The following is a 288,358-nucleotide window of genomic DNA, read 5'->3' on the forward strand; positions in this document are numbered from 1 at the left end:
GAACAACAATAAGATGGAATTTTGATCTCCATTTGTCTGATAAAGCCCAGGTAATTTGGATTTTTTTCTTCTTCTCTTTTGGCTCAATCCATTCTCCACATCAGACTACCCTTCCTCTCTCTGTTAATCCTCACTGACAATTTAGAATATATCCTTCCAAATTTGTCTCTATACTCACAAATCACACACAAATATATGTATTCACACACTCTATACAATACATAGGCATTGTCATTTTATGCACGCTTCCGCAGCTCCCATTTCCTCATTCTGCAATATGCCATGGAAATCCCTCCAAGGCATCTGGTATTGCTCTAATTCATCGTTTTTTAATAGCTACAGAAAATTCCATGGTGTGGATGTCCTGTAATTTATTCAGTCATTAATGGGCATTCACTCATTTCTCCCTCTTTGGCTACTACTAACAGTGCTGCCATAAACATCCTTTCTACAAACGTCCTTATGTACCATGGCCTTTGTGTCTACAAGATAGAGTCCCAGGATGGGGATTGCAGGGTCAAAGAATATGTATATTTCTCTTTAACTATTTTTAAAAGAGCAAACCAAGAGAACAGGGTAGAGGGCAGAGAAGGCAGAGAAAATGGACTAGAGAGAAGCTTGCAGGTGGCTTCAATAGTATTAGTGATGACCCCATTCTTAGGTTGGAAGTGGGTTCATTTTATCATTATTTTATATAATTTACATGTATGATATTACCTATATTATTTGCTACATATCCAGTGCTATATAATTTCCAAAAATCTGTATGTTTTATTTTGATAAATGTGGCCAAAACACAGCTGAAATAATTATTATTCCCATCAACAATAGAGGTGAGATTGGTCTTTTCCATTTTTTTCCCAGACTGAGAGGGATATTTCACTGTTACTTTAATTTACATTTCTCTGACACTGGTGAGTTTGAATATCTTTAATAAATTTATCATTCATTTCAATGAGTATAACTGACATTTTAAATGATCTACAAACGGTTTCCCATTAAGTAAAAAGGGGAAGCCTGATCTTCAGCCCTTTTCATCTTGCCCCTCTAAAAGATAAAGCTCAGAGTTTTTAAATGCCATGACAAAAAAAAAAATCAACATGAATTGGTTCTCTTTTATCTAAAGTTCAAGATGCCATGACGTCAAGATGCATGATGACATGCTCTCTCCTCAGGGAAATCCCCAACTGGAACCTCATATCCCCTAAAACTCTGGGCACAAATGTTTCTTTCCTATTGGAATCAATGAGACTGGGAGGTCATGGCCGTTGGCAAGGGGAGTATGTCTTTTTCAGAATGAGAGGCTACCTGGACGCATTGTGGTAGAACATGGAACCTTGCCCCTATCTAGCCTGGCTGGTCTCCTACCCTCACTTTTTTTCTTCCCTCCCTTACAGGTCCTTACCCTAACCTGTAAGTTGACATTTTGACAAAACTGGAATCAAGTTCAACTCCTGTCTCTGCTCCTTCCTTTCTCACTTTACGGCACGCCACAGACATGTCTTTGGAAAAATAGCCAGAGATCTAATTTATTTTTAATAGCCACATAATATCACATAGTACAGCTATATCAAATTTTATTCAGTCATTTGCTATTGATGGACATTCAGATCGCTTCCAATATGTTCCGGTTTTCATTTTTACAAATAGCATGGTAATATATTTTATTGTATGTGCATATTTTATCATTCTAGGTCAGATTCTTCTCCCTTCAACTATATATATTTAACCTTTTAACCATACCTGCTTCAATATCAAATGTTATCGACTGTTTTTTTTTTTTAGTTGGTTGGTTGGTTGGTTAAGTTTCTTTGGACCAAATTTAAGGGGTGAGAATGAAAAGGGTAACTTCATTGTAGTACTAGGTTACTTATCTGTCTTCTACATAACAATCACTTGTAATTTTATAGCTAGAATGTAATTTATATACTTTCCCCTCCTTCTGATCAACTGATTTCGTTGTTCTTTTTCTTCCCTCCTGAAATTAGCTACTACAGAGCCATAATATAATTTTTTAAATTTCAAATTCTCTTTGAGCAATTGATTTCTTGTTGCTATTTGTAGGGAAGAAGTTGAATCTGATACGAACCCTGCCTGAAATTAATTTACAGTGTTAGAGAAGGATTATGACATATATAAATAAGTACAATTTTTAAAAGGTAAATATCACAGTATAAATACAAACTCATGGGATTCAGAGATAAGGGAGATCTCATTTTAGACAGAGAGATAGAAAGGCAAGTGGAAAGACTTGGCTTTGGAGTTAGTTAGGCCTTGGGGCACTGGTCCAATTTTGACATATGGAAATAGGTGGAAAGAAAAAAATTAGAAAAGAATGGAGCAACAATGTATATTTATGTGGCATTATGATTCATAATAAGAAATATATATGTCTTTATCTCCAGTTCCTGGCAGATAGCACCAAAATCCCTTGCAATTTCCTGGGCAATAGAGATGTTAGGAGCATCTTTTGTTCTAATATTTGGTCTTTAACCCTGGTTCCTGCCACAGAGCTCCTAATCCCTTGGAATTTCCTGAGTGATGGGAGCATCTCTTGTTCTAATATGGGAACTCTCAATGGGGCTTCTGGGTGGGGGCTGGTTACCAGAAAGACCAAGCCAGGGATAGAAGCTTGGAACTTTCAGCCCCACTCCCATCCTCTGGGAAGGGGAGAGAGGCTGGAAATTGACTTAATAATCAATCATGCCTGTGTGATAAAGCCTCCATAAAAATCCAGGGATTTGAGGAGCTTCTAGTTTTCTGAACACATGGGGGTGTCTCACCCACAGAGGGTATATTAGTTCATTTTTACACTGCTAATAAAGACATATCCAAAACTGGGTAATTTATAAAGGTAAGAGGTTTAATTGACTCACAATTCCACATGGCTGGGGAGGCTTCACAATTATGGTGGAAAGCAAAGGAAGAGCAAAGTCACATTTTACATGGCGGCAGCCAAGACAGCATGTGCAGGGGAACTCTCTTTTATAAAACCATCCGATCTCATGAGATTGATTCCCTATCACAAAAACAGCATGGGAAAAACCTGCCCCCATGATTCAATTATCTCCCACCAGGTCCCTCCCACGACATGTGGGGATTATGGGAGCTATAATTCATGATGAGATTTGGGTAGGGACACAGCCACACTATATCAGAAGACATGGAATCTCCACAGCGCCTCTCCCCATACATTGCCCTGTGCCTCATCTTTTTCATCTGGCTGTTCATCTGTATCCTTTGTAACACCCTTCATAATAAATGGGTAAACATTAAGTATGGTGATTTCCTGAGTTCTGTGAGCCACTCTAGCAAATCATTAGGGAGAGGGTGGTGGGAACTCCCAATTTATAGCCAGTGGTCAGTTCCAGAGGCCCAGACTTGCTATTGGCATCTGAGGTGGGAGCAGTCTTGTGGGACTGAGTCGTTATTTTGTGGGATCTGACTCCAGGTATATAATGTCAGAATTGAACTGAATTAGAGGATACCCACTTGGTACCCATGAGAGTACTGACATGTAAGGAAAACCCCACCCATATGGTCACAGAAGTGCACTGAGTTGAGTAAGTGTAGTAGAAGAAAACAGTCAATTTGCTTTTGTTTTGTTGTGTTTTTTCCTATTACACACTTTCCTTTTTAAATCTCTGGTCAGGAATAAAATCAAATAACCCAGAATTACAAATATTCATTGATTATGGGTGACTGCTATTGAAATGCATGCAGGGTAGGACATACTCCATGAATGCATTACAAATGCATTCATGTCTTCATTTTCTGAGATATCAGTCAACTCATAATGACAGGGAGATAAAATAAGGCATGACTCTGCTGGGTGCAATGGCTCATACCTGTAATCCCAGCACTTTGGGAGGCTGAGGTAGTAGGATTGCTTGAGTCCAAGAGTTCAAGACCAGCCTTAGCAACATGGCAAAACCCTGTCTCTACAAACACACAAAAAGTAGTCGGGCATGGTGGTGCATGCCTGTAGTCTCAACTACTCTGGAGGCTGTGGTGGGAGAATCACTTGAACTCGGGAGGTGGAGGTTGCAGTGAGCCAAGATCCCGCCACTGCACTCCAGCCTGGGTGACAGGGTGAGACCCCATGTCAAACGATAGTAATCATCATCATAGGGCATGACCCATTTTCTTGATCTAGCTAGATGACAGCATTATGCAAAAGTAAAATTAGTGGCAATGTTAAAAGAATCAAGATAAAAGCTAAAACTTGTTCCAATGAACTTCATTCATTCAATAAATACTAGATATTTTACGTACAATAGGCAACATGGTGAGAGAGCAAAACCACCACGCAGAGTAAGGTTTATAGCCCAATGGGGAGCATGGGAAAGCTCACGCAGCAATAAAATTAAAGTTTGTCACCACATCCCAGTCTTCATTTCTCACTATGATTCTCCAGGAACCATGGCTCCTTGGAGAAATGGCTGTTTGTGGTCTGGGACAGAGAAAATACCAAATGAGCCTGCAGCATCTTGTAGTGACAAAAAGTAAAGACGTGCTTTAAAAAAGGAGGGGATGGGCCAGGCACAGTGGCTTACACCTGTCATCCTAGCACTTTAGGAGGCCGAGGCGGGCAGATCACTTGAGGTCAGGAGTTCAAGACCAGCCTAGTCTCTTTAGTAGAGATGGTGAAACCCTGTCTGTACTAAAAATACAAAAATTAGTTGGGTGTGGTGGCAGACACCTGTAATCCCAGCTACTCGGGAGACTGTGGCAGGAGAATCGCTTGAACCTGGGAGGTGGAGTTTACAGTGAGCCGAGATCACACCACTGCACTCCAGCCTGGGTGACAGAGCAAGACTCTGTCTCAAACAAACAAACAAAAAGGAGGGGACAGTTTATCACAGGAATGCGAGGCCCAATCTGAAAAACTCACTATGATTAAAGCTGGAACAATTTGAGCAACAAAATAAATAACACAGTATAAGGTTAAAACCCAAAGTATAAAATAAATGATTGATTGAATAAATAAATGTACTGGGGTAAAAGAGGTAAGTCTTCCCAACAGAAGAGCTTCAAATAATATCTGTAGGGACCCTACACTTACCAATTCCACTCCTTTTGAGTATAAGTGGGTCTTAGTAACTGGCTTTCCAATAAATATGGAGTATAGCTTGAGTCTAGAAAAGGGAAATAGGACCAGGTGTGGTGGCTCATGCCTGTAATCCCAGCACTTTGGGAAGCTGAGGCAGAGGACAGCTTGAAGCCAAGAGTTTCAGACCAGCTTGGGCAACATAGCAAGACCTTGTCTCTACAAAAAGTAAAAATAAAAAAATTAGCTGGGCATACTAGTGCACGCCTATAGTCCTAACTACTCGGGAGGCTGAGGAGAGAGGATTGCTTGAGCCCAGGAGGTCAAGGCTGCAGCCCAAAAGGGCTTCCAGTCAAGGCCTTCTGGCTCTTTTTTCCTGGGTATGGGAGGCCAGGGAAAGTAAAAGTAACTGGATAATGTTGCTAGAATCACACCACTGCACTCCAGCCTGGGTGACAGAGTGAGACCATGTCAAAGAAAAGAAAAGAAAAAGAAAGAGAGAATGAGAGAAAGAAGGAAGGAAGGAAGGAAGGAAGGAAGGAAGGAAGGAAGGAAGGAAGGAAGGAAGGAAGGAAGGAAGGAAGGAAGGAAGGAAGGAAGGAAGGAAGGAAGGAAGGAAGGAGGGAAAGAGGGAGGGAGGGAGGGAGGGAGGGAAGAAGGAAGGTAGTGGACAGTGGAGAGACCTCGCAGACACTGCTTTAACTCCACAATCAAGGTCAGCATCAGTGATAGACCATGTTGATAGCATGTACCTCTGTGCAATTCCTCCTAAAAATCCATTATTCCAGTCTAAATCATGAGGAAAAACTTTACACAACCCAAACTGGGTGACATTCAACAAAATACCTGACCAGTCGTCCTCAGAATGGTCAAGTTCATGAAAAACAAGGGAAGACTGAAAAGCTGTCACAGACCAGAGGAGGCTAAGGAGGCATGAGACTAAATGCAACGGAATCTCCTGCATAGGGTCCAGAACAGAAAAGGAGCATTCGTGGAAAAACTAGAAAAATAAGGTCTGGAGTTTTGTATTAAAAAAAAACATAAAAAATAAAATTGAGCAGGTGCTATTTTTTAAAAGTACAAGGTGCAATGTCTCTACTAAAAATACAAATAATAAAAGTTAATTGGCTTTTATTATTTTATATTTATTGTGGTTTTAATCAGAAAATTTATATATATTGTTTTAAATATATAAAATAATATTTTATATATTATTGTGTTTTTAATGTGTAAAATATTATATACACGTTAAGGCTGGGTGTGGTGGCTCACACCTGTAATCCCAGCACTTTGGGAGGCCAAGGTAGGCAGATCACTTGAGATCAGGAGCTCAAGGTCAGCCTGGACAACATGACAAAACCCTGTCTCTACTAAAAATATAAAAATTAGCTGGGTGTGGTGGCGTGGTGGCATGGTGGTGGTGGTGCACAGCAGCCTGGGTAACAGAGCAAGACTGTCTCAAAACAAAAAAGGACCAGTTAAACAATACAGGAAGATACAGAGACAAACTTAACCCTTCCCCCGCCCATCACTATTCTCCAGCCAGTCCTCTTCTAGATAAGTAGTTTGTGTTGCTTTCTACTATTTCTTTGTGTTTATATGATAAATACAGAATATATATATAAGGGCTTTTACTCTTTTTTTCCTGTTTTAACTACAAAAGTTTTATCTTACTACTCACTGCTCTGCAACTGGCTTCTTTCATGCAAAAATATATTTTAACACTGTATCATAAATATCTTCCCAGGACAATGTATATAAATTGAACCTGCTCTTTCTTTAAATCAACTTTGCTAGGATACAATTTATATAGAATAAAATGCACCCATTTGAAGCATACACTTATTATGTATGCACAGATGTGTAGATCTGGATAACCACCAGCACATAACTTATTGTTAAAATCAAAGTCATCAATTATCTTGCCAGATCCAGTGAAATTTCCTGGCTCTTCTTTCTTTGGGGTAGGAGGCCAGGGGAGGTAGAAATAACTGGATAATGTTGGGGAATGACCACTGCAAGACTTTTCTCCTCACATCCCATGTGCATATTCCTAAAAAATTCTGATTGCCTGGGAAAATTCTCCATGCTTGGCGTAGTGCTGGAGCCATGTTACTTTGGAAAGGTCTGAGGGAGGCATTCAGGCAGAGACTCAGCTGGGGAGATCACTGGGGGGCCCTGCACCAACATAGAGGCACCCAGAGCTGAGGAGAAATGGCAGCGGGGCCTGCTGAGTTAAGCAGAGGCCAGAGACATCACCTTCTGGAGGCTCCCTCTACCACTGCTCCATGGGCAAGCCAGCTAGATGCCCAGAAACAAGACAAAAGTGCTACAGTGGCCAGGATTTACTTTTAGAGATGCCAAGGAGGGGGCTGGGCATGGTGGTTCATGCCTGTAATCCCAGCACTCTGGGAGGTCAAGGCAGGCAGATCACTTGAGGTCAGGGGTTCGAGACCAGCCTGGGCAACATAGCAAAACCCTATCTGTACTAAAAATACTAAAATTAGTCGGGCATGGTGGTGCACACCTGTAGTGCCAGCTACTCAGGAGCCTGAGGCACGAGAATTGCTTGAACCCAGGAGGCGGATGTTGCAGTGAGCCAAGATTGTGCCACTGCACTCCACCCTGGACAACAGAGTGAGACCCTCTCAATCAATCAATCAATAAAATAAAATAAAAATAAAGATGCCAAGGCGAAAGTGTGAACCACAGACTTCCTCCCAAGCTCTCCCTTGAACCCAGGCACAATCTATAGAAGCAAGCCAGAAAAGGAAGGAATAGCCCCACAAGAGAGCTGAATGTTTAAACCAGCTGAATATTTACCTGAAAAAAGATTGTTTTATGGGAGGGAAAAATGGAACCACTCAAAACTTTAAGAGACTGTGACATCTCTAACTGGCAAGTTTAGCTATTTTACTTGTTCCTTGGCAGGACAGGGACTTCTCAGGAAATTTGATTTGGTTAGATCAGCACTTTGCAATAGAATTATCATGCAAGCCACATATAGACTTTCAAATTTTCTAGTTGCCACATTTAAAAAGCCAAAAGCTGGCCAGTGGTTCATGCCTGTAATTCCAACAGGCATGTTGGAAGGCCAAGGTGGGTGGATCACTTGAGGTCAGGAGTTCCAGACCAGCCTGGCCAACATGGCGAAACCCTGTCTCTACTCAAAATACAAAAATTAGCTGGGCATGGTGGTGCGCACCTGTAATCCCAGCTACTCGGGAGGCTGAGGCAGGAGAATCACTTAAACCTGGGAGGCAGAGGTTGCAGTGAGCTGAGATTCTACCATTGCACTCCAGCCTGGGTGACAGAGTGAGACCTGTCTCAAAATAAATAAATAAGTAAATAAATAAAATAGCAAAAACTATAGGACCCAGCAATCCTGCTCCTAGATATATACCCGAGAGAAATCAAAACACGTGTCCACACTAAAACTTGTACATGCATGTTTACATCAGGATTATTCCTCGGTGCCAAAAAGAGAAAACAAACCAAATAGCCATCAACAAAATGTAGTGTATAATAGAATATTATTCAGCAGTCAAAAAGAATGAAGTACCTATATATGCTACAACAGGGATGAACCTTGAGAGCATTATGCTAAGTAAGAGAAGACAAATGCCAAAGATCAAATATTACAGTATATGATTCCATTTCTGTGAAGTGTACAGAATAGGTAAATCCGTGAAGACAAAGATTAGTGTTTGCTTAAGGCTAGAAGGGTTGGAGAATAATGAGAACTGAGCAGGGTATGGGGCTTTTTTAGGAGATGATAAAAATGTTCTAAAATTGATTGCAGTGATAATCACACAACTCTTTGAATACACTAAAAATGATCAAATTGTACATTTTCAACGGTATGTGAATATCTCAATGGAGCTGTAATTTTAAAAAGCAAAATGATACATACAGCATTAATTTATAATATTTTAAGTCAATGTATTCAAAACATTATTTCAACATAGTATCAATAATTTAAAATTAGTTTTGAGATATTTACATTCTTTTCTTAAAATCTAGTATGCATTTTACATTTGCAACACATCCCCATACAGATGCTAAATTTTCATTGGAAATACTTACTATAGAGTTAAATTTCATAAAATTTACCATTGAAAGAGTAAATTCATACGCACAAGTTGTTCCAAAAATATTTTAAAGTCTTCCAACAGCTGAATTGAGTAGTGTTAGTGAGCTAGTTTATAGATATAGCTGTAGATACAAATGGGTAAATATAGTTATTCAGCACAGATACATACTCGGAGTACGGTATGTTAAAATTTAACTCCTACTGTGAAAGTGGAGGTCATTATGTTAAGTGAAATAAGCCAGGCACGGAAAGACAAATATCACATGTTCTTACTCATATGTGGGAACTGAAAAGTTGATCTCATGGAGGTGGAGAGTAAAACGATAGATACCCAAGGCTGGGAAGAGTGTGCGGGTGGGGTAATGAAGACAGGCTGGTTAATGGGCACAGACATACAGTTAGATGGAAAAAATCAGTACTGAAGTTCAATAGCATGGCAGGGTGACTATAGTTAACAACAATGTATTCTATACTTCAAAATGGCTGGAAGAGAGGATTTGAGATGTTCCCAAAACATAGGAATGATACATGCTCAGGATAATGGATATCCTAAATACCCTGATTTGGTCATTACACATGTGAGACATGTAACAAAATATAACATGTGTCCCATAAATTTGTATAAATATTATGTATCCATTTAAAAATGAATCTCTACTATATACACCAAAAACAAAACTAAATTCCTCATATGGCCTCAAAGCCCTACAACATCTGTCCTCACCTCACTCTCTAATCTCACGTCGTATCACTCTCCTTTTCTTCCACAATGCTCTAGCCACACTGGTCTTTCTACTCCTCATTTACTTCTGCCCCAGGGCCTTTGCACTTGCTATCCCCTCTTCCCAGAACACTTTCCACCAAGATCTTCTCATACTTGGCTCCTTCCCATCATTCTAGTCTCTGCTCAGAAGTCACCTCCTCAGAGAGTTCCCTACCTTGTTCAATGTGGTCTCCATCCATCACTCTCTAACCCATTATCTTCTTTTTTTGTTGCATGTATCACCAGTTGAGTTTATTGGATTGCCTCCTTGTGGTTACATTTTTGGCAAGAATATTGCACAGGCGTTGTATGAGGAAGCATATGATGATCAGCTTGATTACTCAGCGAAGGTGGTGCCCACACATTTCTCCACTCTGAAGGTGCCTTACTATGAAATAATAAGTTATCTGTGGGAAAATATTTCAAGACTGGTCCCATACCCTCTCCAACAATATTCCATATTCCATCTTACTCTGTTGCCCAGGCTGGGGTGCAGTGGCACAATCATAGCTCACTGTGGCCTCACACTCCTGGGCTTAAGAGATTCTTTTGCCTCAGCCCCCAAGGACATGGGCCTATAGGTACACACCATCATGCCCAGCTAATTCTTTGTTTTAATTTTTTGTAGAGACAAGCTCAGGCTGGTCTCGAACTCCTGGCCTCCAATGATCCTCCTGCCTCAGCCTCCCAAAGTGCTGGGATTACAGGCATAAGCCACTGCACCCAACAAGAATTTGAGTTTCTAAGTCTAATTTCTTCTACATTTATTAGTTGACCTTGTTTAGTAAATAAGTTCATTCCCTTCTCTCTCCCTTGTCTTTTTATTTAATATCAGTATAATTTCAGATATTCTATGTGTTATTTTCAATTTCTGTCATTATTAATTATTAATTTCCATGCTTAGATTATCCCAGATTTGGAAAGCCCAATCTGAATATTTTGACCCTGATTTTGAAGCTGGACCCCCTTCAAGCTGGTTCCTATAACATTGTGACATGCCCCTGTCATTTTTTCTTTGCACTCCATATATTCTGATTTAAAAAAAAAAAAAAAAAAATAGGTATACCTTGTACTTTTCCTGCCCCAGCCCTGGAATCAGCCATTTCTCCAATGGCTAACTTTTAATGAACAATGGTATTTAAGAACCAAGATATGTCACACCTGTAATCCCAGCACTTTGGGCGGCTGAAGCAGGCAGATCACGAGGTCAAGAGATCGAGACCATCCTGGCCAACATGGTGAAACCCCGTCTCTACTAAAAATACAAAAATTAGCTGGGCATGGTGGCGGGCACTTATAGTCCCAGCTACTTGGGAGGCTGAGGCAAGAGAATCACTTGAACCCAGGAGACAGAGGTTGCAGTGAGCTGAGATCACGCCACTGCACTCTAACCTGACAACAGAGTGAAACTCCATCTCAAAAAAAAAAAACAAGATCTGAGCATTAGGAGTGCCCGTTCCTACTGGTATGTCATGCATCAAGAAAACAAATGCACTAGTAACAAACAGGGCATGGGAAGTTGGGTCCAGGCAACTGTGACATCAACAGAATTCAATATTAAAATTAAGTCTTATTCTCCAAGTGGAGAAGACATTTATTGGTTTTAGTTGCCCATCATTGAATCATTCTTCTGGTAACAGCACCCCTTTTTTCCTTTTGGGGAATTACCTCTCCCCTCTGTGAAGAGACATAGCGAACTGTAAATTAACGTATCCTGAACCTCTTCCCATATCCAAAACAGAGGCACTATCTTTCTAAATCAGACAGGTGCCTGATTTAGGGATGGAGTGAGACAGGTATGAGAATAAGGGGGTTTGACCACACATTCAGAACTGACGAAGCCAAGTGCTCTTCTAGGTGAAACTGAACACCCCTTTCCAAGGTCTGTTGGCTTCTCATTTGGCTCAAGGCTTTATCTCACACAGCTAAAACTTCCCTGTCTTTGCAGAAAAATTCTAACACAATAGAGCCCATCTTGAATTTCTTTCCCTAGGATTGGTTGTTCCGTTCATCCTTTCCACTTCATAGAATTCAGTTGTTTTGACAAATGTCTAGATAGCTAGCAATATATTTTCATCTCCTTCAAAATCCTCACAACAGATATGCTGCTTGTAAATCTGCGAGGGTTTTTTTTTTTCCTGAGGAAAATATTCTAAAACTTTGCTCATCTTGTGTCAATCCCTGCAGGGTTTCTTTATTTGCCTGATTGCTTGTTTAGTAGGGAGAAAAAAAAAGCCTGAAATCCTAATTTTCACACCTTCAAAATGCATAAGCTCTGTCTACCTTTCATTTTTCTTTCTTCGAATGTTTTCCCCTTTAAGTCCTTGTTTTCTTTCTTCTCCAGCACATAGGTGTTAGGTAAAATGGCAGATATAGGTGAAAAGATGGAAGAGACAGAAGAGAAGGGAAGGGAAGATGAGGGAAGGGGAAAGGAAAGGATGGGAAGGGAAGGGAGGGAAGGGGAAGGAAGGAAAGGATGGAGGGAAGGAGAAAGGAAGGAGGGCAGGAGAAAGGGAGGGAGGAAGGGATGGAGTGAGACAAAAATCAAAGAAAAATTCTTACACTCCCCAATGCTTCATAATGTAAGAACACAATAAAATATTTTGCATCTTTCAATGCCTGGGTTTTCTGAGTCACCCAACTGTGGGGAAAAGAAAGAGAGATCAGCTTGTTACCATGTCTATATAGAAGGAAGTAGACATAAAAGACTCCATTTAGTTCTGTATTTGAGATGCTGTTAATCTGTGACCTTACCTTCAACTTTGTCCTTGCAAGAGACATGTGCGAAGGTGATTTAAGGTTAAAAGGATTTTGGGCTGTGCAGAATGTGCTTTGTTAAACAAGTGCCTAAAGGCTGCTTTATGGTTAAAGGTCATCACCATTCTCTTTTTTTTTTTTTTTTTTTTTTTGAGACGGAGTCTCGCTCTGTCGCCCAGGCTGGAGTGCAGTGGCCGGATCTCAGCTCACTGCAAGCTCCGCCTCCCGGGTTTAAGCCATTCTCCTGCCTCAGCCTCCCAAGTAGCTGAGACTACAGGCGCCCGCCACCACACCCGGCTAGTTTTTTGTATTTTTTAGTAGAGACGGGGTTTCACCGTGTTAGCCAGGATGGTCTTGATCTCCTGACCTCGTGATCCACCCGTCTCGGCCTCCCAAAGTGCTGGGATTACAGGCTTGAGCCACCACGCCCGGCCTCCATTCTCTTAAATCTCAAGAAAGAGAAAAAGAAAAACATTAGTCTCCTGCCCCTCCCTGGGCAATGGAACATCTCCGGGCAACACCCATTGTGTGCCTTGCTTACTGAGTGAGGAGCAACCGCCTTTAGGAATAAGGTGGGGCTTGCTGGAGCAATACTGCTAAAAGGTTTATGGAGATGTCGCATATACATCTCAAGGCACAGCATTTTCCTTTAAACTTATTCATGTTACAAGGATTTTTTGTTCATATGTCTTACTGCTGATTTCCTCCCTACAATGATCCTATTGTCCAGCCACTCCCTTATCTTTTTGATGGTAAAGATAATTATCAATAAATACTAAGGGAACTCAGAGGCCGGTGCCGGCGTGGGTCCTCTGTAAGCTGAGCGCCGGTCCCCTGGGCCCCACTTTTCTTTCTCTACACTTTGTCTCTGTGTTTTATTCCTTTTCTCAAGTCTTTCATTTCCACCTAACGAGAAACACCCACAAGTGTGGAGGGGCAGGCCACCCCTTCACCCAACACTCTGCCATTGGACTTGTTTATATCAAAAGGAGTTAATCGTCATGTAATGCCATTGTTCTGGGGGAGAGGAAGACACAGAGAGGTAAAAATGATGAATGCCACTTGTCTCTCTAAACGAGTAACAGGTGATTTGAACTGAATATGAGCTTTGGGAATAAACGTGATAAACGTGGCTATTTCAGGGTTACAGGAGATACCAGCAAGCAAAGTCTAAGAGTTTCTTTGCCTGCCCTGCCCTTATAAATCGGAACTTATAGGACAAAATGTGTGGAAGTTGAGTCTCAGGTGATGAGTTCAGCTATGTACGGAAAGAAATAAAACAGCATGAGGAGGAGAGGTTCTATAAAAGTTATAATTGGATTTTCTGAAGTTTGGAGCTATAGATGTCCAATCAAGGGCCTTGCTTAATTTTCTACTCACTAAAGGCACTTTCAGCTCATCAAACATTTACTGAGGGTCAGGGCTATCTGGGAAGGCAAAAATAATGCAGCTCTCAAGTTTTTGCTCATAAACAAGCAAGGGAAATGGCCACCTAGCCCCTCACCAATGTAATAGTTTACGTTTGTGTTGTGCAATGTTTATAACCAATGGTATGCTACAAACTCTTCTAGGTGCACTGCCAAGTTTGGGTCCTTGTGCAAATGTTATTGTTTGGGTTTTTTTTCTTTCTCTCTCTCTCTCTCTCTACAGCTGCAGGGACTTATTGCTAGTGATGGTTGTATGGCTTCCATTGAGTTGCATGGGTCACGTGAGACTGCAGGAGGTGGAGTCTAGCTGAGACAAGTAAATACAAGTGTAGCAAAACATAAAGAGAGCTGCCAGAAAAGACACCATGTTTCCTACATTCTTGCTACTAATGTGATACTACATCTGTAGCATGGGTATGACCTGGGAGTTTGAGGAAAATGCAGAATCAATCTCCAGTCCTGCCTCAGACCCAGTGAATCAGAATCTGCACTTCAGCAAGGTCCTTGGTGATTTGTATGCATGTGAAAAGAGAGGCAGTGGCTTCCAGGATAGAAGCCCTTTCTCAGATGGATGTATAAGAGATCCTCGTCAAGGCCTTAAACGGCCCAATTGACATCCACGCCTCAGCCAAATGATTTGTAGATAAAATGTAACATTTGTATTACATTAATATATAATAATATAATTTACATTTATAGTGTATTTTGTATAACATTAATATATAATAATCTAAAAAATAATATATATAAAATATAACCTCTTCTAGTGCCATGCTACGGTTTCTAACATGGAGGAGAACAGGCACACATTCAGATAGCTGAGAGTTACAATTTACCCAACACTCCACTTACATCACCCCCTTTGAGACTTGCCACAACCCTGTGAGGCAAGTGGGACAGGCTCTAGTGCCACATCCATTTTACAGGTGGAGAAACTGAGGTTCTCAGAGGTGAAGAACTGGCCCAAAGTCACATGACTCTAATGCGATCCCACTGGGACTTGAAGACTGATTGCCTGGCCCAGGAAAAGAGAATTATTTTACAGCTAACTCTGAACCAGTATAATAAAGACCAGGCTGGTTGTTTGACTGAAAAGAAATGGGGTTGGGAGGATGAGGTGGGAGGATCGTTTTAGGCCAGGAATTCAAGACCAATCTAGGCAATATGACGAGACCCCATCTCTACAAAAAATTAAAATACAAAAATTAGCCAGGCATGGTGGCTCATGCCTGGAGTTCCAGCTACGTGCAAGGTTGAGGTAGGAGGAATTCTTGAACCCAGGAGTTAGAGGGTGCAGTGAGGTAGGATTGTACCACTGTGCTCTGGCCTGGGCAACAGGGCAAGACCATTATCTCTAAAGGGGAAAAATAAAAGGAAAAGAAATGTTCTTAGCAGCACAGTGACCCATGCTGGTAAGAAAGCAGGATTTCTCTAATGAGGAGCTGGACAAAGTAAATAAGCTGATATAATTCCAGGAAGCTTCACATACTAGATCTTGAGTGTGGAGCTCCACAAAGAATCCACCTCCACAGTCATCACCTTCCTAGGTACCCAGGGGTGAGAAGAAGCCATCAGACCATCCCACTGAGGCCTAGAAACCATCCAAGATAACGTGCCTCCCTCAAATCTAGGACAGGTGCCTTCTTTTCACAATAATGGCCTTTTTTCTCCTCAGCAGGGTGACTGAACTGTTTCTTCGTCTCCAGGAGGGACCGGAAAAAAAAAAAAAAAAAACAGATTTAGGGGCTTCTTGCTGATAGAAACCAACTTGACGGAAAACCCATTCTTCAGCCTTGTTCACGCAGCCACCTGCTAACCTGATTGTGGTCACTTAGGGAGACGTTCCCCACAGAGAAACTGAAGAGCTTTGCTTAAGGTAATCAACAGAGACCTTGGGGGCTCCTGCAGACCTCAGGAGCACAGTTTTAGCAACTGTGCCTGGGAGCCTTTTTCCTCTGGCCCTAATCACTCCTCCTGACACTGTCTATAAAACTGTGGAGCCTGATGGGCTTCAGTAAAAGGGTCCATGTGGATTCTGTCATCTGGGGCAAGACTGGAGGACTCAAGGCACGGTGTAGGTAGGTCACCATTTTGTGGTGACTTGAACACTGACTGCAAGTGTAATGTAGCTTCACCCTTTTCTTGCCTTCCTCCTGGGGCCACTAACTTCATGGGGAAGGCCAGGGTAGGAGAGCAAGAAGCAGAATTCCTGGATTGATGCCCAGTTAACTCAATATGCCACTAGCTTATTTCAGCCTATCCTCAGGGCAAATTAGAAAGCAAAAGTCCCAAGGGACGTCTTGGTGTCGATTACCTGACATCCAAGCATTGACAAGCTATGTTCAATGCATTATGTTACAAATAATAATAATAATAATAATAGGCCAGGCACGCTGGCTCATGCCTATAATCCCAGTACTTTGGGAGGCTGAGGCGGGTGGATCACCTGAGGTCAAGGGTTCGAAACCAGCCTGGCCAACATGGTGAAACCCTGTCTCCACTGAAAATACAAAATTAGCCAGGCTGGTGCCTGCCTGTAATCCCAGCTACTCAGGAGGTTGAGATAGGAGAATCACTTGAACCTGGGAGGTAGAGTTTGCAGTGTACCAAAATTGTGCCATTGTACTCCAACCTGGTCAACAAGAGTGAAACTCTGTCTCAAAAATGATAATAATAATAATAATAAATATATAATTTAAGAGCCCTCCTGGGCTTGCAGATTTAAGGTTGGCCAGTGTCTTTCTCATACACAGAAGAAGACAATTTTGCATCATTCCATTCCTCCCACTCATCCCAAGATCAATTATGTCCTATGCTCATGTTTCAGAAACCAGTGGTATCAGCAAAGCAGAAACCACTCTAGATATTTCAAACAAAGGAGTTAATTATAAGGTTTGGAGATGGATGGAAGAGCAATTGGAAAAGTGGGTGGGTCTGAGGAGTAAAAAGAAGAGGTGATAACCAGAGATCAAAAACTGCTAATGGGCTGGGTGCTGTGGCTCATGCCTATAATCCCAGTACTTTGGGAGTCCAAGGCAGGATCTCTTGAGCCCAGGAGTTCAAGACCAGCCTGGGCAACATGGGGCAACCCCGTTTCTATAAAAATAATAATAATAAATTTTTTTAAAAAATAAAAATAATGAATTTTTTAAAGCTGCTAATGCTCCTAGGCTGGAACCCATGAGCCTCCATCTAACATTGTGCCATTAAAGATGCTGCTGATAAATCAGCTCTGAATTTATCAGAGGGGCCACCTCCACCAGGGCTAGTTCTGCTAGGTGCCGCCTCTGCCTGGAATACTGGAATCTGGAATCACCCCACTGTTCCTGCTATAACTACAGAAATTTCCCTCAAATATCCAGAAAGGATCACGGCTGGGATTCAAGCCTGGTATTGTGATTCTATAATTCACATTCCTAATCACTACCATAGGACAAACAAACAAAAGGTTTTAATGTAAGTATAACTGATAGCTTCAAAGAGCTAAGAGCAGATAATGTATTCTACAAATAAGACCAATCTGACATGGAAAAGAACCACACCTAGTTGCAACAGGGTGCAATTTCAAAGTGAGAACAGAGTATTCTAAAAAGTTCCCAAGAGAAAAAAAAAAAAAAAAACCTCACTAAGGGATGAAGTATCAGATCAGTATCATATTTCTCATTGGTAACACTGGATGCTAGAAAGCCACACAGGCGTTTTCAACTCAGAGACTTTCTGAAAGAGCGTACTTTGTTGTTGTTGTTGTTGTTGTAGTTTTGGTTTGGTTTGGTTTTGGTTTTGGTTTTGATTTTGAGATGCAGTCTCGCTCTGTCATCCAGGCTGGCGTGCAGTGGCGTGATCTCAGCTCACTGCAGCCTCCGCCTCCCAGGTTCAAGCAATTTTCCTGCCTCAGCCTCCTGAACAGGGGGAGTACAGGCATGTACCATCACGCCCAGCTATTTTTTGTATTTTTAGTAGAGACGGGATTTTGCCATATTGGCCAGGCTGGTCTCAAACTCCTGACCTCAGGTGATCTGCCAACCTCAGCCTCCCCAAGTGCTGGGATTACAGACATGAGTCACCACCCCTGGCCAGAAAGAGTATACTTTGGAAAAACAGACAAAATTTAACATTTTTTTCAATAATATTCTGAGAGGCGAGTAGGGAAGGTGGGAAAGGGTTGAAAGACTACCTGTTGTGTACTATGTTCATTGTTTGGGTGATGGGTTCAACAGAAGCTGAAACCCCAGCATCACGTAATATGGTCACATAACAAACCTGCACATGTACCCCCTGAATCTACAATAAAAATAAGTACATACACAAATAACATTCTGAAACTAAAGTTCCAGATCATTTCAACCTAGGAAATAGCAGCAGATGGCCAAGGTAGAGAAGTGAAAGCATGCTGCTGCTTCTCTTGCTCCGGATGAAAATCCTAATTAACTCTATACTTCGAAAGAATAATATGTTTCATAATGTGTTTAAAATGTCAAAGATAATTGCCAAAGAGACAGTACTAGCTTGCATTACTTCCAAACCAATGAAGAAAAAAAAATGCAGCAAGAAAAACATAACCAATGTAATGGGGCGGGGTGGGGGGCGGAACAGGAAAGAAAAAGAACAAATTTAAAAACAGGGTAAATGAACATTTCTCAAAAGAAAACATACAAATGGACAACAGGGATATGAAAAAAAATTCAGTGTCACTAATCACAAGGGAAATGCAAAGCAAAACCATTATGAGATATTTCACCCCAGTTAAAATGGCTATTATCAACGAGACAAAAAATAACATGCTGGTGAGAATATGGAGAAAGGGGAACACTAGTGCATTGCTGGTGGGAATGTCAATTAGTACAGCCATTATGGAAAACAGTACAGAGATTTCTCAGAAAACGAAAAATAGACCTACCATATAATCCAGCAATCCCACTGCTGGGTATATATCCAAAAAAAAGGAAATCAGTATGTAGAAGAGATACCTGCACACCCATGTTTACTGTAGCACTAATCATTATAGCCAGCATATGGAATCAAACTAAGTGTTCATCAACGGATGAAGAAAGAAAATGTAGTATATGCTAGGCGTGGTGGCTCAAGCCTGTAATCCCAGCACTTTGGGAGGCTGAGATGGGAGGATCACCTGAGGTCAGGAGTTTGAGATCAGCCTGACCAACATGGAGAAACCCCGTCTGTACTAAAAATACAAAATTAGCCAGGGATGGTGGCGCATGCCTGTAATCCCAGCTACTCAGGAGGCTGGGGCAAGAGAATCACTTTAACCCGGGAGGCAGAGGTTGCAGTAAGCCAAGATCGCGCCATTGCACTCCAGCCTGGGCAACAAGAGCAAAACTCTGCCTCAAAACAAAAAAAAGAAAAGAAAACATAATATAATATATATACACAATGGAATATCAGCCATAAAAAGGAATGAAATTCTGTCATTTGCAGTTAACACCAATGAAACTGGAGGACGTTAAGTGAAATAAGCCAGACATAGAAAGATAAATATTGCATGTTCTCATTCATATGTAGGACCTTAAAAAGTTGATCTCATAAAAATACAGTAGAAGTATGGTTTCCGGGGGGTGGGTGGGTGAGGGGTGAAGAGAGGTTGGTTAATGGGTACAAAAATATAGTTAGATAGAAGGAAAAGTCCTAGAGTTCAACAGCACAGTAGGGTGACTATAGTTAACAACAATTTATTGTATATACCCAGATAGCAGAATAGAATATTTGAAATGCTCCCAACACAAAGAAATGATAAATGTTTGAGGTGATGAATATCCTAATTGCCCTGATTTTATAAGTACACATTGTATGTACATATCAAAATATCACATGTAATAAATACATACAATTATTATGCATCAATTTTTAAAACATGGTAAATTGGAATTTGAAATACCAGGAGTAAATTCAAACTTATCAATAAGCACAATAAACATAAATGGGCTAAATTTCCCTAACAAAAGACAATGCTATTCAGTTTGGAGTGCTTCTTTTTAAAAAATCCCATGAAATACTGTAGACAAGACTATGCAATACAATAAACAATAAATAAAACAAGACAACATAGAAACATTGAAAACAAAAAATGTATATCACAAAAATTCTAACAAAAAGAAAGCAGCAGATGCAAAAGAAAAGTAAAAACAAATTTCTCTATAATCATTATCTGGTTGTCACTCCAGAGAAGTAGGCATAAAATTGGTGCGTGGAAGTTGGCAAGGTAAGTCAGTTAAGCATTTAAGAGACTCATTTTTAAATTTGATATGGTGGTGGCGGTGAGTCTGTGGGTGGTGGAACACATCCATGACCAGATCCAGACAGTAGCAACAGCCATCAATGTCTGCCACTGACCTCCTGTGGATTTTAGATCTAACGTAAAGATTGCATATGGCTCATTCTGCAGGGATGACCAGAAGTGACAAGCTAAAGGTCCTCACCCTGAAAGTGGATGCATCTCTGTCTTCTGAGAAACTTAGATCACAGGACTTGAGCCATAAATAGGCATAAAACCTGGAGGTATAAAAACCTTCAGGCCTTTGCTTACACTGTTTTCTCTGCTTAGATGACCTCCCACTGCACTCATTTCCACCTCTCAAAATCCTCCTAGTGGATTAGGAGAATACAAGAACACGAACCACAGCCCAAAAAGCACATGTAAGGCATCTGTTTGCATCATATTTGATTCATGTTCCTTGGCCACAAGTTACATGGGCAAACCCAACACCATGGGGTGGTGATAGAGTTTGGATATTTGTCCCCACCCAAATCTCATGTTGAATTGCAATCCCTGGTGCTGAAGGTGGGGCCTGGTGGAGTTAGTTTGGGTCATGGGGGCAGATCCCTCATGATTCAGTGCTGTCTTCCTGATAGTGAGTGAGTTTTCATGAAATCTGGTCATTTAAAAGTGTGTGGCATCTTACCCACACTCTCTCTCTTGTTCCTGCTTTCACCATGTGATGTGCCTGCTCCCCCTTCACCTTCTGCCATGAGTAAAATCTCCCTGCGGTACAGCCTGTAGAACTGTGAGCCAATTAAACTTCTTTTTTTAATAAATTATCCAGTCTCTGGTATTTTTTTTATAGCAAAGCAAGAACAGCCTAATATGGGTGGGAAAACATACTCATCTATCTGGTACACTGAAAGGTCATATGGTAGAAAAATTGTGATCACTAACCAATCTAACCAGGCAAGGTGGCTCAAGCCTATAACCCCAGCACTTTGGTAGCCCAAGGCAGGAAGATTGCTTGAGCCCAGCAGTTTGAGACCAGTCTTTGCAATACAATGAGACCCTGTCTCTAAAAAAAAAAAAAAAAAAAAAAAAAAAAATGTAAGTTAGCCAGGCATGGTGCCACACGCCATGATCCCAGCTACTCAGGAGGCTGAGATAGGAGGATCACTTGAGCCCAGAATGTTGAGGCTGCCGTGAGCCATTATTGCACCACTGCACTCCAGCCTAGGCAACAGAGTGAGACTGTCTCAAAAAAATAAATAAATAAATAATAATAATAATAACAACAACCCAATCTACCATAAAAGGCAGAAAACAAGCCATATCACTTTCATCTCCCTATTCCTACCATTTAGTACCAGGACCAGCATAAACATCAAGCAATAATTGTTAAAATGAATTGATTAGTCATGGCATGGAGTAACATGAGAAATACACATAACGCAGTGGTTAAGAACTTGGACGTCAGAGTCACAAGGACCTGAGTTCAATGTAAAATGACAAGTCCCCTTTGAAAAGTTTGGCAGTTTCTTACAAAGTTTAACATTAGCTTACCATAAAACCCAGCAATTCCACTCCTAGGAAACTACCCAAATGAAATGAAAACATCCGACCATACAGAAACCTGCACATGAATGTACATAGCAGAATTCTTTATAGCAGCCAAGAAATAGAAATAATCCAAATGCTCATCAACTGGTAAAATGAATAAATAAAATGGGATACACCCATACATTGGAATAGTATTCAGGAATAAAAAGGAATGAACTATGTCGTTGTTGTTGTTATTGTTGTTTTTATTGAGATGGAGTCTTACTCTGCCACCCAGGCTTGAGTTCAGTGGCATAATCTTGGCTCACTGTAACCTCTGCTTCCTGGGCTCAAGTGATTCTCCTGCCTCAGCCCCCTGAGTAGCTGGGATTACAGGTGTGTTCCCCATGCCTGGCTACTTTTTGAAATTTTAGGAGAGACAGGGTTTTCCCATGATGTCCAGGCTGGTCTTGAACTCCTGACCTCAAGTAATCCACCCACCTCAGCCTCCCAAAGTGCTGGGATTATAGGCATGAACCACCACACTCAGGCAGGAATGAACTGTTAATATACACAACAACATAGTTATCTCACCATAAGTAAAAGAAGCCAAATGAAAAGACTACATATTGTATGATTCTATTTATATGAAATGTCCAGAATAGGTAAATTTATAAAGACACACAGGGCCAGGCACAGTTGTCACCTGAAGCTACAGAAGGGAATGAGGATTGACTGCAAATCAGCACCAGGGGTCATTTTGGACTCCATGGAAAAGTTCTAAGACTGTATTGTCATGATAATTACACAAATTTTAAAATTTACTAAAAATCTTAGCTGGGCATGGTAGCCCATGTCTGTAGTCTTAACCACTCGGGAGGCTGAGGTAGGAGGATCGCTTAAGCCCAGGAGTTCAAGACTACAGTGCACTATGATTATGCCACTGTCCTCCAGCCTGGCCAACAGAGCAAGACCCTGTCTCTTTACAAAAGAAAATAAGTGGGCCAGGCGCGGAGGCTTACGCCTGTAATCCCAGCACTTTGGGAAGCCGAGGCTGGTGGATCACCTGAGGTTGGGAGTTCAAGAGCAGCCTGACCAACATGGAGAAACCCCGTCTCTACTAAAAACACAAAAATTAGCCAGGCGTGGTGGTGTGTGCCTGTAATCCCAGCTACTCGGGAGATTGAGGCAGGAGAATCACTTGAACCTGGGAGGCAGAGGTTGCAGTGTGCCAAGATCATGCCATTGCACTCCAGCCTGGGCAACAAGAGTGAAACTCCATCTCAAAAAAATAAAATAAAATAAAATAAGTGGCTCACGCCTATTATCCCAGCACTTTGGGAGGCCGAGGTGGGTAGCTTACCTGAGGTCAGGAGTCTGAGACCAGCCTGGCCAACATGGTAAAACCCCATCTCTACTAAAAATAAAAACATTAGCCAGGCAAAGTGGCATGTGCCTATAGTCCCAGCTACTCGGGAGGCTGAAGCAGGAGAATCGCCTGAACCCAGGAGGCGGAGGTTGCAGGGAGCCAAGATCACACCACTTTTGTCCAGCCTGGGCGACAGAGCAAAACTCCGTCTCAAATAAATAAATTAATTAAGTTAAATTAAACTAAATAAATTTACTAAAAATCATTGACATGTACATCCAAGTGGGTGCATTTTAATAAATTAAAGAAGAATCTGTGTTCAGAACTTGGCTCTACCATTTAGTATCCATGTGATCTGAGCAATTTACATAGTGACGTAACCTCTGTGAACCTCAGTTTCTCCATCTGCAAAATGGAGATGAAACAGAGGCCTGTTGAAGAGTGGGTGACATAATGCAGGTTGTGTACCCAGCACAGGGCTTGACAGGTGTCTGAGGAGTTCTTAGGGACTCTCCAGCACCCCGTGCTTTTAGGGAAATCATTTCCACCCAAGTCCCTCCCACGTCCAAGGTCCAATCCTTGTTTCTTTTTAAGTTGCTGGTTCCCATATTCCCTTAGGAATATGTTGTTCTCTGCCTTGTCCCCAAATCCCTAATGCAAGAATTTTTTTCTTTTTTTGAGATTAAGTCTTGCTCTTTCACCCAGGCTGGAGTGCAGTGGCATGACCTTGACTCACTGCAACCTCTACCTCCCAGGTTCAAGCGATTCTCCTGCCTCGGCCTCCCAAGCAGCTGGAATTACAGGCATCTGCCACCACACGCAGTTAATATTTTGTATTTTTAGCAGAGATGGGGTTTCACCATGTTGGCCAGGCTGATCTTGAGCTCCTGACCTCAGGTGATCCGCCTGCCTCAGCCTCCCAAAGTGCTGGATTACAGGCGTGAGCCAACATGCCCGGCCTCCCTGATGCAAGAATTACTCAGACTTTTTCTAGGCCAGAATAAGAGTAGGTCAACTTCATCCAATCCACAGCTCCAGAAATTGAGGCATTTCCAGAATACTGTACAGAGATGAGAGGCCCTGACCAAACAAACACATTCCACTTTGTATTTTACTTTTCTTTCTTAACAACAACAACAACTAAAACAACAACAAAAACAAAAACAAAACCTTGACTTGGCAGCTCTAAGCTAGGGCTGACAGATTCTATAAGCAAGTCCCAGAAAACGTCTCAGCCTTTGCAATGAACCTTCAGGAAACATGTGGCCAGTGAGAAGGTGATTCACTTCGATGATAGCTTCCTGATGAGGGCTGGAACCAGCCGGAGGGTTGGTCAATTTACGACTTCATAGAAAACTCAATAAAAGCCATAAAGAAAAGGGCACGTGGGTGTGAGCGCACTTCACAGTGCTGGGAGGTCCCGTAGGACAGAACACAAGACCGATAATTCTGATTTGGTTCAAGGTTTATCACCTACGCAGTGAAAGGTGCAGACCCCATATGTCCAGGCTGCTTGTCTCCCAGTGGAAACAGATTGAGCCTACGGACTAGGGGGGCCATTTCTCAGATTCCTCAGGCCTTGGATCTGCGGGTAGTGTGGGGTGAGGAATGGCTGCCTTCTCTAATAAAATAAATCTTAGTGCCTCCAAGGTTGACCCTGGATCAGGACACTTCTGGGAGTACACAACAGATGCCTCCCCTTCCAAACTGCCTGCCCCTCCACCGTTCAATCCCAGAGCTGAGCGCTTAAAGTCTTCTAATCACTTTAGAATTGGTCTCATGTTGTGCTTTCATCATTCATTTAATAACACTACTCTTATTACCAATATTAATAAAGCTGATTCTGAGTTCACTTCCTCTCCTGAAATAATACAAACTTCAAGGCATTCTGTGATAGTGAGAGTTAAATGAGACAGAGTTGGAAAAAAACAAAACAAAAACAACTTAGCACCTGCTGGGCACATAGTTTTGCTCCATAAATGGTAAGTATCCAATTTCTGAGTATCAAAACCTTTTATTGGTCATGCATCATAGCTCACACCTATAATCCCAGGACTTTGAGAGGCCGAGGCAGGAGGATTGCTTGAAGCCAGGAGTTTGAGTCCAGCCTAGGCAATATAGCAAGACCACAGTTCTACAAAAAAAAAAAAAAAGCAGGGCCGGGGCTGGGTGGCTCATGCCTGTAATCCCAGCACTCTGGCAGGCCAATGGGGGGCAGATCATGAGGTCAGGAGTTTGAGACCAGCCTGACCAACATGGTGAAACCCCATCTCTACTAAAAATACAAAAATTAGCCAGGCATGGTGGCGGGCGCCTGTAATCCCAGCACTTTGGGAGGCCGAGGCGGGTGGATCACAATATCAAAAGATCAAGACCATCCTGGCTAACACGGTGAAACCCCGTCTCTATTAAAAATACAAAAAATTAGTTGGGCGTGGTGGCGGGCGCCTGTAGTCCCAGCTACTCGGGAGGCTGAGGCAGGAGAATGGTGTGAACCCAGGAGGCAGGGCTTGCAGTGAGCCAAGATTGTGCCACTGCACTCCAACCTGGGCAACAGAATGAGACTCCATCTCAAAAAAAAAGAAGAAAAATTAAGAGTCAGGTAGTGAATCAAGCAGATGATAGAAAAAAAGAGAGTCAGGGTCATACCATAAGGCCGGGTGCGGTGGCTCACACCTGTAATCCCAGCACTTTGGGAGGCCGAGGTGTGCAGATCACGAGGTCAGGAGATCGAGACCATCCTGGCTAACACGGTGAAACCCCATCTCTACTAAAACTATAAAAACTTAGCCAGGCGTAGTGGTGGGCGCCTGTAGTCCCAGCTACTCAGGAGGCTGAGGCAGGAGAGTGGTGTAAAGCCGGGAGGCGGAGCTTGAAGTGAGCCAAGATAGCACCACTGCACTCTAGCCTGGGCGACAGAGCAAGACTCCATCCATCTCAAAAAAGAAAAAAAATGAAAAGAAAAAAGAGAGTCAGGGTCATACCATAAACCTTATCAGTCATCTATATCTCTATATGAATAATAATATCTATTAATCATGGCTTTTCAATTCACAAGAAACTTTCATCTCTACTATATTATATTGGTACATTATATAACATATAATATAAGATATAGTCTAGAGGAAAGTTGCTTGTATATATAGCATATATTACATAGTATACTATATTACATATAGTGTATACAGTATATATATTATAGTTTGTTATATGATATGTATATCTCTATGTGGTATATAGTATATGTTATGTACACTATAAAATACAAACGGGTATAATATGTATATGTGCCATTATGCTACATAGTACATACGTTAGAGCATATATCATTGTACTATATAATGTTTATATACTATAGTATGCATTATGTTTATTATAAAATATTTAATACTTAGTATACTATACTATATTAGATAGATACGATATCATATATATATATAATATATTGCATTAGTCTATTTTCATGCTGCTGATAAAGACATACCTGAGATTGGGCAATTTACAAAAGAAAGAGGTTTATTACTCCCCAGTCACGTGGAACCATGGCTGGGGAGGCCTCACAAGCATGGCAGAAGATGAAAGGCATGTCTCACACGGCAACAGACAAGAGAAGAGAGCTTGTACAGGGAAATTCCACTTTATATAATCATCAGACCTCGTGAGACTTATTGACTATCACAAGAACAGCACAGGAAAGACCCAACCCCAGGATTCAATTACCTCCCACTAGGTTCCTCCCACAACATGTGACAATTGTGGGAGTTACAATTCAAGATAAGATTTGGGTGGGGACAAAGCCAAACCATATCATATATTATATAGTATATGTCATATACACCATATAGTGTGTATATATAATATGATATGCTACGTGATGTTCATATAGATGAGTTTCTTATATACCATTATGTGTTATATATTGACATATATAAACATATATATGATACAAATATTATGCTAAGAATTTCTAAATTATATCTAATTTAATTCTCCCCACCAAAACCACCCCACAGTGCATATTTTTTCATGGTCATCTTTCCACAGATAGGGAAATTGAGGCTCTGATAGGTCAGGGACTTTGCCTAAGGTCACAAGGCTGATGAGGAACAAAACCTGAGCTCTTCATCCGCCACAAAGTGGCACCTGGATGGAGACATTTGAATGCTAGTTACACCAGTTCAGCTACTGGAATCCAGGTGTTGCTTCTGTTAAGTCTATGGAAAGAAATGCCCAATTTTGCTACGACTTTTCACTTCTGAACTGTCTTGTCTGTAGTGAAAGAGATTTCCAATTTGGGTTTCTGTGCATTGATTATGTTGCAGAGTTAAACCCTCTTCCTGGGAGAAAAGCAGAAAAAAAGGAAATTATTAAAACTGAGCCTGAAAAAGAAATAACTAGCACACAGACAACAAAGATGGAGTTGAAGCCTTCAAAGATGGAAATTACATAAATGGCAGCGTACTTTCCTAAAATGTAGATTTCTCCTATCCAGGTTCTTCAAAAGCTCCAGATGCTTGAAGGAAAATACCTCTAAGTAGACATTGGCTCCTAATTTTCTCTCATTACCTATGCGAACTCGCCCTCCTAAGCTGCACATTTCTCTTATCTTCTTCTATTCTCCATCACACAAGCTGCCTAGAGCCAATATTTCTTCATTGTTCATCTCTCTAAATTGCACAGTTTCCTAAAGCATTGCCCAGCATCTTTGGTTTGTCAAGATGTTGTATATTCTGTGATACTGGCTAGAATAGGGAGATGGGGAGAGGGTGAGGAAGCAAATGAAAACAAGAGCCTAAGTCTTGTCCCCAGAGACCAGGAAAATGAGCATTTGCTCAGATGAGCTAATAGAGGGTGGCTGCACAAATGTTAAAGGCACAAATGTTAAAGATGGTGCAATGCCTTTTTCTAGGAGAATGATATAGTCTCTTGGAATTGGTTTCATTCTCTCCCACCTATGCAAATAGAAAGTTACCAGCTCCTAGGAGTGAAGGAAATCAGGAGTCAACACTTATTGAGCACCTACTGTATACCGAGCACAACACTTACTGAGCGCCTACTATATACCTAGCTTAATGCTTATTGAGCATCTACTGGGTATCAAGCACACATTTCTCTAACCCTCACAGCAACCCTCAGAGAGGGATAGTATCATTTCCTCCTACAGATGAGAGTAATAGGAGATTGTGGCCAGGCGCAGTGGCTCATGCCTGTAATAGCACTTTGGGAGGCTGAGGTGAGAGAATTGCTTGAGGCCAGGAGTTCCACACCAGCCTGGGCAACACAGCAAGACCTCATTTGTACAAAAAAATAAATAAATAATTAGCCGGGTATGATTGCACACACTTGTCCCAGATACTTGGGAGGTTGGGGTGGAGAATGCTTGAGCCTGGGAGGTCAAGACTGCAGTGAGCTATGATCAAGCCACTGCACTCCAACCTGGGTGATAGCAAGACCCCATCTTTCTGGAAAAAAAAAAAAAAAAAAAAAAACAGTAATAGGAGATGACTCACACTGCTATAAAAAAATTTTCAAGTGATCCACTTGCCTCAAGCCTCCCAAAGTGCTGGGATTACAGGAGTATGACACCAGACTGGCCAACATAGCAAAAACCCCTCTTTACTAAAAATACAGAAAAATTAGCCAGGCCTGGTGGCACATGCCTGTAATATCAGCTATTTGGGAGGCTGAGGCAGGAGAATTGCTTGAACCTGGAAGGCAGAGGTTACACTGAGCTGAGACCATGCCACTGCACTCCAGTCTGGGCAACAGAACAAGACTCTGTCTCACAAAAAAAAAAAAGGAAAGAAAGCCTCAAGACTGGGTAATTTATAAAGGAAAGCAGTTTAATTGACTCACAGTTCTGCATGGCTGGAGACCTCAGGAAACTTACAGTCATGGGGGAAGGGGAAATAGGCACACCTTACATGGTGGCAGGGCAGAGAGAGTGAGCAGGAGCAGGGAAACTGCCCTATAAAATCATCACATTTCACGAGCACTCAATCAGTATCACAAGAACAGCATGGGGGAAACTGCCCCCATGATTCAACGACCACCACTTGGTCCCTCCCTCCATACATAGGGATTATGGAGATTCCAATTTAAGATAAGATTCGGGTGGGGACACAGAGCCAACACATATTGTCATTCTACCAGGGATTTTGTCAATCTCATTTGCGCATATCAGCCGCAAAGGGCCTAGCACCTAGGAGGTGCTCAGAAAACATTTGGTGAATTAATGAATAAGGAAGCTAAGAATCACATGTGAATGGTGTATAGTGTCAGTAAAGAACAAGACATTGGAATTGGGATGACCTGGGTTGCAGCCCCAGCTTTGCTATTGACCTGCTGTGTAATCTCTAAACTTCATCCACACAGTGGATGTAACAATGGTACCTATCTCCTGGAGTCTTAGGGAGGATAAAGTGAGATAACACTGACAAAAGCATTTGGCAACCAAGCCCTTGATAAATGCCAGCTATCTTTATTATAGTTTCAACATATGGCCAAGACCACATTTGAATTTAATTCATGGAAGAAGAAGAAGGAGGAGGAGGAGGAGCAGAAGAGGAAGAAGAAGAGGAAGAAGAAGAAGAAGGAGAAGGAGAAGGAGAAGAAGAAGGGGGGAGGGGGAGATGGAGAGGGGGAGATGGGGAGGGGGAGGGGGAGATGGGGAAGGGGAGGGGAGGAGGTAAAGGAAGAAAAGAAGATTGAGGTGCTCTCATGAGTAAGTACGAATGGAAAAAAAGATCCTGGCTTGAAAGCATGTAGAAGACTTGTGAGTAGATGGAAACAACCCAGTCAGGGCCAGACACAATGGCTCACACCTGTAGTCCCAGCACTTTGGGAGGCCAAGTCAGGTGAATTGCTTGACACCAAGAGTTTGAGCCCAGCCTGGCCAACATGACAAAACCCCGTCTATACTAAAAATACAAAAAATTTAAATTTAAATTAACTGGGTGTGGTGGCACACACCAGTAGTCTCAGCTACTCGGGAGGCTGAGGTGTGAGAATCGCTTGAACCCGGTAGGAGGAGGTTGCAATGAGCCGAGATTGCACTACTGCATTGCAGCCTGAGTGACATAGAGAGACTCTGTTAAAAAAGAAAGGAATGGAAGGGAAGGGGGGAAGGGAAGGGGAGGGGAGAAGGATGGAAAGGAAGGAAGGGAAGGGAAGGGAAAAAGAAAGAAAAGAAAAGAAAAAAGAAAAGAAGGAAGGAAGTAACCCAGTTGGTGCCCAATATATTCTTATTGAATCATATCAGTCTCTATAAATGCCGCCAACTGTCTTAAATATTCCAGATTCTCCTTTTCCTACTCCAGCTAAGTGGAGTTAGATGTTATATTCTTCCTTCCACTCTCCACTTTGAGAGTGGCTTTTCAAGTTTTGCATTCAGTCTCTTTAAGGACACTCCACATTGATCATATCCAAAATGTCTGAATTGAATGTTCCTCAGATCCAGTGGTTCTCAAAGTGTAGTTCTTAGACCAGCAGCACCAGCATCAGCATCACCCAGGAACTTATTAGACACGCAAATCTTATTTTGGACATGGTGGCTCACACCTGTAATCCCAACACTTTGAGAGGCCAAGGCAGGTGGATTGCTTGAGCTCGGGAGTTCAAGACCAGCCTGGGTAACATAGAGAGATTCAGCTTTATAAAAAACACAAAAATTAGCTAAGCATGGTGGCACATGCCTGTAGTCCCAGCTACCAGGGAGGCTGAGTGGGGAGGATGGTTTCAGCCCAGGAGTCAAGGATGTAGTGAGCTGAGATCACACCACTGCTCTCCAGCCTGGGTGACAGAGCAAGACCCTGTCTCAAAAAAAAAAAAAAAAAAGGCCGGGCACGGTGGCTCAAGCCTGTAATCCCAGCACTTTGGGAGGCCGAGACGGGCGGATCACAAGATCAGGAGATCGAGACCATCCTGGCTAACACGGTGAAACCCCGTCTCTACTAAAAATACAAAAAAAAAACTAGCCGGGCGAGGTGGCGGCGCCTGTAGTCCCAGCTACTCGGGAGGCTGAGGCAGGAGAATGGCGTGAACCCGGGAGGCGGAGCTTGCAGTGAGCTGAGATCCGGCCACTGCACTCCAGCCTGGGTGACAGAGCGAGACTCCGTCTCAAAAAAAAAAAAAAAAAAAAAAAAAGCAAATCCCTAGACCTTACCCTAGACCTCCTGAACAAGAAATTCTGGGGGAAACAGCCAGGCATGGTGGCTCATGCCTGTAATCCCAGCACTTTGGGAGACCAAGGCAGGCAGATCACAAGGTCAGGAGATCGAGACCATCCTGGTTAACATGGTGAAACCCTGTCTCTATAAAAATACAAAAAAATAGCCTGGCGTGGTGGCAGGCGTCTCTAGTCCCAGCTACTAGGGAGGCTGAGGCAGGAGAATGCCATGAACCCAGGAGGCGGAGCTTGCAGTGAGCCGAGATTTTGCCACTGCACTCCAGCCTAGGTGACAGAGCAAGACTCTGTCTCAAAAAAAAAAAAAAAAAAAAAAAAAAGAAAAAGAAAAGAAATTCTGGAGGAATGGATCCCAGTGACCTGCATTTTAACAAGCCCTCCACGTGGTTCTGAGGCATGGGAAAGTTTTAAGAACTGCAGTTCTAACAAAAAGGCAAACAGGGCAATCAAAATCTGTTTTCTCTGCTTAGTCCCTGAGTGGTTTCCTGGTTTGTTTGTTTGTTTGTTTGTTTGAGATGGAGTCTTGCTCTGTCACCCAGGCTGCAGTACAGTGGCGCGATCTCGGCTCACAGCAACCTCTGCCTCCCAGGTTCAAGCGAGTCTCCTGTCTTTGCCTCCCAAGTAGCTGGAATTACAGGCACGAGCCACCACACCTGGTTGGCTAATTTTTTTGTATTTTTAGTAGAGACGGGATTTCACCATGTTGGTCAGGCTGGTCTCGAACTCCTGACCTCATGATCCACCTGCCTTGGCCTCACAAAGTGCTGAGATTACAGGAGTGAGCCACTGCACCTGGCCTGGTTTCCTGGTTTTGAACTGGGAAGAGTGAGATGAAAACAAGACTCCCTGGAGAACAAATGGCTTCTCCAACAAACCATAATGGAATTTTACATGAGAGGAGCCAGAAAACTGCTGCTCAATTAGTCAGCCAAAAAATATGGAGTACCTACTATATTTCAGGTGCTGTACAAAGTGCTGGGGGAACCATGGTAAACAAGACGTATGCATCCAGCTCTGCAGGATTGAACACTGGGTGCCAGCGGACTGCATTTCACATACATCAAACTGGCAAAGATAAAAAGTCTGACAAAACCAAATGTTGGAGAAACTGAAATTCTCAGGTACTGCAGGCAAGAGTGTAAATTGGTACAGCTGTTCTGCAGAGCAGTTTGGTGAAATTGAGTAAAGTCGAAGATGGATAACCCCCACAGCCCAGCAATTCCACTCCTAGGTACATACGCTAGACCAGAAGAAGCTCTATCAGTTTGCACAAGGAGAAACGTACAGGAACATATATACATATTTGAGACGGAGTTTTGCTCTTGTTGCCCAGGCTGGAGTGCAGTGGTGTGATCTTAGCTCACCGCAAACTCCGCCTCCCAGGTTCAAGTGATTCTCCTGCCTCAGTCTCCCAAGTAGTTGGGATTACAGACATGTGCCACCACACCCAGCTAATTTTGTAGTTTTAGTAGAGATGGGGTTTCTCCATGTTGGTCAGGCTGTCTCAAACTCCCACCTCAGGTGATCTACCCGCCTCGGCCTCCCAAAGTGCTGGGATTACAGGCGTGAGCTACTGTGCCTGGCCTGTACAGGAGTATTTACTACAGCACTGTTTGTGATAGAAAAATAGAAACAGGTCAGGTGCGGTGGCTCAGGCCTGTAATCCCAGCAGTTTGGGAGGCCAGGGTGGGTGGATTGCTTGATTGAGCTCAGGAGTTGGAGCCCAGCCTGAACAATATGGTGAAACCCCATCTCTACAAAAAACACAAATATTAGCCAGGCATAGTGGTGCAAGCCTATTATAATCCCAGCTACTCAGGAAGGCTGGGGTGGGAAGATCACTTGAGCCTGGGGGATCAGGGCTGCAGTGAGCCACGATCAAACCACTGCACTCCAGCTTGGGTGACAAAGTAAGACCCTGTCTCCAAAAAAAAGAAGAAAGAAGAAAAAAAGAAAAAGAGAGACAGAGAGAAAGAAAGAAAGAGAAAGAAAGGGACAGAGGGAGGGAGGAAGGGAGGAAGGGAGGAAGGGAGGAAGGGAGGAGGAAGGAAGGAAGGAAGGAAGGAAGGAAGGAAGGAAGGAAGGAAGGAAGGAGAGGAGGGTGAGATGGAAGAGAGGTGAGGAAAGGGGAGGGAAGGGAAGGGGAGAAAAGAAAAAAGAAAGAAAGGAAGGGGAGGGGAGGGGAGGGGAGGGGAGGGGAGGGAGGGGAGGGGAGGGGAGGGGAGGGGAGGGGAGGGAGGGGAGGGAGGGAAGGGGAGGGGAAGGGGAGGGGAGGGGAGGGGAGGGGAGGGGAAGGGGAGGGGAGGGGGGGGAAGGGGAGGGGAGGGGAGGGGAAGGGGAAGGGAGGGGAGGGGAGGGGAGGGGAAGGGAAGGGGAGGGGAGGGAAGGGAGACGACCAGGCTCAGTGGCTCATGCCTGTAATCCCAGCACTTTGGGAGGCCAAGGTAGGTGGATCACCAGAGGTCAGAAATTCAAGAGCACCCTGGCCAGCATGGCAAAACCCCGTCTCTACTAAATATACAAAACTTGGTCAAGTGTGGTGGTGGGCACTGTAGTCACAGCTATTCAGGAGGCTGAGGCACGAGAATCATTTGAACCCAGGAGGTGGAGTTTGCAGTGAGCCAAGATGGTGCCATTGCACTCCAGTCGGGCAAAAGAGGGAGACTCAGCCTCGAAAGAAAGAAGGAAAGAAAGACAGAAAGAGAGAAAGAGAGAAGAGAAAGAGAGAAAGAAAGGAAAAGAAAAGAAAAGAACCTAAATGTCCATCTGCTGGAGAATAGATAGATTAATTATGATTGAGTTCTATGGTGGAATGCTAATACTAACAGATTAACACTAACAGTAGTAGAAAATAAATGAAACACAACCTGTATTAACATTAACAATTTGCAAAATCGGCCAGGCCCGGTGGCTAACACCTGTAATCCCAGCACTTTGGGAGGCCAGACCAGGGCAGATCACCTGAGGTCGGGAGTTCGAGACCAGCCTAACCAACATGGAGAAACCCCGTCTCTACCAAAAATACAAAATTAGCCAGGCGTGGTAGAACATGCCTATAATCCCAACTACTCAGGAGGCTGAGGCAGGAAAATAACTTGAACCCAGGAGGCAAAGGTTGCAGTGAGCCAAGATCGCGCCATTGCACTCCAGCCTGGACAATAAGAGTAAAACTGTCTCAAAAAATAAATAAATAAATAAAAATAAAAATAAATTGCAAAATCATAACAATTAACCAAAAAGCAAATCATGAGAAGAATATATACTTTGGCAGTCTATTTAAAGTGTTAAAATATGCAACATAATGTTACATGTTGATAATGGATAACATATATTCAATAAGAACACAAAATAGGCATGAAATATAAGACACAACTACAGGATAGAGGTCCCACTGGGAAGGGAAGGAGAAAGAAAGGAGCATGAGATTAAGAGGGGTCCACAGAAGGACTCGATTGTCTTTGTTATATATTTTTTTAACTGAGTGATGGGTAAATGGTTGTTCACTGTACTGGTCTTTATAGTTTTTTATGTGCCTGAAATAGTTCAGAATAAAATTATTTTAGGACACCGTTCTTTTCTCGTTTTTTTTTTTTTTTTTTTTCTTTTAAGGAAAGCAACACTAGAGAAAATTATTTTAAATAAGCCACTTCAAGTAATTAATGTAAAATTACAAATGTGCAAAGCACTGCAAAGAGGGACTACAGGATATCATAAGAGGAGATCTGATGAATTATTCTTCCTCTATCTCAACCCTGCCCTTAATCTAACTTCTTAAAAGTCTTACTATTAACCCCAGCCAATTATAAAAGTTATTTTAGGCTGGGTGTGGTGGCTCACATCTGTAATCCCAGCACTTTGGGAGGCCGAGGCAGGCAGATTGCTTGAGACCAGGAGTTCAAACCCAGCCTGGACAACATGGAGAAACCCCGTCTCTACTAAAAATACAGAAATTAACTGGGTGTGGTTGCATGCACTTGTAATCCCAGCTACTCTGGAGACTGAGGCATGAAAATTGCTGAACCCAGGAGGTGGAGGTTGCAATGAGCCAAGATCATGCTACTGTACTCCAGCCTGGGTGATAGAGTGACTCCGTCTCAAAAAAATATATATTATTTTTAAAAAGTTATTTTTATTGTTGTTTGTCTATATTCTTTATTTTTTCTACTCAGAAGATATGCCACTTACACTTCAAAATATCTAAATGATATTTTTAAACAAGGCAATCAAAATCAGCTTACAAAAGTTTGTATAGGATATCTCAATGTTCTATATATCTAGTATATGCTTATAAGTATAGCTAAATAAGGGGAGGGGAATTCTGGGAGGATTTACATTAAGAAGTCAACAGTCATTATTTCTAGATGGTGCAAGTATTGGAAACTTGTTATTTGCTTCTTTTTTTATTTTATTTTTTTTGAGACGGAGTCTCACTCTGTCGCCCAGGCTGGAGTGCAGTGGCGCGATCTCGGCTCACTGCAAGCTCGGCCTCCTGGGTTCACACCATTCTCCTGCCTCAGCCTCCCAAGTAGCTGGGACTACAGGCGCCCGCCACCACGCCCGGCTAATTTTTTGTATTTTTGTTAGAGACGGGGTTTCACTGTGTTAGCCAGGATGGTCTGGATCTCCTGACCTCGTGATCCGCTCACCTCGGCCTCCCAAAGTGTTGGGATTACAGGCATAAGCCACCGCGGCCAGCCATTGTTTTTTTTTTTTTTTTTTTTAGATGACGTTTTGTTATTGTTGCCCAGGCTGGAGGGCAATGGCGCCATCTTGGCTCACAGCAACCTCTGCCTCCCAGGTTCAAGTGATTCTCCTGCCTCAGCCTCCCAAGTAGCTGGGACATGCCACCACACCCAGCTAATTACACACACACACACACACACATACATGTATATATATACAAATATATACGACTGTATATATATACACACATATATATATATAGTTGTTGTTGTTGCTGTTGTTGTTTTAGTAGAGACAGGGTTTCTTCATGTTGGTCAGGCTGGTCTCGAACTCCCGACCTCAGGTGATCCACCCACCTCAGCCTCCCAAAGTGCTGGGATTACAGTTGTTATTTGCTTCTTATATAGCAACATCTATTGTTTTCATCAATTTATTTCCTTCTCCTCTTTCTTTTGGAACAGAATCACCACTTCCTGTGGGGGACCTATTTTAAGTGGACCATTCCTTGATTTCATCTCCCAGGGCCATTGACTCACTAATCTGGCCAGTCAGAGCACCTCATCCCCAACCACAGGGATTGGTTCAAGGACGCACATGTGGTACACCTTCAGCCAATCAAGTCCCTCCCTGAGATTTTCCTGAGCACTGGGAAGAGACTCTTCCTTTCTAGTAGGGTTGTTCAGTTGATGGAGATTAGTCTGGAATTGATAGTGTCTACCTTTTCCACCATCTGGAGAAGGCCTATTGATGAAATAGAGACAGAGAGCAAGCAAGATGGCATTCCGCTAATAGTGTTTGAGCCCTGGATACAGCCATGCCTGATCAACCTCTGTGATATCCTTGTTCTATGGGCCAGTATCTTCTCTTGAATCATCTAAACCAGTTTGCAATTGATTTCTGACACTTTCAGCTGAATGAGTTCTGACTTCATATTTTTTTCTTTTAGCTTGACTATTCATCACTCATGAGTTCTGACTTTTACACTTTCATTTTGTTCCCATCTATTTTCTACATTTTCCACAATGAGCTTGTATCACATGTAGAACATGTCTCAGGCTATCTTTTTATAAGCAATAAAAGAAATGGCAGATTAGCATTTGTCTACAGAGGGCTGGCTCACAGACACTTTTCACCTAAGGCGTAGGTTGGGCCTCCCTAATCTGGGGGACACCATGGGTTGCCTCTGGCGCCATGATTTCTCTGAGGTCCCCAGGCCTGACTCACTGCTTCCAAACTAAAGACTTTAATCTCCCAAATCAAGAGCACTGCCAAAGACACCTTTGGTGGTTCCCCACTCCACCCCCCCTCCCCCACCCCTTGGTCCCTGCTTTAAAGTGGTAATTAGCACAGAGCTGGCTGTCTTTTTCCCTGTGGAGAGAAACATTCCTGAACAGTGTGAAGTGGAACAGAGTGTGGGTGGCCTTAACAAGGAGCTAAGGAAGCTTATGTAAGTGGCATTATTATATATGATTATATCACCGGGATAAGAGAAACTCATTCCTGTCTGGGTGTTATACCAATCATATTGTTTTAGGCTTAAGTGGAATAAAATGATGAAGAAAAGCCATGAGAGCCTCCAGCCACCCAAGGTTGTTCTTGCTCCTTCTCTCAACCCCAGAATAACATCAACACTTACTCAGCCTTACTATGTTCCAGACACTGTCCTAAATTCCTTCTGTATATTAAACCTCATTGAAATTTCATGAGAGGAGAATCATTATTATTCCCCATTTTACAGATGGAAGAACTGAGTTACCAGGAGATTTCATAATTTGCTCAAGATCTCATGGCTGGCACGTGGGAGAGCCAAGATCCCAACCCATGCCATCCAATCCCGATGTCCACATTCAAAACTTCTCACAAAAGACAACACTGAAGCTGTGCACAAAACCAAAAATCAACAAGCCAGGTCTCTCCATTTGGTCAAATACACAACAAATTTATTAATGGGTTTGGGGGGTGAAAATCAACCTAACTGGGGTTTTTGGGGTGGTTTTGGTTTTTTGGGTTTTTTATTTTTTATTTTTTGAGACGGACTCCAAAATCTGATTTTTTTTTTTTTTTTTTTTTTTTTTTTTTTTTTTTTTTTTTTTTTTGAGCTCACACCCAAGCTGGAGTACAGTGGTACAGGTTCAACTCACTGCAACCTCAACCTCCTGGGTTCAAGTGATTATCCTGCCTCAGCCTCCTGAGTAGCTGAGACTACAGGCATGCGCCACCACGCCCAGCTAATGTTTGTATTTTTAATAGAGATGGGGTTTCACCACATTAGACAGGCTTGTCTTAAACTCCTGACCTCAAGTGATCTGCCCACCTCGGCCTCCCAAAGTGCTGGGATTACAGGTGTGAGCCATTGCACCCAGCCTTATTTCATTTTTTATTTTCTTTTTTTGGGGGGTGGGGGCTGGGTCTTGCTTTGTCACCCAGGCGGGAGTGCAGTGGCACAATCATAGCTTATTGCTGTCTCAAACTCCTGGGCTCAAGAGATACTCCTGCCTCAGCCTCCCAAATACCTGGCACTAAAAGCGTGAACCACCACACCTGGCTAATTTTTTGTTTGTTTGTTTGTTTGTTTGTTTGTTTTTTGAGATGGAGTTTTACTCTTATTGCCCAGGCTGGACCGCAATGGCGCAATCTCGACTCACTGCAAACTCCACCTCCCAGGTTCAAGAATTCTCCTGCCTCAGCCTCCCAAGTAGCTGAAATTACAGGCACGCACCACCATGCCCGGCTGATTTTTGTATTTTTAGTAGAGACGGGGTTTCTCCAAGTTGGTCAGGCTGGTCTCAGACTCCTGACCTCAGGTGATCTGCCCACCTCGGCCTCCCAAAGAGATGGGGTCTTGCTGTGTTACCCAGGCTGGTCTCAAACTCTTGGCCTCAAACAATCTTCTCACCTCAGTGTTTTCTTTCTAATTAAATTGGCTTTTTGGCTCCCTTAAATCCTGAATACCAGAAATTACTCTAAACAACACTGTGCTTATAAAGGAAGAGGTTTTAAACTGGAGGGTCATAGATCAAATTCTACCCACAGATGTGTTTGCTTTGGTTGGATCCAGGGTTTATTTTCCAAACCATTTTAGATGGTGCATGTGCTCTCTAGTTTACCATAGTCCCCACCACTCTCTAATGTCCTACACTTGGCCCACATTACTCATTTACAGGGAATCTGACTGAATTAGCAGCCTCTGATACAGGGAATGGTTGATAACAAAAGGAGAAGAAAACTTTCTCCTTGGCTTCAAAAGAATGTTTGGGTAATCATAATAGTTAAAATATGTTGAGTATTTATGCCAGATCTTACACCAAGTGCTTTACACGCCTTGTCTCATTTGATTGTAGTAACAATTCCGTGAGAGGTTAAGTGATGCATGGCCACGAGAATGCACCTGCCACCCACCTCCAGCTATGGGGAACATAAAAGAGCAATGGCCCAGCTAGATTTAAAATCCATCTCACCCATCAATAATTTACAGCAGCAGAGAAACTAAGGCAGCTCATTCCTAGAAAACACAGAGGCTCTCTGACAACTGACTTTGGAAACCCCAATTTTCTTTAGATTGCACAGCATGGATACTTCCACCAACCTTCTCTCTTCTCCTCCCTTGGAGTCAGGCTTTATCACTGTCTAACTCCTTTCACACAAGGGTTTCCCCTAACAAAATCCTTGCATGTTAGGCCGGGCGCAGTGGCTCACGCCTGTAATCCCAGCACTTTGTGGGGCTGAGGCGGGTGAATCACGAGGTCAGGAGAGCGAGACCATTCTGGCTAACACAATGAAACCCCATCTCTGCTAAAAATACAAAAAAATTAGCCAGGCACGGTGGCGGGTGCCTGTAGTCCCAGCTACTCAGGAGACTGAGGCAGGAAAGTGGTGTGAACCCAGGAGGCGGAGCTTGCAGTGAGCTGAGATCACACCACTGCACTCCAGCCTGGGCAACAGAGCGAGACTCCATCTCAAAAAAAAAAAAAAAAAAAAAATCCTTGCATGTTAAGTCTCAAAGCAAGGTCTGCTTCTCAGAGGACACAGACTGGCACAAGGAGATTTCCTAAGGCTTCACACCAAGCAAGGATAGAACCAGGATTGGAACTGAGGCCACAGGCCAGAACTCTGAACCACTACCTCAGACCTTTCTTGTCCATGGTTTCTTATTTTCTCAAACTTCTTGGTCCAGAACACCAGAACAGCTGGAGATTTCCATCTGGATCCAAGAGTGAACCAAAGGCAAAAGGGAGAACTTTTTGTTTTCGTTGTTTTGGCTTTATAACTTTTTTTTTTTTTTTTTTTAAGACACAGAGGCCAGGCGCGGTGGCTCAAGCCTGTAATCCCAGCACTTTGGGAGGCCGAGACGGGCAGATCACGAGGTCAAGAGATCGAGACCATCCTGGCTAATACGGTGAAACCCCGTCACTACTAAAAGATACAAAAAAAAACTAGCCGGGCGTGGTGACTGGCGCCTGTAGTCCCAGTTACTCGGGAGGCTGAGGCAGGAGAATGGCGTAAACCCGGGAGGCGGAGCTTGCAGTGAGCTGAGATCCGGCCACTGCACTCCAGCCTGGGCGACAGAGCAAGACTCCGTCTCAAAAAAAAAAAAAAAAAAAGACACAGAGTGAGTCTCACTCTGTCACCCAGACTAGAGTGCAGTGGTGCAATCTTGGCTTGCTGCAACCTCCACCTCCCTGGTTCAAGTGATCCTCCTGCCTCAGCCTCCTGAATAGCTGGGATTACAGGCACATGCCACCACACCCAGCTAATTTTTGTATTTTTAGTAGAGACGGGGTTTCACCATGTTGGCCAAGCTGGTCTCCAACTCCTGACCTCAGGTGATCCGCCCACCTCGGCCTCCCAAAGTGCTGGGATTACAAATGTGAGCCACCGCGCCCAGGCTGATAGCCTTATAACCTTCTATGCCAAACACTGACACCTCAAAATATCTAGCAAAGACAAGCATAAAACTCAGACAAAAATGTATGTTGACAATTCTGAAGACATTTCTATTTGTATTGTACTAAAAATTTTAAAGCCTGATAGATTTGTAAAGATTTAATTAAGTCATGTGAACTTGAAAATTGCTTACACTTATTAACGTATGAGCACTTATACTTATAAGCCAATTTGGTAGACACAACATATAACAGTAAGTCTACATACAAATAAACATATCTAGACATGTATACACGCACACAAACGAAGATGCAATCACTTTTACCTTGGAACTCCAGCCATAAGATAGCAATACAAGCTCACCGGTTTTACATGGTTACACTTTGTTTGCCCCAATAGGTAATCCAATGAAGGCTGTGAACCAGAATTTTGGGGTAAAGCAGTTTCCATGCCAGTTTGATTTTTAAGTTCCAAAGAACACCGGGACCAAACAGCACCAAAAGACAGCATCACATGCTAACCAGGCCTGACCCTGCTTAGAACAGCAGCACAAAAGCCTGGATACATACAACACCATCCCACTTTCCCATTCAACAACAAACTCCAGATTCCAAGCAATATTGGGGACAAACTATTGCAAAAGAATATCAAGCATTTCCTCCTCAGATTATCGGGGTCAAATTGATACCAGTGGTTGAGGATGCAGCCAAGCGGGGGATCAGATAGCATAGATGGAGTCTTTCCCATTATCGTCTCCTGGCTGGCACGCCACAATATGTTACCAATGGAGGGTGTCCAGGTTCTTGGCAGTTTGAACAAAGACTCAGACAAAACATAGAAAGCAATGAAACAGTGAAGCAATGAAAGCACAGATTTGCCGGGTACGGTGGCTCACGCCTGTAATCCCAGCACTTTGGGAAGCCGAGGCAGGCAGATCATGAGGTCAGGAGATCAAGACCATTCTGGCTAACACGGTGAAACCCTATCTCTACTAAAAATACAAAAAAAAAAAAAATTAGCTGGGCATGGTGGCAGCCACCTGTAGTCCCAGGTACTCGGGAGGCTGAAGCAGGAGAATGGCGTGATGAACCCTGGAGGCGGAACTTGCAGTGAGCCGAGATCATGCCACTGCACTCCAGCCTGGGTGACGGAGTGAGACTCCATCTCAAAAACAAAAACAAAAAAAAAAAAAAAAAAAGCAAAACAACAACAAAAAGAAAGAACAGATTTATTGAAACAAAAGTACACTCCACAGAGTGGGAGTGGGCTCAAGCAAGCAGCTCAAGAGCCATGAAGGAGAGTTTTCAACCCCCAAAGCCAGGCACACTGTTCATTCCTAGATCCTGGTAGTCTCCATGGCAATCAGGAAAGTGCATCAGCTGGCCAGAGCACAAGAAGGAAACACAGGTAACTGACAACCGGACATATGTCTATGATGCTCCTTCCTTATAGTCCTGCAGAAAAGTCAGCCCCTCCCCCAGGACTGGGGAAGCAACACAAGACCACGAACAATAAAAGAGAGCACTTGGCCGGGCGCGGTGGCTCAAGCCTGTAATCCCAGCACTTTGGGAGGCCGAGACGGGCGGATCACGAGGTCAGGAGATCGAGACCATCCTGACTAACACGGTGAAACCCCGTCTCTACTAAAAATACAAAAAAAAACTAGCCGGGCGAGGTGGCGGGCGCCTGTAGTCCCAGCTACTCGGGAGGCTGAGGCAGGAGAATGGCGTAAACCCGGGAGGCAGAGCTTGCAGTGAGCTGAGATCCAGCCACTGCACTCCAGTCCGGGCGAAAAAAAAAAAAATAAAAAAAAAATAAAAGAGAGCACTTGACTAGGAGTCTGGGGATGCACCCAGCCTGCCCCACATAGATGAAGCAGCTAGCAGGGTAAATAGCTTTGTAGCTCATGCCCACTATCATGCTATTGGATTCTTTTTTTTTTTTTTTTTGAGATAGAGTCTTGCTCTGTCACCCAGGCTGGAATGCAGTGGTGTGATCTCGGCTCACTGAAACCTCTGCCTCCCTGGTTCAAGCAACTGTCCTGCCTCAGCCTCCCTAGTAGCTGGGATTACAGGCATGTGCCACCATACTCAACTAATTTTTGTGTTTTTAGTAGACGTGGGGTTTCTCCATATTGGCCAGGCTGGTCTTGAACTGCTGACTTCAAGTGATCCACCTATCTCGGCCTTCCAAAGTGCTGGGATTACAGACATGAGCCACTGCACCCAGCCTGCTCTATGCTTTGAGGCCTGCTTTCTGTTAGCTAAAATAAAGAAAAGTCTTAGAGACATACTAGTATTGAATTGAGCTATTCTCCTTGGTGTAAGCAGATTCAAAGGGAACTGAAATGAGATTGATAGTTTCACTTTAAAATGCATCCCAGACAAGAGCTCTTCTTAACCTTGGCAGGGATACCACGTTACTGCAAGTCCCCATTATCTCTCTCCTAGCTTTTGGCTACTCAAAGTGTGGTCCAGGACCAGCAGCACTGGCATCACCTGGGAGCTAGTCAGAGACGCAGACTCCAAACGCAGACTCCAGGGGCAGGAGGCTGGGTTTAACAACCCCTGCGTGAAATTCTCATGCATGGTTAAAACTGAGAACCACTGCCCTAGATTACAACAGCCTCCTAGGGGGTCTATGTGATTCTATGCTGCCCCCTAGCCTGCATCCACCAATCTACCTCCTGTATGTCTTTGAGGTAGGAGGTGGGACTCAACTCCAGAGGTGGGGCTCAGACACCAGACCAAATTAAAGACTAGCTATAAAACAGGGCCAGGGTGGGCCAGGCGTGGTGGCTCATGCCTGTAATCCCAGCACTTTGGGAGTCCGAGGCAGGCGGATCATGAGGTCAAGAGATCGAAACCGTCCTAAGACAGTGAAACTCCATCTCCACTAAAAATACAAAAAATTAGCCAGGTACGGAGGCGGGCGCCTGTGGTCCCAGCTACTTGGGAGGCTGAGGCAGGAGACTGGTGTGAACCTGGGAGGCAGAGCTTGCAGTGAGGATGACAGAGCAAGACTCCTCTCAAAAATAAATAAATAAATAAAAAATAAACAGGGCCAGGGTGGAAGCAGCTTTCCGACAGTCCCACCAGTGTGGCGTGTCAGTTTACCATCACCATGGCAACACCCAGAAGTTACTGCCCCTTTCCATGGCAATGACCTGACGACCTGGAAGTTACCACCTTTTTCCTAGAAATGTCTGCATAAATTGCCTCTTTATTTGCATATCATTACAAGTGGGTATAAATGTGACTGCAGAACTGCCTCTGAGCTGCTACTCTGGGCATACTGCCTATGGGGTAGCCCTGCTCTGCAAGGAGGAGTCCCTCTGCTGCTGCTGTGCACTGCCACTTCAATAAAAGTGTCTAGGCTGGGTGTGGTGGCTCACACCTGTAATCTCAGCACTTTGGGAGGCCGAGGCAGGTGGATCACCTGAGGTTAGGAGTTCAAGACCAACGTGATCAACATGGTGAAACCCTGTCTCTACTAAAAATTTAAAAAAAAGAAAATTAGCCAGGCATGGTGGTGGGTGCCTGTAATCCCAGCTACTCTGGAGGCTGAGGCAGGAGAATCACTTGAGCCCAGGAGGAGGAGGTTGGAGTGGGCCAAGATCGCGCCATTGCTCTCCAGCCCAGGCGACAAGAGCAAAAACTCTGTCCCAAAAAAATAAAAGTGTTTAACATCACCACTCACCCTGGAATTATTTCCTGGGTGAAGCCAAGAACCCTCCCAGGCTAAGCCCCAACTCTGGGGCTTACCTGTCCTGCATCACCTTCTCCACACAGCAGCCAGAGTAGTCTTTCTAAAACCATAAATTTTATCATGCTGCTTCCCTGCTTAACTTCCATAGGCTTTCACTGGATTTAAAATAAAATCCAAACTTCTTTCTTTCCCTGCAAGGATCAAGAGTTTCCCTCTCTGAAATCTACATCTTACCACCATCCTCCTTCATGCTGTGCCCCAGACACTCCAGCCTTCTGTAAGTCCCTCACATTGACCCAGGAACACTCCTGCCTCCCGGCCTTTGCAGGTATTGTTCTGTCTGCCTGGAAACCTACTCGGCCAGCATTCCCATCGTTCACTCCCTCATTGCATTGAGTCCCTACCCAAATCCTACCTCCTCAGAGGGCCAGACCCCGACCGCTCCCATCACAACGATGCCCCTCTTAGTGTGACCAGCTCATCCCAGTTTGTCCAGGGCTGCCCCAGCCTTAAAGCTGAATGTCCCCAGCAAACTCAGGTGGTTGTCCACCCTGCAGTCCCCTCCACTCTCCATGACATTGCCCTGCTTTGTCCCCCATCATGTAGCGTCTTCATATCTGTGCTTATTTGCTCTCCTTCTCCCTCACTAGAATTGGAACTCCTCGAAGGGCAAGGAGTTCAAGATGTTCTGTTCACGGCTGTATTCCTGGCACCTAGAACAGTGCCTGGCACATAACTGGCACCTGATTCATATTATTGACAAAAATATCAAAAGAATGAGCATTGTGGCCCATTTAACCTATTGCTCATTTAACCTATTGTTCACAGTTTAGTTGTTTCTCCTGTCTGGCAGCAATGCATAAGGCTCTCTCCAGATTTAAAATTATTTCCTTGGGCTAGATTGCCAAAAATTGATTTACTGGACCAATGGGGATGCCCGTGTTTCAGGTTTGGCTACTCAGTGTCAAACTGTTTCCCAAAAGAATCAGATTTCCAATTCCCACTGCCAGCGTTCCTGCACCTATTTCATTCCACCAAGGCCAAAGCCAGGATTCTCATTTTCAGAATCTTTATGAGGTGAAAATATAACTGTTTGTTGTTTTAATTTGCATTTCTTTGATTACTAGTTAGGCTGGTTTCTCCCATGTGCTTAGCTAATTGCATTTTCTCTTTAGTGAGTTGACTGTTCACACCCCTTTGCTTGTTTTTCTACCCAGATTCAGGGACTTGTCTTAGTGATTTGTTTGAATTCTTTGAAACATAATTATGTCAGCCCTCTCCCTTCACACACTGAAGACTTCATTCTATGCATTTTCTGGTCTCTTGTCAATGTGTCCCTTCCATATTTCCTTATACTTTTTTACATGTTTACACCTCATTTTGCACTTCTCCTTTCACTTATCTCTTTGAGTTATTTTGTTTGTTTGTTTTAGAAACGCAAGGTCTTGTTCTGTCACCCAGGCTGGCGTGGCACCATCATAGCTCACTGCAGCCTCAAACTGCTGGGCACAAGCAATCCTCCCACCTCAGCCTCCCAATAGCTGTTTGCCACTACATCAGGCTAATTTTCTGTTTTTATTTTTTGCAGAGACAGGGTCTCCCTGTGTTGCCCAGGGTGGTCTCAAACTCCTGGCCTCAAGTGATCCACCTGCCTCAGCTTCAAAAAGTGCTGGGATTACAGGCATGAGCCACTGCGACTGGCCCAGATTTTTTTTTTCCATAGTCAGTTATTGAACAGGTGCTTAGACAAACCCTCATCGTTGTCCATCTCATTCAGAGGAAGACATTTTTCTCAAAATCATCTATAAGGCCTTTCATGACCTCTCCCATACCCCCACCCACAGGACCTCTTTGACCTCAGTTCCTATCTTTCTGTCCCTGGATCTCCCTGCTGTGATCTTTCTGACCTCCCTGCTGGTCCTCAAACACACACACTCATTGCACTCTTTCCTCAGAGCCTTTGCACTAACGTTTCCTCTGCCTAGAAAGCTCTCTCCCCAGGTGTCTACATGGTCTCCTCCACCACTTCCTTCAGGTCCCTACTCAAAAAACACATCAATAAGTTATTCTAGGCAAGCGTGCTGGCTCGTGCCTGTAATCCCAACACTTTGGGAGGCTGAGGCAGGAGGATCACTTGGGCTTAGGAGGTTGAGACCAGCCTGAGCAACATAGCAAGACCCTGTCTCTACAAAAAAGGAAAATAGCTGGGGGTGATGGCACACACCTGTAGTCCCAGCTACTCAGGAGGCTGAGGTGGGAAGTTCACTTGAGCCCACAGTTCAAGGATGCAGTGAGCTATGATTGCACCACTGCACTCCAGCCTGGGTGACAGAGTGAGATCTCGTCTCTAAAAATAAATAAATAAATAAATAAGTTATTTCCTGGTCACCTTGTCTAAAGTCTCCATCCCTGTGGTAGACAGAATCATTCACAACTACCCCCTCCCCAAAAATGTCCACATGCTAATACCCAGAACCTGTGAATGTTACTTTACATGGTAAAAAGGAGGTTGCAGATGTGATTAAAGTAAGGATTTTGAGATGAAGAGATTATTCTGGATTATCTGTATGACTCAATCTGATCACAAAGGCTCTTAAAAAAGGGAGGCATGAGGGTCAGAGACTGAGGTGTGATGTAGATCAGAATGACGCAGGGCCACGAACCGAGGAATGCAGGAAGCCTCTAGAAACCAGAAAAGGCAAGGAAATGGTTTCTCCCCTAGAGCCTCCCGAAGAAATACAGCCCTGCTGATCCATTTTAGAGTTCTGACCTCCAGAACTATAAGATAACACATGTGGGTTGTTTAAAGCCCCTAGATTCAAGCTGTAATTTGTCATAGCAGAAGAAAACTAGGAAACTAATATCCCTAACATCCCCTGATTCTCCTTCTCTGCTTTCTTTGTTTCTCCTCAGCTTTCATGGCTCTCTATGTTCCTATATTATCTATTTCTTTTTTACTTTTTCCTACCCCAATAGAATCTCAGCTCCACGAGGGCAGGGGCTTTCGTCTGTTTTGTTGGCTGTTATATCTCCAGTACCTTGGACAGTACTTAGCACACCTAGGTGCTCACTGTGCATGTGTGAGTGAATGGATAAGGGAAGAAGAATGAAGGAACCTTTTGCTTCCTTTTCATTCCAAGATGGAGTCTTGCTCTGTCACCCAGGCTGGAGTGCAGTGGCGTGATCTCGGCTCACTGCAACCTCCACCTCCTGGGTTCAAGCGATCCTCCTGCCTCAGCCTCTGGAGTACCTGGGATTACAGGCACCTGCCACCATGCTCTGCTAATTTGTTAATTAGTGGGGTGTGGTGGTACGTGCCTGTAGTCCTAGCTACTCAGGAAGCTGAGGCAGGAGGGTCACTTGAGCCCACGAGGCAGAGGCTGCGGTGAACTATGATTGTGCCACTGTACTCCAGCCTGGGCAAGACAGTAAGACCCTGTCTTTAAAAAAGGAGACAACTAGCTGGGCGAGGTGGCTCATGCCTGTTATCCCAGAACTTTGGAAGGATGAAGTGGGAGGATCACCTGAGGTCAGGAGTTCGGACTAACCTGGCCAACATGCTAGTCTCTACTAAAAATACAAAAATTAGCTGGGCATGGTGGCGGGCGCCCGTAATCCCAGCTACTTGGGAGGCTGAGGCAGGAGAATCCCCTGAACCTGGGAGGCGAAGGTTGCAGTGAGCCGAGATCAGGCCATTGCACCCCAGCCTGGGCAACAAGAGTGAGACTCCCCATCTCAAAAAATAAATAAACAAATAAAAATAAAAAATGAAAAAGGAGAGAACGGAACTAACATTTATTGAATACCTATTGTGTGCCAACCCTATGCTTCAGATATTCAATCTCACTGGAACTTTGCAACTAGTCTGCAAGGTGGGCATTATCACCACTCCCTGCTCCACTGCCCTGAACTGCCCTTCCCTGATCAGGGAAGCCAGTTTCCCTGCTGGGAGTGGGGAATGGCTAACAGAACCCCTTTGGGAAAACCCCACTATGCATTTCAGTTGCCTTCAAAGACATCCACCTGGGAGGCTCTCTGCTGGCTCTTCCTGCTCATGTTTCTTCTCCCTTACCTCCTTCTTTCCCTCCCACTCTCTCCTCCTTTCCTTTGCCCTCTCCTTCCCCCATCTCATCTTTTTCCAGAAAATCCTGGAGTCGCTTCTCCAGTCTGTTCAGATCCTGCCAAAGTCTTGTCTCAGAGATTTTTTAACACAGAAAAATCTGTGTTTTTCCCCCACAGGAATGGGTGATGGCAGATGGCTGCACAGATCCACTCTGAAAAGGGGAGGGCCACCTCCCACAGGCCCCACCACGTCTAGACTCCAGCTTCCTGAGACATGAATAATCAGAGGAACTCAGCAATGGAACTCCCAGAAAAATCCATCTGATAACTTCAGTATTCAAAATGTTCTTGCAGAAGATGGGGACAGAGCTCTTGACTTACCCAAATACCATGGTAGACAGTCTAAAAGATTGGGTTCACGGGGCTAGGCATGGTGGTTCACAACTGTAATCCCAACATTTTGGGAGACAGAGGTGGGAGGATCACTTTACCACAGGAGTTTGAGGCCAGCTAGGCAATATAGTGAGACCCCCATCTCTACAATAAAAATCAAAAAACTAGCCAGGCATGGTTGTGTGCACCTGTAGTCCCAGCTCCTCAGGAGGCTGAGGCAGGAGAATCGCTTGAGCCTAGGATGTTGAGGCTGCAGTGAGCTATAATCACACTACTGCATCCCAGCCTGGGTGACAGAGAAAGACCCTGAGATAGATAGATAGATAGATAGATAGATAGATAGATAGATAGATAGATAGATAGACAGACAAACTAGACAGACAGACAGACAGACAGACAAACTAGACAGACAGACAGGCAGGCAGGCAGGCAGGCAGGCAGACAGACAGACAGACAGACAGACAGACAGACAGACAGACAGACAGATAGATAGATAGATAGATAGATAGATAGATAGATAGATAGATAGATAGATAAGAGAGAGAGAGAGACAGACAGACAGACAGACAGAGAGAGAGAGAGACTGGGTTCACATCCTGACCCCAGCTCATAACTTCATGACTTCAGGCAAGTTGTTTAATTGCTCTGAGTCCAATTTCTTCATCTGTAAAATGAATGTAATGATTCTTTCTTGAAAGGTCACCATAAGGATTAATAAAAACATCACCAGTGCCATGTCTTGCATACAGTAAATGCTCAATAAGTGGTAACTGGAATCACAGGTATGAGCCACTGCACCCACCCATTCAATCCTTTTTTTTTTTTTTTTTTTTTTATTTTCCTTTTTTTTATTTTTTGGAAAATCTGCTAATACTTTCCCTTTATCTTCATTTCTTTTTTTTTTTTTTTTTTTTTTTTTTATTATACTTTAAGTTCTAGGGTACATGTGCATAACGTGCAGGTTTGTTACATATGTATACTTATGCCATGTTGGTGTGCTGCACCCATCAACTCGTCAGCACCCATCAATTCATCATTTATATCATGTATAACTCCCCAATGCAATCCCTCCCTCCTCCCCCCTCCCCCCTCCCCATGATAGACCCCAGTGTGTGATGTTCCCCTTCCCGAGTCCAAGTGATCTCATTGTTCAGTTCCCACCTATGAGTGAGAACATGCGGTGTTTGGTTTTCTGTTCTTGTGATAGTTTGCTAAGAATGATGGTTTCCAGCTGCATCCATGTCCCTACAAAGGACGCAAACTCATCCTTTTTTATGGCTGCATAGTATTCCATGGTGTATATGTGCCACATTTTCTTAATCCAGTCTGTCACAGATGGACATTTGGGTTGATTCCAAGTCTTTGCTATTGTGAATAGTGCCGCAATAAACATACGTGTGCATGTGTCTTTGTAGTAGACTAATTTATAATCCTTTGGGTATATACCCAGTAGTGGGATGGCTGGGTCATATGGTACATCTAGTTCTAGATCCTTGAGGAATTGCCATACTGTTTTCCATAATGGTTGAACTAGTTTACAATCCCACCAACAGTGTAAAAGTGTTCCTATTTCTCCACATCCTCTCCAACACCTGTTGTTTCCTGACTTCTTAATGATTGCCATTCTAACTGGTGTGAGATGGTATCTCATTGTGGTTTTGATTTGCATTTCTCTGATGGCCAGTGATGATGAGCATTTTTTCATGTGTCTGTTGGCTGTATGAATATCTTCTTTTGAGAAATGTCTGTTCATATCCTTTCCCCACTTTTTGATGGGGTTGTTTGTTTTTTTCTCGTATATTTGTTTGAGTTCTTTGTAGATTCTGGATATTAGCCCTTTGTCAGATGAGTAGGTTGCAAAAATTTTCTCCCATTCTGTAGGTTGCCTGTTCACTCTGATGGTAGTTTCTTTTGCTGTGCAAAAGCTCTTTAGTTTAATGAGATCCCATTTGTCAATTTTGGCTTTTGCTGCCGTTGCTTTTGGTGTTTTAGACATGAAGTCCTTGCCCATGCCTATGTCCTGAATGGTACTACCTAGATTTTCTTCTAGGGTTTTTATGGTATTAGGTCTAACATTTAAGTCTCTAATCCATCTTGAATTAATCTTCGTATAAGGGGTAAGGAAAGGATCCAGTTTCAGCTTTCTACTTATGGCTAGCGAATTTTCCCAGCACCATTTATTAAATAGGGAATCCTTTCCCCATTTCTTGTTTCTCTCAGGTTTGTCAAAGATCAGATGGCTGTAGATGTGCGGTATTATTTCTGAGGACTCTGTTCTGTTCCATTGGTCTATATCTCTGTTTTGGTACCAGTACCATGCTGTTTTGGTTACTGTAGCCTTGTAGTATAGTTTGAAGTCAGGTAGCGTGACGCCTCCAGCTTTGTCCTTTTGACTTAGGATTGTCTTGGCAATGCGGGCTCTTTTTTGGTTCCATATGAACTTTAAAGCAGTGTTTTCCAATTCTGTGAAGAAAGTCATTGGTAGCTTGATGGGGATGGCATTGAATCTATAAATAACCTTGGGGAGTATGGCCATTTTCACGATATTGATTCTTCCTATCCATGAGCATGGTATGTTCTTCCATTTGTTTGTGTCCTCTTTGATTTCACTGAGCAGTGGTTTGTAGTTCTCCTTGAAGAGGTCCTTTACATCCCTTGTAAGCTGGATTCCTAGGTATTTTATTCTCTTTGAAGCAATTGTGAATGGAAGTTCATTCCTGATTTGGCTCTCTGCTTGTCTGTTGCTGGTGTATAAGAATGCTTGTGATTTTTGCACATTAATTTTGTATCCTGAGACTTTGCTGAAGTTGCTTATCAGCTTAAGGAGATTTTGGGCTGAGACGATGGGGTTTTCTAAATATACAATCATGTCATCTGCAAACAGGGACAATTTGACTTCTTCTTTTCCTAACTGGATACCCTTGATTTCTTTCTCTTGCCTGATTGCCCTAGCCAGAACTTCCAACACTATGTTGAATAGGAGTGGTGAGAGAGGGCATCCCTGTCTTGTGCCAGTTTTCAAAGGGAATTTTTCCAGTTTTTGCCCATTCAGTATGATATTAGCTGTGGGTTTGTCATAAATAGCTCTTATTATTTTGAGGTACGTTCCATCAATACCGAATTTATTGAGCGTTTTTAGCATGAAGGGCTGTTGAATTTTGTCAAAAGCCTTTTCTGCATCTATTGAGACAATCATGTGGTTCTTGTCTTTGGTTCTGTTTATATGCTGGATTACGTTTATTGATTTGCGAATGTTGAACCAGCCTTGCATCCCAGGGATGAAGCCCACTTGATCATGGTGGATAAGCTTTTTGATGTGCTGCTGAATCCGGTTTGCCAGTATTTTATTGAGGATTTTTGCATCAATGTTCATCAGAGATATTGGTCTAAAATTCTCTTTTTTTGTTGTGTCTCTGCCAGGCTTTGGTATCAGGATGATGTTGGCCTCATAAAATGAGTTAGGGAGGATTCCCTCTTTTTCTATTGATTGGAATAGTTTCAGAAGGAATGGTACCAGCTCCTCCTTGTACCTCTGGTAGAATTCAGCTGTGAATCCATCTGGTCCTGGACTTTTTTTGGTGGGTAGGCTATTAATTGTTGCCTCAATTTCAGAGCCTGCTATTGGTCTATTCAGGGATTCAACTTCTTCCTGGTTTAGCCTTGGGAGAGTGTAAGTGTCCAGGAAATTATCCATTTCTTCTAGATTTTCTAGTTGATTTGCGTAGAGGCGTTTATAGTATTCTCTGATGGTAGTTTGTATTTCTGTGGGGTCAGTGGTGATATCCCCTTTATCATTTTTTATTGCATCTATTTGATTCCTCTCTCTTTTTTTCTTTATTAGCCTTGCTAGCGGTCTGTCAATTTTGTTGATCTTTTCAAAAAACCAACTCCTGGATTCATTGATTTTTTGGAGGGTTTTTTGTGTCTCTATCTCCTTCAGTTCTGCTCTGATCTTAGTTATTTCTTGCCTTCTGCTAGCTTTTGAATGTGATTGCTCTTGCCTCTCTAGTTCTTTTAATTGTGATGTTAGAGTGTCAATTTTAGATCTTTCCTGCTTTCTCTTGTGGGCATTTAGTGCTATAAATTTCCCTCTACACACTGCTTTAAATGTGTCCCAGAGATTCTGGTATGTTGTATCTTTGTTCTCATTGGTTTCAAAGAACATCTTTATTTCCGCTTTCATTTCGTTATGTACCCAGTAGTCATTCAGGAGCAGGTTGTTCAGTTTCCATGTAGTTGAGCGGTTTTGATTGAGTTTCTTAGTCCTGAGTTCTAGTTTGATTGCACTGTGGTCTGAGAGACAGTTTGTTATAATTTCTGTTCTTTTACATTTGCTGAGGAGTACTTTACTTCCAATTATGTGGTCAATTTTGGAATAAGTGCGATGTGGTGCTGAGAAGAATGTATATTCTGTTGATTTGGGGTGGAGAGTTCTATAGATGTCTATTAGGTCCGCTTGGTGCAGAGATGAGTTCAATTCCTGGATATCCTTGTTAACTTTCTGTCTCGTTGATCTGTCTAATGTTGACAGCGGAGTGTTGAAGTCCCCCATTATTATTGTATGGGAGTCTAAGTCTCTTTGTAAGTCTCTAAGGACTTGCTTTATGAATCTGGGTGCTCCTGTATTGGGTGCATATATATTTAGGAGAGTTAGCTCTTCCTGTTGAATTGATCCCTTTACCATTATGTAATGGCCTTCTTTGTCTCTTTTGATCTTTGATGGTTTAAAGTCTGTTTTATCAGAGACTAGGATTGCAACCCCTGCTTTTTTTTGTTCTCCATTTGCTTGGTAGATCTTCCTCCATCCCTTTATTTTGAGCCTATGTATGTCTCTGCATGTGAGATGGGTCTCCTGAATACAGCAGACTGATGGGTCTTGACTCTTTATCCAGTTTGCCAGTCTGTGTCTTTTAATTGGAGCATTTAGTCCATTAACATTTAAGGTTAATATTGTTATGTGTGAACTTGATCCTGCCATTATGATATTAACTGGTTATTTTGCTCGTTAGTTGATGCGGTTTCTTCCTAGCCTCGATGGTCTTTACATTTTGCCAAGTTTTTGCGATGGCTGGTACCGGTTGTTCCTTTCCATGTTTAGGGCTTCCTTCAGGGTCTCTTGTAAGGCAGGCCTGGTGGTGACAAAATCTCTAAGCATTTGCTTATCTGTAAAGGATTTTATTTCTCCTTCACTTATGAAACTTAGTTTGGCTGGATATGAAATTCTGGGTTTAAAATTCTTTTCTTTAAGAACGTTGAATATTGGCCCCCACTCTCTTCTGGCTTGTAGAGTTTCTGCCGAGAGATCTGCTGTTAGTCTGATGGGCTTCCCTTTGTGGGTGACCCGACCTTTCTCTCTGGCTGCCCTTAAGATTTTTTCCTTCATTTCAACTTTGGTGAATCTGGCAATTATGTGTCTTGGAGTTGCTCTTCTGGAGGAGTATCTTTGTGGCGTTCTCTGTATTTCCTGAATTTGAATGTTGGCCTGCCCTACTAGGTTGGGGAAGTTCTCCTGGATGATATCCTGAAGAGTGTTTTCCAACTTGGTTCCATTTTCCCCCTCACTTTCAGGCACCCCAATCAGACGTAGATTTGGTCTTTTTACGTAATCCCATACTTCTTGCAGGCTTTGCTCATTTCTTTTTCTTCTTTTTTCTTTTGGTTTCTCTTCTCGCTTCATTTCATTCATTTGATCTTCAATCGCTGATACTCTTTCTTCCAGTTGATCGAGTCGGTTACTGAAGCTTGTGCATTTGTCACGTATTTCTCGTGTCATGGTTTTCATCTCTGTCATTTCGTTTATGATCTTCTCTGCATTAATGAGTCTAGCTGTCAATTCTTCCACTCTTTTTTCAAGATTTTTAGTTTCTTTGCGCTGGGTACGTAATTCCTCCTTTAGCTCTGATAAGTTTGATGGACTGAAGCCTTCTTCTCTCCTCTCGTCCAAGTCATTCTCTGACCAGCTTTGATCCGTTGCTGGTGATGGGCTGCGCTCCTTTGCAGGGGGAGATGCGCTCTTATTTTTTGAATTTCCAGCTTTTCTGCCCTGCTTCTTCCCCATCTTTGTGGTTTTATCTGTCTCTGGTCTTTGATGGTGGTGACGAACTGATGGGGTTTTGGTATAGGTGTCCTTCCTGTTTGATAGTTTTCCTTCTGACAGTCAGAAGGACTCTCTGTTGGTCTGTTGGAGATTGCTTGAGGTCCACTCCAGACCCTGTTTGCCTGGGTATCAGCAGCAGAGGTTGCCGAAGATAGAATATTGCTGAACAGCGAGTGTACCTGTCTGATTCTTCCTTTGGAAGTGTCCTCTCAGGGGTGTACTCCACCCTGTGAGGTGTGGGGTGTCAGACTGCCCCTAGTGGGGGATTTCTCCCAGCTAGGCTACTCAGGGGTCAGAGACACACCTGAGCAGGCAGTCTGTCCGTTCTCAGATCTCAACCTCCGCGTTGGGAGATCCGCGGCTCTCCCCAAAGCTGTCAGACAGAGTCGTTCGCGTCTGCACCGGCTCCCGCTACTTCCCCTGTTGGTCTTCAGCTGTGCGCTGTCCCCAGAGGTGGAGACTACAGAGACAGGCAGGCTTCCTTGAGCTGCTGTGAGCTCCACCCAGTTCGAGCTTCCCAGCGGCTTTGTTTACCTACTTAAGCCTCAGCAATGGCGGGCGCCCCTCCCCCAGCCTCGCTGCTGCCTTGCGGATAGATCGCGGCAGACTGCTGTGTTAGCAGTGACGGAGGCTTCGTGGGCGTGGGACCCTCCCGGCCAGGTGTGGGATATATTCTCCTGGAATGCCTGTATGCTTACAGCGCAGTATTGGGGTGGGAGTTACCCGATTTTCCAGGTGTTGTGTGTCTCAGTTCCCCTGGCTAGGAAAACGGATCCCCTTCCCCCTTGCGCTTCCAGGTGAGGCGATGCCTCGCCCTGCTTCAGCTCTCGCTGGTCAGGCTGCAGCAGCTGACCAGCACCGATTGTCCGGCACTCCCTAGTGAGATGACCCCAGTACCTCAGTTGAAAATGCAGAAATCACCGGTCTTCTGTGTCGCTCGCGCTGGGAGTTGGAGACTGGAGTTGTTCCTATTCGGCCATCTTGCTCCGCCCCCCCATTCAATCCTTATAACAAGGCTGTGACACAGCCATTTTTTCAGCTGAGGAAAGAGAGGCGCAGGGAAGTGAGATAACTTGCCCAAGGTCATTCAACTTATAAGTGGCAGACCTGGACTTGAACCTAGGCAGTCTTCATTCAGAGTCCAGGTACCTAACCACTGTCCTGTGGCTGTGAGTGATCTATCTCTGCCCAAAGGGTCTTGGGTCATTACATCCTAGGCTCTGACCAAAGCTTTGGTGTTTGAGCAGTACCTTCATCCTTTCATTCAAATTGCAGACATGCAGGGGCCCCTGCCATGCTTCAGCCCCTAGGCTGGACTCTGCAGACAGCAAAATAGCTACAAAATAGTACCTGTTCGTAGAAGCACCAGTGTCTCACATGACAAGTGTAGGGCTCCTGTTGACTGCTCTCAGAGACCTGGACAAGTGGTCTGTGAGGCTAGAGAAGGACATGACTAATTCTGCTTTAGCCAGGAGGTCACTTGAAATTCAGAGGAGCATTCCGGCTTCCCCATTCTGTGACAACTGATGCACCTTTGAGAGATGAGCAAGAGGTTGTCAGCCAGAGAAGACAAAACACTGCTGTCCTCATTTGACAAAGACAGAAACTCAGCTACAAGGCACACCACTTAAGTGTGCCTCGAGTGACACCGTGACGACCTCTCCATGTTTACTTCCAGTTCATTGCGGGTGGCCAAATGGCCCTCAACTCTTCGATCAAGACCCTGAATGAATGGCATAAAATGATGCTTAAGAGCATTAAGTCAGAGAGCTCTGAACCCAATCCGCACTCAGCACTTTTTAAACTGGGTGACCTGAAGCAAGCCACATAGTCTCTCTGAGCCTGTTTCTTCATCAGTAAAATAGGGATAGGGACGCTGACCCCACAATCGTTGTGGGGATTAAATCAAATAAAGTACTTAGCACAGTTCCAGAGAAATAGAAAGCACTCAATATGTGGTAAATACACATTTACCACAAATACACAAAAACCCATCAGTTTCCAAAATGGGTTGCAAGCCAGGCATGGTGGCTATAGTCACAGCTCTTCAGGAGGCTGAAGAGGGAGTTTGAGCCCAGAAGTTTGAGTCCAGCCTAGGCAACATGGCAAGACATCATCTCAAACAAAATTTTAAAAAAAGGAAAGAAAAAAATGGGTTGCAATGTAACCTAGGCTTCTAAAACAGTCCAGCAACTCTGACTCTTGATGAGAAAGTGAACTTACCTGTTGGATGTAAGGAGCAGTAAGCTCACTGAGAAATTCAAGCACAAATATGGCATTCACCTGGAAAGCTAGGGCAGCTGAGACTGCACATTAGAATCACCTGTGCGCATTCCCAGGCAGTCTGTTTTCATTGGATTGGGGGAGGCTCAACAGCATTATTTTGTAAAGTTTTCCCAGGTGATTCCATAGGCAGTCAAGGTGAGAGCACCCCAGAGAATGGAAGGGAAGCAATTACTTTGAGGCAGAGGTTCTGACAGAGGGCAGGAGCCGGTAATGACCTGGTAACAGATTTATGGATGTCCACTTGAACTAATGCTCATTCCCAACACCTTCCTGCTTCATGCATTTTTTTTTTTCTTTTCTTTTCTTTTCTTTTTTTTTTTTTTCATTTGAGACAGAATCTCACTCTGTCGCCCAGGCTGGAGTGCAGTGGCGTGATCTCAGCTCACCATAACCTCTGCCTTCCAGGTTCAAGCAATTCTTCCTGCCTCAGCCTTCCAAGTAGCTGGGATTACAGGTGCCCGCCACTACGCCCAGCTAACTTTTGTATTTTTTAGTAGAGACGGGGTTTCGCCATGTTGGCCAGGCTAGTCTCAAACTCCTGACCTTAGGTGATCTGCCCACCTCGTCCTCCCAAAGTGCTGGGATTACAGGTGTAAGCCACGATGCCCAGCCTGTTTCGTGCATTTTCTATGTGAGTATTCTATATCATCATCTTAGGTTTTTATTGTGGAGAATTTAAAACATACACTAAATAAACATATTAGTATACTGTGTCTGTATGAGTCGTGACACAGTTGCTCAAACCATCAACTCACAGTCATTCGTGCTGCGTCCACACACGCAGACTTTGTCCAGCTTCACCAATATTCTGAAACAAATGCCAGCATGAAATCATTTTATCTCTAAGTATTTTTACTTGTGACTCTAAAAGAAAAGGGTTTTTTTTTTCTTTTTCTTTGAGATGGAGTTTTACTCTTGTTGCCCAGACTGGAGTGCAGTGGTGAGATCTCGGCTCACTGCAACTTCTGCCTCCCAGGTTCAAGCAATTCACCTGCCTCAGCCTCCTGAGTAGCTGGGATTACAGGCACCTACCACCACGCCTGGCTAATTTTGTATTTGTAGTAGAGATGGGATTTCACCATGTTGGCCAGGCTAGTCTCGATCTCCTGACCTCAGGTGATCCACCCGCCTCAGCCTCCCAAAGTGCTGGGATTACAGGCGTGAGCCACCGCGCCTGGCCAAAAGGGCTGTTTTTTTTTAATAAAACCTCCCTATCCCCTAGGAAATGAACCATTCCTTAATATCCGCAAATGTTCAAATTTCAAATTATCTCATAGATAACTTTTCAACTCTCTCAGGATTTAAATAAGGTCTGCACATTGGCATTTGGCTTCTTTGGCTTCTAAGTCTCATATGTATGTTCAATTTCAGTGCTTCTCACATGTTAATGCGCATATGAATTCCTGATGATCTGGTTAAAATGCAGATTCTAACTGAGTAGGTCTGGGGCGGGGCTGGAGTTCTGTATGTCTGACACATTCCCAGCAGATGATGCTGCGATGCTGTTGCATGGACCATACCCTAAATAGCATAACTCTACTTCATAATAATCAGAAATCTTTTTTTTTTTTTTTCTTTTCTTGAGATGGAGTCTTATTCTGTTGCCCAGGCTAGAGTGCAATGGTGCTATCTCAACTCACTGCAACCTCCGCCTCCCGGATTCAAATGATGATCATGCCTCAGCCTTCTGAGTAGCTGGGATTACAGGCATGCGCCACCATGCCAAGCTAATTTTGTATTTTTAGTAGAGACAGGGGTTTCTCCATGTTGACCAGGCTAGTCTGGAACTCCTGACCTCAAGTGATCTGCCTGCCTCAGCCTCCCAAAGTGCTGGGATTATAGGAGCAAGCCGCCATGCCTGGCCCACAATAAAAGAAAATCTTTTATTTAAAAAAGGAATGTTGACATCTTGTGGTGGTAGGGGGACAACTTAGTATAAAATCCTGGAAGGCAAGATGCTGCTGGCTGGGAAGGGGCCTCACCTTCCCCTGAATTGCAGTTGCTAATCACACCTGCTATGGGTATTTAAATGTAAAAGGCAACACCTGACCCTCCAGAATTGGCACCTGACACCCTGGCCCCCCAAGAGTTTATCCCTGCAGCCTCTGGCCATCCCAAAACCAGAGGCCCCCTTGTCAAGATCCTCAGAACCTCTGGAAGTGCATTGATTTGTTCAGTTTCTGGCAGGCAGACAGAAACACAAGCTGCAGAAATAAAGCAGTTACCTTTTCTCACAGTTATAGGTTTAATTAAAAAGCCCCATGCTGCCAGACTCCAAACCCTCCACTGATCTGCGAGACCTATTGATTACCTAGCTCTCCCTGCAAGACACAGCAGAGAGAAGACTTTATCTTCCTTTCATCAGACCTGTTTCCTTCCAATCTGGCTCCGACAGGGCTGCTGACTTCTTGTATAGCACGCTTCGATGGCCCCACCTTCATCCAGTCCCAAATACAGTGGGTAGAGCCAGCATCAGCCACAGCGAGCCACAGTGTAGCAGGAGAGACGGCATCACCATCATCATCACCGTGGCCAGCACAAATGGAACATACACCACGTGCCAGGCGCTGAGCTGATACTTCAAATACATTTTCTCGTCTTATGCGTCAATATCGTTCATTTCTGTCTGTATTATTACCTAATTGCCCTATTTAATGTCACCTCCACCAAGCATTTGTTCCCTTTCATATCACCTGTACTATTTTCTTCATTGCCCTTAGTATTATCTGAAACTGTTATTTACTTATCTGCCTCGTTATTCATTGTCTCTGTTCCTGAACTGTAAACTCCAGAAGGGCAAGGATTTTGCCCTTCTCATCCGGTCCAGCATCCTGGTACTGAAAACGGCCCTGAGCACATCAAAAGTTCTCCATAAATGTGTGTTGAATTTGATTTGTCACATTTACTCTTGCCAGCACCCTAGGAGCTCACTGTCTTACACTCATTTTACAGTTGAGGAAACTGAGACTCAAGAAAGAAAAGGAATTTACCCAAACGCACCCACATAGGAAGCTATAGAGCAGAGATTGAAACCCATGTCAGGCCGGGCGCGGTGGCTCAAGCCTGTAATCCCAGCACTTTGGGAGGCCGAGATGGGTGGATCACGAGGTCAGGAGATCGAGACCCTCCTGGCTAACACGGTGAAACCCCGTCTCTACTAAAAATACAAAAAACTAGCCGGGCGCGGTGGCGGGCGCCTGTAGTCCCAGCTACTCGGAGGCTGAGGCGGGAGAATGGTAGGAACCCGGGAGGTGGAGCTTGCAGTGAGCCGAGATCTGGCCACTGCACTCCAGCCTGGGCGACACAGCGAGACTCCGTCTCAAAAAAAAAAAAGAAACCCATGTCTAGTCCAGGATGATAGCTTATTCCTGTAATCCCAGCACTTTGGGAGTCTGAGGCAGAAGGATCACTTGAGCTCAGGAGTTCAAGACCAGCCTGGACAACACAGTGAGACTTCATCTCTACAAAATAAAAAATTTTTAAAACCACAAAAAAGCAGGGCACAATGGCTCACAAATGTAATCCTAGCACTTTGGGAGGCCAAGGTAGGCATATCACCTGAGGTCAGGAGTTCGAGACCAGCCTGACCAACATGGTGAAACTCCATCTCTACTAAAAATGCACAAATTAGCTGAGCGTGGTAGCACATGCTGTAATCCCAGCTACTCAGGAGGCTGAGGCAGGAGAATCTCTTGAACCCAGGAGAAAGAAACTCAAGTCTGTATAACTCTAGCAAGAGCCAGTAACCTGGGGTCAATGAACTCGGAAGAAAAAGTAGGCCTCTTAATTTTACTAACATCAAACTGGAATGTAGCACTTCTTTCCATTATGAGTGTAGGCAGCAAAGGGCAGCGGTGTCAACAGAAACTATAACTTTGTCACCAACAGGAATCACAGGTATCTTCAGGTCCTGTTACATTTGTTGCAAAGATGTTAGAATATCATTTACACTCATCACTGCTTTAAATTACAATCGTAATCATGTTGCCAACCCACCACCAGATTGCCTTATTTGGTGTGTTAATAAAGAGGCGTGGGTATTGCTGTATCACAGTTTGGCTGTGTAATAATTTTGTAACAATTTTGTAATGTTTATAATAGCTGTATTTCCATATAATCAGTTGCCTTCACAAGCCTTTGGATTTCATATTTAGAAACATTGCTCAGAGGCTGGGAGCACCTATAATCCCAGTGCTCTGGGAGGCCAAGGCAGGCAGATCACTTGAGGCCAGGAGTTCAAGACCAGCCTGGTCAACATGGTGAACCCCATCTCTACTGAAAATACAAAAATTAGCCAGGTGTGGTGGTGCATGCCTATAGTCCCAGCTACTTGGAGACTGAGGCAGGAGAAGCACTGGAACCTGGGAGGCAGAGGTTTCAGTGAGTCGCTATGAAGTCACTGAACTCCAGTCTGGGTGACAGAGGGACACTCTGTCTCAAAAAAAAAAAAAGGCCAGGCGAGGGGGCTCACGCCTGTAATCCCAGCACTTTGAGAGGCCAAGGCGGGTGGACCACCTGAGGTCAGGAGTCTGTGACCTGGCCAACATGGTGAAACCCCATCTCTACTAAAAATACAAAAATGAGCTGGGCATGGTGGCAGGTGCCTGTAATCCCAGCTACTCAGGAGACTGAGACAGGAGAATCACTTGAACCCAGGATATGGAGGTTGCAGTGAGCCAAGATCATGCCACTGCACTCCAGCCTGGGTGACAGAGCGAGACTCCATCTCAAAAAATGAAAGAAAAGATAAAGAAAACAGAAGAAAAAGAAACATTGCTCTGAGAATGGTAATAGGCTTCCTCAGATACCAACGGGGCCCACAGTGCAGAAAATATTTAGGACTGGGCTCTAAAGTCCATGCTCAGACCACAGGCTGCAAATAACGTGTGGTTCAGACAGAAGAGAAACATGAAAATGACCACAGGCGAGTTTCCAGCTCTCCTCCCTCCAAGGGCGGGGATGCTGAGGCTCAGTATGGGGATGTGACCTGGGAGGACACACAGCAAGGTAGAACCTGGGTCTGAACTGGACTCCGAATTGTCCCATTAGCAGCCTGGCACCTTTTCAGTGGCACCATGCTGCCACCTAAGGACACAAAGCATTCCAAGCTCAGAAGTTTGTGGGCTGTAGCCCATGGTGATGGGCCACTTGGAGGCAGTTTGTACAGTGGAGACGGCTCTGGTTCACCAACCTGCAGTGACTCATAGTCACTTGTTCACACAAAACAGTCATTATTCGCTCACTCACTGCCAGCAGGATGTAGATCAGTTCAGTCACCTTGAAAGGCAATTGGGCAGAGCCTGGTAAAACACGGGTTTGGGTTCCTCTTTTGGCCCAATCATTGCAACACCAACATCCCCAATGTACACCCTAGAGCAGCGGGTCTCCACCCTGAATGCACATTTAGAAGCTTCTAAAACTAGAACCCTGGAGCTTCTAAAACTGCCGATGCTTATCCTGAACCATTCAATTAAGAATCTGGGGGAAGACGGAGCATTGGTGTGATTGTGAAAAAAAAAACTTTCAGGTGGTTCTGTCTGCAGTCAAGTTGAGAACTACTGGCCTCAGGAAACACTTCACGGTAGTACACAGAGGCCTACGCAGTGCACGCACCGAAGTGCTGTTTACAATAGCAAGGCAGTAGACACAACACAAGTGCCCATCAACACAAAAATAGCTAGAGAAAACAAAAGGCAATTCATAACACAGTGAGATGCTATGTAGAAGACAGGAGGAATTAACTAGCTCTCTATGTATCAGCGAGGATTGGTCTCAGAAACATAGTGTTGAGTGAAAAAAATTCAAGTTTCGAAATATACATACAGCATGCTATATCTTGATGTTTTCAGAACAAAACTAAAGATGCATACAAATGGATGCAGAAGTATTTGAAGGTCCTTAAGGATACTACATGTTCATAAAAACAGCAAGGACTGGTCGAGTGTAATGGCTCACGCCTGTAATCCCAGCACTTTGGGAGGCCAAGGCAGAAGGATCACTTGAGGTCAGGAGTTCGAGACCAGCCTGGCCAACATGGTGAAACCCTATCTCTACTAAAAATACTAAAAATTAGCCAGACATGGTGGCACGTGCTTGTAATCCCAGCTACTCAGGAGGCTGAGGCAGGAAAATCGCTTGAACCCGGGAGGCGGAGGTTGCAGTAAGTTGGTATCATGCCATTGCACTCTAGCCTGGGAGACAGAGCAAGACTCTGTCTCAAAAAAATAAAATAAAATAAAAAATAAAAGCAACAAGGGGCAGGAACTTGGCGTGATCACTAAAAGGACTTGAGTTTTCCTTTTTTTTTTTTTTTCTTGAGATAGGATCTCACTCTGTTGCCCAGGTTGGAGTGCGGTGGTGCAGTCATGGCTCACTGCAGCCTCGAACTCCTGGGCTCCAGCCATCCTTCCACCTCAGCCTCTCAAGTAGCTGAGGCTAGAGGCACACACCACTAAACCTAGACCAGTTTCGCATTTTTTTAAAAAAGGAAAATATGTATATTTTTAATAGAAGGAATTAAAATTGATTCTAAACATTAGTATATTTAAAAATATCCCAGTGCTTTCTATGTATTATTGTACTAGGCTCAGGAGAAATGAACTGGATTGGAAGACTTCAAGAAAGATACAGTCCAGAGGAGGATAAAGACAATGCTACCAGAAGACAGCATTTTCAGCCGGTGATGGGAAAGACCTGTGAAAGATCTAAGAAGCAGCTCCTAGGCCGGGCGCGGTGGCTCACGCCTGTAATCCCAGCACTTTGGGAGGCCAAGATGGGCAGATCACTTGAGCCCAGGAGTTTCAGACCAGCCTGTACAACATGGCAAAACCTCCATCTCTGCAAAAAATACAAAAAATTACCTGGGCACAGTGACATGCGCCTGTAGTGCCAGCTCCTCAAGAGGCTAGGGTGGGAGGAAAACTTGAGCCCAGGAGGTTGAGGCTGCAGTGAACCATGATCATGAGGAGCAGGTGGTGGGGGCAGAGAGGGAGGGAGGGAGAGGAGAAAGAAAGAGAGAGGAAGGAAGGAAGGAAGGAAGGAAGGAAGGAAGGAAGGAAAAGGAAGGAAGGAAGGAAGGAAGGAAGGAAGGAAAGAAGGGAGGGAGGGAGGAAGGGAGGGAGGAAGCATCTCATGAACAGGAAATAATAAAGTCAAAATCCTAGAGTGAAAAATGAGAGCAGCAGCCCCATGGCATCCTTAGGTCACTGGTCATTCCTTTTGGCTGGAGGAAATGGTGAACAGTGAGGCTGAGAAGTAGGCAGGGGCCAGGGGCCAGAGGGTTGTGGGATCTCTTGAGTCATGGTAAGGATTTTGGTCTTGATCCTCAAGGCAATGGGACCACTGAAGTGTGTTATGCAGGGAACTGTCACCATTACATGTATCTTACTGGGTGGAGGCAAAGGGAAGGGAATAAGAGAGAGAGCAGAAGCTAAGCAGCTTCTGCTGTCACCAGGTAAAAGCAGGGGGTCAGTGGGAGTGGCAAGAAGTGGACAGAGCTGAGAGATGCTTTGGAGGCAAAACTGATGCAATTAGTGACAGGTTCAAAGTGAGGAGTAAGTAAGGAGTCCAAGAACATACCCCTTCAACCAGGCACTTCTGGCCCCCAGGGGTCCAGCCAGACCTCCGGTGGTCCCACCCCAGGTCTGCATCCCTCTAGATTGTCTCTGGTCCAGAACAAAACTCTGGCTAAAGAATGAACCTTCCATATGCCTGTAATCCCAGCATGTTGGGAGGCCAAGGTGGGAGGATTGCTTGAGCTCAGTAGTGAGAGACTGGCCTGGGCAACATAGTGAGACCCCTGTCTCTACAAAAAACAAAAAAAAATTAGCCAGGCACACGCCTGTAGCCACATGCCTGTAGTCTCACCTACCTGGGAGGAGGAGATGGAAGGATAGCTTGAGCCTGAGAGGTCAAGGCTAGAGGGAGCCATGATCACGCCACTGCACTCCAAGTCTGGGTGACAGAGTGAGACCCTGTCTCAGCAAAAAAATGAATGAGCTTTTCAGTCGGGTGCAGTGGCTCACACCTGTATTCTCCACTACTTGGGAGACTGAAGTGGAAGGATCGCTTAAGCCCAGGAGTTTGAGACCAGCCTCAGCAACACAGTGCTGAGAAATATCATCTGTTTAAAAAAAAAAAAAAAAAAATTTAAAGGGATGGAGCCTTTCAGTAAGGAGGGTCATCTGAGTTTCAGCACATCTCAAACAAAAATCAAAATGATACCCTTGGCTCACCACGTCCAAGTCTCTTGTGCTCCAAAAGTCATTATCTTGTTATGGCGCCCAGTGACCATTCGTGGGAAATTGTATGGACAGCTCCCGATTGGATATGACACCCTTGACACGGAGCATCGTGAATCAATGACTCGGAGTAACTCAAGTCTAACACTTTGACACTCCACCCCCCAGGAAAGTGCCTCCTTTCCACATACACTTCTTTCTTCCCAATGAATAAACTGAGAGCTGTTTGTTTACAGGGACAAGGTTATTTTCATTCCTGATTGAAGCAGCAGCTCTGCGCACCGTTAGTGGTGAGTCACGGTTGATTGCCTCAAGGATGGGATTGAGTGGGGGTGAAGGGCCCCAAACCCCCCAGGTATTGGCCCCAGTCACTGCCCAAGGAGTGGACCGTGTTACCCCGGGTCCTGGGGACCCACGAAGCCAGAGTTCCTCAGAACAGGACTCCCAACATAGCTCCAGGGAGTCAACCCTGATCCTTCGTTCAAGAGCCAATACTGAACGCCTGCTCCATACTAGGCACTGTTCCGGAAACCCTCGTCCACATGGAGGAGGGAGATACACAAGAAACAGAGATATGTAGTGTGAAGATGATGAGAAGTTCTGCAGGGGAAAAAAAGTAAAGACATGAACAGACATTCCTGGGAGGGGATGGGAGAGAGGGAGCACTGCAAATGTAAATGGCATCATTGCCAGGCGCGGTGGCTCACGCCTGTAATCCCAGCACTTTGGGAGGCCGAGACGGGCGGATCACGAGGTCAGGAGATCGAGACCATCCTGGCTAACACGGTGAAACCCCGTCTCTACTAAAAAATACAAAAAAAACTAGCCGGGCGAGGTGGCGGGCGCCTGTAGTCCCAGCTACTCCGGAGGCTGAGGCAGGAGAATGGCGTGAACCTGGGAGGCGGAGCTTGCAGTGAGCCGAGATCCGATCACTGCACTCCAGCCTGGGCGACAGAGCCAGACTCCGTCTCAAAAAAAAAAAAAAAAAAAAAAAATGGCGTCATCAGGGACGTCTTTTGCTGAGAAGGTCACATTTGAGAAAAGCCTCGGCCGGGCGCAGTGGTGCATACCTGTAATCGCAGCACTTTGGGAGACTGAGGCAGGCAGATCACTTGAGGCCAGGAGTTTGAAACTAGCCTGGCCAACATGGCAAAACCCCGTCTCCACTAAAAATACAAAAATTAGCCGGGCATGCTGGCACGGGCCTGTAACCCGCGCTACTCAGGAGGCTGAGGCAGGAGGATCACTTGAACCCAAGAGGTGGAGGTTGCAGTGAGGCAGGATCACACCACTGCACTCCAGCCTGGGCAACAGAGTGAGACTCCATCTCCAAAAAAAAAGAGAGAGAGAGAGAAGTCTGAAGGCAGTAAGGGAGGAAGTCGTGGGGGAGTCTGGGAAGGGCACAGGACAGAGCAAAGGCAAGTGTCCTGGGGCAGGAGTGGCCAGCGTTTTGGAGCCGCAGCCAGGGGACCAGTAGGGCTGGGGAAGAATGAGGGAGGCGGGAGCAACAGGAGGTGAGGTCAGAGAGGCCACAGGATAGGGCAGCAGGGGAGGGCGGGCGGAGGGCCTGGGGTCTTTTAGGACATTGAGAAAACTTTGGCTTTGACTCTGAAAGAATTTAAAGGATCAGCCTGGCAAGGTGGCTCCTGCCTGTAATCCCAGCATTTTGGGAGGCCGAGGTAGGAGGATTGCTTGAGGCCAGGAGTTCGAGACCAGCCGTGAGACCTCATCTCTACACATTTTTATTTTTAACTTAGCCTGGCATAGTGGCTTGTGCCTGCAGTCCCAGCTACTCAAGAGGCTGAGGCAGGAGGACACTTGAGCCTGGGAGGTTGAGGCTGCAGTGAGCTATGATCACACCACTGCACTCCAGCCTGGGTGATAGAGCAAGACCCTGTCTCAAAAAAAGAAATCACTCCAGCTGTTATTGCTGCTGATGATAATTGTGATGACAGTTGTGATGGGCTTTGCTGCTGTCATGCTGGAGTTTTGGTCTGCTTTTCTTTTTTTATGCCAGTCCAGCATCTCTTCTCTTCCTCTTTTACCCTGGTGGCTCCTCTGGGAGTTCCCTATTATGAACACCACAATAAGGGGACGGTGGCCTCCCCTTCCAGTAGGAAACCCTAAGTAGGCCGGGCGAGGTGGGTGGCTCATGCCTATAATCTCAACACTTTGGGAGGCCAAGACAGGTGGATCACTTGAGGTCAGGAGTTCAAGACCAGCCTGGCCATCATGGTGAAACCCAGTCTCTACTAAAAATTAAAAAATTAGCCAAGCGTGGTGGCACGCGCCTGTAATCCCAGCTACTCAGGAGGCTGAGGCAGGAGAATCACTTGAATCCGGGAGACGGAGTGAGCTGAGATCACACCACTGCACTCCAGCCTGGGCAACAGAGACTCCGTCTTAAAAATAATAATAATTAAAAAAAAAATGGAAACCCTAAGGGGCCAGGTGTCCCTCCCTACACCCCAGCCTGAAGGTCATGTGGTTTGGTTGGACCAATGAGCTGCTCTCCTCAGACTCTGCATCATGAGGGGTGATCCCGGCAGGGAGCCGCAGAAGGTCCTATCCACGCCGTGGCCATGGGGGCTTTAGGACCAGACTGCTCCTGCCAGGGGCCTTTTCTGTGACTGCTGCAGCTCAGATCTTCAGAGACTCCTTGGCCCCCACCCATTTCCCCAGCCTGGATCTCCCAGCTTCCTGGCAGGTTGTGGATCCCTGAAGTTTTCCAATAATTTCCCTTTTTGTTCAAGAGCAACCAAGTTTTTTGTTTGTTTGTTTTTTGCTTTTTGTTTTTTTGTTTTTTGTTTTGTTTGTTTGTTTGTTTGTTTGAGATGGAGTTTTGCTCTGTCACCCAGGTTGGAGTACAATGGTGCGATCTCGGCTTACGCAACCTCTGCCTCCCAGGTTCGAGCAATTTCTCCTGCCTCAGCCAGGAGAATTGCTGGGATTACAGGCACACCTGGCTAATTTTTGTAGTTTTAGTAGAGATGGGGTTTCACCACATTGGCCAGGCTGGTCTCAAACTCCTGACCTAAGGTGATCCACTTGCCTCGGCCTCCCAAAGTGCTGGGATTACAGGTGTGAGCCACCATGCCTGGCTTGCAAACAAGAGCCACTATTGATGTAATAATGAAGTCACCCAGGCAGGTGCTAACAACAGCTCCCAAAGCTTAGATTTCTCACGCTCAATGTGTCTACCATACTCCTGATACTCCCTTCTCAATCAATGGCAACCCCATTCTTTAAGATGCTGAAGCCAAAAACCACAGGTCACCCATGATTTCTCTTCTTCTCTCTCTCACTCCATCTGCACTCCTTTCAAAATACATTCAGAATCTAATAACCTTGTCACACTTCTTGCCACCACTTTAGTCCAGGCCACCACCACACTTACCTGGATGACTATATGGTAGCCACCAAATTCACCTTCCTGCTTCTGACTCCCCAACCCTACTCTCAACACCACAGCCAGAGAGAGCCTGTAGAAAGCTACATCCAGTGAAGTCACTTGGGATGGTCAATTTGATGTGTCAATTTGACTGGGCCACAGGCTGCCCAGAATTTTGTTTGTTTGTTTGTTTGAGACAAGGTCTTGCTCTGTCGCTCAGGCTGGAGTGCAGTGGCACAGTCAGTCATGGCTCACTGCAGCCTCAACCTCCCTGGGCTCAGACAATCCTTCCACCTTAGCCTCCTGAGGAGCTGGTACCACATGTGTCACCATACCAGCTAATTATTGTATTTTTTTTTATATAGATACAAGGTTTTGCCATGTTGCCTAGGCTGGTCTCAAACTCCTGGGCTCAAACTCTTTGGCTTCCCAACGTGCTGGGATTACAAGTGTGAGCCACCGTGCCTGGCCCCCAGATATTTTTGTTCAAACATTATTGTGAGTGTGTGTCTGTGAGGGCGTTCCTGGGTGAGATTCACATTTGAACTGTAGACTGAATAGACCAAGTCGCCCTCCCTAATGTGGGTGGGCCCCATCCAATCCGCTGAGGGCTCAAATACAACAAAAAGGCAGAGTAAAAGGGAGCTTGTGCTGCCTCCTTGGGCTGGGACACTGCGTTTCCAGCCTTGAGACTTGGACAGAAACATTGGCCTTTCCTGGGTCTCAAGTCTGCTCGCATTAGGACCAGAACTTATGTCATTGGCTCTCCTGGGAACTCACAGGGTCTTTGGGCCTCACACTGGAGCTAAATCATCAGTGCTCCTGGGTCTCCTGTTTGCCAGCTGCCAATCTTGGGACTTCTCGGCCCTGATGTGTAAGCCAATTCATTATAATAAATCTCTTTAAATAAATTAATGTAGGCCGGGCTCAGTGGCTTATGCGTATAATCCCAGCACTTTGGAAGGCTGAGGCGGGTGGAACACCTGAGGTCAGGAGTTCGAGACCAGCCTAGCCAAGATGGTGAAACCCCCCTCTCAAATACAAAAACTAGCCAGGTGTAGTGGCGGGCACCTGTAATCCCAGCTACTTGGGAGGCTGAAGCGCGAGAATCGCTTGAACCCGGCAGGCAGAGGTTGCAGTAGGCTGAGATCCTGCCACTGCACTCCAGCCTGGGCGACAGAGCAAAACTCAGTCTCAAAATTAATTAATTAATTAATGTAGACATGTGTACATCCTGTTGGTTCCCTTTCTCTGGAGAACCCTAAGACGCCACTCCTCTGCTCAAACTCCTGCACTGGCTCCCCTCTGACCCAGAAAAAAAGTCAAAAATCCTTCTCACAGCCTCTAAAGGCCCTGTGAACTCTACCCCACCCATCATTACCTCTCTGCCTTCATCCCCAACAGTCTTCTCCCTTCTGTACTGGGCTTCAGGCACACTGGCACTCACTCTGTTTCTTGAACACCCCATGCATGCTCTGGCCTGAGGGCCTTTGCACTGACTGTCCCCTCTGCCCGGAATTCTCCTCTCCCAGAGATCTACACGGCTGGTTGCATAATTCCTGCCAATCTTTATTCAACAGTTAGCTTCTCAATGAGCCCTTCCCAGGCCACTTTTTCTGAAATATTAATCTCCCCACCCCAACACTGAGTAGTACGTCTTTCCTACTTTTCTGTTGAGCATGCTCTGCGTTGATCTTATCTGTCTCACTTACTTCCTGTCTTTTTTTTTTTTTTTGAGACGGAGTTTCACTCTGTCGCCCAAGCTGAAGTGTGGCAGCTTGATCTCGGCTCACTGCAACCTCTGCCTCTCGGGTTCAAGTGATTTCCCTGCTCCAGCCTCCCAAGTAGCTGGGATTACAGGTGTCTGCCACCATACCTGGCTAATTTTTCTATTTTTAGTAGAGAAGGGGTTTCACCATGTTGGCCAGGCTGGTTTCAAACTCCTGACCTCAGGTAATCAGCCCACCTAGGCCTCCCAAAGAGCTGGGATTACAGGCATGAGCCACCACACCCAGCTACTTCCTGTCTCTTCCTCCAGAATGTGAGCTGCTAAAAACCAAAGACGGGGACTTGTTCGATTCCAACTGTATCCCCAGAGTAATGCGTGACACAGACATAGCACTCCATAAATATGTGCTGAATTTAGCCATCCATCCATTTACTCATTTATTGCACACCTACTCTGGGCTGGGCACACAAGTAATTTTATAACAACACAACAAGGGAGGTCTTATCGTCTCCAGTTTAGATGAGGAAAATGAGACTCAAAGAGAAGGGTGCTACCCCAGGTTATCCACCCAGAAACTGTCAGAGCCAAGAAGGACACTTGCATAGCTTCAAACCACTCCTTCTGTCTTTTGTTTTGCTTTCTTATCTTTTGTAAAGATGGAGTCTCGTTATGTTGCCCAAGCTGGTCTCAAACTCCTGGGCTCAAGTGATCCACCCAAAGTGATCTCCCCGAATTGTTAGGATTATAGGCGTGAGCCCCTCACCCAGCCCAGCTTTTTTTTTTTTTTTTTTTTTTTTTTTTTTTGAAATGGAGTCTCGTTCTGTCACCCAGGCTAGAGTGCAGTGGCACAATCTCACCTCGCCACAACCTCCGCCTCCAGGGTTCTTTCAAGCGATTCTCCTGCCTCAGCCTCCTGAGTAGCTGAGATTACAAGGGCCTGCCACCATGCCTGGCTAATTTTTGTATTTTTAGTAGAGACGGGGCTTCACCGTTGGTGAAGGTTGGTCAGGTTGGTTTCGAACTCCTGAGTTCCGCCCACCTCAGCCTCCTAAAGTGCTGAGATTACAGGCGTGAGCCACTGTGCCTAGCCCAGCTAACTTTATGTAGAGACAGGGGTCTCACTATGTTGCCCAGGCTGGTCTTGAACTCCTGGCCTCTATTGATCCACCCACCCCAGCCTCCCAAAGTGCTGGGATTACAGGAATGAGCCACCATGCCTGGCCTGGCTTTCCTTCTTTCTGTGTAGTCCCATGAAGGAAGACCTGAATTGAGATGGAGTCCTGCTGGCAGTACCTGGCTACGAGGCCCCAGCTGTCACATACACTCTCTGTTCTTTAGGAAACAGGACACAGTGGCCAAACTACCGCCAGGTCCCCTTCTCTCCATATCGTGAAAACCTGGTGCCATCCTGTGGCTGCTCATCAGCTCAACTCAAGGTCCTCTGACCCACTCTACATGAATGTAAAACCTTTCTCTGGGGAATATCAGTCAGATTTGGTGACTTCCAGCCTCACTCTGCAAATCCCTGCTTCCTTTGCAAATTCTGCATTTCTCTCTATTTTAGAAAGATCTCCACCTGCCTCAGCCTCCCAAAGTGCTGGGATTACAGGTGTGAGTCACTGCGCCCAGCCAACAATAATAAATTTTAAAAACAAAGAATATGATATGCTGCTGGTCAGAAATATCTTACTAGGAGCCAGAGCTCTAGAGGCAGAAAAGTCAGGAGCTGGCAGAAATCCCAGGGAAGACTTGAGACCGCCTCAGGAATGGGGTAGAGGAGAAGTAGAAGACAGGACATTGGGGAAATCTTATTGAAATCAGAAGGGGCACAAAGGGCCCCAGATGACGTCTGCTTTACATTCAGAAGTAAAGGAGTGAAGAATAATATTGGGAATGGGAGGCTAGTAATGGGCACTACAGACAGGTCCAGAAATCTGTAGTACCAGCTGGAGAGATAAAAGCAACCTTGACACTCAACAAAAGGCAGTACCGGTTATTCTCCGTGTGTGTGTATGCATGTGTGTGATATATATCAGCGTGCATGTATGTGTGTGCATAGATATGTGTGTATGTATATGCATATTAGCACAGGTGCTCAAAAATATTTATTGGATGGATGGGTGGATTGGTGGATGGATGGATGAACGAACACATGGACAAACGGGTGGGTGGATGGATAGATGGGCGGTTGGATGAATGCGTGGATGGATGGATGGATGGGTAGATGGATGGGTGCGTGGAGGGATGGGTGGATGGGTGAGTGGGTGGGTGAATGGAGGGTAGGTGGATGGGTAGGTGGATGGATGGAGGGTAGTTGGGTAGGTAGGTGGGTAGGTGGATGGAGAGATAGACGGATGAGGTACACCAACTATTCCTGTCCTCCAGCCCTCAAATCAACTCTCTTTTGCCTCAAGACTGGCAACACTCCTACTTTCCTTCCTCCTCCTCCCTCCGGCGTCCTCCTCGTCCCCGCAGCAAGTAAATACTGTACCCCCAGCTCCAGTCTGGGCTTGCGCTCAGGGACCAATTTTCCAGGACATTTGCAGTCCTACCCTGCCACCTACAGGGAGTCCTGTGGTACTGCAGAGAGGAGCCCTCATTTGACTTCGATTCAGGGCAGCGTCACACATCTCACCTTATTCAGAAAGAGAAAGGGCAGCACTCAGAGTGCGTGGCAAGGAGTCGGCAAAGCCCACGGGGAACTGGGGACTGGTTTCGGTTTAGAATCTTCTTTCAAAGGATGAAAACATTGGGCTAACTCAGGTACGCAGAGCCCAGGACTGTTAGGTAGGGAATGCAGGCACATCAGGGAGAGCGGGGGAGGGAAGCGGAGGGAGCCGCCAGGAGGCGCGAAAGACCACCCGCCTGGAGGTCGCGTCCCCACTCCCCTTTCACCCCTGACCGCCTGTGCGACCTGGAACCTCTCACTTCTCCCCTCTATAGACCTCATTTTGTTCAACTGAAACACAAGCCAGAAGACTCCTTTTATTATTTTTGGAGACAGAGTTTCACTCTTGTCTCCCAGGCTGGAATGCAGTGGCGCGATCTCGGCTCACTGCAACCTCCGCCTCCCGGGTTCAAGCGATTCTCCTGCCTCAGCCTCCCGAGTAGCTGGGATTACAGGCGCCCACCACCACGCCCGGCTAATTTTTGTAAGTTTAGTAGAGATGGGGTTTCACCATGTTGACCAGGCTGGTCTCAAACTCCTGACCTCAGGTGATCCACCCCCCTCGGCCTCCCAAAGTGCTGGGATGACGGGCATGAGCCACAGCACCAGGCCAGAAGATTCATTTAAATCATTCACCAAGCTTTTCCACTTATGTGCTGGCTTATGTCACTTCACAACAGACCTGTGAGGTGTGAGTCTAGTTAGGGTTATTATTAACAAGATAAAAATATCTGTAGGAAGGCTACAGTTGGCCTTCTGCCTCTGTGGGTTCCACATCTATGGATTCAACCAACCGAAGATTAAAAAAAAAAAAAAAAAAAAAATTCAGGGAGGCTGGGCACAGTGGCTCATGCCTGTAATCCCAGCACTTTAGCAGGCTGAGGCAGGAGGATCGCTTGAGGCCAGAAGTTCAAGACCAGCCTGAGCTACATAGCACGACCCCATCTCTACAAAATATATATATATAAAATATATATGTATATAAAATATATAAAATATATAAATATATATGTATATAAAATATATACATATATATGTATATAAATATATATATATTTTTTTGAGACAGAGTCTTGCTCTGTCACCCAGGCTGGAGTGCAGTGGCGCTATCTGGGCTCACTGCAAGCTCTGCCTCCCCGGTTCACGCCATTCTGTTGTCTCAGCCTCCCCAGCAACTGGGACTACAGGCGCACGCCGCCACGCCCGGCTAATTTTTTGAATTTTTAGTAGAGATGGGGTTTCACCGTGTTAGCCAGGATGGTCTCGATCTCCTGACCTCGTGATCCGCCCACCTCGGCCTCCCAAAGTGCCGGAATTACAGGCGTGAGCCATGGGACCCGGCCAATATATATATATTTGTAACCAACAACGAAAACCATCTGTATTCAACACACACAGAGGCCCTTTCTTATCATGATTCCCTAAACAATACAGTATGGGAACTATTTACACGGCATTTACATTGTACTAATTTTTGTAAGTAATCTAGGGATAATCTAATGTATACAGGAGGGCCAGGCGTGGTGGCTCACGCCTGTAATCCCAGCACTTTGGGAGGTCGAGGTGGGCGGATCACTTGAGGTCAGGAGTTCAAGACCAACCTGACCAACATGGTGAAACCCCGTCTCTACTAAAAATACAAAAAGTAGCCAGGCGTAGTGGCACACGCCTGTAGTTCCAGCTACTCAAGAGGCTGAGGCATGAGAATTGCTTGAACCTAGCCAAGGCTGAAGTTGCAGTGAGCTAAGATTGCACTACTGCACTCCAGTCTGGGTGACAGAGTGAGACTCCATCTCAAAAATAATAATAAATATAAATAAAGTATACAGCAGGATGTGCATAGTTAAATGCAAAGACTACATCATTTTATATCAGGACTTGAGTGTCTGTGGGGTTTGGCGTCCATGGAAAGTCCTGGAACCAATCCTCTATGGATACCAAGGGATGACTCTATTTGGAAACTCTCAGAAAGAAAAAAGAATTGAATAAACTGGCCTTAGAAAACACGGGAGCCGGCAGACGTGGTGGCTCACGCTTGTAATCCTAGCACTTTGGGAGGCTGAGGTTGTGGGATCACCTGAGGTCAGGAGTTCAAGACCAGCCTGGCCAAAATGGCAAAACCCCATCTCTATTAAAAATACAAAAATGAGCTGGGCATAGTGGCGCATGCCTGGAATCCCAGCTACTCAGGAGGCTGAGGCAAGAGAATCTCTTGAACCCAGTAGGTGGAGGTTGCAGTAAGCTAAGATTGTGCCCCTGCACTCCAGCCTGGGTGACAGAGCTAGACTCCGTCTCTAAAAAAAAAAAAAGAAAACACAGGAGCCTGGACAGCTTAGAATATCCCAGGCAGAAGAACCCAGGAACTCTCTGAGGGTTTCCATCTCCTGACCTAAAGGCAAATTTCTGCAATGAGGCTCTGACGGGCCCTGCCTGGATTATGTGGCCACCTTAGAGGTGGAATCCTGTTACAGGCAGATGTCAAATAAAGGCTGGTATCCCCAAAAAAGGGATGCTAAGCAGCCCAAAGTAAGTATACAAGGTAACATATATGTTCATTAGCTTGATTTAGCCATTTCACGCTGTATACATATATCAAAATATCATATATACCATAAATATATATAATTTTTATTTGTAATAAAAAAGTAAAATGAGTCTCTTGTAGACAGTATAATTGGATCTTGTTTTCTCAACCCATTCAACTTGTATATTTAGCTGTCCCCATTTCACGGGCAAGAAAACTGAGTCTCAGAGGAGTCTGATATGGGTAATGCGTCAGTCAGATTCTTGTAAGCTGGCAAGAAAGAGAAATATTCTCAGGTTACATTATGAAAGCAGGAAGACCAAAGTCTCACCACCCTATCAGGGCTCCAGAGGCTGGAACATCTTCAGGTTACACTCATCACTGACAGCAGCTCTGTAATTCAGGGGACCATCTTAGCTCTGCCCTCTAGGCTCCACCATGATGGTGACTCAGCATCTCTGGGTCTTGGCCTATTCCTCTGCTATCTCCATGCTACTCTCTATCTCATAGTTTCTGCTGACTTGTGGCTCTTGCCACGACTCAAGTTTCTGCTGACTCCTAATTCTTGTCAAATCATGGCTCCTATTCACCCATAGCTTCTGCTGACTCAAAGCTTCCTCTTGTAACTTTCCTTCTGTGTGTCTCTCTGTTTCTGCCCCCAATACTGACTACTAATCCTTTCTGTGTGTCTCATATTCAGATTCTTTAAAAGAAAGCAACTGAATTTTTCAGTTGGTCCCCAATATCCCTATTTGTTGGATTTTTCACCTTAGGTTCAGTGTCCGCTCCTGTCCAATTAGCTGAATCCTGGAGTTTTAAGTTGCAAAATGTGGTTGATCAGTGTAAATAACCTCTCAGAAGGGGCAGCAATGCAGATGCAATGGGATCTTTCAAACCAAGTCAGACCAAGATTTTGAGTCAAAGTTCTCTGGTTGCAAGTGTTTCCTACCTGAGTATCCAGGTTGCCCTATCCCACAGGATCAAAATGTAATAACTAACACTAACTGTCAAGCACCATTCTAGCCTTACACAGGCTATCTCAACTAATCCTGACCCCAGTCCCAGGAGGTGGCCTCTTTATTTGTGTCCATTTCACAGAAATGAAAGCTCATTTAGAAAAGGTAAATAACAGGCTCAAAGTTATACTACTAAGTAAACCATCTATCAATAATTACTTTAAGTATAAATGAATCAAATTCCCCAGTTAGAAGACATAGAGTAGGTGAATAGGTTGAGAAAACAAGATCCAACTATACTCTGTCTGCAAAAGACTTGCTTTACTTTTTGTTACAAATAAAAATTATGAGCCAGGTGTGGTGGCTCACGCCTATAATCCCAGCACTTTAGGAGGCCGAGATGGGAGGATCACCTGAGGTCAGGAGTTTGAGACTAGCCTGACCAACATGGATAAACCCCGTCTCAACTAAAAATACAAAATTAGCCAGGCATGGTGGTGCATGCCTGTAATTCCAGCTACTAGGGAGGCTGAGGCAGGAGAATCGCTTGAACCCGGCAGGCGGAGGTTGCAGTGAGCTGAGATCGTGCCATTGCACTCCAGCCTGGACAACAAGAGTGAAACTCTGTCTCAAAAAAAAAATTAATTATATTTATGGTGTACATTATTTTTTGATATATGTATATAGTGTGGAATGGCTAAACAAAGCTAATTAACATATATGTCACCTTGTATATGAATCATTTTTGTGGTTAGAACACTTTTATTAACTAGTCACAATAGATCTCTTGAACTTTTTCCTCCTGGCTAATTGAAATTTTTTATGTTTTGACCAATGTCTCCCTAACCCTCTCACACACCCTCACCATGCTTCTGGCAACCACCATTCTATTTCAATGAGTTCCACTTTTTTAGATTCCACATATAAGTGAGATCACGTGGTATTTGTCTTTCTGTGCCTGATTTATTTCACTTAACATACCGCCTTCCGGGCCGGGCGCGGTCGCTCACCCCTGTAATCCCAGCACTTTGGGAGGCCGAGACGGGCGGATCACGAGGTCAGGAGATCGAGACCATCCTGGCTAACCCGGTGAAACCCCATCTCTACTATAAAATACAAAAATTAGCCGGGCGAGGTGGCGGGCGCCTGTAGTCCCAGCTACTCGGGAGGCTGAGGCAGGAGAATGGCGGGAACCCGGGAGGCGGAGCTTGCAGTGAGCTGAGATCCGGCCACTGCACTCCAGCCTGGGCGACAGAGCGAGACTCCGTCTCAGAAAAAAAAAAAAAAAAAAACCATACCGCCTTCCAGGTTCATCCATGTTGTCACCAATAACAGGATTTCCTTCTTTGTTTCCTTAATTTTATGGCAATGGGTTAAGGCTGAAGAGTATATATACCACATCTGTGTATTGTGTATCACATTTTCTTTATCTACTCATCCACTGATGGACACTTAGGTCGATTCTGTACCTTGTCTATTGTGAATAATATTGCAGTGAACATGGGAGTGCAGATACCTCTTCAACACACTGACTCCATTTCATTTATTTTATTTATTTATTTATTTATACTTTTTTTTTTTTTTTTTTTGAGACGGAGTCTCGCTCTGTTGTCCAGGCTGAAATGCAGTGGCACAATCTCGGCTCACTGCAACCTCCATCTTCCAGGTTCAAGTGATTCTCCTGCCTCAGCCTCCTGAGTAGCTGGGATTACAGGTGCACATCACCACACCCAGCTACGTTTTGTATTTTTAGTAGAGCTGGGGTTTTGCTATGTTGGCCAGGCTGGTCTCGAACTCTAGACCTCAGGTCATCTGCACAGCTTGGCCCCACAAAGTGCTGAGATTATAGGTGTCAGCCACCGTGACTGGCCCTTCATTTCCTTTAAAGACATAATAATAGGACGGCTGGATCATAGAGTTCTATTTTTAGATTTTGAGGAATCTCCATACTTTTTTTCATAATCATTATACTAATTTACATTCCTACCAATAGCGTACAAGGGTTCCCTTTTTCTTCATATCCTTGCCAACACTTGTTATCTTTTGTCTTTGTGATAATAGCCATTCTAACAGGTCTGAAAAAAACAATGAAATTGTCTCTTCATGGCCGGGTGCAGTGGCTCATGCCTGTAATCCCAGCACTTTGGGAGGCTGATGGGGGTGGATCATGAGGTCAAGAGATCGAGACCATCCTGGTCAACATGGTGAAACCCCGTATCTACCAAAAATACAAAAGTTAGCTGGGCATGGTGGCACACACCTGTAGTCCCAGCTACTCTGGAGGCTGAGACAGGAGAATTGCCTGAACCCAGGACTTGCTGTCAGCCAAGATCGTGCTACTGCACTCCAGCCTGGCGACAGAGTGAGACTCCGTCTCAAAAAAAAAAAAAAAGAAAGAAAAGATATTGTCTCTTCACTCTATTGATTGTTTCCTGTGCTGTGCAAAAGCTATTTAGTTTGTTGTAATCCCATTTGTCTATTTTCACTTTTGTTGCTGTGCTTTTGTGGTCATATCCAAAGAAACCATTGCCCAGATCAATGTCTTAGAGCTTTTCCCTGTTTTAATCTAGTAGTTTTACAGTTTCTGGTCATATGTTTAAGTCTTTAATACATATTAAACTAGTTTTTGTGTATGGTGTGAGGTCTAACTTCATTCTTCTATATGTAGATACCCAGTTTTCTCAACATCACTTATTGAAGACTGTCCTTTCCCTTTTGTATGTTCTTGGCATCTTTGTCAAAAACCAATAGACTATAAATGTATGGATTTATTTCTGGGCTCCCTATTCTGTCTCATTGGTCTACCTGTCTGTTTTCATGCCATTACTATACTGTTTTGACTACTATAGCTTTGTAGTATACTTTGAAGTTAGCTAGTGTAATGCCTCCAACTTTGTTCTTTTTGCTCAAGATGCCTTCGGCTATTCAGGGTCTTTTGTGGTTCCATACCAATTTTAGGATTATTTTTTCAATTTCTGTGAAAAATGCTGTTGGACTTTTTATAGAGAATGCATTAAGTCCATAGATCACTTTGGGAGGTATAAACATTTAACACTATGAACTCCTTTTTTCTTTTTTTTTTTTTTTTTTGAGATGGAGTCTCGCTCTGCTGCCTAGGCTGGAGTGCAATGCTGTGATCTTGGCTCACTGCAAGCTCCACCTCACAAGTTCATGCCATTCTCCTGCCTCAGCCTCCGGAGTAGCTGGGACTACAGGTGCCCACCACCATGCCCAGCTAATTTGTTTGCATTTTTAGTAGAGACAGGGTTTCACCATGTTAGCCAGGATGGTCTTGTGATCTGCCTGACCTCGTGATCTGCCCACCTTGGCCTCCCAAAGTGCTGGGATTACAGGCGTGAGCCACTATGCCCAGCTAACGCTATTAACTCTTTCAGTACATGAACATGGAACATTTTCCCATGTGTTTGTGTGTTCTTAAATTTCTTTCATCAGTGTTTTATTGCTTTCAGTGTACAGATCTTTCACCTCCTTGGTTAAATTTATTCCTGAGTGGTTTTTTTTTTCAGTGACTGTGAACAGGATTGTTTTCTTGATTTCTTTTTCGGATAGTTGCAACAAAAGCAAAAACAGACCACAAAGAATTGTTTTCTTGATTTCTTTTCTTTTTTTTTTTTTTTTTTTTTTGAGACAGAGTTTCGTTTTTGTCTCCCAGGCTCAAGTGCAATAGCACGATCTCGGCTCACTGCAACCTCTGCCTCCCAGGTTCAAGCGATTCTCCTGCCTCAGCCTCCCGAGTAGCTGGGATGACAGGCATGCACCAGCAAACCTGGCTAATTTTGTATTTTTAGTAGAGACAGGGTTTCTCCATGTTAAGGCTGGTCTCGAACTCCTGACCTCAGGTGATCCGCCTGCCTCAGCCTCCCAAAGTGCTGGGATTACAAGCGTGAGCCACCATGCCCAGCCTCTTGATTTCTTTTTCGCATAGTTGCAACAAAAGCAAAAACAGACCATGAAGAAACAATCAACAGAGTAAAACTCAGCCTACAGAATGGGGTAAAATATTTGCAAATTGTATATCTAATATGGGATTAATATCCAAAATATGTAAGTAACTCAAACAACTCAACAGCAAAAAAACAAATAACCCAATTTAAAAATGGGCAAAAGGCCTGAATAGACATTTCTCCAAAGAAGACATACAAATGGCCAATAGGTATATGAAAAGATATTCAGCATCACTAATCATCAGTAAAATGCAAATCAAAACCACAGTGAGATTATCACCTCACACCTGTTAAAATGGCTGTTGTCAGAAGGATGAATAATAACAAGTGTTGGTGAGGATGTGGAGAAAGGGGAGCCTGATATGGTTTGGATATATGTCCCTACCCAAATCTCATGTTCAATTGCAATCCCCAATGTTGGAGGTAGGGCCTGGTGGGAGGTGACTGGATCATGGGGGCAAGTTCTCATGAATGGTTTAGCACCATCCCCCCCCTTTGTACTGTAGTGACTGAGTCCTCTCTCACAAGACCTGGTTGTTTAAAAGGAAGAAAGCACCTCCCCTATCTCTCTCTTCCTCCTGCTCCCAGCCATGTGAAGCTCTGGCTCCCCCCTTCACCTTCCACCATGATTATAAGTGTTCTGAGGCCAAGCTGAGGCCGCCATGATTCCTGTACAGGCTGCAGAATCATGAGCCAATTGAACTTCTTTTCTTTATGAATTACCCCATTTCAGGAATTTCTTTATAGCAGTGCAAGAATGGACTAATGCAGAGCCCTTGTACACTGTTTGTGGGAATGTAAAGTAGTACAATGGTTATGGAAAGCAAACAACAGAAAGGATGGCTCTTTTCTTTCTTTCTTTTTTTTTTTCTGAGACAGAGTCTCACTTTGTCACCCAGACTGTAATGCAATGGCACAATCTCAGCTCACTGCAACCTCCACCTCCCGGGTTCAAGCTCTTCTTGTTCCTCCACCTCCTGAGTAGGTGGGATTATGGATGTGTGCCACCACGCCCAGCTAATTTTTGTATTTTTAGTAGAGAAGAGGTTTCACCGTGTCGGCCAGGCTGCTCTCAAACTCCTAACCTCAGGTGATTCACCCGCCTCAGCCTCCCAAAGTGCTGGGATTACAGGCGTGAGCCACCACATCTGGCCCAGGATGGCTATTTTCAAAGAAGCAAAAGATAACAAATGCTGGCCAAGACATAGAGATCTTTCACTGTAGTTCTGACAAAAAAAAAAAAGGTTGTTATTTGTGTTTTTTGTTGTTGTTGTTGTTTTTGTTTTGTTTTGTTTTTTCCCTGAGCAGCCCACGCAGAGCACACTGGGCCCCATACATTGTCCTGTTACCTTCATATTTTGTCTCCACTGACCCCAGGCCCAACCTCTACTAGAGCTGCAGCTGTGCCTGTGCCCAACCTCAATAGACTGAAGAGCAGAAAGAGGGAGTGGACTCTTACCCCATGGCTGGCAGACATTAAGATTTATCTCTAGGCCAGATGTGGTGGCTCACCTCTGTAATGCCAGCACTTTGGGAGACCAAGGCAGGCAGATCACCTGAGGTCAGGAATTTGAGACCAGCCTGGCCAACATGGTGAAAACCCCACGTTTACTAAAAGTATTTTTTAAATTAGCCGGGTATGGTGGTGGCGCCTGTAGTCCCAGCTCTTTGGGAGGCTCAGGCAGGAGCATCGCTTGAACCTGGGAGGCAGAGGTTGTAGTGAGTGGAGATCGCACTACTGCACTCCAGCCTGGGCGACGGAGCGAGACTCTGTCTCAGGGGGAAAAAAAAAAAAGATTCATCTCTAGCTTGCAAAGCCAAAGTCTCCCAACTGCCACTGAGAAGCCCCTAATCCATGAACGAGGGTCTTTAGCTTCCTTCACAGCCAGACAAGGATGGAGGAAACAGAAGACAGGAGACAGATCAAGTACCCCAGAGAAGCCAGAAAACCCTCTGCCAGGGAAAATCCCACTTGTAAAATTAAGAGGATTATTTGGCTGTGAAATTTGCTTAATAATTGAATAGAAAACTTATTTTGATTCCCCCGGAAAAACCCAGACATTAAGTAATGTAAATTCCTGTTCAGCCAGGAGCCAAATAAGCAGAAAATATGAATTACTAGAGTCCTCCCCAGTGCCAGACCCACATTCTATTTCTCGGGAAAGAAACAAAGGAAAACATTCTCTGACATGGGGATTTTTCTCTAACCAGCGAACTGTCAGAATGGGTTGGGGAAGGAACTGCCTGCATTTTCCCATCCTCCTTCCTCTCTCTCTCTCTATACCATGGCCCCTCAGAATCACTCACAGAGGACTAATCATATCCCTTGTGTCCTTTTGTGAATCACTTGGATCCTCCAAGGGCGAGCAGAGAAGTGGCTCATGACCCGGCAGTGTCATGAATAAGTGATCAATGCCCCAGGAGGGGGAAGCCATCAAGAAGCAGAGAATGGACTGGGCATGGTGGCTCATGCCTGTAATCCCAGCACTTTGGGAGGCTGAGGCAAGTGGACCATCTGAGGTCAGGAGTTCAAAAGCAGCCTGGCCAACATGGTGAAACCCTGTCTCTACTAAAAATACAAAAATTAGCTGGACGTAGTGGCAGGCACCTGTAATCTCAGCTACTCAGGAGGCTGACGCAGGAGAATCGCTTGAATCCAGGAGGCAGAGGTTGCAGGGAGCCAAGATCGCACCATTGGACTCCAGCCTGGACGACAAGAGTGAAACTCCGTCTCCAAAAAATAAAGTAACGAAAAAAAAATAGAGAATGGGGTCAGTTCACCCAGCCGCATGTGGAAGCAGGCCAGGGCAGGATGAGGGACAGCTTGAGCAAATTTTACCTTTCACATGGTACAAAAGTGTTTTTATTTGTTCCAAGTAAATATCCAAAAGTTCAACAAATAGTTGCAAAACATGATGTTCCCCACTCTGCTTTAAAAGTGATTGATTAAGGCCAGGCGTGGTGGCTCACACCTGTAATCCCAGCACTTTGGGAGGCTGAGGCAGGTGGATCATGAGGTCAAGAGATCGAGACCATCCTAGCCAACGTGGTAAAACCCCATCTCTACTAAAAATACAAAAATTAGCTGGGCATGATGGTGCGTACCTGTAGTCCCAACTACTTGGGAGGCTGAGGCAGGAGGATCACTTGAACCCAGGAGGCAGAAGTTGCAGTGAGCTGAGATCATGCCACTGCATTCCAAGCTGGGTGACAGGGCAAGACTCCATCTCAAAAAATAAAATAAAAATAAAAATAAATAAAATAAAATAAAATAAAGTAAGTGACTGATTGGCCAGGCGCAGTGACTCATGCCTGTAATCTCAGCCTTTTGGGAGGCTGAGGCAGGGGGATTGCTTGAGTCCAGGAATTTGAGAACAGCTTGGGCAAGATAGTGAGACCTCATCTCTACCAAAAATAAAAATAAATAAATAAATTAGCAGGGCATGGTGGCACATGCTGTGGTTCCAGCTACACAAGAGGCTGAGTTGGCAGGATCGCTCAAGCCCAGGAGGTGGAGGCTACAGTGAGCTGTGTTCTCACCACTGCCTTCCTGCCTGGGTGACAAAGCAAGAACCTGTCTCAAAAAATTTTTTTTTAATTAAAAAAACAGTGGCTGGTTATACAAGCACATGTGATGTTAAGAGTTGGAGAGAGTTCCACCTGTTTGTTTGGGTTCTGATACTGATGGCAAGCTGTTAAGATTTTCTGAACATTGATCCTGTGCCAGACACTGAACTAAACACTCAGCGTGTTCACGCATTTAATCCTTATGATAAGCCCGTGAAGCCAATGCAGTGACTAAGACAGAAGCCAGGGTTTGAATCTGTCTCCTCCACACACTAGCTGTATGATCAAGTGACTTGACTTCTCTATACCTCAGTTTCCTCTTCTATAAAATGGTATAAAAATAGTAACCATCTTGACTGGGTGCGGTGGCTTACTCTTGTAATCCCAGCACTTTGGGAGGCTGAGGTGGGTGGATCACGAGGTCAAGAGATCGAGACCATCCTGGCTAACATGGTGAAACCCTGTCTCTACTGAAAATACACAAATTAGCTGGTATGCGCCTCTAGTCCCAGCTACTCGGGAGGCTGAGGCAGGAGAATTGTTTGAACCTGGGAGGCAGAGGTTGCAGTGAACCCAGATTGCGCCACTGCACTCCAGCCTGGCAACAGAGTGAGACTCCACCTCAAAAAAAAAAAAAAAAAAAGTACCTGATTTGTTTTTCTAAGACCACCAGAGCGGGCACAAAAGAACCAGCGACTAGGCAAGGGTAGGAGCAAAACTGCAAGTTTATTTTGGTCACCTAGCTTCAGAGGAAGAAGGTGGGTAGGGAGAGGTCTGTTGGCCTCCGGCAAATGAGGCCCACAGAGTCACCCGTGCAGCTCTCGGACGGAGTTCCAACAGTCCCGACCGCAGTGGGGAAGCTGGGAAGTCCGTGCGTGGCGTTCGTCTGGAGCGGCTTTTCTAGGAGTGGGAGGGCAATAGGCGGGGCACGGGCGTGTCGGGGGACGTTCCGCAGGTGCGACCAGGTAAATCTTGGTCTCTTCGGATTGACATCACCTGGCGCATGCCTAGTTGGTCTGCACCTTCCCGGGTCGCCGGCTGCATTTTCGCGCGCGTGGGAAAAGTTGGGGGGATGAAGAACCCGGAAGTGCACCATCTTGCCTCCGTTCATCCAAACAGTACCCATCTTGTAAAACTGCTATGAAAATTAGATGAGTTATATGAACAATATCTGGAACACAGTATGTGCCACAGAAGTATGGCATCATCTTTATCATTATCATCATCATCACAGGAGAGATAATTATTGAAGCTCAAAGGAAAGAAGGCTACACTATTTCCCCACAGTCCAGTTGACCCTCAGGATCATCCTCAAGCCCCTTACTTCCTCACATTCTTACGCACATGGTTGCTAGGCTGCATTCTTCAAGTCCCCTCCTTTGGATGCCTTGGGAAGTGGGAACATCACATTTCACTCTGCTTTGGGAGCCATCGTGCTGGAAGGATAGCAGATGTAGACCTCCTCTCCCTAGGCACCTACCCACCACCCGCCATACAACCTCTTCGCCTGGCACGAGGCACTCCTGGGAGCTCTCTCCTGCTTCCACTTGCCATATTGTGTGCTTTTTGAAGAGGATGCAGACAGGCAACCCCATCCCATAGCAGCCCACAACTTTAACAACAAAAGAGAACCCATCAAGCAGTGGCTTCTCAGTGTCTTTCACCACACCTGGGCACACTAATTCAGAACATATGCCACTCAGTCCCAAAGACATGACTCTTTTTTTTTTAACTGTGTGCCTATGCTTACCCAAAGACAATACTGTTATTTTTTTTTTTTTTTTTTTGGAGACCGAGTCTCGCTATGTCGACCAGGATGGAGTGCAGTGGCGCGATCTCGGCTCACTGCAAGCTCCAGCTCCACCTCCCGGGTTCACGCCATTCTCCCGGCTCAGCCTCCCAAGTAGCTGGGACTACAGGTGCTAGCCACCACGCCCCGCTAATTTTTTGTAATTTTAGTAGATAGGGGTTTCACCGTGGTCTCCATCTCCTGACCTCGTGATCCTCCCACCTCGGGCTCCCAAACTGCTGGGATTACAGGTGTGAGCCACTGCGCCCGGTCTTTTTTTTTTTTTTAAGACAAAAAAAAAGACAAAGTCTTGTTCTGTCCCCCAGGCCGGAGTGCAGTGGTGCCATCTTGGCTCGCTGCAGCCTCTTTATCCCTGGGCTGAAGCGATTCTCCTGCCTCAGCCTCTTGAGTAGCTGGGATTATAGACATGCACCACAACACCTGGCTAATTTTTGTCTTTTGGGGTTTTTAATTTTATTTATTTATTTATTTATTTATTTTTCTTGAGACAGGGTCTCGCTCTGTCCCCCAGGCCAGAGTGCAATGGCATGATCTCAGCTCACTGCACTCTCTGCCTCCCAGGTTCAAGCAATTCTCCTGCCTCAGCCTCCCGAGTAGCTGGGATTACAGGCATGCACCACCATGCCTGGCTTTTTTTTTTTTTTTTTTTTTTTGCATTTTTATTAGAGACAGGGTTTCACTATGTTGACCAGGCTATTCTTGAACTCCTGACCTCAAGTGATCCACCAGCCTTGGCCTCCCAAAAGGCTGGGATTACAGGCACAAGCCACAGCACCCCACGTAATTTTTGTATTTTTAGTAGAGACAGGGTTTCACCATGTTGGCCAGGCTGGTCTCAAACTCCTGACCTCAGGTGATCCACTCACCTTGGCTTCCCAAAGTTCTGGGATTACAGGTGTGAGCCACCATGCCCAGCAAAGACTGTTCTTAGTGAAGAATGGAGATAGGAGAAATATATCCGCTAACTCAAGATGATTTTGGTTTGCTCTTCCTCTATATCATTTTTCCCATTCCCACAAACCCCATCACAAGGAGGAAAAATAAAATAAAATTTTGACTGCTAGAAAGACCTCACCCAACATAAAAGCATCGTGGATGCATTTGTTTACTCTAAAACTTTCTTGAAGACCTAGTGTGTGCCAGACACTGTGCCAAGTTCAGGACTCCGCCTCTACTGATAGAGCCCCTGTGATACAACAACGACTTCTTGTTCTCTGAGGGTTTGCTATTCATGTGATTTGATTTAATAATAGTAATAACTCAACATTTCACTGGCCCACTGCCCTGCTGGCTCTCAAGGTTCTACGACTTCTGCAAAGTACCCTCTCTTTAGGACTTTGTCCATGGTTTCCTTCAGTTCTTTATTTAAGACAGTCGATTTACACTCATTGTCGGCTGGGCATGGTGGCTCATGCCTGTAATCCAAGCACTTTGGGAGGCTGAGGCAGGCAGATCACTTGAGGTCAGGAGTTCAAGACCAGCCTGGCCAATATGATGAAACCCTGTCTCCAGGGTTTTGTATTTCTATTTTGTAGAAATACAAAAATTAGCTGGGCATGGTGGTGGGTGTCTGTAATCCCAGTTACTTGGGAGGCTGAGGCACGAGAATCACCTGAACCTGGGAGACAGAGGTTGCAGTGAGCTGAGATTACAGCACTGCACACCAGCCTGGGTGATAGAGTGAGACTCCATCTCAAAACACAAAAAAAGTAATTGTCTAGTCTGGCATTGTGGTGCATACTTGTAGTTCCAGCTACTCAGGAGGCGGAAGCAGGAGACTCACTTGAGCCCAGGAGGTAGAGGCTGCAGTGAGCTATGGAGCTATGGCTGCATTACTGCACTCCAGCCTGAGTGGCAGAGGGAGACCCTATCTCTTTAAAAAAAAAAAAATTAAATAACTAAAGTGCTTAAAAAGTCATTGCTGGGCTGGGCACAGTGGCTCACGCTTCTAATCCCAGCACTTTGGGAGGCTGAGGGGGGTAGATCACAAGGTCAGGAGTTTGAGACCAGCCTGACCAACATGATGAAACCCCCATCTCTACTAAAAATACAAAAATTAGCTGGGCGTGGTGGCACACGCCTGTAGTCCCAGCTACTCAGGAGGCTGAGGCAGGAGAATCGCTTCAACCCCAGAGGCGGAGGTTGTAGTGAGCCAAGATCGTGCCACTGCACTCCAGCCTGGACGACAGAGCGGGACTCAATCTCAAAAAAAAAAAAAAAAAAAAAAAAAAATAGGTCATTGCTAGTAAGACCAATACCTGGGCTGCCACAAGGACAGTATCTAGTCATTTCTTTTTGCCACAAATGAGTGGAACTTTATTATTTCTTTGCATGCCGTGAGGGGTTTTGTTGACATTTTCAATTTATGACGACACTGAAAATCAGATTCTCCTCCTTCCCCAGGGTCTGTTGTTGCTGTCTATCGTGGGTTGCTGTGGTTTGCTTGTTTGGTAAATTTTCCAAACTATTTTTGTAAAGTCTGTATTCTTTGCCAATAAAGTTTCTGTTCTTTTTGCTTTTCAGTCAGCTGGTATTTTAAGAGCTACCTAAAATGGCTGAAGCCAACAAATGGGAAAAGAAGGGAAGGGGAGGGGAGGGGAGGGGAAGGGAGGGGAGGGGAGGGGAGAAGAGAAGGCAGGCAAGAAGGCAGGCAGAAAATACTATCCTTATCTTTGCAAATTGGATCTGTTTGGGGCACTCTCTCAAAGCTTAACCAGGCCATCTGCCTTAGCCTTCACTTCCTGCTTGCACAGAGACCAAAGGCCAGCAAGACATGAAAATGAAAACCTAGGGTCTTCTTAGGCCTTTTGTTTTGTTTTGTTTTGTTTTGAGACAGAGTCTCACTGTGTCACCCAGGCTGGAGTGCAGTGGCACAATCTCAGCTCACTGTAACCTCCGCCTCCCAGGTAAAGTGATTCTTCTGTCTCAGCCTCCCAAGTAGCTGGGATTACAGGTGCGTGCCACCACGCCCAGCTAACGTTTTTGTATTTTTAGTACAGGCAGGATTTCACCATGTTGGTCAGGTTGGTCTCGAACTCCTGACCTCAGGTGATCCAACTGCCTTGGCCCCACAGTTTCTTAGGCCTTTTCTGAGCATGCAACTGACTACAGGCATGCACATAGCTTTCTTGATTTCCTGGTTTATGTGGAAGCTTTTAAAAGCCTCTACAGACACACATCTCTTTTTCCAAACTTCCTTCCCAGGCTGCCTGGTCGATTGCTTGTCCCAAGTGTTGTCCCCTGCCCCAGGGTATTTAGGCCAGTACCTATGTCTTTCAATGCTTTTGTCTAAAGCCACCTGGGAAGCCACCCCAGCCCTGAAAATGTCCTGGGTAAAAAGCTCAGAAGCCTTTCTGCTAGTCCTTGGGGAACTCATCAGACAGACAGGTGAAGACCTACAACCACAATTCTTTTTTTTTTTTTTTTTTTTTTTTGAGACGGAGTCACTCTGTCACCCGGGCTGGAGTTCAGTGGTGCGATCCTGGCTCACTGCAACCTCCGCCTCCCGGGTTCAAGCGATTCTCCTGCTTCAGCCTCCCGAGTAGCTGTAATTACAGGCACCCACCACCATGCCCAGCTAATTTTTTGTACGTTTAGTAGAGATGGGGTTTCACCATGTTGGCCAGGCTGGTCTCAAACTCCTGAGCTCGTGATTTGCCCGCCTTGGCCTCTCAAAGTGCTGGGATTACAGGTGTAAGCCACTGCACCCAGCCTATAACCACAATTCTTTGACAGTAAATTCTGTGTACTCCCCCACGCTAGCAACCAGCTCCAGAAGTGCAGGCTGACATCCTCATGGTCCCTGCTGATCTGGAGTTGGGGGGACGTTATGTGAGCAAGCAAAAATGCCATCAATCACACTCTTACCACAAAGCAGAGCTTTCTTTTTTTTTGAGACAAACTTTTGCTTTCGTCCAGGTTGGAGTGAAGTGGCGCTATCTTGGCTTACTGCAACCTCTGCCTCCCAGGTTCAAGGGATTCTCCTGCCTCAGCCTCCTAAGTACCTGGGATTACAGGCACATGTGCCATCATGCCCGGCTAATTTTTGTATTTTTAGTAGAGTCGGGGTTTCACCATGTTGGCCAGGCTGGTCTCGAACTCCTGACCTCAGGTGATTCACCCGTCTTGGCCTCCCAAAGTGCTGGCATTACAGGCGTGAGCCACCGCGCCCAACCTCAGAGCTTTCTCTCCGAATTTTCCCTTAGTAGTTGTTAAGTTTGTTTCCCTTTTAAAAAACGAGAAGGCTGGGTGCGGTGGCTCAAGCCTGTAATCCCAGCACTTTGGGAGGGAGGCTGAGGCTGGTGAATTGCTCTAGCTCAGGAGTTCAAGACCAGCCTGGACAACATAGTAAAACCCTGTCTCTACAAGAAATCCAAAAATTAGCCTGGCGTGGTGGCTTGCGCCCATGATCCCACCTACTCTGAGGCTGAGGTGGGAGGTCAAGGCTGCAGTGAGCTGAGATTGCACCATGGCACTCTAGTCTGGGGAAGAGAGTGAGACCCCCTCTCAAAAAAATGAAATATAACAAAAAGCGAGACCCCAGAGTACTTCAGACGTTGATTCTGACAGTTCTTGCCACCTCATTAGTTGTGTTGGGAGCCTTGTAATTAATTCCCTACTCCACCATTTTGGGCCGCACAGTACCTTTAAATACTCCTCTGTGTCTGGGGAAATTCCTACATTGTGAGTCTATAGATTCCCTAGGTGGAGGCCGGGACTTGTTTTCCCCATCTCCCTTGCAGCCAGTAACCCTCTCAGTTCCTAGGAAGATAGGCTCTCCATGTCACAAAGATACTATTTTTTTAAATGGATTTTTTTTTTTTTTGAGACAGAGTTTTGTTCTTATTGCCCAGGCTGGAGTGTGTACAGTGGCTCCATCTTGGCTCACTGCAACCTCCACCTCCTGGCTTCCAGCGATTCTCCTGCCTCAGCCTCCTAAGTAGCTGGGATTACAGGTGTGCACCACCAGGCCCAGCAAATTTCTGTATTTTTAATAAAGACGGGGTTTCACCATGTATGTTGGCCAGGTGGTCTCAAACTCCTGTCCTCAGGTGATCCACCTGCCTTGGCCTCCCGAAGTGTTGAGATTACAGGCGTGAGCCACCACACCTGGTCAAGATTTTGTTTTTCTTTTTCTTGTTTTGAGACACATTATCTGTCACCCAGGCTGGAGTACAGTGGCACAAACATGACTCACTACAGCCTTGACCTCCTAGGCTTAAGCAATCCTACCACCTCAGCCTCCTGAGTAGCTGGGACTACAGATTCATGCCACTACACCCAGCTAATTTTTTTCTTTTTTGTAGAGACAGTCTTGTTATGTTACCCAGGCTGATCTCAAACTCTGGGCTCAAGTGATCCTCCCACCTCAGCCTCCCAGTGCTGGGATTACAGGTGTCAGCCACCACTCCCAGCTCTTAAAAACAAATTTACTCATGACCACGAAGGTGTCTCTGCCCACTCAGGATCTTATGTTCAGTACTGGCTCAGCACAATCTACAGCCCTAAACATCCTAAACACTGTTCAGGCCCCAAAGAATGTCTCATTTCTGCGGGTGCAGTGACTCATGCCTGTAATCCCAGCACTTTGGGAGGCCGAGGCGGGGAGATCACCTGAGGTTGGAAGTAACATTTAACTTGGCTCTTGGGAACATCTTTGGAGAAAAAAAGGCATTCCAGTTGGGATGAACTGGGAGTGAAGGCTGAAGTGCAGCATGTATGGAGCCCTCTGAGGATTCGGGATTGGCAAGTATGTCTTTGGCAACAATGGATTAGATTGAAATGCCAACTGAGATTCAGAGTTGAGGTCTCCCAGAGCTTGCTTTCTCCCTGGCCAGGAGCTGAAAGTGAACTTCCTAGCCTGGGGTGAAGCTGTCTTCTCAGATGTTGGTCCAGACGTAGATTCAAACTCTGCCTTGCCCAGAGACCTGTGTGCTCTTTCCCCTGTCACTCCTGACCCTGAGGTGAGACAACAGACTCTAAGCGAGGACACTTGGCATGCACCAGTATAGATGTGTTGCTGAATGTAGAGGTACTTGGCAGTGGTTCCTTGGTCTTTTGAATGACAAATTTCTTTCAACCTCTGGTCAAAGGCCCTATGGAGTGTCTCCATAAAAATGCATAGGTATTAAGTTTGGCATGCATTTTTGGATAGTGCATTATATTCCTGACACCTGCGGCTCCGAGACTGAGAACTGCATAGGTGCTGAGATCCCTTTTACTATGACCCAAAACCATCTAGGCAGGAATGGGTGATCTAGATGCTATCACCCTCTCCCCACTCTGGGGTCTCTGCCTGTCAGCAGCAGCAGTATGCTGGGAGGAAGCTGGGATCACCCCCCACAGAAATACTTGGCTCTGAGCCAAGACATCCTGCCAGCAGGAACCTAAATTGTCTTCACACCCTCAAACCCTGGGGTCTAGTCCCACACCAAGCAGCCCTGGGTCATAAAGTCACTTACAGGATCTGAGGACAGGGGGTAAGGCCATCTGCTTCCTTGCCAACATAAAGAACACGTGTTAAATCCATCAACCACACCACCCCTCTCTATGGTATTTCTCCCACTCCTGACCACTTCAAAGGACAAAGGATCCCCACAAAATGGTGACAACAAATGGAGCCATTTTCATATCCTATTTTAAGTGTCCAGAAAGAAATCGACTATTCACTCAATCAACATGTAAGTGACTGAGGCATCCCTACACGCCAAACTAAGTTTTCCCAAAGGCCCAGGCTTAGAACTGATTCTGGCCCTGAGTCTGGAATCACAGGGAACACATAATATGAACTATCCGCCAAAAGGGCAGACATGAAAGTGGACACAACCCTCCTCTTCTGCCAGTCTAAGCTCTCATGCGCCTCTCAGAACCTGAAGCCTAACATGTGAAATATGGCAAATAGCCAGGCACGGTGGCAGGCGCCTGCATTCCCAAATCCACAAGAGGCTGAGTGGGGCGGATTGCTTGGGGCCAGGATGCCAAGGCTGTAGTGTGTTATGACCACACTTGTGAATAGCCACTGCACTCCAGCCTGGGCAACAAAGTGAAACCCTGTCTTTCTTTTTTCTTGAGATGGAGTTTTGCTCGTTGCCCAGGCCGGAGTGCAATGGCACGATCTCAGCTCAATGCAACCTCCGCCTCCTGGGAGGCTGCAGGCTAGGGACCAGAGACACAATGGTTAAACAAGTCACAGCCCTGTGATCCTAGAGATTACAACCCTGGCATAAGAAAATCCTTCTGGACTCACTGTCCCCAGGCCTGTGACTGTCACGTGCCAAGGACGCTTTACACAATCTCATTTTTCCCTCAACTCGGGGATGGGTTTTGCATCATTTCCATTACAGATAAGAATGTTGAGGCTACTGAGTGGAAGAGGAAACCTGAGTTCTGGTGCTGGACTTCAAAACTCACGTTAATTACTCACAGCCTCCCAAACATCAGAGGCCCCAAACACGCCTCTCAACTCACTTCTCACAAATAGGGGCCTTATCTGCCCCATCTCGAGGGCCCTTCTGTAACATTTGTAGCTACTTCCCACATATTACAAAGGTAGGCCCTCCTTTCAGGAAGTTCATCCACGCCCCTTCATAAGGTAGCTTCTCTCCCCACTTGGCACACTACCTGGCTAGCCAAGGGCAAAGCAGAGACTGCGGAACACGCCCCAGTACCGGGTCAGCACCAACTACCCCGTCAGTGATCAACAGTGCCCACCACACTTCAATGGGCACCTCCAAGTGGCACCAGATCCTCTTGGAACAATTCCTAAGCCAGGCGCGGTGGTTCACACCTGTAATCCCAGCACTTTGGGAGGCCGAGGCAGGTGGATCACTTGAGATCAGGAGTTCGAGACCAGCCTGGCCAACATGGTGAAACCCGTCTCTACTAAAAATACAAAAATTAGCCAGACATGGTGGCGCACACCTGTAATCCCAGCTACTTGGGAGGCTAAGGCACAAGAACTACCTGAACCTGGGATGCGGAGGTTGCAGTGAGCCAAGATCACGCACTGCACTCCAGCCTGTGTGACAGAGCGACTGTCTGACAAAAAAAAAAAAAAATTCCTATCAAGTATTTCTTACAGTGGTCAGTGACAAAAGCAAGATCTAAAATCCTATTTACAGAATAATCCTAGCCAGGCAAAATAAACTCATTAAAAACTAATAGAAAATACTGAAATATAGGCCAGGTGTGGTGGCTCACGGCTGTAATCCCAGCACCTTGGAAGGCCGAGGTGCGCTGATCGCGTGAGGCCAAGAGTTCGAGACCAGCCTGGGCAACACGGCGCAACCCCGTCTCTATTAAAATATAAAAATTAGCCAGGTGTGGCGACACACACCTATAATCCCAGGCTTCTCAGGCGGCTGAGACAGGACAATTACTTGAACCCGGGAGGCGAAGACTGCAGTGAGCCAAGATCGCACCACTGCACTCCTGCCTGAGCGACAGAGTGAGACTTTGTCTCAAAAAAAAATGAAATATAAGTAAAATATTTAGTGTCAAATACCTGGTTTTGGCAGACAGCAGGGGTGACTGTTTTCTTATGCATATTTGTTTCATAAGAACTTTTTCCCTTGGCTGTATTAGTCACTTCGGGGAATTGCATTCACCAATAAACGAAGCAATGGCATGCTGCCGCAGACGCTCCGGCTACACTGCTGTGAAGGCTCAAAACGACCAAGTGGAAGCACCAGAGTCCATGAGGCATTTTATTGGTAAATGTATGTATTACATCCCTAGAAAAAGAATCCCAGGATTTTCCCTCCTGTGTGTTTTCGTCTTGCTTCTTCATGGTCCATGATGCCAGCTGAGGTCGTCAGTACAATGAAACTATGGAGTGGAAAAAGAAAATGCTGGTAAGTTTAATAGTTCAACATAGAGCCTTCTAGTGCAGAAAAGCATCAACACTCATCAGTGGTTAAGGGTGCTTTCCTGTGGAGCACACAGAAACTGACAGTGCCACTGCTGGTGCCTCATGTAGCATATGAGCATGACTCCTGCAACCAACAGAGCCAGATCCAGAGAGCGGAGCCACACAATCACACAGCCCTGACTTCTGCCTCACACAGCCCTGACTTCTGCCTACACCATGAAACAAACTTGACTGAAAACAAAGGCATCTGGGAACTCCTTTAACTTCAAATGTCACTTTGTGCTCTCAGGTAAGGAGACTTGAAAGTACTCACATAAACTTGAGTCTGAATTGTGTTTCTGCCATGCACCGTATAACTATTATATGGAGACACGTTCACATGTACAGTGAGTGGCTGTGGGGATCACTGTAACAAGCATACAGTATGCAAATGTGCAGCATTAAAATCAGTTATCATAATTACAAAGAGAAATGATTTTCGTAAGAGAATGCTGTACCAGTAATACAGCAACCATGAAGTGAGAATACATTCAACCAAGGCACCAGACGCATAATTTGGAGGATATAAATTCTTAACCACAAAGATACACATTTACTGTGTCAGCTCATAAAATGTTTTACCAAAATTAAATCAGGTGATAAACAGAGGACTATTACCACTTTTACGAAGAAATCAAGGCTATGACTTTCCCAAGATCTCATGACTTTAAAGCAGAAAAACAAGGATTTGAACTCAGACAGGCTCTTACGGACAAAGATTCCCAAATTAAGTTTTCTCAAAGGCCCAGGCTTAGAACTGACTCTGGCCCTGAGTCTGGAATCACAGGGAACACACAATATGAACTATCTGCCAAAAGGGCAGACATGAAAGTGGACACAACCCTCCTCTTCTACCAGTCTAAGCTCTCATGCGCCTCTCAGAACCTGAAGCCTAACACGTGAAATATGGCAAATAGCCAGGCACGGTGGCAGGCGCCTGCATTCCCAAATCCACAAAAGGCTGGGTGGGGAGGATTGCTTGGGGCCAGGAAGCCAAGGCTGTAGTGTGTTATGACCACATTTGTGAATAGCCACTGCACTCCAGCCTGGGCAACAAAGTGAAACCCTGTCTCTCTCTCTTTTTTCTTGAGACAGAATTTCACTCTTATTGCCCAGGCTGGAGTGCAATGGCACGATCTCAGCTCACTGCAACGTCCGCCTCCTGGGTTTAAGCAATTCTCCTGCCTTAGGCTCCCGAGAAGCTGGGATCACAGGTGTGTACCAGCAGGCCTGGCTAATTTTGTATTTTAGGTAGAGACGGGTTTTCTCCATGTTGGTCAGGCTGGTCTCGAACTCCCAACCTCAGGTGATCCGCCCGCCTCGGCCTCCCAAGGTGCTAGGATCACAGGTGTGAGCCACTGCGCCTGGCCAACCCTGTCTCTATTTAAAGAGAGAAAAAAGAAATATGGATAACACTTGAGGAAATTATTAGGTCAAAATGGTTGAGAGTAGACAAATTACCACTGCTTTGCTTTAAAAAGGAAAAAAACAAAGAACAAAAAAAAAAAAAACCTCAAGTCAAACTGCACCACAGCAATTCTTAAGCATTAACTTCTTTTAATTAAGGAAAGGCCAACTTACCCAAACTGGCGGGATGGAAGCAGGTTATTCTGCCATTTTTCTAGATCTTTGAGTTGCACATCAAATCTGGGGCTGATCACTCCACACTATAAAATAACAACAACAAAAACAAAAGAAGTCTTCACTTTACCAATGAAGAGAAAAACTGAGTAACACAAGCTGACATTCATAAACGAACAGTCCTCCAAACCAACCAAACCAGCATTCAGATGGGTACCTATTCTGTGCACAATTCTTGACATACTTTTCAAAAAATACACTTAAGGAAGACTATGCCCGCCTACGAGGCCCACCACATGCCTAGGAGAAAAAGCAAAGACATGAAAAGAAATGGAACAAGGCAATACATGGCAGTGTCTAGCCACCGGCGTGCTCCCTGTTGGCTAGAGAACTGTCCGGAATGATCAGATTTTACATAGCCAAGAGATCAAGTCTTGACAAGAGAGACTATAGCCAACCCTTTCTTATATAGTAAGGCTAAAATAAAATCGTAGGGTCTCAAATCCTGAAGCTCATAAGCTAAAAACTACACATTATTAGAGTATCTAAGGAACACGCTGCACCGGCAGCGAACTAAGAACACTGCTCCCACCAATGAAGTACCATTACATATTTCCAAGAAACAATGTCCTACATCCCCAGGCAAATTTTTCCAAATGAATGTGACAGAATGATGGAAGGCAGAAAGAGCAAAGGGCTTGCAATTCTCTCATCTCGTGGCTACCGGGACACGGCAACAATGATCCTCCCAAATAAGAGCTCACCAAAGGCTGTCATCCCTCAACTACATGCCAGCCCTAAAACACTACTGAAGAAAGTCCACTAACTGATGTCCACTAACTGAAGACCCTCTGCTCATAAAATCTGCTCTAAAATCACAGGCATACTTGAAAAACACTTCCAAAAGCAGAGACTGACCCACAGAAACTGAAAATGGGCTTGTCAGAGAGGCCCAACTGCGTTACACCCAGGAAGCCTGCTTAAGTTCTCCTACTATTACCCCATCAGCTATGCTGTGACTTGACTAACAAGGTCAATCTCACAGCAGATGAAAGAAATGCAGGGACAGAAATATGGGAAAACTAGTTTAGTCCAAGCAAACTGTAGTGAAAGATCTTCCCCAAAGTCTGCCGCACTCTGCATCCAAGTTTTTATGTTGATTCCAGCAGCAAAAATCCTTCTCATTCTGGTAGAATTAAAACAGCATACCCTCTCCCAACTAAGAAGAATCCTAAGAGGATGTGATCAAGCCCGGAATGTTATCAATCTAGTCTTTACACACTATCTTACTTCCAAGCTCAATTTCCACGCTAAGGGTAGGTCCATGTCTTGCATGAAAGTGATGGAGTGGGACATTCTCATAAATGGGGAGAAATGAAATTCCAAGAAACCAAAAATTGTTTACTTTGCTTAAAGTCACAGAGCAGGCCAGGCACGGTGGATCACCTGAGGTCAGGAGTTCCTGACCAGCCCGGCCAACATGGCAAATCCCCATCTTTACTAAAGATACAAAAATTAGCCCGGCATGGTGCCACGCACCTGTAATCCCAGCTACTAGGGAGGCTGAGGTAGGAGAATCGCTTGAACCTGGGAGACGGAGGTTGCAGTGGCCAAGATGGTGCCACTGCACTCCAGCCTGGGTGAGAGCGAGACTCCGTCTCAAAAAAAGGGCACAGAGCAGCAGGGCCTGCATGTCAACTGTTATAGGCTAGAATTTTTCAAAGTAGCACACCACAGAACAAGGGTGCCACAAATAAGTTCCATTTACAGAATGCTCTGTTCAAACTTATTTCTCGGCTGGGCCCAGTGACTCACGCCTGCAATCCTGGCACTCTGGGAGGCTGAGGTGGGAGGATCACTTGAGCCCAGAAGTTTAAGACAAATCTAAGCAACATAGCGAGATCCCACCTCTACAAAAACGTTTTAAAAAAATTAGCAGTCACAGTGGTATGCACCAGTATTCCCAGCTACTCAGGAGGCTGAGGTGGGAGGACGGCTTGAGGTAAGGAAGCTGCAGTGAGCCAAGATGGTGCCACTGCACTCCAGCCTAGGCCAGAGCCAAGAATATCTCAAAAGAAATATAAATAAAAATAAATAAATCCTACTTTGAGGTGGGGTTCTAACGGCTACATACAAGTAAAACACAATAATATTACTCTTGCAAGTTCTTCAAATCTTACGGAGTCTTGCCCTGACACCCAGGCTGGAGTGCAGTGGTGCGGTATCAGCTCACTGTAACCTCCGCCTGCCTGGTTCAAGCAATTCTCCTGCCTCAGCCTCCCAAGTAGCTGGGATTACAGGTGCCTGCCACTGCGCCGGCTAGTTTTTGTATTTTTAGTAGAGACGAGGTTTCACCATGTTGGCCAGGCTGGTCTCAAACTCCTGACCTCGTGATCCACCTGCCTCAGCCTCCCAAAGTGCTGGGATTACGGGCGTGAGCCACCGCACCCAGCCAGTTCTTCAAATATTTAATAAATACTTCAGCAACTCACTTTCTGGGTCTCTTTCCCCTCATCTGTTGCAGTAGACACAGGGGCGTCCAAGGGAGAGAATACAGACATGGGTTCTTAGTTTCTGTTTCTAGTTGGGCCAGTAAGGCCACTTCTTCATCCCTCTTTTCCATTTATCACTAGAGACAGAAACTAAATACCATGGTTTCAGGCTGCTAAAAGTCTAAAACAAAACAACAATATTAGACAGGCTGGACAAGCTTGGACTAGAGGATCTGCCTCTTCGCAAATCTGAAAGCTACAAACCTGATAGGAAGCACAGTGGACACCTCAACAAGCTTAGACACCTGCCCCCAAAACACATGCAATCACTTAAACCACAAAATCAGTTTTACTTGGTTAAGGTGTTGACAAGTCAAACTGAAAAGCAACATAAACCCCAAAGACCTATGCCAGCAAAAACAGAAAAAGTATTAATATTGCTATTTAGGAAGCCCCATTTACTCAAAGATTCCATCCAAAAAAACCCAACAACACATCACTGAGAGGAAGGACACAGCTTCTTGGACAAAAGGCTCAGTGGCCTTGAGCCACCCAAGTTCAAGCCAGTGAGGTGGGTAGTGTTAACATCCAATATTTAAACACCAGTACGTTTCACCCCTCATCTCCCCTGAGACAGCTTATAACCCAAACAAACACTAGGTCAACTGACATAATCTAGCACAATCAACCCAGGAAAACAAATGAAGTTATATGTGTCAATATTTATACCTTTTTAAAGTCACTGGATAAAGCAAGTATGGCACCACTACTATTTCCAAAGGCAATTACAACATCTAACGCCACATTACAAAATTCTTAAAGCTTTGAAATGTGTATATCACTCATTCTTACCTTGTTTAGCCTGCCTGTAAGGTTCACAACAATTTTCCCAGCTCTGTGATCATCAATGATTTCAAATTCGCCAATGTAACCTACAAAAAGATAACTGACTGGATTAAATAAAAGACATCAACTTGAGAGCTAAACCTGTGCTCCAGCCTACTCAATTCTTCAGTCTCCCATCATCACCTCAGTGACTGCTTCTCCAACAAGTTGGGGGGAAGACAGTTGATCTGTATCAGAACTAATTTTTATAACCTAACACATAAGATTTGGGAGACAATACCCAAAACAATCCACCTTGCAATTCTGAAAGAAATTATTTTCCCGTTGACCCTTCCTTCACCGCTTCCCACTCCCAAAGGCTACCTTGTGCCGAAGAAGTGCAATAATCCAATCTTTTCTCTCAAGGGGCTCTGAGAAGATCTCAAGAGTCCTTCCGGTTTTTTTTTTTTGAGATGGCGTCTTGTGCTGTCGCCCAGGCTGGAGTGCAGTGGCCGATCTCGGTTCATTGCAGCCTCCACCTCCCAGGTTCAAGCAATTCTCCCTGCCTCAGTCTCCCGAAGAGCTGGGATTTTTTTTTTTAGTAGAGACGGGGTTTTGCCATGTTGGCCAGGCTGGTCTCGAAATGAGCTCAGGAGTCCTTTCAGTGACTTGGTTTCATTTAGCTCCCAAACACCTAGCAGAGCTCCTTCTTCCAGCAGTCCTACTCTAAGTGACTCTTTACAAGTTTCAGACTATCCCCTCCTCCACAGCCCACAAGTCAATTGCATTCGTTCTCAGGTATGACAGACATACTTTGGTCCCCCGTAATTAATTTCTACAGGACTCATTTCTTAAAGAGTCTCACATCAAAACATAGAACACAGCGGCAGCAGACTTACCATGCTTCATCATCACAGTGAGAAACCGGACGATGACTTTGGAGCACGGCCTAATAAGCACCTGGCGTTTGCCTCTCTTTTCGGCATTGTTGATGCTCTTGAGAGCATCAGCCAGGACATTCATGCGCACCATTGTGGCTGTTGAGGGAAGACAAAACAGGAGGTTTTACTGGCATTGCCAACATCAACAGACACTCACCAACCAATACACTTCGGAAGTATCCTTTTTTTTTTTTTTTTTTTTTTTGAGACCGAGTCTCGCTGTCGCCCGGGCTGGAGTGCAGTGGCCGGATCTCAGCTCACTGCAAGCTCCGCCTCCCGGGTTTACGCCATTCTCCTGCCTCAGCCTCCCGAGTAGCTGGGACTACAGGCGCCAGCCACCTCGCCCGGCTAGCTTTTTGTATTTTTTAGTAGAGACGGGGTTTCACCGTGTTAGCCAGGATGGTCTCGATCTCCTGACCTCGTGATCCGCCCGTCTCGGCCTCCCAAAGTGCTGGGATTACAGGCTTGAGCCACCGCGCCCGGCGGAAGTATCCTTTTCTTTCTGGCCCCACCTTGGCGAAGTTTTCTTAAGTCTGAGAAGGCTGCTTCTCCATTTCCCACCACCCAGAAAAATTCCTATTTACTACGGTTGTTGTAAACAGGTTATCGGGACGTCAGTCTGCACATTTTTAAATTCACTCATTCACTAACCACTCTTCTTCGAATCGTGCCACACGCCAACGTCTGGAGGTAATGAAATGTGGGACAAAATCTACTTGATACAAGAAAACGACAGAACTAGCAGAAACTGCCAGCTACCGAAATGAAAACATAGGCTATAGTCGATCAATGATTCAGAACAGAAGCAGAGTATCATCGGCAACATTTTCCAAATTGCTGAAAATCAGCAGATTCTGTACTATTAACATTGCACTTTAAAACAGTTCACTCTCACCTACCATCAACCATCAATTAAACTAAACATCCATCTTTGTGCCATTTAAAATTACGTCCAACAGCAAGTGCCACAGTGGCAAATGGAAACATTTTACATACTGTCAGAATGGACTCTCTTCTAATGGGAACTGAAGTTCTGAAAGCCCTTAAGTATGGAGACCAAAGTGCCAATAGTAAAGAGTAGAACTTAAATCTCTCCCCTTAAGTTCAAAGTGTCTAAAGAAAAACTCCGCGGCCCAGAAGATCCAAATTGGCACCCAGCAAACTGCCAACCCCGGCACGATGCAACTTTTATCTGCTGCGTGGCCTCAGCCGCCCAAACTCCCAGCGCGGCCCCAGCAACGAGAAGCTGCACGGCCCACCAGTCCCGATGTTGCCCGCCGCCCGGGGCCAAGGCGCAGCCTCAGCACTATAGGGAGATTCAGACGCTGTGGCCCGAACCGGAGTTACTGCCTAGCTAGGCAGTCGAAGGTTGCGGCTCCCGCCAGCGCTGCGGCCTGCACCCCATGAACCGGGATCCCCGGAGTGCAGACTCTGGGGCGCCCGGGCATGTCTCTTCTCTATGCCTCTCCAGGAACCGGCAAGGCCAGGATCATCGGCCAAGGAGGGGTCCAGCCTCCTCGCAGGACACTGAGACCAAACCTTAGATTGCAGGATTGCGCCGATGGCAGACAGATGAAATTGGAGCTCTCAGAGAGTGCTACTCACCAGCGCGGAAAGATGGCGGAAAGAGAACGGGAGGGGAGAGCGCACGGAGTTATGGGAAGCGGCAGAGCTATCGCGAGACTTTCAAAGGACCGGCAAAAACAAGGACCGCCTAGGAGAAGCAGGAGGGGAAGGGAAAGACTGAGCCTCTGGCCGGGAGCGGTGGCTCAAGCCTGTAATCCCAGCACTTTGGGAGGCCGAGACGGGCGGATCACGAGGTCAGGAGATCGAGACTATCCTGGCTAACACGGTGAAACCCCGTCTGTACTAAAAAATACAAAAAACTAGCCGGGTTGAGGTGGCGGGCGCCTGTAGTCCCAGCTACTTGGGAGGCTGAGGCAGGAGAATGGCGTAAACCCGGGAGGCAGAGCATGCAGTGAGCTGAGATCCGGCCACTGCACTCCAGCCTGGGTGACAGAGCAAGACTCCGTCTCAAAAAAAAAAAAAAAAAAAAAAAAAAAAAAAGACTGAGCCTCCTCAGGGGTTGGCAGTTGAGAGTCGGTGGAATCGAACTCCCGCGGTGCGGCCTGGGAGAGGCAAGGTGAACCGTTCATTGGAGGTTCGTCTACTTTTTTTTTTTTTTTTTTTGAGACGGAATTTCGCTCTTGTAACCCAGGCTGGAGTGCAGTGGCGTGATCTCGGCTCACTGCAACCTCCGACTCCCGGGTTCAGGTGATTTCTTCTGCCTCAGCCTCCTGAGTAGCTGGGACTACAGGCGCGCGCCACCACGCCCGGCTAATAGAGATGTGGTTTCCCCATTTTGGCGAAGATGTTCTTGATCTCCTGACCTTGCTATCCGCCCGCCTCGGCCTCCAAAGGTGCTGGGATTACAGGCGGGAGCCACCGCGCGGGCCGTAATTTTTATTTTATTTTACTTTTGATACGGAGTCTCGGGCGCACTGCAGCCTCCGCCTCCCGGGTTCAAGCGATTCTCCTGCTTCAGCCTCCCGAGTAGCTGGGATTACAGGCGCACGCCATCACATGCGGCTAATTTTTCTATTTTTAGTAGACGGGGTTTCACCATGTTGGCCAGGCTGTTCTCGAACTCCTGACATCAAATTATCTGCCCACCTCGGCCTCCCAAGGTGCTGGGATTACAGGCGTGAGCCACCACACCTGGCTAAAATATTTTTTTAATTAAAAAATAAGTGAAGCTCAGACAAGTCACCCAACAGTTGTTTACTGAGCACTCATGTACCAGACACTAGCAAGGCCCTGGGGTACAAGGTGTCCACACGGGAACCATTTAGCCAGTTCTGTCCCTGCCGGTTCTTCCAGCTTCCTCCTCTCTCACACAGTTGGCTCCTGCTCGTTCATTGCATTTCCTCTTCCCTCTAGCATGCTGCCTGGAATATTTGCTAAATAAATAAACTTAAACCTTTTATTTTTCTTTTTTTTAAATTTTTCATAAACAGGGTCCTGCTCTGTTGCCCAGGCTAGAGTGCAGGGGTACACTCGGCTCAATGCAACCTCAAACTCATGGACTCCAGTGAACCTCGTGCCCAGGTCTCCCAAAGTGGTGGGATTTCTTAAAGAGTACCTTATAGACACGTAAGGACCACACAGGGTACTTCATTAATCAGATTCATAAATCCAATCATGTAAATATTACATTGGCTAAGTTAAAGAAAGTGAGACATGAAGATTCCAGCTTTTTTTATTTTTTCCCATTTTACACAAAACAAAGTAGAATAATACAGGATTAAAACTGCAAAAGTAGTTAATCAGTAGAACATGTATATACAAACAAAATCCAGATGGGAAGACAGGCTTATTTACAATGAAAGTAAGGTAAAATTAAGGTAGTTTTCTTATGAAATACCAAAAAAAAAAAAAATGCTACAATGGGCACCACTGTTTACAGCAATATTAAAGAGGAGAAAACACTTATTCAATAGGGACAGATATATCACAAGGTACAACATCAGTGCAATAAATTCACAAAACTATATTACAGCTAATCAGTTTAAGAATTGTTCCCAAGTCAGTCACATTTTTTGGCCCTCAGAAGTTCATTCCTACAGATTTCAACTACTCTAAATTTCTAGCTACCAACAAGTTAAGAATGATAAGAAGAAGCTTTCCAAGGAGTTACGACATCTTTGTAGACCAGAGGCCAACGATCATCACCTCAAGTCTGCTCTCACCAACAGCCCTTGTATTTTTCAGGGAGAAATCTCTAGGAAAAAAAGTCAGACACCAGTGTAGTCACTATCTCCCAGGTCAAACCTAGGGGACTAAAATGGCCAGTATTACCATAAAATGAGAATTTTAAGGTTTACCTTAAAAGGCTTATTCTGGTCTCAAAAATTAGATAAGATTATCTTCTACTGAAATGAATCTTAACTAAACATATTAGACTGCTGTCCTTTTGCTGGTCTTAGAGTAAAAATCATAGACATGAGTCTTAACCTACTGTATACTATAGCTAAAGTCAGCTGAATATCTGAAATTAAAAGTATGCTAGAAATCCTAAATGTCATCTTGTGAAAGTCTGCTAGTCAAAAGCCCTTAAGGATTTACTAACTTCGAGTCTAAGTGCAAGGGGACAAAAGCTTAAGCCTGTCAGACATTCCTTTTTTTGGACAAAAAGATCAAAGCTTCCTACAAATTGCTAAGCTTTGCACAAGGGAGAAGCCTACAAGTACTAGCACATGGAATCAGTTTCATTTTATTTCATGGGGACTCTTCTCCCACCGGAAAGAAACAGAATGAGGAATGAATCTTAATTGGTCTCTTCATCAGAAGTGGTAAACTTGGTCTCTATATTCATGAAGTCCGACAGTTTTTTAAGCAGACTGTGGAAGCAGACAGAACCAGCTTCCTGTAGCCACAGACTACTACATGGTATCTAAGCTAAAGCAAAGATGAACAATTATCCGGATTCACTTGAACTGTACTAAAGGGCAAGGTTCACCACTACAAAAGGAAGTTGTCTAAAAGCAAGAATTCAATTAACACTGGGTAAGAAAAATCAAAACAAATTATACACAATAATGAGTTGTCCATGAAGCCAACTGCTAAGAACGCACTCAACTATATGCGACATGAAGACACTATGCACAAAGCCTTACTTGGGGAGTCTGAATTTCTATCAACTAAGGGCAGAGTGAGGGAGAGCAAAGAGCTACTTCCATAACATTTTAGTATCCAGATAGTACAGCAGAAACCATTCCAGGAGCAATGAGTGTGCCACTAATCACACTGATTAAAGCAGATGAATCATTCATTTTTCTTTTCTTTTTGTTTGAGAAGTTTGTTTATCTCCCTCTTGGCCATTCCAATGTACTTCAAAATGATTCCATGCTGGTTTAGTCCAGGAAGCAATAGTAAGGAAGTCACTTAAAATAAATGTAAAAAAAGCAACATTAAGGAGGCAGCAATTAACTTGCTAAAGGTTATTTATTTATTTATTTTTGAGACAAAGTTTCACTATTGTTGCCCAGGCTGGAGTACAATGGTGGATCTTGGCTCACCGCAACCTTCACCTCCCAGGTTCAAGCGATTCTCCTGCCTCAGCTACCCAAGTAGCTAGGATTACAGGCATGTGCCACCACGCCTGACTAATTTTGTATTTTTAGTAGAGACGGGGTTTCTCCATGTTGGTCAGGCTGGTCTCAAACTCCCGATCTCAGGTGATCCGCCGGCCTCAGCCTCCCAAAGTGCTAGGTTTATAGGCATGAGCCACCGTGCACAGTGACAACTCTCACTCTTTTTGCCCAGGCTGGAGTGCAGTGGCACAATCTCGGCTCACAGCAACCTCCACCTCCCGGGTTCAAGAGATTCTCCTGCCTCACCCCGCCAAGTAGAGTAGCTGGGATTACAGGCGCCTGCCACCACGCCTGGCTAATTTTTGTATTTTTAGTACACATATGATTTTGCAATGTTGGCCAGGTGGTCTCCCAACTCCTGACCTCAGGTGATCTGAGGTTCTGTGTGTGTGTGTGTGTGTAGTGCAGTGGTGTGATCTCAGCTCACTGCAACCTCCACCTCCTGGGTTCAGGTGATTCTCATGCCTCAGCCTCCGAAGTAGCTGGGACTACAGGTGTGCACCACCACATCCAACTAATTTTTGTATTTTTAGTAGAGACGGGGTTTCCCCACGTTGGCCAGGGTGGTCTCAAACTCCTGGCCTCAAGTGATCCACCCACCTCAGCCTCCCAAAGTGCTGGGATTACAGGCTGAGTCACCGTGCCCAGCCAATTATTACATTTTAAAGAAGGTAGGTTCCCAGATTATTAAACTCTGTAATGGGAGGAAACAACATGAAACCAATTACTTCCACTGGGATGTATCCCCAGAAACTTCTGCTCTCATCCCCTCTTCCACCTCAGAAAATAATCATTGCTTATTTTTACCTCTTGCGCATTACTTTCTACCTTGGTTATTGCATTGTTTTCACTTTCTATGAGACCATAATCATCTTTCTATATTCCCACAGTTCCTTTTCGGTGTCTAAAACTTAGGGAGTTGTTTATTGACGAAGTTACAGTTCAATTTCACTGGCCAGGATGTGCCTGTAGTTTTTCCTCAAAGACTTACCTATCAGGTAGGTGAGAAGCAGGTTGTGAACTTGTTGTCCCACCCAAGCAACCGCAGCAAGAGAAATGATCATGGTCATGAAGTACTAGCAATGAAAACAACAAGAATTTAATATCAAAACTTCATGATGACACCAAAAATACATGTAATTCTTATTTGTCAATTAAAGAAGAGTGTGTTTCAAAGTTCAGGAAATAATTTAGCTTTTATTATCACTTTTCTTTAAAAATTCTTAGATTTAAAAACCTATTCCATTGGATCTACTTTATAGAATTTGGATACGTTTCTTCCTAGAATTACTTCAATTCTCTATGTAAATATTTTGATATAAATTATAGATCTTTTCAGTTAGTAACTTCACAGAGCAGCCTCACAACGTGAAGCTGACAGATGAGAGAACAGATGAACAGATGCTTTCCTTTTTTTTTTTTTTTTGAGACAGAGTCTCATTCTGTCACAAAGGCTGGAGTGCAGTGGTGCAAACAGCTTACTCCCCAAACACAAGCTCACTGCAGCCTCAACCTCCTGAGCTCAAGTGATCCTTAGCCTACCGTGTAGCTGGGATTATAGGCATGAGCCACTGTGCCAGGCCTGAAAAGATGCTTTCTAAGCATATGTCTTTTACTATTATTTCAGTAAGAAAAATGAAACAGAAGAATTTTACTAGAATAAAAAATTTAATGCAAAAGTAAAATTTTTAATTTTAAGATAATTCAGTCTAATTAATACAAGTAAACATTTATGAATGTACTTAGGAATTAACCAATGAATAAATTTCAAATAACTATTAAAACAAAAGGCAAGTTGACTCAAATCTTAACATTTTACTGTACTTAAGTCAAAGCAAAAAAAGTACCATCTTAGGTTTTTCTTCCTTTAGTGTGAAGAGGCGTTTCCACCAACCCACAGCTCTGCGTCGAGTTTTTACTAGATTGCTGCAAATTTCATGAAATCTTTGCTGTTGTTCAGTGGTCCTAGAAAAAGAAATTTGCCTTTTGCTATAAAAAAATTGCTACAGTTGACCAAAACACACCACCCTATTCAATTTAAGAGCTATCTTCTAAAGAAAATCCAAATAAAAACAATGTCTCACCAATATCTTACGTAGGTGAAAAAGTCCTTCCACCATTAAGACACCTTTTATAGCACAGGAGTAAGTTTTTACATAAACTGAGTGTATGAGAGCGAGAGTGTGTGTGTGTAATAAAGAAATGATCATCTATGGCTCTGAAGTCACATTTATTTAATGGTAGTAAGACTCATGACTTCTATGGGCCATAGAGAAATCAGTATAAATCTGATTTTGCTATTCCTAAATATTCTTTAGATCCTAATAAATTCTGCACTATACCTATCAGAATCCCACTAAACAGCTGTATTTGAATGCTCTTTAGTAAGATACTACTAGCATTTAACACATAACACCCCCAACTGGGCTTCATACATTTGATGACAAGGCAGCAATAAACAGCTCAAATCTAAATTCTTCTTCATAAATTTAGTCCTAGGGGAGGGAAAATATAATCAACAAACAACACAGCAGTAAAAATCCAAGAGACCCTCCAAGAAAACCTTTTATATATATAGTTTTTCTTGGTTCTGATTTTATTTTTATTTTTTTGAATTGCCTTTGCACTGTCTTCGCTACACAGCTATAATGGCTGCTATTATTGCCCTGTGCTGAGCTGAGGGATGTGTTGCCTTTTCTTCTCTAGCCCTCATCTCTGTAAAACTGCAGTGATAGATAAAGTAGAATAATTTCTGCTGAGCCCTGGAACTTCTTTTTAACAGTGAGGCGTGATTTCTTGCCCATGGTCAAGGCTAGACTGTGGCTATGCAAAAGAGTGTTCTTTCTTCCTTGTAAGATCAAAAAATAAACAAAATCTGCTCTATCAATAACTTGAGTCATACCATGAAACTATCAGTGGTTATTTCTGCAAACTTTCCTCTAGGAGTTATAAATTAGCAGACTGGAATGTCATCTGGCTAATAAGGCCAAGGTCAGTGATTTATTTCCTTTGCTAACTCTGTTACATTGCACATTCAGAAACTTGCCCAAAAGAGCCAACAACATTGATTCATTACTGCAAGTGAAAAACAATTCGAAGGATAGTTCCTAACACTAATCCCTTCTGCTGTTGGGGGAAACACCTTTAAATATTGTCAATTATATCATAATTTAAGCAAACTTTGAATTTGTTCTTTTTTTTTTTTTTTTTTGAGACGGAGTCTCGCTGTGTCGCCCAGGCTGGAGTGCAGTGGCCGGATATCCGCTCACTGCAAACTCTGCCTCCCGGGTTCACGCCATTCTCCTGCCTCAGCCTCCCGAGTAGCTGGGACTACAGGCGCCCGCCACCTCGCCCGGCTAGCTTTTTGTATTTTATTTTATTTTATTTTTTTTTTTTTATTTTTTATTTATTTTTTTTTGAGACGGAGTCTTGCTCTGTCGCCCAGGCTGGAGTGCAGTGGCCGGATCTCAGCTCACTGCAAGCTCCGCCTCCCGGGTTCACGCCATTCTCCTGCCTCAGCCTCCCGAGTAGCTGGGACTACAGGCGCCCGCCACCTCGCCCGGCTAGTTTTTTGTATTTTTAGTAGAGACGGGGTTTCACCATGTTAGCCAGGATGGTCTCGATCTCCTGGCCTCGTGATCCGCCCGTCTCGGCCTCCCAAAGTGCTGGGATTACAGGCTTGAGCCACCGCGCCCAGCCACTGAATTTGTTCTTAAAGATCCATAAGATACACATTTCAAATTCTTATGTTTACAGAATTATTTTGCAATTTGCTATCCTCTGAGATACAAACAACCAAAGGCACAAGTAGAATACTAACCAAATAAAATAAACAGACAAGGATAGAATAGTAGCTGAGAAGAAAAAATCTATTCCAACATCTATTTTGGCTGATTATTTGAATCAAAATTCAACATGCTAGAGGAAGTTAAAATACTTTTAATACGATCCTTATCCACTTAACTATATCTGAGGAGTTCATAAGCAACCATTTAAAGAATGGTATAAATAGGCCAGGCACGGTGGCTCACGCCTGTAATCCCAGCACTTTGGGAGGCCAAGGCAGGCGGATCACAAGGTCAGGAGATCGACACCATCCTGGCTAACATGGTGAAACCTCGTCGCTACTAAAAATACAAAAAAAAAAAAAAAAAATTAGCTGGGCGTGGTGGCGGGCGCCTGTAGTCCCAGCTACTCGGGAGGCTGAGGCAGAAGTATGGCGTGAACCCGAGAGGTGGGGCTTGCAGTGAGCCGAGACTGTGCCACTGCACTCCAGCCTGGGCGACAGAGTGAGACTCCATCTCAAGAAAAAAAAAAAAAAAAAAAAAAAAATTGCTATAAATAAAATCAGCAACCCATGAGTATACAGCTTGAACCTCTTCGGAAACACTTGGTATTCACTTTGTTAACTGCCATTCCACTGCCTCAGTGTCTCAGTATCTCAGCCTTAACACAAGATCAATCTTAAACGTCAAAATATTTCAGAGTACTTAACAGTGCCTGCCACAGTAGACATTTAATAAATAATTGCTAAATGAATGTGAATGAAAATCTGCCAGTTTCCTTTTCTGTATTCATTCAAAAATAATTTGTGAAGTTATTATACTATGTTAAATATCAATGGAAATGTAAATATGTACCATAAAAGAACTATGGAGTACAGAATATGCACAGTTTATATTCAAATCAGTTATGACATTCTTCACATAAAAGCAATATATGTAATGCTTAGGTGTCTGATGGTTAGACAATTATCTCTGCTTATTTACAGCATACTAATCACAGCCACCAAGTTCAATAACTACACAGAAATGAGACTGCCAAATCATTATGCTACCTACCATTTATTGGAGCCAAAAATTCTAGGCGCTAGAATGGGAACAAGGTAGTCAGCCAAGCACAAAAACATAACAAAACAGGAAACGCCAGACAGAACAGATGGATCTAGATAGTAGATAATCCTGTTAAAAAAATTAATAAAGGTTAGAAAAACATAGTCATTATTATTCCTAACTAAACATGTCTAACTATTCACTGAACCCGCTGCTTCTCAGAGATATTTGCTATTTTTCCTCTATTTTTCTCACAAGTGGCTTTCCAGAGGCTTTGTGACATGCTGATATCGTAGCTGCAGTGGTTAAGTAAATATCAATGGACAAAAGCTCTTTGGAGTTCTCAGTATTTTTTAAGTTTAGGGGAGTGCGGGTAGGGGAGGGATAGCATTAGGAGCAATACCTAATGTTGATGACGGGTTGATGGGTGCAGCAAAACACCATGGCTCGTCTGTATATACCTATGTAACAAACCTGCACATTCTACACATGTATCCCAGAACTTGAAGTCTAATAATAATAATAATAATAAAAGAGTTTAAGGGTCTGGAGGACAAAAAGTTTGCGAGTCACTGATTTACTCAAGTGCTTTAGGTTACCAAGTTTACATAAGCACTACAAATTCTGGAAACTAGAAGTGCTTATGAGAAACACATTCTTTATGGGTTCTTTATGGTTTATATATTACAGAAGAGACTTAAGACACCCCCACAAATGGAAGCTATATATTAAAAAGCCTTTATTAAAAAGAAGTACAACCCATAGTAATCTAATAGCTCACTTACAGAAACACCAAAGAAACCACACCCATGATGGCAGGTGGAAACCAGGCTCTTTCCCATCGGAGGACTTTATCAGCCATCAGCATCACTTCTCCCCATCCTTGCAGCTGTTCTTCCAGACTCGCAGTCTCTGCAGCCTAAATACCACCGACATTTAAAGTGATCATTTTACCACTCTCAACATTTTTGTGGTTCATAGACTTCAATTATTTTAAAGCTCCAAATACAAAAAATAACGTCTTAACCAAATTGCCAACTTTAAACAAGTTGGTTTCTGAAAAACTGCAATCTCAAAGATGAAAACCCAATGGGGTTTTTCTTTTTGGTTGTTTTTTGAGACGGAGTCTCACTCTGTCACCCAGGCTGGAGTGCAGTGGGGAGATCTCGGCTCACTGCAGCCTCCGCCTCCCGGATTCAAGCGATTCTCCTACCTCAGCCTCCTGAGTAGTTGGGACTACAGGCGCACACCACCACGCCTGGCTAATTTTTTGTAGAGACGGGATTTCACCATGTTGGCCACGCTGGTCTCGAACTCTCGACCTCAAATGATCCACTTACCTCGGGCTCCCAAAGTGCTGGGATTACAGGTATGAGTCACCCGGCCCGGCCTAAATATCCTTTTAATGGTCACTTTTCTAGTCCAAGCACTGGGCTACTCTTTATATACATGATGTAACTTAATCCTTATAGACAGCCACAAGGTAGGGATAATTAGACTCATTTTGCAATTAAAGTGAGCTCAAAATGGTTTACTTTCTCAAAGTCATACAGGGAATCATGTGGCAGTGTCCAGAGTATTAATAAAATGAAATAACTTTATTTCAGATGGTTAGAATTGATCCGTTGTTTTTGTCATCTTATTGACTTAAACCCTTCTAAATCCATTAGGAAAGACTTTCCCTGAACAGCATTCAATTTCTAAAATAGCTCTTTGTGTAATGGAATCACTCAGATGTTGACATTCATTGCACAATTAAGCAAAACTACTTTCACCAAATTAAAGTGGCATTTTAGGGTCAATATATCTCCTCAATACAGTGTTTCTTACCACTTAGGATGTCATTCTGATTATACTTCAAATTTTTCTGTGACTCTGAACAGCCGAAAGTGGACCTCTAGGATGAGCTAATGTAGCAAAAGCGCTTAAAGCTGGTTTTGGTAAAGGAAGAAAAAACTAGAATAAGAAACCCAAGTGTCTCTATGTTATCAGTCTGGGTGCAGTGGCTCACACCTGTAATCCCAGCACTTGGTGGGGGTGTGGGGGTCACTTGAGCCCAGCCTGGGCTGAGACCTTGTCTCTTTGTAAAAGTCATTCACTAGAAATCATGCAAATGACAGAACAAGGCACTTAATCTTAACAAAGACGCTCGCTATATGTGCCACGCTGAGTACTCGTGTGATCTCAATATTTCTGACTTTATATTCCATGCTTAATACTAGTGAAAGAAGAGACTACTATGTGTGGGCACTCTGCTGAGCATTTATATTTATACTTCAATTAATCTTCCCAACAACTCTTAAAAAAGGTGTTATTACTGTCCCCATTTTACCAAGGGGGAAACACACACAGGTTAACCGATTTGCATCCAAGAAATCCACGACCAAAGGCTTTGCTTTCCTTAGATTACATTGCTCTGCTGGAAAGTGAGTTGGGAAGCAGGAGCTCTAGCCCAGGATTTGTCATTTCAACACGGCTTGAGCAACTTCTTTGTGCTGCAATTAATCCTCTTAAAAGGATCCATGCTGGGAACTAACTACGCTAGAAGCAGTGTGTGTTTACAGGAACAAAGCACGCATTTCTAAAAGCAAATATAAAATCACGCACAATCAAAACTGCCCTGAAGTCACGTCACTGGCCAGCATCTGGGCTCTTGGAAGTTCAAAAGCGCCTAGGTAAATTCTTTGGTTCGGTTTTTCATTGCTAGTATGCGACCTGCAGTCACCAGGGAAGGGTAACAAGATATTTCTCTTGTTTTTTTGCCTACATGGTGCACTTAAATTCACAACAAATAAAAATTTGTCCGCCTATGATACCATCTCACTGCAGTTCCTTCGGATCCCTGCTTATTACTCTAAAGCTGTTTCCAGTAGTCCTGTGACCCCCACCCCCGCCAGACTTCCAAATTCCAAACGCCAAGACATCCCATTGTCTGTTCAGCTGGACCCCACTCCGGGTTCCCCACGGTGAGCTCGCAGCCTCCCTGTAGTTGTAAGTTGTACCCGCTCTAACAGAAATTCTCGGCAGTAGCCCTTTGACCCGCCACTGTTGCCCAAGTTTTAGGGGGAAAAGAAGGCAGGCACATCCAGGTTAAGATGAAAGACGGGGAAAGCCGAATACGGCTGGGGCCTGGGCCCCGAAAGCGCTGGACAGGCCCCAGGAGGCCTTCTGCCCCCACCCGCACCCCAGGCTAGTGTCGCAGCCCCTCTGCCTCCCACTTCCTCCTTCTACCCGCGGTGAGGAATCACGCGCCCTCCTCGCCCCATCGCGCACCGTCCCCAGGAAAGATAAGGGGTCGACACCCAGGAGTTACCCAAGAAGCCCGAGGGCCAGGCATCGTCGCCTGCCCCGGGAGAGAAGGGCCGGGCCCGCGGCGGGTGACAGGGACCAGGCCGCGGTGTTTGAGCCCACGGACGTCTGGAGGCCTCGCTCGGCTCCCGGGGGACAGGAGGCCAGGACTCACCAGCAGGTTGGTGCTGCGATTATCTCCCTCCGCCATCGTCTCCGGGATGCCGTCTCTGTGACCGCAGGGTACCTTCCAGCGAGACCTCCAACGGAAACCCGCACGACCACCACAGCGCGAGGGAACGCCCCGCAGGCTGTTTATATCTGTCGGCCGCCCTTCCCGACAGCCCCCGCGACCCTCGCTCCTCATTGGACAGACCGAGCTCACGCCTCAAGGAAACCAGACCAACCGAAGCTCAGCGCATGGCTTGAAATCGAGGTCAAAGGAGACAGAGGCCGCGCCGGGCCGAGGGGGAGGGGACACGGAGTGCCCAATCAGCGCCCAGGGATTGCGCGACGCCCCGCCCAGGGCTGTCGGAAGCGATTCAACGGCCGCTGCAGGGGGCGCGGTTCCTCAGTGGTTCCCCGCTCTGGCCGCTGCGGTGGCTTTGGGCCCATCTTCGTCCGGCTCTCGCAGCCGAGGAGTCTCCCTGGAAAATGGGCTACTGGGAGAGCGATGCTGCGCCGCCTGAGGCGGAGGGCGGAGACGCCGGGCCTGCGACACTTTATCTCTTCCTGGCCCCGAGGCGGCTGGGATCCGTTCCACCTCCGGCCCGGTGCCCTAAGCAGGCGCCTGAGCCGTTTAGCCCCGATTTGCGACCCGTGAGGTTTTGAGGACAAGTGAAAAGAGCTCTTTGTGTGGATTTTGCTGCAGTGTTTCTCTCCTACCCAGTAGGAATAAGGCCTGAGCTTGGGAGGAAAAACCCAGGCCTGGTTTGAGAGCGTGTGAAAATGCACCGCCTTCTAAGTGGCTTTATTATACGTGGATGTTTAACTTACTTAAACTGCAAGCCCCCTCTCCGAAAGGATTCTTTTTTTGTTTCTTTGTTTTTTGAGACGAAGGAATCTTGCTTCGTTGCCCAGGCTGAAGTGCAGTAGCGCGATCTCTGCTCACTGCAACCTCCATCTCCCGGGTTCAAGTGATCCTCGCGTGTCAGCCTCCCGAGTAGCTGGAATTACAGGCGCCCGCCACCACGCCCGGCTAATTTTTGTCTTTTAATGGAGACAGGGTTTCACGATTTGGGCCAGGCTAGTCTGGACCTCCTGACCTCAAGAGATCCGCCCGCCTTGGCCTCCCAAATTGCTGGGATTACAGGCGTGAGCTACTGCGCCCGGTCAAAAGGATAGTTCTTGACGCGACCTTTCTTCCATTAGAGGTCACGGTAAGGAAAGATGTAAACCCTCTCACAAGCAACGGAATTCCTAGGCAGTTTAGGAACTGTGTTGAGGCACTTCTACATCTTTTCTATCCAGGATTTCAAATGCAGTAACAAAGTGCTTTGATTTTTTTTGTTTGTTCTGAGACAGAGCCTCGCTCTGTTGCCCAGGCTGTAGTGCAACAGCCACCGCTCCCGGCCGATTTTTCATCTTTTGATACAAACAGAATCATGCCAAATGTCCTAATCAGATGTTTGTTTTAGGTGAATTAACTATAGTTTTAACTTCCAACCTTTTATCCTTTTATACAGGTTTTAACTTCCAATCTCTTAACGTCATCTGTATTCGGCCATTGAATTTAAATTTATTTTTTAATGTTCCTTAAGTAACCACCAGGTTCTTAAATATTCAAGGAAGTCGTAAATGTGAGAGTGTTTAGCTGCAGACCACGTACTGCCCCGAAGAGATGGGGGCAAGGGCAGGAGCATTGTGAGTTTCACGGAAGGGTGTCAATTTGCGGTAGGTCTTTCGAGGTGAAGGGGGAGTGAAGTATCTGGATCAGGGAGAAGCACTTGAAAAAGTCTTTGCAAGGAAAGCCGACTGTTCAATAAAGTGCCACTTTGGAATGTTGGGGTAAAGAAGTTGTATAGGCAAGATACAGCCAGATGACAGAGACGCTATTTGGAGAGTTTTTAAAGCTATGGAGTCTGAAGGGCAGGTTCTTCTCCATGTACTTAAAAAACAAAAACAAAAGACAAAAGGGGAGGCGCGGGAGATCCCTTGAGCCCAGGAGATTCAGCTGCAGTGAGCTATGATTGCACCTACTGCACTCAAGCTTGGGCGACAGAGCAAAAAACCTGTCTTAAAAAAAAAAAAAGACAAAAAGATCGAAGCAATCAGCAGCCACATAGTGAACACGTTGAGCACTGGGTGTGTGATCTTGCTAGACCCACAGTAATAGCCACTTCCAAAGGAGAGGCTATGGGGTTATTAGGGATTAAAGTGACATTTCTACTTTTGGGAAATCAGCTTTTGCTGCAGAATGCTTCTCGTTTTCACCCAAGTTTTCCATGCACAACTTAAGACTTGTTAACACCAGCTTGTGAAATGAAGGTAGGTGAAAAAAACAGAAGCAACTCAAGCAGTAGTTTCTCCACTTAGTATTTTTGTTACTTAACAATGTATTCCCATACCTATTTCTAAATGCACAGCCCTGCTCTATGGTCTCTCACTAAATTTCCGATTGGTCGATTTATTTATTAAAAAACACCCACCCTTAACGTAGTTTTTTTTTAGAGCTTTTTGTCCTACAGAGACAGGATGTGATCTTTTGAAATGCGCCAGATGACTAAGCAGTTAACACAAATCCTAACATCATCTAGCAGCAACAAATGGAATCTCCAAGATATAAAGCCAAGCTGGACATTTTCTATTTTTTTTCAGAGGTGTCACACTCCAAGGAATGCACCTATCTGTCAATAATGATCTATGGGAATTTTGTTTTTAAATACTGCCAAAATTAAGCTTTATAAATTGGGCCCTAATACAAAGAATTTACATTGGTATCATTGAAGTAAAATGTCTACTGTTGTTCAAAAATAAAACAAGTTTGAGAGTAAAATAACTACTTTTTTGAGAATTTAGGCATCTTTTTTGAGGTATTAGTGCTATTCAGAAAAAAAAAAAAAGGCTAGGTTTGGCGCGGCTCAGTGGTTCAGGCTTGTAATCCCAGCACTTTGGGAGGCTGAAGTGGGAGGGTATCTTGAGCCCAGGAGTTCAAGATCAGCCTGGGCAACATAGGCAGACCCTGTCGTTTTGTTTTTTCAAGCTACCCAGGTTCCAAAAGTTTCCAAGTTTTCCAAAATCTATTTTGACCAATAAATTCAGAACTTAAATGCTGTATCTTTTGAGACTGAACCTTTATTTTCTGAAAAACAGGTATTTCATACAATCTTTGCCATGTTAATGCAAATATGCACAAATTAGGCATGTATTTTTGTTTTCCAAAAGATGCATTATGAACATTTTCAGGAAGCTGGTGTGATTTATTCAACTTTAAAATACAATCACAAAATTATATCCATCAGGAGGCATTACAACCTTTTGTACAGAGAAGCCACTATTTTATACATTGTTACTAGGACAAGGAAGATTCAGTTCAACTCAACTTGCTCTTAGAATAAGGGTAAAAAGTAAATTAACAAGTAAGTGAAGTATGATGTTGTTGCCACTGACATTACAGGTGGAAAGGTAAGGGAAATTTAAACCAGAAAAATGACACAATAAAGAGGAGCTGAAACTTTGTCAAGAAAAAGATATTAGCCTGTTTTCAAAGAAAAACATTCTAAAAGTCTGCAATTCAGAACATAGAATTCTTCTAATTTACCATCTTCAAAAATCTACTAAATTGTATGACACTTTTACATTAGCGCAATAAACATCTTTTTCTAAGTCTAGCCAAGTTCCCGTGGAAAGCAGAGTACCCTAAGTAGTTCATGTTTTACAACCCTTGAACTTATAAAGCTTTTCTCATTAAGAGTTAGTTTTGCCCTTCTTTTCTGTAAATAAGGATGGTGATACTGTTATCCAGGCCTAGAAAGTAGGAAGTGCAACAAACCCTTAGGGTTTCATTATACAGTGAATTTTCCCCTCCCCAACGTTTGGAAAAATTTGGGACACTTGCTAGTTCTTCCCTGTGGAGGAATCTAATACTACCCAAATATTGAAAACAAAATCTACCTTCTTTAACCCTTGCATTAGTAATTCTACCTCCTTGGCTTATGGGGAGGAAAGTCCTAGTTTTAAATTGCTGGCATTTTACAAGCTCAACAAAATATAAAATAGAACACTGGTTTTCATACTCTACTTTTATGTAAAACAAAGATGCTTAAATGTGCTAATAGTAAAGCATTCACTGATATTTGATGTATCTGAATAGGACTAACAGGCTAATTGTAGGTGCTTTCATATGAAAACAATTGGGAGAAAAGAAGAACCAGCTCCTTTGGTATTAGTACTGCCAAAACAAGTAAGCCCCCAGAGTTAATTACAAAAATGTGGAGGAAAATAGGCCAGGAAGACTTTTCAATTTAAAGTACTGCCTATAATACCCCAGATTAAAAAGGACCTAAGATTGCACATCAAGTCTAATATTTGGCTGTACTTGCATTGCCCTGCTCGGCATTTTTTAAAATGGCTCTTTCCTTAAATTTCACACGTCAGAACAACCACAATTTAAAAAACAAAAAACAATGCAGATAACACCAAACATTGGACAATATTAAGAAAAGTACTTACTAAGCTTAGAGGCAAGGGTTAAGGGCAGAAGTGATGGAAGTTTTTCTCTGTATTACAAACCCTCACCCTAAACCTGGGGTTTGGGCTCTAAAAAAGTAATTTAGGGAAGCAGATCAAGAGCCTGATTATCAGTTCTCACATGGAAATCTCAACAGATTTCGAAAGCAACTCACCACAAGTGTCAGACACAAAAGAATCTTAATAATCATCTAGCAAACTACACTAAGAACTCAATGACCAAAAATAATCAAACTTCAAGACACACCAAAGCAACAGTAAAAGAGAAATAACTACACAAGCTAAGCCTCCACAGCTCTGTAGAGAAATCAACTAAAAATTAGGCAATTCTAGTAAATTAAAGACAACAAAAAACTTAAGATTGAACTTCAATTTCCAAGGGTACTTTGAAGAGGTTGTTTGTAGGTTATTCTGTACCCCCTGATTCTTAAAGACAGTAGGGGAGAGGGGGAGGGGACAGAGGAATGGAGGGAAAGGGGGAGGCAGGAGAGAGAGAAAAATAGGAGAGGATCCCTGGTTTTCCACAGGTATTTTGTGTTATCAAAAATGTATGACTTCATAACTACAGCACTCTAACTTTTCTCAGTCTAAGTGCTGAGGTCTCTTAAAAAGTTCAAATGGCAAGTCACCTTGTAGAATGACTTAACAGAGGAAGCCAAACGATACAGACCAGGGTCTTGTTCAGAGTGCAGTAAGGAGCAGGCTTTTGAAGTCATCTATTACATCTGCCTTACAACCAAACCCACTGTGTATGCCACATTATTCTTGGAGGGACCACTTTAAAACAAAAGTGATGGATAATTTACCAGAGGCACATGCTTTTCAAGTAAAGCTGTTTTTTGTTTTTGCTTGAGTAAGGTGCCAGGTACCTCTGAAGCCTGAAAACACAGGCAATAAAATTCACCTGTTTATCTTCTTTACCAAAGAGAAAGCAATTTCTGAATGCTATCTATAGTGCTAAACTAATGTGAACTGATTTTATCACTGCGATAAAAGTTTTTCCTTATGATGACAATAAAGAATGTTGCTGAAAGACTTTAATCAATTGAGAGAGCAGAGGTAATGTGATGAATGTAATTTGCTCCCAGAGCCTCTAGAAAATAAAGCAGCATGCAAAATACAATATGGCATTATTATTCCAGCTAGGTTGTTTTGTGAAAATAAGGTTCCAAATGAAGAAAACAGAATTTGATGCGCTAGGTTCCTTAACTTGCTATTGAACACATGGGTATTTCAAAAAATCCACCCTGCCTACAATACTTGCTAAAGTATCATGAAATCACTGATACTGCAACACGTTCTTTCATGGGTACTTAAAGATTATAGATTAACGTGTCAATCAGAATACAGAAAAGGCCCAGAGCTATGTGGAATTTTTTTCCTTAATACCTCTCGTTTGTCTGTGAAGACTGGCAACTAAAAAGTGACCACTGTCCTAATCTCTAAAATGCAGGGAAAATGTACTCAGACAATTAAGATTATTTTTATTTATTTATTTTTGTCACAGAGTCTCGTTCTGTCGCCCGGACTGGAGTGCAGTGGCACAATCTTGGCTCACTGCAAGCTCCGCCTCCTGGGTTCACGCCATTCTCCTGCCTCAGCCTCCCAAGTAGCTGGGACTACAGGCGCCCACCACCACGCCTGGCTAATTTTGTTGTATTTTTAGTAGAGACAGGGTTTCACCGTGTTAGCCAGGATGGTTTCGATCTCCTAACCTCGTGATCCTCCCACCTCGTCCTCCCAAAGTGCTGGGATTACAGGCATGAGCCACTGTGCCCAGCCAACAATTAAGATTTTAATTGTGTTCTCTTTTGTGTTGATACTTGATTTTAAGAACCCTATTCTAGTCTGGGTTTTTATTTTGGATCAGCAATTTAGCTTACACAGTCAGTACTGAAATGCAATGCTAAATTTAAGGAAACCTTGATCATGAATTCACTATAATGTATTACTGAATGGCAAGCTATTAAAATTGTGCAAAAAGTAAAGCACTTCACAGACTAATAACTGAACTTAATAAAAGATGTTGGTGGATCTCATTTTCGCTGTTTCATGTACATGTCCTAAAATGCCAAGTAAACTAAAGAACTTTTAATTTACCAAGTGTAAATTAAAAGCATCAAATGAAAAAAATGAATTAAAAAAAATTTCAGTCTACCTCCACCAGAACATCAATTTATTGTTAATCTATCATCAACAATGTAAAACTCTAATAGATACTCTATCCTGGTTTTTAAAAAGGTAAAAGATTACACTGGATTAGCTACTTTCTATGAAAGAAACTACAGCTATCACAGAAGAGGGAAAATTTGAATGACCTCCAAAAAAAATGCACACTATAAGCAAAAGGGAGTGTACATTAAATCAAATGTCTGTTAGATTCATTACTTTTGAATGCACAGTGACAATTCTGGAAACTGTACATGATAGAATCACAGAAATGACTTAAACAACCAGAATTACATTTTGTGTGTGATCATCAGACCTTTAAACAATCCTTGAATTTTCCATGTTATCAGAAGTTGTTAACAGCATCGAGACGAAAGTATATGAAATATAAGGATTGAAATAAAAGTGAATTTGAAAGATGGCTAATCTACTAGATTAGGTAAAGGGGGAATGGGTAAGTGGTGGGGAGGAGCAGGGAACGATGGGGTGGTTTTTTCCCTTCATTTCAGAAGTTCTTCCACTGTAGTGTATCTGTTACATAGCTCTCCATTTTCAGTCCATTTCTGAAATTCATATCGCATAGCCTTTAGCCTTTTTGTACTTACTGGTCAACCCAACCAGTACTGTTGCCAAGCAACAAGTGTTACACAAGAATCTGAATGCATCAAATCTTCCTTGGCTGTGATTTCTTCGCGACCCCAGTTTTCTCTGTTTCTGAGCGGGGTTTGTTTTTTTCCTGGATTGTACACACAGGGTCAGGTGGAATGGAGTTCCAAATCACTCTGTGCTCCGCGGCATCCCGATTTCTTTCTGCAGCTAACCTCCTGACACGTTTGCTGCTGTTCTGTGGCAGAAAGACAATCTCCGTGTTCAGGCGGTGAGCTTGCTTTCCTTCACCCTTGACCCTGGGGTTGCAGGCCATGGTGTTGGGCGTATCCCTGAGTGCAGCTGTCCTGCAGGATTCACTTCCTAGTGCACCGAGATTTCCTAGGTTTCCTCAGAGTAAGCCCCCAGTTGCATCACCACCGACTGTGGTGTGGCTTTGGATGCCTGAGGCTGAGTTGATTCTGGTGGATGTCTGACCTCGCTTAACCAGACTCATCTACTGACTTGCCATTCACACCCAGGCTGTCCAACCTTCATACAGCTGAGCCAAGTTATCTAGATTAGTTGCTTCCTTAATGACATAGTCAACCTGTAAAAATAGGCAGGATAGTATGTAAAGTCATTTAAAGCTTTTCAACTGTCTGCTGAATTACAATCAGCAGACAAATTACACCAAAAGTTACGTGCAAAGGACTCCCTATACTTACCCTGCTCCTGTAAGCCCCTGAATTTTCATATAAAATTTAATAACAGAATAAAAAGCACAATAGCCAAGTACACTTTAAAAAGAGAGCTAAGACAGTTACAAATATATGAAAAGCACACAATCCATTAACCTACCAGAACATTTATGAAATAAAAATATCCCTAACTCAGAACATCTCTCACAATTTTTGACAAACTTGACAAAACGGTTTCTTAAAAAAAAAAAAAAAAGAAAAAGGGCCGGGCGCGGTGGCTCATGCCTGTAATCCCAGCACTTTGGGAGGCCGAGGAGGGCGGATCACGAGGTCAGGAGATCAAGACCCTCCTGGTAAACACGGTGAAACCCTGTCTCTATTAAAAATACAAAAAATGAGCCGGGCGTGGTGGCGGGCGCCTGTAGTCCCCAGCTACTTGGGAGGCTGAGGCAGGAGAATGGCGTGAACCCGGGAGGCGGAGCTTGCAGTGAGCCAAGATCGCGCCACTGCACTCTAGCCTGGGCGACAGAGCGAGACTCTGTCTCAAAAAAAAAAAAAAATTCCTTGCCCAAGAAGAGTTTAAGTCTAGGTCCTATACAAGAACATAACAGTGTTTAAAAGAAAAAAAATTCCTTACTGATGTTAAAATTGAATTACGGATGCCAAACCATCAAACAAGATACTCAGTCTCTTAATTTTTATCCCACAGGAAAAAATGTACGTTTATAATGAAGACATCAAGAGGATACCTCTCTTGACCATATGATATAACTTATCACCATCAAAGATGGCACAAACTGACATATGTCTCTTGATGTAAAATATTGAGAAAGAAACATCACTGATGTTGTATTCCTTCCAAAAAAATCTTGAATGAATTGAATTATGAGGAAAATATCAGACAAATATAAACAGAGGCACATTCTGTAAACCAACTAATCTAGACAAACCAAAAATACGAAGGGAAGGGAAGAGGGAAAGGCTCAGGAACTGTTCTAGATATTAAAGCAGATCAAGAAGTAGGACAAGGATAGACAGTCCCTGACTCACAGTGGGTCCAAATGACCTTTTTTTTTTTTTTTTTACTTCACCATGGGTTTATTGGGGTATTAAATGCATTTTAGACTTATGATGGATTTATTGGGATGTCACTCCATCATAAGGGGAGGACCATCTAGCTATATGCAAAATGCATGATGATCCTTGACTAGATCTTGAAGGTGGGGGAAATAGGGGGTTCAGAGAGGAGGAATAAGCAATAAAGAATATTTTGAGATAATTGGAGAAATCTGAATGTGGATTGAATGTTAGATAATAGTATTACATCAATGTTAAGTTTCCTGAGTTGACAATTACATAGTAGTTACAGTATTATAGTATTTTGTTCAAGAGACACATAGTGAAGTTTAGGCATGAAGTGTTAAGATAGTCTGCAAAGAACCCTCAAATTGTTCAGAAAAACTGTGTGTGCTCACACACAGAACAATGAAACATGGGAAATTGTTAACTGGTGAGTCTAGGTAAAACGTTTATGGGCCTTCCTACAAGTTTTCTGTAGCTTTATTCTCAAATTTATATATTCAATATTAGTAACACTGATGAAAACATTTCAGAGTAATGACTTCAGACAAATGTCCCAATACCCAAGGATGCTTTACAAATACAGGTTGAGTATCCCTTATCCAAAATGCTTGGGATCTGTAGTTTTAGATTTTGGATTCTTTTGAGATTTTGGAATATATGCATGTATACAATAAGGAACTTGGGGGTGGGATGCAAGTCTATGCACGGAATCCACTTATGCCTTATTATTCACATAGCCTGAAGGTAATTTTATACATTTTCAGTAATTTTGTGCATGAAACAGGTTCTGACTAGATTTTCACTACTGGGATCCATCACAAGGTCAGGCATGGAATTTTCCGCTTATGGCATCATGTCAACACTCAAAATGTTTCAGATTAGGAGCATCTGATTAGGGATGCTCCACTCATACTACACCTGCAACCCAAAGCTTCCTTGGCATTTCATTTGAAACCTTCAACAGTTTTCTTTAAATGGAAACTAATTGTAGTCCGGTGGAGGAGGATCAGACTTATATTTGGGTTAAAAAAGGGCTAGGGGAAAGGAAAGTGCTCACAAGGAAGGGTCAGAGCAAAATGGTGACTACTGGACAACGCCAGAGCTGTGTTACTCAAAATCTTCTGAATCCTGAAAACACATTTAAGTTCCTTGATGAACCACTAAGGAAACTGATGAGAGGCATCTTTATACACCTCTACTTTTCCAGCAGCATTAAAATGTGTAGCCCAAGTTTAAAACACAGTCACCTGTTCAGCAACTGACATCCTCCTATTCGGATCAACATCTCGGCCCTCTAACTTGGCTTTCACTCTCTTCCACACACTCACTGCATAGGAGTTTCTCTCTTGCACCGCTATGAAGCAACAAAAACATACGTAAGTCAAACCGTCATTTTATATAAAAATTTAAGGCATCTTTATTCTAACTAATTACCTTTCCCAGTTTTAGGGTCTCTGACTGCCTTTTTAGGACTACAAGCAACACTCTTGCCAGTTCCTGGAATGGTGCTTGGTGGAGTATCAGCTGATGTGGCAAGATTTTTCTGAATCAGCTTTCTAGCATTCTGGGACATGACATCAGGCTGAGTCTTCTGGCCAGTGTTACTCCGGACTGCTACAGAGAAAGAGTTGGTGGCTCAATTTACATGTAAACAAAACATGGAGGGGGCAGAGTGGAGCAAGCACGGGATAGGTGGTAGTGCATTTTAATACCCCAAATTAAATAATCAACTATAAATCTTTATCCTTTGACACAGCAATTGTCTTCCTAAAAATATAGCCTAAAAACAGTCAGACATTCAGGTATGAATTTGTACAATTACGTTTACTAGACTTGTGGCATCAAAAACCATAAATATCAGCTGGGCATGGTGGCTCACACCTGTAATCCCAGCACTTTGGGAGGCCGAAGTGGGCGGATCAGTTAAGGTCAGAGGTTTGAGACCAGCCTAGCCAACATGGCAAAATCCTGTCTCTATAAAAATACAAAAATTAGCGGGGCATGGTGGCAGGTTCCTGTAATTCTAGCTACTCGGGAGGCTGAGGCAGGAGAATCTCCTGAATCCAGAAGGCGGAAGTTGCAGTGAGCTGAGATTGCACCACTGCACTCCAGCCTGGGCGACAGAGTGAGACTCATCTCAAAACAAAAACAAAAACAAAACAAACAAACAAAAAACAATAAAATAAAAAATAAAAATAAATTGGCCATTAAGTCATTTTTTAAAAGATTATTTAATGACTGAAAAATTATTAACTGGAAAAAGGCAACAAAAATTGCACGTGCATAATCATCCCAATGTGTTCGTGTTATGTGTGCATATGCACAGTGAAGTAAATCAACAAATGCAGAGTGGTTTTTGCCTCTATTTGGAATGAAACTACAAATTTTTCAGTTGTATTATTTTCCTAAGTTTCTCTAACAGATACATATTTTAAAATCAAAAAATTTTTTAGCCAAGTAGCAGGCACCTGTAATCCAAGCTATTCAGAAACTGAGGCAGGAGAATCGCTTAAAACTAGGGGGTGGAGGTTGCAGTGAGCCACAATTGTGCCACTGCACTCCAGCCTGGGCCACAGTGAGTTTTGAGACCCCGTCTCCCAAAACACACACACACACACACACACACACAATTTTTTTAAAGAAAACTACTCAAATGCAAAGCATTTTTACTCTCTCACAAGTTGTTTCATTTTTTTGAGACACAGTCTTGTTCTGTCACCCAGGCTGGAGTGTAGTGACGTGCTCTTGGCTCACTGCAACTTCTGCTTCCCAGGTTCAAACAATTCTCCTGCCTCAGCCTCCTGAGTAGCTGGGACTGCAAGCATCTGGCACCACACTCAGCTAAATTTTTTTGTATTTTTAGTAGAGACAAGGTTTCACCATGTTGGTCAGGCTGGTCTTGAACACCTGATCTTAGGTGATCCACCTGCCTCAGCCTCCCAAAGTGCTGGGATAACAGGTGTGAGCCACCTCGCCCAGACTTTTTTTTTTTTTTTTTTTAAATAGCTGTTTATTTATTTATTTTTAAAGAGACAGGGTCTTGAACTCCTGGCCTTAGGCAATCATCCCACCTTGGCCTTCCAGTAGCTGGGGGGATTATAGGTGTAAGCCATCATGCCTGCTCACATGAGTATTTTTAAGGATAAGCTAAAATCTGTTCAGTTTTAGATTATAGAATGACAGGCCTTAAGTGTTTAATATTAGACAGTTATGTATAATTAAACATCTTAGCATCTATGTGTAACATTATTAAGAGATCAAGACTCAGGACTCTTCTCCTACCTGCAGCAAAGGATGGCTGATAAGTGGCAGATGACGTTGGACTCGAACATTCATTTGTTGCATCGGTGACTAAGGGTGATGCAAAACTCACTAAATTATTATAGATACTGAAATACAAAATAAAATGGCTTATTTATGAAATGTTTTACCTGATAACTACTTATAAAAATATGAACAAAACTGAAAAATTAAATCAAGATAAACTTACTATACCAGTAGTTTTGTACTTATGTTTTATAAATTTTGACCAGAAGGCATTCTTACCTCTGACTTTGTGTTTTCAGTTCTTTCAAGGTGGGAGTGATTTCCTGGAGCATTTCAACATGTTCCTGACTTCGAACCTGACCCATAGCCTGGACTAATGTAAACAGAACTGTTTGAATGTTGTCTTGCCATGATTTATATTCACCCAAAAACTGCCTAACACTGTTCTCATAGGGAACATCTTCACCATCCGCCAGAGCAGCTTCTTCATCCTAGAATTGATAATGATTAAGAAAAATAGTTTTAGTATCAGTAATTACTCTCAAGACAGTCACCTAGCGATTAAGAAGTAGCAAGTGTTTCAAATGTAAGTGTTTAAACTGCTTATTATAGTTTAACTCCATTTTTATAGGAACTTCGTTTCCACCATCAAATAAAAATTCAAAGTAAAAGTAAATTCTAAAATTAAATTATTTACTGTTTGTAATAATGAAGTAATAGCCTTTTCTGGAGGCTTAGTTTTCTTACTAACTAGACTACGTACAACATTGGAGGGAAGAGACAACATTTCATTCATTTTGGAGGCGAAGTGTATGGGTTTGTTGGTATAGCTAAGAAAAAGATAGGCTGGATATCTGAATTCTCAAACTACGTTCATATCTTGGTTTTATTACAAGTTATATCACAATAAAGGAATCTATTTAAGCCTTAGTTTCTCTGTGTATGAAATTCCAACTACTACTACCGGTTTTAAAAAAATAGTTGATGAAAACACAAGTTAACTCAGTTACAAATAAATTGGAAGATGCGATGAGATAAATTGTTATTTACAAAATGTCACTGTTTTTCCTATAAATAAAACTAGTTAATTTTATAAAAGAGGGACAGTAAATGTGTGTTCATGGTATTAGTCTTACCTTAGCCATAGCTTTCAAGAGATGTTTGACATCTCCAAGCTGTCGGTTATGACCAGTGAGCACAGTCTTTATATTATCAACCAGATTCTGAATTGTTTCACAGACCGTTTCTATCTGCTGCTCTTTCTCTGTCTGAATTGCCCTCTGAGTAGACATATCCTGGGTCAATTGTTTGTGTGCTGACAAAAGCCATTCAGAGCTGCCAATAGGATGTTCAAGACCAGTGTCCTAAATAGAACAAGCATTTGTTTGACTTCGAGTATCAGCTGAAATAATGAGTCCTTTCTTCATTATCATCATCAAAAGATATTAGTAACTCAAGCTGACACAAAGAGAACCTCCATTGCTAAGTCGTGAATTAATTACCTACAAGTTACTTAACAATAATCTCAATAATCTTTGAAAGATAGATGAAGATTTTTACTTTCCTGCATAATCACGCAGGTTATAAATGCTTTAAGACCTGAGAAATACATTCGGAACCACAAAGATGACTGGCAATCCAGGTCCCTAAATTCTAAATAACTCTTCGAGATGAAATGTGAACTTCCTAACATACAACTTTAAGCTTTCTGACCAAATATAAATGTCAAATTTACCAACTTGCTATTTTTGGCCTTCACTAACTTTTCCAGCATTCATCTTCCATAAGCCCTCTTTCTCCCGCTCTATGTTTTCAGTGCATCGGAATCATTTGCTATATACCGTCTTTCTCCTCCATTCTAAACTTTCATAGTATTTTGGTTGTAGCTCTGAGGAGCCTTTACACTTTCTCATTTTTCATATTTTTAAATATATAATATGTTTCTGGGAAGGGGGGTGACTAAGAAAATAATTTAATCATCACTGTCCCCCCCCGCCCCCATAACAACCTCTTACATACGGTATATGCTCATCAAATGTAATCTGAATGTATATATTAAATTGATTTTGATAGTATGATGCTAGCCTTAATTTAATCAAATTTCCTTCCACCAAGACTCACCACTCTCTGTAATAAACGAAGCTCTAACTCTGACACTGAACTGTTAAACTGTGATGCAAATGAACACATCTGCTGACATCGCTTGATTAGTTCAAATAACGCCGCATCCAGGTTTAAGGCTTCTGCAGTTCTTGTTCGTAAACTTTCAAAATGAATGATATTGCTGCACAGAAAAGTGACCTGTGAAGACAGAAATGGAACCACAAGAGGAGATGGGGGGAAGGTGGGAAAGGGAGGTGGCAATTAATAACACGAAAAAATACTACTTCCTCATTTTGAGAATTCAGGACCAGAATTGGTGCTGAAAATGTTTGGGAAATAGACCAAAACCTTATAAAGGCTTTTAAAAAATGTACATTTATATTTACACTGTTAGGTCTGAGATGGCCAAAAGCACTGACAAACAATTAGGTCAATGTATCTTCTACATTACTGTTTTTACATAGAGTATTTACTCCCCAATAAAGCTGTTAACATATTTAGCTGCAATTTGTGTTACATCCACAATTCAGAAGACACTTCCATCAGAATGTTCCCCTTCTGCTTCTATTCTTGCCTAACTTATCTGGCAATATTAAGCTCATCTTAAAGGTATGATTAATATTGTGGTGGTTAGTTTTTTGTTTTCTTTGAGAGAGGGTCTCCCCTGTTGCCCAGGCTGAAGTACAGTGGCTTAACTATGGCTCACTGTAGCCTTAGACTCCTGGGCTCAAGCAATCCTCCCGCCTTAGTCTCCCAGGTAGCTAGTCTTCCAGCTGGGACTAGAGGTGCGTGCCACCATGCCTAGCCAAAAAAAAAAAAAAATTTATTGGCCAGGTGTGGTGGCTCACACCCATAATCCCAGCACTTTGGGAGGCCAAGGCCAGCGGATCACCTGAGGCCAGGAGTTCGAGACCAACCTGGCCAACATGGTGAAACCCATCTCCACTAAAAATACAAAAAAATTGGCTGGGCATGGTGGCAGGTGCCTGTAATCCCAGCTACTTGGGAGGCTGAGGCAGAAGAATTGCTTGAACTCTGGAGGCAGAGGTTGCAGTGAGCCAAGATGATACCACTGCACTACAGCCTGGGCAACAAGAGCAAAAGTGCGTCTCAAAAAAAAAAAGAAAAAAATTTTTTTTGTAGAAACAGTATCTTGCTATGTTGCCCAGCCTGGTTTTGAACTCCTAGCCTCAAGCCATCCGCCTGCCTCAGACTTCTGAGTAGCTAGAGCTAAAGGGACATACCATGCCCAGCTATGATACATTCTTAAATAGTTCTTAAGAGGTATATACTGAAAAATTTATAGACAAAATTATGCACTATTTGAGATTTCTATTAAATATGGATGGAAAGGATTACGGAGTATGGGTGAAATAAGATAGGACTTAAGTTGAGCATTATTAAGCATGGGTGATAGGTATGAAGTATGAGTATCATGTATTACTCTAGTTTTGTACTTAGTTGAAAATGTCCATAACAGTTTTTTTTTTTTTTTTTTTGAGACAGAGTCTTGCTCTGTCACCCAGGCTGGAATTCAGTGGCACGATCTTGGATCACTGCAACCTCTGGCTCCCAGGTTCAAGCAATTCTCCTGCCTCAGCCTACTGAGTAGCTGGGACTACGGGCACCCACCACGACGCCTAGCTAATTTTTTTGTATTTTTAGTAGAGATGGGGTTTCACCGTACTGGCTGGTCTTGAACTCCTGATCTTGTGATCCACCCACCTCAGTCTCCCAAAGTGCTGGGACTACAGGTGTAAGCCATGGTGCCTGGCCGACAGGGTACAAGGTCTTAAGATGTTTTTACTGTCACGTGGAAAAAATAATATTCAAAGTACCTTTCCAAATCTTTGGATTGCTTTAGTTGTATAAAAGAGAACCAGAGAACCTTAGACAAATATGAATTTAAAACCTCTTTATTTTTCAACAGAGGCTGAATTTATTGAATTAACATTTAAATGGGAGACAGTAAAGGCCCAGGGAAATAACCTGCTGTAGGTTCAACTTAAGGTATGCCCTGAAAGGCCCATCAGTCCCTCCTCCTGGTGCTGTGAACCAAAACGTGGGCTCTCAAGCTCCCCTGGTTACCCCACATATAATTTCCGGCTACTGATCTAATCCTATAAGTGAATACAAAGATGGTGCATGTAAGTCACATTACCTGACTTGCTCTTTGGCTCTCTTTAAGGACAAGATTTCTTCTTTCAGCTATCGTTGCTTCAAAATCTTGTAGTACAGGGGCCAATGCAGGGTTGGCACCACCTGCCCACTTGAGTCGCTGTTCAATACTTGCTTCAAGTGCTGCTAGCTTCTCCTATAAAAGCCAGCAGAATCTTGGTGAATGTATATGGCATTCTCTACTTCCTATCTGTGGAGTATTTTATATAACACAATAAAGATTCAAAAGAACCAGGGTGGACACATGTAATTTAGAAAACAAAGCTTTAACAATCACCTTTTAGAATTAACCTTGATTTCCCTTTGAACATTTAAGGCCAAACATGTATGGAGAAAGAGGCAACAACTGGCTTTCAGTTTATTATCTTAAAATGTACAGAAGGAAGTTTCACTTTCATTTTAAAATAAAATGATCTTTAAAAAATAAAAAATCTGCTATACCAAACTCCTTTTTTTTTTCTTTTGAGACGGAGTCTCACTCTTGTCACCCAGGCTGGAGTACAGTGGTACAATCTCAGCTCACTGCAACCTTTGCCACCTGGGTTCAAGCGATTCTCCTGCCTCAGCCTCCCAAGTAGCTGGGACTACAGGCACCTTGTCACCGCACCTGGCTAATTTTTGTAGTTTTAGTACAGACGGAATTTCACCATCTTGGCCAGGCTGGTCTTGAACTCCTGACCTCGTGATCCACCCACCTCGGCCTCCCAAAATGCTAGGATTACAGATGTGAGCCACCACGCCCGGCCACAATCTTGGCTCACGGCAACCTCTGCCTCCTGGTCTCAAGCCATCCTCCCACCTCAGCCTCCTGAGCAGCTGGGACAAGAGGTGCGTGCCACTATGCCCCAACTAATTTTTTGTATTTTTTATAGAGACAAGGTTTTACTACATTGCCCAGGCTGGTCTCAAACTCCTGGCCTCAAGCAATCCACCTGCCTCGGCCTCCCAAAGTGCTGGGTTCATAGGCGTGAACCACCATGCCTGGCCAAGTTTATAAATAATGGTAAAAATCTATCCAGATTATCATGACAAGGAAAGTTTCATGTAACAAAGTTATTTGATTATTTATTCAACATTTCAGGTGGACACATGCACATTTTCTCTCCCCAACTCCCTCTACTTTCCTGCATGTCCATGTCTCTAAAATCGTTAAGAGGAAGAGTTCATTCTTGTAAGTTGAAAACACATCTTTTCTCTGACCAATACACTGTAGAGAAAGCTCATTTCAATCTTCAAATGACTGAGCTCCAAAAAAGCTTCATTACAAAATTTTAAAACATCACAGAATTATACTTGATTTTATACTGCTATTAATTTACAAAAACAGAAAAATGTCAGTTACTACTGAGTACATGAAGTATAAAGGACAGACAATATAAAGATATATATAACTTTCATTAAGACAAGTTTCTCTTATGTAAAAAAATAAGTAGAAGGATTATGTATACAGCTTTCAATATCCAGGCAATATTATAGTTCAGAAAAATATTCTGCTGCCTTAGGCATCCCAAAATTCCATTATCTATACAACATAAGAAATGCCCTGGCCGGGCGCGGTGGCTCAAGCCTGTAATCCCAGCACTTTGGGAGGCCGAGACGGGCGGATCACGAGGTCATCAGATCGAGACCATCCTGGCTAATACGGTGAAACCCCGTCTCTACTAAAAATACAAAAACTAGCCGGGCGCGGTGGCGGGCGCCTGTAGTCCCAGCTACTCGGGAGGCTGAGGCAGGAGAACGGCGTAAACCCGGGAGGCGGAGCTTGCAGTGAGCTGAGATCCGGTCACTGCACTCCAGCCCTGGCGACAGAGTGAGACTCTGCCTCCAAAAAAAAAAAAAAGAAATGCCCATGCTTCTTAGCTACTACTATTAAACAAAATAGAACTACTTACATACATTTCACAAAACAAATTCAGTATTCAAAGTTTTTCTAATCACCAGTTTCCTTAATGTATGAAGTATGAAGGCACAGTAATTATCAAGTTCATTAAAAACCTGAGATATTTAGTATGTTTCTACTCCTGGTTCAAAATATACCTGTTACTGTAAGACTCAGTTACCTTGGAGGGTAAGAAATAAAAAATAGAGGCCGGGCACGTTGGCTCATGCCTGCAATTCCAGTACTTTGGGAGGCCAAATGGGCAGATCACCTGAGGTCAGGAGTTCGAGACCAGCCTGGCCAACATGGTGAAACGCTGTATCTACCTAAAATTAGCTGGACATGGTGGTGCACGCCTGTAGTCCCAGCTACTTGAGAGACTGAAGCAGGAGAATCGCTTGAACCCGGGAGGCAGAGGTTGCAGTGAGGTGAGACAGTGCCACTGCACTCCAACCTGGGCGACAAAGTGAGACCTTGTCTCCAAAAAAAAAAAAAAAAAAATATATATATATATATATATATATATATATATATATATATATATGTATGTATGTATGTATGTATGTATGTATAAATTAAAAGCAAAAGTGAAAAAAATTATGCTCTTCAAACCAAGGACACATACAACAACAGAGCACTAACAATCGTAGCGTTGATTATTTCTAAAAGGAAGATGCCCTGGAAGGAAGACCTGGCAAAACACACCTGAACTGTTGCAATAGAAGTTTCAATTTGGCTCAGGGTATGCAGTTTCTTTTTCATGCTGGTTAGGATAGCAGACCGTGGGGGAGGTGTGACTGACATGGCTTGTGGTCTATTGATAAGTAGATCTTCATGTTGCCACTGTTCAAAGAAAAAGAAATGTAATAAAATCAGCAGGAAAAAAGCATTTAGATAAATAAGGAAAGGGAGGTGCAACCTAGGACTGGTGGAAGAGAAAAAATCCCAGCTGCAGCCAATGGGAGGTAAGCAGGGAGAAGTAACAGAAAAGACACACTGAAAAAAAATCACTTCCAGGTGAAAGTCTTCTTGAGGTGGAACATGGCTAATAAATTTCTTGGACCACTCACATGCAACATTTAAATAGTAATTCTGAAGATGTTAACTACAGTTAAGGAAATCAGAGCTTAAGGAAGTTAAGTACAAGTTTATATACCTAAGTCTGATTTGAATACAAATCCATCTCACCCCAAAGCCTGTGCTGTCATACATCATACATCTCCTAAGTAATTAAGGCCAAAACTAGGCTTCTAAAAACCATTTCCAAAATAAAGACAGACTTATTCCCAAAGCTGTTTATCACATGAGTAGGGCATCAAGGAAAATAAACTACTTTAGAAACAAATACGGGAAGCATACCTACATATGAATGAATTCAACATTAAAAACTATATTTATGCCAGGCACGGTGGCTTGCACCTGTAATCTCAACACTCTGGGAGCCCAAGGCGGGTGGATCACCTGAGGTCGGGAGTTTGAGACCAGCCTGACCAACATGGAGAAACCCCACTTCTACTAAAAATACAAAATTAGCCAGGCGTGGTGGTGCATGCCTGTAATCCCAGCTACTCGGGAGGCTGAGGCGGGAGCATTGCTTGAACCCAGGAGGTGGAGGCTGCGATGAGCCAAAATCGCACCACTGCACTCCGGTCTGGGCAACAAGAGCAAAACTATGCCTCAAAAAAAAAAAAGCAATATTTAATACAGATCATGCTTATCACACAGCCCTGATGGAAAGAAATTCTAAGGACACAAACCATAAAGGATAAATGATCTCAACTATACAGAAGAGAAACAAAGCATCATTGGGAAGAAACTGCCAAAATGCAATGGTGTGTTTGCACTGGGTTGGCGTAAGTTCAGGAAGTTTTAAAAAATTTTCTGTGTAGTGTTTTATATTAATTTCCCCCGTTTTTCAAGTTTCCTACCTTGAGGAAAAACACATTATAATGAAAAACACTTACCTGAAACATGGCAATATGCAGCTGAACTCGCTGCAGGCTTGTCTTACAAGAAGAAATACTGGTTTCCAGCCTTCGCACCAAGTCATGCTTCTTCCAGGCAGTGTCATAAGAACTTGCTAACACGGTTGCCCTGTTCATAACCAACTGAGAGAATTTCCCAATCTGGATGTTATGTTCCACCGCTTTCTTACAGAGATCATCAACAGAAACTTTGCTTTCGGCACCAAAGTCCTTTGCCTCTACTTGAGCAATGATGTCTACACCCAGAGCACTGATAAAACTGCACAGTGTGAGTCCGAGGGCTTGGTTGGGTAGTCCTATCAAAAGCTGCCTCACAAAGTCAGCTGTGAATGCCTTGATAGGTTTGGCCATTTGGTCTTCACTGAAACAAGAGTTTCTAAAAAGGGTTTTCACATTGACAATCTGTACAGGCCCATTCACAGTATTCTGATCTTCAAGTGAACTTGATCCTACAAAAAGGAAAAATTTCCTATAAAGTATTTCATAAAAAAAATCAGGTAATATGCCATTTATTTATAGTACTTAAGGTGTCATGAATGTATAATTAAATTATGCCTACTCTACCCTGCCCCCTTCCATAGTGCTACATAGCTAAAGCTAGCATGTTTACAGTTAGAATATTACCTGACAATGTTTTAGAAAAGGTACCACAGAGCCTGAAGAACTCCTTAATCGTCTGTAGTCTTTTTAGAAAGAAAATCTCTTCTAGCACCTGCCGGTGATTATCATCATCAAAAAAATTAACTTGAGTACTCCTGGCTTCCCTTATGATGTCAATCTTTCGCCAAGCTATAGGAATTTCCATCTTGTTCAACTATGTAAATGAAAGAAAACAAAGTTCATTTCTCCACTCTTCACACAACTGAACAACTACTTTATGGCACTTGCATTATTTTTAAATCCAAGTCCACATTTACCTTTTCAACTAATAAGCTGAAAGCAGTTTCAACTTGAGCAAACATGCCATCGAATGCTACCAAAAGCATCTGGCCAGCTGACATTTTGGGTGTTTCTTCAACTGAACCATTTCTTGGTTGGATTAATTCACCATACTGAGCATGTAGTAGTCTACAGGAAAACAAAGGGAGTTAAAACCTTCGCTGAAAAGTAATGCCTTTGGTAGGAACATAAAAAGTCAGTACATCTCACAGCTGCATGCAAACTCTAGAAAGCCTTCTGGCATTAAGAAGAAGTGTTATTAGGCCGGGTGCAGTGGCTCACGCCTGTAATCCCAGCACTTTGGGAGGCCTAGGTGGCCGGAACACCTGAGATCAGGAGTTCGAGACCAGCCTGGCTAACATGGAGAAATCCCGTCTCTACTAAAAATACAAAAAAATTAGCTGGGTGTGGTGGTGGGCACCTGTAATCCCAGCTACTTGGGAGGCTGAGGCAGGAGAATCACTTCAACCTAGGAGGTGGAGGTTGCTGTGAGCCAAGATCGCACCATTACACTCCAGTCTGGGCAACAAGAGCGAAACTCCATCTCAAAAAAACAGGAGTGTTATGATGGTAAAATGGTATTTCATGTCAACCACAATAGGATTTCAATGATTCCAATTCATTATTAACAACTGTTATGTGATTAAATTTTATGCAAACTTGAGTGATTAGTCTCACTTTTACACACAAAATATGAAATAATGTAAAATCCCATATTGAAAACGTCAGAAATCACACCATTCTAAAGCTGGCAGACCTAGTAAATTGTCAGGTATGTTCACAATACTACTGTAAGATACGATACAATAAACTATACTTGCTGTTTTGGGTATGCTTGGTTTTTATGCACATTTTGAATGTAAGGTCTTCAGAAATTCACCCCTCACATTACCATTAAGACTTATATAGTGCTTAAGTATCCGGGCACTATTTCTTACACACACACACACACACTATTTCTTACACACACACACACACACACACACACACACACACACACATAAATCATTCCAAATGGCTGGAACTATTAAGAATTTTTAAGAGAATTAAAAATGTTAAGCTGCCAGATAAATTTGTAATGGAAAAATTTCTGTAAGATGGTATGAGATTTTCCTTGAGATTACCCAAAAAAAGCTTCTCTGAAACAAGGCACAGACAGGCTGCCATAGATCCAGGCACGAAGTTTGTTACCCAAAGTATACATTTAGGTAAACATTCCTCTGTAAGAGGATAAGGCGAATCCAGATAGGATATTAAGAGAAAGAAAAGGAAGTCTGAAATTCAGTGCAAAACAAAGATGTAAAGATCTAGCATTTAACTTTTTAAATACTGCTAAAAATTATATGATAAAGCTGTTCTATAAATAATCTAAATCGCTACTTAGCTAATATTTGTTTATGCTATTAATGATTATACTTTTTCTAGCTGGGCAAGGTGGCGTACACCTACACTCCCAGCTACTCAGGAGGCTGAGACAGGAGAATCTCTTAAACCCGGGAGGTGGAGGCTGCAGTGAGCTGAGATCGCACCATTGCACTCCAGCCTAGCGACACAGCGAGACTCCATCTCAAAATATATATATATACATATGTATATGAATATATATGTACATATTTCTTATTCTATGAATATAACCACTCCAAAGAAACATGAGAAAAAGGAAATTTCTGAATGCAGGATAATTAACATTAAGGAATTATTGCTACTTTTTTCGTGAAATAATGACACCACAGTCAAGAAAAATAAGATTTTATATATATATATATATATATATATATATATATACACACACACACACACACATACATATATATACTTCTTGCATTATTAATATTTAAGAATGAAAAAATACTTGCTTCAAAATAACTAGGATAGTAAATTTAAACCAGACTAACCCAGTGCAGATAATTACCAAAGGTGGTGACATGGGGTTCATTAGAAATCTATTCTCTCTACTCTTGTATCTTTGAAATTTCCCATGGGAGGAAACGGTGCTACAATTCATTTCCGCTCTCTCAATTATACTTCTTTTGTGAATTAGACATTGGAATGCCAAAGAAAAGAGGCCCTGAATCACTAGGGACAAAGGAGCTTAGGGCTTAGCTCTGAGTACAATGCATGTCTGGAGGAACTGCCCAAATTCTACAGATTCCGAAGTCAGACTGCTTTTCTGGACTGAGACGAAAAATACTATATTCAATTAGCTAAAACAAACTTATAATATTTAAACTAATTTAAAAGTATTCACCTGAAATGAGGTGTATACTCTGTTAGCTAAATAAACTGTCTCAGGTGCCTCCACGGGTTGTACAAGATGGCTTAAAAAATATCATGTTCAACTGTGTATGTACATGTATGTAACCACAAGCACTAAAAGGATATATGTATGTATGTGACTGAACTATATGCTTGCACACAAGCACACACACAAGTGAGTGCATATATAACTAGTGAAATCTGAGTAAGCGGTGTGGACTATATCATTGTCGGTTTCATAGTGTTGCTATAGATACTAACATTGAAGGATGAAGCATGCACAATACCTGCCTGCACTTTTTTTAAAGCAACTTCTTGTGATGTATAATTATTTCAAAATAAAAAAGTTTTAAAAAGATGCGTGTATGAGCATTTATAAGTAATTATACCTGCTCTAAAAACTAAAAGTAAACTTATAGTAAAGAGCTCAGAATCCCTTTCTCTGGCTGTCCCATCTCTTTTACGAGGAAACGGCACAGCCAGCATTCACTTGCCTGGCAACATCGATGTAATGAGCATGTGTTTCTTCTTCCAGTCCCATAGCTGCATTTCTTAAGTAGGCCTGAAGAGATTCCACTAGAGTCTGCAAGGGAACGCCATCGGTGGTCTGCTCAATAAGACCGTCCAGTTCATGCAGCATACTTTCTAACGTGTATTCCCCTTTCATCAAACATCGAAGTGCTTCTGGAAATATGATTTGCCGGAAATTTGAATTCAATTCCTATAAATATACGAGAAAAAAAATTTTAATGTTTTCTGAGTTTAGCTAAGTTACCTATTTGGAGACTTAGAGCCATATATTAAGAGCAAACGTATGTAACTATGCCATCAACTCATTCATGTAAGTGCATCTTTTGTTTACTTTTTATTTCTACTTTTAAAAATTTTCTTTTTAAATTGTTTTGTAGTCATGTGAAATTTTTCAGGAACTATTTCAAATGACTTTAAAAAGTTATATAATTAAACATTCCTAGGATGATGTACCTTAAGAACAAAAAGAACTACCCTAAAGTCTGTTATACAATGTTACTAATTTTTAGGAATCATATTTCCGATAGTGCTATTAGTATTGTTATTCTCTTTTTGGTTTGGTTATAAGTGGCTTCTATTTCCCTTCAAAAAAAGTCCTATCAAGGTATAATTTGCACATAATAAACTGCACGTTTAAAACATATAATTTGGTATACTTTGGTACTTGCATACACTCATGAAACTGTCACCACAATCAAGAAAATCAGCATACCGATTACCCTACAAGTTTCCTCCTGACTCTTCTTAATCTCTCTCACTCATACTTCTCCATACCACCTCCTCCATTTCCAGGTAAACACTGATCTGCTTTTTATCCTATTATACACTCTCCATTTATAGGGGTAGAAATGTCTAGCTTTCTTTACTCAGCATAATTATTCTGAGAGTCATACATGTGGCTGTATGTATCATGGGGTCATTCACTTTAATTGCTAAGAAGTATTCCATTATGTGGGACGTACCATATTTTATTTGTCCAATTGCTTATTGATGAACTTTTGATTCTAGTTTTTGACTACTACAAATAAAGTCGCTATAAAAATTCAAAAAAACAAAGAGCAACTGTAACCAAGTTACAGCTACAAACCTCACAATTATCTTTCCTTTAAATGACTGGCTGAGCAACAAAAGTGGAAGTCAAATTGTTTTCCTGGATTAAAAAGATGAGAAAGACAATATTCAGTATCTAAAACAAACTAATATTTAAAATAAAAGTGCTCACCTGAAGTGAGGTATACACTCCATTGGCTAAGTGAACTGTCTCAGACGCTTCCATGGGGTTCGGGATGTCTAAGTCCTGTGGCACCAGGTGGCACTGCTTCAGTAACTGAACCAAGCAGGTGACGTTTCCGCTCATGCTGCAGAGTTCCTCCAAGAACCAGGCTCCATCCCGAGAAGTCAGATCAACCAGCTGTTCTCCAGCACTTGACGCTGCACCCTCCATCATCAGGTTACGCCTACAAGAGATAAATATCTGTACAGTGAAACTTAAATGTATACACAAAACAAGGTAATTGGCCGGGTCAAGGCCATGCCTGTAATTCCAACATTTTGGGAGGATGAGGTGGGTAGATGACTTCAGGTCAGGAGTTTGAGACCAGCCTGACGAACATGGCAAAATCCCATCTCTACCAAAAAAATACAGGTGGCACACACCTGTAGTCCCAGCTATGCAGGAGGCTGAGGTTGCAGTGAGCCAAGATCGTGTCACTGCACTCCAGCCTCGGCGTCAAGAGTGAGACCCTGTCTCAAAAAAAAAAAAAAACAACCAAGATAACTAAAATCTGAAAAGCAAGCAAGCAGCTATAACACTGGGCAAGACTAAGGAAAGCAAAAGAACATTTTAGGTTTGGGATTAAAAATAAGACACAGGAAATGGTCCAATATGAAGTTGGCTAACTCACCTTGTAAGGGTACAAAGGGCAGAAATAATAACACTTGCTAGACTCAAAGATCCTTCTTCTCCATTCTCATGAAGGAAAACTTTAATGCAACGTTCAATTTCTTTCAACTGATCTTCACAAACTGGCACAGTGACAGCTTCCTGTTTTAAGCGTTCCACTTGTCTAATAAGTCTGCTGTTGATGTCTGCTGCATACCGCTGCAGGGTCATTTCAGTGGCAGTGATGAACTGACACACTGTTGGGGGTGGCTGGGGAGCATACTGCATTTCATATCTATAAACATAAGAAAGAGGTGCTTGTTTATAACACAACCACCCCCAACATACAAAAGAATATTGTATTTAATCCTCAAACACACCTTGAAAAGTAGAAATCATTATTTACATTTTACAGATGCTTAAGCAATTTCCTAAGAGGACTTGTTGATGACTGACAGAATCAACATTTGAGTCCAGGCACTATGGCTCATACCCCTGTAATCCTAGCACTTTGGGAGGCTAAGGCAGGAGGATCGCTAGAGCTCAGGAGTTCGAGACCAGCCTGGGCAACATGGCGAAACTCCATCTCTACAAAAAAATATAAAAATTTTTCAGGCATGGTGACAGACGCCCATGGTCCCAGCTACTTGGGAGGCTGAAGTGGGAGGATCACCTGAGCCCAGGGAAGTCGAGGCTGTAGAATACAACTTTGCTTCCACTCCCAATAAGAAATAAAACTGGCTGGGCACAGTGGCTCACACCTGTAATCCCAGAACTTTGGGAGGCCCAAGCAGGCAGATCACGTGGTCAGGAGTTCAAGACCAGCCTGGACAATTCAGTGAAACCTCATCTGTACTAAAAAGACAAAAATTAGCCGGGCATGGTGGTGGTGTAGTCCCAGCTACTTGGGAGGCTGAGGCAGGAATCGCTTGAACCTGGGAGACGGAGGTTGCAGTGAGCCAAGATCGTGCCACTACACTCCAGCCTGGGTGACAGAATGAGACTCCGCCTCAAGAAAAAAAAGAAAGAAAGAAAATTAAGCACTATCAACTTACTTCCTGTAGAGCTCTTGACAACGCTCTACTGTGGTGTTACAGATGAGCTCTTCCATCCAGGTCTTCCACTGTTCAATTCGATGCTTCTGAAATATGGCCTTTGGATACTGCAGAGCCACGGTTGCATAGTGATGCAGTTGTTCCAGACAGCCACGGAGCACAGAGCGCCTCTGCTGCAGGAGAGCACCAACCTCCCCCTCCAGCTGCTCGCACTGGCTAATCAAGTGGGCCTGGCCAGCATTCTGCAGAAAGGCTGTTGCTGGCACGTAACTTGGAGGACCTTTTGGTAAAAGACAATATTAATCACAGTAAAACAGTGTCAAGTCAGCTGTCACTAAAAGCAAGCACCAACCAGGACCCCACACAAAAACATGACTATAAATCTCATAGTTTCACATGTGAATCTATAATAAGTCAACCCATACCAAGGTCCATTTGTGTGCTTATCTCTTGAAGCAAGCTTGCAAGCTGTGTTGCTTCTAAATTATTGAATGCAGCCTGATAATGTGTTATCCATTGTTCAAACTCATTCAGCTTCACCTGGATTGCTTCCTGAACAGCTCTTTGTTGAGTCTGTAGTTGGGTGTGTTCAGAATACCTAATCGGGGGACACAAACAAAATCAAAAGATGTATTGATGTTTTCTTCCACATACTTTCCTACCCTGGAATGTGCTCGCACATGGACTGTCCAGTATGCTCCTTGTCCATCTTGAGGGCCCCCTTCAAATGTCCCTTACTTCTCTGTTTTTCCTGACCCTGTGATTCTCTCAACTATGCTCATGACATTTTAATTAAAACTACCACATCTGCCAAGTTTTGGGTTCCCTGAAGGTTAGAAACTGATGCTTGACAGATCTTTGTAATCTGAGAGCCTCATGCAATGCTTAACACTTTCATATTCAACTACCCTTTACTGAGCACCTGCTGTGTATAAGATTCTTTCAGTTAACCATCCTATTTAATACTTAACTCAGTGAGGTAGATGAAGTAGCTGCCATTGTACAAATGAGTAAGGACTCAGATACAATAATGGTAATAAGAAAACCAAAACCCAGATTTTCTGATTCCAAGTTTTGTGTTCTAACCACTACACCCACCTATCTCCCATAATTAGTCATTCCAACAGTTAAGTTAAATAAAATCAAAGCGGAAAATTTCAGTGAATTTTTGTTTACTAACACTTTGAAGTTGCAGTCACTGAGACAGCTTTTATCATTTACGTGAGTTGTTACGGTAATTCTAATCCCTATTGATAACGTTTATATAAATATGAAAATTCTAATTAATGGCACATATTTAGAAGAATTCAACACTGTTTTAAACCTGTGTTGCAGAGTGTGAGAAGGATGATCCACCCCTTCAGCTCCTTCTAGAAACTCTATTTCCTCCAGTAGTTTGCCCTGCAGTTTTTCCACATCTGTCAGTTGCTCCTGCAAGCTTAGGTATTCATCTAAGCTACTGTCCAACTTGGGAAGCACAATCAGCATCTCATCTCTATTCTTAAACCAGTTCACCTGTAAAAAGATATTACAATGAGGAAGATTCTTACAGGGCCTATAGTGAGACATGACAGCGTCAGAAGAACAAATCTCTACAAAACCCCAAAGGGCTGATGCATTGCCTCCACTGTACAAAGACAACTAACGTGTTCAAGTTTACACAGGCGTAAACTGACAGGCTCAGTCTCATAATACCATGTATTAACAGTTGCCAGTGTCACCCAGAACAAGACTGGCATCCCTGGCTACGAGATGGGGAAGGGAAGCTATCTAATTAAAGAACATTTACAGTCATCACTGGTAAACATCATTTCAATAATTAAGAAATATAATTTTTTCAAATCATGAACCCACCTCTTAGGAGTGTGGAATGTAACTGTGCATGTTTGTGTGGAAGAATTACCTAATAAAAAGATAACATCAAATTGCCACATTCAACTGCCATTTCAATATTATACATTAGTCTTGCCAAAAAATTAGAGAAACAATTTGACTCAACATTTTCATGAGCATGTTTACTCTATTAATAAAAAGAAGACAAGGACTTATTCTGTCACTGGGCTTCACCTTAATCTCAGCTACTCTTGAAGAAAACAGGCTGCGGGTGATCTCTCGCTCCATCTCTCTCTTGCTCTGCTTGCTCTCGGCCTGCTGGCCGCCTCCACCATAGACAGCACCAGCAAACCCGGCCTCGCCTCCTGCCGTCCAGTCCACCAGAGGGTCATACACAAAGGCCTCCAGCAGCGTCAGCAGGGTTTCTCTGCCACGCCGCATAATGTGTAAAACCTGTTTTCAGGAGAGTTTTTAAAACAAGGTCTGCCACAAGTTTCATCACTAAAGTGTGTTTTTTATTCCACAGGTTTTGCTTATTTAACAAGTACACTAAAAGGGAGAAGAGAAAACAGCATACCTGCTCACATGAAAGCCTAAATACACCTTCTACTCCAGTTACACCCAGTGCTGTTTCAATGTTTTGTGTCATTCGAAAAGGTACTTTCTCAGGAACTCTAAGGCTTTTACCTTGAAAAGACAAATCATTATATTTTTGCTCTTTCACCAAAAAACATTTGGCCCTCATAAATGTAAAGTTTACTTTTATTTTACCTTTTTCAAAGCAAACATTGTAATCTATGTGAACAACTTCTCCAGTCGTCATATCTATGAGAACGTTATCCAGATGTCTGTCTCCAAGGCCAATTATGTATCCAACCATAGACATGACTGCAGTAGATCTTGCATAAGACTAAAGGAAAGGAAATGGGGGCAGCAAGTGAAACATCATTAAGAAATTCCCCTCCAACATGGACGTGATACTATAAAATTTACAAAGCACCATAAACCTACTCCTTATTTTAAAATAAATCAGCAAATAAAAAGCATTCCTCAAGGCTGCTGCATGTGGTCATGCAGGCATACAACACTGTAGACCTGATTGGTCCTAATCAGCTATCAGGATGCTGGATTTTAAAAAAAAAACACAGGCCGGGCGCGGTGGCTCAAGCCTGTAATCCCAGCACTTTGGGAGGCCGAGACGGGCGGATCATGAGGTCAGGAGATCGAGACCATCCTGGCTAACACGGTGAAACCCCGTCTCTACTAAAAAAATACAAAAAACTAGCCGGGCGAGGTGGCGGGCGCCTGTAGTCCCAGCTACTCGGGAGGCTGAGACAGGAGAATGGTGTGAACCCAGGAGGCGGAGCTTGCAGTGAGCTGAGATCCGGCCACTGCACTCCAGCCTGGGCGACAGAGTGACACTCTGTCTCCAAAAAAAACAAAAAAACAAAAAAAACAAAAAAGCTTTCCTTCAGCCTTCCTAGTTTGTCCCTTTCTCAATTTTTTATTCTTTTTTTTTTATTAAAAGACAGAGTTTCACTCTTGCCGCCCAGGCTGAAGTGCAGCGGTGCAATCTCGGCTCACTGCAACCTCCACCTCCTGGGTTCAAGTGATTCTCCTGCCTCAGCCTCCCGAGTAGCTGGGATTACAGGCACCCGCCACCATGCCTGGCTAATTTTTTTTGTGTGTGTGTATTTTTAGTTGAAACAGGCTTTCGCCATGTTGGGCAGGCAGGTCTCGAACTCTTGACCTCAGGTGATCCACCCATCTCAGCCTCCAAAAGTGCTGGGATTACAGATGTGAGCCACCATGCCCAGCCTCTTTTTTTAAATTTAAATATTGATTTAAAAAATTTTTTTTCCTTCCAACTTTTTATTTTAGGTTTAGAGGGACATGTGTAGGTCTTTATGTGGGTAAACTGCATGTCACTGGGGTTTGGTGTACACATTATTCTGTCACCCAGGTAGTGACCCAACAGGTATTTTTTCCTCCCTCACCTTCCTACTGCCCTCCACCCTCAAATAGGCCCCAGTGTATGTTGTTCCCTTCTTTGTGTCCATGTGTGTTCAATGTTTAACTCCCATTTATAAGTGAGAACATGCGATATTCGGTTTTCTGTTCCTGTGTTAATTCACTTAGGATCTCCTTTTCATTTCATCCATAACTCTTTCCCCATCCTGCCCTAGGACACAGTCATGTTCATGCCTTTGTAACTGTAATATTAAACTCAAATATAGGTCTGAAACTACCAAGTCTGGAGGGACAGAGGAAGAAAGGGAAGGAGGACAAACAAGATAGGTAAGAAGGTAGCAGGCAAAAGAAATACTACTGAGTATAGTCTAAAACAAAGCACATACCTGTGTAACTCTCCACCATTCATCAGGCGTTGTGCAAGATGACCAGAGCTCTTTGGCAAGGAGATTTGGGGGTGTGGCCTCCATTAACTCTTCCAATACAGCCTTCATTACATGAAGAGGCCAATCCCGACGGGATACATCCAGGCTAAGCCCAACTGTTTTCAAAGCAGGGCCAATTTTACTGTAATAAAGTTCACTAGGACGGGGTACAATTCCAGGATTCTGAGGAGTTTGGTAGGAATCTTGGGCCTTAAGAAAAAACAATTTTTTAAAAAAAGAAAAGATCAATTTTATATAAGGAAAAAGAGTGCCTTTTATATGTAAAGCAGAATTTTTAAAAATGATTTTTCAGTAGCATTCTCTCATTATTCAGCTAAATTTCATGTATTAATACAAAAGAGCTAATTCTTCTGGACTACGGACCTTTCTTATAATATACACCTTTTAATTAGGCCCATTCACTTTATTGAAAAATCGGTCTACTGTTTAATTTTCTTGAGGTTCAATTCGAAACTAAACACTCAAGTTACTTTCTTCTTTATAATATAGAATTCAGTTTTACAATTATAGTTCATAATTTATGCACATACTTCATTCTTCACATGACTTTATCAGTAATATAAAATTAACAACAGAAATTCAAAAACACATTACATGAGAATTTAGATAACCCTTCTCTAATTACTATTTCGAAATTATCCTTCAATAACAGTTCCGCAGTCTCCTGTGCCTAGGTTTAAAACCTGACTCCTTTCAAACTCTTGCTCTTTTCCCCTACCTACCCTAATAAGAAGGATTTTCTTTAGCTAGATGTGGGATCCTGAAGATAAGACTGTATAAAATTTATCTCAGTATCCTAAGAGCTTAGTACTGTTCCTAGCATATATTAAGCACTTAGATACATGGCTAAAATATATTCTAAATTAAACTTCTAGTCTAAATCAAAGCAGAAAATTCACAGATACAAAACAGGATGCCATGGTGATTAATTTCAAATTTAAAGTTGCTTCTTATTTACAAATATAAAAGAACCTGGGTTTTAAAGCAATTATTTACAAATTTAATTTAAAAGAATGGTAAAACCAATAAAAACACTAAGCTGTAAATTATCAAGTTACTGAGTCATGAACAACCACACATTCCCCTTCTCCAAATCTGTCTCAAGTTAAGATAAACCCAATGCCATCATTTTTGCCTCTTATACAACTATTTTTGGCTGGGTGTGGTGGCTCATGCCTATAATCCCTGCACTTAAGGAGGCTGAGGTGGGAGGAATACTTAAGTCCAGGAGTTCAAGGCGGCAATGAGCTATGATCATACCACTGCATTCTAGCCTGGACAACAAAGACCCTGTCCCTTTAAACAACAAAACAAAACAAAAAAGCAAACAATTTTATTTTTATAAAAGGTACCTCAAGGCCAGAGGCGGTGGCTCATGCCTGTAATCCCAGCATTTTGGGAGGCCGAGGCAGGTGAATCACTTGAGGCCAGGAGTTCAAGACCAACCTGGACAACATGGCAAAATTCCATCTCTACTAAAAATACAAAAATTACCCAGTTGTGGTTGTGCACCCCCCATAGTTCCAGCTACTTGGGAGCCTGTGGCAGGAGAATTGCTTGAACCTGGGAGGCACAGGTTGCAGTGACCCAAAACCACACCACTGCACTCCAGCCTGGGCAACAGAGCAAGACTGCGTCTCAAAAAAAAGTACCTCAAAAATACTTTCCTAGGGACCTCAAGTCTTTTCCTTCTTTAACCACTTATAAACATGCAAAAATGGTCTAGTAAGCCTAGAAGCATTTCACACAATAACAGAGAATAGACTAATACACTGCGTTGATGATTTAATCAACCTTTTGTGCTTGTAAGGCAGCTTCCCGTTGTTGCCATCGTTTGTAAAGACCAAATAAGGGTGTGGCTCCATCTACCCATTGGATTAGTCCCGATCTTGTTCCTAGTGGTGTTACAGAGTAGTGTCGAGCATGGAACCGGGGTGTTTCTTGGCGATTAATTGTAGCAAACATGGTATTCACAATAGATAGGAATTGCATTATTCTCTCATCCAGATGTAAATCCTCCAGTCCTATGAAAACAAAATTAAAATAGCTAGGATAGGTGATTAAACAGGGTTGGGAGCATACCACTCCTCTTTTTCAACTAGCAATGGCAGTCAAAAACTGACAGTCCGGCCGGGTGCAGTGGCTCAAGCCTGTAATCCCAGCACTTTGGGAGGCCGAGACGGGTGGATCATGAGGTCAGGAGATCGAGACCATCCTGGCTAACACGGTGAAACCCCGTCTCTACTAAAAAAATACAAAAAACTAGCCGGGCGAGGTGGCGGGCGCCTGTAGTCCCAGCTACTCGGGAGGCTGAGGCAGGAGAATGGCGTGAACCCAGGGGGCGGAGCTTGCAGTGAGCCGAGATCCGGCCACTGCACTCCAGCCTGGGCGATAGAGCGAGACTCCGTCTCAAAAAAAAAAAAAAGACAGTCCATGAGGCACACTGAGAGCATTAAATAATTCTATTTTGGGACAAGATATTGGCAGTAGATATTAGCATTATTAGCTATACCTCACTTGTCCTGCTTGTACAAGTTCATACACAAAGTGGGGGCGGAAAATCTTTCTGCACAGCATCCAACCACTACCCTTCAAAAGCACATAAGACATACGGCACTGCAGGCTAATAATAACATACAGAAATTCGCCTGAAATAATCTCCTACCATATACACCCACACTCACACAAAGCATTAGTAAAACTAATACTCTTCTGAAAAATGGACTAAGTCTTAAATCCTACCTTTGAAAAGATAAGGATAGCTCTTCCCGTCTGATCCAAGAAAGAGAAGTTTCTTTGGCTTGGTTTTAGTCGGTAAGATTGTGATGGTTCCGCCCACACTATGGATTGTGACAGTGTCTCTGGCTGAGACTTCCCCAGGAAGAGCAATTTCAGTGTTAGTCATGGCAGCCAACCATGGACTGATTTCTTCAAGACGCAAGATGTAACTTGCACGTTTCTGTGCTCTCTGTTGCAAACTTAGCATTATCTATATTCATAAGATGGGAGAAACAAATTTACATTAGATTAGAACACTTATTTTCTTCCACATTCAATCTGGCATAAAAGTAAATTTTAGGCCAGGGGTGGCAGCTCATGCCTGTAATCCCAGAACTTTGGGAGGCTGAGGTAGGCAGATCACTTGAGTTCAGGGGTTCAAGACCAGCCTGGGCAACATGGAAAAACCCTGTCTCCACAAAGAATACAAAAATTAGTCAGGCACAGTGGCTCGTGCCTGTAGTCCCAGATACTTGGGAAGCTAGGGCAGGAGAAGAGGATCACTTGAGCCCAGGAGGCAGAGGTTTCAGAGACCCGAGATTATGCCACTGCACTCCAGCCTGAGTGACAGAGGCAGACCCTATCTCAAAAACAACAACAAAAGTAAATTTTAAAATCCATACAACTATCTGTTGTTGTAATTTCTATATTTAACTCAGTGCTGGGATCTAGGCAATCCTGGATGGGTTAACACCGGTGGCTGATGTGTACTATAGGATTCTTACTTTGTTAAGACTCTTTCTTTTCCTCTGTCCAAACAAGCAGTGAAATCATAGGAAACAGAAGGAAAACGCTGCTGTGGTCATCACCCAATTTGGGGCTTTTAGCAAACTATTAATAATTCCCCAGTGTTGAGCTATGTATGCGCAACACCAAAACAATCCAGTCCTTGCAATAGGTACAGCTAGCAGTCAGCTGTCAGGTAGACAAACCTTTAAAAAGTCATCTGCAAAGTTAGTAACATTAAATTACAAGAAAAAATGAGGCTCAATATACTCTTATCAAACTGCAGGAGAGGAAAATCTGGTGAATTTCTAAGAAACTTAACAAAACTGAAGAAAAGGCAAAGACAAGAAAGAACATTTTTAAAAGAGAAGTAACCATTTAGGTCTGACCATTTGAGGTTTGCAGAAAAGCCCCATAATACTTTCTAATAATCACAGGGAACGAACTGTATGTACAGGTGTGTTGTTACATGCAACAAACTCAATAATATGCACCCAAATTAACAAATTCTGGACTCCGCTTCCATGTGAAAAAATGTAAAGCAATCTTTAGCAAGCTCTGTTCATAAAAAGAAAAAAATAAAAATAAAAAATAAAAAAAAAAAAAGAAAAAAACCAATTGGAAACATCCCAAGTGCTCAATGACAAAAGAATAAACTGTGGTATTTTCATATAACAGATCATTGTTTAGCTACACAAACACACACAAAAAAATCGCTGAATTATTTTAAAACTTAATAGCAATCCAATATGGTAGTAAAAAATGTAGACATGTACATACAATACGATCTCATTCGTAGAAGTTCAAAAACGGGCAGACACTAAACAATGTCATTTAGAAATGCATCTATAGGCCGGGCGCGGCGGCTCAAGCCTGTAATCCCAGCACTTTGGGAGGCCGAGACGGGCGGATCACGGGGTCAGGAGATTGAGACCATCCTGGCTAACATGGTGAAACCCTGTCTCTACTAAAAAATACAAAAAACTAGCCAGGCGAGGTGGCGGACGCCTGTAGTCCCAGCTACTCGGGAGGCTGAGGCAGGAGAATGGCGTAAACCCGGGAGGCGGAGCTTGCAGTGAGCTGAGATGCGGCCACTGCACTCCAGCCTGGGCGACAGAGCGAAACTCCGTCTCAAAAAAAAAAAAGAAAAAAAAAAAGAAATGCATCTATAAACAAAAACTATTTTTTAAAAAGTAGATAAGGATTAATTAAAACTCAGAAAACTGGTTGTGGGTGGGGACATATAATTAGGGAGAGAAGTAGGACTTCTATAAAGTTTAATTTCTTTAGATAATTCCTTTTTTTTGAGCTGTACTATATCTAAAAGACACAGGTATTCTTAATTTTTAAAATTATTCTTTAAAATGTACAAAATCATTTAAAATTTTTCTGTGATTTATTATACACACATACACACACACACACACGTGCACGCACACACAGGGTTTACAAGGTTTCCTCCTATATCCTCTTCTGATTTTCTAACTTGATTTACTGAAAGAGAAACAAAGAAACAAGAAACTGGTCTTAGAACACAAGAAGACGCAGGCCAGGAGTGGTGGCTCACACCTGTAATCCCAGCAATTTGGGAGGCCGAGGAGGGTGGATCACTTGAGACCAGGAGTTCGAGACTAGCCTGGCCAACATGGTGAAACTCCATCTCTACCAAAAGTATAAAAATTAGCCAAGCGTGGTAGTGCATGCCTGTAATCCCAGCTACACGGGAGGCTGAGGCAGGAGAATCACTTAAACCCAGGAGGCAGAGGTTGCAGGGAGCCAAGATTGTGCCACTGCACTCCAGCCTGGGCAACAGAGTGAGACTCCATCTCAAAAAAACAAGCAACACCCCCCCACCCCACCCACCTACACACACACAAGGAAACTCGAGTTTTGGCAAGAACACATAATAAACTTCATCCTTCATGTTAGTTTTCTTTCTTGTACTTCTAGCTATTTGCTCTGAATTTAGCACCTTGCATTTGCTAAAGTTGGCTGTACTTTTTGTTTCTACATCTTTTAATAGCTTTCTCATTGCTCAAGTTCAGTAAGGAAATCAGTTAGGAGCAATAAAGGTAAGACACAGAGAAAAGAGGGAGGGAGAAGGAACAGCTGCAGCTACAAAGTAATAAGCTCCCCCAACTAATGGTGTTATTTGCTAGAAAAGATAAAGACCTAAGAGAATATAGAATTAAGAAAACCAAAACATAAAAGATAAGGATTCTCAAATATGTTCCATGCAGCATATGTGGAACTGATTCCAGAACAACTACTTATAAAAATTTATGTTGTTATAGGTGACTATTTTATCTATTAGAAATACTGAATGCTCTTCTCATGAAAAACTACATAGGCACAGGGTTAAATTTCTTATATTTTATGAGGCAAATAAAGTAGGCAACCAGTATTTAGCTCAGGGTCACAGCCCCTTCCTTGGCTAATTTCTTCATCTGTTGTTCACTGGTGTGAGCCTTCCACACATGAAAGATTGGGCACCTTTGCCATCCATCCCCCTTTGCCCACTGATTTCCAAATTCTTAAACAGAAACACTTACTTCTATATTGCTTATAAGCAACTGGCCACAGGCTGCCTTCTACAGGCTTATAAAATCTCTTACATTCCAAGTAAGGAGTCCACTTATTTAAATTTCGTATCTTATGGGAACTGTGATGTGCCATTTCAGTAGCATGCTTGGGATTATTCTCTACCTCTTTAAATGGAATCCAGCTGCTCCCAGGCTTTGCAGGGTTCGATGGTGTCTTCAGTTTTTCCAGGGCATTTTCAATGGCATCACCATAGTTATCCTGAAACCATTTTTCATGAGGTGTTTCTGCAGGAGCCGCTGTGATACTCCTCACGTGCTCCAAAGCAAATACGATGGGCTTCATCAAAGCTGTGTGCTTCTCCCGCATGATTGCAATTTTCTCTTCTCTGACCAAGAAGACATGTTTATTCAAAAACTTAAATGTGTACATTAAAGTTTTACACAAACATGGAACAATTTAAATATATCAACTGTTAAGTAAACAGTACCAAGGAATAAATCTAAATAAAGCAATAACATATTCACAAAGTAAATTACTAACAAAGAATTTTGTTTTTTGAGACAGGGTTTTGCTTTGTTGCCAGGCTGGAATGGAGTGGTGCAATCTTGGCTCACTACAACCTCCACCGCCCGGGTTCAAGCAATTCCTCTGCCTCAGCCTCCTGAGTAGCTGGGACTACACACGCGCGTGCCACCACGCCCAGCTAATTTTTTGTATTTTAGTAGAGACGGAGTTTCACCATGTTGGCCAGGATGGTCTAGATCTCCTGACCTCGTGATCCGCCTGCCTCGGCCTCCCAAAGTGCCAGAATTACAGGCATGAGTCACCGCACCCGACCAATAACTGTTTTTTGTTTTTTTAAAAAATGCAGCTCATAAAAGAGGCAGCTCCTCTTTTCAACGAATTAAATGATGCAGGGAAAATGCAATATCAACATGCAAAAGAATGAAGCAGTAACTCAAAATGGATCAAAGACCTAAACGTAAAAGCTAAAACTACAAAACTCTTAGAAAACATAAGGGAAAGGTTTCATGACACCAGATTTGGCAATGATTCCTTGGATATGGCATCAAAAGAACAGACAAATTAAATTGAGCTACACCAAAATTAAAACTTTTGTAAATCAAAAAATGCTATACACTATGGAGAGAATGAAGAGACAACCCACAGAATAGCTGCAAATATTTGCAAATCATGGATCTGATAAGGGTTAGTTAGTAGCCAGAATACATAGAGAACTCCTACAATTCAACAATAAAAAAAAAAACCCAATTAAAAAATGGGCAAAGGATTTGTAATGACATTTCTCCAAAGATATGCAAATGGCCAATAAACACATGAAAGGATGCTAAACATCACTAGTCATTAGGAAAATGCAAATCAAAACCACAATGAGATACCACTTCGCATCCATCACTACAGCTATTGTCAAAAAAAAGAAAAGAAGTGTTGCCAAGAAAAGAAAAGAAGTATTGTCAAAAAAAGAAAAGAAAAGAAGCCCTCATGCATGGCTAGGAGGACTGTAAAATGGTGCAGCCACTGTGGAAAAGTGTGTTGGCGCCTCAGTAAGTTAGAAGTAGAATTGCCATACAATTCAGCAAATCCACTGGATCATCCACAAAATATACACGAAATTCATATAAAATAATAGAAAGCGGGGACTCAGATACTTGTATACCAATTTTCATAGCAGCATTGCTCACAGAGCTAAAATGGAGAAGCAACCCAGCTGTCCATAAACATAAGGATGGACAAAACGTGGTGTATCCATACAATATTATCCAGCCATAAAAAAAAAAATGAAATTCTATCACATGTTACAACATAATAAACCTTCAGGCCATTATTCTAAGTATAAAAAGCCAAACACGAAAGGATGGATACTGTATGTTTCTACTTCTATGAAGTAGCTAAAATAGGCAAATTCATAGAGATGACAAGTAGAATAGAAGTGGCCAGGAACTGAGGTGAGGGGGAAATGAAGAGATAATCTTTAATGACTACAGAGCTTCTTGTTTAAGATAATGAATAAATTCTGGAAATGGACCGTGGTGATGGTTGTACAATATTGTGAATGTATTTAATGCCACTGAATTGTACACTTAAAAATGATTAAAATAGTAAATTTTATGTTATACTTTGACACATTAAAAAAAGAGGCGGCTTCACTATCTCAGGACAAGTGTATGGAAACATACTTGCGTAAGGTGTTGTTGTTCTGGACTCTCTTGACCTCATCTTCGAGCTGCTGAATTCGTCTCAGGACATACATGTGTTGTTGCAGCAGAACTCCTAGCCAGAGCTCATCCCAGAGCACAGTGACCCTGCGCAGTTCAGCCACGAGCATCTGAACCTGCATACACGGAACACCCAAACAGCTCATCTACAAGCCTACCCACAGCACAGCTCTTCAAACACTGGATTTCATAAGTTAAGTGTGTGCAATTTGTGCTCATTATACAATTAGAGAACCCTGACTAGTGATTGTCAATACAGATTGGCAAAAGCAACTTTGATTATTCTATGAAAAATTATTCTACAACATGTGAGTATCTTTGTACCTGTAACACCATGGTTGGATTTGCAGAGGACAGCTTATCTACAATTTTGCTGTAACAATCCTGCATCATGGCTTGGTCTTCATTTAATCCACTTTTAGGTTCATCCTTATTGCTATCCTGAGATGCAGGAGGACTTCCTCCCTCACATTCAGAAACCAGCAATTCTTCTCCTTGAATATTGCCAAGTAAAGTTGGAATTGCAGTGGAAAATTTATTTCCTGTAATGAAATAGGAGAACAAGGAATACTTTGAACATTTCTCCCATCTGCATATGCTGAGTTAGGGAAAACACTCATAATCTATTTGACTCAAGAGCACTCATTGCACTGATTTGCCTTCCATGCATTGAACTGATTAAAGATTGTGGATATTCTGCCTTTTTATAGGTTGAGCTTTCATACTTATTAATACTACAAGCTAATGGAAGATACAAAGGAGAAAGATAGTAAGTGTTTAAAAAATAATGTATTCTTCAAGCTGGAGTTCAAAACTTGGTATAATCCTTTCTCTTTTTTTTTTTTTTCTTTGGAAACAGGGTCTAGCTCTGTTGCTGAGGTTGGAGTACACTGGCACAATCTCGGCTCATTGCATCCTGTCTCCTGGGTTCAACTGATTCGTGTGTCTCAGCCTCCTGAATAGCTGGGACTATAGGTGTCTGCTACCACACCCAGCTAATTTTTTGTATTTTTTTAATAGAAACAGGGTTTCACCATGTTGTCCAGGCTGATCTGGTCTCAAACTCCTGGCCTCAAGTGATCCACCCTCCTCGGCCTCCCAAAGTGCTGGTATTACAGGTGTGAGCCACCGCACCTGGCCAAAACTTTGGTACAATTCTTATCTACCAGTAACGGCTCAATGAGCCTGGCAGAGTTACTCCATTTCTCTACGTCTTGGTGGATTACTGTCAAGGCTACAGGTAATGTGTAAAGCACATGTCCTGGTGTCAGATACATAGTAGTTACTCCTTCAATAAATGCTAATTATTACTATTAAAAAACCTACAGCCAGGCGCAGCGGCTCATGTCTGTAATCCCATCACTTTGGGAGGCCGAGGTAAGTGGATCACCAGGTCAGGAGTTCAAGACCAGCCTGGCCAAGATGGTGAAACCCCTACTCTATTAAAAGTACAAAAATCAGCCAGGTGTGGTGGCACGTGCACGTAATCCCAACTACTCAGGAAGCTGAGGCAGAGAACTGCTTAAACCTGGGAAGCAGAGATTGCAGTGAGCTGAGATGGCACCACTGCACTCCAGCCTGGGCAACAGAGTGAGACTCCATTTCAAAAAAGAAAAAAGAAAAAAAAAAAAAGCCTACAAACTCCAACGACTCTGGAACATAAGGCTTAAAAACTTTGACCTAACTAAAATTACTGGCACAATAACTTATACTTAAAAGTAGCAATATTTGAATATTCCATACCTGAAGCCTGGGATTCACTACTAAGCGATATGGTACCCACTATTGCAGGATACAATATGAGATGTGGGGAATCTTGAGCCACGCGGCAGAGAAGGTTACAAATACTTTGGCGCACATACACTTCAGGGTGGTTTAAGCGTGAGAAAAGTTGCGGAATAATTCCTTCAGGATAAGAAGAGAGAAAGACGCTTTAAAGTTATTTAAAACCATGAAGAAACTATCAGCATCGTAGATCAAACAGATAAAACCTGATGTGTGGCCGGGCACAGTGGCTCAAGCCTGTAATCCCAGCACTTTGGGAGGCCGAGAAGGGCGGATCACGAGGTCAGGAGATCGAGGCCATCCTGGCTAACACGGTGAAACCCCGTCTCTACTAAAAAATACAAAAAACTAGCTGGGCAAGGTGGCGGGCGCCTGTAGTCCCAGCTACTCCGGAGGCTGAGGCAGGAGAATGGCGTGAACCCGGGAGGCGGAGCTTGCAGTGAGCTGAGATCCGGCCACTGCACTCCAGCCCGGGCGACAGAGCGAGACTCCGTCTCAAAAAAAAAAAAAAAACAAAAAACAAAAAAAAAAAAAAAAAACCTGATGTGTGTCAGCATTAGTACAAATTTTAAGAGTTCAGATTTCTCCCTGTGATAATAAAGAACCACACACAACAGTTCTTGATTTGCAAGTCTGGTTAAGGTTGGCTTAGATACAGAGCTGTAATCAAAGTCCAGGGCAACTCAAAAATGTTGTGGAGAAATGTATCTTCCGTGAAAGCCTACAAACAAGGCAGACACAGACAAATTTTACAGAGGGTATATAAAACCTTTTGAAAATTATTCACCATCCTCTCCACAATTCATTTTGTATATAAAAAGCTCCTGCCTTTCAGCTTCCCATTTCCTGGAAAGGTGGGAGGTAAAGTCCTAGCGATGTAACAAGCAGTGCAGGGTGTCCTAGGAACTTAATCTGGCTGTTCTTTTACACATTCAAATAATAAACATAAGGAAACCACTTTTTAAAATCTTATATATCCTAATGAGAAACAATTTTTCCAGAAACATTTTATGCAGGTGTCACCTCTCCACGGTGCGGTGGGTGTTGTCTCCAAGCCGTGCTCCAGATACTGCCGAAGCTCACCAGCGTGCTTCACAAGCAACCGTAGCAGGCGCAATGTGGCCATCACGATCACGTCATCAGTGCTCTGTTCCGCTCTGTGACTTAAATGCAGCCGAGGGTCATCCTCATCTAAAGGAATCTAACAGTGAAAGATGAGGGGAATAAAAAAGAAAATAACTCAGAACACTATTTTTGTTTAATAAGTTTCCAAATTAATTTTCTTAGAACACTGTGCTACATACTTGACCAGCGTTGAGTTTAAGGAAAGTAAAGTATGCACTGCAAGAGAGTTTGTATAGGCTGAATATTCTATCTACAACTTTCCTCCACACTTTAATAACTCCTTCAGTTGCACTTTCATCAAGTTCTGAAAGCCATGGGCAGCTTGATATCAACTGACGCCAGATAACATCAACCATGTCATCTTCTTCATTATCTTCACTCTCTGTTATCTGAAGGGTTATATCTTCATCCTGAAAAGAAATTGTGCACAACATTCTATTTTAAATACAAATTGAAAAGGAAAAAGGTATGCAATTTGACTATCATAAAAACATTCTTCTCATATATAAAATTATCCCAAATTTAGTGTTATATAAACTAAGTCAATGTCAGTATGCTTCTCTTCATGATACATTTACTAATATGAAGCCAATGAAGAAGAATACAAGCATTTAGCAAAGATTAGACTTTTCTGGGGTTTCACTGTACTTTAAACGCTTCCAAGTTACAATACAGTATTCTGCCTGCAGAAATTTTTTTTTCCTTGTGACAAAGTCTCATTCTGTCATCCAGGCTGGAGTGCAATGGCATGATCACGGCTCACTGCAACCTCTCTGCCTCCCAGCCTTCCAGGTTCAAGCGATTCTCATGCCTCAGCCTCCTGAGTAGCTTGGATTACAGGCTCCCACTACCACACCCTGCTGCTTTTTCGTGTTTTTAGTAGAGACAGGGTTTCACCATGTTGGCCAGGCTGGTCTCAAACTCCTGACCTCAGGTGATCTGCCTGCCTCGGCCTCTCAAAGTGCTGGAATTACAGGTGTGAGCCACCGTGCCCAGCCTATGCTGCAAAAAATTAATAAGCACAATCTGCTCAAAAGTTTGAAGCTGAATGTACACAGAATACATATACTAAACCTCATTCTCTTCAGAGTACTGTGCATGTATCAGACACCAGCTTAGGCAGAGACTTAGATACGCTGCTGTTTACAGCAAGAACTGATCGATATAGCTTAGCTTGGCAAATAAAATCCATGCCTTTGAGGACTGCAACTAAATAACATATTGCTTTGGCATTCGAGAATTGATGGAAGTCTGAAGGGAGAGAGTGTGAATTCTAAGATCATCTAGTCCATTTTCAACACTGGCTGCACATTAGCATCACTTAGTAAGTTTAAACACACACATACACACATGCACACACACGTCTCACTCAGAATAAATGGGGTTAAGTTTCATGCACTGGCATATTTTAAAAGCTCATAACCAAGGGTTAAGAACTACAATTTCTGATAAGAGTAATTTAAAAAGAAATTTAATTTACCTACAATGAACTTCACTTATTAATTTTTTCTTTTGAGACAGTCTCACTCTGTCACCTAGGCTGGGGTGCAGTGGTGCGATCTCACTGCAACCTTCAAGTGGTTCTCCTGCCTCAGCCTCCCGAGTAGCTGGGATTACAGGCATGTACCACCACACCCTGCTAATTTTTGTATTTTCAGTAGAGATGGGATTTTGCCATGGCCGGCTGGTCTCAAACTCCTGACCTCAAGTGATCCAACCACTTCGGCCTCCCAAAGTGCTGGGATTACAGGTGTGAGCCACCATGCCAGGCCAACTTCACCTACTTTTAACAGGACTCTAAGGAAATGCCTTATTTTCTCAAAAGAAGTATATTCTTCTTAGAAAAATAAAACTCATTTTCATCTTAAAACGCAGAAGTGTTTATTTACAACAACAATTGGTAAGCCCCATTCATTTATCAAATATATATGATCAATTTTCTCAAAATCAATGATTTGGAGTAGCAGTCTTGCCCCAAGCACCATGTTTTCCTTGCCTGAATCCCTGCTGGCCGACATACAGCCTGTCCAAGAATACCATATATTCTCTCTTTCTCTTCCTCAGTTATAGTGTCTGGAAGCAGATTCTGAACTTCAGATTTTTCTCTAGGCAACAGACGAACACCTTCTCCCTGACTATAAAAATGAACAAGTCATCAGTATTTTAGCTACCAAAACTTTACCATATCAGCAGACATTTAAATATCTATTTATGCAATGCATAAACTACACATTTAAACATACCTGGCATTGTCAACCACCTTTCTGCCCCACCTGTAAGCCCAGCTGGCCAACGCTGCCCAAGATTTGGCTACTTCAGGTGCCTGTACTGAAGATAGGTGATACAACTGTCCCAAAATGAAGTCAGGTTCTCCAACTCCAATATGCACTGCCATAATGGACAAAAAATAATTATAATAAAAGAACACAACAATGTAACATTCATAAATTCCTAATGACACTCCCATTAGCATTTTAGGTTTTTATCTGCAAACAATCAAAAGTTCCATAATATTACTGTACAAAACTTGGTAAGGCACAAATATGAATTCTGTTGTCTAAAAGGTTGGTATGTTGAAATGAATTCATTAGCTTCCCAAGTAAGATTAAATTATCTCCTGTGGAAGACATCAACGTCTTTCATGACACTGAACACTGTAAACAGTCAGGTGTCAGCTGTGCTGTAGAACGTCTTGCATTATGAATCTGACTGGCTATTTCCTCATGATCAGATTCACTTTAATCATTCTGGCAAAAATAATAAATAGGTGATGAGTATACCATTTCATTCATACAGACTCATGAGGCAAACATCTTTATTCCCTTGTTAGAGGTGAAGACACTGCCTGCTATGGTGCATTTGCCAAGATGAAGATTTATAATGATGACAAGACAAATCCTTTACGAATATCAAGACCCTATCAAAATTATTAACACCAATGTAAGTAACTAAACTCTCAGACTTCAGCACAACAAAACTAAGGTATACTCTCCTGTTTCAGCAACGAAAATCATCTCCCAAATTTTCTCTCAAATTTTAAAAACAGGGGAATGGTGCCTTCCACAACAGGCACTCAAACATGGAAAGACTCAACTACCCTATCTGTAAGGTATCTTTCTGTTACTAGCACTAGCATCAGAATGGGAAACTTGAATCTTTCTATAGTTTCTGTGTTCCACCAAGCAATACGAACACAAGTAACTATTTTAAACCTTTGTTGCTCTTTCTATTGTGAGGTGAAATTTTTTGATATGAGGGGCATGATTTTATTGTCAGCAAAAACATCTAAGTCCATAAAAGCAAACAGCCTGGGGGCAGAGTTCAGTGACTTCCAAAATGGCATTCGATCCTAAATATGTTTTAGTTATTTCCCAACAATAAAATAAACTCAATTTCCACAGTTACACTTTTTATGGAAAATTATAGCCAGCATAACATTATAAACTTTAAAACAGAAAAAAAAATAGCTTCTAAAATTAATATTCTAAAGCTAACAAAGAAACGCTACCTGTAGATTCACTCTCGATCCGAGGATACTCTTCTTCCATCGTATTAACAGATGGCAGTTCTATTAAAGTGAGTATGTTTTTAGACAAAGTAGAAAGACCTGTGAAGTTCTGTTGGTGCTGAGCTCTGTAAACCTGTTTCAGCTGTCCTGAAATCTCTTTCCATTCTGCCTGGATCCATTTAGCCAGTGTCAGAATTGACTTAGCAACTGCATATTCAGCTTTCGCAGACTTGCAGAAAGATATGGCACAAGAACTCAACATTTCCATTGCATGCGTTGACTGGCCTACAGAAAACCACAAAGTCAGAACTTAGAAACTTTAAAAGCAAATGATGGAGGGAGGCACTTGGGTTAGAAAACAAACAAAAATGCAAATGACTGACATTATTTCAGTGTAAAATAATCAACTTAAAAAAATAGAGACAGGACCTCACCATGTTGCCCAGGATGGTTTTAAACTCCCGGGCTCAAGCAATCCTATTGCCTCAGCCTCCCAAAGTGCTGAGACTGCAGGCATGAGCCACTATGCCCAGCACAATCAGGGCTCACTATAGCCTCAACTTCCCAGGCTCAAGCAATTTTCCTACCTCAGCCCCTCAAGGAGTTAGAACTACAGGCATGTTCCACCACACCCTGCTAATTTCTTTGAATTTCAGTATAGCTGAGGTTTCACTCTGTTGCCCAAGCTGGTGTCAAACTCCTAGGCTCAAACAATCCTCCCATCTTGGCCTCCCAAAGTGCTCAGATTGTAGGCATGAGCACCTGGCCCAAAATAGTAAAGTTAAAAAAACATGTAAAATCAGTGATCAGTGATCTCTGGAAGTATTTCTTACTGTAATACATTGCAACAAAATTCTTTTAAAACCACAGAATTATAAAGGTAAGTCAGTAACAAGCAACTTATTATTCAGGATGCAAATATTCTTCAACAGATGGAAATAATCAACTTTCCTATTACTACCTTATAACATACATACACAGTAACATTCATATACATGATTTTTATTATACTCATGTATTAACCATAATTAATTTTACTAACCTGCTGTATATAGCAATTTTGTTTTCTCAATATCAAGTTCGGGCCCCCATTTTTCATCCACTTGACCTTGGGTTGATAGTTTTTTAAAATGTTGGACTAAATCTTGTGCAGTGGTGGTCTTTCCCAGCTGAACTTCACTGCACTGTGCCAGCAGTCTTGTTGCAAGGGACACATTCCCTCGTTTTCTAGCAAATTTTGCTGCTGTTAGACCTAATTCCATAAGATGGCTTCTAATTGGGACTGTTTGTTCTGAGGAGAAGAAAACGTTTTATTAGACCCTGATTTGTCTAAACCAGACTGCATGGAAACATGGCCAAAAAATTATTCCCCAACTATCCCTCTTCCATACCACCTCCCGAAACAAAGATAACTCATCCTCAAATCCCTAGCAGCTAGCATAGTGCTTGAGATACAATGAACAGGTTTTGCTAAATTAAATGTGTACAATGAAGTCAAGTCAAGTCATTCATTTCAAGAGATTTCTTTTTAGTTTCTGAATCTTTGGCAAAAAACCTGGGCCAACGGGTAGGAAGAGCAAGGAAGCAGGGAAGGCTAAATCATCCCCCCACACTTCTGTAAGTACCCTCTGCCCTATAACCATTCTCTTGGTTTTCTTTCTACCTTGCTGAAGAATCCTCAGTCTCTCTCTTCCATCACTCATCTATTAAACACTGGTGCTCCCTGGACTCAGTTCTAGGCTCTCTACTCTTCCCACTGCACACTCTCCCTGGACATCATCATCTTTTCCTGTGTCTTCAATTACCACAGAAACGCTGACAACCGTTCAATCTTCACCCAGACCTGACATCTGAATCCCACCTGCCAACTGGTCACCTACACTCTATTTATTTCAAGAGAGCTTCCACTATTGTCAGTGATGCCAAATGGAGTTCATTTTCTACCACCCTCCAAATCTTTTACTCCCTTTGTCCATTTTCCCCTTCTCAAGGAAGGGCACAGGATCAGCCGGCTGCCTGTGAAAGTACTTGGCCACCATCACAGACTTTACTTTCAACCCTCATAGCCCATTTGCTTTTTCCTTCCCCTACTGCCACCCTAGTTACCCTCTTTAGCAGAGACTTCAGCCTAACTTAGGTCCCTTTGCCCCCATTCTTACACTCTTCTAATCCATTTTCCAACTTGCAACTGAAGTGACATTACACAAAGGGTAAATCTGAACATTTAACTTCCCTGCTTAAAAGCCTCTGATGACTTCTCACTGCCATTCTGACAATTCCAAACTCCCGAATTTGGCTTGTTACTGATGCCTTCCAGCATTCATTTCCAATCCCAAACTCATCTAGTGCTCTGTCTCTCCCTACTCTCTCTTAGGTGAACTGAGTCATCTAAGAATCATTATTTTCTCTGGCCTGCGCACATGCTTTTTCTAACCAAGTCAGCCTGCCTTCTTCCTCATCTTTATCTTCCTTAACTCTCGGCTTAAATGTTACTTCCCCACAAGTCTTTTTCTGATTCCTAGGATTAAATCAGGTGCACTCATTATTTGCTATTCCTTGTTGTGGGTTTTTTTGTTTGTTTTTTTGAGACAGGGTGTCACTCTGTCACCCAGGCTGGAGTGTAGTGACATAATCATAGCTTGCTGCAGCCTTCATTTCCCAGGCTCATGCAATCTGTTCCCTCTCAGCCTCCTAAGCAGCTGGGACTACAGGCACATGCCACCATACCCGGGTGAATTTTTTTTTTTGAGATGGAGTCTCGCTCTGTCGCCCAGGCTGGAGTGCAGTGGCACGATCTTGGCTCACTGCAAGATCCGCCTCCTGGGTTCACGCCATTCTCCTGCCTCAGCCTCCTGAGTAGCTGGGACTACAGGTGCCCACCCCTATGCCCGGCAAATTTTTTTGTATTTTTAATAGAGATGGGGTTTCACTGAGTTACCCAGGTTGGTCTGGATCTCCTGACCCCATGATCCACCTGCCTCGGCCTCTCAAAGTGCTGGGATTACAGGCGTTAGCCACTGCACCTGGCCCACAGCCAGGTGCTTTTTAAAACTCTTCGATTAGAGACAGGGTCTCGCTATGTTGGGTCGCTGTGATTGATGTCCTTTTTCCCTGCCAGAATCTACAATCTCCTTGATCACCATTATATCCCAACATAGAGCAGTACCTGGTACAAAGCACATTTGATCAATATTTGCTGAATAAACAAATAAAAAAGAAGAGGAATGGAGTTCTTTCTCTGAATACAACTGATGGTTACTGACTTTTCTTCTCAATTTAAAAACTTATGTGATATAAAAAAAGGACTGGCTGGGCACAGTGGCTCATGCCTGTAATCCCAGCTACTCAGGAGGCTGAGGCTTGAGAATCACTTAAACCTGGGAGGAGGAGGTTGCAATGAGCCAAGATAGTGCCACTGCACTCCAGCCTGGGCAACAGTCAGACTGTCTCAAAAAAAAAAAAAAAAAAAAAAAAGGGACTGGAAAGGAGATGAGGGTACTTGTGAAGCCATACTATATGACACGCTCTCTTCGACTTTTATATACCTTGTCTCATCTCTTCATCTCATATAATCCTTACAAGTATCTCAAAAGTGGGGTAATCCCCATATAATTGAAAAGGAAAGCAGTTCCGAAGTTCAGTGATTTGCCCTTAAGGTTCCTCAATCTGCAAACATGAGGCCAACAATCCAACCCCAGGTATGTTTGGCAGTGAAGGACCAGTTGAGTCACAGCTGCAAGTAACCACCCTGCAGTACAAGTCCTATCTTGGCCGTTAGCTTATGTTGACATTTAACACTCAAATTTACTCAGTAACACCAACTATCACGTTTTCCACTAAAACTCCACAGCATTCTGGCAACTTCTCTATTTTAGAGCAATAAAGTAAATTGTTAGCATCCCTTTGACATATAAATATTTACACAAATAGCAATTCTCTAGCCATTTATTTGGAGTATTTAAAACCCAACATTCACAGTACATTTTATGTGCAAAGAATTTATGTTCAGAATACAAAAATAAGTCTTATGTCTTCATTAAAAGTGGGTGAAGAATTTGAACAAACATTTGAAAACTAAAATACACAGTGGCCACTATGGAAATGAAAATACACTCAACATCATTAATCATCAAGAAAATGTAAATAACACTATGAGATAATAATCACTACATATGCACCACAGTGATTAAAATTTTTTCAAGTTAAGCCACGTGACTCAACAAGGCACATTCACTCAAGAGAAACATAAATATACGTCCACTCAAAGACTTGCACATGAATGTTGAGAGCAGGTTTATACTTAATAGCCCAATGTGAAAAAACCCCAAAATCTATCAAAGGATGAAGGGAGAAATAAACTGTGGTATATACATATAAAATACTACTACTCAATAACAAAAAGGATTGTATTCCTGATACATGCAATATGGGTGAACCTTAAAAATACCATGCTGAGCAAGAGAAGCCAAACACAAGAGAACATGTTATGATTTCACGTACATAAAACTTTAGTAAAGACAAGTCTAATTTATAGTGACAGAAAGCAAATCAGTAACTGCTGACAAGGCAAATGAAGAGATGACCACAAGGGAACCTTCTGGGGTAAGACGGTGTTCTGTATCTTGATCGTATTGGTGGTCACACAAGTGAAGACATGTTAGAACTCATCAAACCATACACTTAGAATGTGTAATATATACCTCAATAAAGCAAAATTTAAACACACACACACACACACACACATCCCTTTAATTTTCTCTTAAAAAAAAAAGCCACTTACCTTTAATTTTCTCCAACAACCGATTCTGGTACATAGTATACCTTAACGCCTGCATCCATGGCCTTACATCATGCTGTTTACATGAACGTAAAGCTTCACTGAAGAGTGGAATAAGACAGTCCTGCCAGAGAAAAACCAAAATTACTTAACGTAAAACAGGCTCTTGATATGTCTGCAGATACATAGCAAGTCTTAAGTCCAAGACTGCAACATAGTTTGGCTACTTCAGACTGATTACAGTAGTTTTATCTATTACACTACACCTTTACATCATTTATCTTCTACTTACAAGAGGCAAGCACACAGTAAGAGAAAGCCTTTTGTTCTGAAGGGAAACTTTCTTCAGAATATTAAGTCTAATTTATCAATAAAGCACATTACAAAAAAAAAATCACAGCACATTTACTATAAAGCAGACTGCTAAATTGCAAAAAAACATTACAACTAATGCTTTATAATGAGGTTCTCAAAGATCATCATTCGTTCGGAAGCCCTCATCTCTGGTTGAACTTTACCCCACTTGGGATGAGGAGGAGAGATCTTTGTTTGCAGCAAATCCAAAATTTACGTAATCCGCCTAAAGGAACTGTCTTTACATACACCACCTCCCACCCCAAAAATAGAAAAAAAAAAAATTGAGCAATTTGCCATCCTTGAGATTATCTCAGGTTCTTCCATCTGCCCCATGTACTTCCCAAATGAAAGACTGCCTGAAAACAGCATGTTAGACTCTGGATTTACTAGCTTGTCCAACCACAAATCCTGTATCAAAAAACTCAAAAAATTAGGTCTTTGTTCTACAGTAATGGCCATTAATAGTCATAAGAATGTGCTTGTAAAAATATACAGACCTCTGTTGAAAGTCTGTTAGAAACTGTGTTCTCCAAAGCAGATGAGCAATATAGCTGCAAGGTACTTAGAACTGGCAAAGACTGCGAAACTGTTAGAGTAGAAAGTCTCAGAGGTCCAACAGAGATGCGGGATGTTTGCTTCAAATACTTTACCACATTTCTGAAACAAAATATTTACTGTTGATTAATGAAAATTACAATTCATAACCACTCAAAAAATAAAGCAATTGATAACATGCTATCAAACTGACATCCAAAGTTGGGGGAAGTAAGAGGAGCAGCCTACTCTATAATAAGATGATATTAGCAAGTCAAGACATTTGCTTTTGGGGACTTTTACATTTTACTTCATTTCAACCTCAGTTTATGTTGGCAAGCAGCATTCATGTATCATATGACTTCTACAACTAAAATGAAGCTATTAGCGCTAGTATTTAGTAACTTAGTAACTCTCCTTCCAGCCCTCTTTCACCCCATGTATGTTTATCACATGATATATACTATGTACATTTACCTCCATAAGAGTAAACTTACTCAGTTATAGACTGCCACTTCTGATCTTGTTCTATCGGGTTTAAAGCAGTTGCCAAACAAACAGAACTTCTTAACAACTGAACCTCAATGGATTTCTGAAGTTCCCTTGGATCTGGACTTAACATGTTAGGAAGCAGTTTCTTCATGTCTACAGAAGTTAAATAAAATGTCATTAAGTTAATGTGCTTTTATTATAAATTTTTATTTATATTTGGCATTATTAAAAAATAATCACCAATGAATAGCTCCTTTAATATTTAAGGCAGTTAAACACTATAAGCATTACTGAGAACTATATAAAAATCATCACTTCATATAAAATTACTGTACCTCAGATGCCTAAAAAGCAGTTGCCTTCAAAGGCTCAAAAATCAGTAAGTCGAGGCCGGGCGTGGTGGCTCACGCCTGTAATCCCAGCACTTTGGGAGGCCAAGGTGGGTGGATCACAAGGTCAGGAGTTCAAGACCAGCCTAGCCAAGATGGTGAAACCCCGTCTCTACTAAAAATACAAAAAATTATCTGGGCACAGAGGCAGGCACCTGTAATCCCAGCTACTCAGGAGGCTGAGGCAGGAGAATCGCTTGAACTTGGAGGGCAGAGGTTGCAGTGAGCCGAGATCGTGCCACTGCACTCCAGCCTGGGTGACAGAGCGAGACTCTGTCTCAAAAAAAAAGAAAATCGGTAAGTCAATCTACTATTTAAGGGGACAAATCTAGACCTGCATTAGCAAATCTTGCTCAATCCAGAATATTCGTTCAACTTTTTAATAACATTTTATAAAGAGTTCCATTTGTGATAAAGAACCTAATTAATGAGCCACATCAAGATGAAAGCCAAGAAAAATATTTAGCTGAAACACTACTTTGTCCTTTGTCAAACAAAACGGCTAGATAAATCTCAAAGTATTAAGGTGGCCATTTTTTTTTAATTTGACTTAATTTTAACTGCTTTTCATTTCCCAAATCAAACATAAATAGGGCAGCCCTAAATTTGTTGCTTCACATGGGATTCTGCCCCCCAAAAAACGTAAAATAACCTCCAGATTTTCCAGTAAAATAATACTAAGCCAAACATTCTGAGCAACTTGTCCATTAAAATAATTTTAAAACTATTTTCTCAAATACCTATTTTTTCTTTTGATCCTCCAGCAAGTAGATTGATATTTTCTCCTGGTAACAATTCTAATTGCTCGGTACATTCAACAAATTTTCCAGACTCAAAGCTGCTTAATGATCTGTAATTTAAAAATCGGTTAGCTTGTATTCGCAGCCTGTGGAACCATTAAAAAAAAAAACAAAAACAAAAACAGAACAAATTCTAGGAAGACAGCAAAGTACAGAGCATTCTTCTGACAAAATTCCTTCCACGAGGATGCCACTGTTTTGGTTTTTATGTTGAAGATGTGACTACCATTTAATTAGTACTCAAATTAGAGTGGCAAACCAGAAAGTCACAACTACAGGCTTTCAGTGGAGTTGACTCGCCCCTGTGTCTCCTTCCTGTTTTCGTGTGTTGCAGCCTGTTCTCTTCAGAGCCTAACACACTGATAGTAGACCTCTGCAGGACAACTTTGACACCCAGTTCTCTCCAAGCTGCGAGTGAGCTCCCTGTGCAGCCTCACTCCTCACCCACAGCATGAGCCCTTGCAGCTCTCCCAGCATCACAGTCTTGTATCTCAGTCCTGGCTTCTTGCACTGCTGGCATCACTCTGTCTCTCTCTTTCTCACCTACTTCTCTTTTTTTCAAAGAATTCTTCTCTTTCATCTGCTTATATGAAAAATAATGACACCTCTGAAATTCTTTCCTGTAGTCCTGCAGCATCAATGCCAGGAAGACAGGCCTTATCCTCCCAGCTCTGTTGTTCCTTTCAGATCCCTCACCCTGTCCCCATTTTCATGATAGAGGCTCTCCAGCCAGGAAGAAGACACTGTTTCTCTCTCTCTCTCTTTTCCATCTTTGCCTGTCCCTCTCACTGTGTCACTTCCCTTATAACTCAGCCTGAGGCCAGTGTTGGAAAGGCACATCAGCGGACTTATCCTGTGCCTGATTCTACCTAGATCAGTACAACCACCAGCTTCTCAGGGGGAGCCTTGCGTACTGGGCATGATGAACTGATGCCAACACATTCATCGTTTCTGCCATTAAAAGGTCCTAAAGTCTTCTGCAGTGGCAGGTTCCCCAAGTCCCCACTATGCTCTACAATGCCCTATGCTTTCAGCTAATGACTGAGTCCTCAGAAAAACAAACAAACAAACAAAAAACACAGGCTTTAATTTCCTCTACCCCTACCCCCAATCTACCATATACTGCCCAAATTCTCTCTACACCAACTTTGACTGCTTTCCTTGAGGCATAGAAAAGGTGAGGTCCAGTTAATCTATCAGTTCTTTCTCCTGTCTCTTCAACCTCTGCTTTCCAGTGGCTCCTTCCCCTTGACCAAAAGAACATAATCTCTCCAACATTTAAAATAAACATTTAATATTTCCGTCCAGCAACAGCTTCCCATCCTCGACTTAAAGAAAAACTCACTGACCAAATAACTTAACTCAAGCTTTTCATTTTCAAACGTCTCTACCACTCAATACTACTCAATCGAGCTGCTTCTGTCTCTCTACAATACTCTTTTTCCTCATAATCCCTAGAGCATCTGACAAGCCTGACTACTCCCATCTAGATGTTCTATATCTAGGACACTTCCCTCCTCAATGTCCCTGTGTTTTTTTGAATGGCTTCCTCTCCTATCCTTTCACAAAAATGCTAAACTAGGATTCTGATCCAAGCCTTCCTTCCTCTTCACTCACTATTCTCCAGAGGCTTCTCTCTGGTTTGGTGGCTTACAAAGGCTCTAGAGTATAGAGACTGAAAAGGAAAAAGGGCCTTTTCTGTGTGCTAATGATCTGCAAATCTCTCGAGCTTAGACTTTCTCCTTAGTTCCAAATCCAATTCTTAACAGCTTACTCAACAATCTCATCTGCACATTTCTTTAGAAATCTTAAAACATGCTGGGCGCGGTGGCTCAAGCCTATAATCCCAGCACTTTGGGAGGCCGAGACAGGCGGATCACGAGGTCAGGAGATCGAGACCACCCTGGCTAACACGGTGAAACCCCGTCTCTACTAAAAAATACAAAAAAACTAGCCGGGCGAGGTGGCGGGTGCCTGTAGTCCCAGCTACTCGGGAGGCTGAGGCAGGAGAAAGGCGTGAACCCGGAAGGCGGAGCTTGCAGTGAGCTGAGATCCGGCCACTGCACGCCAGCCTGGGCCACAGAGCAAGACTCCGTCTCCAAAAAAAAAAAAAAAAAAAAAAAAAAAGAAATCTTAAAACATGGCTTGTTCTCTGTGTGCTCCTATTCCAGTTAATAGCATTGTTTCTTTTCCCTCTACCATTGCCCTCACAAATTAATGGTCTCCATGCTTCCACACTTGCCCCCCACCTCCAGTCTTTTCACCATAGCAGAATGAACCACCAAGTCAGATCACAACTCATCTCTGTTCAAATCCCACCTGAAATTGTCAGTCTTACTAGAATAACAGCCAAAGTTCTTTTCTCAGTTCCCAACTATTTCTCTGCCCTTTTATCCTACTGTTTAAGGCGCTCCTAACCACATAGGCCTCCCAGCTATTTCCAGAACACTCCAAGCCCATAGTTCTCACATTAGGTCTGGGCCCAAAGGGCATCCTGATGGGCATGATTTGACCTTGTGACTTCCCTCCCAAGGTCAGCTTTACCTAACTGCTTTCCTTATGGCATAGAAAAGGTGAGTGAGGTCCAATTAATCCTTCTATCAATATTCTTTATGTAATCTTTGCTTTAAAAAGTTGGAATTTGTGGCTGGGCGCGGTGGCTCAAGCCTGTAATCCCAGCACTTTGGGAGGCCGAGGCGGGTGGATCACAAGGTCAGGAGATCGAGACCATCCTGGCTAACACGGTGAAACCCCGTCTCTATTAAAAATACAAAAAAAACTAGCCGGGCCTGGCGGCGGCGCCTGTAGTCCCAGCTACTCGGAGGCTGAGGCGGGAGAATGGCGGGAACCCGGGAGGCGGAGCTTGCAGTGAGCTGAGATCGCGCCACTACACTCCAACCTGGGCCACAGAGCGAGACTCCGTCTCAAAAAAAAAAAAAAAAGTTGGAATTTGTGTCTGTTTTATGTGCTGCCTGGGTCGTAGTACGTGCTCAATGAAGCAATTACACATTAACCCATTTAGCAGTAGAAGGCACGGGTATCAGACAAAGTCTAATGACCTTTATCTTCCCAGCCAAGTGTCTGCAACAGAGTGAGTGCTCAGTTTTGAATTACAGAATTAATAAAAGCACAGAGGAATGAGAGGAAAGTTTAATTTACAGATGTTCACAAACTCTGTCCTTATTAGAATAAATGTTTTTGATATATTCAGACCTCATTTAGAAACAAAGCCATCAATTGTGATTCTTTATAAAGCAGTATAAATTTTTCTTTATATTCACTCTGGCATAATCTTCAAATTGTATTAAGGTTTTAGAACGACAGGTTCTGAGAATTAATACCAAATGACTATCTCAGCAGTCTGTTTTCCCATTATACAAATACGTTCCTCACCTGTGACATCAGTTCCCTGTTGTCATTTTCATAATGGCAGTAAGTTAGAAATATAACCATTTTGTATTACTACATATGATCAATTTTAATATTTTTTTGCCACAGGAAAAAATCATAGTTTTTGAACTCGTTTTATAATTGGAAAAAGAAAGCCTTACTTTATATAGTTGAAGTCAGCTTTCAGGTTGAGGGAAGTGCTACTGGTACTCTTTTTCAAGTCATGGATAGCGTTCTGCCATTCCTGTACAGCAGCCCAATCGGCAACTGAGATGTAGCACTCACATGCTTTATTTCCTAAATAATTTATAACCTCAGGGGAAGAGTCAGTCGGTTTGGACAGCACAGTTTTTCTGGATTCACCTGAAAGTATGTTATAAAATACGAAGAGAGAGATTCAGCTCAATTAGAAATATTTCAAAGAGCACAGAAACCCAAAAACATAAAGTAAGATCATCAGTACAAAATATATTCCTATAACTTTTGCTTTATTTAAAAATACTGAATGCTCACCATTCAGACAATGTTTCGGGCTGGCACTGTTACGCCCAGCATTGGCTAAGGTGAGCACCGATTTGTCAAAGCTGGAAATGCAGCAATCAACACCTGTCATAGCACACAGGTGTTCCTGGTACTCCACAGAGGCCTTTTCAAACCTGAAAAAGCAAATTGAAGCAGTCTTATTTATTTATTTACTTACTTTTTTTTTTTTTTTTTTGAGACGGAGTTTTGCTCTTCTTGCCCAGGCTGGAGTGCAATGGCACGATCTCAGCTCACTGCAACCTCTGCCTCCTGGGTACAAGCGATTCTCCTGCCTCAGCCTCCTGAGTAGCTGGGATTACAGGCATGCACCACCATGCCAGGCTAATTTTTTTGTATTTTTAGTAGAGACGGGGTTTCACCATGTTGGCCAGGTTGGTCTTGAACTCCTGACCTCAGGTGATCCGCCCACCTCAGCCTCCCAAAATGCTGGGATTATAGGCATAAGTCACCACGCCTGGCCTTTACTTACTTATTTTTTGAGACAGAGTCTTACTGTCACCCAGGCTGGAGGGCAGTGGCATGATCATGGCTCGCGGCAGCCTTGCCCTCCCAGGCTCATGCAATCCTCCAACCTCAGCCTCCCAAGTAGCTGGGAATATAGGTGCCCACCACCACACCCAGCTAAAATAAGGTTTTGCTATGTTGGCCAGGGTGGTCTCAAACTCCTGGGCTCAAGCGATCCATTCACCTCAGTCTCCCCAAGTACTGGGAGTTCAGGCATGAGCCATCGCACCCAGCCCCAAAGGAGTCTTATTTTAAACACACATATCTCGTTTCCGCCCTGTGCCCCAAAAACGGTGCAAGAATAAATTGAGCTAAAACAGTGAGTTGACTATGGTGGGGGGAGGTTTGATGTCTTCCTCACAACTATGAAAGTAAATTTAAAATTTGTTAAATGTTTTTTTAAAAAAATGTAAGACAGTATAAAAGAACTAGTGGAAAGTACTGATAAGTAACTGATGGCAGTGTGTGGAAAGGCTTTGCAGAAGGATAAAATGCAAGAAAAGATGCACAAGTAACAGATCTAGATGCATAATGCTGAAACACAACATTAAACATTAAAAACAAATTATAAATCAAGAAATTGGATAGCATCAACAATCTTACTATTTAATAAAATTTCACAGATTAACACAAGAAAAATTGAGAGGCCATGAAGACATGATCCATGTTTTAAAAAAATCACAAAAGGTCACTGTATGGGGCAACTTCTACTATTAGTCATTAATAAAAATATAGAAATGTAAACTGCAATAACTATTTTCACTGATGGTGGTGGCAGCATTCTTGCTTCTCAGTGACTGTCAGTATCCACAAAGGTGAAGGGAAGCGGTACTCTATTATTAAGGATATAAACTGCAGCCATCTTTTCTGTAGAGTAACTTAGCAATAGAATGTATCATAAGACTTATGATTTGACAGTCTTTCTTCTAGTAAATCAGTTTGTGTGGAATCCAAGAAAGTAATCAGAAATATAAGCAAAGATTTTAAGTGCTATGGTGCATTAAGTTAGTAAAAAAACATCGGAAACAACCTTAATGTCCAACAGTAAGAAATATTAAATTATGGTATACTCATAAATACAAATCTTCATTAAAAATAACATTGTAGAATATTTAACATGGCAATTTTTTGTTTTGTTTTGTTTTGTTTTGGGATGGAGTTTCACTCTTGCTGCCCAGGCTGGAGAGCAGTGGCACAACCTGGGCTCACTGCAACCTCCGCCTCCCGGGTTCAACCGATTCTCCTGCCTCAGTCTCCCAAGTACCTGGGATTACAGGCATGTGCCACCACACCCCGCTAATTTTTTTGTACTTTTAGTAGAGACGGGGTTTCACCACGTTAGGCTGGTCTCAAACTCCTGACCTCAGGTGATTCGCCCGCCTCGGCCTCCCAAAGCGCTGGGATTACAGATGTGAGCCACCACCTCCAGCCTAACATGGCAAACATTTTTTTAAATACTGAATGGGAAAAGGAGATCATAAAACCATGTGCCTACGTACGCTGCTGTTTTGGTGAACAGTGGAGAAAACGACACGAAAGAAAAAAGAATTACAAAAGCATATGGATATAGAAATATGGAACTACAAAAGCATACATACCAGAAGTTACCACAAAGATATGGAAGTATGAGCAGTTATTTTATTTTCCCAAATTTGCAAGATTTCATCAAACTAACATAAATGGACACAGAACAAGCTACTCTACCTGGAGGAAGCAATGAGTCTGAATGTAGAGTTCAGAGGACTAATGGGCAAATACTCTGACAATAAAGGGTAATTTGTATCAGACTCTGAGGCAAAAGGAGCTCAACTAGGGATCAAGTTCAAAAGCATTTATAAACCAACTGACAGGTCTTGTTTTCCAGTGTGATTTCCCACTAATTCTTAAGTAAGAAAGGCACTCAAGTATTGCTAACTAAAGAACAAACTGAAGATACCTCCTGATGAAGTGATTTATAGCAACTTTCAATTGCTGAAAGCAAACAAAGCTGTTTTACGATTTGGCTACAATGTCAGTGAGTAATACAAAGAATTTAAACATAAAGTAATTCTATCACCCATTTCCTTCCTTCCAACCTACCTCCCTTCAGCCTGTTGCGCCACTGAGTTAATCCACAGAAGATTTTTTCCAACAATAGATGATGACCAGACAGCAATTCCCTGTATAGCTTCAGGACAATGAAGTTCACATAGTGCTTCTACCACCATCATAATGGTTACTTCCAATTCATTCCCCTGAAAACACAGTCAGAAAAATTAAGTCATCCAATACCATCAAACCGTAAATCCCTATAAAATTTACAACTGATCACAGTCTGTGCCTGCTTAAAGCCAAATGTATTTAACAATTATTTTCACAATTTTCACATTATTTAGCTCAAAATTCTTTAAAATGTTACATATAAAATAGCCACAAAGGGTGACTAACAGAACCTTAGCAGCACATGGATATTTGTACCCCCACCCCAAAATTACTCAAACATTTAACCTGTGACCTCTGTAGGAATAACACATGGAGTAAAAAAAAAGCAAAAATTAAATATAAATAACAGGAATTAAAGAATGACTAACTTCATGTGTTTGAATACTGCTTGACATGACCTGAATTGCTAAACATTTTGTTATTTTTGGATTCCAGTTATTTATTATAAACCCACTTTCAAGCCAGGAATTACTCAAGCATTTGTCATACATTATAAAAACAATTTCTCGGCCGGGCGCAGTGGCTCAAGCCTGTAATCCCAGCACTTTGGGAGGCCGAGACAGGCGGATCACGAGGTCAGAAGATCGAGACCATCCTGGCTAACACGGTGAAACCCCGTCTCTACTAAAAAATACAAAAAACTAGCCGAGCGAGGTGGCGGGCGCCTGTAGTCCCAGCTACTCGGGAGGCTGAGGCAGGAGAATGGCGTGAACCCGGAAGGCGGAGCTTGCAGTGAGCTGAGATCCGGCCACTGCACTCCAGCCTGGGCGACAGAGCGAGACTCCGTCTCAAAAAAAAAAAAAAAACAAAACAAAACAAAACAATTTCTTCTGGCCAGGTGCAATGGCTCATGTCTGTAATCCCAGCACTTTGGAAGGTCGAGGTCCGCGGACCACTTGAGGTCAGGAGGAGTTCGAGATCAGCCTGGTCAATATGGTGAAACCCTGTCTCTACTAAAAATACAAAACTTAGCTGGGTATGGTGGCGGGTGCCTGTAATCCCAGGGACTGAGGCAAGAGAGTCGCTTGAACCCAAGAGGCGGAGGTTGCAGTGAGCCGAGATCGCACAACTGCACTCCAGCCTGGGCGACAGAGTGAAACTGTGTCTCCAAAAAAAAAAAAAGATTTCTCCCACAAACATATTTTTAGAATTACCTTTAAAGTTCTAAACTTTGCACATAAGAAATATAGTTTTAACGTGTTCTAACAAGAACAAAAACATGAACATTATTTTAACATTCTAACATTGTTTCAACATGAATAAAATAGGTAACTCTGGCAGTTGTTGCTTTTACAAAATACAGGATCAAAACCTTTGAAAATGAATCCAAGCTTTAACTTATTTTACCCATAGATTAAATCACAGCAAAGGAATTAAACCATGTTTTCTTATTAACAGACGTAAAATGAATTCCAAACACATCACTTTACCTGAGATAGATTGGTTGTTTTCATCTCTGTAAGCAAGTCAAAGCCATGTCTCACTGTCACTGCAGGCTGGCCTGCCAACAATCCTACCCTCATGATGGAGAGTCGAATCCGTGTTAGCCAGTCCTGACAAGTTTGGCGATTGGTATAGAAAAAAGTTCTAATGACCTTTATGATAAGAGAAAGAAAAGCTCAGGACTGGTTCAATTTATAGGTAAGGATGTCTCACCTATATATAAACCACATACATAAGTCTACTGTAATTTCAGCTCTGCACATACTGCCAGCTGTGACCATTAAACTGCTATAAAACAACACTGTCTCACAGAAACCAACCTTGGGAGGTGATGTTAATGCATTAGCACATCCCTCATATGCATTATACATTAATTTCTCCAGATTTTCCAGATACTGCAGAAGAAGAACAAGCCTAAGCTGGTTGTTACCATGGCCTTCATCATTGTCTGCAGTTGTCCACTGACTAACATCTTGATCAGGGTTTAACGTGTGAGCTGCAAGACTTCGAATGATACCTGAAAGCAAAGACAACATTCTGAATTTTTAAAAATCTTAAAAGTTTCTAGAAGAAGTGTGAATTTTTAATGACAAATTCACATTTATCAAGTATCCTCTGTCTATCCGTCATTTAAAAATAAAAAATCCCAACATGAAAGATTTTTCACTTTAGGAAAAAAAAAAATTTTTCCACATGACTCCCATAAGTTTTGGGAAAAAAACGTATTTCCAATGCAATTATTCAATGATAGCTTACTCTAACAACCATACCTGAAAATTACTTTTTTTTTTTTTTCAAAAAAATCATATATTCTCAAATCTTTAACAAAGATTTAAAAATCCATTATTTCTTAATAAGGCTTTGAAAATATTCACATCACAAAGCTTGAGTGAGTTACCTTCAATTGTCTGGAAGGTGTCTTGAGCTCTGCCCAGTGGGGTTCTCAGCTTAGAAAGAACAGTGAATTGTGCAGCTTCCCATATGGCCCACTGCCAAAGGACAGCATCTGTCTTTAGGAGATTGCGTGGAATTGTTGACTGGTCACGCTTATCCAGTCTCTGGCAGCTATAGAACAGTCTTTCTAACCAATTGTCCTTCCTGGGAAAAGTAGTTTCATTTTTAAAAGACAATGACAACTTCATTTTAATAATGCAAAAAAAAATGCAAGGGAAATGGGAATAAAACTATAATTTTCCCTACTCCAAAATAGGCAAAACCTATGAAATTGAGAAGCATTATATCCCCCCTTCTCATTTTGAGGTCTTTTATAATTAACAGGACGAGGTACAGTGTGTAAAGATGATTAGGGTAAACGGCTCATGCCAGTCAGGAATGAAACTCATTGAATGTAACTAAGCATTTCTAGAATATCTCCACCCCCACCCCATTCCCCAAAGTGTTAATGATATCACATCAGTTAACTGTTAACCACATTTCATTACTCAATTTCAAAACCCATTTTTGTATCTACAGATGCTATCTTCAAAGCAATTTTCCTACTGATGAAAACTAAAATAACCCATATGAGAAGAATGTTATCTGATACTCTGCCACCCCCAAACATATTTTCTCTTCAAAACTGCATGTAAAGTCAAGGGAATCTTAAAATTATGTTTCCCAGATAAAACAGTCAAAGAAATGCCTTACCCTGTTCTATGAGAGTTCCCATACAAAATAAAACTAATAACATCAGAGAAATCTTGGGGGTGGAATGTGTTACTTGGTGCTTTACTCATGTGACTTCTTAATGCTAAAGAAATTTCTTGAATTTCTGTGTGATTGTTATTGCTGTAGACAGAAAATAAAGTTGTTGTTATGCAAAATGTTTTAGCTTAAAAGGTTAGCACATACTGTAAGTGGATTATTTACTTATTAACTCACTGGAGGTAAAAATATAGTAAACTTGAGACTTTAAAATGGATACAGAGATGTGATTATAACTTTAGATCATTTTTTATTCACCTCAGATAGGTAATGTGCCGACATCATAAGAGGATTTGAGGGAGGCATATCAAACATATGAACATAAAAACCCAATCATCAAAAGGATCAATTTTAGGCTCTTAAAGCTCCCAAATCAACTTGATCAAAAACAGTGAAAGATTACTGTTTAGTTTTTCAAATATCTGAGCTACTAAGAAACACATTCTGGCACTATATGAGCTATTCTATACTCATTATTGTGAGCCTATAAAGCTCATTAAAAATTTTTAAGTTTCTTGCAGACTTGCAAAATTGGATTATTTGACATCACTTCAATCACTGACAAGCAGGGCCATAAAAGATGTGTCATTAATGTTCTAATAGGTGATTTGTCTTCTCCTAAAGTAGACAACCACTACAGGCTGTAAATATAACAGAATGTCTTTACTCCAAAACAACTGTTATACCTTAGGACAACATCTAAAGGAATTGATTTCAACAGTTTTCCAAATGCTTGTCGAATACGAGTTCCACTGTGCACTAGTTGAACACGGCAAACATCAACACATCTATGAAAGAACGAAACAGACAGAGCAGGTGTGTTAACATTTCCAGGTTATTAGGGTTAGTGTCAAAAGACATGATCTTAATTCCATACCTCTGTAAAAGATCATCTGGCAAGGAAGAGGACAGAGCATGTAGACTGCTGCATGCCTGCAGACAGATATTCACATCTTCAACGAGAGCTATTAAACATTAAAAGACAGTTACTTTCAGCTGCCCAAAAGAATCTGAATCCATTCATTCATTCAACAAAGAGTGAGTACCTACTATAGACTAGGCACCGTTCTTGTCCAGAACCCTCACTGACTGTCACATTTGGAAAAATGATACGTTCAACAAAACCCACGAAATGTAACTGACTGGTCATCACACAAACCTTTTCTGAGAGAAAATGTAAAAGTATATGCAAACGATTAACATTCACATAAGCTTAAATATGTGACAATCACTTCAAAAACATTTTTCTAATACTAAGAATGAAAAAACATCAAGACTGTATATCTGTTATTAAAATGAGGATTATACATCTTCAGGTCAGGAAAAGAGTTCGATTGATGACCATCTCCCATTACCAAAGACCCTTTTAAGGACTGATAAACAAAACAGAAAAAAAGACAGTCTTACTGTTGGCTAAAAGGCCTTTGCAAAATTTATGGAAAGACGGAAGAGAGAATAAAGGTGCATATGTTTCGGACTTCTTCATTAAAACAGCTACTTCCAAAGCCCAAGTCATCAACAGTTTCCTGAAACACAAAATATACAGTTAATTGTACATTTAAAAAAACAACAAAAAAAACACTTTAAAAGTCTAGTCTTCTTACATTGGTTTTCTCTTGGTTTTTCAAACATCTCAAACAATAAAAAATGAAACTACAGAAATTACTGTCAAAATTGTTGTGTGCCTTTTAAGAAAACCTCCCAATGCAGCATGATAATAGCAAAGAGGCCGGGAGCGGTGGCTCACCTGAGGTCAGGAGTTCAAGACCAGCCTGGCCAACAACATGGTGTAACCCCGTCTCTACTAAAAATACAAAAATTAGCTGGGTGTGGTGGCAGGCACCTGTAATCACGGCTACTTGGGAGGCTGAGGCAGGTGAATCACTTGAACCTGGGAGGCAGAGGTTGCAGTGAGCAAAACTCTGTCTCAAAAAAAAAAAGCAAAGAATATTAAAAATCTATATATATTTGGCCGGGCGCGGTGGCTCAAGCCTGTAATCCCAGCACTTTGGGAGGCCGAGACGGGCGGATCATGAGGTCAGGAGATCGAGACCATCCTGGCTAATACGGTGAAACCCCGTCTCTACTAAAAAATACAAAAAAACTAGCCGGGCGACGAGGCGGGCGCCTGTAGTCCCAGCTACTCGGGAGGCTGAGACAGGAGAATGGCGTGAACCCGGGAGGCGGAGCTTGCAGTGAGCTGAGAGCCGGCCACTGCACTCCAGCCTGGGCGGCAGAGCAAGACTCCGTCTCAAAAAAAAAAAAAAAAAAAAAAAAATCTATATATATTCTTGAAATACGGGGGATGGGGGATTGAGATTGTTCATGTATTTCTTTTCAGAAAGAACAAGAAAGCCTAGATTAATAAAACCAAATTATAAGGTGTTTGACAACAAAGAAAATGCTCTACCTCACCTCTGTAATCCACATTTTTTTATTTTTTGTAATCCACATTTCTTATTTTCAAATTATAAAGGCAAATTAATAAAGTTAGGAATAGTTAATACTATATAATATCTGTTACCTCGTGTCCTGGTTAAGGTTATCTTTCTTAAGTAATATTCCCAGAAGATTTAATATAATTGAGAAATGTTTCTTTGTAGCCGTAGTTACAGTGCTAATCACGGCTCCATCAAACAAAGAAGGAGAGGAAGAACTGAGGCTACTAGAGATAAAGTGATCATGCCTGAAAGACAAAGCATAGATTAACTTTTCATCTTTAATCAAAGAAAGCAAGCATGTCCAAAGTTAAATCAACATATATCTTTAAAATCTATACATTAAAAAAAATGTTTTGTGGGGTTCTTAAGAAAAATTTGTAAATACAATACCTGGTACAATGAGAATACAATGTGTAGAGCACAGCATACTGAATGGCAGGGAAGTGAACAGCCAGGTCACTGTGCACAATCATCAGATTCTTACTCAGAAGTGCAAAGACAGTTGGAGATAGCGCCCACATCTGATCATGTACAAAACAAAGTAAGTTTATGGCTTCTCCAAAATAAGCACAAGCATACAGAGTTTATCCTTCAAAACAGGGGTAGACATTTTTAAATTAAAATTACAGATTGGAAGGGATCTAGCACGCTAAACCTGGGACAAACACTTTTTTGTGAAGTCAGTAAAGCCTTTGCATGCAATATAGCATCTCTGTGCAACGCAGCAACTCCTCATCTATCACGACAGTAAGAAAACAGTCACAGGTCAGGTGCTGTGGCTCACATCTCTAATCCTAGCACTTTGGGAGGCCAAGGTGGGCAGAACACTTGAGCCCAGGAGTTCGAAACCAGCCTGAGCAACACAGTGGGACACCATCTCTACTAAAATTACAAAAATTAGCTGGGCGTGGTGGTGTACACTTGTAACCCCAGCTACTCGGGAGGCTGAGGCAGGAGAATCACTTGAATCTGGGAAGCAGAGGTTGTAATGACCCGAGATCATAATACTGCACTCCAGCCTAGATAACAAAGAAAGACTCTCTCTCTCAAAACAAAAAACCAGCCACATACAAAACACAGGAATGAGAGTCGCTATGTTCCAAGAAAACTTTCTTTTTTGAGTCACAGTCTCTCACTCTGTTGCCCAGGCTGGAGGGCAATGGTGCGATCTCGGCTCACTGCAACCTCCACCTCCAGGGTTCAAGCAATTCTCCCTGCCTCAGCTTCCCAAGTAGCTGGAATTATAGGTGCCCACAACCACGCCCTGCTAACTTTTGCAATTTTTTAGTAAAGATAGGGTTTCACCATGTTGGCCAGGCTAGTCTTGAACTCCTGAGCTCAGGTGATCTGCCCACCTCGGCCTCCCAAAGTGCTGGGATTACAGGCTTGAGCCACCGTGCCCAGCCCAAAGAGAACTTTCTTTACAAAAACAGGCGCCGGAGTTGTGATGGTTGCACACTTCTGTGAATATACTAAAAATCAGTGAATTATACATTTAAAATAACAAACAAAAAACAGGTGCTGGGCTGTATTTGGCCCATGGATTATAGTTTGTTGATCTCTGGTCTAAACAAAGCCCTTTTTTTTTTTTTTTTTTTTTTTTTTTTTTTTTTTTTTGAGACGGAGTCTCGCTCTGTCGCCCGGGCTGGAGTGCAGTGGCCGGATCTCAGCTCACTGCAAGCTCCGCCTCCCTAGGTTCACGCCATTCTCCTGCCTCAGCCTCCCGAGTAGCTGGGACTACAGGCGCCCGCCATCTCGCCCGGCTAGTTTTTTTGTATTTTTTTTAGTAGAGACGGGGTTTCACAGTGTTAGCCAGGATGGTCTCGATCTCCTGACCTCGTGATCCGCCCGTCTCGGCCTCCCAAAGTGCTGGGATTACAGGCTTGAGCCACCGCGCCCGGCCTAAACAAAGCCCTTTGTATGTGCTTTTTGGGGGAGTAGACTGTATTTCCTTATTTTTCCATATATTGCAAATGGCAAGGTGCCCTGTTCAATGAGGAAACAAAGGCACACCCTGCCACTCTACACCTTTTCCATCCACCTTTTTCCTTTATACTGCCAAGACACTGTATTCCACCTGACTGCCCATCCCCACCCACTTTCTCCTTATTTCTAGAGTACAGGATATAAACATCTTTGAATCTGTAAATAATGTGAATTCCTCAAAAATCAAGCTTTCGTGTTTGAAGAAAATTTTATTGTGACTTCAAACATAAGCTGTAACTGGTAATAAGGGAAGCAGCTATGGAATTATACAAGGCAATCCAATCAAACGACATGGAGAACATGCAAGTGCAAACATCAGATTTTACCTTTTTCCTCCTAAAAACGTTATCCCCTAATTACATCCATTACTTTCTTTCTTTCTTTCGAGACAGAGCCTGGCTCTGTCGCCCAGGTTGGAGTGCGGTGGTGTGATTTCAGCTCACTGCAACCTCCACCTCCTAAGTACAAGCAATTCTCCTGCCTCAGCCTCCCAAGTAGCTAGGATTACAGGTGCTCACTACCACCCCTGGCTAATTTTTCTATTTTCAGTATAGGCAAGATTTTACAATGTTGGCCAGGCTGGTCTCAAACTCCTGACCACAAGTTATCAGCCCAACTTGGCCTTCCAGAGTCCTGGGTTTACAGGTGTGAGCCACCGTGCCCAGCCTACACCTATTACTTTCTATTAAAAATAATGTTTTTCAACTCTGTATTGTCCAATAGGAAGCAGAAATACACAAACCATAAACAATAAATACAAATCAAGAGCAGGGCCATGTCAAATAACTTAAAAAAAAAACAGGCTGGGCATGGTGGTTCATGCCTGTAATCCCAGCAGGTAGGCTGAGGCGGGTGGATCACCTGAGGTTAGGAGTTCAAGACAGGTTGGCCAACCCTGTCTCTACTAAAAATACAAAACTTAGCCCGTCGTGGTGGCAGGCGTCTTTAATCTCAGCTACTGGGGAGGCCAAGGCAGGAGAATTGCTGCAAAACAGGAGGCAGAGGTTGCAGTGAGCCGAGATTGCACCACTGCACTCCAGCCCAGGCGACAACAGCATGACTCTGTCTCCAAAAAAAAAAAAAAAAAAAAAATGGCTTTTTTTTCCCCCCTAAAAGAAAGACTACAGGTTGAGTATCCCTTATTCAAAATGCTCGGGACCAGAAGTGTTTCAGACTTTGTATATTTTTGGATTTGGGAATATTTGCATATATATAAAATGAGATATCTGGGGGATGGGATCCAAGACTAAACATAAAATTCATAGCCTGAAGGTCATTTTATGCAACATTTTAAATAATTCTGTGCATACAACAGTTTGGACTCATCACATGAGGTCAGGTGTGGGATTTTTCCACTTGGGGCATCATACTGGCGCTCAAAAAGTTTCAAATTTTGGAGCATTTCAGATTTAGGATTTTCAGATTAGGGACGCTCACTGGTAAGTGTTATGAAAATATTCCAGCCGGGCGCGGTGGCTCAAGCCTGTAATCCCAGCACTTTGGGAGGCCGAGACGGGCGGATCACGAGGTCAGGAGATCGAGACCATCCTGGCTAACACGATGAAACCCCGTCTCTACTAAAAACTAAAAAAAAAAAACTAGCCGGGCGAGGTGGCGGCGCCTGTAGTCCCAGCTACCCGGGAGGCTGAGGCAGGAGAACGGCGAGAACCCGGGAGGCGGAGCTTGCAGTGAGCTGAGATCCGGCCACAGCACTCCAGCCTGGGTGACAGAGCGAGACTCCGTCTCAAAAAAAAAAAAAGAAAAAAGAAAATATTCCAAAATCCGGCAGGGCATGGTGGCACCCGCCTGTAATCCCAGCACTTTGGGAGGCTGAGGTGGGTGGATCACCTAAGGTCAGGAGTTCACAACCAGCCTGGATAACATGGTGAAACCCCATCTCTACTAAATACAAAAAAATTATCCAGGCGTGGTGGAGTATGCCTGTAATCCGAGCTACTTGGGAGGCTGAAACAGGAGAACCGCTTGTACCCGGGAGGCGAACGTTGCAGTGAGCTGAGATGGTGCCATTGCACTCCAGCCTGGGCAACAAGAGTGAAACTCCTGTCACCAAAAAAAAAAAAAAAAAAAAAGAGTATTCCAAAATCCGAAATCTAAAACCCTTCCAGTCCCAAGTATTTCAGATAAGGAATATTCAACCTGTATGAATGTTCCTACGGAAAAGAGACAGCCAAAATACAAGACCATGTATAAGAACTAACTTCAGTGGACAGAAAGAAAGAAGTGCCAGGGGAAGAAGAAAGAGACTGCATTTTAAAACCACTATACAAATTTGAGCTGTAAGAAACATTGACATTTTCTATAAGCATGCTAGAGCAAACAGGAGAAATTCATAAGATATTTTCTAGAAAACAAAAAAACTTAACAAGATTTATCAAGGAAAAGGAAGAATAAAAGTTAAATATAATGGCAAGAAAATGTTCCTACTAATTTTATTTATCCAGGCATGTCTTAAATATGGCTATTTGTTACACACAGTAATTCTGCAGACATGTTGACATGATAGTGAAATACATAAATATGTAATGAGAAAAAGTTGAACTGTGGATAAAACAAAGTCTTTACAATCAAAGACTCACCCCTATTAGTGAGTTTTTGGCATTTCCGATAGTAGTCAGGGCACTGAGGTCAAATATAACTACAAATTTTGCATTGTCTACATTGAACACATGATTCTTAAAAGCCTCATGCTTTATTTCAGAACAGGCCTCAGGAAGTTGCAGACTATGTAGGAGGTTGTTTAGGGCACAAGTCATTTCTCCCAATATTAACTTATAGGCAGTCTCCAAAACAGGAATATTCTTCAAGCTGAGCACTGCTTGATAAACAGCATGGGCTACAGCAACAACCTGAAAAACAAAAAATTCAAGGAAGCGATAAATGGAAAATAACCACTATCTGTATTAGTGCTGATGATACAAATAAATTTAAAATTGATCAATTCACTGTCTATAACACTTAATATTTTAATTTTTTAAAAACCAATCAGAAAACGGACACAGATCAGTATGCTATTTCAAATCTATAAAGTTTTATCACAAATAAAGAGTACTACAGGCCGGGCGCGGTGGCTCAAGCCTGTAATCCCAGCACTTTGGGAGGCCGAGACGGTCGGATCACGAGGTCAGGAGTTCGAGACCATCATGGCTAAGACGGTGAAACCCCGTCTCTACTAAAAAATAAAAAAAGCTAGCCGGGCGAGGTGGCTGGTGCCTGTAGTCCCAGCTACTCGGGAGGCTGAGGCAGGAGAATGGCGTAACCCCGGGAGGCGGAGCTTGCAGTGAGCTGAGATCCGGCCAGTGCACTCCAGCCTGGGCGACAAAGCAAGACTCCGTCTCAAAAAAAAAAAAAAAAAAAAGAGTACTACAAATGAAAACTGTCAATATGAAATTTCCAAAATGGCCTTTTTTTTTTTTTTTTTTTTTTTTTAAATAATCAACATCAAAAGACATATGCAAACAGCAGTTTAAGACTGGTTTTCTTAAATCTACCAAGAAAGTCTGGCCGGGCGCGGTGGCTCAAGCCTGTAATCCCAGCACTTTGGGAGGCCGAGACGGGCGGATCACGAGGTCAGGAGATCGAGACCATCCTGGCTAACACGGTGAAACCCCGTCTCTACTAAAAATACAAAAACTAGCCAGGCGAGGTGGCGGGCGCCTGTAGTCCCAGCTACTAGGGAGGCTGAGGCAGGAGAATGGCGTAAACCCAGGAGGCGGAGCTTGCAGTGAGCTGAGATCCCGCCACTGCACTCCAGTCCAGGCGACAGAGCCAGACTCCGCCTCAAAAAAAAAAAAAAAAAAAAGAAAGTCTGTGGTGGATTTGACTCAGGGGGTGGTTGAAAAGCCAGTCATTTTTGTTTACAAAATATACAGTACTTCTTAATTTATAACTTTATAAATGTGTCAGCTTGTTTTACTCTTATGAAAATTTAATAAATTTAATAACAGCAAAAGATGCATAGTCTGAAAAGAGTATCTGGCACATCATTCATCAAAGTATTCAGTATCATTATCTAGAAATATAAATTGAAAAGAACAAATACAATCACTATATTCTAAATCAAACATTTCACATTTCACTCAATTTCACTTATGTAGCCTGGTAAGCAACATTAGGTCCAACTCTTCAGTGACCCAAGTTGTCAAAGTTCATTATCAATGTATTACTCACCTCTTTTTCTTTATGATAACGCAAGAATAGTAGTTTAGATGATGGTATAAACAGTTTTTCTACAAATGATGATGGCAGTTTTGTATTTATTTGTTCAACAATCTAAAAGAATAAAATTTTTTTAAAATGAGCTTCTCAAATTACAAAAAGACATGGAGAAACCTTAAATGCACACTGCTAAGTGAAAAAAGCCAATTGAAATGGCTACATACTATATGACTCCAACTACATGGCATTCTGGAAAAGGCAAAACGATGGAGAGAGTAAAAAGATCAGCAGTTGCCATGGGCTTAAGATGGAGGGAGGGAGGAGTGGGGACCAGGAACAAGGAAGGAGTGGGTAGAACATAAAAGATTTTTAGGGAAGTGAAATTATCCTGTATGATACTGGTAATAGGGGATATATGTCATTATACATGTTAAAGTCCATAGAATACATAACACAAAGTAAACTATAAAATTAGTTAATAATAATATATCAATATTTGCTCCTTTGTAATAAATGTACCACACTAACACAATATGTTAATGATGGGGAAACTGCTAGGATGAAGAAGGTATATGGGAACTCATTGTTTTCTGCTCAATTTTCTGTATATCTAAAAAATGAAATCTTCTAATTTAGAAAAACATATCTAAGCTATATTTCAAGGTCTTAATACTGTGACATTAAAGTGTTTAGACACCTAAATAGGACACACGTATTTTACAGTTCTCACGGGCATTTTTTCACATTAGCAAAGAGAGGTGTAACTCTGGCAGAAACACTCAGCAGAATGTCATCTAGAATTTGCTTTAAAATAATCTAGTTGGAGATGAAAGGACAGCAAAGAGGCCTAGATGAAACCAGATGGGCCATTTGCTTCTAATTACAGAAGCTGAATGTTAAATATGTACAAATTTATTATACTCCCTATTTTTATGTGCTTCAGAATGTCCATAATAAAAGTGGGGGGAGGATATTCATGGTTAAGAAATTAAAGGAGGCCAGCCAGGCACGGTGGCTTATGCCTGTAATCTCAGCACTTTGGGAGGCCAAAGCGGACGGATCACGAGGTCAGGAGATCAAGACCATCCTGGCTAACATGGTGAAACCCTGTCTCTACTAAAAATACAATCGTGCCACTGCACTCCAGCCTGGGCAAAAGAGCGAGACTCCGTCTCAAAAAAAAAACAAGAAGAATTTAAAGGAGGCCAGTCATGATGCCTCACATCTGTAGGTAATCCCAGCACTTTAGGAGGGCAAGACAGGAGGATTACTTGAGGCCAAGAATTTGAAGCCAGCCTAGACAATGTAGTGAGACCCCTCTCTCCAAAAACTACAAAGGTTAGCCAGGCGTGGTGGCATGCATCGGTAGTCCCAGACAGTCAGGAGGGTGAGGTGGGAGGATCGCTTGAGCCTAGGAGTTTGAGGTTGCAGTGAGTGCTGATCGCACTGCTGCACTCCAACCAGGAATACAGCAAGATCCTGTCACAAAAAAAAAAAAAAAAGAGAGAGAGAAAAGAAAGAATCTGGGGCGTGAAGCAATGTTTCACCAAAAAAAAAAAACAAAAAAAGAGTAAAGCTGCACTGAGACTAGCTATCAACCACTAAAAATAAAGGCCTGGCAGAGTGGCTCATGCCTATAATCTCAGTACTTTGGGAGGCCAAGGCGGGTGGATTGCTTGAGCCCAAGAATTCAAGAATTCAAGACCAGCCTAGGCAACATGGCAAAACTCCATCTCTACAAAATAATACAGAAAATTAGCCAGGTGTGGTGGTACATGCCTGTAGTCCTAGCTACCTAGGGGGCTGAAGTGGGAGGATCACCTGAACCCAAGAGGTCAAGGCTGCAGTGAGCCAAAATCACAACACTGCACTTTATCCCGTGTAACAGACTGAGACCCTGTCTCAAAAAAAATTTTAATTAAAAATAAACAGACACTAAAATGAAACCACAGATTATAAGACTGATGAATATACTCTAAAACATAACATAATAAAGCAAAGCCCTTATTTCTTTTCTTTTTTGGAGACAGGGCCTTTTTTGTCACCTTGGCTGAGTGCAGTGGTACAATCAGAGCTCACTTCAACATCAAGCTCCTGGGCTTAATCAATCCCCCTCCCTCAGACTACCGAGTAGCTACGACTATAGGTGCATGCCACTACACCAAGATAATTTTTGATTTTTTGTACAGATGGGGTCTCACTACGTTGCCCAAGCTACGCCAGAATTCCTGGATGCAAGCAATCCTTCTGCTCTGGCCTCCCAAAGTGCTGAGATTACAAGCATGAGCCACCATGCCCAGCCAAACCCCTTAATTTCTTACATATCGATTTAAGGGCCTGAATAAACCAACAAATTAAAAAAGAAAAAGGAATAATTCACATACCAGCGTGAGTAAATTCAAGACTGAGATGATATAATCGGTACCACAAGTCTGGCAATTCTCCAGTTGGTCTAATCCGTATGTAATGACCATGTCACAATGTATAGTCATGCTAGGATCCAAGCTGCCGAGCAAAACACCAACACACTCATTAGCAGCTGTCAACACAGCCTCAGAAAAAAACACCTGGTTTGCAGCCGTCACACATCTCATTACTCTGTACAGAACCTGTAAATGGGGAAAACAAGGAGCTTTTTAAAAAAATTCACATACTTCCACAAACCAAGAAAATACTTTTTATTTAATGCAATTTCAACTGAAAATTAACTGCTTGCCTTGCCAGCAGTCTCTTAATATTGTAGTTCTCAGTAGTTGAATAATAATATCTTTAGTACAGTATGTAAACCTGATCTTGACTAAAAAATCCTCAAGTGCTATTATGACAGGAAATGGAATCTGCCATCCTCTATTTCCTATATACCCAACTTCGTTTCTCCCAATGTCACCAAATGGCTGAAGCTCAGAATCTTTATCATGAAATACACCACGACAGTAACGGTATTGACAGCATGGGAATAGCCTGCCCACACATACTACAAGCTAGCTCTTGGGCTTGTGGGAATCAATCTTTTCAAACTAAACATACAAGTCACTTTAAGCTCATTAAAGTATCTACTGATGGTCTCTTTTGAAAGATCAGCACTCTCAAGCTTACCACACAGTATCTTCAAAAATCATATTATTTCCAACACATATACAAACAAAATCCCCCACTAAACTATAATGGCCAATAACTGTCTACTAAATTTCTAATAAAATAGGGGAGAAAACAGAGCGAATAAATGCTAAAAAAAAAAAAAAAAAAAAATTTCTTTAATAATTAACAACCAACACATAAAGGATTTTAGTTTACCCAAAGTTTTCATTAAAATCATCCTTGGAGGTTGGGCACAGTGACTTACGTCTATCATCCTAGCACTTTGAGAGGATTAGCTGAAAGGTTCGCTTGAGTCCAGGAGTTTGAGACCAGCCAAGTCAACATAACAACACCTCATCTCTACCAAATTTTTTTTTAATTATTTGGGCGTGGTGGCATACACCAGTAGTCCCAACTACTTGAGAGGCTGAGGTGGGAGGATCACTTAAGCCTGGGAGGTCAAGGCTGCAGTGAGCCAAGATCGTGCCACTGCACTCCAGCCTGGGGAACAGAGACCACGTCTCCAAAAAAAAAACATGGGAGCGGAAAGGGAAGCATTCTTGGCCATGCACAGTGGCTCATGTCTATAATCCCAACACTTTGGGAGGTTGAGTTGGGAAGAGTGCTTGAGGCCAAAAGTTTAAGACCAGCCTGGGAAACACTGAGACCCCACCTCAACAAAAATAAAAAATTAGCAGGCTATGGAGGGAGGATCACCTGAGCCCAGGAGACAGAGGTTGCACTGAGTCATGATGGCGCCAACCCACTTTAAAAAGAAAAAAAGCTGGGGATGGTAACACTCACTTGTAGGGCTGAGTGAGGTGGGAGGTTTACTTAGGCCCAAGAGTTCAAGATTACAATAAGCTATGATTGCACCACTACACTCCAGCCTGGGTGACAGAGTGAGGCTCCAGCTCCAAAAACAAAAACAAAAACAAAAAAACCCACCATTCTACCATTCTCAAAGACCTAAAAGATCCTCATAAATTAATATACACCTATCCTATAAATTATGTCCCTTCTATTTTATGTCTGAGTTAATGGCTTTTTGTTTCAACTCTGTAGTCTTCAAACAACCACCTTTTAGACATTAAAAATGAAGCAAAGATATTAAACCATTTTGAAACCATATTGGTTTAAAATACTAATACGCTGGTTTCATTTATCTTTAAGTTCTGACATTTCTGCTCAAATGCACAACTTACCAAAAATTTTATATATCTATATAATCAATATCCTATTTTATCTAGCAACACGTTCAGTAAAAGTATATGCTCCTAAAAGCAAGTTTTATCCTAACAATAAAATTTTCGTCAGTTAGATTAAATCTTTTCTGACTGCATCACACATGCTTCTCTCTCCTTATTCAAAGCAGAGTACAATGCCTGGGGTTCATTTCTCGTGTCTTTCCCACTGAACCCTCACTGGATATGCTACAAACAGTGCAGCTAATGTTTGAGGCTGCTGAAGTGTGGCAATCTAGCTACCTCATTTTTAATTTATGTTCTTTGATATCAGGCTATCAAAGAATATAAAAGTATACAAGTTTTCATATGAGTTCCATCTTATGCTCAGAGAAGATTACTTTCTGAGGCTTTTCCTATAGTGTGCTATTCGTAGTATGTTAAAAAACTAAAAGGAACCCCAATAATTTTAAAGTAAAATTATAATAAATATTATTTAGAAAGAAAAGAATAAGATTTAAAAATTCAGAATGGCCTTTTGTCATGGGAGGGTAGGGAGCTGGATGCAAGGAGGATGAGATATAACAGGATTCCCTACTTTTCTGGCTATTTAAGAAAGCAGTCAGACAATATATACAGATGCACATACATACATACATGCTAAACAAATGAAAGATTAGTAACAGTTCATTAGGTAAAGAGAAACATTTACAATGTAAAACAATTTTATTTTTGAATGACACTTGAAACGCCCAAAAGCACTTACATCTGTTACATATGCCTCAGTAATTGGAGGACCCCGAATTGGGCTGAAGCGTTCCCCAATGCTCCTCACCACAGTACTAAACACCCGGAGAAGTGCAGCCAGCTTTGGTAATGACACTGATGGAGGAGGGACGTCTTCATCCACTGATTCCCCAGAGGCCACATGGCTGAGGTCCTAGATGCGAATTCACAGCATTCTTGTTAAGTAGTGCATTGTTTTTAAAAAAAAAAAAAAAAAAAAAACGGCTCAAGCCTGTAATCCCAGCACTTTGAGAGGCCGAGACAGGCGGATCACGAGGTCAGGAGATCGAGACCACCCTGGCTAACACGGTGAAACCCCGTCTCTACTAAAAAATACAAAAAGCTAGCCAGGCGAGGTGGCGGGCGCCTGTAGTCCCAGCTACTCGGGAGGCTGAGGCAGGAGAATGGCGTAAACCCGGGAGGCGGAGCTTGCAGTGAGCTGAGATCCTGCCACTGCACTCCAGCCCGGGCGACAGAGCGAGACTCCGTCTCAAAAAAAGAAAAAAAAACAAAAAAAAACAAAACAAAAAAAAAAAAACCTCTAAAATACTTAAATCAATTCATTTTGGAATAGATTTTTAGGCTTTTATAAAGAGGAACTGTGGCCCACGAGAATATTCATGACTCTAAATACAAAAATGGGTTTTACCTAATTATTTCAAAAAGCCAACATTAAACCCAACAGACAACAAATTAAGGAAATAACTTCTTATACCAACTCAGAAAGCCATTGGGGAAAAATAAATTCTAGTACATATGCTCTAGTTATATGAAGGTATAAATGAAGACAGAAGCTTTTGCCATTCCTCAATTAGTTTTGGGCTAAAAATCTCATTCTAGGTATTCTTTGAGCTAGGTATACTCAGCTCAACAGTAAGTCCTCCAAACCAAGAGCATGCCCATGAAGAGCAAAGGGAGGTTGTAAGACCCAGCCTACAGAGATGTATAACTGAGGAATTACGATATATGAAAAGGACAAGATTCGCAAAAACTGGAATTACCAGAACCAATGTACATATCTACTTAAAATTAAGCACCAAAATAACAGAAGAGAATGAGATCTTAAGGATAACAAAGGGAAGCATCTCTACAAACTAGAACGTGTGGCTTCTGAAAGGTAGATCAGCTTTAAACGTGGGCTATGAAAAAAGACGTTCTAGGTGTGGGGGCAAAGGAAAAAAAAGCGGAAGCAAAACATTTCCTTGCTTTTCTAGGAAAGAGTAAACATATCAGTACAACTAAAGGTACTGAATTCCTGTTGACGATAAGCAGCAAAGATGAAAAACACAAGATGAGACTAAAATCTGTATGGGAGCCTTGATTGGTTGATCTGAATAGGAAAGAAACACAAAGATCCAAATAAGAGATGGCACAGAGTTAAGCCAAGACAGTGGGGTCAGAAAAGCCAAGTACCAGTAACAGAGGTTTCAGCAGCACTCTTAAAGTTCCTATGCTATATTCGTACAGCCACAAAAGCTGGCTGAAGCCAAGGCTTGTCCTCCGAAGTATGATTCAAGATCTCCTGTATGTATGTAACAGCAGAGTCTTTAGGGGCTTTTGGTGTTTTGTGTTTTTTTATAACACAGCATCAATTTGCTTTAAGACTCTGAAGACTGGGAACAAAAAATAAAAATAAATAACAGAATATGTCTTTAGAAAAATACCAGCTACCAAGAGTATGTAAAGCTTTGCGAAATACGAAGCTTGCAAAGTTTCTTTTAGTCTTTCCAGTAATTCTCCTGGTAAGTTAAACACATCTGAAAAAAATGTTTAAAACATTGACTGGGCACGGTGGCTCACACCTATAATCCCAGCACTTGGGGAGGCTGATGCGGGTGGATCACCTGAGGTCAGGAGTTTGAGACCAGCTTGGCCAACATGGTGAAACCCCATCTCTACTAAAAATACAAAAACTAGCTGGGCGTGGTGGTGGGTGCCTGTAATCCCAGCTACTCAGGAGGCTGAGGCAGGAGAATTGCTTGAACCCAGAAAGTAGAGGCTGCAGTGAGCCAAGATCGTGCCATTGCACTCCAGCCTGGGTGACAGCGTGACACTCCGTCTCAAAAAAAAAAAAAAAAAAAAAATTTTTTTTTTTAAATATTGCAATGGGCTTGCAATTTCTGCTTAAATGTCAGGAGGCCTGAGCTATTTTAAAATAAATCTAGCACAATTTAAGATTTTTTTTTTTTTTTCTGAACCAAAATTTTAAGAAACACCTTTCTATGTACTCACCTCAGCATATGCTTCCATGTCTTCTAGAAACTGACCAAGAAGAGTGGTAGAAAATGCAAGATCAGCTACCCAAAAAGGCTCCAAACTCTGCAACCACCCTTGGAATCGTGTAAGAAATTGTGAAAGGGTAGGGGGGAAGAAAAACACCAAAAAATCCAAATTAAAAAAATATAAGAGCCTTGTTTTAACAGGTACCTGGTTTTCAAGCAGCATACCCTAAAACATGTCCTATATCATAAACTTAATACTGCTAAACATGCTGATCACGATTAATCAATACCTCTTTAATACCTCTTTAATTTCTGCAGAAATGAACATGTAAATGTTATTTCCTTACTTTTTCACTAAATTTCATATCTATATTGTCACTACACATGACTTAAGACTAAAATGCCACAATCTGCCATTGGCCTGGCTAATCCCAGGGCCACATCTAACCACCAGAGGTGTATACTCTCATCTCTTCAGTGAAAATGAAACAGAGCACTACCACCTGAATATTCTATTTTCAAAAGTTTATCACACCAAGTAAGTTATGAGAAACTATGACACATGAAACACGCTGAAATGTGCAAATGAGCCAAGCTAGTCATTCACTTAACTCCAAAAAAAGGGAAACAAAACCATTTCTCATTTATGACAATGCTCCAAATTAATCCTGTATTTCCTTTTTTAAAAAAAAAAAAACAGAAAAACAATAAAAAGTTACAAATAACTTGGATCTTCCATTGTCCACTTCAGGGTATTGCCACTACCATATATTCTTACCATATATTTTCCTACCAGTACAAACTACAAACAACTTGGGTAAGTCTTGTCTGTACTTACTCTACCCACCTACTAGTAATTTCCTCTGAAAAGATATATTTAGCTAACAAGTAACGTTCATCCACAATAAAACATTTCTCTGACTTAGTTTTCTTGCATTATTAAAGAAATGGTATTGATAGATGGTCACTGGGGGACCACTGCCTCCCCAACAGTATTTAAATAACTGGTATAGGCTGCAAGACTTACCAGAGACCTGCTGCGTGAGCGAAGGTTTCTGAGTATGATCTATATGCCATCCAACTAATATATCAACTGTATCCTTGATGGAAACAAAGAGAGAGCGGGCTGATCATTATAAGGTATTACTGCCATTCACCTGTGGACCATTTCATAGTAAAAGATTCTAAAAGGAGCATCTATGTTCTACCTACTTGACATTCTAGAAACTTAGAAAGGGGAGAGGGGCAGGAAAACAAGAAAACTACGTTTCTGACAACAATGAAATAGTTCATTTTCTTCAAATATTTTAAGGTATGAATGTCAAAAAGAAAAATATGGCATTCAACCCTGGAACCTGAAATATCACTGATTATATCCAAAGGAGCAGAGGCGTTGTTTTCCATCTGATTCCTCAGTTCCTCACACACACAACCATCCCCCTCATCCCACGATCTGAAAATCGGAATGGGGAACTCACCCTAAAATTCGTGCTGAAAATATGAGGGTAACAGCGAGCCACCAAAAGAATGCACTTAACACATTTGCAAAGTAATTCTGGTGTATCCACATTTTCAAGAATAGACTGCAGGCTGGTCATTACAAGCTTAAAAATAAAAGTTACAAACGTGAACATTCAACAAAATAGGAAGAAAACAAGCAAATTAGGTTCATTATTTAGTAACTGACTACATAAAAAACTGAGTATGAGATCAAGAAAAATAGATTCTGTAGTTTTAGTTTTAAAAAAAATTGACTTGGCCGGGCACGGTGGCTCACGCCTGTAATCCCAGCACTTTGGGAGGCCAAGGCGGGCGGATCACGAGGTCAGGAGATCGAGACCATCCTGGCTAACACAGTGAAACCCTGTCTCTACTAAAAATACAAAAAAAAAAAAAATTAGCTGGGAGTGGTGGTGGGCGTCTGTAGTCCCAGTTACTCGGGAGGCTGAGGTAGGAGAATGGCATGAACCCGGGAGACGGAACTTGCAGAGAGCTGAGATCATGCCACTGCACTCCAGTCTGGACGACAAGGCAAGGCTCCATTTCAAAAAAAAAAAAAAAAAAATTGATTTCTAATCCCAGCTACTTGGGAGGCTGCGGCACAAGAATCACTTGAACCCAGGAGACAGAGGTCACCGTGAGCTGAGATTGCACCACTGCACTCCAGCCTGGACAAGAGAGCAAGACTCCATCTCAAATAAAATAAAATAAATTGAAAATATTTCACTCCACTAAGATGTTAGGCTAAAAACAAATACTGTTTTCTCTTCTTCAATGTTTGTTAATATTAGTCCTTTGACATCAGTTAACATTAGTCCTTAATAACACCTGTTTACAATATCCCTAAATGCTCTCTTTAAGACTCTACCCGTGATTAAATTTCAAATACAAAAAGTAAAATGGCTTTGGGAAACTTTTCTATAGAGTACAACAATTACTTTCCAATCCAAAATATAAGGCAAATTTTATATAATTTATGCTTTAGTATATCAGTACTTGCTTCATATTAGAATTAAAGAAGATCAGTATGGCACCACACATTAATAACATGCAGGCTCATGTTACCATTATACATAAATTTTTTAAATAAATATATGGCAAAAATAAAATAATAAATAACTATACGGCATTCCATTGAAAGAATATTTGTTTTGTGGCTGTTAAAAAACATTTTTCCCTAAAGAAGGAAAAGCTCTGCTTTACATAGCAATCTTATAAAAGAAATGCTAGAATCGGAAAATCATCATTTTAGGCTGGGTGCAGTGGCTCACACCTGTAACCCCAGCACTTTGGGAGGACGAGGCAGGTGGATCACTTGAGGTCAGGAGTTCAAGATCTGCCTGGCCAGCATGATGAAACCCGTTTTTACTAAAAATATAAAAATTAGCAGAGCACAGCAGCACATGCCTGTAATCCCAGCTACTCAGTAGGCTGAAGCAGGAGAACTGCTTGAACCTGGGAGGCAGAGGTTGCATGAGCTGAGATCGTGCTACTGCACTCCAGCTTGGACAACAGAGCAAGACTACATCTCAAAAAAAAAAAAAGAAAGAAAGAAAAAGAAAAAGAAAACCATTATTTTGCAATAGCCAATGTTATAATCTATACAGGCACAGACTATCAATGCTAAAAACCATTTAAAAGACATCTTGGCCGGGCGCGGTGGCTCAAGCCTGTAATCCCAGCACTTTGGGAGGCCGAGACGGGCGAATCACGAGGTCAGGAGATCGAAACCATCCTGGCTAACACGGTGAAACCCCTTCTCTACTAAAAATACATAAAAATTAGCTGGGCGAGGTGGCGGGCGCCTGTAGTCCCAGCTACTCGGGAGGCTGAGGCAGGAGAATGGCGTGAACCCGGGATGTGGAGCTTGCAGTGAGCTGAGATCCGACCACTGCACTCCAGCCTGGGGGCAGAGCGAGACTCTGTCTCAAAAAAAAAAAAAAAAAAGACATCTTAGGGGTAATTACAGAAATTTGAATGTAAAACACATATGTAATAAAATTCATTTTCTTAGGTATGATTATAATACTCTTGTTATACAGAAGAAAAACCTTATTCTTAGGAGATGCATACTAAAACATTATGAGGTGAATTGTCATCATGTGTACGGTTTTCAGATGTCTCAACAAAAGTGTGTGAGAAAATAAAACTTGCAAAATATTAATAAGTGGTAAATCTAGGTGGAGTATGTATTATGAAATTATTATTGTATTTACGGGTATTTATTTTACTGGTGCATCTACCTTTCTATGAATGTAAGATTTTCACAAGAGTTGGGGAAATGTTCATAATCTAAAAACTGTATGCATGCAGAATAAGCCCAATCTGGTGGCGTTCTGTTTAGTTACAGGTAATTTTCTGAATCTTCCCTCAAATTTCTCTCAAACCTCTATAATCAAGGGGAATAATGTTTTGCCTATAATGGAGGGCAGTAGCTTGACCATACCTCACTGTAGCCTCAAGCTCCCAGGCTCAATTGATCCTCTTGTTTCAGCCTCCAAGTAGCTGGGACTACAGGTGCATGCCACCCTGCCTGACTTATTTTTTTTCCTTTTTTTCTTTTTTGGTAAAGACAGGGTTTCACCATGTTGCCCAGGCTGGTCTCAAACTCCTGGACTGAAGCAATTCACCATCCTCAGCCTCCCACAGTGCTGGGGTTACAGGAGTGAGCCAACATGCCCAGTTAAAAATACATTTTTTATTTAAAAAAAAAAAATCCTTATATTTTTTAAACTACATACCCAAAATAAAGCATATCAAAAACTGTTTAAAAAAAAAAAAAAAACCCTAATATCAGATATTCCAACCACATCAATACCATAATTTCTAAAAACATTAGCTCAACAAAAATTTAATTACTTAAAATCCTACTTAAAACTAAATCAGCAATGATCTTTTAGGCCAGGTACAGTGGCTCATGACAGTAATCCCAGCACTTTGGGAGGCCAAGGCAGGAGGATCACTTGAGGTCAGGAGTTCAAGACCAGCATGGCCAACACAATGAAACCCCATCTCTACTAAAAATACAAAAATTAGCCAGGCTAGTGGCGCGCTCCTGTAATACCAGCTACTCGGGAGGTTGAGGCAGGAGAATCGCTTGAACCTGGGAGGAGAGGTTGCACTCAGCCAAGATCATGCCACTGCCCTCCAGCCTGGACAACAGAGCAAGACTCTGTATCAAAAAAAAAAAAAGGCCGGGGGAGGAATGATTTTTTAATATATTCAGATACACAAACGTGAAATAAAGCTAAGTAGAGCTAGTATTCATTTATACATGATTATCTTATAACATTTGGAATAAGAATTTGGGGCACGTTAGCAAACCAAAAGGCTCAAAAGGAAGTTGTGATATTTAGTTCTTGTCTCCCTCAACAAATGTGAAGCACTCTTCTATCCAGCATTCCTAGTGCAGTTCTTGTTTTCAAATTTGCAAATCGTTCTGGTCCTAAGCAATCTCAAAAAAACATTTCTAAAAACCAAAGAGGAAAAAACCTTTTTTTTTCTTTTTTCTGAGACAGAGTCTGGCTCTGTCAGCCAGGCTGGAGTGCAACGGTGGGACCTCGGCTCACGGCAACCTCTGACTCCCTGGTTCAAGCCATTCTCCTGCCTCAGTCTCCCAAGTAGCTGGGACTACAGGTGTGCACTATCACGCCTGGCTAATTTTTGTATTTTTAGTAGAAACGGGGTTTCACCATGTTGGCCAGGATGGTTTCGATCTCTTGACCTCACGATCCGCCCGCCTCGGCCTCCCAAAGTGCTGGGATTACAGGCGTGAGCCACTGCGCTCAGCCAAGGAAAAAATCTTAAAACTAACTTATTTCAAATCTAACTTCAACATGTATCCTTCACTCAAACTGAGAAAGGGAAATTTTTAAAAAATATTTCCTATCAGTAGATAATCCCTATTCCACGTTTCCCTTCTTCAAGCTCCCCTCCAAGGACATGTGTTAAGGGACAAATTTTTTCCCAAGTACATCATGCATTTTCCCCCCTTCATTCTTACCTGCATTACAGATGAAAAGGCTTTCTTTTCTCCTACAGTCTCTAGTGCTTTGTAGGTGGCACATAAGTAGAGGAGTTTAACTTCATCTTTTGCAGATGAGCTAAATTTGCTAAAAATCCACTTGAAGATCTTCTCGGCCTCATAGCTCAGAGAAGCACAAAGAAGGCCAAGACAGCAAGCTCCCTCCTGTCTCAGCTCCTGAAGCAATTTGCTACTGTGTTTATTTTAATACAAACAAAAAACACACATAAAAGGCTTCAGTTTTCTATGATGACATGAGTAACACATCTTACAAAAGAATGTCTTAAATAGTTTTTAAATTTTCTATTCAAATTACACAAAAGGTTGAAACTTTCTCCACTCTAAATACTATATTCTGTCTAGCCTGCATTGCCCCACAGTATCTGTCTGACATTACTTCTTTTTTACAAAATCAGTTATTTACAAACAGTGAGGGAAGGCCCAGAAATGCTAAATTCCATCTCAAACTGTATTAAATAACTCTCAGAAAAGGGCAGCAACAAATAATTAGATAAAACACACTATACATAACTACATTCTATATAATATTCAATATGTAATGACTATAAAATAAAAAATGGTAATAGTTAAATACAGAAACTTAAAAGGATAATAGTAATGATTTACATATAACTTTAAAAAGTAACTCTATAAAATAAAACCATCAAAAGGCACTAAGGTTTATGACGGGCTGAAGTAAATTTTGGGTACTTGCCACCACTGCAATTCTTTGGGAATCACTGTAACAAAAAATGACCACACACCTCTGGAGACTCCAACAGCCAGAGAATATATGGTTTGAATCCACTCTTACCCGAAGAAGGAAGCTCCTTTTTACCTCTATTCTCTAAGCAGTTTCAAATTCTCTAGTTTACAAAAACTAATTGTATTCATTCATGCCTGCATCAAGAGTTTATGCCACTCCATAAGTCAAGACTCAGTTATTCAGTGAAACTAGCAAATTAAAAAAATAACATATTCCTGCTGGGCGCAATGGCTCATGCCTGTAATCCCAACACTTTGGGAGGCTACAGTGGGTGGATCACCTCAGGTCAGGAGTTTGAGACCAGCCTGGCCAATATGGTGAAACCCTGTCTCTACTAAAAATACAAAAAAAAAAAATCAGCTGGCAGTGGTGGTGCACGGAGGCTGAGGCAGGAGAATCGCTTGAACCTGGGAGGCGGAGGTTGCAGAGAGCCAAGATTACACCACCGCACTCCAGCCTAGGCAACAGGGTGAGACTCTAACTCAAAAAAGTAAAATAAATAAATAAATAAATAAATAATTTCTTTTCAAGTGGATTCCATTTGTATTTAATGGTAATTAAAACATAATTAATGCAGATAAATATGACAAGAGGACCCACTGAAATGTCAATAGATGTTCACAAACAAAGCCAATGGGCTTATTTTCTTGTGTATTTTAAATAATTTCTAAAAATATATTTTAAAGTCATTTAAACTGAACCATTATTAGTTACTTACCTTTCATTAAGAACATCATGTACAGCAGCCAAGATATTATCCAATTGTTTAACTAGTACCTTTAAAAGAAAATGAATTTATAAAAACTTCAAATTCTTATACTTTTAAGAACAGCATTATGTACTTTTTTACTTGTCTTCCCCTCCAAATTATAATTCAACAGTACTTTAGTTTCTTTAGTATTCCCAGTCCCCAGTGAGCATGTATTAGGCATGTCATGTTTCCTTTCAGACTATGAAAGAAATTCCTCCACTGGAAACATAGAGCTGTGATCATCAACAAAAAAATAAACTCAAAAAGCTTGCTTTATTTACTCTGAAATGCATTTGAAAAATTGACTGATGGATGGAGGGACAGATGGAGAGATACGCAACAAGGCAGTATTTAGGGTAAAATGTTAACGACAAAAATTAGATAATGGGTTTAACAGATTCAATGTCAAATTCTTTCAACTTGCTATATATTTGAAACTTCTCATAATAAAATTTGGAAGGAGAAGAAACCTGCTTTGAGCCAAATGTCATCTGCCTCACTAGACCACTTTCATTAATTTTCTCCTGCTCGAGCTCTTTTTCTTTTTTTCAGATGGAGTTTCACTCTTGTTGCCCAGGCTGGAGCGCAATGGCGTGATCTCAGCTCACTGCAACCTCCGTCTCCTGGGTTCAAGCGATTCACCTGCCTCAGCCTCCCATGTAACTGGAATTATAGACATGTGCCACCACGCCCAGCTAATTTTGTATGTTCAGTAGAGACAGGGTTTCACTATGTTGGGCAGGCTGGTGTCGAACTCCTGACCTCAGGTGATCCACTTGCCTTGGCCTCCCAAAATGCTGGGATTACAGGCATGAGCCATGACACCTGGCCCATATCAAGTTCTTAATTGCAGTAAAGAAAATGAAGAAAAAATTGTAACCCTTCCTATACTTTGTTACGTTTCTATTGTTGTTTTAAGAGACAAGAACTCCCTCTGTCACCCACGTTGACATGCAGAGGTGTGATCTTATCTCACTGCAACCCTGAATTCCTGGGCTCAAGTGATTCTTCCACCTCAGCCAGGTGTAGTGGCACATGCCTGAAAGTCCCTACTCAGGAGACTACAGTGGGAGGATAGCTTGAATCCAGGAGTTTGAGACTGCAGTGAGCTATGATTGTGCCACTGCACTCCAGCCTGGGCAACAGAGCAAGATCTTGTCTTTACGAAGAAAAAGAAATTACGTATTAGAGAACATTACATTAAGTTCTAGATCATCATAATACAGGCTTTACCCATTCTTTTTTTTTTTTTTTTTTTTTTTTAATGAGACAGAGTCTTGCTCTGTCGCCCAAGCTGGAGTGCAGTGGTGCGATCTCAGCTCTCACTGCAAGCTCCGCCTCCAGGGTTCACGCCGTTCTCCTGCCTCAGCCTCCCGAGTAGCTGGGACTACAGGCGTCCGCCACCATACCCAGCTAATTTTTGGTTTTTTTTTTTTTTTTTTTTTAGTAGAGACGGGGTTTCATCGTGTTAGCCAGGATGGTCTCGATCTCCTGACCTCGTGATCTGCCCGCCTCGGCCTCCCAAAGCACTGGGATTACAGGCATGAGCCACAGCGCTCACGGCCAGGCTTTCCCCATTCTTAAACTACTCAAGGTAGCATTACCTACTTTATTATGGAAACACAAAAATCCTCTTATTTCCAAACATACTATACTTACCAGCTTATTTTCTGGTTGCTGAATAAATTCTTTCAACTGCTTTACAGTAGCCAGTCTTCGGTCTCTGTCGTCTTCCCGGGTGATCCTCCGAAGAAGATTCGACAGTCGAGACTCATCAGAATAAGACATCGATCTCTCTGTGAATATATAAACATTCTGCTGTCTACTGAGTTTATAATAAATAAGCAAAGGAATTTTTAAATTTTTAAAATTAAAAATTATTTTAATAATAATTATTATGGTGGCTCACGCCTGTAATCCCAGCACTTTGGAAGGCGGGTACATCACCTGAGTCCAGGAGTTTGAGACCAGCCTGAGCAACATGGTGAAACCCTGTCTCCACAGACACACAAAAAATTACACAAACTAGCCAGGCAAGGTGTTGTGCACCTGTAGTCCCAGCTATTTGTGAGGCTTAGGCAGGAGAATCACTTGAGCCCGTGAGGCAGAGGTTGCAGTAAGCAGAGATTTGCACTTCAGCCTGGGAGACAGAGAAAGACCCTCTCTCAAAAATAAAATTACATCAAAGGTCACAGTCCCTTGGTCAATAAAAGCTCAGGGAATATAGGTCCTATCACTCTTTTGTTCATCTCTATATTCCAGACCCCGGCAGAGTGCCTGGCACATAACAGATCCTCAAAAAAATACTTGCTGAAGGAAATGAGAAATGAATAACCTTAGGCCAACTGAACACCTCATTCCAGAGGACTGGCTGACAGAGAAAAAAGAAAGGCCTCAGTAACAACTTTCTTTGGATCTATTCCAAACTGTTTTCAACACGCAGGTAAAGAGCCTGGGTAGAGGTAAATTAAACAACTTCCAAGGGGTATGGATAAAGTCTCAATCGAGTAAAACCAGGATATAGGCTTCTACTTATCATCTAGGTATCCCACTGGAGGAAAGCCTCTTATTCACATTATCATCATTTCCCTGGGATGAAGTTTTGGGGAGCCATAATCACATATTTAGTTCAACAAATGTCTAATTGTTATCTACCACATGCAAGGTACGCCTCCACTAGAAAGGTAGCAAACCACAACTTTTCTCCCTTTATTTTTTAATCACAAGAACAAGCAAACAATAGTGAATAGTATTAGTATATTAAAAATGCCTTTAAAAACTAGATTTTTGCTGAGCAAGGTGGCTCTTGCCTGTAATTACCCAGCACGTTGGGAGACCAAGGTGGGCAGATCACTTGAGCCCAGGAGTTCGAGACCAGTCTGGGCAACATGGTAAAACTCCATCTCTACGAAAAACACAAAAATTAGCTGGACATAGTGGCACATCTCTGCAATCCCAGTTACTCAGGAGGCTGAGGTGGGAGGATCACTTTAGCCTGGGAAGCAAAGGTTGCAGTGAAATCACACTAGTGCATTCCAGCCTGGGTGACAGAGAGAGACTCTGTCTCAAAAAAACCAAACAAAGAACTAAATTTTTGCAATACGTTTTCAACTGTGCTATTTACCATAATTAGCCAATACATACATAAACAACAAATCACAAAGGGTCTGACAGTTTCATTTCTAAGGTATAAGAAAAAATTGATAATAAAAGAAACTACAAGGCTGGGCACAGTGGCTCACACCTGTAATCCCAGCACTTTGGGAGGCCAAGGAGGGCAGATCACGAGGTCAGCAGTTTGAGACCAGCCTGGCCAACATGATGGAACCTCATCTCTACTAAAGATACAAAAAATTAGCCAGGCATGGTGGCGCACTCCTATAATTCTAGCTACTCGGGAGGCTGAGGCAGGAGAATCACTTTAACCCGGGAGGTGGAAGTTGCAGTGAGCTGAGATTGTGCCACTGCACTCCAGCCTGGATGACAGGGCGAGACTCCGTCTCATAAATAAATAAATGACTACAAGGGGAACAACACACACTGGAGCCTTTTGGAGGGTGAGGGGTGGGAGGAGGGAGAGGATCAAGAGAAACAACCAATGGGTATCAGGCTTAATACCTGGGTGGTAAAATAATCTATACCACAAACCCTCATGACACAAGTTTACCTGTGTAACAAACCTGCACTTGTATCCTGAACTTAAAAGTTTAAAAAAAGAAAGAAAGAAACTACGATGTCTGAGAGAAGAATAGGATTTTTACAAATCCCTAGACCAGAGTATTTCAACATGACAGATACCAAAAATGTCATCAACTTACCAGCAGAGAAATTAGGCTCTACTTACAATTCTGTCACTAGCAAACTATATGACCCTGAGCCTTTAAAGAAGAGGAATTGTACTGAATTAGCTTTAGAGTCGCTGTTTAGCTCCTATAGTATCATAAGTCTAAGGCTTCAAACACTTTATTCTAATAAACAGCATAGCCTTTGAATTCATTCCACTTGTGAAAACTTACAGAAAGAAATCAGTTTTTTAAAAGTTACATACCAACAATAAAAGCTACAGGCACAAAGGTTTTCACCAAGATACACGTAGCACACACACAGTATTTAAAAAAAAAAAAAAAGGTCAAAAACTAAATGTCCGAAAAGTAATTACATCTAACAAAGCCCATAAATCAGAAATGTGAATTTCATACTCAGCTTTACCGGTAAATTTCTCTTTAAGGAAAAAAATGATCATTACCTCTAATCCTCTGAACTTTCAAGGCACTCACCTATACAGTGAGGCTACGTCATAAGGCAGAAAAACGGTATCAGTGTATTTAACTTTAGAGAAGTGCCCACTCTAGGCAGGGCTGGTGGCTCAAGCCTGTAATCCCAGCACTTTGAGAGACTGAGATGGGCAAATCATTTGAGGTCAGGAGTTCAAGACCAGCCTGGCCAACACAGTGAAACCCTGTCTCCACTAAAAATGCAAAAATTAGCTGGGTGTGGTGGCAGGCACCTATAATCCCAGCTACTTGGGAGGCTGAGGCACGAGAATCACTTGAACCTGGGAGGTGGGGGTTGCAGTGAGCAGAGATTGCACCACTGCACTCCAGCCTGGGCAACAGAGCAAGACTCTGTCTCAAAAATATATATATACTGAAAACAACAACAACAAAAAAAAAACAGAAAAGTACCCACTCTGGGGAACAGGGGAAGGGACAGCATCAGGAAGAATAGCTTAATGGATGCTGGGCTTAATACCTAGGTGATGGGATGATCTGTGTAGCAAACCACCATGGCACAGGTTTACCTATGTAACAAACCTGTGCATCCTGCACATGTACCCTGAACTTAAAAGACAAAAAAAAAAAGACAGAAGTATCCACTCTATATATACATCTATATCCTCCACAGGCCCAAGACTTCAAGGACTTGCTGTAGTAAGAACCTACTATACACTATACATTAAATATCCATGATAATTGGGTAAACCCTTTCTGTAAGATCTTATCCAGTCTTCTAATGTTGTTTTAAGAGAATTCTCTCTTAAAATGCATTATAACCTTTCTAGTGGGAAATTAACAGTTCACAGGAAAAGAATGTAAACAATTTTTACCTGCACAGTAGACTAATCAACTCATGCCTGTGCAAGGCGTTAGTAAGAGATATCCAGGATAAGAGGAGATACAAGTCTTTGGAAGGTGTATGTGATTGGTCCCCGTTTTCCCAGCCTTACCCTGTGATTTCCTCATGTCTTTGGTGGCTAAAGCACGACTGCCATGCTGAACACTGGTGAACTCAGGGCTGGTCACATTGTTAACCCTCAGCTCTTGCCCCAACGACTTCCGACCATAAGTATTTTCCCCAGATCCTCCATTGACACTGTAGCCACCTACAAACAGCAATGTTTATGTTATTTAAATATGATTGTTGGCTTCAATCAATTTCCTGATAGCTCAGGATCTTACCGCTCAATCTGCAGCTCAACCAGCCTTTGCTTCTCCTACCTTTTTCCTGTACTGTCTGCCTTGAAAATAATTTTGCTTTCTTTTAATACACCTTAGAAGTTAATTTTATTTTGATCCCTTCATTGGAAAATAAGCAGAGAAATGAAAACTATATTAAATCAAATTTTACACTTTGTTTAAAAACTTTCTTGAGGTTTAGAGACAGTAACCGGGAGGAATTTCAACCTTAGCTAAATATCTTTGAAAACAAAAACAAAAATAGTATTGTATCTTTTTTGTAAGAAAACTGCATTTATGAATTATGTATGGAAAAATATTTAAATTTTAAAAATAATAAAGTGGATAAACTTCCTATGAAGTTTTCAGAAATAACACTGCATTTGTTATTTATATTTTAAACATATTAGAAGAAAGCGAGAAAGTTGGGGGTATAGGAAGGCAGGAAGGTGAGATAGGTAGGTTCAAAAAACATGCTTGCAGCAATAAGAAAATACATATACCCTTTTCGTCATTCTGTATGTCAGCGTGGACTCTGGTATCATCGTGCCTTTGCCGAGACACAACAGCTGAATTTGAAGGTTGCAGTCCATAAGAGGAAGAACTACCTCTATCTCTGGATGAAGAATATTTTAAATTATCTGGGTCGGCTGATGCACTATCAGTTCTATAAAAAGAGAAAAGCATAAGATTAGAACTTCAAACAACATAAATAAATATTTCTTTATACAAGCCTCTCTTCTCCCAACTTTTACATTTAACCATTACTGCTATACTTAGTAGAGTATGTACTATATATTATATGTAAGCACTCAGCTGTCTAACAAGTCTTTCATTGGGAAGAGATTCTCAAAGGATGAAATGCCAACTTTTCAGTCTCTTCTACTGTTCTAAAGACCCATTCAGAAATATGAATAACTACTGGGATTAGGGTGACTTTGCTGGTTTTAGCATTGAAAGTCTCCTGTCCCAGGCAAAATGGGACAATTGGTCACTCTGGTCCAGGGTTTTCCTCACATGACTTGATAATAAGAATAATTCTTTCTAAATTCTCCCCCCTGGAGAGGGTTAATCAGTCAAAAAATTTCAGTCTTTCCTGTCATAAAAATAAAAAACACTGGCAGCATGTCAGGGAGGGGCAATGTCTTATCAAGTTATTTTCTAAGTACTGATTATGTTAAGGTACTGTAGTATTGAAGACCCTAATGAAGATGCCTTAATTGTAAAGAATAGCAATCAAAATTTTAAAAAGTAAAAAAGAAGACATTGTAAGGAAATAAAAGGTATCAGAAATCCAATAAAGCTATATTGGAAAGTTGTAGTTCATAATCTATTTAAAATTTAGGTACTGTTTAGAGTAATACCCGATGTTTATTAGGAAACAAGTGGGGGTACAGCCAAGGGTAAAAGCGTGTCCTCATCTAAGTATCTGCTCTATGCTTCAACTGCCCCATAAGTAAAACAGAGCTGAGCTACAAGACTTCTTATGAGTGTTATTCTTCCAGCCATCAATCATAAACTATCAAGAAAGAAGACCACAAAATAATCTGTCGTAGCACATGAAAAATCCAAGTAAGTTCTTCCCCTACTGATTTTCTCCTGAGAGGAACAACTTTGAGAAAAAGAAAAGAAAGAAAATCAATTCTATGTTATTTACTACAAATGCTTTCTGAATCTTTTAGAACCTGAATCTTTGAGAAAAGTTCAGGACACTGGCAAGGCCAGAAACTAACCTATTCCTCTACACTTTGCCCCTCCCTCTATGGTGTAAAAGTGACAGCAGTGTCTGTATACTGTATATATTTCGTTTAGAGTTTATTAGTCTTTCCTTGTTCCCAAAAATACTAAACATAAAATTTTGCATGGGCTCAATCAGTTGGACACCTTCATCTGCGCTTACTGCAATCACTGTTAATACAGAATGCAGACAAAAGGTCCAATTAAACTTGGAAATCTAACTGGTACAAGTCATGAATTCTAAAGAATCTCAATCTGAAACTTCATGAAATTCATAACCTAGCATACTAAAATGACTAAGGCTCCATAAGGAGTATCTTCTAATATTCAGAGTTCACTTGTTCATAAAGCTAAGTACTTCAAATATAAGGGAAAATAAAATCTATCGAATTTCAAGAAAAATGTATGAGAATATTTTCTGAGTATACTAAGTCTATAAGCACTAAAATATAACTCAATGGACCATAACTTTTTTAAACTAATGAAAAGACATTCCTTATGTATCTAAAAATAACACATTTAACATGCATCTATATAAATCATAGCATACCATTACTTTCTGAAAGGGGACTGAAACGTAAGAGAGCTTATAACCTTTTCTGACAGGGTTTGAACTTTGTATGTATGCCACAGTAAGCTCTTATTAGATGAGGGAATAAAATAAGCACATGATTAATTCAGAAACACAAAGATAACTGAAGTCTGCCAATATTTAAACATACCTTCACTTCCTGCTTTCATCATGTTTACTTATCTCCTATACTACCTTTACTATTAAGAGTTAAATATCTGTATCATTTTCTGGTGACACAGTAGTAACATAAGGCAGCAGAGAATACAAGTTAAAAAAAGATCTGGGCTCAAATCCCAGCTCCAGCACTGAAAAGTATGTGTGCCTTTGCACAAATTACTTGATCTCCAAGCCTTGGTTGTCTCTTGCATAAAATGAGGATAATACATATCTAACATGCAAGGTTATTGTGAGGCTTAAATAAGATAATGAATTATAAAGAAATGCTTAGTTTGCAGGGTATGTTAAAAGTTATTATGACTATAATACAAAATAAAGTTTCCAGTCTAAAAGACAACGTACAAACAGTTCATGAGTATATGAATATAATCAAAACAAGGTTTTACAGTCAATATAGAGCAACTTAAATACTTCACTAAGAAATCAGGTAATCTGTTGCTACCAACAAATCTGTTTCCAACTATGAAGCATCTGATTTCAAACTAAACTGTAAAAACCAGGGGCAGCTTCCCCACTGGTTAGAAGAAATAAGGTTTCTAAATTCCGTAAGTTATGAACACTGAGATTATTTTTTCCCAAAAAAAAAGTGTGTTTTCAGAAATATTTAAAAAAAAAAACAAACAAAAAACTCACTGGAATAGAGCCACTGTTTCAGAAATACCTAAAAACTCCCTAGTTGCCAAATTATTTTAATACAAATTAATCAAAACATCTCCAACCAGAACTCAGGTTGTAAGCATTCTGAACCTAAAAGCACAAAATGGTTTAGCATTTATACAAAATTTCTATTTTTATACAATCTTGACTTCTTAGGTTTCAGAAAATGTCAATGTCAGACTGTTAGCGCCAACAAGATCATCCCAGTCCAATAAATAGAAAACTGTTAAAGAACAGAAATGAGCACTTAAAATGAGGCAATCAAAGCCACAAAATAGAAACTGCAGATTTGAACTCCAAGAGGCAGGCATAAATGTTAGGCTAGTTAGTTAGAAGAGCTGAAAGGGTATCATCTGCCAGAATTAGTGTCTCAATTTAGTGAAAAAAGAAAATCTATCTATTAAGTCTAAGAATCCTAGCAAGGATCCAAAAATACCTCTACAGCCCCTTTAATATTCTAAAAATATCATGGAGAGAAAAAAAAGAAATGCATAAATTTCCCCAAAACGATCAAACTGAAGTTAAAGCCTGATGTACATGCCACATGAGAGGTAAGTTTCTAAAGCTCATACCTCAAAAATCGCATACTGTATAATATGGAGCCTTTGTGATGTTTTGCATCAAGTCAATCTGTAAGACAGTAGTTACAATATTAGTGAAGACAGTGGGTTAAAACATTTGTTGTTCAAACATGGAGCAAATATCATTCATGAGTTAGGTGCTTTTAGTTGAACTACGGTCCCATTAGGGTTCATACATTAAAGCAAAAATTGAGGTGGAAAGCTACTCTGTGCCTTAGAGGATAAAGAGGCTTAATGTGGCAACCAAAAAAATTTTAGTACATAAGAGAATTTAAATGTTAACTATAACATACAAATCACATGCAAATATAGTTACCACTCATTTTAATTACCTATTCTCAATATACAGAAAAATGCCATAAATCTAGGAGGCCATTCGTTTCAAACAACCAGAATCCTCAGACCTCACATCAACAATCCACCAAGAGCTGGGGATAGTATCTCCTGACTAAATGTAGCCTTGCGGTCCAGTTGTTGTAAGTATTAGAGAGAAAAAGAGAGAGTCATCTCTGGAAAGTGTGAAGTCAGGGAATTCCCTACTAGGAAGCATTTCCATAAAGCACCCCAAAATGACTTGATGCAAACACCACATCTAGTGGTGTCACTGGAGTAAGCATCATATTACTTCAAATTGCTTTTACCTAGGTTTATTAAGGGATTTTGCTCTCATGGTGAGATCTAATTTGTAATGGATATAAACCAGGAAATGAGATTTGCACTAAAGCCAATGAAGTAGGAATGTACTTATTCTCTAAAGTAGCAAAGACAGTCTCACTGTCACAGAGCAGTTACAGGATATGCTGCTTTCCATACTAATGGTTAATACCACTTGAAAATGATTTACCCTTCAAAAATAAATTCAAGGTTATCCCCTGTAATGCCTCTTACCTGGATTCAAACATGCTTTAATGAGAAGTAAAAGAAAGGGTGAAACCATGAATAACCCTGGGCCTTGTGTATATCATTACATTAGAAACACTGCTCTAAATATGAGTCTATGCTAAAACATTAATTGGAGAGGCTCAGGGAATTTATTATACAAATCTCTTCTCACAGAGAACTTTAAGTTCAAATTTAATAAAACAAAACAGAAGCATTCCATGTCAAAATCATGAGTATGCATCAGTTTTGCAATACTGAAATATTAAATTCATATAATTTCTTGGTAAAACTAGCTTAGCTACCTATTAAGTGTCTATAATAACCAAATCTTAATTATCCACTTATGGGTGATTTGTTTCCTTTTTTGAGACAGGGTCTCACTCTGTAACCCAGGCTGGAGTGCATTGGCATGACCATAGCTCACTGCAGCCTCGACCTCATGGGTTCAGCCTCTCAAACAACTGGGACCACAGGTGCACGTCACTCCACTTAGCTAATTTTTTATTTTTATGTTTTTGTAGAGACAGGTGTCTCATTATGTTGCTCAGGCTGCTCTCAAATTCCTGGACTCAAGCAATCCTCCCACCTCAGCCCAGCCTCCCAAAATGCTAGGATTAGAGGCATGGGTGACCACATCTGGACTGTCACCAATTTTTAATTGTCTGTCAACTAAACAGCCAATATAGACTGATAGAATATACTTAATTATTGTAAAATTGTGAAGAACTTTATCTTGACCAAGGAGAGGTCTGGCTTTTACCTGTGGATTCTGGAAGGTAATCTCTGAACTCCTGAAATGTCACACCTAATAAGAGCATCCTGGCCAGGAGCAGTGGCTCACACCTGTAATCCCAGCACTTTGGGAAGCCAAGGCAGGAGGATCGCTTGAAGTCAGGATTTTGAGACCAGCCTGGCTAGCATGGTGAAATCTGTCTCTACTAAAAATATAAAAATTAGCCAGGCATGTTGACGGGCACCTGTAATAATCCCAGCTACTTGGGAGGCTGAGGTTTCAGTGAGCTGAGATCATGCCACTGCACTCCAGCCTGGGCAACAGAGAAAGACTACCTCCCCCCGAAAAAAAAGAGAGGGGGTGTGGTGGGAGGGAGGTGTCCTTGTTCATCTGGGGGGCTTCAGGCCACAGCAGAGTCTAACAATGTGGCTTATGGTGGCAGCTTTGAGTCCCATGGATCAGCTTGACCTCCAGTGGGGCTGGAGACTAAGGTTAGCCACATGAGCATGCAACCATGCAACCCCGGTAAAAACTCTGGACATAAAAAATGGAGGGAGTTTCCCTGGTTGGCAACAATCCATGAGTACTGTCACACATCAGTGCCACCAGGAAGGTATCATTTTTCACAACTCTACAGGGAGAGGACAATTCGAAGCTCCAACATTTGGAACTTTCCTGAACTCTGCCCTATGCACCTCTACCCTTGGCTGATTCTAATCTGAATCCCTAAACTGCAATAAACTCTAACCGTGGGTATGAGAGCTTCCAATGAGTTCTCGCAAGTCCTCCTGGCAAATCATCCAACCTAAGCGTGGTCTTGGCCAGGCACAGTGGCCAAGCCTGTAATCCCAGCACTTTGGGAGGCCCAGGCAGGCAGATCGCTTGAGCTCAAGAGTTTGAGATCAGACTGGCAATATGGCAATACTGTCTCTAAAAAATATAGAAAAATTAGCCAGGCAAGGTGGTATGCGCCCGTAGATGCAGCTACTCAGGTGGCTGAGGTAGGAGGATTGCTTGAACCTGGGAGGGAGGAGTCCAGGGCTGCAGTGAGCCGTGATCATGCCACTGCACTCTCGCCTGGGTGATAGAGAGAGGCCCTGTCTCAAAAAAACAAAAACAAAACAAAAAAAACACAGTGGTCTTGGGAACCCCCAAACTTGCAACTAGTATTAGAAGCAAGGGTCATCTTACGGACTGGACTCCCTCTTACTCTGCACTCATATTTAAAACCATTAAATATACTGTAGCTCAAAAACAGATGCTTGTCTGTTTGTTTGTTTTGAAACAGGGTCTCACTCTGTTGCCCAGGCTAGAGTGCAGAGGCACAATCCGAGTTCAAGCAAACCTCCCACCTCAGCCTCCCAAGTAGCTGAGACCACAGGCTTACTCCACCATGCCCAGCTAACTTTTGTATTTTTTCTTTTTTGTCCCATTCTCTACAACATTCCCAAAATGTTGCCAAGCTGGTCTCGCATTCCTGGGCTCAAGTGATCCACTCACCTCAGCCTCCCAAAGTGTTGGGATTACAGGCATGAGCCACTGAACCCAGCCATAAATTTTGTTTTTTAATAACATTTCTAGCAAACATGATAAAGATTTGACTTCAGTGTTGCTTATTTCTCTTCCAAGGAACCTCTAATATTCTCTATTTTCAGACCTCCAATCAAATTAGCCAGAAGGAGCAAACAAAGCCAATAACTCCAGGAGGGCAACAGATCTGATTTTAATCTTTGTTTCACATGCACAATTGTCTTCAGAGAAACGCTGACAAAAGTATCCCCTCACCTCCATGCCCCAGTGCTCCTTTTCTCTGACTTCCAATGGCCTCTGATGCTCCCCATATTTCCCTCACCAGGTTTCTTTCCTTTCCAAAACACCTGTAAACTTTCCACACCCTCTTCCTTCTCCCACCACTACGAGTGGATGACCTTACAGTTCAGCTTCATAGGAAACAGAAGCCATTTGACAGCACCCTCAGCAAGAGCTAACATTTTAGCTCCTAACAAGAGCTGGTGGGCAACTGATCCAAGCCGTTTACATATGTTCATCGTGTCATTTCATGATCGACACAATCTTATTAATAGATAAAATTTTACAGATTAATAACTAAGGTTTCATAACTGGCCTAAAGTTGCAGCTTGTAAAAGGCAGAGCCAGAACTCAGACCCAGTACTGTCTAATGTTTGAGCTCTTCAACACTATCACTGCCTGCCATCTTCCTTCTAATATATCCACAAATTCACCTGCATCTGCACATACAGCCTTTCGTCCCATCATCTTCCCATAATGTAACAAATAAACCTCCTATCCATATAAATCATCTGGATCTGTCTATTCCCCCCATTTTCCAAGGTATGCCTTGTCTCTCTTTTGTAGGTTGCAAAATCTCCCATTTTACTACTGCTAATCACATCATCAACATATGAGCACTCTCAAAAGTCTTACTTTAAAAAACAAAAACAAAAACAGCGGGGAGCAGCAGCTCACGCATGTAATCCCAGCACTTTGGGAGGCGGAGGCAGGCAGATCATGCGGTCAGGAGATTGAGACTACCCTGGCCAACATGGTGAAACCCAGTCTCTACTAAAATAGAAAAAATAAAATTGCCGGGCGCGGTGGCTCAAGCCTGTAATCCCAGCACTTTGGGAGGCCAAGACGGGCGGATCACGAGGTCAGGAGATCAAGACCACCCTGGCTAACACGGTGAAACCCCGTCTCTACTAAAAAAATACAAAAAACTAGCCAGGCGAGGTGGCGGACGCCTGTAGTCCCAGCTACTCAGGAGGCTGAGGCAGCAGAATGGTGTAAACCCGGGAGGCGGAGCTTGCAGTGAGCTGAGATCCGGCCACTGCACTCCAGCCTGGGCGACAGAGCCAGCCTCCATCTCAAAAAAAAAAAAAACAAAAAAAAAAGAAAGAAAAAAGAAAATTACCTGGGCACGGTGGCACACACCTGTAGTCCCAGCTACTTGGGAGGCTGAGACGGGGAATCGTTTGAACCCAGGAGGCGGTGCTTGCAGTGAGCCGAGATCGCGCCATTGCACTCCAGCCTGGTGACAGAGCCAGACTCCATCTCAAAAAAATAAAATAAAATAAAATAAACAAAAAATAAAAAAATAAGGCCAGGCACGGTGGCTCACGCCTGTAATCCCAGCACTTTGGGAAGCCGAGGAAGGGGGATCACTAGGTCAGGAGTTTGAGACCAGCCTGGCCAACATAGTGAAACCCCGTCTCTACTAAAAATACAAAGAATTAGCCGGGTGTGGTGGCGAGTGCCTGTAATCCTAGCTAGTTGGGAGGCTGAGGCAAGAGAAGTGCTTGAACCCGGGAGGCGGAGGCTGCAGTGAGCTGAGATCGCGCCACTGCACTCCAAACCATGTGACAGTGTGAGACTCTGACTCCAAAACAAAAACAAAAACAAAAACAAAAAACCCTTTACCTGCCTTTCTCCCTCTACCAATCTAATAGTCTAGACTCTTCACAGACAAACCTGTTGAAAAATTTATCTTCCTTGCCTTCACTTACTTTTCAACCCACTTTAATAAGGGTTCCACAGGCAACACACCACTGAAGCTATTCCTACCAAGGTAGGAACTGCCACTCAAGGCCTTCTTGGCTCTAAAATCCCATGAGACTTTTTCAGCTCACCTTACACTTTCTCAATACCATTCTAAAGTTTGAGTTTTTTAGTTAACTTTAATCTTTAATTCCAGAGACTCTTTCTACTTTATCCCAATCCAAGTATTCTCCTTCTTCACCTTTTTTTTTTGAGACAGAGTCTGATTTTGTTGCCCAGGCTGCGGGACAGTGGTGTAATGTTGGCTCACTGCAACCTCCGTCTCCAGGTTCAAGCAATTCTCCCATCTCAGCCTCCCAAATAGCTAAGATTACAGGTGCCTGCCACCATGCCTAATTTTTGTATTTTTAGTAGAGACAGGATTTCACCATGTTGGCCAGGCTGGTCTCAAACTCCTGACCTCAAGGAATCCACCCACCGTGGCAGCAATTATAGGTGTGAGCCACCGTGCCCGGCCCCTTCTTCACTTCTTCAACCAGCTTAGATTTCATCGTGTATCATTTCAATAACACTCTTGTCTACACCCTTAACTCTTAAGATTTTCATCACACCAATCTGGCAAAACCCCAGTCCTGGATAAACCCAATGATCCATCTTAAGCACTGCACTCCCAGGTCCTCCGGTGTTTATTTCCCATTCTATACATGCACTATCCAGACATTCCCATTCTCTTCAAATTCCAAAATATCCTATCACCTCCCCTCCCCATACACACATTCTACTTCACCAAGAAAAAAAAAAGATACCAGCTGAGCATGGTGGCTCACGCCTGTAATCCCTGCACTTTGGAAGGCCAAGGTGGGTGGATTACTTGAGGTCAGGAGTTGGGAGACCAGCCTGGCCAAAATGGTGAAACCTCATCTCTACTAAAAATACAAAAATTAGCTGGGTGTGGTGATGCGCACCTGTAATCCCAGCTATACCGGAGACTGAGGCAGGAGAATCACTTGAACCCAGGAGTGGAGGTTGCAGTGAGCCAAGATTGCACCATTGCACTCTAGAGCCTGGGCAATAATAAGAGCGAAACTCTGTCTTGGTGGGGGGATGGGGAAAGGAGGAGACATACCAAAAAATACCTGCACCCGATTCTAGACCTTACTTAGGATTCCATCTACTTCTACCTTATAGTAACTTTTCAAATACTTTTCCCACTGAACTAAATCCACCCCCTTAAACATGTAACACTTTCTAATGTATCCCATTTAAAAATACAAAAACATATAAAAAGGAAAAACAAACAAAAGGAAAAACTCCATCAATCCTGCATGTCCCTCCATCAAACAATCTGCCTTTACTTGCTGCAGCCAAACTAAAGTTGTCTACACTCCCCTCTCCCATTTCTTCACGTCTTCTAGCTCCTTAACACACACTGGTCCAACTTCTGCCCCATCACTCTTGGCAAAATCCATTATGACCTCCAGGTTGCTAAATCTAAGATAAAGTTCAGGCTTCAATAAGCTCATCCTTTCAGCAGCTTTCACAGGGCTGCTGAGTAGGGTTGAGCAGTTTTGCCCTGCACACTAGTGCCCTGCAGAGGAATGAGGTGGGCTGAATGAAACTCGTTTTTAAAACATTCTTGGCTGACATACTGGCTCACGCATGTAATCCCAGCACTTTGGGAGGCTGAGGCGGACGGATCACTTGAGATCAGGAGTTCAAGATCAGCCTGGCCAATATGGCAAAACCCCATATCTATTAAAAATACAAAAATTAGCTGGCCGTGGTGGCAGGCACCTGTAATCCCAGCTACTCGGGAGGCTGAGGCAGGAGAAGCACTTGAACTCAGGAGGCGGAGGTTGCAGTGAGCCGAGACTGGGCCACTGCACTCCAACCTAGGCAACAAGAGAGAAACTCTGTCTCAAAAAAAAAAAATTGTTTATGCCAACTAATTGTACACCTAAATGCACCATGTTCATTTGACTTTCTCCTTGCATTTATTTATTTATTTTTAATTAGGTCTTGCTCTATGTTGCCCATGTTGTAGTGCAGTCTGTGATTACAGCTCACTGCAGCCTTGAACTCCTGGGCTCAAGAGATCCTCTGGTCTGAGCCTCCCCAGTAGCTAGGACTACAGGTATGGAGTGGCTCTTTGCCTTTATTTCTAACCCAAGCTAGCTTACAACCTTAAAAAGAGACTGTTTCACCGGGCACGGTGACTCACACCTGTACTCCCAGCACTTTGGGAGGCCGAGGTGGGTGGATCGTAAGGTCAGGAGTTCGAGACCAGCCTGACCAACATGGTGAAACGCTCTACTAAAAATACACAAAAAATTAGCTGGGCATGGTGGTGCGGCACCTGTAGTCCCATCTACTTGGGAGGCTGAGGGAGGAGAATCACTTGAACTCAGGAGGTGGAGGTTATGGTGAGCCAAGATCGCGTCACTGCATTCCCACCTGTGACGGTGACAGAGCGAGACTCCATCTCAAAAAAAGAGAGAGAGAGACCCTGCTTCAGCTCTCATTTGCATCGCTTATCTTCCCCTTTTGTCAGTAAGTTTTGTCAGTAAGTCCTGGAAGTACCCTAGAAACATATCATTTGGCCTGGGAAATTGCCAAGATTGAATGGAAATATCTTACTCTACGACCTCTTTAATAGATGAAGGACAAAAAAGACTAAAAATTTACAAAGCTATGCATCCCTCCCCCACCAGTTAAATGCCAAACATAGGCCAGGCACAGTGGATTACACCAGCTGGTAATCCCAGCTGTTTGGGAGCCCGAGGCAGGCTGATCACCTGAGGTCAGGAGTTCAAGATCAGCCTGGCCAAGATGGTGAAACGCAGTCTCTACTAAAAATACAAAAAAATTAGCCAAGCGTGGTGGTGCATGTCTGCAATCCCAGCTACTCGGGAAGCTGAGGCAGAAGAATCACTTACCCAGAGGCAGAGGTTGCAGTGAGCTGAGAGCTCACCACTGCACTCCAGCCTGGACAACAGAGTGAGACTCGGTCTCAAAAAATAAATAAATAAATAAATAAATAACCCATTCCAACAAAGTTTAAGAATCATTAAGAGTTGGCCGGGCGCGGTGGCTCAAGCCTGTAATCCCAGCACTTTGGGAGGCCGAGACGGGCGGATCACGAGGTCAGGAGATCGAGACCATCCTGGCTAACACGGTGAAACCCCATCTCTACTAAAAAATACAAAAAACTAGCCGGGCGACGAGGCGGGCGCCTGTAGTCCCAGCTACTCGGGAGGCTGAGACAGGAGAATGGCGTGAAACCGGGAGGCGGAGCTTGCAGTAAGCTGAGATCCGGCCACTGCACTCCAGCCTGGGCGGCAGAGCAAGACTCCGTCTCAAAAAAAAAAAAAAAAAAAAGAATCATTAAGAGTTACATTGCGCCACTGCACTCCAGCCTGGGTGGCAGAGCAAAACTCCGTCTCAAAAAAAAAAAAAAAAGAGTTACATACTGCAGAAATCTAAAGAGTCTCAAAAGCAGATTGGGACTTTATAATCAAGGTAAAGGTGAAGTGATGTTTACCAATGTAAGAAATGTATGCAACCATTTTTTTCAACTCCTGAAAGCAGTCAGATGATAACTGTAGTTATTCTGATAAAAGTTCCTTTAGTCAACAGGTTGAAGCACATTCCCAGGGAATAACATGTTTATAAGATTTTCTAATAATAGCATATGTTAAATCTTGTCTTTAAAAACAATCCTGGCTGGGTGCAATGGCTCACACCTGTAATCCCAGCACTTTGGGAGGCCGAGGTGGGAGGATCACTTGAGGTTGAGAGTTTGAGACCAGTTTGACCAACATGGAGAAACCTTTCTGTCTCCACTAAAAATACAAAATTAGCCGGGTGTGGTGTTACATGCCTGTAATCCCAGTTACTCGGGAAGCTGAGGCAGGAGAACTACTCGAAACCGGGATGCAGAGGTTGTGGTGACCCGAAATGCTGCCATTGCACTCCAGCCTGGGCAACAAGAACGAAACTCCATCTCAAAAAAAAGAAAAAATAACAAAACAAAATTAAAACTAAAATAAATAAATAAATAAAAATAATCCTAGGCCAAGTTGGCTGCAGTAGCTCACACCTGTAATCCCAGCTACTCAGGAGGCTGAGATTCCGGGAGGATCACTTGAGCCCAGGAGTTTGAGACCAGCCGGGGCAACACAATGAGACTGTGTCTCTAAAGAAAAAAATAATCACCATCATTCTAGGCCAGTCCGGAAAACATAGCAAGACCTCCAACTCTGAAAGAAAATGAAAAAAAAAATTTTAAAGGTCAATTTAATTAGAGTCTCAAGTAATTCCAGAAGATATGGTCTCACAAATCAAACAGTTGAAAAAGGAAGATGCCTTTCAAAATAATCACACTATGATTTTAACTGTAGGAAAATGTATTAAATGAAGACAGCTTTTGCTAGCTGCTGAAACATACTAATAAGAGCAGGAAACAATGCTCCCACCGTGCTCAGCAGTAGCCAGAAATTTATTGAGGTCTTTATATTTAGCCTTAAGTATAAGACAGCTAGGAAACTTCAAAATCATCACTCAAGCCACTTTAAACCCACAGTCTATACAAAAATGTATCTTTTTCTGTTATATTTTATACTAAACACACTTTAATCAGATTGACATAAGTGATTTAAAAGAAGTAACTTATATAATTCCCTTTTACAAGGAAAAAAAGAAAAAATATTTCGAGATATTAAGTTCCTTGAGACAGCAATCATTTATTATAGATTTACAGTACAATTTCAAATAGTACCAGAATTTTTTTTTTTTTTTTTTTTTTTTTTTTGAAAGAGTGGCACAATCACAGCTCACAGTAGCCTCGACCTCCTGGGCTAAAGCAATGCTCCCACCTCAGCCTCCCAAGTAGGTGGGACTACAAACTCATGCCACGATGTTCAGCTTTTTTTTCTTTTTGAGACGCAGTATTGCTCTGTCGTCCAGGCTGGAGTGCAGTGGCATGATCTCGGCTCACTGCAACCTCTGCCTCCTGGGTTCAAGCAACTCTTCTGCCTCAGCCTCCCAAATAGCTAGGATTACGTATGCATCACCATGCCCAGGTAATTTTTATATTTTTAATAGAGACCGGGTTTCACCAGGTTGGTCAGGCTGATCTTGGTGATCAGCCCACCTCGGCCTCCCAAAGTGCTGGGATTATAGGTATAAGTCACCATGCCCAGCCAATTTTTGTATTTTTTGTAGAAACCAGGTCTCACTATGTTACCCAGGCTGGTCTCCAACTCCTGGGCTCAAGTGACCCGCCCATCTTTCTGCCTTGGTCTCCCAAAGCACCAACATGCCCAGCCCAAAATCTTGTAATTGCTTAATACTGTACATACATTCTTGCAAAGATATGACATTTCCCATCTTTGTTTAGAAGATGCATGTGGTTCTTCTCCACCCCTTAAGTACTTAAAACTATCACACTGGCAGAGTACAACCTTTCCATGGTTCTGTCATCCTCCCTTCTCCCATTAAAAGAAAAGAAAAAAAAAGAAAAGAAAAGAAAAATATGTATACACACACCCATACACACTACACCAGAGGAAAAAAAGCAATTCATCGTTCAACTTGTGTTCTTATAAGAATCAGCTCTTAAATTCTAACTGTGTAGTAAAAGCTAAGCAAGCTATAAGCTACCTTTCAACCTACCCTTTTGCTATATACATTCCATTTACATTGTACTTGCCCTCCAATCTATGCAAATAGTCACAAAGATTAGATTATGTTTGCTGGCTTATCATTTCAACTAGTAACAAATTCTTAAGGTGTGAGTATAAGGAGAAAAAATGATGATGCAGAGCTATGCTGAAATTTCTTATTATTCAACTTGAAACAGGTTTACAGCGTAATGGGAGTACACTAGAAAATGCAGAAAGAGGGCGGGCGCGGTGGCTCACGCCTATAATCCCAGCACTTTGGGAGGCAGAGGTGGGTGGAACACAAGGTCAAGAGTTCAAGACCAGCTGGGCCAAAATGGTGAGACCCCGTCTCTACTAAAAACACCAAAAAAAAAAAAAAATTACCCGGGTGTGGTGGCACATGCCTGTAATCCAAGCAACTCAGGAGGCTGAGGCAGGAGAATCGCTTGAACCCGGGTGGCAGAGGTTGCAGTAAGCTGAGATCACGCCATTGCACTCTGGCCTGGGCGACAGAGCGAGATTCCATCTCAAAAAAAAAAAAGAAATGTAGAAAGAGAGCCCCTCCACTGGAGAGCAATTAATTCTAACTCCACTAATATTTTTCTAAGTATTCACTGAAACAATTTTAAAAATAATTTCCTAAACTTTAATCCTCCCAACGTCTTAAAAGGCAAATTACCCCCTCAGAGGGACACGGCTAGTAGTGCCAATACAAAAGATCTTTGTCTTCCCATTCTTAGTCCACAGCCTTTTTCATGACACCCGCCTCTCCTAAGATAATTATCTGTGAAGGATCAACTTTTTAAAATACACACACTCTAGCTGGGCGTGGTGGCTCACATCTGTAATCCCAACACTTCGAGAGGCTGAGGCGGACACATCACCTGAGGTCAGGAGTTTTAGACCAGCCTGGCCAATATGGTGAAAGTCGTCTCTACCAAAAATACAAAAATTAGCCAGGCGTGGTGGCGCACATCTGTAATCCCAGCTACATGGGAGGCTGAAACAGAAGAATCACTTGAACCCGGGAGGTGGAGGTTGCAGTGAGTCAGGATGGTGCCAACTGCACTCCAGCCTGGGCAACAAACAGAGTGAGACTCCATCTCAAAAAATACATACATTCTTAAAATAAAGACACTTAGAGAGGAATCTAAAACATGATGGCTCTATTTCTAACTTCACCAATGCTAAAAGAGCGGGTAGTTTTTTGTTTTTTTTTTTAAAGAAAAGGGAACAAATTACAGATGGGGAAATAGGTTTTGAAATCTTCGCACAACAGGGTGGCTATAGTAAATAATGATGTATTTATTTGCAAAGAGACAGAGATAACAATAGCAATAATAATGATGTATTTCAAATAATTAAATTTCAAATGCCTCACCACAAAATATGAGTAAGCAAACTAAGGTGAAAATATGTTAATTAGCATGATTTAATCATACCACATTGCGCATATATAAACATGACCTAGTACCCTACAAATGTGTACCATTATGATTTTTGAATTAATATTAATTAGAGTGGGGAGAACAATGATTACATTTTTACTTCTTCAGTAAGATTACAATAAAAACATAGAGAGCACTAGCATTATAGTAACTACACATGACAGGCCACTTTAAATAAAAAGCATCTTTTATGAAATTTTTAAGGCCGGGCGCGGTGGCTCAAGCCTGTAATCCCAGCACTTTGGGAGGCCGAGAAGGGCGGATCATGAGGTCAGGAGATCGAGACCATCCTGGCTAACACGGTGACACCCTGTCTCTACTAAAAAGTACAAAAAAACTAGCCGGGCATGGTGGCGGGCGCCTGTAGTCCCAGCTACTCAGGAGGCTGAGGCAGGAGAATGGCGTAAACCCAGGAGGCGGAGCTTGCAGTGAGCAGAGGTCCGGCCACTGCACTCCAGCCTGGGTGACTGAGCGAGACTCTGTCTCAAAAAAAAAAAAAAAAGAAATTTTTAGTCAATGAATTGATTACCACATACATACGACCTATTTGCTATTAAGTGTAAATTTATTTACAATTTTAGTATTTTCTTTTTTTTTTTTGAGACGGAGTCTTTGCTCTGTCACCCAGGCTGGAGTGCAGTGTGGCACGATCTCGGCTCACCGCAAGCTCCGCCTCCTGGGTTCAAGCCATTCTCCTGCCTCAGCCTCCCGAGTAGCTGGGACTACAGGCGCCCGCTACCACGCCCGGCTAATTTTTTGTATTTTTAGTAGAGACAGGGTTTCACCGTGTTAGCCAGGATGGTCTCGATCTCCTGACCTTGTGATCCACCCGTCTTGGCCTCCCAAAGTGCTGGGATTACAGGCGTGAACCACCAAGCCCGGCCAGTTTTAGTATTTTCAAAAAAGGAACATATTAAAATTCTATCAACATTTCAAATAATGACAGAATTAATCATTTTTAATAGAATCCTTACTCAGATCCTTCAAAAACAATATAAACTATGACTTAAGGTAGATTCCTTTAAATCTGACTAAAAATGCTAAATCTCAAGTTTCATAGTCCCAGTGCTGGAAAACCTGCTGTATTTTTATTTTTCTTCACATTTATACAAAGAACATATGGACAGGCAAGAAATGTAATCAATTTTTTCAGGAAATAATCCCAGGATTTGTTTTATTTTCAATTAAATATATATGAATTCTGGGTGATACTGGTGATCATCTCTGGATCTTTTTACTTATCTAATGAGAAAAGAGTCTCATTATACAAAGAGAATACCCAAAAAGTCTAATGATTTCCTCACATAAGTAGGTTTTTCTGTAAGCTTCTGGCAAATCTGAAGAAGCCAACATAGAATCTGTCATTAATGCCTTGAATCTGAACTTCCACTGTTAAAATCAAATCAGGGCCTGGAAGTAAAGTGTTAACACTTCAGACAAGAAATTCCAGGGTTTGTATCATTAGGAATATAAACCAGGGACACCCTCAAGAGGATGAAGAGCAAGAGTCATGCACTGCTTCAGAGAATTAAATACTCCAAGATGAAAGTTAAAAATTCAAACACACATATCACACATATACATCTTTTAACATCAGGTTGAAATGCTAAAGGGAACAGAGTAAAAGTAAGTTTTTAACGAATAAATTTAAATAAGAGAGAAAACTTTAAATTCAAAGAGCTTCACTAAAAAAAAAAGTTAGCAATGTTATCAAATGTGGAGAAAAAGCTATTATATGTCACTATGTAATCTAAGACATATTCATTAGCGGAGCCTTTTTTCTAGGCTATTAATATATTAGATACCATCCAAAAACAAAGATCTAGTAAATGTCAAGTTTAACAACTTCTTAAAAACCTGTGGGTTCCCAAAGATATATACGTGTATGTGCAGTGAGGCCACTGCTAAGCCTCTAATAATAATCTTGTAGACTACTATTCTCTATGATGACAAAAAGGGTAATTAAAAAAAAATCTAGTGTCTCCCCTTAATAAACAAAGGAAGAGCATAACTTAGAAAGTTCCATAACAGGCCGGGCGCGGTGGCTCAAGCCTGTGATCCCAGCACTTTGGGAGGCTGAGACGGGCGGATCACGAGGTCAGGAGATCGAGACCATCCTGGCTAACATGATGAAACCCCGTCTCTACTAAAAAATACAAAAAACTAGCCGGGCGACGTGGCGGGCGCCTGTAGTCCCAGCTGCTTGGGAGGCTGAGGCAGGAGAATGGCATAAACCCAGGAGGCTGAGCTTGCAGTGAGCCGAGACCCGGCCACTGCACTCCAGCCTGGGCGGCAGAGCGAGACTCCGTCTCAAAAAAAAAAAGAAAGTTCCATAACAAAGACAATCTATAATTCTGGTACCAGAAATCCCTCTGAGACAGGGCACGGTGGCTCACACCTGTAATCCCAGCACTCTGGGAGGCCAAGGCGGGGGGATCACTTGAGGTCGGGAGATCAAGACCATCCTGGCTAACATGGTGAAACCCTGTCTACTAAAAATACAAAAAATTAGTCAGGCAAGTGGCACACGCCTGTAATCCCAGCTACTCGGAGGCTGAGGCAGGAGAATCACTTGAACCCAGGAGGCAGAGGTTGCGTGAGCCTAGATCGTGCCATTGCACTCCAGCCTGGGCAACAAAAGCAAAACTCCATCTCAAAAATAAAAAAAGGAAGAAGTCCCTCTGAAAAAAGCTTTAAATAATAAACACAAAAACTCTATAACAGATTTTTAAATAAATATAAGGTCCTACAGATACCATATGAATACCAACATAATAAAAATATGAATATGAATGAATATCAACAGGAATCCCATTCCTTTTTTGAAAGGGTCTGAAAATTAATATGAAAGAAGTAGCCGGGCACGGTGGCTCAAGCCTGTAATCCCAGCACTTTGGGAGGCCGAGACGGGCGGATCACGAGGTCAGGAGATCGAGACCATCCTGGCTAACACGGTGAAACCCCGTCTCTACTAAAAACTACAAAAAACTACCGGGCGACGTGGCGGCGCCTGTAGTCCCAGCTACTCGGGAGGCTGAGACAGGAGAATGGCCTGAACCCGGGAGGCGGAGCTTGCAGTGAGCTGAGATCCGGCCACAGCACTCCAGCCTGGGTGACAGAGCGAGACTCCGTCTCAAAAAAAAAAAAAAAAAAGAAAGAAAGAAGTAATCCAGGATGTTTAGAAATCTCTTGACTCTAGGCCAGGTGCGGTGGCTCACGGCTGTAATCCCAGCACCTTGGGATTTACAAAGTGGGATTTCCTTCTCAAGACCAGCCTGGCCAAGATGGTGGAAACCCCATCCCTACTAAAAACTACAAAAACAAGCCAGGTGCAGTGTCAGGTGCCTGTAATCCCAGCTACTCAGGAGGCTGAGGTAGGAGAATCGCTTGAACTCGGGCGGCAGAATTTGCAGTGAGCCAAGATCTCACCACTGCACTTTAGCCTGGGCGACAGAGTGAGACTCTGTCTCAAAAAAAAAAAAACGAAATAAACAAATCTGTTGATACTGGAATATTTGCGTTTCATTCCCCAATCAGCAGGCACGCAACTGACAAGAAGTGTGTTTCCCCAGGCATTCTAATGGAATGCCAGAAAGCTCAACCCCGTGCTTAAACTTTTAGTGATTACATTGCTTAAATAATGTAGACAGATACAATACACCCAAGATAAGTCAGTGTGTAAAAAGACTTCAAATACATGCACAAGGTATTTTTCAAGATGGATAAAACATATGAATCTTAAATTACCATATTCTTTTTTTTTTTTTTTTTTTTTTTTGACAGAGGTTTCTTTGCTCTTGTTGCCCAGGCTGGAGTGCAATGGCATCATCTCGACTCACTGCAACCTCCGCCTCCCGGGTTCAAGCAATTCTCCCACCTCAGCCTCCTGAATAGCTGAGACTACAGGCATGTGCCACCATGCCCAGCTAATTTTTGTATTTTTTTTAGTAGAGACGGGGTTTCACCACGTTGGCCAGGATGGTCTTGATCTCTTGACCTCGTGATCCACCCGCCTTGGCTTCCCAAAGTGCTGAGATTACAGGCATGAGCCACTGCGCATGGCCAAATTACCGTCTTCTTTCTTCTGTAAAAAGATCTGGCCACTCCAGTCCATTACAATACTGTCCTTTTGAGCCTGCTCAATCAGTTTGTTTAAGCCCTAACAGGGCTGCCATAGGAGGAACGCTTTCTCCAAAAATGCATCCTACAAGAACAGTGTTGTAAACTCTGGAGTTAAGGCTAAACATAAAAATACAAACTTACAGGATCTCATTGTCATGTATTTACTTGAGGAAAGACACAAATATAGAGTGTACTATTTACTGATGCACTTAGTAGGAAAGAAGGGGATAGCAAAAGTAACAATTTGACCAGATCCACGCACATATGCAGGTTATATTTTACTGGAGATGGCACACATAAAAATTCCAGATACTGCTAAGCATATGAAAAAAAACGTGAGCAGGAATGGGTGTGATAGTGGAAAAGTCACTGCATATCTGTACCTTGACTGAGGTCATGGTTACACAGGTGTATACATTTGTCAAAATTTCCTGAAGACCTATACAGGCCAGGCGCAGTGGCTCACACCTGTACTCTCAGCACTTTGGGAGGCCCAGGCGATCATCACCTGAGGTCAGGAGTTCGAGACCAGCCTGGCCAACAAGGTGAAACCCCATCTCTACTAAAAGTACAAAAACTAGCCGGGCATGATGGCAGGCATCTGTAATCCCAGCTACTCGGGGGGTTGAGGCAGAAGAATAACTTGAACCCAGGAGGCAGAGGCTGCAGTGAGCCAAGATCGCACCACTGCACTCCAGCCTGGGGGACAAGAGTGAGACTTAGTCTCAAAAAAAAAAAAAAAAAAACTATACATACATAAATTTTATCTCAAAGAAGCATCACAATATAATTCAAAAGAGAATTCAATTTAAAAAGGAAAAGTACACTCGATTAACTAATATAAGATGGAAAAGAATAACAGTATAAAACCAAGTATCTCTGCTTGAGCGAACACTACAAGAACTTAGTTAAGTTATACTCTATATTAAAGAAACAAAAAACAGGCCAAGTGCGGTGGCTGTCACCTGTAATCCCAGCACTTTGGGAGGATGAGGTGGGTGGATCACAAGGTCAGGAGATTGAGACCATCCTGGCTAACACGGTGAAACCCCGTCTCTACTAAAAATACAAAAAAATAGCCAGGCATGGTGGTGGGCGCCTGTAGTCCCAGCTACTCGGGAGGCTGAGGCAGGAGAATGGCGTGAACCCAGAAGGCAGAGCTTGCAGTGAGCCGATATAGCGCCACTGCACTCCAGACTGGGCAAAAGAGAGACTCCATCTCAATAAATAAATAAATAAATAAATAGCACAGAATAAGGGAGCGTTTCCTATACATATGAAACCACAAAATTTCTGTACTCTTTACTATTAGGCCTCTATACAAGGGGAAGTATGTTTCATTTTATAGTTCCAAAAATAAAATGGGCTCTGAAAAACTTCAAGATAGTCAAAGATAGGTAACCAAAATGATGACAACGTGAAAAGATAACAAACAGCTCCTGTGAATCCATTAAGGGTGGTCCAATGAAAGGAGCCTCAGGGATTTGTTTTAGGTGATTAGGATAAAGAACAAGTGTCAGGTAACAAAGGCAGAAAACCCTACCAAGAATTGTGACAATTCAATGTTCCCAGCTTGGACCACACTCTATTTTATACGACACTTATATGACATTCCACACGTGTCTAACATGAAGATTGAGCAGATAAAAAGTATCACTTTAGTGATCATCCTCAATCAACACCAGATAACAAATGAAGGGAATGAAGGGCTTTTGCTTATGGAAACTCTCAGATACTGAGCTGAGTATTTTTATCTTAATTAATTAATTTATTTATTTATTTATTTATTTATTTTTGTATTTTTTTTTTTTTTTAGTAGAGACGGGGTTTCACCATGTTAGCCAGGATGGTCTCCATCTGCTGACCTCGTGATCCGCCCGTCTCGGCCTCCCAAAGTGCTGGGATTACAGGCGTGAGCCACCGCGCCCGGCCTTATTTATTTTTAAGAGGGAGTTTCACTCGTTGTCCAGGCTGGACTGCAATGGCCCGATCTTGGCTCACCACAACCTCCACCTCCCGGGTTCAAGCGATTCTCCCGCCTCAGCCTCCCAAATAGCTGGGATTACAGGCATACGCCACCGTGCCCGGCTAATTTTTTATTTTTAGTAGACACAGGGTTTCCCCATGTTGGTCAGGTTGGTCTCTCCCGACCTCAGGTGATACACCCGCCTTGGCCTCCCCAAAGTGCTGGGATTACAGGTGTAAGCCACTGCACACAGCCTTATCTTAAATTGTTAAATATAAACATAATACTCAGGTCCTTAGCAGCCCCTTCTCTATACTGTTTCTATTACCTGCCTCCCACTGCGATCTCTCTATCATGCGCATGCACGCACTCTTACACACACACACACTCTTTTTTTCTTTTAGATGGAGTCTTGCTCTTGTTACTCAGGCTGGAGTGCAATGGCACAATCTCAGCTCACCACAACCTCCGCCTCCCAGGTTCCAGCAATTCTCCTGCCTCAGCCTCCCAAGTAGCTGGGAATACAGGCATGCGCCACTACACCCGGCTAATTTTGTATTTTTAGTAGAGACAGGGTTTCTCCATGTTGGTCAGGCTAGTCTCGAACTCCCGACCTCAGGAAATCCACCCACCCCAGCCTCCCAAAAACACATACACACACACACACACACTTGAACTATGATTCAAGGCCTACAACAGGGTCCCCAACCCAGTGCTTCAGCTTCACCTCTTATTTGTATTACTCCTGATAAGTACCCAATTCCTCTACACACCGACAACTTGCACCTGGCCTTAATGTAATTTTCTTCTATTTTGGAGGGGGGAGATTCTCCCCCAAATTCACAGTCAAAATTGTACAGACCAATTCCATCACCCCACTGCTCCGTACTTAACCATATAACTTTCTCTCCTCTGACTCTCCAGGCTTTTTGTTTTGTTTTGTTTTGTTTTGTTTTGTTTTGAGACAGAGTCTCGCTCTGTCACCCAGGCTGGAGTGCAGGGGCGCTATCTTGGCTCACTGCAAGCTCCGCCTCCCGGGTTTATGCCATTCTCCTGCCTCAGCCTCCTGAATAGCTGGGACTACAGACGCCCGCCACCTCGCCCGGCTAGTTTTTTGTATTTTTTAGTAGAGACAGGGTTTTACCATGTTAGCCAGGATGGTCTCGATCTCCTGACCTCGTGATCCGCCGCTCTCAGCCTCCCAAAGTGCTGGGATTACAGGCTTGAGCCACCGCGCCCGGCCTTTTGTTTTGTTTTTGAGACAGTGTCGCTCTGTCACCCAGACTGGAGTGCAATGGCATCAACTTGGCTCACTGCAACCTCTACCTCCGGGATTCAAGCGATTCTCCTGCCTCAGCCTCCCGAGTAGCTCGGATTACAGGTGCCTACCACTGCATCCAGCTAATTTTTGTATTTTTAGTAGAGGGGGTTTCACCAAGTTGGTCAGGCTGGTCTTGAACTCCTGACCTCAGGTGATCTGCCCGCCTTGGCCTCTTTCTCCAAAAGAAACAGAGAGAGAGAGAGAGAGAGAGAGAGAGAGAGAGAGAGAGAGAGAGAGAGAGAGAGAGAGAGAGAGAAAGGAAGGAAGACTGAGAATTATATCACAAAATCCACATGCTCTTCCCTTTACAAAGTCCTTATCTCCCATAATAACTTACAGTCTCCTTGAAGATACTGGTTTTACAAGTCATAAAACTCCTGGCCGTGACCCAGTGCAGTAGCTTATGCCTGTAATCCCAGCACTTTGGGAAGCCAAGACAGGCAGATCACTTGAGGTCAGAAGTTCGAGACCAGCCTGCTCAACATGGTGAAACCCCGTCTCTACTAAAAATACAAAAATTAGCCAGGGGTAGGGGCGCATGCCTGTAATCCCACCTACTCGGAAGGCTGTGGTAGGAGAATCGCTTGAACCTGAGAGGCTGAGGTTGCAGTGAACCAAGATTGCACCAGTGCATTTCAGCCTGGGCAACACAGTCAGACCCCATCTCAAAAAAATATACAAATATATATATAAATATATATAAATATATAAATAAATATATATAAATATATAAATATACATATATATATATATTGCTCGAAGCATCAATATTTACTGAATCGGAGTATTTTATTACCTGTTAGAAAAAAACAAAAAAAGACAAAAAACCTTCTATTATACTAATTTATAAAGGAATCAAAACAAAAGGGGTTGGGGGGTCCGGGCACAGTATCTCACTCCTGTAATCCCAGCACTTTGGGAGGCCAAGGTGGGAACTTGAGGTCAGACGTTTGAGACCAGCCTGGTCAACATGGTGAAACCCTGTCTCTACTAATAATACAAAAATTATCTGGGCCTGGTGACATGCGCCTCTAGTCCCAGCTACTCAGAAGGCTGAGGCACGTGAATCGCTTGAACCCAGGAAGTGGAGGTTGTACTGAGCCAAGATTGTGCCGCTACACTCCAGCCTGGGAGACACAGTGAAACCATGTCTTAAAAAAAAAAAAAAAAAAGGCCAGGTACAGTGGCACACACCTGTAATCCCAGCACTTTGGGAGGCCGAGGCAGGTGGATCACCTGAGGTCAGGTGTTCACGACCAGCCTAACTAATATGGTGAAACCCCGCCTCTACTAAATATAAAAATGTTAGCCGGGTATGGTGGCACATGCCTGTAATCCGAGCTCTTAGGAGGCTGAGACAGGAAAACCACTTGTACCTGGGAGGCAGAGGTTGCAGTGAGCCGAGATTGCATCATTGCACACTCCAGCCTGGGCAACAAGAGCAAAACTCCGTCTCAAAAAAAAAAAAAAAAAAAAGTTGGGGTAGGGGGAAGGTTCAACTTAAAGATACAATTACTAAGTGTTTCATAAGGAATGTCTTATTTCATAATGGAGTAGGAGTTTGACACCAGCATGGGCAACATGGGGAGGCCCCATCTCTACAAAAAAATAAAAATAAAAAATTAGTGTGCCAAGCATGGTGGGTCACACCTGTAATTCCAGCACTTTGGGAGGCCAAGGAGGAAGGATCACTTGAGCCCAGGTATTCAAGACCAGCCCAGGCAGCATGGCGAAACCCATTCTCTACAAAAATAAATAAATAAATACCCCGTCTCTACAAAAATAAATAAATAAATAAAGTAGCTGGGCGTGGTGGCATGCACCTATGGTCCCAGCTATTGGGAGGCTGAGGTAGGAGGACTTCTTAAGCCTAGGAGGTGGAGGTTGCAATGAACTGAGATAGTTCCACTGCACTCCAACCTGGGCAACAGAGTAAGACTCTGCTTCAGAAAAAGAGAGAGGAGACCAGGCGTGGTGGCTCACGCTTGTAATCCCAGCACTTTGGGAGGCCGAAGCGGGTGGATCACCTGAGGTCAGGAGTTCAAGACCAGCCTGGCCAACATGGTGAAACCCCATCTCTACTAAAAACACAAAAATTAGTCAGGCGTAGTGGCATGCGCCTGTATTGCCAGCTACTCAGGAGGCTGAGACAGGGGAATCAATTGAACCAGGAGGTGGAGGTTGCAGTGAGCTGAGATTGTGCCACTGTACTCCAGCCTGGGCGATAAAGTAAAACTGTCTCAAAAAAAAAGAGAGAGGAAAAATAATTAAATTAGCCAGGTGTGGTGGTATGCACCTGTGGTCCCAGCCACTCAAGAGACTGAGGTGAGAGGATCCCCTGAGCCCAGGAAATCAATGCTGCAGTGAGTAGTGACTGCACCACTGCACTCCAGCCTGGGCAACAGAGCGAGAGCATATCTCAAAAAAGAGGAAAGAAAAGAAAAAAGAAATTAAAAACATAAAAACAAACGTTACTTTAGTTTTACTTTTTATTTTTTAGTTTATTATGGGTGTTTTACTTTCCCCCACGTAAAACAGCCATATGCAATTTGTTGAAATTTTCCTTAGTGTACTTTGAAATCTGTGGAACAGAACTGGCAATCACTGAATTCTATTTAACTCTAGTTCCATTTAATATTAGACTGGTGTCTAATATTTTGCACCTACCTAATAGCTATAAAATATGTAACCTCACTGAATTTTATCCTCTATGTATTTCCCTATATTATGTACCTATGGACACCAAACTTAGTACAGACTGATAAAAGGCTGAATAGACAACTCCGGTTTCAAAAATCCAGCTTCTCACAACCTCAGACATACTAGTATACAGCTTTTCTAATTTCACAACATATTTCCATTTTTTGGTCTTTCACAATACAGAAGATGTGTGTACTTTTGAATACTTTGATCTGTCTAGAATCTACCAAAATTGGAAGGTGTTTTTATTATACAGTTTTATCCTTTTCTTTTTTTTTTTTTTTTTTTTGAGACAGAGTCTCGCTCTGTCGCCCAGGCTGGAGTGCAGTGGCCAGATCCCAGCTCACTGCAAGCTCCACCTCCCGGGTTTACGCCATTCTCCTGCCTCAGCCTCCTGAGTAGCTGGGACTACAGGCGCCCGCCACCTCACCCGGCTAGTTTTTTGTATGTTTTTTAGTAGAGGTGGGGTTTCACTGTGTTAGCCAGGATGGTCTCGATCTCCTGACTTTGTGATCTGCCTGTCTCGGCCTCCCAAAGTGCTGGGATTACAAACTTGAGCCACCGCACCCAGCCCATCCTTTAAGGAAAGAAGTATAGAAAGATACTAAGTTTGAACACAGTAAGACACTCAATATAGATCTACTACTAAACATATAAGACCAGTTACACAATTAATGTCCTAACACCCCAAATGGAAACTACTTGTTTTCTGCTGACTTGAATGCTTTCTCTTCTTTGTTGAATCAATCAATCTATTTGACTCCAATGTCAAATTAATCAATGTCACGTTAGAATATTAAAATGTACAATTATGAATTACACATTTAATTTTAAAACATCATTCTGATCTCTATCTTGATTGATACTAGAAGATTATCTTCCAAACTAAGGTGGAAAAAATGACAGACTTTAGCTATTGGCAATGATAGGTCATTTTTTTAGGGAAGAGGAGTAAAGAGGGCAAATTCCATAGGTTAGACATTCCTTTGATCTAAGAAGCCACCACTCCTGTTTCTTCATATGGAAAAAACCAGAGGTGTCCAGTGGTTCCCAAAACCTTCTCAACTTTATGTGTGAGGAACCCACAGATTTCAAATAATACAACTGACCTAAGACTATTCATTTGTTTAATTGTTTAACCTTTTTTTTTTTTTTTTTTTGAGAAGGAGTCTTGCTCTGTTGCCCAGGCTGGAGTGCAGTGGTGTGATATCGCTCACTACAACCTCCGCCTCTCAGGTTCAAGTGATTCTCCTGCCTCAGCCTCCTGAGTAACTGGGATTATAGGCATGCACCACCACATCCCCCTAATTTTTTTTCTTTTTTTTTTTTAGTAGAGACGGGGTTTCACCATGTCAGTTGGCCAGGCTGGTCTCGAACTCCTGACCTCAGGTGATCCGCCCACCTCAGCCTCCCAAAGTGTTGGGATTACAGGCGTGAGCCACCACGCCTGGTCTTCTCTCTCTTTTTCTGAAACAGAGTCTCACTTCATGCCCAGCCTGCTCAACCATTCTTAAATGTCGGGTGTGGTGGCTCACACCTGTAATCTCAACACTCTGGGAGGCTGAGGACGGGTGGATTGCTTGAGTTCAAGACCAGCCTACGCAACATGCTGAAACCCCCATCTTTACAAAAAATACAAAAATGAGCCGGGCTGGTGGCAAGCACCTGTAGCCCCACCTACTTGTGGGTGCTGAGGGAGGAGGTTTGAGCCTGGGAGATCGAGACTGAAGTTAGCCAAGTATTTGTGCTGCTGCATTCCAGCCTGGGTGACACAGCAAGACCCTGTCTCAAAAAAATTTACAGAAGAGTTGACTGAGAGCACAGTGAATGAAAAGGAAGACTAAAAGGCAGTGCCATATAAATGCTTACTGTTGGAAGTATGCTTCCATGGAACATGGGTTTGCTCTCTTGCCATATGACATTCACATATTCAGCCACCTGGAACACTTCCTGTCAGTATGTGTGAAGTTATCATGTGTGGTCAAAATTGACTCAACAGTCATTTTCCACACCAACCGGCAAACTAACACTAAAAGAAACCAACAAGTGTTGCTTTTTCAAAAGCCTAAATCAGCTGAGTGCAGTGACTTACACCTGTAATCCCAGCACTTTGAGAGGCCAAAGCAGGCGGATCACCTGAATCAGGAGTTCAAGAACAGGTTGGCCAACATGATGAAACCCCATCTCTACTAAAAATACAAAAATTAACTGGGCATCTGCAATCCCAGCTACTCAGGAGGCTGAGGCAGGAGAATTTTTCCTTGAAACCGGGAGGCAGAGGCTGCAGTGAGTCAAGACTGCGCCACTGTACTCCAGCCTGGGAGACACAGCAAGACTCCATCTCAGGGGGGAAAAAAAAAAAGCTTAAATCAAGGAAAACAGAACCAAAACAGCAGGGACGAAACTGTACATAAGAAGCAAAAAAAAAATTTTTTTAATCAAAATTATTCAGATGAACCACAATAAACGTGCCTGCATCTGAAGTTCCATAAATCGATTACCCCTAAAATATATTTATATACATTTAAGGAGTTCTAAGCATTGGGTTAAATTCTAAACCTTCCTTTAAGCAAGAAGCAAGATCAAGATCCGCTCTGTCAGTTACCTGGAGTCTGTCACCTTTCTGAATAGGGGACAGAATAACCTCAAATTCAACTAATGAAAATTTATGACTTGGCAAACATCCAAGGTATTTTTATTGACTAACAAATCAGCTATGACAATCTTAGAAACAAATCAAGTTATGCTATGGGGTATGTCCACAGTTCCCCGTTCCTTCTACAACAGAAGAAAATCAAATCTTTCCAATATCCTAACAAATTGTTACTCCCTGTAACCAAATGCATCTCACAGTATCGTCTACCAAGGCGTTACATTCTGAAACTTCGTTACAAAGCACAGCTTCAAAGAAACCTTGTAAGCTTTCTTGTAAGCTCCTCCCTTCCCCCATTGCCCCTCCCCTAGAGCCAAGAAATAAAGCACTTGAAAGAAACAGCATGGATAATATTTATTAATAGCTCATGTACATATTCCATAACTACATAAGCCATTTGGCTTCATACCTGTCAGCAATGAAGTCAGGAGGCCCCAGCACGTGGCTGCAACTCTTCTCTATTTATTTAGAACTACAAACTACAATTTACACTTTTCCAAAAGCTCTAGGAGACTATTTGAGAAGGGCACTTTATTCTTCTAAAAGGTTACTAAATTCTCTTATATACTTATACTGATCACAATACTGAAAAATAATAGAAAATCGTCATTCGTTTACCACCTAATTTGTTAGATGCCAGAAAATAAAATCAAATTTCACACATTTCAATACAAAGGCAAAACTAAGCATGTCAATCACAGAAAAAACTACTTAACTAATTTTATTTAAAGCACTCACAAACTCTTAAGTGGTACAACACAACTCAACGCTATGTTTATCAAACAAAAAATTTTTTTTACGACTAAACACCTCAATTCTAGACTCAGGCACTAATTATTAAAGTCATCTAGTTATATAAACCAATTCTCAACAGACACAGTATTTGGAAAGGCATATTAAACAGACTAAGATGTGTACCACCCATTAGCCAAAGACAATTTTAACGATTTTTCTAACGAGTCTTCAAATGTTACATTCTAACATCTTACCAAATTATTTCCAAATACGGCTGGAATTACATGTAACTATCGGGAAACAAAAGGCCTTCCCAACAACTTGTGCGATCTACATTTATTTGGCCAGTTTCTGGACAATTACAATACAATTGTGCTCCAAAGTAGGAAAGTTCCATAAATCCCTTGCCCCTAAAATATATTTATATACATTTAAGGAGTTCTAAGCATTGGGTTAAATTCCAAACAGACTCTGAATAGAAGCATTTATTTCGTAAGAGAGGTTAGAATAAATCAGTCCTAAATTAGGCACAACTGCCCCCCCAAATTGATCAAAAAGGCAGGAAAATTGCATTTATTTAAAAAGTTAATGTTCCTAATATATTCAAATCTAAGCCCCAAAACTGTCTGAGATCAAATCCTCCATAAAAGAGGAAATTCTCTAGACTTCTAAGTGGGTGCCCAAAGAGTTCACTCAAGTGTCCAGGTATGAATTAGATTCACCAGAGTAATCGGCCTTGCACTTAGGGAAAACTTTCATCTCCCAAGATCCGAGTGGGTCGATCCCATTAACAGTCACCACAATCTCATCTCACGCTCCACTAATGAATGTCCTGCCTAAAGTCAGAGCAATGCCTTAGCTGGAGTTTTGTTTTGTTTTTTTCAATATTAACACGTGGGGGTCACAGAAAGGGACACAGGTTAGAAGGTCTCTCACGTGGCGGCTCAAAGAGTGGGGAACTGAGAAAGTGAATGAGTAACAGGGAGGGTCCTGGACTCTCGGGATCTCCCAACTACAGGTCGGAGGAAGGCGGTAACTGGAATGCCCCCCACTCCACCCCTGCCTCTTTCTCACCTCCTAGTCCCGATCCTAGGCCAGTGCCAGCCCCGGGCTGAACAAGCAGGGAAGGGAGGCACTTAGGCCTCGCCTCCCCGCGGCCTTCCTCCCCTAGCCGGGGCGGAGGAGACCCAGGAAGCCGCGCCCGGCTCCGGGTGGTGGAGGGCCTAGGCCGCGCCTCCCAGCCCCGCGGCCCTAGGCCTCGGCCCGCCCGAGGCGGAGCCCGGGAGGTCGGGGCGGGGGCCCGGGCCGGTCACCCACCTGGGTTGCCAGTCATTCCAGCTCCGCGGATACTTGGTGCCGCCGCCGCCGCCGCTGCTCAGCCGAGACCCCGGGGCTCTGCGGCTCATTACCTTCCCCGACACGACATGGCCAAGCGCCGCCGCCCAAAGAAGCGCGAGTCGCCGCCCGAACCGGCCGCCGCCGACACCCCGCTCCGGCCCGGGGCTGAGGAGGAAGCCGAGGAGGAGGAGGAGGAGGAGGAGGAGGAGGAGGAGGAGGAGGAGGAGGAGGAGGCGGCGGCGGAGGGCGGGGGAAGAGGACGGCCGTTCCGGGTTCCGCCTGAGCCGGCAGCGCAGGACGACGAGGCAGGAGCGGCGCGGTGAGAGAGAGGCAGATGAAGGGGAGGCGACGTCGCTTCCAGGGCCGTGCGCGGCCCACGACGCCGGGGCCCCGGAGGACGAGGACGATGAGGAGCAGGCGCTGGCGGCAGCTCCTCACGCTCACACGGCCACTGCTTCCCCGCCTCCCGGCTCCGCCCGCCGCGCCGCCGCTGTCGCACGGCATGCTGGGAGCGAGGGGCGTGGTCGGCGCCCGCCGGGCCTGGGGAGAGAGGCGGGTCCTGTCGGCGGCGGGGCGGGGCCGAGAGAGGCGGGGCCGATAGCAGGCCGCCCCGCCCCCCACGTCCCCTGGCTCGTGGACGGCGCCGAAGTCTGGGCACCGCGATGACGAATCCTAGGACAGGGGATCTCCACTACCGCGGCCACACACTTTTCTCCCAAACGCTCCTGGGAAAACACCGGACCCCCCGAGGGCCGGGCAGTCAGGTGTAAACAGCGTCCAATCCAGGACCTGCAGTGTGGAGGGGCTGGTACCCTGGGGTGCGCGCGCACACAGGCGTGCCCTTGGATTCACGTGCGCCAGTCTTCCCACTGTCTACGGGGCGGGGTGGAAAGTGAAAATAGTAAGATCGAGAGGAGGTTGATATCCACCTTCCCAACCTCCACCTGAAATGTGCCCATCGAGTCCTGGCACCTTTTACCATTTCTTCACAATGAAAAAAACTAAATAATGGAAGGGAAGGGAGTATCCAAGACCACCAAGCCCTGTCCTCTGCAATGTGAAATGTGCTTTGAAGTCCTCTCACCCTAAGGCTTGCCCGTCTTCTGCTGGTGAAAGAAGCTGGGGGCCGGGCGCGGTGGCTTAAGCCTGTACCCAGCACTTTGGGAGGCCGAGGTGGGCGGATCATCTGAGGTGAGGAGTTCCAACCAGCCTGGCCAACATGGGGAAACCCGGCCTCTACTAAAAATACAAAAATTAGCCGGGCATGGTGGTGGGCGCCTGTAATCCCAGCTACTCGGGAGGCTGAAACAGGGGAATCGCTTGAACCCAGTAGGCCAAGGTTGCAGTGAGCCGAGATCAGGCCATTGCAGTCCAGCCTGAGCAACAAGAGCGAAATTCTGTCTCAAAAAAATAAGAGAGAGAGAGAGAGAGAGAGAGAGAGAGGAGAGAGGAAGGGAGGAAGGGAGGGAGGGAGGGAGAGAGGAAGGGAGGAAGGGAGGGAGGGAGGCAGGAAGGAAGGAAGGAAGGAAGGAGAGAAAGGAGGAAGGGAGAGAAGGAAGAAAGAAGGAAGGAAGGAAGGAGAGAAAGAAAAAGAAAGAAAGAAAGAAAGAAAGAAGAAAAGAAAGAGAAAGAAAGAAAAGAAAAGAAAAAAAAAGAAAGAAAGAAAGAAAAGAAAAGAGCGAGCGGCCGGGCACGGTGGCTCACGCCTGTAATCCCAGCACTTTGGGAGGCCAAGGCGGGCAGAGCAGAAGGTCGGGAGATAGAAACCATCCTCCCTAACAACCGTCTCTACTAAAAATACAAAAAAATTAGCTGGGCGTGGTGATGGGCGCCTGTAGTCCCAGCTACTCAGGAGGCTGAGGCAGGAGAATTGGGTGAACCCAGGAGGCGCAGCTTGCAGTGAGCCGAGATCACGCCACTGCACTCTAGCCTGGGCGACACAGCGAGACTCCGAGAAAGAAAGAGAGACCATCCTGGCTAACACTGTGAAACCCCGTCTCTACTAAGAAAATTCAAAAAACTAGCCGGGCGACGTGGCAGGCGCCTGTAGTCCCAGCTACTCGGGAGGCTGAGGCAGGAGAATGGCGTAAACCCGGGAGGCGGAAGTTGCAGTGAGCTGAGAGCCGGCCGCTGCACTCCAGCCTGGGCGGCAGAGCGAGACTCCGTCTCAAAAAAAAAAAAAAAAAAAAAGAAAGAGAGAGGAAGGAAGGAAGGAAGGAAGGAAGGAAGGAAGGAAGGAAGGAAGGAAGGAAGGAAGGAGGGGGGGAGGGAGGGAGGGAGGGGGAGGGAGGGGAGGGAGGGAGGGAGGGAGGGAGGGAGAAAGAAGCTGGGAGGAAGGAAGGAAGGAAGGAAGGAAGGAAGGAAGGAAGGAAGGAAGGAAGGAAGGAAGGAAGGAAGGAAGGAAGGAAGGAGCTGTGTAGAGGAGACGTACCTGACCGTCTACTCCATGACATGCCCCATGCCCCAGGGAAAAAATTCCCTAAAGCATCTGATGCATAACGTGAATGCACACACATTTTGTAAAAGGTGGGCCAGGATGCTTCTTAAACATATATCTAAAACTTATCTGCATAAGGAGTCTTAACCTATCATTTTATGTTGCAAAGAAAATGTCTTTATATATCACTTGTGCAATTAAAAATTTTTACCAAAAGTACTTGAAGATTATGAGGAGTTGATACCTCCACACACACGCATATCCCCTCCACCTTGGACTCCTTATGGCCACCAATCCCTGCTGGTTCTAAATGATGAGAACTACAAAAAATACAAAAATTAGCCGTCGTGGTAGCGCGTGCCTGTGGTTCCAGGAACTCCGGAGGGTGAGGCAGGAGAATGACTTGAGTCCAGCAGGTGGAGGCTGCAGTGACCTATGATCCTGACACTGCACTCCAGCCTGGGCTACAGGGAAGGGAAGGAAGGGAGGGAGGGAGGGACGCACGGAGGGAGAAGAAGAACAAGAAAAGACGGGGCACCATGCGTAGCTGACCCTGTAATCCCAGCACTTTCGAAGGCTGAGGTGGATGGATTACTTGAGGTCAGGAGACCAGCCTGGCAAACATGGTGAAACCCCGTCTACCAAAAAAAATACAAAAACTAGCCAGGCATGTTGGCAGCACGCCTGTAGTCCCAGCTACTCAGGGAAGCAGAGGCATGAGAATTGCTTGAATCCGGGAGCCAGAGGTTGCAGTGAGCCGAGATCGTGCCACTGAACTCCAGCTTGAGTGACAGAGCAAGACTGTAGAAAAGAAATAAGGAGGGGAGGGGAGGGCAGGGGAGGGGAGGGGAGGGGAGGGGAGGGCAGGGGAGGGCAGGGGAGGGGAGGAGAGGGGAGGGGAGGGCAGGGGAGGGGAGGGGAGGGGAGGGCAGGGGAGGGGAGGGCAGGGGAGGGCAGGGGAGAAGAGAGAAAAGAAAAGAAAAGAAAATCATTTGGTTGAAGTGATTCATGCCTATAATCCCAGTAATGGAGGCCGGGCGCGGTGGCTCAAGCCTGTAATCCCAGCCCTTTGGGAGGCCGAGACGGGCGGATCACGAGGTCAGGAAATCGAGAACATCCCGGTTAATACGGTGAAACCCCGTCTCTACTAAAAAAAAATACAAAAAACTAGCCGGGCGAGGTGGCGGGCGCCTGTAGTCCCAGCTACTTGGGAGGCTGAGGCAGGAGAATGGCGTAAACCCGGGAGGCGGAGCTTGCAGTGAGCAGAGATCCGGCCACTGCACTCCAGCCTGGGCGACAGAGCAATACTCCATCTCAAAAAAGAATTAAAAACAAAAAATTAGTATCCAACTAGGCATATGGATGTGGAGCACGTGCCTGTGATCCCAATTACTTGGGAGGCTGAGGTGGGAGAATCGCTTGAGCCCAGGAGTTTCAGGCTGTGGTGAGTCATAATGGTGCCTCTGCATTCCAGCCTGGGCAACAGGATGAGACCATTTTTAAGAGGGCAGAAAAAATCACTCTGGCTGTGGCAGATTTCCTTAGGATAGATTCCCAGAAGTGGAATTATTGGGGAAAAGGCTTTAATGACTTTAAGTCTTTGGATACAGACTGTTAAGTTGCTTTCCAGAAAGTTTCTGCCAATGATACTCTGATACTTTCTGTGTCCTCACACCACCCTTTGTCAACACTGAGTGTTTTTGAGGGTTAATTATTTCTATGGGAGAAGTTAAAAAAAAAAAAAAAAAGACAACAAAGAAATTGCTTCAGGTGGGGCGTGGTGGCTCATGCCTGTAATCCCAGCACTTTGGGAGGCTGAGGTGAGAGAATCACCTGAGCCCAGGAGGTGGAGGTTGCAGTGAGCCTAGATCATGCCACTGCACTCCAGCCTGGGTGACAGAGTGAAACTCCACCTCGATAAAATAAATCAAATGAATCAAACGTGAGCAACTCTCATAACTTCCAACATTTTTTTCTTCTTCCTTTTAGTGGTTCTGCCTCTCCAGTTGCATTAGGATTTCCCTACTCCATTTCAGTCACGGGAACCGAGTTTCTGTTCCTGAAACACACCAAGCCTTTCTGGCCTCTGGATTTTTGCACTTGCTGTTCCCGCTATCTGGAATGCCTTTCCTGCATTTGTTCCCATCTGGGTTGGGACTAGCAAAGTGACAGGTGATGGAGTTGCTGAGGGTGCAAAATTTAAGGAGGGGCCTACTCACAGAGTCATGCAAAAGCCAACTTTGCATTTGTGCAAGCCTGTGAGTGAATCCCTCCTTGAATTTGAGGCTGTACTGTAATCCCTGCTACTCAAATAAACAAAGAAAGAGGGGCAGGAGAATTGCTTGAACCTGGGAGGCAGAGGCTGCAGTGGACCGAGATCCTGCCATTGCACTCCAGCCTGGGGAAGAGGGCGAGAATCCGTCTCAAAAAAAAAGAAAAATGAGGCTCTAGGCACCACATTTGCCTTACCCTGGCCCCTGCCCTGATTTTCCTGACCTGTCTCATCTCCAGACAGGTTTGCTTTGACCCCCCTGACCAAAAAAGCTGGCCAGTGCCCTTTCCAGGTACTCTGTCACTCACCCTATTTCTTTCCTTGGTAGTACCTGGCACCATCTGCAAGTATTGGGTTTCTTTGCACATTTAGCATCTGTCCAGCACTTAGGATATCAGCTTTGCAAGAGCAAAGGTCACACCTATCTCAGCCCTACCTCCTCTATACTCAGCACACAGCACAGCACCTGACCATAGGAAGCATTCAAGAAACGGGAGGAATGAAATTGAAATTATCTAAAATAAGGATCAAGATTGCTACAGAAGTATTCATCTCAGTTTTATTTATTAATAGCAGAACAAAAACAAAACACCTGGAAATTATACCAACAATAGGAAACTGATTAGGACTCAGTACATTCGGAGTTGAAATTTTCTGCAGCCATTACAAATTACATTTGTGAGGAATTTTTTTTTTTTTTTAGATGGAGTTTTGCTCTTGTTGCCCAGGCTAGAGGGCAATGTCTCCATCTCGGCTCACTGCAACCTCTGCCTCCTGGGTTCAAGCGATTCTCCTGCCTCAGCCTCCCGAGTAGCTGGGATTACAGGCATGCACCACCATGCCTGGCGAACTTTGTATTTTTAGTAGAAATGGGGTTTCTCAATGTTGGTCAGGCTCGTCTCGAACTCTCAACCTCAGGTGATCCTCCTGCCTCCGCCTCCAAAGTGCTGGGATTACAGGCATGAGCCACGGCACCTGGCCAAGAATTTTTAATGAAATTGGAAAAGTATTATGTTAACATGCTAAATAAACAAACAATAAAAGCACGAGATTAAAAAATGAGGCTGAAGCAGGAGAATCATTTGAACTGGGAAGGCAGAGGTTGCAGTGAGCTGTTGCACCATTGCACTTCAGCCTGAGCAACAAGAGCGAAATTCCATCTAAAAAATAAATAAATAAATAAAATAAACGTGTGCTATGGACCTCAACTTAGTTTTAAAAAATGTGTGTGTGAGGGGGTTGGGTACAGTGGTGCATGCCTGTAATCCCAGTCCTTTGGGTGGCCGAGGCAGGTGGATCCCCTGAGGAGAGGAGTTCAAGAGCAGCCTGGCCAACATAGTGAAACCATGTCTCTACTAAAAATACAAAAATTAGCCAGGCGTGGTGGTGTGTGCCTGTAATCCCAGCTATTCAAAAGGCTGAGGTGGGAAGATAGCTTGATCCTGGGAGGCAGAGGTTTCAGTGAGCCAAGATCGACCACTGCACTCCAGCTTGGGGAACAGGTTGACAGTCCGACTCAAGAACAACAAAAAAGAAACACACAAAGAGTGAAGGAAGGGCTGGGTGCGGTGGCTCACACCTGGAATCCCAGCACTTTGGGAGGCCAAGGCGGGTGGATCATGAGGTCAAGAGATTGAGACCATCCTGACCAACATGGTGAAACCCCATCTCTAGGCCGGGCGCGGTGGCTCACACCTGGAATCCCAGCACTTTGGGAGGCCAAGGCGGGTGGATCATGAGGTCAAGAGATTGAGACCATCCTGACCAACATGGTGAAACCCCATCTCTACTAAAAACACAAAAATTATCTGGGCATGGTGGAGCACGCCTTCAGTCCCAGCTACTTGGGAGACTGAGGCAGGAGAATCTCTTGAACTCTGGAGGTAGAGGTTGCAGTGAGTCGAGGTCATGCCACTGGACTCCAGCCTGGTGACAGAGCAAGATTCTCTCCAAAAGAAAAAAAAGTGAAAGAAGGAGTTCATAGGAAAAAAAGAGGATAATGGCCAGGTGCGGTGGCTCACGCCTGTAACCCCAGCAGTTTGGGAGACCGAGAAAGGTGGATCACGAGGTCAGGAGATCAAGACCATCCTGGCTAACATGGTGAAACCCCATCTCTACTAAAAATACAAAAACAAAATTAGCTGGGCATGGTGGTGGGCTCCCGAAGTCCCAGCTACTTGGGAGGCTGAGGTGGGAGAATGGTGTGAACCCGGGAGGTGGAGCTTGCAGTGAGCCGAGATCGTGCCACTGCACTCCAGCCTGGGCGACAGAGCAAGACTCCGTCAAAAAAAAAAAAAGAGAAAGAAAGAAAAAGAAATAAAGAAAGAAAGAAAGAAAGAAAGAAAGAGAAAGAAAGGAAGGGCCGGGCGCGGTGGCTCAAGCCTGTAATCCCAGCACTTTGGGAGGCCGAGACAGGCAGATCACGAGGTCAGGAGTTCAAGACCATCCTGGCTAACACGGTGAAACTCCGTCTCTACTAAAAAATACAAAAAGCTAGCCAGGCGAGGTGGCGGGTGCCTGTAGTCCCAACTACTCGGGAGGCTGAGGCAGGAGAATGGCGTAAACCCGGGAGGCGGAGCTTGCAGTGAGCTGAGATCCGGCCACTGCACTCCAGCCTGGGTGACAGAGCAAGACTGTCTCAAAAAAAAAAAAAAAAGAAAGAAAGAGAGAGGGAGAGAGAAAGAAAGGAGGGAGGGAGGGAGGGAGGGAGGGAGGGAGGGAGGGAGGGAGGAAGGAAGGAAGGAAGGAAGGAAGGAAGGAAGGAAGGAAGGAAGGAATATATTGTATTAACCTACTATTTAAGACTTGTGAGCCGGGTGTGGTGGCTCACGCCTGTAATCCCAGCACTTTGGGAGGCTGAGGTGGGTGGATCAAGAGGTCAGAAGTTTGAGACCAGCCAGGCCAACATAGTGAAACTCCATCTCTACTAAAAATACAAAAAATAGCTGGGCATGGTGGCGGGCACCGGTAATCCCAGCTACTCGGGAGGCTGAGGCAGAAGAATTGCTTGAACTTGGAAGGCAGAGGTTGTGGTGAGCCAAGATCATGCCATTGCACTCCAGCCTAGGCAAAAGAGCAAGACTCTGTCTCAAAAAAAAAAAAAAAAAAAAAAAAAAAAAAAAAAAAAGGCCGGGCGCGGTGGCTCAAGCCTGTAATCCCAGCACTTTGGGAGGCCGAGACAGGTGGATCACGAGGTCAGGAGATCGAGACCATCCTGGCTAACACGGTGAAACCCCGTCTCTACTAAAAAATACAAAAAACTAGCCGGCGAGGTGGCGGGCGCCTATGGTCCCAGCTACTCAGGAGGCTGAGGCAGGAGAATGGCGTAAACCCGGGAGGCGGAGCTTGCAGTGAGCTGAGATGCAGCCACTGCACTCCAGCCTGGGTGACAGAGCGAGACTCTGTCTCAAAAAAAAAAAAAAAAAAAAAAAAAAAAAAAACTTGTGATAAATGCAATCATGGGTGATTTTTCCCCCCTGCTTCTTGCTATTTTCTAATGTAGAAGTGGTACTTGTAAAACAATTTTTTTTTTTTTTTTTGAGTCTCACTCTGTCACCCAGTCTGGGGTGTAGTGGTGCGATCTCGGCTCACCACAACTTCTGTCTCCCGGGTTCAAGCGATTCTCCTGCCTCAACTTCCTGAGTAGCTAGTATTACAGGTGTCTGCCACCATGCCTGGCTAATTTTTGTATTTTCAGTGGAGACAGAGTTTCACCATGCTGGGCAGGTTGGTCCCAAACTCTCGACCTCAGGTGATCCACCCGCCTTGGCCTCCCAAAGTGCTGGGATTACAGGTGTGAGCCACTGCACCCAGCCTAAAACAAAAATTTAAAAATCTAAAAGTAAGCATTCAATAAATAGGTGTTGAATGAATAAACAGAGAATGAATATCTTAGGGTGTGGCAATGACTCAGACAGACCAGCTGAGTAAACTTTGGCCAAGACATCAAATTTTAGCTCTAAAAATAGTGACCAACTCTACCTGATGTTTATTGAGTATTTATTTTTAATTTAATTTTATTTTATTTTGAGACGGAGTCTTGTTCTGTTGCCCAAGCTGGAGTGTAGTAGCATGGTCTTGGCTCACTGCAATCTGCCTCCCAGGTTCAAGCAATTATCCTGCCTCAGCCTCCCTAGTAACTGGGACTACAGGCGTGTGCCACCATGCCCAGCTAATTTTTGTGTTTTTAGTAAAGACAGGATTTCGCCATGTTGGCCAGGCTGGTGTAGAACTCCTGACCTCAGGTCATCTGCCCACCTTGGCCTCCCAAAGTGCTGGGATTACAGGCGTGAGCCACCACACTCGGCCTTTACTGAGCATTTACTAAGGCAAAAGCACTCAGTCAAATGGTCAATATGAGTTGTTACTTCATGGAATTCCCCCAAACCATGCTAAGGTAGGTATCAGTGTGGCATTTTTACACTTTGGGGCTGTGATATCAAGAGAAGCTAGCTCCCTGCCCAAGGTCACCCATTTGGTAGCAGGCAGGGCCAGGAAGGGAATGTCACAGGCAGAGACAGAAGGGACATTTGGCCCCAACTCCACATTCGTCAAAGGCGTCAGATTTAGACCTTTGACGTGATCGCCTAGTGAAGTTATACCCAGAGTCCCAGAGACACATGAACAGGAGTGAAGTTATACCCAGAGTCCCAGAGACACATGAACAGGAAGGAAGTTTGAAGTTAACAGACTGTGTCTGATTACCAGCACACACACCTGTAGAGACTGTGCATTGCACTCATACTTCCTAATGAATTATATTATTGCCTGGTCAGGTAATTATATCGCTTCATAGTTTGTTTCCCCTTGTGTTAAAAGTGTTCAAAACATAAAAAGGAAACAAAACATAGTACAAATTTTGAATGCTCTTTGTTATTTCTTAAATTTTTGATACACTGAGAGCCTCAGAAACTGTGAGTAACCTGACCCTGTTAACTCCTAAAAGACCTTCCAAAAAAAGAAAAAAGAAAAAAGAAAAAAAAAAAAAGACCTTCCAGTAAGGATTCGAACACAAACCAAATCAACCCCAGGGTCCTTCATCACCAGGATTTTCCTAGAAATCTTCCAAACTTCCTAGAGAGACACTGTACTGACATTTATTCCCTAAGTAAATAAAAGATAATTCTCTCTCTTTTGTTTTATTTCCTCCCTATATCTGGTTCAGGATTAACCCCCATTAAGCACCAAGAATTGAGGAACTTTATTCTCAACCAAGAGACTCAAGTTACATGGCTGATTTTTAAAATGCAATCTTAAAAGCAAATCCACATCATAAAGACATTAAAGCAGATTTTTCAAAAAGAAAAACAGCAGCCTTCTTGTTCCTACTCCCAGCTAGGAAATCTTTGTCACAGGGCAGGCTCCCTCAGTAAGGGCTATTTTTATAGCGAATTTTCAAGTTGGTGCAGGGGGAATTTGGCTGGGAAACCTCATGACACATTTGAAATCTCCACTTGGGCAGTCTCAGCTTGAGGCAGGGGCCAAAATTCTGTGAATCAGGGCACAAGACGTGCTGCCCAGTGGCTCGTGCGTTCTTTCAACAATAAAATGGGAAGCCGGTGAAGCTCATCTTAAGCTATTTGTAACTTATAAATTGGAGAAAACAAGAAAGTGAAATTCCCCTATGTTTGGTCCTGAGCTGCCCAAGGTCTGGCATGGTGATTTTAATGGAGCTAACTCTTTTGCGTTCCCTGATTAATGCATTATTAGGGATATATGTAAATAAAATGCAAAATTATGTAAATAGAATCTCCCAACAGCAAGTGTCTGCCCTCTATTGTTTATACAGTTGTCATTTAACATTTTAAAAATGATATCCTGTCTTTTTCCTGTCCCTAGTAAAGTATTTCTGAAAAACTGGATTGTATGGAGGTGAAATTTTTTTAAAAACAAAAAAATTTTATTTATATTTTTATTTTTTTGAGATGGAGTCTTGCTCTGTCACCCAGGCTGGAGTGCAGTGGTGCGATCTGGGCTCACTGCAAGCTCTGCCTCCCGGCTTCACACCATTCTCCCGCCTCAGCCTCCCGAGTAGCTGGGACTACAGGCGCCTGCCACCATGCCCAGCTAATTTTTTTGTATTTTTAGTAGAGGCGGGGTTTCACTGTATTAGTCAGGATGGTCTCCTGACCTCGTGATCTGCCCGCCTCAGCCTCCCAAAGTGCTGGAATTACAGACGTGAGCCACCGCACCTGGCCAAAGTTTTTTTTTTTTTTTTTTTTTTTTTTTTTGTTTGGGACACTCTTGTTACCCAGGCTGGAGTGCAATGGCGTGATCTCAGCTCACTGCAACCTCTGCCTCCTGGCTTCAAGTGATTCCCCTGCCTCAGCCTCCTGAGGAGCTGGGAATACAGGCATGCGCCACCACGCTTGGCTAATTTTTGTATTTTTAGTTGAGACGGGGGTTTCTCCATGTTGGTCAGGCTGGTCTCGAACTCCCAACCTCAGGTGATCCGCCTGCCTCGGCATCCCAAAGTGCTGGGATTACAGGAGTGATCCCAGCCTTAAAAAAAAATAATAATAATAATATAATTTATTTATTTTGAAACCACATTATGAGACTGGCTAATTTTTGCATTTTTGGTAGAGACAGGGTTTTGTCATGTTGCCCAGGCTGATCTTAAGCTGCTGGGCTCAAGCAATCCACCTACCTCAGCCTGCCAAAGTGCTGGGATTACAGGCGTGAGCCACCACGCCTGGCCTTGGAGGTGAACTCTTTACTTTGAATGCTAATTACAAGGTTTTTCTGGCCAGAGGTATTTCATCGTCCTTTATATCTCTGGCTTTTAGTAGGAGCCCCTAGAATTGTAGCCTTCTATTTCTTCCTCATTTTTTCTTTTTTAAAGAAAGAAAGTTTGTATTTTATTTAATTTGTATAAATATATGGGGTACAAATGCAATTTTGTTACATGCATAGATTGCCTGGTGGTCAAGTTAGGGATTTTAGGGTCTCTATCACCTGAATAACATACATTGTAGCCATTAAGTAATTTCTTATCATACATTGTATCCGTTAACGAATTTCCCATTATCCACCCCCCTCCCACCCCCTCACTGTTCTGAGGAGTCTCCATTGTCTATCATTCCACCCTTTATGTCTTGGCGGGGCAAAGTGGCTCCCGCCTGTAATCCCAGCACTTTGGGAGGCTGAGGTGGGTGGCTCACCTGAGGTCAGGAGTTGGAGACCAGCCTGGCCAACATGGTGAAACCCAATCTCTACCAAAAATACAGTCTCAGCTCACTGCAACCTCTGCCTTCTGGGTTCAAGCGATTCTCCTGCCTCAGCCTGCCAAGTAGATGGGACCACAGGCGTGACCCCGTGCTTCCAGCAAGTTTAACTCTTTTTTTTTTTTTTTTTTTTTTTTTTTTTTTTTTTTTTTTTTTTTGAGACGGAGTCTTGCTCTGCCGCCCAGGCTGGAGTGCAGTGGCCAGATCTCAGCTCACTGCAAGCTCCGCCTCCCGGGTTCACGCCATTCTCCTGCCTCAGCCTCCCGAGTAGCTGGGACTACAGGCGCCCGCCACCTCACCCGGCTAGTTTTTTGTATTTTTTTAGTAGAGACGGGGTTTCACCGTATTAGCCAGGATGGTCTCGATCTCCTGACCTCGTGATCCGCCGGTCTCGGCCTCCCAAAGTGCTGGGATTACAGGCTTGAGCCACCGCGCCCGGCCTAACTCTTTATAAATAAAGAGTTAAAGAGACTACCAAATAAGGGAAGGGTAAATATTTCACTTCAGAGCTTCTTGTTGAAATAGGATCATTTAGCTTCTTTGCGACACTGCTATCTATGTCTTAACTGAAATGATTTCTTCATCCCATACCAGGGAGGCAAATGGAGGCTTATTCCATAAAGTGTTTTGTGCTGTAATAATTGGAAGGTCACACTGCTTGGCATGGTGTTTGCACCATCCCCCAGGCACACCACCTCTCAGGGGACCCTCCCTGCTGGGCCCTGGAAGAGGCTTCTCAGATAAAGCAGGACTTGAGGTAGTTTTTAGATGAAGGGGAGCAGATGGCCGAGTATTACATCACCTCGGGTAAGGGAAACAGGGATATGAAAATAATAGGATTGTAGAAAAATAATAGTCTAATCTCCAAATTATCAACAAGCACTGGGGAAGTGTTTACTCCCAGCCAACACCAGAGGTGGAAGGGTACTAATAAAAGCCTGGCCGTGTGCTACCCAATTTAAAAGCAGATACCATCATTTTTACCATTTTGTCAAAGTAATAATGGCCACTTACTAAGAATTTTAATTCTCTTTCTTTCTTTCCTTCTTTCTTCTGTCTTTTTCTCTTTCTTTTTTTTCTTTCTTTCTTTTTTTTTTTTTTTTTTTTTTTTTTTCCACAGAGTTTAGCTCCCTCACCCAGGCTGGAGTGCAATGGCACGATCTCGGCTCATTGCAACCTCCACCTCCCGGATTCAAGCAATTCTCCTGCCTCAACCTCCCGAGTATCTGGGATTACAGGTGTCTGCCGCCATACCTGGCTAATTTTGCATTTTTAGTAGAGATGAGGTTTCACTATGTTGGTCAGGCTGGTCTTGAACTCCTGACCTTAGGTGATCCACCCACCTCAGCCTTCCAAAGTACTGGAATTGCAGGCATGAGCCACTGTGCCCAGTCTCTCTTCCTTCTTTCTTCCTTCTTCCTTCCTTCCTTCCTTCCTTTCTTTTTCTCTTTCCTTCCTTCCTTCCTTTTTTTTCTCTCTCTCTCTCTCTTTCTTTCTTTCTTTCTTTCCTTCTCTCTCTCTATCTCTTTATCACTCTCTCTCTCTTTCTTTCTTTCTTTCGACAGGGTCTTGCTCTGTTACTCAGATTGAGTTGCAGTGGTGCAATCACAGTTCACTGCAGCTCAACCTCCTGGGCACAAGTGATCCTCTCACTTTAGCCTCCCAAGTAGCTGGGACTACAGGTGTGTTCCACCACATACATTGGGTTAGTTGGATTTTTTTTTTTTTTTTTTTACGGTGTTTCACTCTTGTTACCCAGGCTGGAGTGAAATGGCGTGATCGTGGCTCACTGCAACCTCCGCCTCCCAGATTCAAGCAATTCTCCTGCCTCAGCCTTCCAAGTAGCTGGGATTACAGGCATGTGCCACCACACTGGCTACTTTGGTATTTTAGTAGAGACGGGGTTTCTCCATGTTGGCCAGGCTGGTCTCGAACTCCTGACCTCAGGTGATCCACTCACCTCAGCCTCCCAAAGTGCTGGATTACAGGTGTGAGCCACCGTGTCCAGCCTTTTTATTTTATTTGTTTATTTATTTTTGAGACGGAGTCTCACTCTGTAGCCCAGGCTGGAGTGCAGTGGCATGATTTCGGCTCACTACAACCTCCACCTACCACCGAGTTCAAGCGATTCTTTTGCCTCAGCCTCCTGAATAGCTGGGATTACAGGCACTTGCCACCAGGCCCAGCTAATTTTTTGTATGTTTAGTAGAGACGGGGTTTCACCATGTTGGCCAGGCTGGTCTCCATCTCCTGATCTCGTGATCTGTCTGCCTTGGCCTCCCAAAATGCTGGGATTACAGGCATGAGCCACCACACCCGGCCAGAGATGGGGTCTTTCTATGTTGCTCAGGCTGATCTTGAACTCCCGGCCTTAAGCAATACCCCCACCTCCCACAGAGGAGCTCGAGACCAGCCTGATCAACATGGTGAAACTCCGTCTCTACAAAAATACAAAAATTAGCCATGCATGATGGCAGGTGCCTGTAATCCCAGCTACTCGGGAGGCTGAGGTGGGAGAATCGCCTGAACCTGGAAGGCGGAGGTTGTTATGAGCCGAGATCGCGCCACTGCAGTCCAGCCTGAGTGACAGAGCAAGGTTCCATCCCAAAGAAAAAAAAAAAGAAGAAGAATAAGAGAAATACACCAACTGAGCCTGGTAGCACATGCCTGTAATCCCAACACTTTGAGAGGCCAAGGTGAGTGGATCACTTGAGTCCAGAACTTCAAGACCAACCTGGGCAACATGGAGAAACCCTGTCTCTACAAAACAAAAACAAAAACAAAAAAAATTTAGCCAAGCATGGTGGTGCACACCTGTAGTCCCAGCTACTCAGGATGCTGAGGTGACAGAATTGCTTGAGCCTAGGAGGTGGAGGTTGCAGTGAGCCAAGATTGCACCACTGCACTCCAGCATGAGTGATAGAGTAAGACCCTATCTCAGAAATAATAATAATAAACATAAGAAAAGAAATAGACTTACAGCTATCTATCTATCTGTCTATCTATGTTATGTAATGTTGTATAGATACAGGAAAAGACTAGAAGGATATTGTGACAGTTAATTTTAATGTGTCAACTTGACTGGGGCACGGGTGCCCAGATATTTGGTTGAACAGTATTCTGGGTGTGTCTATGAGGATATTTTTCTTTGCTTTGCTTTTTGAGACAGGGTCTTGCTTTATCAGCCAGGCTGGAGTGCAGTGATACAATCATGGCTCACTGCAGCCTTGACCTCTCAGGCTCCAGTGAGCTTCCTCCTTCAGCCTCAGGTGTAGCTGGGACCACAGGTGTGTGCCACCATGCCCAGCTAATTTTTAAATTTTTTGTAGACTCAAGGTCTCATTATGTTGCCCAGGCTGGTCTCAAACTCCTCCGCTCAAGCGAGTCTCCTCCCTCGGCTTCACAAAGTGTTGGGATTACAGGCATGAGCGACCACACCTAGTCTGTGAGGGTATTTTTGGATGAGATTAACTTTTGTTTGTTTGTTTATTTATTTATTTATTTATTTATTTATTTATTTATTTTTTAGATGGAGTCTCCCTCTGTTGCCCAGGTTGGAGTGCAGTGGCGTGATCTCAGCTCACTGCAACCTCCGCCTCCTGGGTTCAAGCGATTCTCCTGACTCAGCCTCCTGAGTAGCTGGGATTACAGGTGCCTGTTACCACGCCCAGCAATTTTTGTATTTTTAGCAGAGACAGGGTTTCACCATCTTGACTAGGCTGGTCTCAAACTCCTGACCTCGTGATCCACCCGCCTCGGCCTCCCAAAGTGCTGGGATTATAGGCATGAGCCACCACGCCCGGCTGAGATTAACTTTTAAATTGTAGACTAAAGCATACTGCCATCCCTCATGCAAGTGGGTCTTATACAATCAATTAGAGAACTAAATAGAGATAAAAGTCTAAGAAGGAACTCCTCCTGTTTAACTGGGACATCTCAGAGTCACATGAGCTTAGAAAAACTAAATAAGGCCGGGCGCAGTGGTTCACTCCTGTAATCTCAGCACTTTGGGAGGCTGAAGTGGACAGATCACGAGGTCAGGAGTTTGGGACCAGCCTGACCAACATGGTGAAACCCCGTGTCTACTAAAAATACAAAAATTAGCCAGGTATGTTGTGAGCATCTGTAATCCCAGCTACTCAGGAGGCTGAGGCAGGAGAATCGCTTGAACCCAGGAGGCGGAGGTTGCAGTGAGCCAAGATTGTGCCATTGCACTCCAGCCTGGGCGACAGAGCGAGACTCTGCCTCAAAATAAATAAATAAATAAATAAATAAATAAATAAATACACAAACAAAAAAACCACAACTAAATAAATAACTAAATAAAAATTTCCTATTGGTCCTATTTCCCTGGAGAACCCTAACACACATACATGTGAAGCTCTTAATATACTAAACTTGGTCAGCTGTGATGGCTTACGCCTGTAATCCCAGCAGTTTGGGAGGCCAAGGTGGGTGGATCACTTGAGGTCAAGAGCTTGAGACCAGCCTGGCCAACACAGTGAAATGCCATCGCTATAGAAAAAAAAAAAAAAAAAAAAAAAAAACCCTCTTCTATAGAAAAAATTAGCCAGGCATGGTGGTACACACCTGTAATCTCAACTACTCCTCCTGTAATCTCAGGAGGCTAATGTGGGAGAATCACTTAAACTCAGGAGTCGGAGGTTCCTTTGAGCTGAGATCATGCCGCTTCACTTCAGCCTGGTGTACAGAATGAGACTGTGTCTCAAAATGAGGAGAGAGGAGAGGAGAGGATAGGGGAGGGGAAGGGAGGGAAAGAGAAGGGAAAGGAGGAGAAGACTCCAGACCTATAAAGGGGGGACACTCTACTGTAGGCGCCAACCAATGCACTTACTGCAAGTGGGAAGGACACTGGAAAAGAAACTGCCCATACCTTAAAAGGACTAATGGCAGGAGAAACTGCCTCCCACTCACCAGAGGCTGGGATTGGCTGAGAGTTCTGAAATTGAAGATATCAAAGACCAGGAATGACAGGACTCAGGGGTTTCTCCTGACCCCAGCAACACCCTCCTTATTTCCTGTATGGAGCCCCAGGTCATGATGACAGTGAGAAACCAACTTTTGGACTTTTTCGTAGACATTAGGGCTCAGTATTTGGTAATAAACACCTGGCTGTCCAAATTCTCTTCAGTAACTGTAAAAGTGATTGGGGTTTCTGGAGAAACCTTGATGAAACTATTTCTCCAGCCCCTAAAATGTAAACTGCGACAAACCCGCCTAGAGCCCAGTTTTCTGTATATGCCTGAATGACCCATTCTCCTGCTGGGGCGTGACCTTCTAACTAAATTAAATAACAAAGTTGGGGCGGTGCGGTGGCTCACGCCTGTAATCCCAGCACTTTGGGAGGCCAAGGCAGGTGGATCACCTGAGGTCAGGAGTTCGAGAACAGCCTGGCCAACCTGGTGAAACTCCGTCTCTACTAAAAATACAAAAATTAGCTGAGCGTGATGGTGGGCACCTGTAATCTCAGCTACTTGGGAGGCTGAAGCAGGAGAATCACTTGAACCTGGAAGGTGGAGGTTGCAGTGAGTTGAGATCGTACCATTGCACTCCAACCTGGGAGACAGAGCAAGACTCTGTCTCAAAAAAAAAAAAAAAAAAAAAAAAAAAAAAAAAAAAAAAAAAGCCAAACTTACTTCAGCCCAGAATAACAAAATATCCAAAGGGGTGAGGGGAAAAGAGGGGAGGAATATAAAATACAATACAATTAATAAAAATACAAAAATTAGCCAGGCATGGTTGTGCACATGTGTAGTCCCAGCAACTTGGGAGGTTGAGGTGAGAGAATTGCTGGAGCCTGGCAGGCAGGGGCAAAGTTAGCAAAGATTTTGCCACTGCACTCCAGCCTGGGTGACACAGGGAGATTCTGTCTCGAAATAATAATAATAATATTCTAAACTCAATGAAACAATCTATTTTGATATAATGTGTTTCTGTAACACCAAGCAGGCTGATAATTAGAGGGGTGTTGGCAATATAATCCTGAAGATGAATTGATTCAAACACGTTTTTCCTAGGCAAAGGGCACAGGAATAAGGGAGTTGAGTTATAACATTCAGCTCAGCTGTGGCACTGACAGGGGTCTATCATTTCGGCTCTTTTAAGAAAATTTGGGCTAGGCTCGGTGGCTCACGCCTGTAATCCCAGCACTTTGGGAGGCCAAGGCAGACAGATCGACTGAGGTCAGGAGTTCAAGAACAACCTGGCCAACATGGCAAAACCCTGTCTCTACAAAAATTACAAAATTAGCTGGGCATGGTGGTGGGCACCTCTAATCCCAGCTACTCGGGAGGCTGAGGCAGGAGAATCCCTTGAACCTGAGAGGTGGAGGTTGCAATGAGCCAAGATCATGCCACTGCACTCCAGCCTGGGTGACAGAGCTAGACTTCGTCTCAAAACAGCCTTGGGGTAGCCTGAGAGTTAGGTGGCACCCAGCTCCCAGCAGTTTCCACCCCTTTCTGGTAGGTTAATCTTCCTCCTGTGCCTGGATTCCCACTTCATCTATGATGTCACGCCCTTGAGCTAGCATTTCCACACTACGTTTGTTTTTGTTTTTGTTTGTTTGTTTGTTTCCAGGCTGGAGTGCAATGGCCTCGATCCTGGCTTGTGGCAACCTCCGCCTCCCGGTTTCAAGCGATTCTCCTGCCTCAGCCTTCCAAGTAGCTGGGATTACAGGCACCTGCCACCATGCCTGGCTTTTTTTTTTTTTTTTTTTTTTTGTAAAGACAGGGTTTCACCATGTTGGCCAGGCTGGTCTCGAACCCCTGACTTCAGGAATACGCCCACCTCGGCCTCCCAAAGTGCTGGGATTACAGGAGTGAGCCACCATGCCCAGCCACACTATTGTTTTTGTGGTTTTTAGTCTCGCTCTGTTGCCCAGGTTGGAGTGCGGTGGTGCAATCTCTGCTCACTAAACCTTCGCCTCCTGGATTCCAGTTATTCTCCTGCCTCAGACTCTCCAGTAGCTAGAACTACAGGCATGCACCACCACACCTAGCTAATTTTTGTATTTTAGTAGAGACGGGGTTTCACCATGTTGACCAGGCTGGGTTTCAAACTCCTGACCTCAGGTGATCTGCCCGCCTCAACCTCCCAAAGTACTGGGATTACAGGCACGAGTCACCATGCCTGGTGGCCTGAGGGTATTATTTAAAAGTTTATAACATATTAATACAACTCCAAGGAAGCCAAGAGGTATATTGCACATCTGGATTATGACGGCAAAGATCAAACTGTCTCAAAAACGAAAGAATTAAGCCAGGCAGAGCAGCTCATGCCTTTAATCCTAGCACTTTGGAAGACTGAGGTGGGGGGATAGTTTGAGCCCATGGCCTTTTGTTTCACTAAAACTTTATTTACACAAACAGGCAGCTAACCTGTTGCCCATCCCTGGTATAGCACAATTTTTCCTAAAGACATGTTGCTACAAAGTAAGAATGATAATCATCATAACAGTCTATTTTCCGCATATGGAAGGATTTCATAGCAATCTTTATTTTTTATTTTTTTGAGATGGAATCAACCAATAGTCCTGCCTCAGCCTCCTGAGTAGCTGGGAGATGGAGTCTCACTGTAGCCCAGGCTGGAGTGCAGTGATGTGATCTCAGCTCACAGAAACCTCCGAATCCCAGGTTCAAGTAATTCTCCTGCCTCAGCCTCCAGAGTAGCTGAGATTGCAGGTGCGCACCACCATGCCTGGCTAATTTTAATATTTTTAGTAGAGATGGGGTTTCACCATGCTGGCCAGGCTGGTCTCAAACTCCTGACCTCATGTGATCTGCCCACCTCGGCCTCCCAAAGTACTGAGCCACCGCTCCTGGCCAATTTTTGTGTTTTTTATACAGACAGGGTTTTGCTATGTTGGTTAGGCTAGTCTCAAACTCCTGACCTCAAGTGATCCTCCCACCTTGGCCTCCCAAAGTACAGATGTGAGCCACCACACCCGGCCCATAGTAATTCTTCAAACATCGACCAATGGTGGTTCTTGGCTGCTGAGAAGCCAGAGCAGACAGTGTGTGTGTACCTGATACTCTCTGTTGGTCCCTGCAAATCTATTCTCCATCTTTCTCCATTCAGCTCTGCAACCCAGAGAGTGACCTGCATGGAGTGTGTCAGCTGAGTTCCTTGTCCTCTGTCTTCTGGCTGAGTTCTACCAATAGGAAACACCATCACAAGGGAGAACAGGAAGACGTTGATGTCTGGGTGCTTATTCCTAAAGCTTCCTACCAGAGGTCACGTGGAGGTTGCTGCATCTCTCTACTCAAGGCCACAGTTCCTGTCATATGACTGTCTCCATCCAGTTACCTTCTCTAGGTTCCAGCAACCATTGTCTCTCTCCCTTGATCTTTGAGCCTAAAGGTAATCCAGCCTCCCTGATGTTGCTAGCCCTAGGATACTGCAGCATTCTTTGTTAGTTTACTAAAATCCTCTGTAAATATCCCTTTGCTACACACTTTCATCATCTTTCTTTCTTTCTTTTATAGCGACAAGGTCTCCTTCTGTCACCCAGGCTAGGGTGCAGTGGCACAATCACGGCTCAGGACCAGTGCAAGAAGGGAAGGTTATATTCATAAGTTAGCAAACTTCAGAAAGCTCTTTAAAAAAAAAAAAAAAAAATCTAATTACCATTTTGTTTTTATAGAAAGCACATTTGATAAAAGTATTAATAACACACATGAGAAAGAGCTCACAGTGTTTTCTGGAAAAAAATACTTTGATTCTATGAAAGAGGTCAGTAGACTAAAATATGAAGGATCCTTCTGTTGGCTTAACTTTCAGACTATATGACAAGTTCTCTGACTATGAAAACACTGATCAAAAGAACTCAATTTAGCATGATATCCAAAGTACAAGCAATAAAAGAAGAATCAGGTAAATTAGACTACATCAAAATGTTAAACTTTTGGGCATCAAAGGACACCATCAACAGAGTGAAAAGGCAAAGCATGGAATGGGAGAAAATATTTGCAAATCATATATTTGATAAAGGGTAAATATCTAGAATATATAAAGAGGTCCTACAACTCAACAACAATAACAACAACAAAAAACAAAAATACAAACAAACAAAACCAACTCTTTTTATTTAGAAAAGGGACAGAAGTTTTTTTTTGTTTTGTTTTTGTTTTGTTTTGAGACAGAGTCTCGCTCTGTCTCCCAGGAGTGCAGTGGCACCATCTCATCTCACTGCAACCTCTACCTCCTGGGTTCAAGCAATTCCTGTATTTCTTTTCGTTTCTGTTTTGTTTGTTTGTTTTTTTTTTGTTGTTGTTGTTGTTTTCATTTTATTTTTTGGGACAGAGTTTCACTCTTTTGCCCAGGCTGGAGTGAAGTGGCGGGCACAATCTCGGCTCACTGCAACCTCCACCCTCCTGGGTTCAAGCGATTCTCCTGCCTCAGCCTCCCAAGTAGCTGGGATTACAGGCACCCGCCACCATGCCCAGCTAATTTTTGTTATTTTTGGTAGAGATGGGGTTTCACCATGTTGGCCAGGCTGGTCTCAAACTACTGACTTCAGGTGGTCTGCTCGTCTCGGCCTCCCAAAGTGCTGGGATTACAGGCGTGAACCACGGAGCCTGGCCAACTTTGTCCATATTCGCCAGGAAGGCTGAAAGAGTTCTGAGGTGCTGCTTGCTGCTGTAGTAAATCTCTTCTCTGTTTCTGTTTGGATGAAAGGTGTATATCTATATTCATGATCCACTTGGAAAATGTAATTTTCTCTTACAGGTAAACAAATGATGGAGGAGGGAAGCTTAAGGGACAGGTGATTATGTAGGTGATAGTTTCTGGGCCACTACCTTTTTATTTCCCACTTTCCAATTTGTAAAACATTGATGTGCTCACTGACCTTGGACAGGGCACTTAATCTCCCAAAACCTTCATTTGCTCATCTGCAAACTCAAGGGTTTGGGTTAGACTGTGGCTTAGTGGTCTTCCAACTTCATTTTATTTTATTGAGACAGGGTCTCACTCCATCACCGGCTGGAGTGCAAGGGCGCAATCTCAGCTCACCGCAACCTCCACCTCCTGGGTTCAAGCAATTCTCCTGCCTCAGCCTCCAGAGTAGCTGGGATTACAGGCATGTGCCACCACACCCAGCTAATTTTGTATTTTTAGTAAAGACGGGGTTTCTCCATGCTGGTCACGCTGGTCTCAAACTCCCGACCTCAGGTGATCCCCTCCCTGCCTTGGCCTCCCAAAGTGCTGGAATTACAGGAGTGAGCCACCGCCCTGGGCCAAACCCAGGCATTTCTGATTCCAGTTGTGCCCTCAAGTCTTAAGATATAAGATCTTGGCCGGGCGCGGTGGCTCAAGCCTGTAATCCCAGCACTTTGGGAGGCCGAGACGGGCGGATCACGAGGTCAGGAGATCGAGACCATCCTGGCTAACACGGTGAAACCCCGTCTCTACTAAAAAATACAAAAAAACTAGCCGGGAGAGGTGGTGGGCACCTGTAGTCCCAGCTACTCGGAGGCTGAGGCAGGAGAATGGCATAAACCCGGGAGGCGGAGCTTGCAGTGAGCTGAGAACCGGCCACTGCACTCCAGCCCGGGTGACAGAGCGAGACTCCGTCTCAAAAAAAAAAAAAAAAAGATGTAAGATCTTCCCGGAGGTAGCCCCAGAAAGTTCAGGATGCAGAGACAGCGCGGGGCCTCATGATCTTTTTAAAAAATATACTGAGCATTTATTACATGCTGCACCCTGCACTTTAAATGACCTGCAACTTTTTTATATATTTATTTATTTATTTATTTATTTATTTATTTATTTATTTATTTGAGATGGAATCTTGCTCTGTCGCCCAGGCTGGAGTGCAGTGGTGAGATCTTGGCTCACTGCAAGCTCTGCCTCACGGGTTCATGCCATTCTCCTGCCTCAGCCTCCCTAGTAGTTGGGACTACAGGCACCCGCCGCCACACCCAGCTAATTTTTTGTATTTTTTAGTAGAGACGGGTTTCACCGTGTTAGCCAGGATGCTCTTGATCTCCTGACTTCGTGATCCGCCCGCCTCGGCCTCCCAAAGTGCTGGGATTATAGGCGTGAGCCACCGTGCTTGGCCCTCCTGCAACTTTAAATGACCGTATGATGATGAATCTATCACCTGCTACCATCAGATAACCGATGGAAACACGTACCTGAGTTTGAAGATAAAAATTTGAAAAGAAAGGAAATACTACTTGATTCCTAGAACCGATATTACCCGCCCCACCATTTTCAAAAATAATCTCATTCTGTGGCCTAAGAAAAATAAATAAATAAATAAATAAAATATTCACACTAATCTTTGAAACAATATTTCCCAAATTATGTTTCTTAGAACATAGCTCCTCGAGGTATGAAAATGAGACTGGGTATGGTGGTTCAGGCCTGTATTCCCAGCACTTTGGGAGCCCAAGGTGGGAGGATACCTTGAGCCCAGGAGTTTGAGACTAACCTGAGCAACATAGCAAGACCTCCATCCCTCCCATCATGCTCAGAAAAAAAAAAAAAAAAAAAAAAAAAAAAAAAAAAATTAGCTGGGCGTGGTGATGAACATCTGTAGTCCCAGCTACTCGGGAAGCTGAGGTGGGAGGACCACTCGAGCCCAGGAAGTCTAAGGTTGCAGTGGACTGTGATTGTGCCACTGCACTCTGGCCTGAACAGCAGAGGGAGACTCTCTCTCAAAAAAAAAAAAGAAAGAAAGAAAGAAAAAGAAAAAAAGCTGGACGCAGTGGCTCACGCCTGTAATCCCAGCACTTTGGGAGGCCCCAGCGGGCAGATCACCTGAGGTCAGGAGTTTGAGAGCAGCCTGACCAACATGGTGAAATCCCGTCTCTACTAAAAATACAAAAATTAGCCAGGCATGGTGGTGGTGGATGCCTGTAATCGCAACTACTCAGGAGGCTGAGAGGCAGAGGTTGCAGTGAGCCAAGATCATGCCACTGCACTCCAGCCTGGGGGACAGAGCAAGACTCCATCTCAAAAAAAAAAAAAAAAAAGAAAAGAAAAAAGAAAAAAATATATAATTTGAGCCACGTATATAATTCTAAACTTTCTAGTAGTCACATTTGAAAAAATTAAAAACACGTGAAATTCATTTTAACAATATATTTTATCCAAAATATTATCACTTCATGTAATCAATATACTATTATCAATGAGATAGTTTGCATTCTGTTTTTGGTAAGTTTTTGAAAGCCAGTGTGAATTTTACTTACAGCATATTTCAATGCAAAGCAGCCACATTTTAAGTGCTCAGTAGCTGTAAGTGCTTAGTGACTACCGTACTGGATTCTGTCAGTCTAAAACTACCACTCTTGTTTATATGTTCTTTCTTCTAAAGAACTTATTTTTATTTATTTATTTGATTTGTGAAACAGAGTTTTGCTCTTGTCACCCAGGCTGGAGTGCAATGGTACAATCTCAGCTGCAAGCTCCGCCTCCCGGGTTCAAGCAGTTCTCCTCCCTCAGCCTCCCCAGTAGCTGGGATTACAGGTTCCCGCCACTATGCCCGACTGCCCGACTAATTTTTGTATTTTTAGTAGAGACGGGGTCTCGCCATGTTGGCCAGGCTGGTCTCAAACTCCTGATCTCAGGTGATCTGCCCAGCTTTTACCACCACGCCCAGCTTCTTCTAAAGAGTTTAAAGGCTGGGCGCGGTGGCTCACGCCTGTAATCCCAGCCCTTTGGGAGGCCGAGGCGGGCAGATTACCTGAGGTCAGGAATTTGAGACTGGTCTGGCCAATATGGCGAGACCCGTCTCTACTAAAAAAAATACGAAAATTAGCTGGGCATGGTGGCAGGCACCTGTAATCCCAGCTACTCAGGAGGCTGAGGCAGAAGAATCGCTTGAGATCAGGAGGCAGAGGTTGTAGTGAGTCGAGATCGTGCTACTGCACCCCAGCCAGGGCAACACAGCTAGACTCCATCTCAAGAAAGAAAGAAAGAAAGAGATAGAGAGGGAGAGAGAGAGAGAGAGAGAGAGAGAGAGAGAGAGAGAGAGAGAGAAGGGAGGGAGGGAGGGAGGGAAGGAAGGAAGGAAGGAAGGAAGGAAGGAAGGAAGGAAGGAAGGAAGGAAGGAAGGAAGGAAGGAAGGAAAAGAAAAGAAGGCTATTTCCCAAGTTTTGATGTCAGTAAAAAGTATGTTGGTGCCATTTACTGAAACAAGAACGGCCTGGACAGAGGCAAACTGGGGTCAAGAGTTCTGTTTTGACCATGTTAAATCTGAGATGTGTGTGAGATTGCCAGGTGCACATGTCAAGTCAGGAGTAGGGTATATAAAAATGTGGCCTAAAGATGCAAATTTGAGAATCATCGGCCTGAAGATGATACTTTAAGGATATGTGTGGAAACAATGTTACAGAAAATTGGCTCAAGGAAAAGGAAAGTTATACATTTTTAAATGCAATTAAACAAATTAAAAAACCTAGATTCATCCCTCTTAAAGGCCCTTAAACATCCCTAGAAGCCTCCTTCAGAATCTTGAAGTGTGAATTCTTATTCTTGGTCTCCTAATTAATCCTGCCTTAGGGTCTCAAGGGCCATTCACAAACAAGAAGCCTTTTATCATCACTTGTAAAAAAGAACCTGCAAGAGCTGCTTCTCCTGCTGTATTTCCATTATACCAGTGCTGTTTTCTGAGTTTATTATTTTTTATTGCAATTGTGCAATATTTAAGTCACTTTATAGTTTAAATAGGTGTTTCCAGATTTGCCTTGGGAAATAACAAGTTGATGCTGTCTCTCTGGGAAAAAAGCTCTGAGGCATAGACTTTTGGAACACAACCTGCTGCCTACAAGTTAGGAATTGCTACTTATGGTTTTAACAAGACCCAGCCCTTAACTCCAAGGAGTTTATAAGGTAATAGTAAACATAGTAACACCAGGGCTGGGTGCGGTGGCTCATGCCTGTAATCCCCACACTTTGGGAGGCTGAGGCAAGAGCCAGGAGTTCAATACCTGTGCCTGGGCAACATAGTGAGACCCCATGTCTACAAAACCATAAAAATAGTAAATTAACTGGGCATGGTGGCACTCACCTATAGTCCCAGCTACTTGGGAGACTGAGGCAGAAGGATCATTTGAGCCCAAGAGTTCAAGGCTGCAGTAAGCTGTGATCATGCCATTGCACTCCAGCCTGGGCAACAGAGCAAAGGTGGTAACACTAACACTAAATATTATAGCATCGACTGAGCATTGCTATGATCTGAATGTGTTCCCCACAGATTTCTTTCTTTCTTTTTTTGAGAGAGTCTCGCTGTGTCACTCAGGCTGGAGTGCAGCGGCGCAATCTTGGCTCACTGCAGTCTCCACCTCCTAGGTTCAAGCAATTCTCCTGCTTAGCCTCCCAAGTAGCTGAGATTACAGGCACACACCACCACGCCCAGCTAATTTTTGTATTTTTAGTAGAGATGGGGTTTCACCATGTTGGCCAGGCTGCTCTTGAACTACTGACCTCAAGTGATCTGCCCGCCTTGGCCTCCCAAAGTGCTGGGACTACAGGCGAGAGCCACCACACCCAGCTTCCCACAAGTTTCTGTGTTGAAATCCTAACACTCGAGATGATGATTGTAAGAAACTGGGTGTTTGGGAGGTGATATGGTTTGGCTGTGTACCCACCCAAATCTCATCCTGAATTGTAGCTCCCGTAATTCCCATGTGTTGTAGGAGGGATCCCCAGTGGGGGATAATTGACTCATGGGGGCGGTCTCCCCCATACTACTCTTGTGGTATTGAATAAGTCTCGAGATTTGACGTTTTTATAAGGGGTTGCCCATTTTGCTTCACTCTCATTCTCTCTTGTCTGCCGCCATATAAGACATGCTTTTCGCCTTCCACCATGATTGTGAGACCTCCCTAGCCAGGTGGAACTGTGAGTCCATTAAACCTCTCTTTCTTTATAAATTACGCAGTCTTGGGCATGTCTTTATCAGCAGTGTGAAATTGGACTAACACAGGATGTGATCAGGTCATGAAGGCAGAGCCCTCGTGAACAAGACTAGTGTCCCTATAAAAGAGGCAGCAAGAAGCTGCCTGTGACTTCCACTATGTAAGGACACAACAAGAAGGTGTTGCGTCATCTGTGAACCAGGAAGTGAGCCCTCCCCAGATACCGAATCTACTGGTGCCTTGATTTTGGACTTCTCAACCTCTAGAACTATGATAAATAAATTCCTGTTGTTTAAATGCCTCCAGTTTATCCTTTTTTTTTTTTTTTTTTTTTTTTTTTTTTGAGATGGAGTCTCACTCTGTCCCCCAGGCTGGAGTGCAATAGTGCAATCTCAGCTCACTGCAACCTCTGCTTCCCATGTTCAAGAGATTCTTCAGACTTAGCCTCCTGAATAGCTGGGATTACAGGTGTGCACCACCACACCTGGCTAATTTTTGTATTTTTAGTAGAGATAGGGGTTCGCTACGTTGGCCAGGCTGGTCTCGAACTCCTGACTTTAGGTGATCTGCCCGCCTCCCAAAGTGTTGGGATTACAGGTGTGAGTCACCACACTTGGCTGCCATTTTGTTACAGCAGCATCCATGGACTGAAACAAGCATCTATCCCATGCCAGGTAGGATACTTCTCAGCACTTCACAGGCAGAGCTCTAATCTTTACACATGCTTGATGGAGAAATATTATTATTATTATTGCCATTTTACAGATTAAAATGCCAAGCTTCAGAATGATTGTGTGTATTGCTAAAGACCTGGACCCGCCTTACCTTAGACTTTTCAGCAAATGTAGTTGTTCAGTAAGCCTTATTATTTACTGTGGCATGTGACTTAGTTGTCTCATTTGCTCACCCAAAGGTACAAACCCCTTCTCATTTTTTTTCTATCAACAACAGTTTCCAGCTTATAATGGGCACTCAAATATTTATTGAAGGAATAAATGAGAGACACAGATATGACTACACACACACAAAAACAACAGGCAACAAAGTGAGATCCCATCCCTACAAAAAAAAAAATTAAAAATAGACAGGCATAGTGGCATATGCCTGTAGTCCCACCTACTCAAGAGGCTCAGGTGGGAGGACCGCTTGAGCCCCAGAGATTGAAGCTATAGTGAGCTGTGATTGCACACTGCACTCCAGCCTGGGTGACAGTGTAAAGAGACGAGAGAGAGAGAGAGAGAGAGAGAGAGAGAGAGAGAGAGAGAGAGAGAGAGAGAGAGAGAGATTGAAGCTAAAACTCCCCCAAGTGCATTAGAGGGGAAGAATTGGATACTAAAAAAGTCCTGGGCTGGGCACGGTGGCTCACACCTGTAATCCCAGCACTTTGGGAGGCTAAGGTGGGCGGATCACGAGGTCAGGAGATCGAGACCACCCTGGATAACATGGTGAAACCCTGTCTCTACTAAAAATACAAAAAATTAGCCAGGAGTGGTGGTGGGCACCTGTAGTCCCAGCTACTCAGGAGGCTGAGGCAGGAGAATGGTGTGAGCCCAGGAGGTGGAGGTTGCAGTGAGCCAAGATTGCGCCACTGCACTCCAGCCTAGGCAACAGAGCGAGAATCAGTCTCAAAAAAAAAAAAAAAAAAAAAAAAGTCCTGGGATATCATTTAATCTAGAAGTCATTACCTGACTGACTCTAGGTAAACGACGGCCTCAGGAGTATTTTGTGTAATTTCCAAATTCTGCAAAATAAAGTTGTGTTAGTTCCCGGCATTTATAAATAGAGAAATTGCAAATGGAAATCCAGATTTTATTTCATGTATTTGTTTATTTATTTGGCTTCCCTTGAAATCTGACAATTCTGGACCCACATTCCCAGAAGTTAACAAAGAAAGAGGGGCTGAGTAGGGGCCACGCTTAGCCCCATATAGGCTATTCCTTAGGCTCCTGTAGGTATTGAAATTTGCACCCTCAGGCATCAAATTTTCTTATTTTTGAAGTGAAAAAACAGAGACCCAGCATAGCAGAGTGACGTGCTCTAAGGGATCCAGGAGTCCTTACTCCCAGCCCTAACCTCTTTCCACACCCCACTGCCCAGGATACGAAAACATCCTAAAAGTCCTTATTTGTCATGACTGCACATACGCGCACATATATCAAAAGCGAGTATGGGTTTGGAGACTCTAGAGAAATGAACCAGCCATGAGTCATTTTCAAGCTAAGGAAAAAAGACTTAAGTATATCAACGGGATTAGTACAAAAGGATCTTGTCAGTTAAAAAATTCCAAGACAGGCTGGGCATGGTGGCTCATGCCTGTAATCCCAGCACTTTGTGAGGCCGAGGTGGGCGGATCACAAGGTGAGGAGTTCGAGACCAGCCTGGCTAATATGGTGAAACCCCGTCTCTACCAAAAATACAAAAATTAGCCAGGCGTGGTGGCAGGCGCCTGTAGTCCCAGCTACTCGGGAGCTGAGGCAGGAGAATCGCTTGAACCTGGGAGGCAGAGGTTGCAGTGAGCCGAGATCATGCCACTGCACTCCAGCCTGGGCAAAATAGGGAGACACCATCTCACAAACAACAAACAAACAAACAACAACAAAAAAAGAGGACAATGACATTTCTGTTGCCTTTGGTCAGAAGGCCCATTGCAATCTGGAGTTCTTATTCTACCTGTTCAGGGAAATACAAAGTCCAGGTGAATGTGTGTATTCCAATTCTGACTCAGGCTTGGTTTCGCTTTCTAAATTGCTCAGCAGGGATCTGATAAGATGCTGAGAAAAGAGTAAAGAGAAAAAATTGGAGGGAGGGGCGGGAGAGCCAGAAATAGCTGGTTTAGGGGAGGCCTCCTGGGAGTTACCATGAAACAATGCAGTAATTAACAATATGAGGAACAGAATCTATCAGAATGTTAATTAGTGTTTCTTCCTCCCTTACTCACTCTCTCTAGGGTCCCCTGGAGGTGCTCATTGAATTTACTTTTCCCAGGCCATTCTCCTCTCCCCCAGACAGATCATCTGAGGTGGTGTGCGGGGGTTGGGCAGGAAAACAATCTCTGTCACCAGAGAATCAGAAAAACAAAAGCTGGCTGGGCTTGGTGGCTCCCGCCTACATGTAATCCCAGCACTTTGGGAGGCCAAGGTAGGTGGATCGCTTGAGGTCAGGAGTTTCAGACTAGCTTGGCCAACATGGTGAAACCCCATCTCTACCAAAAAATACAAAAATTAGCCAGGTGTGGTGGTGGGCGCCTGTAGTCCCAGCTATTCGGGAGGCAGGAGAATCACCTGAACCTGGGAGGTGGAGATTGCAGTGAGCCGAGATCGCGCCACTGTACTCCAGCCTGGGTGACAGAGTAAGACTTCATCTCAAAAAAAAAAAAAAAGAAAGAAAGAAAGCAACACCCTCTGGACTGGGTTCAGTAAATCATTGATCTGTATGTCAGACAGTTTCAGACACACATCTCAGATTGAGTTTTTTGTATTCCAGGACAGGGCATCTCACATTTCAATGTGCTTAGGAGAGTCACAGGGCCATACGAGGTGGCTCATGCCTGTAATCTGAGCACTCTAGGAGGCTGAGGCAGGAGGATCACTTGAGCTCAGGAGTTAGAGACCAGCCTGGGCAACGTAGCAATACTTTGTCTCTATTAGAAGGGGAAGGGGAAGGGGAAGGGGAAGGGGAAGGGGAAGGGGAAGGAGACCGGGCCCGGTGGCTCACGCCTGTAATCCCAGCACTTTGGGAGGCTGAGGTGGGTGAATCACAAGTTCAGGAGTTCAAGACCAGCCTAGCCAAGATGGTGAAATCCCATCTCTACTAAAAATACAAAAACTTAGCTGGTCGTGGTAGCGGGCACCTGTAATCCCAGCTACTTGGGAGCCTGAGGCAGAGAATTGCTTGAACCAGGAGGCAGAGGTTGCAGTGAGTCAAGATCACGCCATTGCACTCCAGCCTGGGTGACAGAGCAAGACTTTGTCTCAAAAAAAAGTAAAAATAAATAAAAGGAGAGTAACCTCCCCTACACCCCATCTTGTTAAAGTGCAGACTCAGATTCAGCAGCTCTGGGGCAGGGTTAGGGGGGCCTGAGATATCTTTTTGTTTTTTTGAGGTTTTTTTTTTTTTTTTTTTTAAGACGGAGTCTCGCTCTGTTGCCCGGGCTGAAGTGCAGTGGTGCGATCTCGGCTCACTGCAAGCTCCGCCTCCCGGGTTTACGCCATTCTCCTGCCTCAGCCTCCCCAGTAGCTGGGACTACAGGCACCCGCCATCTCGTCCGGCTAGTTTTTTGTATTTTTTAGTAGAGACGGGGTTTCACCGTGCAGACCAGGATGGTCTCGATCTCCTGACCTCGTGAACCTCCCATCTCGGCCTCCCAAAGTGCTGGGATTACAGGCTTGAGCCACCGTGCCCGGCTAGACTATTATTATTATTATTAATTTTATTGGGCAGACTCCTGAACCAAGATAGGTTCAGAGAGACTTTTTTTTTTTTTTAACTGTATGATATCCCTCAGTTATGGCAGTGCAACTTGTGCCACTGAATTTCCAAATTATACCTTTTTTTTTTTTTTAACAGTGCTTCAAATACATAGAAAAATAGTTATAGGCTGGGTACAGTGGCTCGTACCTGTAATCCCATCACTTTGGAAGACCGAGGCAGGAGGATCACTTGGGGCCAGGAATTCAAGACCAACCTGGGCAACATAGTAAAAACCCATCTCCAAAAAAACAAAACAAAACAAAAACAAAAAACAAACACACTCATCGGGTGGGATGGTGTGTGCCTATAGTCCCTGCTACTGGAGAGGCTGAGGCAGGAGGATCACTTGAACCCAGGGGGTTGAGGCTGCAGTGAGCCATGATTACACCACTGCACTCCAGCCTCGGCAACAGAATGAGACCCTTTCTCGTGGCCGGGCACGGTGGCTCATGCTTGTAATCTCAGAACTTTGGGAGGCCAAGGTAGGTGGATTACGAGGTCAGGAGATTGAGACCATCCTGCCAACATGGTGAAACCCCGTCTCTACTAAAAAAAAACACAAAAAATTAGCTGGGTGTGGTGGTGCGTGCCTGCAGTCCTAGTTACTCGGGAGGCTGAGGCAGGGGAATTGCTTGAACCCAGGAGGCGGAGATTGCATTGAACTGAGACTGCACCACTGCCTTCCAGCCTGGCAACAGAGCGAGACTCTGTCTCAAATTAAATAAATAAATAAATAAATAAATAAATAAATAAATAAATAAATAGAGACCCTGTCTCAAAAAAAGAAAAAGAGAAAGAAAAAGAAGCACTTAGAAAAGAAACACAATTATATAGACGGAAAAAAAAAGAACCACTTCCTGTGGGCTGGTGAAGAGGTGAGGGACTTCATAGACAGCAGCTGTGCTACCAAAGGGAAGACCAAGGGGAGGCCATTGATCTTCACTTAAGGAAGTATAAATTGTCAGTGTCCAGATGCTGTGTTGGCCGTCCTTCTCTTGCCACCTGGGGAGAAGTGTCTACCAACTGTAGCCAGCCTGTGGTCGGTCCTCTATTTATGCCACAGGACTTGCCAGCTCTCCAACCTATCCACTCCATGTGGACTAACCCCTTTGCCGTAGTTCAGGACAACTGTCGCCCCTCTAGAGCAGAGAGTGATGGGGCTTGTCCTCAGAGGGTGGTACCTGGAATTTACCCAAACTCCTGTGCCTGGGCATGCTGCAGACCTCCCAAGTTAGAACAGTGGTATGTCACCTTTATGTCAGTAAAATCCCATGACTCCATTACAGAATCATGGCTTAACCACCTTAGTTTTATCCCAAGGGTACAAGAACTGAGCTAGCTATAGGGCCATCAATATATGGTCCAAGGAGTAAGATTTTTCCTACGAGGGCATGTTGGCTCACACCTATAATCCTAGCATTTTGGTAGGCCAAGGAGGGATGATGGTTTGAGCCTAGGATTTTGAGACCAACCTGGGCAACATAGCAAGACCTCATCTCTAAAAAAATAAAAATTTTTTTTTAATTAGACGGGCATGGTGGTATGCACCTGTAGTCCCAGCTACTCAGGAGGCTGAGGCAGGAGGATTGCTTGAGCCCGGGAGTTCAAGGCTGCAGTGAGCTGTGATTGGGCCACTGTACTCCAGTCTCAACAACAGATCGATATCTTGTTTTCTTTCTTTTTTTTTTTTTTTTAAGTGCCACTTAACTCGGGCTACTGGTTATGCAAATGCCCCTGAAAGAAATTAAATGGGTACGTAAAGGAAATTTCCTGGGGGAAGATATTTATTTATTTATTTAGAGACAGGGTCTTTCTCTGTCACCCAGGCTGGAGTGCAGTGGCACAATCTCAGCTCACCACAACCTCTGCCTCCCAGGTTCAAGTAATTCTCTTGCCTCTGCCTCTCTAGTAGCTGGGATTACAGGCATGCGCCACCATGCCTGGCTAATTTTTGTATTTTTAGTAGAGCTGGGCTTTTACCATGTTGGTCAGGCTGGAAAATAAGTATTTAAAAACAGCTTCCGGCCGGGCGCGGTGGCTCAAGCCTGTAATCCCAGCACTTTGGGAGGCCGAGACGGGCGGATCACGAGGTCAGGCGATCGAGACCATCCTGGCTAACACGGTGAAACCCCGTCTCTACTAGAAAATACAAAAAACTAGCCGGGCGAGGTGGTGGGCGTCTGTAGTCCCAGCTAGTCGGGAGGCAGAGGCAGGAGAATGGCGTGAACCCGGGAGGCGGAGCTTGCAGTGAGCCGAGATCTGGCCACTGCACTCCAGCCTGGGTGACAGAGCGAGACTCCGTCTCAAACAAACAAACAAACAAACAAAAACAGCTTCTGGGCCTTACCTCTGCTTCATCTTGAAGCTTAGTTGTAAATCAGCATGTTTTTTTTCTTTTCGCCTTTTAAATTAATTAATTAATTAATTGTTTTTGAAACAGAGTTTCGCTTTTGTCTCCCAGGCTAGAGTGCAATGGCGCAATCTTGGCTGACTGCAATCTCCGCCTCCCAGGTTTTAAGCCATTCTCCCGCCTCAGCCTCCCGAGTAGCTGGGATTACAGACACCCACCACCAAGCCTGGCAAATTTTTGTATTTTTAGTAGAGATGGGGCTCTCCATTTTGGCCAGGCTGCTCTCGAACTCCTGACCTCAGGTGATCCACTTGCCTCGGCCTCCCAAAGTGCTGGAATCACAGGCATGAACCACTGTGCCTGGCCATCTTTCCTCCTTTTTTATATGTAAAATGTGAAGTAAAAACTGGATAAAACGTTACGCTGATTCAGAAATAACTTTTTGGAGTAACAAGCTTGGTCTCTTTAGGGACATTCCTGACATTGAACATTCTTCCATCTGGCTCCCATAAGAATTTTTTTTTTAAGAGACAGAGCCTTGCTCTGTCACCCCGCCTGAGTGCAGTGGCACAATCATAGCTCACTGTAGCCTGGAACTCCCGGGCTCAGGCGATCCTTCCACCTTAGCCTCCCACGTCGCTGGGACTACAGATACATGCCACCTTGCCCAGCTAATAGGTAAGACTTTTTTTTTTTTTTTTTTTTTGAGACAGAGTCTCACTCTGTCGCCCAGGCTGGAGTGCAGTGGCACGATCTCGGCTCACTGCAAGCTCCGCCTCCCGGGTTTACGCCATTCTCCTGCCTCAGCCTCCTGAGTAGCTGGGACTACAGGCGCCCGCCGCCACGCCAGGTTAATTTTTTGTATTTTTAGTAGAGATGGGGTTTCACCATGTTAGCCAGGATGGTCTCGATCTCCTGACCCCGTGATCTGCCCGCCTCGGTCTCCCAAAGTGCTGGGATTACAGGTGTGAGCCACTGCGCCCGGCCTAGGTAGGACTTTTAAATAGCCCTTGAGATGTGGGAAGGCAACTACCATTTATTTATTTATTTATTTATTTATTTATTTATTTATTTATTTAGAGACGGAGTTTTCACTCTGTCGCCCAGGCTGGAGTGCAATGGCGCTGGAGTGCAATGGCGCGATATCGGCTCACTGGAAACCTCCGCCTCCCAGGTTCTCAGCCTTCTGAGTAGCTGGGATTACAATCGTGCGCCACCATGCCCAGCTAATTTTTGTATTTTTACTAGAGACGGGGTTTCACCTGGTTGTCCGGGCTGGTCTTGAGCTCTTAACCTCGGGTGATCCGCTCGCGTCGGCCTCCCAAAGTGCTGGGATTACAGGCCTGAGGCACTGCACCCGTGCAACTACCATTTATTTTGTTTTATTTTTTTGAGACGGAGTCTCGCTCTGTCGCCCAGGCTGGAGTGCAGCGGCCGGATCTCAGCTCACTACAAGCTCCGCCTCCCGGGTTTACGCTGTTCTCCTGCCTCAACCTCCCGAGTAGCTGGGACTACAGGCGCCCGCCACCTCGCCCGGCTAGTTTATTTTGTATTAGTAGAGACAGGGTTTCACCGTGTTAGCCAGGATGGTCTTGAACTCCTGACTTCGTGATCCGCCCGTCTCGGCCTCCCAAAGTGCTGGGATTACAGGCTTGAGCCACCCGCCCGGCCAAATATTGCTTTCTTTTGTTTCGTTACCGTAGACCACAAATTATATAGCAAAACAATACCACATACTAGGCAAGGGACCAATTTTGTTTTCTCTCTAAAATACATGTCAAACATTGGCCATCAAAATGACTAGGCTAGGCTTGCTCATTTTTTTTTTCTATTTTTTTCTTTCTTTCTTTTTTTTTTTTTTTTTTGAGACAGGGTCTTGCTCTGTCACTCAGTCTGGAGTGCAGTGGTGCAACATAGGCTCACTGCAGTCTCAGCCTTCTGGGCTCAAGCAATCCTCCCACTTCAGCTTCCCAAGTAGTTGGGCTAAAGGCACATGCCACCACACCTGGCTAATTTATTTTTTATTTTTATTTCTTTTATTTATTTATTTATATTTATTTATTTATTTATTTAATTTATTTATTTATTTTTTTCCTGAGAGAGTCTGGCTCTGTTGCCTGGGCTGGAATGCAGTGGCATGATCTCAATTCACTGCAACTTCTGCCTCTCAGGTTCAAGCGATTCTCCTGCCTCAGCCTCCTGATAGCTGGGACTATAGGCGCACACCACCACGTCTGACTGATTTTTGTATTTTTAGTAGAGATGGGGTTTCACCATGTTGGCCAGGCTGGTCTTGAACACCTGACCTCAGGTGATCCCCCTGCCTCAGCCTCCCAAAATGCTGGGATTATAGGAATGAACCAGCACATCCGACCCTAGCTAATTTTTTAGACAACTTTTTTGTAGAGATGGGATTTCGCCATGTTGCCCATGCTGGTCTCAAACTCCTGAGATCAAGTGATACCATTTGCCTTGGCCTCTCAAAGTGATGGGATTATAGGCATGAGCCACTGCGTCAGGCTGCTTTGCTCATTTAATAAATATGTTTTAAGGTACCTATTATATGCAATGGTGAATAAAATAGACATACTCCTTACCCTCAAGGAGCTTCAGAGCTGGCATGAGAAAGAGATAACTGCAAGTAAGTCAATGTACAACCCAAAGCTGTGTTAAGAAACTTGTCTCTGTGTTGCATATGTACAATCCCAATTGTATTGAGATCAAGGACATGAACACATACAAAAGGTGAGGTTTAGAGCAGAAATTTAATAGGTGAAAGAAAGAGAATAGCTTACTGCTACAGAGAGGGGTCCTGGAAAAATGGGTTGCTGAAACTCAGTGAATTGCAAGGGTTTTTATAGATGAGCTAGTAGGAGGCGGTATTTGTTCTACATAGGGCACGAAAAACTGGTTAGGACCCGGTATGTCATATGCACAGGGCTCAAATCTCTGGCAGCCCTCACCTCCATTGTTTATTATGCAGCTGGGTCCTCTGCCTGAGCTGCTCCATGTTGTTTATTTCTTTCATACTGTGCACGGGCTAACAAAAAAGGGAAGGTGGAGCCCCCATGGTGGACCTGCCTGGCCCCAGGTAGCCCTTTTTATCCATGCAGCTGCCGACATTCCCCCGTGCAAGCTTTCAGTTTCCTCATCTATGTTTGCAGCCTGATCTTCCAGGCTGCTCCTTGTTAGAATGCAAGTGATTTCTTGGGCTATTTTTTGTTAGAAGGGAAGTTCTGCTGAGGACTCTCTTGCCCTCACTATGTGCCTAAATAATTTCTTTCTGTCTCCTGTATCACTAAGACAGTGAGACCAACACCTCCTCTTCCACCTCCTCTCAGCTTCCTCACTGTGAAGACAATGAGTTGAAGACTTTTTTTTCTTTTCTTTCTTCTTTTTTTTTTTTTTTTTTTTTGAGATGGAGGCTTGCTCTGTAGCCCAGGCTGGAGTACAGTGGTACAATTTCGGCTCACTGCAAGCTCCACCTCCTGGGTTCAAGCAATTCTCCTGTGTCAGCCTCCCAACCCAGGAGGCGGAGATTGCAGTGAGCTGAGATCGCACCACTGCACTCCAGCCTGGGCAATAGAGTGAGACTCAGTCTCAAAAACAAGCAAAACAAAACAAAAACATGCGTTAATTGGCTTTACGTTATCAGTAAGGCTTCTGGTCAATAGTAGTCTATCAGTAGTTAAGTTATGGGGGAGTCAAAAGTTATATAGGAGGCTGGGCATGGTGGCACACCCCTGCAATAATAGACTTTGGGAGGCTGAGGTGGGAGGATTACTTGAATCCAAGAGGTTGAGGCTACGGTGTGCTGTGATTGTGCCACTGCACTCCAGCCTTGGTGACAGGGTAAGATTCTCTGTCTTTCTCTCTCTCAAAAAATAAAAGTTTTGGCCGGGCGCGGTGGTTCACACCTGTAATCCCAACACTGGGAGGCCGAGGCGGGTGGATCACCTGAAGTCAGGAGTTCAAAACCAGCCTGACCAACATAGGGAAAGCCCATCTCTACTAAAAATACAAAAATTAGCTGGGCATGGTAGCGTGTGCCTATAATCTCAACTACTTGGGAGGCTGAGGCAGGAGAATCACTTGAACTCCGGGTGGTGGAGGTTGCAGTGAGCCGAGATCACACCATTGCACTCTAGCCCAGGCAACAAGAATGAAATTCCATCTCAAAAAAATAATAATAAATACATAAATTAAAAACAAATAAGTTTTACATGGATTTTCTTTTCTTTTCTTTTTTTTTGAGACTGAGTCTCGCTCTGTCGCCCAGGCTGGAGTGCAGTGGTGTGGTCTCGGCTCATTGCAACCTTCGCCTCCTGGGTTCAAGCGATTGTCCTGCCTCAGCCTCCTAAGCAGCTGGGACTGCAGGCGAATGCCACCATGCCCGGATAATTTTTTGTATTTTTAGTAGAGATGGGTTTTCACCATGTTAGCCAGGATGGTCTTGATCTTCTGACCTTGAGATCCACCTACCTTGGCCTCCCAAAGTGCTGGGATTACAGGCGTGAGCCACCACGCCCAGCCTACATGGATTTTCAATTGTGCAATAAGTTAGTGCTTCTAACCCCCACATTGTTCAAGGATCAGTGCTGCATACATATATGCATATATGTGGAGATAGAGGGAGAGATTTCTTCTAAGAAATTGGCTTACATGCCGGGTGCAGTGGCTCACGCCTGTAATCCCAGCACTTTGGGAGGCTGAGGCAGGTGGATCACCCAAGGTCAAGAGCTCAAGACCAGCCTGGCCAACATGGTGAAACCCCGTCTTTACTAAAAATACAAAAATTAGCTGGGCATGGTGGCAGGCACCTTTAATCCCAGCTATTCAGGAGGCTGAGGCAGAGAATTGCTTGAACCTGGGAGGCAGAGGTTGCAGTGAGCTGAGATCACACCACTGCACTCCAGCCTGGGCGGCAACAAAGCGAGATTCCGCCTCAAAAAAAAAAAAAAAAAAAAAAAAAGATTGGCTTACACAATTATGGAGGCTGGGAAGTCCCATTGTGTGCTGAAAGCCCAGAAAAACTGGTGGTATAGTTCTAGTCCAAGTTCAGAGGCCTGAGAACCAGAGGGGCCAATGGTGTAAGTCCCAGTTTGAGAATGGGAGAAGACTGATTTCCCAGCTCAAGCAGTGAGGCAGACAGTGTGAATTCACCCTTCTTCCCTCTTTTTGTTCTATTCTGGCCCTTGATGAATTGGATGATGCCCACCCTCATTGGGAAGGGCCATCTGTTTTACTTAGTCTACTGATTCAAATGCTACTCTCTTCTGGAAACACTTCACAGACACACCCAGAAGGATATTTAACTAGATATGTGGACATCCTGTGGCCCAGTGAAGTTGACACATAAAATGAACAATCAGGCCAGGCTCAGTGGCTCATGCTTGTAATCCCAACACTTTGGGAGGCTGAGGTGGAAGGATCACTTGAGGCCAGGAGTTTGAGACCAGCCTGGGCAACATGGTGAAACCCCGTCTCCACAAAACATACAAAAATGAGCTGGGCATAGTGGCGCATGCCTGTAAATCCCAGTTACTCAGAAGGCTGAGGCAGGAGAATCACTTGAAACTGGGAGTCAGAGGCTGCAGTGAGCCAAGATCACACCAGCCTGAACTACACTCCAACCTGAACAACAAGAACAGGATTCTGTCTCAAAAAATAATAAAATAAAATAAAATAAAATAAAATAATCATAGAGGAGAACAGCCGGAAGAGTCAAGAGATAAAGTTCTGGGCCAGGTGTGGTGACTCACGCCTGTAATCCCAGCACTTTGGGAGGCCAATGCGGGCAGATCATAAGGTCAGGAGTTGGAGACCAGCCTGACTAACATGGTGAAACCCCGTCTCTACTAAAAGTACAAAAATTAGCCAGGCGTGGTGGTGCGTGCCTGTAATTCCAACTACTTGGGAGGCTGAGGCAGAGAATTGCTTGAGCCGGCAAGGCGGGGGTTGCAGTGAGCTGAGATTGTGCCACTGTTTTCCAGCCTGGGCAATAGAGCAAGACTTCATCTCAAAAAAAAAAAAAAAAAAGAGAGAGAGAGAAAGAGAGAAAGTTCTATTCAAATACAACATTGGGCCGGGCGCGGTGGCTCAAGCCTGTAATCCCAGCACTTTGGGAGGCCGAGACGGGCGGATCACGAGGTCAGGAGATCAAGACCATCCTGGCTAACACGATGAAACCCCGTCTGTACTAAAAACTACAAAAAACTAGCCGGGCGAGGTGGCGGCGCCTGTAGTCCGAGCTACCCGGGAGGCTGAGGCAGGAGAATGGCGTGAACCCGGGAGGCGGAGCTTGCAGTGAGCTGAGATCCGGCCACAGCACTCCAGCCTGGGTGACAGAGCGAGACTCCGCCTCAAAAAAAAAAAAAAAAAAAAAACAAATACAACATTGGTTTTAGGCCATTCTTGCGTTGCTATAAATGCCTGAGGATTGGTAATTTATGAGAAAAGAGGGTTCGTTGGCTCATGGTTCTGTAGGCTGTACAGGAAGCGTAGTGGCATCCACTTTGTGGAAGGCCTCAGGAGGCTTCCAATCATGGCAGAAGGAAACCAGGAGCAGGCATGTCACATGATAAGAGCAGGAGCAACAGACAGAGTGTTGGTGCCGGGAGGTGCCACATGCTTTTAAACAACCAGGTCTTGCAAGAACTCACACACTATAATGAAGACAGTTCCAAGAAGGGATCTGCCCCCATGACCCAAACACCTCCCACCAGGTCCTACCTCCAGCATTGAAGATGATATTTCAACACGACATTTGTGTAGGGGCAACTATCCAAACTATATCAGCATTCCCACAGAGAAAATGATGCGGATATTAAACAACCCTGTAGGGCTGAGAACATGGGGAGGCCATTAAGCCGTAGAAACTTGGCCATTGGGCTGCTGTGGTTTGTGCTGTGTCAATCTGGCTAAATTGGGCTGGGCGCAGTGGCTCATGCCTGTAATTCCAGCACTTTGGGAGGCTGAGGTGGGCAGATCACTTGAGGCCAGGAGTTGGAGACCAGCCTGGCCAACGTGGTGAAACCCTGTCTCTACTAAAAATACAAAAATGAGCTGATGATGGTGGCACGTGCCTATAATCCCAGCTACTCAGGAGGCTGAGGCAGGAGAATTGCTTGAACCCAGGAGGCGGAGGTTGCAGTGAGCCGAGATAGTGCCACTGCACTCCAGCCTGGGCGACACAGCAAGACTCCATCTCAAAAAAAAAAAAAATATATATATATATATATATACATATCTGGGCGTGGTGACCAGCACCTGTGAGGCTGAGGCATGAGAATCACTTGAACCTGGGAGGCAGAGGTTGCAGTGTGCCGAGATCATGCCACTGCACTCCGGCCTGGGTGACAGAGGGAGACTCTAGGTTCAAATTATGTCTTCAGGGATTCTAGCCACTGTTAGACTTGGGGGAAAGAGGCAGGTGCAAGTGAGCAGCAGCCATCCCCCAGGTCCACTGTGGTTAGATGTGGTGATAGACAGAGAGACACCTGTGGGTTCCAGTTTGTCCTTGCAGCTAGCTCTTCTCCTGACTTCTGACCCTGATGACCAACACAGCCCCAGGCCCACCACCAGATGTTCTGTAGCTATATACAGGCACAGCTTGCCATAGAATCTTCCCTTGGCTGTCCTCTTTCCGTGACTAAATGTGCCTGGCTACTCAGATGGACTGGCCAGTACCTCCTCTGAGCCTCCGACTTTCCTCCTAGTCTGTCCCTTCTCTAGCTCCTCCTATTTCTGTAAGGTCTAATTCCTAGAGGAACTCTCTTATCCCATACCTCATAGTATTTCTGCATTGAACCCTGACTGCTGCAATGAATCAGGCCACGTAGACCACGGTGAAGGCCAAGAGAAGCTACTGAAGGTCTCTGAGTTAGGTAGTTGGCCTATATCTGTGGGTGCGGCTCCCTTAACTATAGCTAGGTTCAAGATTCTGAACAGAATAGTGTACTGTGCAGAAAAAATTGCACTGGACTATTTTCCAAATTCCCACAGCTGGTTCCTGCTGTGTTCCTATCTTGCTGGCAAGTGGTTATTAGGATTTTGCTTCTCAGTCCAGACAAGAGGAAGTGTTTGTGTTGTCATCTGAGAGCCCAAAACAGACTCCTCTTGATTAAGATGGACCCTGCCGGGCATGGTGGCTCACGCCTGTAATCCCAGCACTTTGGGAGGCTGAGGTGGGTGGATCCCGAGGTCAGGTGTTTGAGACCAGCCTGACCAACTTGGGGAAAACCCATCTCTACTAAAATACCAAAATTAGCCGGGCGTGGTAGGGCGTGCCTGTAATCCCAGTTATTCAGGAGGCTGAAGCAGGAGAATGGCGTGAACTTGGGAGGCGGAGGTTTCAGTGAGCTGAGATTGTGCCACTGCACTCCAGCCTGGGTGACAGAGCGAGATTCCATCTAAGAAAAAAAAAAAAAAAAAGATGGACTTTAAGGATAAGGAAATAAAAATTACCTACAGGTCACGGGTTTAGGTATTGGCTGGCATGAACTCCTTCCTAAATTCCTAAATTTCTATGGCTGCAAGAAAAACCATGCTCTTGCTAAACTTCCTAACAATAGGAGCTGTCAAGGCAAATTATCATACCCCTCCTAACTTTGATTTACACCCAGACTGCTGTAACTCTGATTGGACAGAGGGCTGACCTTACAGACATTGTCTTCTGATGAACAACTGCAGAACTTAAGCAGTTTCAGCCAGCTTATAGAGACCACACACAAAATGTCTTTGTGTCCTATAGCTCACCTTTTGACATAGAGAGCCAAATTTCACCTCACTTTATTGCTAAAATCCCACCCCAACGTGAACATGGGATGTATGTTACACATGTGTTTACTCATTGTGCATGTACTTAATTCCCCTCATAAATATGCATAGTCTTTTCCCCAAACCTGCTGAATATGTATGATTCCATTTTGTAATACAGGCCCTGTAAGGCATAAAACCCAACCTGCCCTTTCTGCCTTCAAAGAGAGAGCAGCTTCCACACATTCAGGAGACTATCTCTTCCTGGTTTGTGAACTGATGTCACCAAATACAACTCTCCTGTTACTTAGCCGTCTTGGTGGTCTTTTGGATGACAGTGTCTAACACTTAAAAGAGTTCATGAGCAAGAGAACAGACTCCAGTCTTTTGTGGCTATTTATAGTCAACAGCTCAGCTTTGTGGCAGGCACAGGAACCGATTAAGTGAGTTGAGTTTCAGACTGAGAGCAGCTCAAAATCTACTGTCCATCAGAAAGTGCGTGCAGTAATCCAGGGATAAATACATGTAATTTGCCAAAAGAGGCAGTGGGTACTATACTTGGAATCAGTGCGAAGGTTTTAAAAATATACAGATGCTTGAATCCTACTGCAACTCATTTAAATCTGGATTTCTGAGGGTGAGGCCTAGACATCTCTACTTTTTTTTTTGAGAAGTCTCGCTTTATCACCCAGGCTTGAGTGCAGTGGCATGATCTCGGCTCCCTGTAACCTCTGCCCCCTGGGTTAAAGTGATTCTCCTGCCTCAGCCTCCCAAGTAGCTAGGACTACAGGCGCGTGCCACCACACCCGGCTAATTTTTGTATTTTTTAGTAGAGACGGGTTTTCACCATGTTAGCCAGGATGGTCTCTGTCTCCTGACCTCGTGATCCACTCGCCTTGGCCTCCCAAAGTGCTGGGATTACATGCGTGAGCCACCACGCCCGGCATCCCTACTTTTTTAGTCCAATTTATCTATTTTTTTTTTCTTATATTTTTTGGGACAGGGTCCTGCTCTGTTACCCAGGCTGGAGTGCAGTGGTGCAATCATGGCTCACTGTAGTCTCAACCTCCTGGGCTAAAGTGATCCTTCCCACTCAGACTTCCTAGTAGCTGGGACTACAGGTACGTGCCACTGTGCTTGGCTAATTTTTGTATTTTTTGTAGATACTTGTTTTGCCATGTTTCCCAGGCTGGTCTCAAACTCCCTGGGCTCAAGCAAGCCTCCCAAAGTGCTGGAACTACAGGCATGAGCCACTTGCACCCAGCCCTATTTTTTTCTTTTATCATTTGTGTTTTGGTGTCATATCTAAGAAGGCTTTGCTTCACCCACAGTTACAAAGATTTACTCCTATATTGTCTTCTATGCATCACATTTTAGCTGTGACATTACTGTTCAGTTCTTGAGACAAATGTTCATTAAAAAAATCCAAATATATTACTATAAAAACTGTAACTAAGGCTGGGCAAGGTGGTTCATACCTGTAATCCCAGCACTTTGGGAGGCCGAGGCGGGTGGATCATGAGGTCAGGAGATGGAGACCATCCTGGTGAACACGGTGAAATCCCGTCTCTACTAAAAATACCAAAAATTAGCCAGGCATGATGGCACATGCCTGTAGTCTCAGCTACTTGGGAGGCTGAGGCAGGAGAATCACTTGAACCTGGGAGGTAGAAGTTGCAGTGAGCTGAGACTGTGCCACTGCACTCCAGCCTGGGTGACAGAGCGAGACTCCATCTCAAAAAAAAAAAAAAAAAAGTAGCCAGGCATGGCGGCACATGCCTGTAATCCCGGCTACTCAGGAGGCTAAGGCAGGAGAATTACTTGAACCTGGGAGGTGGAGGTTGCAGTGAGCAGAGTTTGTGTCATTGCACTCCAGCCCGGGCAACAAGAGTGAAACTCCATCTCAAAAAAACAAAAAAACAAAAAAACTGTACCTAAGAAGGGTCATGTCCCTTCTCTCCAAAGGATGCATCTTGCTGGAGGGTCAAAACACACTACATTTACCATCACGGCTAGCTGAGGGCCCAGGAGGCAGTCTAGTGTACTGGTTAAGGGAGCAGATGCCATAGTCAGTTTGCCTAGATCAGGAGTTGACAGACCTTCTGTAGAGGAATGTCTTAGTCTGTTTGTATTGCTACAAAGGAATACCTGAGACTGGTAATTTGTAAAGAAAAGAATGTATTTGGCTCATGATTCTGCTGGCTGGAAAACTGGCCATTTGGTGAGAGCCTCAGGCTTCTTCTACTCATGGTGGAAGGCAAAGGGGAGCTCCTGAGTGCAGAGATTACATGGAGAGAGAGGAAGCAAGAGAGAGATGGAGGGTGCAGGCTCTTTTTAATTTTTATTTTTACTTTTATTCTTTTTTATTGAGACAGGATCTCGGTCTGTCACCAGGATGGAGTGCAGTGGTGTGATCATAGTTCACTGCATCCTTGAACTCCTAGGTAGCTGGGACTATTGGTGTGCCACCATGTCCAGCTAATTAAAAAAAAAAATATATATATATATATGTGTGTGTATATATATATGTGTATATATATATGTGTGTGTATATATATATATAGAGAGAGAGAGAGAGAGAGAGAGCGCGCGCGCGCGAGAGAGAAAGAGAGAGAGAGATGGGGATCTCAGTATGTTTGCCCAGGCTGGAGTGAGGCTCCTTTTTTTTTTTCTTTAAGATGGAGTCTAGCTCTTTCACCCAGGCTGGAGTTGGAGTGCAGTGTTGCGATCTCGGCTCACCGCAACCTCTGTTTCCTGGGTTCAAGCGATTCTCCTGCCTCAGCCTCCCAAGTAACTGGGATTACAGGCATCTGCCACCACATTCAGCTAATTTTTGTATTTTTAGTAGGGACAGGGTTTCACTGTGTTGGCTGCCTGACCTCGAGCTACTGACCTTGTGATCCACCCACCTTGGCCTCCTAAAGTGCTGGAATTACAAGTGTGAGCCACCACGCTCGACCATGAGGCTCTTTTTAACAATTTGCTCTGTTGGGAACTAAAAGAAGGAGAACTCACTCAGTTCTCCATCCCAGGGCGTTATCTGTTCATGAAGGATCCACTCCCATGATCCAAATATCTCTTATTAGATCCCACCTTCAACATTGAGAGTTAAATTTCAACATGAGGTTTGGAGGGGTCCACTATCCAAACCGTAGCATTCAAATGGCTTTGCAGTTCTTTAGATTCTGTTGCATCTATTCAATTCTGCCAATTATTTCATAAAAGCAGCCCCATAAACACTGTATAAACAAATGAGCATGGAAGTCCCTGTAAAATTTTATACAGGGTGGAACTGAAAGTCCCAATCCTCTAATCATGCCTTAGTCTTTCTGGTGACCAGCCCCCATCCTGAAACTATGAGAGGCCCTCTGCCACCAGCTATCTCATCAGCATATGAGAGACACTCATATCATTCTGGACATTCCAAGGGTTTTAGTAGCTGTATGTCAGGAAATGAGCTGAAGATCAAGTAGTTCAAGTAGTTCATTTTTTTCATAGACCCTTAGCACTGTATGAAAGAGTCTTGGTAACACTTCTGCTTGCTTTCAGAATGCTTGTTTTGTCTCTTTGAATGTAAGCTCCATGAGGGCCAGGACTGTGTCTGAATAGAACTCAGACCCATAACCTGCAGCAACCAGCCCAGGAAACCAATCCAGCAGGCCAGCCTGCTATTCCTCACAACTTGACTTGTTGGAAGTAAGATCACTTTCTCTAGCGACCGGTCCCAGAAACCAAACAATAACTCTTGTGATGATTGGCCCCCAATGGCCAGGACTTGATTAATAGCTGACAGCTTCTCTAATTTTTGTCTCCACTTCTAACTTAGGGCCAACCAGAAAAAGTCAAACAGGCACCCCAAGCCAATCACATAGGATGTCCACTTTCAGTTAGTCCAGCTACAGCTTCCCCAGGTTAACAGTCCCCAGTTAGAGAGCACCTGAAGCCTTCCCTTTCTCCACTCTAAAACTTTGCTATTTCTCTGCCCGCCTTGGCACCTTTGCCAAAACACTGGCTCCCTTGCTACAGAAAGCTCCAATTAAGTAGCTTCTGTTTGTTTTCATTTAGCTGGTCTTTGTTTATCTCCACTACATCCATCTGTCTCGCTTTGTTGCCCAGGCTGGAGTGCGGTGGCACAATCATAGCTCATTGAAGCCCCAACTTCCTAGGCTCAAGTGATCCTCCCACCTCAGTCTCCCAAATAGCTGGGACCACAGGTCTTGCTGGAAAAAAAGTCTCAATCCAGACCCCAAGAGAGTGTTCTTGGATCTTGCACAAGAAAGGATTCAAGGCAAGTCCATAGAGTAAAGTGAAAGCAAGTTTATTAAGAAAGTAAAGGAATAAAAGAATGGCTTGTCTATAAGCAGAGCAGCAACATGGGCTGCTTGACTGAATATACTTACAGTTACTTCTTGATTATATGCTAACCAAGAGGTGGATTATTTATGAGTTTTCCAGGAAAGGGGTGGGCAATTCCTGGAACTGAGGGTTCCTCCCCTTTTTAGACAACATAGGGCAACTTCTTTTTTTTTTTTTTTTTTTTTTTTTGAGACGGAGTCTGGCTCTGTCGCCCAGGTTGGAGTGCAGTGGCCGGATCTCAGCTCACTGCAAGCTCCGCCTCCCGGGTTCACGCCATTCTCCTGCCTCAGCCTCCCGAGTAGCTGGGACTACAGGCGCCCGCCACCTCGCCCGGCTAGTTTTTGTATTTTTTAGTAGAGACGGGGTTTCACCGTGTTCACCAGGATGGTCTCGAACTCCTGACCTCGTGATCCGCCCATCTCGGCCTCCCAAAGTGCTGGGATTACAGGCTTGAGCCACCGCGCCCGGCCTCATAGGGCAACTTCTTGATGTTGCCGTGGCAATTTGTAAACTGTAATGGCACTGGTAGGAGTGTCTTTTAGCATGCTAATGCATTATAATTAGTGTATAATGAGCAGTGAGGACAACCAGAAGTCACTTTTATTGCCATCTTGGTTTTGGTTTTGGTGGGTTTTAGCCAGCTTCTTTACCGCAAACTGTTTTACCATCAAGGTCTTTATGACCTGTACCTTATGCCGACCTCCTATCTCATCCTGTGACTAAGAATGCCTAACCTCCTTGGAAGGCAGCCCAGTATTCTCAGCCTCATTTTACCCAGCCTCTATTCAAGATGGAGTTGCTCTGGTTCAAATGCTTCTGACACAGGTGCGTGCCACCACACCCGGATGATTTTTTATTAGACGAGATTTCACTTTGTTGCCAACGCTAGTCTTTAGTTAAGGGGTCTCCTGCCTTAGCCTCCCAATGTACTAGGATTACAGGTGTGAGCTGCCATGCCTAGTTGACAGTAACCGTTTATGGTGTGAATGCACATTGCAGAGGAGGGACCAGTGTAATCACCCAACAGGTTCTTCCTGCTCACTGCCCAGAAAAGGCAGTGCACTGAGAACAGCAGGTCTTGAAGCAAAGAAAGAGTTTAGGCTGCGTGTGGTGGCTCACACCTGTAATCCCAGCACTTTGGGAGGCCAAGACGGGTGCATCACCTGAGTTTAGGAGTTCGAGATCAGCCTGGCTAACATGGTGAAACCCCATCTGTACTAAAAATACTAAACTAAGCATGATGGTGCGTGCCTATAATCCCAGGTATTCAGGAGGCTGAGGCAGGAGAATTGCTTGAACCCAGGAGGCAGAGATTGCAGTGAGATGAGATCATGCCACTGCATTCTGGCCTGGGCAACAGAGCAAGACTCCATCTAAAAAAAAAAAAAAAGAGTTTAATAATCATAGGGCCCATCAAGCAGGACGGGAAATAATTCTTGAATCTACCTCCCTCAGAATATGAAGGCTAGGGTTTTTCAAGGATAGTTTGACAAGTGGTGGGAATAGGGACTGTGGAATGCTGATTGGTTGGGTTGGGGATAAAATTATAGGGGGTCAAAGCTGCCTTCTTTCCCTGAGTCAGCTCCTGGATGGGATCACAAGACCAGTTGAACCAGTTTCTTGGTATGGGCTACTGATCTGGATGGTGCTGGCTGGTCCATCAGAGTTCAGAGTCTGAAAAATACCTGAAACTCCAATCTTAGGTTTTACAATAGTGATGCTATCAATATAGGAGCAGTTGGGAAGGTTATAAATCTTGTAGCCTCTGGCTACGTGTCTCCTGAGCCATCATTCTAACCTTGTGGCTAATTTGTTAGCTTTATAAAGTTGATGTCAGTGCCTGAGCAAGGAGGGAGTTCGTTTTGAGAAGGGACTCTTACCATGATTGCTTTAAAGTTAAATTATAGGTGGGTGTGGTGGCACATGCCTGTAATCCCAGCACTTCGAGAGGCCTAGGTGGGCAGATCACCTGAGGTCAGGAGTCCGAGACCAGCCTGGCCAACATGGTGAAACCCCATCTCTACTAAAAATACAAAAATTAGCTGGGCGTGGTGCCAGGTGGCTGTAATCCCAGCTACTCGGGAGGCTGAGGCAGGAGAATTGCGTGAGCCCAGGAGGTGAAGGTTGCAGTGAGCTGAGATCGCATCACTGCACTCCAGCCTGGGGGACAGATCCATCTCAAAAATCAAACCAAATCAAATAAACTTAAACTATAAATTCCTCCCATAGTTTGCTTGCCTAACCCCAGGAATGAATAAGGACAGCTTGTGAGGTTAGAAGTAAGATGGGGCCGGGTATGGTGGCTCATGCCTGTAATCGGAGCACTTTGGAGGCTGAGGCAGGTAGAAAACGAGGTCAAGAGATCAAGACCTTCCTGGCCAACACGGTGAAACCCTGTCTCTACTAAAAATACAAAACTAGGCCGGGCGCGGTGGCTCAAGCCTGTAATCCCAGCACTTTGGGAGGCCGAGACGGGTGGATCACGAGGTCAGGAGATCGAGACCATCCTGGCTAACACGGTGAAACCCCGTCTCTACTAAAAAATACAAAAAACTAGCCGGGCGACATGGCGGGCGCCTGTAGTCCCAGCTACTCGGGAGGCTGAGGCAGGAGAATGGCGTAAACCCGGGAGGCGGAGCTTGCAGTGAGCTGAGATCCGGCCACTGTACTCCAGCCCGGGCGACAGAGCGAGACTCCGTCTCAAAAAAAAAAAAAAAAAAAAAAAATACAAAACTAGCTGGGTGTGGTGGCAGGCGCCTGTATGTAGTCCCAGCTACTCGGGAGGTTGAGGCAGGAGAATCGCTTGAACCCGGGAGGCGGATTGCAGTGAGCCGAGATCGTATGACTGCACTCCAGCCTGGTGACAGAGCGAGACTCCATCGAAAAAAAAAGAAGAAGCAAGATGGAATCAGCCGCATCAGATTTCTCTCACTGGCATAATTTTTGCAAAGGTGATCTCACTGATGCAGTCTTTCCATTGTCTCCTGCCTGGACACTCAAATCCGCAGTACACTCCCTGCTTTTATTCTCACCCATCCTCTCTCTAGAACTCCAGTTCTGCCCACACAGTGGCTGACTCACCACCTCTACCTGGACATCCACATGCCCTGGGCGTCGCTGGGTCCTAGACCTACTGGTCATCTCCTTCCCTCCTGCAGCTCCTTGCTGGTTTCCTGACCCAGGATCCTCCCAGCAACCATCTAGAACCTGGAAATCAGCCTGCCTCCTCCTTCTCATGCTCTTGGACCTACGACCAGTCAGTAAGTCCTGTCGGTTCTACCTCCAGGTTCTGGTAAATCCATGCCTTCCTCTGCTCCTTTCCCGGGTCACACCTTCCTTGCAGCAATAGCCCTGGACCTGGTCCAGTTGCCTTCAGTCCAGCCTCCTCCAAAGCTGCCAGGGGACATTTCATGTCACCAAACAACTCATTTCTGACCAAGAGCCTCCCTTGCCTAAGAGGCTCTCGGTCACACTCAGATAGAGTAAACTTATGAGAAGAGGCTTTCTTTCTTTCTTTCTTTTTTTTTTTTTTTGAGACAGAGTCTCAGTCTGTCACCCAGTCTGGAGTGCGGTGGCATGATCTCACCTCACTGCCACCTCCCCTTCCCAGGTTCAAGAGATTCTCGTGCTTCAGCCTCTGGAGTAGCTGGGATTACAGGTACCCGCCACCATGCCCAGGTAATTTTTATATTTTTAGTAGAGACGGGGTTTCGCCATGTTGGTCAAGCTGGTCTCCACCTCCTGACCTCAAGTGATCTGCCTGCATTGGCCTCCCAAAATGCTGGAATTACAGGCGTGAGTCACTGCACCCAGCAAAGAAGGAGCTTTTTGGAAGCCCCCAGATCTGGTCTCTGTCTGCTTTTCCACCTCTAACTCCAGATCCAGCCTGCCCAAGCAGGGTGATATCTAGCTTCCAGAACTGGAGGGCACACCCTGCTCACCCAGCTGTACTCTGCCAGGCATGCCTTTCCTCCTTCCCTCACCTACTTGGCAGACTAGCTTCTCTTCAAGCCCCAGCAAGTCTCTGTCTCTGTGATGAAGCCACTTAATCCCCCATGTACCGATGACTCTGGCCTCGTTTTTATAAGAATGAGATTTGCTTGTCATTTCCCCAACCCCTCGTGTAAATTCCTTGAAGGCAGATACACACACACACACACACACACACACACGTATACTTTTTTTTTTCAGACGGAGTCTTGCTCTGTTGCCCAGGCTGGAGTGCAGTGGCATGATCTCGGCTCACTGCAAGCTCTGCCTCCTGGGTTCACACCATTCTCCAGCCTCAGCCTCCCGAGTAGCTGGGACTACAGGCGCCCGCCACCACGCCTGGCTAAGTTTTTGTATTTATTAGTAGAGACGGGGTTTCACCGTGTTAGCCAGGATGGTCTTGATCTCCTGACCTCGTGATCCGCCTGCTTCAGCCTCCCAGAGTGCTGGGATTACAGGTGTGAACCACCACGCCCGGCTTTTTTTTTTCCTTTTAAGGTAACCTTTGTCTTCTTAGAACCAAACACAATGCTTGGCACTTGGCAAATATCAGCACGTAAATATTTGTTGAGCAAATAAATGTTTGCTAAAGAAATGAACTGTATCACGACTGGATTACCCAGTAGAGTTTAGGGCCAGTAGCAAAACAGGGGAGACCCCCAAATT

The 288,358-nt window shown here is 43.4% G+C and overlaps 4 protein-coding genes and 1 non-coding gene across 10 annotated transcripts; 1 reads left to right on the forward strand and 4 right to left on the reverse strand.

The window, feature by feature from the left end:
- Positions 1–95,041: 95,041 nt before the first annotated feature.
- RPS15A (ribosomal protein S15a) lies at positions 95,042–102,778 on the reverse strand. Its single transcript, XM_010370429.2, has 5 exons — positions 102,716–102,778; positions 101,069–101,206; positions 100,197–100,276; positions 96,853–96,938; positions 95,042–95,189 (listed from the first exon to the last, which is right to left on the reverse strand). The coding sequence occupies exons 2-5, from the start codon at positions 101,199–101,201 to the stop codon at positions 95,096–95,098; spliced, it is 393 nt and encodes a 130-aa protein (XP_010368731.1). The 5' UTR covers positions 101,202–101,206; positions 102,716–102,778; the 3' UTR covers positions 95,042–95,095.
- A 1,573-nt stretch (positions 102,779–104,351) lies between these two features.
- ARL6IP1 (ADP ribosylation factor like GTPase 6 interacting protein 1) lies at positions 104,352–114,800 on the reverse strand. Its single transcript, XM_010370428.2, has 6 exons — positions 114,559–114,800; positions 111,881–112,014; positions 111,105–111,224; positions 108,111–108,228; positions 107,255–107,339; positions 104,352–106,053 (listed from the first exon to the last, which is right to left on the reverse strand). Exons 1-6 carry the CDS (start codon positions 114,748–114,750, stop codon positions 105,935–105,937), a joined length of 768 nt encoding a protein of 255 aa, XP_010368730.1. The 5' UTR covers positions 114,751–114,800; the 3' UTR covers positions 104,352–105,934.
- A 2,857-nt stretch (positions 114,801–117,657) lies between these two features.
- LOC104667848 (SMG1 nonsense mediated mRNA decay associated PI3K related kinase) lies at positions 117,658–237,759 on the reverse strand. 6 transcript variants are annotated; one of them, XM_030925058.1, is made up of 63 exons: positions 236,926–237,759; positions 206,647–206,810; positions 205,915–206,070; positions 202,347–202,483; positions 200,655–200,713; positions 199,150–199,363; positions 195,125–195,250; positions 194,674–194,746; positions 193,657–193,754; positions 191,405–191,578; positions 188,761–188,985; positions 186,389–186,490; positions 184,798–185,067; positions 180,605–180,735; positions 180,298–180,459; positions 179,181–179,299; positions 178,651–178,738; positions 178,460–178,561; positions 177,717–177,857; positions 176,968–177,167; positions 176,390–176,586; positions 176,057–176,221; positions 174,504–174,658; positions 171,891–172,033; positions 171,539–171,740; positions 167,928–168,037; positions 166,804–166,951; positions 166,270–166,429; positions 165,419–165,539; positions 161,681–161,929; positions 160,639–160,923; positions 159,374–159,518; positions 159,127–159,265; positions 157,310–157,540; positions 157,029–157,206; positions 155,964–156,125; positions 154,545–154,762; positions 154,182–154,336; positions 152,146–152,368; positions 148,678–148,924; positions 147,730–147,959; positions 145,876–146,124; positions 144,290–144,428; positions 144,096–144,205; positions 143,753–143,971; positions 143,010–143,200; positions 142,111–142,283; positions 141,686–141,965; positions 140,653–140,925; positions 139,971–140,205; positions 138,712–138,938; positions 135,940–136,090; positions 135,647–135,836; positions 135,002–135,471; positions 133,743–133,880; positions 131,142–131,294; positions 128,999–129,178; positions 128,014–128,241; positions 127,157–127,368; positions 126,893–126,999; positions 125,045–125,224; positions 124,858–124,964; positions 117,658–122,436 (listed from the first exon to the last, which is right to left on the reverse strand). In XM_030925058.1, exons 1-63 carry the CDS (start codon positions 237,012–237,014, stop codon positions 122,359–122,361), a joined length of 10,983 nt encoding a protein of 3,660 aa, XP_030780918.1. In that variant the 5' UTR covers positions 237,015–237,759; the 3' UTR covers positions 117,658–122,358. The 6 variants fall into 6 exon arrangements, with proteins under 6 accessions (XP_030780918.1, XP_030780917.1, XP_030780915.1 ...); XM_030925057.1 differs by adding an exon at positions 209,861–209,918 and having other exon boundaries at positions 144,096–144,428; positions 236,926–237,140; XM_030925055.1 differs by having other exon boundaries at positions 144,096–144,428; positions 199,150–199,360.
- On the reverse strand, positions 178,031–178,131 carry LOC115895373. The gene has a single exon (XR_004055575.1). It is a non-coding gene; the product is annotated as a small nucleolar RNA U13 (small nucleolar RNA).
- Positions 237,033–238,192, forward strand: LOC104664911 (translation initiation factor IF-2-like). Its single transcript, XM_030924448.1, has 2 exons — positions 237,033–237,103; positions 237,192–238,192. The coding sequence occupies exons 1-2, from the start codon at positions 237,033–237,035 to the stop codon at positions 237,610–237,612; spliced, it is 492 nt and encodes a 163-aa protein (XP_030780308.1). The 3' UTR covers positions 237,613–238,192.
- Positions 238,193–288,358: the final 50,166 nt, after the last annotated feature.

This window comes from Rhinopithecus roxellana, chromosome 20, assembly GCF_007565055.1.
Source record: "Rhinopithecus roxellana isolate Shanxi Qingling chromosome 20, ASM756505v1, whole genome shotgun sequence".
NCBI lineage: Eukaryota > Metazoa > Chordata > Mammalia > Primates > Cercopithecidae > Rhinopithecus > Rhinopithecus roxellana.

What these genes read in the sequence shown, in the direction of transcription:
- ARL6IP1 (XM_010370428.2), bottom strand. Translation starts at nt 114,750, where the DNA reads ATGAGGAGCGAGGGTCGCGGGGGCTGTCGGGAAGGGCGGCCGACAGAT. An exon ending in ATCGCAGCACCAACCTGCTG is followed by an intron (nt 112,015 to 114,558) that starts GTGAGTCCTGGC and finishes GGTGGTATTTAG; the next exon opens with GCTGCAGAGACTGCGAGTCT. An exon ending in GTGGTTTCTTTGGTGTTTCT is followed by an intron (nt 111,225 to 111,880) that starts GTAAGTGAGCTA and finishes TTTTTTTAACAG; the next exon opens with GATTATCTACTATCTAGATC.
- LOC104667848 (XM_030925054.1), bottom strand. Translation starts at nt 237,014, where the DNA reads ATGAGCCGCAGAGCCCCGGGGTCTCGGCTGAGCAGCGGCGGCGGCGGC. An exon ending in CTGCCTTACAAGCACAAAAG is followed by an intron (nt 146,125 to 147,729) that starts GTTGATTAAATC and finishes TTTTTTCTTAAG; the next exon opens with GCCCAAGATTCCTACCAAAC. An exon ending in TCAGCCATCCTTTGCTGCAG is followed by an intron (nt 125,225 to 126,892) that starts GTAGGAGAAGAG and finishes CTTTCTCTGTAG; the next exon opens with CAGTCCGGAGTAACACTGGC.
- LOC104664911 (XM_030924448.1), top strand. Translation starts at nt 237,033, where the DNA reads ATGGCCAAGCGCCGCCGCCCAAAGAAGCGCGAGTCGCCGCCCGAACCG. An exon ending in GCCGCCGACACCCCGCTCCG is followed by an intron (nt 237,104 to 237,191) that starts GCCCGGGGCTGA and finishes GCGGCGGCGGAG; the next exon opens with GGCGGGGGAAGAGGACGGCC.
- RPS15A (XM_010370429.2), bottom strand. Translation starts at nt 101,201, where the DNA reads ATGGTGCGCATGAATGTCCTGGCTGATGCTCTCAAGAGCATCAACAAT. An exon ending in CACTGTGATGATGAAGCATG is followed by an intron (nt 100,277 to 101,068) that starts GTAAGTCTGCTG and finishes ATCTTTTTGTAG; the next exon opens with GTTACATTGGCGAATTTGAA. An exon ending in CTTCCATCCCGCCAGTTTGG is followed by an intron (nt 95,190 to 96,852) that starts GTAAGTTGGCCT and finishes TCCACTCCATAG; the next exon opens with TTTCATTGTACTGACGACCT.